The sequence below is a fragment of the Pseudophryne corroboree genome, chromosome 4 (assembly GCF_028390025.1).
Source record: "Pseudophryne corroboree isolate aPseCor3 chromosome 4, aPseCor3.hap2, whole genome shotgun sequence".
NCBI lineage: Eukaryota > Metazoa > Chordata > Amphibia > Anura > Myobatrachidae > Pseudophryne > Pseudophryne corroboree.
The window spans coordinates 459,530,129-459,818,486 of NC_086447.1; the positions used below are offsets into that span (position 1 = coordinate 459,530,129).

The 288,358-nt window shown below is 46.9% G+C and overlaps 1 protein-coding gene across 1 annotated transcript; it reads left to right on the forward strand.

The window, feature by feature from the left end:
• Positions 1–25,703: 25,703 nt before the first annotated feature.
• UFL1 (UFM1 specific ligase 1) lies at positions 25,704–225,343 on the forward strand. Its single transcript, XM_063917010.1, has 19 exons — positions 25,704–26,196; positions 36,738–36,883; positions 36,984–37,012; positions 40,506–40,603; positions 48,784–48,898; positions 50,803–50,933; positions 81,917–81,975; positions 82,327–82,473; positions 98,186–98,361; positions 113,550–113,729; positions 113,894–114,014; positions 139,013–139,135; positions 146,026–146,146; positions 169,617–169,783; positions 183,371–183,501; positions 187,210–187,290; positions 195,079–195,164; positions 200,005–200,185; positions 224,670–225,343. Exons 1-19 carry the CDS (start codon positions 26,120–26,122, stop codon positions 224,886–224,888), a joined length of 2,388 nt encoding a protein of 795 aa, XP_063773080.1. The 5' UTR covers positions 25,704–26,119; the 3' UTR covers positions 224,889–225,343.
• The last annotated feature ends 63,015 nt before the right edge of the window (positions 225,344–288,358 follow it).

Here is a 288,358-nt window from a genome sequence, read left to right on the forward strand (position 1 = left end):
CCCACTCTACTAGATCAATGGGTTCTTCCTGGGTGGCTGCCCGTGGAATCTCGGCCTTGCAACTATGCCGAGCTGCTACCTGGTTGGGGAAGAACACTTTTGTGAAGTTCTACAAATTTGATACCCTGACCAAAGAGGATACCCAGTATGGGCAGGCAGTGCTGCAGCAGTCTCTGCACGTTCCCGCCTGTTCTGGAAGCTTTGGGACGTCCCGATCGTACTAGTTTCCCCCAATATCCCTTGTGGATGCTAGAGAAAACAGGATTTTAATACTTACCGGTAAATCCTTTTCTCGTAGTCTATAAGGGATATTGGACGCCCGCCTCAGTGCGTGGACTTTTCTGCTGGTTCTTGTTCTTTAGTTACCTGTTCAGCTGTTGCTGTTGTTGTTACCAGCCGTTGCTGGTTGTTATATGTTGTGGTGTGCTGGTGTTTAAATCTCCCCACCTTTTGTTATCATGTTCCTTCTCTCATATATGTCCTTTCTCCTTCAGGCACGTTTTTACCTATAACTGCCTGTGGTAGGGGGCATAGAGGGGAGGAGCCAGCACACCCAGTTGAAGAAATTTTAAGTGCACCGGCTCCTTTGGACCCCGTCTATACCCATTGTACTAGTTTCCCCCAATATCCCTTATGGCCTACGAGAAAAGGATTTACCGGTAGGTATTAAAATCCTATTTTTTGACGTTTTGGTGAGTTTTGCAAACACACACAGAATGCATACCTCTTGAAGCAATGCTAACTAACACACCATGTAGATCGTAAGGAACAAACCTTAGACAATCCAACTTGAATTCCTGGAAAATGGTATTTGAAAGCAAGATAAAGCTCTTTCAAGTTTACTAGGAGAAGCCTTTTCTGTTTGTGAATCCTTTTTCCTACTAGAACTTTTACAGAAACAGACTTTCTTTGCAGGACACATCCCAGAATGTTCATCATCTTCGTAAAACTGCTGTATCTGATGAACGATTTGTACAGGAAGGGCTTTCCCTCTTTATTTTTCAGGTTCTTCCAGTATGCTATGTGTTTCTTTAAGTTTTCTTGATTGTTTTACCATGTATTCTGGGACATTAAATAAGTTAGGGACTCAAGTTATGTTTAAGTTTTAAAATTACATGATTTCTTGTGTTAATTATGTATGCAGTACAACAGTAATTGAACGTCCACTTCATGATTGTTTTTCTCCACTATGAAACAGAGTACCATGCTGATTTTTGTGTGTGGTAATAATGTATACCTTTGTTAAGCACATAAAAAAAATTGACATATCTAATGTTGATTGAAACTAGTGTTTTTAAGTCTTTTCGGAAAATGTGCAGTTTTACCATAACTCAAAACGTAAATCAGATAAAGTAATTTGGTTTGGGTTTTTGGATTCGGGAGGATGTACCTTAGGGGTCCAAATTTCATGGTTACACCTTAATAAACACCCGTGATACTTCAAATTAACTGGATAAAGAAGCCGCAATTAGTAAATAATTTAATAAATTTAAAAATCAATATTTAATAAACGAATTGTCAGACTGTTGAGATATTTGGCAGAAATAGTTGTTTTGACATCCTCTAGTAACTAAATAAAATTCGTAAAAATCTGGGATAGGTGGTGGACATTTCATTCTTTTTGGGGTGATTTGATGTGGAATGACCCATTACATAGTGGGATGGCCTCAGGGTATCTGGTGGCATAATCCACTACCACTAGTATATATTGATGCCCTCGAGCAGATTTCTCCACAGGTCTATAAACCCTGGCTGGGGTGCTGTTTTCTGACACTGGGCATTCCTGACAATATCTTTTTGCTGCGGCACGAATGCCAGGCCAAACAGTATTAACTGTATGAGCTGGAAAGTTTTCCCCACCCCTAAATGGCCACCCCATAGATGTGTGTGCCAGGGACGTGCAGTCAGGGGAGGCAGTGCCTCCCCTGTCATTAAGGATTGAAATAATACAAATAAGATACTTATGTCACATATACTGTGTCATAAGTATCTTCTTTATCCATTATATTATTTTAATCATTTTTATTGTGTTGAAAAAAAGTCTTAAACGCGTTTCGGAGGCACCGTTCTCGGTGCCTCCTGCTGTCTGTGTGAAAGAGGCGGAAGCGGGGAGCGGGGCCAAGCATCGGGCAGTAAAAGCCCATTGAAAAAATACCTGTAAGCGGCACCCGCTGGAAGTGCCGCTTTGACAGGGGCGTGCTGTCAGCCCATATGAAAGCACGCCCCTGTCACTAATGTTGCTGTGATTTGATAGTGGGCCAGGCTGGAGTGGCAACCTGTCCCCAAACCACCTCCCTTCATGAGCCGGCTACCGCTCGCGCCCCCCCACCCCGCCGAGCTTACACCAGTCAGAGTTGATAGTGACCCTCTCCTCTCCTGCCGCGAGCATTAGCCAGCCAGCCCCCGTCCCCCCGTGCGCCGGAGTACACAACCGCGGCATTACCTGTTGTTTGGCCGCGTCACATGCAGGGCTGCAGAAGAGGAACTGCTTCACTTCCAGGGCAGCCCAGTGACAACCGCGCTCAGGGGCCTGCATGCTGCAGTCAGAGCCGATCATGGCTGGTGCGAAGGGGGGGATTGCTCTCCGCTCCTCTCTCCCCGTCCTCTGTTCGTGTTGCACCTATCACCAAGCTCCCAGCCATGGTAACAGCGCGGCCAGCACAGAAAGAAGGTCAGCGCTGCAGCAGGTCAGATTTATCAAAAATAATTTACTTGTTCTCACCTTGGGAGTGGGGGTGAAAAAGTAGCGCTGTATCGCAGGGTGTCAGGCGATGGGGGATACAGCGCACCTCAGATGCAGAGAAAGGGTGAAACTGGAGGTGGGGGAGAGTGGAGGACTAAACTAACAGCACAATGAGCAGAATGGATCGAGGTGAAGAAAAAGAGGGAAGACAGAGGAGTGTGGGGGAGTAAGATGGGAGTATGAGGAGTCAGGGAGAGGAATAGGGATGGGTAGCGTTTAGATTCTCTTCGTGCAGAGGACCTTTCCCGTAAGCCCCTGGGTCCATGTCACAATCTATTTGGAATAGAAAAGTGTGGCGAGCTAAGCGGAGCGAGACACCGAGCCCGATGCGTGGGGAGCGAAGCGAGCCCGCAAGGGTCCAATGCTGCATTGAGTGCTGCCCACTCGTTTTGTCACGTCCAGGTCCTTTGCACAAAGGCAACATAGACACAACCAATAGGGATGGCATGAGTATGAAAATATATATGCGTATTGGATAAGTGTGTACAGGATTTTCCCCTACCTCCAGTCTCCCTCTGAGCTGCGCTGTATCCCATCGCGCGCTGCAGCAGGTTCAACAGAACTCGGCAGGTGACAAGATGCGGGTCACCTGTGTTGTGCAGGGCTGCTAACTGTGCTGTGCTTTTATTCTCCCGCTAGTAGCGGCTTGCTGACCAGCAGGCCTGGCAACCTCCCTGCATCTCACAAATGTGCTGCTTTTCTGTCCCCAGCCTTTCACACCCCTACTCCCTTGTCCCCTCACTGATACCTGTTCCCAGCCACTCACACCCCTTACTCCATGTCCCCTCACTAGTCTCTAGCCACTCACATCCACACCCCCTTACCCCGTGTTCCCTTACTGATACCTGTCCCCAGCCACTCACCTCCGCACCCCCTCCCACCATGTCCCCACACTAATACCTGTAGGCGGCTCACAGCAGCAATGTACCTCCGCCAACACCATTTGTGGGTCTCCAACGTCCCTCAGCAACAGAACCAACCAGTCACTCCCTCATAACATCACCCCACTGCTGGAACTCTTACAGTATAGATTAAAAGAGAGCAGGGTGACTTTATAGATGAAGAACCACAAGGGCCAGCATGCCCTCAAAGTCAGGGATTTATGAGGAGGAGGCGGAGGAATGAGATGGAGTTGCTCTGCATGGCATAATGTGTATATGGGGCACTACTGTGCAGTGTAATGTGAACAAAATATACTACTGTGCGGCACAATGTGAATAATAGACACATCTGTGCGGTATGATGTGATTTACGTACACTACTGTGTGGTGTAATGTGTATAAGGAGTACTACTGTATGGTGTAATGTGACTTTCGGACACTAATGTGTGGTGTAAAGTGACGTGCAGACACTACTGTGTGGTGTAACTTGTATAAGGAGTACTACTGTATGGTGTAATTTGACTTTCGGACACTACAGCACGGAGTAATGTGAATTGGAACTAGTCTGTGGCCACGCCCCTGCTGTCCCTTTTTTGCATTTGCCCGTGGGGCCCCAATTCTCTTTCTGGCACAGGGCACCAAAATGTCTAGTTACGGCACTGGTCTACCCCTTTGTCCTAGCCCCGCTGGACAGTGCAAGAAAGAGACGGGTGTGAGCTGCCGGAGGAGCGGGACCTATCACTTCCATTCTGGCTGTCTGAGTGTACGTCCTGTGTGAGCTGTAAAGAGGTGAGAATCTTGTTCATCTTATATATTAACTTATACTTGCCGATTTCCCTCTACACCTATCCTGCCCACTTCTTCCCACCACTACTCCCATCCTGCCACCCCTTCTATTAGTCCCTGCCTGCCCCCTACTCTGCCGGGATGCAGTTAAGTTCCCGACGGACGGGATCCAGGCGGGCGATATACTGACGCCGGAATCCCGAAGGACACCACAAACCCGGCGTCTAAATACCGACGTCGCTCGGGATACCGGTATCAAAAAAAATACCAACAGCCGGTTCGTGAATGTCCTTTTAGTGGGACGCGCCGGTGTCCTGCCGCAGGGTGGTCAGGTTTAGGCAGGAGAAGGAGGGTTAGGCTTAGTGTGCAGGAACGGGAAGGTTAGAGTTAGGTTCCGGGGGTGGAGGGTTAGGTTTAGGCACATAGAAGGGGAGGTTAGGCACCAAGTGGGGGGGTTGGTTTAGGCACCCACAAGAGACTGTTAGGGTAGAGTGCATGGGAGGGTTAGGGTACTTTACAGGGACCTGTCGGCGTGATATCAAGCCACTGTAGGGGGCAGATGATAAGTGGAGTGTCACAGGGAATTTCTAATGTTTATTGAATATTAGGGAGACATTGGGCCTAATTCAGACCTGATCGCAGCAGCAAAAAAATTTCTCTAATGGGCAAAACCACGTGCACTGCAGGGGGGGGGGGCAGATGTAACATGTGCAGAGAGAGTTAGATTTGGGTGGGGTGTGTTCAAACTGAAATCTAAATTGCAGTGTGAAAATAAAGCAGCCACTATTTACTCTGCACAGAAACAAAATAACCCACCCAAATCTAACTTTCTCTGCACGTTATATCTGCCCCACCTGCAGTGCAACATGGTTTTGCCCGTTAGAGAAAGATTTTGCTGCTGCTATCAGGTCTGAATTAGGCCCTAATGTTGCAGATTTAACAAAGAGTGATAATAAGAATTTACTCACCGGTAATTCTATTTCTCGTAGTCCGTAGTGGATGCTGGGAACTCGATAAGGACCATGGGAAATAGACGGGCTCCGCAGGAGACTGGGCACAAGAAAGATTAGGTACTATCTGGTGTGCACTGGCTCCTCCATCTATGCCCCTCCTCCAGACCTCAGTTAGGGAAACTGTGCCCGGAAGAGCTGACACAACAAGGAAAGGATTTAGAATCCAGGGTAAGACTCATACCAGCCACACCAATCACACTGTACAACTTGTGATAACCATACCCAGTTAACAGTATGAACAACAACTGAGAGTCCGCACTTGGGACGGGCGCCCAGCATCCACTACGGACTACGAGAAGTAGAATTACCGGTGAGTAAATTCTTATTTTCTCTGACGTCCTAGTGGATGCTGGGAACTCCGTAAGGACCATGGGGATTATACCAAAGTTCCTAAACGGGCGGGAGAGTGCGGATGACTCTGCAGCACCGAATGAGCAAACTCAAGGTCCTCCTCAGCCAGGGTATCAAACTTGTAGAATTTAGCAAATGTGTTTGAACCCGACCAAGTAGCAGCTCAGCAAAGCTGTAAAGCCGAGACCCCTCGGGCATCCGCCCAAGAAGAGCCTACCTTCCTTGTGGAATGGGCTTTCACTGATTTAGGATGCGGCAGTCCAGCCGCAGAATGTGCCAGCTGAATCGTGCAACAGATCCAGCGAGCAATAGTTTGCTTTGAAGCAGGAGCACCCAGCTTGTTGGGTGCATGCAGGATAAATAGCAAGTCAGTTTTCCTGACTCCAGCCGTCCTGGAAACACAGATTTTCAAAGCCCGGACTACGTCCAGCAACTTGGAATCCTCCAAGTCCCGAGTAGCCGCAGGCACCACAATAGGTTGGTTCAAATGAAATGCTGATACCACCTTTGGGAGAAATTGGGGATGAGTCCTCAATTCTGCCCTGTCCATATGGAAGATCAGATACGGGCTTTTACATGACAAAGCCGCCAATTCTGACACACGCCTAGCTGAAGCTAAGGCCAACAGCATGACCACTTTCCACGTGAGATACTTAAGCTCCACGGTCCTAAGTGGCTCAAACCAGTGTGATTTCAGGGAATCCAACACAACGTTAAGATCCCAAGGTGCCACTGGAGGCACAAAAGGGGGCTGAATATGCAGCACTCCCTTTACAAACGTCTGAACTTCAGGCAGTGAAGCCAGTTCTTTTTGAAAGAAAATAGATAGGGCCGAAATCTGGACCTTTATGGACCCCAATTTTAGGCCCATAGTCACCCCTGACTGTAGGAAGTGCAGAAATCGACCCAGCTGGAATTCCTCTGTTGGGGCCTTCCTGGCCTCACACCAAGCTACATATTTCCGCCATATGCGGTGATAATGCTTTACTGTCACATCCTTCCTAGCTTTTATCAGCGTAGGAATCACTTCATCTGGAATGCCCTTTTCCGTTAGGATCCGGCGTTCAACCACCATGCCGTCAAACGCAGCCGCGGTAAGTCTTGGAACAGACAGGGCCCCTGCTGTAACAGGTCCTGTCTGAGAGGCAGAGGCCATGGGTCCTCTGAGATCATTTCTTGTAGTTCTGGGTACCAAGTTCTTCTTGGCCAATCCGGAACGATGAGTATAGTTCTTACTCCTCTCTTTCTTACTATCCTCAGTACCTTGGGTATGAGAGGAAGAGGAGGGAACACATAAACCGACTGGTACACCCACGGTGTCACTAGTGCGTCCACAGCTATCGCCTGAGGGTCCCTTGACCTGGCGCAATATTTTTTTAGCTTTTTGTTGAGGCGGGACGCCATCATGTCCACCCGTGGCAGTTCCCAGCGATTTACAATCTGTGTGAAGACTTCTTGATGAAGTCCCCACTCTCCCGGGTGAAGGTCGTGCCTGCTGAGGAAGTCTGCTTCCCAGTTGTCCACTCCCGGAATGAACACTGCTGACAGTGCTAGAACGTGATTCTCCGCCCATCAAAGAATCCTTGTGGCTTCTGCCATTGCCATCCTGCTTCTTGTGCCGCCCTGGCGGTTTACATGGGCGACCGCCGTGATGTTGTCTGACTGAATCAGTACTGGGAGGTTGTAAATGGCCCTTAGTTCCAGTATATTTATGTGTAGTGAAGTCTCCAGACTTGACCACTGTCCTTGCATCCGTGGTCACCAGGACCCAGTCCTGTATGCCGAACCTGCGGCCCTCGAGAAGATGAGCACTCTGCAGCCACCACAGCAGAGACACCCTGGCCCTTGGGGACAGGGTGATCAACCGATGCATCTGAAGATGCGATCCGGACCATTTGTCCAACAGATCCCACTGAAAGATCCTTGCATGGAACCTGCCGAAGGGAATTGCTTCGTAAGAAGCCACCATCTTTCCCAGGACTCGCGTGCAGTGATGCACCGACACCTGTTTTGGTTTCAGGAGGTCCCTGACCAGAGATGACAATTCCTGGGCCTTCTCCACCGGGAGAAACACCTTCTTCTGTTCTGTGTTCAGAATCATGCCCAGGAAAAGCAGACGCGTCGCAGGAATCAGCTGCGACTTTGGGATATTCAGAATCCAGCCGTGCTGTTGCAACACTTCCTGAGAGAGTGCTACGCTGACCAACAACTGCTCTCTGGACCTCGCCTTTATGAGGAGATCGTCCAAGTATGGGATAATTATAACTCCCTTCTTCCGAAGGAGTATCATCATTTCGGCCATTACCTTGGTAAATATTCTCGGTGCCGTGGAGAGACCAAACGGCAACGTCTGGAATTGGTAATGACAGTCCTGTACCACAAACCTGAGGTATTCCTGGTGAGGTGGGTAAATGGGGACATGCAAGTAAGCATCCTTGATGTCCAGCGACACCATAAAATCCCCCTCTTCCAGGCTTGCAATAACCGCCCTGAGCGATTCCATTTTGAACTTGAACTTCTTTATATAAGTGTTCAAAGATTTTAAATTCAGAATGGGTCTCTCCGAACCGTCCGGTTTCGGTACCACAAACATTGTGGAATAGTAACCCCTGCCCTGTTGAAGGAGGGGGACCTTGATTATCACCTGCTGGAGGTACAGCTTGTGAATTGCCGCCAGTACTACCTCCCTTTCCCTGGGAGCAGCTGGCAAGGCTGATTTGAGGTAACGGCGAGGGGGAGTCGCCTCGAACTCCAGCTTGTATCCCCGAGACACAATTTGCACAGCCCAGAGATCCACTTGTGAGCGAACCCACTGGTTGCTGAAGTTTCGGAGACGCGCCCCCACCGCACCTGGCTCCGCCTGTGGAGCCCCAACGTCATGCGGTGGACTTAGTGGAAGCAGGGGAGGATTTTTGTTCCTGGGAACTGGCTGCCTGGTGCAGCTTTTTTCCTCTACCCTTGCCTCTGGCCAGAAAGGATGCTCCTCTGACCCACTTGCCTTTCTGAGGCCGAAAGGACTGCATTTGATAATACGGTGCTTTCTTAGGCTGTGAGGGAACCTGAGGTAAAAAAGTCGACTTCCCAGCAGTTGCTGTGGATACGAGGTCCGAGAGACCGTCCCCAAACAATTCCTCACCCTTATAAGGCAAAACCTCTATGTGTTTTTTAGAATCAGCATCACCTGTCCACTGCCGAGTCCATAATACTCTCCTGGCAGAAATGGACATTGCATTAATTCTAGATGCCAGCAGGCAAATGTCCCTCTGGGCATCCCGCATATATAAGACGACGTCTTTTATATGTTCGATGGTTAGCAAAACAGTATCCCTGTCGAGGGAATCAATGTTGTCTGACAGGGTATCAGTCCATGCTGATGCAGCACTACACATCCAGGCTGAAGCAATAGCAGGTCTCAGTAGAGTACCAGAGTGTGTATACACAGACTTCAGGATAGCTTCCTGCTTTCTATCCGCAGGCTCCTTTAGGGCGGCCGTATCCTGAGACGGCAGTGCCACCCTTTTAGATAAGCGTGTCAGCGCCTTGTCCACCCTAGGGGATGTTTCCCAACGTAACCTATCCGTTGGCGGGAAAGGGTACGCCATCAGTAACCTCTTAGAAATCACTAGTTTCTTATCAGGGGAACTCCACGCTTCTTCACACAAATCATTTAATTCATCAGATGGGGGAAAAGTCACTGGCTGCTTTTTCTCCCCAAACATAATACCCCTCTTGGTGGTAACCGGGTTAATATCAGAAATGTGCAATACATCTTTCATTGCAGTAATCATGCATCGGATGGCTTTTGTAGACTGTAATTTGTCTCATCCTCATCTACACTGGAGTCAGACTCCGTGTCGACATCTGTGTCTACCATCTGAGCTAGCGGGCGTTTATGAGCCCCTGACGGCTTCTGAGACGCCTGGGCAGGCGCGGGCTGAGACCCCTGCTGTCCCAAGGCTGCTGCGTCATCGAACCTTTTATGTAAGGAGTTGACACTGTCGGTTAAGACCTTCTACATATCCATCCAATCAGGTGTCGGCCCCGTCGGGGGCGACACCACACTTATCTGCCCCTGCTCCGCCTCCACGTAACCCTCCTCATCAAACATGTCGACACAGCCGTACCGACACACCGCACACACACAGGGAATGCTCAGACTGAGGACAGGACCCCACAAAGTCTTTTGGGGAGACAGAGAGAGAGTATGCCAGCACACACCACAGCGCTATATAACACAGGTATTTACACTATAAAAAGAGATTTACCCAATAGCTGCTTAAATATCTTATTTGCGCCTAAATTTATGTGCCGCCCCTCTCTTTTTTACCCTTCTTGTATCAGGATACTGCAGGGAAGAGCCTGGGGAGCTGCTTCCAGCGGAACTGTGAAGGGAAAATGGCGCTGGTGTGCTGAGGAAGAAGGCTCCGCCCCCTCAGCGGCGGGCTTCTGTCCCGCGTTTTATGTAACTTAATGGCGGGTTTTTATTACACATATACAGTTTTCAGACTGTATTGTGTGTATTTTATGCCAAAAGGTATTATAATTGCTGCCCAGGGCGCCCCCCCCCCCAGCGCCCTGCACCCTACAGTGACCGGAGTGTGTGGTGTGCTGTGGGAGCAATGGCGCACAGCTGCGGTGCTGTGCGCTACCTTAATGAAGACAGGAGTCTTCTGCCGCCGATTTCATCGCTTCTCTTCTGTCTTCTGGCTCTGCAAGGGGGACGGCGGTGCGGCTCCGGAAACGGACGATCGAGGTCAGGCCCTGTGTTCGAACCCTCTGGAGCTAATGGTGTCCAGTAGCCTAAGAAGCACAAGCTAGCTGCAAGCAGGTAGGTTTGCTTCTCTCCCCTCAGTCCCACGTAGCAGTGAGTCTGTTGCCAGCAGATCTCACTGTAAATAAAAAACCTAACAAATACTTTCTTTTCTAGCAAGCTCAGGAGAGCCCACTAGGAGCACCCAGCTCTGGCCGGGCACAGATTCTAACTGAGGTCTGGAGGAGGGGCATAGAGGGAGGAGCCAGTGCACACCAGATAGTACCTAATCTTTCTTGTGCCCAGTCTCCTGCGGAGCCCGTCTATTCCCCATGGTCCTTACGGAGTTCCCAGCATCCACTAGGACGTCAGAGAAATTCTTGTTATCATCGTTATGAATGATAAATTATGCTCCAGCCATTCTGATGGTTTGGATGCAGCTGTCGGTATTCTGACCGCCGGGATCCCGTCAGTATTTAAATCATACTAAACCCCTCTGCACTACTATTAGCAGTAGCGGGCATTGGCTCTGCGGTGGTAGGAATCTTTGGTGGGACTCGACAGTCATTATGGCTGCAATGCCTCATCAGCCACTGACCTCACCGCACGCCACTGGTGTGTGCGCCACCTGCCATTCCAACTGCTTGAGTTTCCGGAGAACTAATAACTGGTCTACCCTTTTACCCTGCAGAGAGGTTACACGGTACAACAAATCATTTTTTTAAATAAAGTATGGTACATCTCTGGTGGCAAAGCAGTAATCACATTATCCTTAACTACTACCACATTTTCAAATGCATTAATCAGTTTTCTATCTTCCTGTTGGTCTCGGCCAAAGTCCTTTAAAGACACTTGCTTACCAAGAGGGTACCACTGGGCCTCAGTTTCGTTTCCTGGTGCGGTCGCCATGCTCTGGTAACCTATGGTACTCGGTTCCTGGAGTGCCTCAGCTGCTGACCATTTGCTGTCATCATGCCACGTAGCGACCTCCTGCAGCAATGGAACATCCTGGCCCAGGATCAGCAGATAAGGTGGCCTGGAGGTCACTGCAGCTGCCACCTTCACTGGCTGGCCTTTTATCATTAGGGTTAGGTGTCACGTCCCGGAGCCTTACCATGCAATCGGAGCCGCGGCGGTTACCGCTCAGGTGTCTGGCGGGCAGCGGCGGTGCTGGGCTGCTGCGACGGGTCCGTGTGCGGCGGTGAGGGGATGCTGTGGCGGGTCCGCTCGTAGTAGCCGGAGGCTGCTGCAGCGGGCTTGCTGGCACTAGGGAGCAGCTTCCAGAGAGACCAAGGGGAGTTCTGGTGGTAAACACTAAATGTGTCTGCTGCAGAGGGGCGGCCATGTTGGAGACCAAAGCTTTGAACCTGTTGCACAAGCTCATTCTGTCCAGCCAATCCAGGGAGATCTCTCCTCTGAAAAGGAAGCTGGTTCAAGTTATGGGTGCCAGTGCTTCAAGTTACTACTTAGGTGTAGGATCTCCAGCCCTGTGCTCCCAGGTTACTTCGGTACCTTGGTTACTCTTCAGCTTTGCTCTGCCCCGCAACGCGCGTGCGTATTGCGGGCGCCGCACATGCGCATTTCCAACCTGTTCGCACCGCAGCAATGAACCGCTGTGTGTGAATGTGTCGGAATGACCTCCGTAATCCCACACTCCCACCTGGACACTAACTGCCGTCAAGAGCCATTCTCTGTTCACTGAACACATACTTAAAGGCAGACTGCAAGTGCTGTTAATTAATTAGCCTACAGCAGCTTCTGCTGCTGCTCTGCTAAACTTGTATGTATTTATATATGTAAGTGTGTGTGTGTATATGCAGGTGTTGAAAATGATGCAAAGTAAGAATGCTTTCAAAAATAAAAGTATTAATAGTTTTTCTCTAACGTCCTACAGGATACTGGGGACTCCGTAAGGACCATGGGGAGAGACGGGCTCCGCAGGAGACATGGGCACTTTAAGGGTGTGTACACACGGTGAGATATTTTCTTGAGATTTTGACTATATAGTCAAAATCTCAAGAAAAGTTAGTGCAGATCGCAAGGTGAAAGTCACCTTGCGATCCCGATGCGCGGTCCCGCCAGGTCAGCATCGCAAGAAAAGATAGACTGTGCAGGCAAGTCAATCCTTGCTAGATTGGTGTACTATCTAGTTCATCTCACATGTCAATGACATCTCACATAAGCCAAAATCGTACATAAGCCAAAATCGTAAGCACACATAGTCCATATCTCAAGAAAAGTTAGTCAAAATCTGTGCTATCTGGGCTCCGGGGAGCTCAAGGGAAATCGCAAGTAAAAATCGGGCATAGCAAGGATCTCACCGTGTGTACACACCCTAAGAAAGAATTTTAGTTCCTGGTGTGCACTGGCTCCTCCCTCTCTGCCCCTACTACAGACCTCAGTTTGATTCTGTGCCCAGAGGAGCTGGGTGCTTTTCAGTGAGCTCTCCTGAGTTTGCTGATAGAAAGTTTTTTTGTTAGGTTTTTTTATTTTTAGGGAGCTCTGCTGGCAACAGACTCCCTGCATCGTGGGACTGAGGGGAGAGAAGCAGCCCTACTCTCTGAAGCTAGGTCCTGCTTCTTAGGCTACTGGACACCATTAGCTCCAGAGGGATCGGTACGCAGGATCTCACCCTCGCCGTCCGTCCCAGAGCCGCGCCGCCGTCCCCCTTGCAGAGCCGGAAGACTGAAGCCGGGTGAGTATGAGAAGCAAGAAGACTTCACAGGCGGCAGAAGACTTTGTGATCTTCACTGGAGGTAACGCACAGCACTGCAGCTGTGCGCCATTGCTCCACACACCTACACATACTCCGGTCACTGTTAGGGTGCAGGGCGCAGGGGGGGGGGGGGGCGCCCTGGGCAGCATTTGGGACCTCATTCTGGCAATTGAACACATATATACAGCTGGGCACTGTATATATGTAGGAGCCCCCGCCAAAGAAATAAAATTTAAGCGGGACAGAAGCCCGCCGCCGAGGGGGCGGGGCTTCTCCCTCAGCACTCACCAGCGCCATTTTTCTCCACAGCACGCTGAGAGGAAGCTCCCCAGGCTCTCCCCTGCTGATACACGGTAGAAGAGGGTTGAAAAGAGAGGGGGGGGCACATAATTAGGCGCAAAAAAGTATATAAACAGCAGCTACTGGGTTAACATTAAGTTACTGTGTTATTCCTGGGTTATATAGCGCTGGGGTGTGTGCTGGCATACTCTCTCTCTGTCTCTCCAAAGGGCCTCGTGGGGGAACTGTCTTCAGAAAGGACATTCCCTGTGTGTGTGGTGTGTCGGTACGCTTGTGTCGACATGTCTGATGTGGAAGGCTATGTGGGAGAGGAGCGGGAGCAAATGAATGTGGTGTCTCCGCCGACGGCGCCGACACCTGATTGGATGGATATGTGGAAGGTTTTAAATGATAATGTAAATTCCTTGCATAAAAGATTAGACAAGGCTGATGCATTGGGACAGGCAGGGTCTCAACCCTTGCCTGATCCTATGTCGCAGGGACCGTCGGGGTCTCATAAGCGCCCACTATCCCAAATTGTTGACACAGATACCGACATGGATTCTGACTCCAGTGTCGATTACGATGATGCAAAGTTACAGCCAAAGTTGGCTAAATCACTCCGATATATGATTATAGCAATTAAGGAAGTTTTGCACATCACAGAGGAAACCCCTCTCCCTGACACAAGGGTTTATATGTATAAGGGAAAGAAACCTGAGGTAACTTTTCCCCCCTCACACGAACTGAATGAGTTATGTGAAAAAGCTTGGGAATCTCCAGATAAAAAACTGCAGATTTCCAAACGGATTCTTATGGCGTATCCTTTCCCGCCAACGGACAGGTTACGATGGGAATCCTCCCCTAGGGTGGACAAAGCTTTAACACGCTTATCCAAAAGGTAGCCCTGCCGTCCCAGGATACGGCTACCCTCAAGGATGCTGCTGATCGCAAACAGGAGGGTACCCTGAAGTCCATTTATACACATTCAGGTACCTTGCTCAGACCGGCAATCGCGTCGGCCTGGGTGTGTAGTGCAGTAGCGGCATGGACTGATACCTTATCAGAGGAGTTTGATACCCTAGATAGGGATACTGTTTTATTGACCCTGGGGCATATTAAAGACGCTGTCCTTTATATGAGAGATGCTCAAAGAGACATTAGTCTGCTGGGTTCTAGAATAAACGCTATGTCGATTTCTGCCAGAGGGGTCCTGTCGGCAATGGACAGGTGATGCCGACTCTAAACGACATATGGAGGTTTTACCTTACAGGGGTGAGGAATTGTTCGGTGAAGGTCTCTCGGACCTGGTCTCCACAGCTACGGCTGGAAAGTCAAATTTTTTGCCTTATGTTCCCTCACAGCCTAAGAGAGCACCGCATTATCAAATGCAGTCCTTTCGTTCACAAAGAAACAATAAAGTCCGAGGTGCGTCCTTTCTTGCCAGAGGGAGGGGCAGAGGAAAGAAGCTGCACAATACAGCTAGTTCCCAGGAACAGAAGTCCTCCCCGGCCTCTGCAAAATCCACCGCATGACGCTGGGGCTCCACTGGCGGAGTCGGGGCCAGTGGGGGCGCGTCTTCGGAATTTCAGCCACATGTGGGTTCACTCCCAGGTGGATCCCTGGGCAATAGAAATTGTGTCTCAGGGTTACAAGCTGGAATTCGAAGAGGTGCCTCCTCGCCGGTTTTTCAAATCGGCCCTACCGTCTTCCCCCCTAGAGAGGGAGATAGTGTTAAATGCAGTACAAAAATTGTATCTTTAGCAGGTGGTGGTCGAGGTTCCCCTCCTTCAACAGGGAAGGGGTTATTATTCGACCATGTTTGTGGTTCAGAAACCGGACAGTTCGGTCAGACCCATATTGAATTTAAAATCTCTGAACCTATACTTGAAGAGGTTCAAGTTCAAGATGGAATCGCTAAGAGCGGTCATCGCCAGCCTGGAAGGGGGGGATTTTATGGTGTCACTGGACATAAAGGATGCGTACCTTCATGTCCCCACTTATCCACCTCATCAGGCGTACCTAAGATTTGTGGTACAGGACTGTCATTACCAATTTCAGACGTTGCCGTTTGATCTCTCAACGGCTCCGAGGATTTTCACCAAGGTAATGGCGGAAATGATGGTGCTCCTGCGCAAGCAGGGTGTCACAATTATCCCGTACTTGGATGATCTCCTCATAAAAGCGAGATCAAGAGAGCAGTTGCTGAACAGCGTATCTCATTCACTGAAAGTGTTACAACAACACGGCTGGATTCTCAATATCCCAAAGTCGCAGTTGGTTCCTACGACTCGGCTGCCTTTCTTGGGCATGATTCTGGACACGACTTAGAAAAGGGTTTATCTTCCGATAGAAAAAGCCCAGGAACTTATGACTCTGGTCAGGAACCTTTTGAAATCAAGACAGGTGTCCGTGCATCATTGCACTCGAGTCCTGGGAAAGATGGTGGCCTCATACGAGGCCATTCTCTTTGGCAGGTTCCATGCGAGGACTTTCCAATGGGATCTGTTGGACAAGTGGTCCGGGTCACATCTACAGATGCATCGGTTGATCACCCTGTCCCCCCAGGGCCAGGGTGTCGCTCCTGTGGTTGCTGCAGAGTGCTCACCTTCTCGAGGGCCGCAGATTCGGCATTCAGGATTGGATCCTGGTGACCACGGACGCAAGCCTCCGAGGTTGGGGAGCAGTCACACAGGGAAGAAATTTTCAGGGTCTTTGGTCAAATCAAGAGACTTGTCTGCACATCAACATCCTGGAACTAAGGGCCATATACAACGCCCTACGTCAAGCGGAGGCCTTACTTTGCGACCAACAAGTTCTGATCCAGTCAGACAACATCACCGCAGTGGCTCATGTAAACCGCCAAGGCGGCACAAGGAGCAGAGTGGCAATGGCGGAAGCTACCAGGATTCATCGCTGGGCGGAGAATCATGTAAGCGCACTGTCAGCAGTGTTCATTCCGGGAGTGGACAACTGGGAAGCAGACTTCCTCAGCAGACACGACCTACACCCGGGAGAGTGGGGACTTCATCCAGAAGTCTTCGCACAGATTGTGAGTCGGTGGGAACTGCCACAGATAGACATGATGGCGTTCCGCCTCAACAAAAAGCTACAGAGGTATTGCGCCAGGTCCAGAGACCCTCAGGCAGTAGCGGTAGACGCCCTCGTGACACCGTGGGTGTTCCGGTCCGTCTATGTATTTCCTCCTCTTCCTCTCATACCCAAGGTGTTGAGAATAGTAAGAAGAAAAGGAGTGAGAACAATCCTCGTTGTTCCAGATTGGCCACGACGGACCTGGTATCCAGATCTGCAGGAAATGCTCACGGAAGATCCGTGGCCTCTTTCTCTAAGGCAGGACCTGTTGCAACAGGGACCCTGTCTGTTCCAAGACTTACCGCGGTTGCGTTTGACGGCATGGCGGTTGAACGCCGGATACTAGCGGAACAGTTCTCTAACTGAGGTCTGGAGGAGGGGCAGAGAGGGAGGAGCCAGTGCACACCAGGAACTAAAATTCTGTCTTAAAGTGCCCATGTCTCCTGCGGAGCCCGTCTCTCCCCATGGTCCTTACGGAGTCCCCAGCATCCTCTACGGACTACGAGAAATAGATTTACCGGTAAGTAAAATCTTATTTTTTGTTATCAATTAACAAAATGCAAAGTGAATAAACAGAAAAGAAATCTAAATCAAATCAATATTTGGTGTGACCACCCATTGCCTTCAAAACAGCATCAATTCTTCTGGGTACACTTGCACAAAGTCAATAATGAGTGTCTGCCAGCAACAGTGAAGCATGGTGGAGGTTCCTTACTTCTGCTCATTCACTTTGCATTTTGTCAATTGAGAAAAATAAACTACTAACACTTCTATTTTGAAAGCATTCTTTCTTTGCAGCATTTTTTCCCCACACCTGCCTAAAACTTGTGCACAGTATTGTATACACATACACTAAAGTGCCAAAAGTCATGGTATAGGTGTCAAGAATCAAGGCCCTCATTCCGAGTTGTTCGCTCGCAAGGCGAATGTAGCAGAGTTACACACGCTAAGCCGCCGCCTACTGGGAGTGAATCTTAGCTTCTTAAAATTGCGACCGACGTACGCGCAATATTGCGATTACAAACGAGTTAGCAGTTTCTGAGTAGCTTCAGACTTACTCTGCCTGTGCGATCAGTTCAGTGCTTTTCGTTCCTGGCTGACGTCATAAACACACCCAGCGTTCGCCCAGGCACTCCCACCGTTTCTCCGGCCACTCCTGCGTTTTTTCCGGAAACGGTAGCGTTTCCAGCCACACGCCCCTAAAACGCCGTGCATCCGCCCAGTAACACCCATTTCCTGTCAATCACAATGCGAACGTCGGAGCGATGAAAATGCCGTGAGTAAACTTACTTTCATCATAGTAAAGTTACTTGGCGCAGTCGCAGTGCGAACATTGCGCATGCGCACTAAGAGAATTCTCACTGCGATGCGATGAAAATCTCCGAGCGAACAACTCGGAATGAGGGCCCATGTATGACTCCCTTTAGTCCGGCGATGTGCTGCATGGCATCGAATCCACAAGTGGAGAGATTTTGACCCATGCCGTCTGGATAGATTCCCACAGCACCCTGATATTTGTAAGTGTAGGATCTTGGGTGCGAACAGACTTCTCCACCATGTCCCATAAATACTTGTTTGAGTTTTTGTCAGGCAAATATGGTGGCCACATCATTTGTCTGAACTCTCCATTTTGGGAATGATGACACTGTGCATTATTCTGCTGGATTATTCCATTGTTGTAGAGGTATAAGAAAAAAGGGGGGAACCTGGATTGCACATCCTATTACTAAAGATATCAATAGGTGCTATCATGCTGAGGCTTCTAATACTATGCTGGGGAAAGAGAGATGCAGATGCACACTCTTAGCACTAAGAACACTGATAGTAAAAATAATTTAAATAAACCCTCACAATTAACATGGAGTATAATTGAAGTTCTTAGCACACATTTGCGCAAATATGTGGGCCCATGTACCGCGGCCAGGTGACTTCATCACATGGGTCCCTAACATCCCTAATACTATCACATTCTATAAATTTATACAGGACTTACCTCTAAATAGTGCCATTATCAATGTGTGATCTGAAATGCAGGAACCCAGCTAATTAAAACACCTGAGGGTGAATTTGAGGAGTGCCAATCCAGAGGAAGGAAGCCTTGCCTTCCAGTGTACAATATATACACAAATATAGTGGGAAAAAAAGGGGGTATAAGAAGTCCATGATGGGCTGCAAATGATGATCAAGCAATGCAATGTAGAGGTTACCGGTCAATGATGTCTTCAGGTGGACCAGCAGACTCAACCCATGCCACGTGACACACCCCATACATAGAAGCATAGCATAGAAACATAGAATTTGACAGCAGATAAGAACCACTTGGCCATCAAGTCTGCTCCTTTAGGTAACCTCAACCCTGTTTGATCCTTAGTTCTTTGTAAGGATATTCATATGCTAAATCTTGTTTAAATTGCTCTGCAGTCTTTGCCTCTACCACCTCTGAAGGGAGCACTCGTTTGACATGATCTCCCACCAGTACAGCTATGCTGTTTGGGATTCTGTAAATTGTTTGATTGAAGTTATTCTACTTCTCTTTTTCTTAAAAGTGTTTCTATTACTTCCCTTACTACTGATGTAAGGCTTACAGGTATGTAGCTACTTGCTTCTTCCTTGCTTCAATTTTTGTGCAGTGGTACTATATTCAGTATTTTCCAGTCCTCTGGAATAGCACCTCTAGCTAGTGATTGGTTGAATAATTCTGCTACCAGCACATCTCTAATTTCTTTTAGTATCCTTGCACCTTTATGGAATCACCACCAGCCTGCACAGTACCTTGTTGACAGCTGGCGTCCATGGCATCATGGGGTCTACACCACACCCAAACTCTACCATCAGTCCGAAACAATTAGATAGGACCATGTCACATGTTGCCACTCCTGCAGGGTCCAATTAGCATTGTCACAAGCCCATGTGAGGCACTGTGTCCGGTGTCCTAGTGTTAACAGGGGCACTCTGGTGGGTCTTCTGCTACCATATACCATGGAAGCTAAAGAACACTACTCTGACCACCTGGATATGCATCTAGTACCTCCTGCAATGAATGTGAATGTGATTTATGCCAGTGTCGCTTGTCTGTTACCATAGACAATACTGGTCAGATTCCGCTGGTCATGGTCATTAAGCACCAGTGGTTGGCCACTGTCCACCTTAGGCGGTAATGCCATCCATGAGGTATTCCTGATACACATGTGACACCTTAACTGGGGAATTTGAATGTTTGCCCAACTTCAGAAATGTCCCATTCGTCAGGCACCCACTATGATGCCCGGTTCGAACTTCATGTCACCTTGCCATGAGCAGCCTAGTCGGTGTTCAAACTGACTCATGAGATGTCAGATTACAACTGATTCAGGTCTGGGCATTTCTAAGACGTCACAGTATGGTGGCGCCACTACCATTACTCTTGCATAATGCTATTCCATGACTTTTGCCACTTCAGTGTATATATACAGTGTATGGTAGAAGCAGCTGCCAAGGACCTGTAGCAGGCCTGTTCCATCCCCCTATACTGCATATTGTGGCTGTAGCTCTAGTAACATCATATACTACTGCTTTGGTGGGGGGGGGGGGGGGGGTAATGGTAGATGGTATTGTGACATCAAATCACCAAACCCATTGAATGGTATAACCATCTGTGGTTTTATTGTGTGCATGCGCAAAAGCAGTCAGAGCTTTGTGCCACTGCCGGGTATCCACAGATGAAAACATAGGATTTTAATTACCTACCGGTAAATCCTTTTCTCGTAGTCGGTAGGGGGTACTGGGAATCCATTTAATACCATGGGGTATAGACGGGTCCACTAGGAACCTTGGGCACTTTAAGAATTTGATAGTGTGCGCTGGCTCCTCCCTCTACGCCCCTCCTACCAGACTCAGTCTAGGAAACTGTGCCCGAGGAGGCGGATATACTTTGAGAGAAGGATAGATAAGGAAAGTGGTGAGATTGCGAACCAGCACACAGAGAGAGGCCAATGCTGTCCAACAACCGCTCCCCGGACGGTGCCTTTATCAGAAGATCGTCCAGGTACGGAATTATGTTCACTCCCTGTTTGAGGAATAGAAACATCATCTCTGCCATCACTTTGGTGAACACACTCTGTGCCGTAGAGAGACCAAATGGCAGGGCCTGGAACTGTTAGTGACAGTCCTGCAGTGCAAACTGTAGTTAAGCCTGATGAGGTGGCCAGATCAGAATGTGAAGGTACGCATCCTTGATATCCAGAGACACTAGGAATTCCCCCTCCTCCAGACCTGTGATCACCGCTCTCAGAGACTCCATCTTGAATTTGAACACTCCTAAGTACGGGTTCAACAACTTGAGGATCAAAATTGGTCTTACCGAACTGTCCGGTTTCGATATTACAAACATGTTGGAATAATGGGGGTAATTCTGAGTTGATCGCAGCAGCAAGTTTGTTAGCAATTGGGCAAAACCATGTGCACTGTAGGGGGGGCAGATATAACATTTGCAGAGAGAGAGAGATAGATTTGGGTGGGTTATTTTGTTTATGTGCAGGGTAAATACTGGCTGCTTTATTTTTACACTGCAATTCAGATTTCAGTTTGAATACACCCCACCCAAATCTAACTCTCTCCGCACATGTTATATCTGCCCCCCCTGCAGTGCACATGGTTTTGCCCAACTGCTAACAAATTTGCTGCTGCGATCAACTCAGAATTAGGCCCAATGGACCTCATCCGAGTTGTTCGCTCTCTAGCTGCTTTTAGCAGCAGTGCAAAGCTGCCGCCCCCTGGGAGTGTATCTTAGCTTAGCAGAACTGCGAAAGAAAGGATCGCACTTCCGCAGCGCTGCTACAAAAAAATAATTGTGCAGTTTCAGGGTAGCTGCAGACCTACTCCTACCTAACGATCACTTCAGACTATTTAGTTCCTGTTTTGACGTCACAAACACGCCCTGCGTTTTTATCTGGCACGCCTGCGTTTTTTCACACAGTCCCCGAAAACGATCAGTTACCACCCAGAAACACCCATTTCCTGTCAATCACTCTGCGGCCAGCAGTGCGACTGAAAAGCGTCGCTAGAGCCTGTGTAAAACTGAATCAGCTTTTGTGAAAGTACGACGCGCGTGCGCAGTGCGCCCCATACGCATGCGCAGAATTGCCGATTTTTTGCCTGATCTCTGCGCTGCGTACGAAAGCAGCAAGCGATCTACTCGGAATGAGGGCCAATACCCCTTGTTTTGCGATGAGGTGGAACTGGAACAATGACCTGAGTCTGTACCAGGTTTTGAATGGCATCCTGTAAGGTTATACTTGCCTCTTGCGAAACTGGTAAGCCTGATTTGAAGAATCTGTGAGGTGGTAGCTCCTGAAACTCCAGTCTGTAGCCCTGGGAAATAAGATCTATGACCCAGGGATCCTGGCACGAACCTGTCCAGATGTGACTGAAAAATTTCACCCACCAGTCTTCCAGGCTTTGAGGAAGCAGAGCTTGAGCGCTGTTCCTGAGAACCGGCAGTTGCTGGTTTGCGTGGTTTACCTCTAGCGCCTCTGGTGACTGTAGAAGAACCTCTGTTTTTTCCCTTAAACTTGGCAGTCTGAAAGGACTGTAGATTAGGTCCTGAGTAGGCCTTCCTGGCTAGGGGAGCTGCAGAAGAAAAATATGTGGACTTACCCGCAATAGCTTTGGAGATCCGTTTGTCTAGTTCATCTCCAAATAAGGCCTCTCCTGTGAAGGGTAGGCCTTCCACGCCTTTCCTGGAGTCCACGTCAGCAGTCCACTGTCATAGCTATAAGCCTCTGTGTGCTGACACTGCCATAGCAGTGGTGCGTGCATTAAGCAAGCCTATTTCTTTTATGGCTTCCACCATAAAGTTCGCAGAGTCCTGTATATGTTGCAGGAGTAAAATAATCTCCCCCTGAGGCAAGGTATCTAACCCCTCAAGTAGGTTACCCGACCATTTGGCAATGGCCTTAGTAATCCACCCACATGCTATAGTGGGTCTTTGGGCCACCCCAGCAGCTGTATACAAGGATTTGAGTGTAATCTTAACTCTACGATCAGCTGTGTCTTTTAGGCAGGCTGCACCCGGGACAGGTAGTACAGTTTTCCATGACAGCCTGGATACTGATGCATTCACTATCGGTGGAATTTCCCATTTTTTCCTACCCTCAGGAGGAAAAGGAAAAGATGATAGCAGCCTTTTAGGGATTTGAAATTTCCTATCAGGATTAACCCACGATCGCCACGGGTTTTATTCCCACTGTATGGGTATCCTGGACACCCACGAGTGGAAATAGTCCCTGTTGGTCGGAATGCAGACTGTCGGGATAGTGAGGGGGCGGGATGTTGGTTGAGGTCAAGTGACCATCGGTCTCCCTACCACCGGTCACATGAATACCACCCTCTATGAGAGCCTCTATTCCCTGTGACAGAGTAGCCTCCCCCACCTCTGAGTCCACCTCCCCTTCCTCCATGTCTGACCCTTCATCATCAGAGTCAGACTGCAGGATATCGGCCAAAGTACGTTTTTGCAGACAAATGGCAGGGGACTGAGACGCTGGTTTGGGTACTGAGTCTCTTCTTCATAAACTCAGTCATCGATTGTCTTAAGTATTGCGTCTCTTTCTCATTGCAGGACAATTTAGTAGAAATATTGGAAATCATTCCCTTGATGGAGTCCAGCCAAGCTGGCTCTGACCCGCTAGTCTGGGAAGGTACACTGCACTGAGTACACAGTAGTGAACCCCCTGGAGAAGAAGAACACTGTGCCTTACATGAAACACACTCTTTGTCTGACATACTGTGACAGTGACAGCACACACATAGGAACAGGTTAAATGCACAATTAACCCACAACGAGTCCTTCCAGGGAGACACAGAGATAGTATGGAGCCAGCACATGGCGCCCTTACTGCTAATGCCAAGCTTAGCCGGGTCGCAGACTAAGTACCTAGATTAGGGACTCAGTACACTAATAATCGCTCCCCCCTGCTAAGACCCCCTGGTACCGCTGAGGTAATTTGGAGTCTCACCAGAGGAGCTGCGCGTCCCTGTCTGAGCATCTGTGTCCACTGCAGAGGGAAAAAGGTGCTGGTGAATTGCTGGATCCGCTCATACTGGCTGAGGTAATTTTGTGCCTAAAATGGAGTCAGCCCCCTTTTAAGTCTGTAATGCCAGTCTGGCTACTGTGTACACATATAGGCCCTCATTCCGAGTTGTTCGCTCGCTAGCTGCTTTTAGCAGTATTGCAAACGCTAGGCCGCCGCCTTCTGGCAGTGTATCTTAGCTTAGCAGAATAGCGAACGAAAGAGTAGCAGAATTGCTACTAAATATTTTCTTGCAGTTTCTGAGTAGCTCCAGACCTACTCCTAGATTGCGACCAGCTTGGTCCATTTATTTTACTGGTTTGACGTCACAAACGCCCTGCATTCGGCCAGCTACTCCCCCGTTTCTCCAGACACTCCCGCGTTTTTCCCTGACACGCCCGCGTTTTTTAGCACACTCCCGGAAAACGCTCAGTTACCACCCAGAAACGCCCCTTTCCTGTCAATCACTCACCGATCAGCAGTGCGACTGAAAAGCGCTGCACGAACAAAAGCAAAACTGCTAAGTTTTTAGTTAAATAACTAAGCGCATGCGCACTGCGTACCATGCGCATGCGCATTTAGTAACAAATCGCAGCATACCGAAAATCAGCAACGAGCGAACAACTCGGAATGACCACCATAGTGTACTGAGACTCAGTTCGCACCCTCAGAAGCTGTGCGTCTGCACTGTGTACTGAGTCTGGAGACCCAGCCGCCCGATGTAGAAGCCATGCGTCTCCATACCCTCATGCCACCATAATGGCCGGCGACCCGCTACCTGGGACGCCGGCTTAGTACTCACCACTCTTCTGGCTCTATTAGGGGTGGCGGTGTGCTGCGGGAATGTACGCTCGCCGTGGTGGGGCTTGCGAATAGTTCCCTCAGGAGCTAGTGTCCTGTCAGTGAGAAATGGGACCATTAACCTTCAAGAAGTTGCCCCCCCCCCTCCCTAAGTCCCACAAAGCAGGCAGGCTGGTGCCATACAGTCCTGCCTGAAAATAACAAACAGATAAAACAATTGCAGAAAACTCTTCGGGAGCTTCCAGCGATGTGACCGGCTCATCCGGCACATTTTCTAAACTGAATCTGGTAGAGGGAGGAGCCAGCGCACACTATCAAATTCTTAAAGTGCCCAAGGCTCCTAGTGGACCCGTCTATACTACATGGTACTAAATGGATTCCCAGTATCCCCAAGGACGTAAGAGAAAGTTAGCTTCGGTTAGGCATCAGATGGCTGGCAACCACTGAATATACGTCATTTGATTGAAAAAGTACTTCCTTCAAATTGGCAGCATCAATGTTTTCCAACCTAGCGGAAACCCCACCTGCGTTTGCCTATGAGATTTGACAATAATGATCAGAGCCGACTCCAGGCACCTTCCATAGGAGCAGTGCTTGTGCCGGCTGTCAGCCAATCAGAGCTCGCGAACCGACAGTTGCAGCACCTGATTGGCTACCAGACAGCAAGATTTGATTGGTTAATGAATCGGAGCCATATTTCAAATTACCATCACCCGACGAATACCGGACTTCTGTGAGGGGCTAGAGAGGCGTGCGCTGCACTTTCCTCCCTTCAGACACCAAGCAGCAGCAGCAGTGGCAGAAGCACAGCAGCAATGAGCACTACAGGGAGCATTACGTGTAACTGGCACTACAGGGGTCATTATGTGTATCTGATACTATACTTGGGGGCATTATGTGTAACTGGTACTATACTGGAGGCATTACGTGTAACTGCCACTATACGGGTATATAAATTTATAATTTGATAACATAGTATATGCTCGTGAGGCCATGCCCACTTTCCCAGGAGTACATTGAGGGGAGGGCTGCTCACGGCCCTGATAGTGATTTGTCAAAGTAGTTACATATATATCATTGGGGACATCGTAGTATTGCTTGATATATCACTCGTGAAGATAATGACATTTTATTTTCAGCGTCTACAGGAAGCATGTCAGTGTTGTGTGTGAGAACCACAGTCCAGCACGTCTGGCATATTTACAGCCACTCTGTGCTGTCTTCCAACCGCCTAGTCCTCTGCTCACACAGCCGCAGCGTGACAGCTGCAGAACGCGAAGGCCTGAAACCTCCTGCTCGCCGTAGCCAGAGAGATGACGTGTGTGTGTGACCCGGGGACTGACGGTTGGTTCTATATCGGAGTGGGAGAAGGGACCTTGTGACGTACCTAGGGGAGGAGACACGTCACCAGGGGGAGGAGCTACGGCCTAACAGGGTACCCAAAAAGTACGCTCGCCACGCTTCGGGCTCGGTGGCTCGCTCCGCTCGCCACCTAATTACTAAAGGTAATAGTTGGTGGCGGGGATAGTAGAGCAACTGTCCCGCTGGCCTAGCTCCTCCCCCTTGTATCGTGGCTCCTCCCCCTGACGAAAAAGGTCCCTTAGGCCACTTGGATCTAGCCTCAACCGGGGACTGACAGTTCAGCAGCTCCACAGACATGTCTGCCGACTGGGAAGAGATACGGCGGCTGGCGGCCGACTTTCAGCGGGCCCAGCTCAGTGACACCGTGCAGAGGTAACTCAAGACTGCTGGGACCCGTACAGCTTAGTGACCGGGCTGTCCGTATGTTACATAGGAACTCGGCAAGCAGTGTCTCTTCAGTCGTGCTGCATGCCAGGGTGGAACATTTAGCTGGCTTCATGTAGTTTGCACCTCCACCCATTCTCCCTGCACAGGCTGCAGCTCCCTCCTAATACTATCACAGTGACCTGCTGTATGCAGCGTTACTTAGTGTTACATAAACATCTTTCTCACAAATGAATTGCACAGGGGTAGTATTAAGGTGCCTGAGCAGCAGCAGCTGTTATGCATCCTCACCTGCCTGTACTGGCTGCCTCCAGGTACCGTTGACCTGTGTTGTGGCTGCTGCTCTTCTCCTGTCACAATCACAGTGTCTTTGGGCCTGAGTCAGAGCTGGATGGGTGTAGAACATTAGGTGCATGCTCCTGATGTTTTAAATGTTGCATGCGCTCTAATGGTTGCTGCCGGAAGATGCATATAGTTATTGAATGGAGATCCATGCAGTTTCGATATACGTTCCAGGACAGTGACTAGGGGGATGGCTTTCATTGGAAGTTGTGTCAGTGTCAAGTACTGAATCGAAAGATACAGCTCCACTGGTACCTATGGCCAGGTACCTTCAGACATGCTGAGTAACCATAGGGTTGCTGCAATGTCCAATGGTGTGGCCGATGTCCACTTGATGGTGTGACTTTCAACGCATCACAGCGGATTAGAGCCAAAGCTGGTGGCCATCTCAATAAGAAGCCCATTAGCTGTGAGTTTTAGCATAAATTCACAGTGGTGGCCGCAACGAAAGGTGCAGCTACTATTACACATCCATCCACCTCTGTATCCGTATGAAAGCCAGGAGGAACGAGAATGCACTAGGGGCAGATGTATCAATCCCGGAGAAGTGATAAAGCAGTGATAAGTGCAAGGTGATAACGCACCAGCCAATCAGCTCCAATATGTAAATTGGCAGCTAAGGAGCTGATTGGCTGGTGCCTTATCACCTTGAACTTATCACTGCTTTATCACTTCTCCAGGCTTAATACACTTCTACATGATTATTTCTTGTTATGCAACGATATGTTTAATACATTACACCAATAGCCTTATTTTAGAAATTATACTGCAGATATCATTGTTATATAATTACACATCTTTAGCGCATTAACCCACATGCTGTACATTATTTTAGCATGTATAGACGACACGTCAGTTTGTTACACAGTGATGTGACCCTGTCTGCTTATTAAGGCATATGATATAATCATAATAATAATTTTATTTCTCTGACGTCCTAGTGGATGCTGGGAACTCCGTAAGGACCATGGGGAATAGACGGGCTCCGCAGGAGACTGGGCACTCTAAAAAAAAGATTAGGTACTATCTGGTGTGCACTGGCTCCTCCCTCTATGCCCCTCCTCCAGACCTCAGTTAGAATCTGTGCTCGGCCAGAGCTGGGTGCTCCTAGTGGGCTCTCCTGAGCTTACTAGAAAATAAAGTATTTATTAGGTTTTTTATTTTCAGTGAGCTTCTGCTGGCAACAGACTCATTGCTACGTGGGACTAAGGGGAGAGAAGCAAACCTACCTGCTTGCAGCTAGCTTGTGCTTCTTAGGCTACTGGACACCATTAGCTCCAGAGGGTTCGAACACAGGCACCTGTCCTTGATCGTCCGTTCCCGGAGCCGCGCCGCCGTCCCCCTTGCAGAGCCAGAAGAACAGAAGCTGGAGGTACCTTTGGCACAAAAACATACATATATACAGTCTAGCACTGTATATATGTAAAAACCCCCGCCATTTTTTACATGAAATGCGGGACAGAAGCCCGCCACTGTGGGGGCGGGGCCTTCTTCCTCAGCACACCAGCGCCATTTTCCCTTCACAGCTCCGCTGGAAGCAGCTCCCCAGGCTCTCCCCTGCAGTATCCAGGTACAAGACGGGTTAAAAAGAGAGGGGGGGCACATAAATTTAGGCGCAAATCAATACAAAAAAGCAGCTATTGGGAAAATCACTTATTAGCAGTGAAAATCCCTGTGTTATATAGCGCTGTGGTGTGTGCTGGCATACTCTCTCTCTGTCTCCCCAAAGGACTTTGTGGGGTCCTGTCCTCAGTCTGAGCATTCCCTGTGTGTGTGTGGTGTGTCGGTACGGCTGTGTCGACATGTTTGATGAGGAGGGTTACGTGGAGGCGGAACAAGGGCAGATAAGTGTGGTATCGCCCCCGTCGGGGCCGACACCTGATTGGATGGATATGTGGAAGGTCTTAAATGACAATGTAAACTCCTTACATAAAAGGTTTGATGATGCTGCAGCCTTGGGACAGCCGGGGTCTCAGCCCGAGCCTGCCCAGGCGTCTCAGAAGCCATCAGGGGCTCATAAACGCCCTCTATCTCAGATGGTTGACACAGATGCCGACACGGAGTCCGACTCCAGTGTCGACGATGATGAGGCACATTTACAGTCTAAAATGACCAAGGCCATCCGATACATGATTATTGCAATGGAAGATGTATTACACATTTCTGAGAGTAACCCGGTTAATACCAAGAGGGTTTATATGTTTGGGGAGAAAAAGCAGCCAGTGACTTTTCCCCCATCTGATGAATTAAATGAATTGTGTGAAGAAGCGTGGAGTTCCCCTGATAAGAAATTAGTGATTTCTAAGAGGTTACTGATGGCGTACCCTTTCCCGCCAACGGACAGGTTACGTTGGGAAACATCCCCTAGGGTGGACAAGGCGCTGACACGCTTATCTAAAAAGGTGGCCCTGCCGTCTCAGGATACGGCCGCCTTAAAGGAGCCTGCGGATAGAAAGCAGGAAGCTATCCTGAAGTCTGTGTATACACAATCTGGTACTCTACTGAGACCTGCTGTTGCTTCAGCCTGGATGTGTAGTGCTGTAGCAGTGTGGACAGATACTCTGTTAGACGACATAGATTCCCTCGACAGAGATACTGTTTTGCTAACCCTAGGCCATATCAAAGACGTCGTCTTATATATGCGAGATGCTCAGAGGGACATTTGCCTGCTAGGCTCTAGAATTAATGCTATGTCCATTTCTGCCAGGAGGGTCTTATGGACTCGGCAATGGACAGGAGATGCTGATTCTAAAAAACACATGGAGGTTTTGCCTTATAAGGGTGAGGAGTTGTTTGGGGACGGTCTGTCGGACCTCGTGTCTACAGCGACAGCTGGAAAGTCCACTTTCTTGCCTCAGGTTTCCTCACAGCCTAAGAAAGCACCGTATTATCAAATGCAGTCCTTTCGTTCCCAAAAAGGCAAGAGGGTCTGGGGTGCATCCTTTCTTGCCAGAGGCAGGGGTAGAGGTAAGAAGCTGCACCATGCAGCAAGTTCCCAGGAACAAAAGTCCTCCCCTGCTTCCACTAAGTCCACCGCATGACGTTGGGGCTCCACAGGCGGAGCCAGGTGCGGTGGGGGCGCGTCTACGAAACTTCAGCAGCCAGTGGATTCGTTCACAGGTGGATCTCTGGGCTATACAAATTGTATCTCAGGGATACAAGCTGGAATTCGAAGTGACTCCCCCCCCCCCCCCCCCCCTCCCCCCCTCCGCCGTTACCTCAAATCAGCCTTGCCAGCTTCCCCCATGGAAAGGGAGGTAGTGCTGGCGGCAATTCACAAGCTGTACCTCCAGCAAGTTAGTGTTCATTCTAGCACCCTGCACCTTTCAAATTCTGTGCAGTTCCTCTTTCCTGCCTGGGGAGTTGCTCTCTGCTGTGCTGCTTCTCAGCACACTCTGATCTGTTACTCAGTGCTGTGATTCAGACCTGTGTGTGCTGAGAAGCACCATTGCAGAGAGTGACACCACAGGCAGGAAATAGGAACTGCACAGGATTTGAAAGGTGCAGGGTGCTAGAATGAACACTACAAGTGATTGTCAGGGTCCCCCTCCTTCAACAGGGAAGGGGTTACTATTCCACAATGTTTGTGGTACCGAAACCGGACGGTTCGGTGAGACCCATTCTGAATCTAAAGTCCTTGAACACTTATATAAAGAAATTCAAGTTCAAAATGGAATCGCTCAGAGCGGTTATTGCAAGCCTGGAAGAGGGGGATTTTATGGTGTCGCTGGACATCAAAGATGCTTACTTGCATGTCCCCATTTACCCACCTCACCAGGAGTACCTCAGATTTGTGGTACAGGACTGTCATTACCAGTTCCAGACGATGCCGTTTGGCCTGTCCACGGCACCGAGAATATTTACCAAGGTAATGGCCGAAATGATGATACTCCTTCGGCAGAAGGGAGTTATAATTATCCCGTACTTGGACGATCTCCTCATAAAGGCGAGGTCCAGGGAGCAGTTGTTGATCAGCGTAACACTCTCTCAGGAAGTGTTACTACAGCACGGCTGGATTCTGAATGTTCCAAAGTCGCAGCTGATTCCTACGACGTGTCTGCTTTTCCGGGGCATGATTCTGGACACAGAACAGAAGAAGGTGTTTCTCCCGGTGGAGAAGGCCTAGGAATTAGCATCTCTGGTCAGGGACCTCCTGAAACCAGGGCCCTCATTCCGAGTTGATCGGTCGCAAGGCGAATTTAGCAGAGTTACACACGCTAAGCCGCCGCCTACTGGGAGTGTATCTTAGCATCTTAAAATTGCGACCGATGTATTCGCAATATTGCGATCACAAACTACTTAGCAGTTTTAGAGTAGCTCCAGACTTACTCTGCCTGTGCGATCAGTTCAGTGCTTGTCGTTCCTGGTTTGACGTCACAAACACACCCAGCATTCGCCCAACCACTCCCCCGTTTCTCCGGCCACTCCTGCGTTTTTCCCGGAAACGGTAGCGTTTTCAGCCACACGCCCATAAAACGGCCTGTTTCCGCCCAGTAACACCCATTTCCTGTCAATCACATTACGTTCGCCGGAGCGATGAAAAAGCCGTGAGTAAAAATACTATCTTCATAGCAAAGATACTTAGCGCAGTCGCAGTGCGAATATTGCGCATGCGCACTAAGCGGAATTTCACTGCGATGCGATGAAAAATACCGAGCGAACGACTCGGAATGAGGGCCCAAAACAGGTATCGGTGCATCACTGCACGCGAGTCCTGGAAAAGATGGTGGCTTCATACGAAGCCATTCCCTTCGGCAGGTTCCATGCAAGGATCTTTCAGTGGGATCTGTTGGACAAATGGTCCGGATCGCATCTTCAGATGCATCGGCTGATCACCCTGTCCCCCAGGGCCAGGGTGTCTCTTCTGTGGTGGCTGCAGAGTGCTCACCTTCTCGAGGGCCGCAGGTTCGGCATACAGGACTGGGTCCTGGTGACCACGGATGCAAGCCTCCGAGGGTGGGGGGCAGTCACTCAGGGAAGAAACTTCCAAGGACTGTGGTCATGTCTGGAGACTTCTCTACACATAAATATACTGGAATTAAGGGCCATTTACAACGCCCTGAGTCAAGCAGAGCCCCTGCTTCGAAACCGGCCAGTTCTGATTCAGTCAGACAACATCACGGCGGTCGCCCATGTAAACCGCCAGGGCGGCACAAGAAGCAGGATGGCAATGGCGGAAGCCACAAAGATTCTTCGATGGGCGGAGAATCACGTGCAAGCACTGTCGGCAGTGTTCATTCCGGGAATGGACAACTGGGAAGCAGACTTCCTCAGCAGACACGACCTCCACCCGGGAGAGTGGGGACTTCATCAGGAAGTCTTCCAACTGATTGCAAACCGATGGGAACTGCCTCAGGTGGACATGATGGCGTCCCGCCTCAACAAAAAGCTAAAAAGATATTGCGCCAGGTCAAGGGACCCTCAGTCGATAGCTGTGGACGCCCTAGTGTCACCGTGGGTGTACCAGTCGGTATATGTGTTTCCTCCTCTTCCTCTCATACCAAAAGTACTGAGAATAGTAAGAAAGAGAGGAATAAGAACAATACTCATTGTACCGGACTGGCCAAGAAGGACTTGGTACCCGGAACTGCAAGAAATGCGCACAGAGGACCCATGGCCTCTGCCTCTCAGACAGGACTTGCTGCAACAAGGGCCCTGTCTGTTCCAAGACTTACCGCGGCTGCGTTTGACGGCATGGCGGTTGAACGCCGGATCCTAGCGGAAAAAGGCATTCCGGATGAAGTTATTCCTACCCTGATAAAAGCTAGCAAAGACGTGACAGCAAAACATTATCACCGTATATGGCGGAAGTATGTTGCTTGGTGTGAGGCCAGGAAGGCCCCTACAGAGGAATTCCAGCTGGGTCGATTCCTGCACTTTCTACAGTCAGGGGTCACTATGGGCCTAAAATTGGGGTCCATAAAGGTCCAGATTTTGACCCTATCCATTTTCTTTCAAAAAGAACTGGCTTCACTGCCTGAGGTTCAGACATTTGTTAAGGGAGTGCTGCATATTCAGCCCCCTTTTGTGCCTCCAGTGGCACCTTGGGATCTTAACGTTGTGTTGGATTTCCTGAAATCACACTGGTTTGAGCCACTTAAGACCGTGGAGCTAAAGTATCTCACGTGGAAGGTGGTCATGCTGTTGGCCTTCAAAAAAATGTGTAACAGTAACTTGCGCCCTAGCTGCAGCTCGGTAAACCACCAAAGAAGGAGCACCACTCCTTTCTAGACACAATATAACATACAGAGGCGATCTCCCAGCGCTGCTATACACAATTCCGATCCGTATAGTTTCTTGTTCCTCAAAGAGAAAACAAATTAGTGAGTCCCCTTGTTTTTCAATCGATCCTTGAAGTCCCAATTATTAGGAGACTGACCTTTATGATGGGCCCTATGTGCGTTGAAAGGTATCTTTGGGTCCTTGCTTCTATTTTGGACCTCCCACAATGCTTGTTATATGGATAACTTCTCAACACACCATATCACATCAACTTTATAATAGGTCGCCCATCTGCACCAGGCTTACCTTTATATCAAGCCCTATATGCGTTGAAAGGTATCTTTTGGTCCCGACTTCTGTCCTCGACCTCTGATACCCCCACACCAATGGCTCCCGGGCGATCAATAAAATGGCAAATCCCGCCAGAAAAATGATGATTTTTTATTACTAAAAAACTTTTTTTTTCGAACAATAAAATAGATAAAAATGGAAAATGTCCACAAGACAAAAATCAAAACAACATAAACACAGGAGATTCCCTATATGAGAAAAGGTGAGGCCACTTCCACTGGTACCCTTCAGATGGAACAAGGAAAAATATTTTTAGGTTGCAACAATCCTTGCCAAAAAATAGTAGTACCAACATACGTGGTGTGGTTCAGCCTAGGGTCCTCCTGTGCGATTCACCAACGCGTTTCGGATAACAAATCCTTCCTCAGGGTGCATGGTGGAAGTGACCCCCCTGGTCTCTTTATACCCCTCTGGCTATGTTTCATATCCTCCTCCGCCAATCAGGTTCCACCATCAAAATTAATACATATATAATCCAAATACCACCTAAAAACCTATACTCATATATAGTACACATACACATCAGTTAAATGCAATGTCCATATGCTGTATATTCTAAAATGTATCCGTAAAATTACATTCTGTACCCAAATTGGTTGCATGCAAAGAAAGGACTGGATCCATAAGGTAAACATTATATATAAGGTCTGCATCCCATCCTGGATATTAGCGTCCATGATTTTTATTTGATCCGGCTGCTGAAATCACCGGTTTTGGCTAGTTTCCGCTGACGTCCTTCCTGTTTGTATGTGTTGCCATGGAGACGTCACGTGTATCTGGGTATGGATGGGCGAGATATGATGGTGCGGTACACAGTGAACGGAATGAACTTCCGGGGTTGCGTTCCAACAACCGGAAGTCGGCCGCACCACATGACGGGAATTTCCGTCTTTGAGAGACTCGCTGACGGCAGAGATCGGAGACGTGACCTTATGGATCCAGTCCTTTCTTTGCATGCAACCAATTTGGGTACAGAATGTAATTTTACGGATACATTTTAGAATATACAGCATATGGACATTGCATTTAACTGATGTGTATGTGTACTATATATGAGTATAGGTTTTTAGGTGGTATTTGGATTATATATGTATTAATTTTGATGGTGGAACCTGATTGGCGGATGAGGATATGAAACATAGCCAGAGGGGTATAAAGAGACCAGGGGGGTCACTTCCACCATGCACCCTGAGGAAGGATTTGTTATCCGAAACGCGTTGGTGAATCGCACAGGAGGACCCTAGGCTGAACCACACCACGTATGTTGGTACTACTATTTTTTGGCAAGGATTGTTGCAACCTAAAAATATTTTTCCTTGTTCCATCTGAAGGGTACCAGTGGAAGTGGCCTCACCTTTTCTCATATAGGGAATCTCCTGTGTTTATGTTGTTTTGATTTTTGTCTTGTGGACATTTTCCATTTTTATCTATTTTATTGTTCGAAAAAAAAAGTTTTTTAGTAATAAAAAATCATCATTTTTCTGGCGGGATTTGCCATTTTATTGATCGCCCGGGAGCCATTGGTGTGGGGGTATCAGAGGTCGAGGACAGAAGTCGGGACCAAAAGATACCTTTCAACGCATATAGGGCTTGATATAAAGGTAAGCCTGGTGCAGATGGGCGACCTATTATAAAGTTGATGTGATATGGTGTGTTGAGAAGTTATCCATATAACAAGCATTGTGGGAGGTCCAAAATAGAAGCAAGGACCCAAAGATACCTTTCAACGCACATAGGGCCCATCATAAAGGTCAGTCTCCTAATAATTGGGACTTCAAGGATCGATTGAAAACAAGGGGACTCACTAATTTGTTTTCTCTTTGAGGAACAAGAAACTATACGGATCGGAATTGTGTATAGCAGCGCTGGGAGATCGCCTCTTTATGTTATATTATATGCTGTTGGCCTTGGCTTCAGCTAGGCGTGTGTCAGAATTGGCGGCTTTGTCATGTAAAAGCCCGTATCTGATCTTCCATATGGACAGGGCAGAATTGAGGACTCGTCCCCAATTTCTCCCAAAGGTGGTATCAGCGTTTCATTTGAACCAACCTATTGTGGTGCAGGCGGCTACTCGGGACTTGGAGGCTTCCAAGTTGCTGGACGTAGTCAGGGCTTTGAAAATCTATGTTTCCAGGACGGCTGGAGTCAGGAAAACTGACTCGCTGTTTATCCTGCATGCACCCAACAAACTGGGTGCTCCGGCTTCAAAGCAAACTATTGCGCGCTGGATCTGTAACACGATTCAGCAAGCTCATTCTGCGGCAGGGTTACCGCATCCTAAATCGGTAAAAGCCCATTCCACAAGGAAGGTGGGCTCTTCTTGGGCGGCTGCACAAGCGGTCTCGGCTTTACAGCTTTGCCGAGCTGCTACTTGGTCGGGTTCAAACACATTTGCTAAGTTCTACAAGTTTGATACCCTGGCTGAGGAGGACCTTGCCTTTGCTCATTCGGTGCTGCAGAGTCATCCGCACTCTCCCGCCCGTTTGGGAGCTTTGGTATAATCCCCATGGTCCTTAAGGAGTTCCCAGCATCCACTAGGACGTCAGAGAAAATAAGAATTTACTCACCGGTAATTCTATTTCTCGTAGTCCGTAGTGGATGCTGGGAGCCCGTCCCAAGTGCGGACTTCTGCAATACTTGTATATAGTTATTGCTTAACTATAGGGTTATTGGTCTGAGCCATCTGTTGAATGAGGCTCAGCTGTTGTTCATACTGTTAACTGGGTATAGTTATCACAAGTTGTACGGTGTGATTGGTGTGGCTGGTATGAGTCTTACCCTGGATTCCAAATCCTTTCCTAGTAATGTCAGCTCTTCCGGGCACAGTTTCCCTAACTGAGGTCTGGAGAGGGGCATAGAGGGAGGAGCCAGTGCACACCAGATATAGTACCTAATCTTTCTTTAAAGAGTGCCCAGTCTCCTGCGGAGCCCGTCTATTCCCCATGGTCCTTACGGAGTACCCAGCATCCACTACGGACTACGAGAAATAGAATTACCGGTGAGTAAATTCTTATTTTTTCCCACCTGACCTTCACGACAAAGGTTTGTAAAACAGCGACATGGACTTCCATGCACACTTTACGAAATTCTACCAGGTTTAAGTGAATGCCTGTACAGGTGACAGTATTGATCATAAGGTCTTGTGGAGGTAGTTTGGTCTGGTTGCATGCTGCAGGGATGTGTGCCTTTCCCCTATCCTCCCTGGAACATTTTTGGTCATCCCTACTCCACTGTGTCCTAATGAAGTATTTCCATTCTAAAATACTTTTTTCTTATTGAGTTGAGGAACGGTGGACAGATACCACCAGTTTGATACCAACTCTGTATTGTGACCATCTGCTTTTGGTGACCCCTTTAGTTGCGTAGGTTTCCAGGTTATTTATGTTTCTTGTTCTTTGTGACTTCTGTTGTTCTTGTACCAAATTTATTGAGCATGTTTCATGGTAGCGTTTACGGCTTGTGAGGAAGAAGCCAAATTCTCTTAATGTCAATCCATCTCATGTTAGGACCTATTCCCTATTGTGCTGTGTCTCCGATTTACTGGGCAAGGATTTTTGAATTTTTCTTTTTTAAAAAGTTCTGCCTTTACATTCTGCCATATTTTACACCTCTAGGTTATCTGAGCGCAACTGCATTGAGATTGTTGCTAAGCTCATTGCTGAGAAGCAGCTGGATGTAGTGCACACTCTTGATGGAAAAGAATATATCACACCATCCCAAATATCTAAAGAGATCAGAGATGAGCTTCAGGTTAGAGGTGGTGAGTAAGATCAGCTTTTTTTGGGGTAGATGCAGTCAAAATTGCTGTCACTGTTTGTGCAGAGCAGGTTATGTTTGACGCAAGTTTTTTCTTTTTGTAGGGAGAGTGAACGTAGTTGAACTACAACAGGTAAGTTCATTTGAGTTAAAAGCAAATTAGCATTGCTGTCACTGATATCCTGACTAGTTTCAGTATTGACTATAACCAGAAAAAACAGTGAGGGGAATTCAATTGTTTTTAGGCGCGTGTAAGTAATGGGCGACGGGTGATATTAAATTCTGTAGATGGGCACGATTGATGCAGGCTCCCATTACTTATTGTGCTTGTTGCACACAATTTCACCGGGTTTAAACGTGTAAAGCAGCAAAACTCGTTCAAAGTACTCGGTGCGCTGAGTTTGGGTGGCCAAAAGCCTGACTTTGGGCAGATTTCTGCTGGCCACTTCAGAAGGGTGCGAGCAGAAATAATGGGCACCCGCGGAATTCATGTCCATCTGCACAATCGGGAGCTGCAGGCACCCAGTAAATACAGTTTCATTTATAATTATTCAAAAGTCTGAACATACACAAGTATGGCAATTACCAATAAAACCAGTTTTGTATAAAACAAGTTTAGAACCAAAATGTGAATACTAAAAACATAGAATAAAAGTTAATCATAACTTTCATACATTTTACTTTTGGGAATAATCCACATTGCTGTGAGATGTCGTTAATGTATTGAGAGTTTCAGACTAAAGCTGGTCCTTTATTTGATCACCAGTTGATGCGCTTGTCTGTATGTATGGTCACCATTTTTCTTTCTACTGTAGTTAGTGTATTACTGGAGTCGTATATATTTATTTAGCGTCTCATCTTTAATTTTTATTTTGGTTTCAGTGTCTGCTTTAGTGAATGAACCATTTTTAAATTAGTTTTTTTAGTATTGCATTTCTTTAAATATACAAAAGGAGCAGAGCTTATTGCTGCCAAAAGGGTATCATTGCGAAGTACAAAGGGCCTAATTCATGTTTGCATGCATTGCTGATGTTCACGCAACTGAGCGATTATCGTCAGACTGCGCATGTGCCACAATCGCTTTGCACACACACAAAGGTACCTTTGTGATTCTGGATGCAATGAGAATTTTAACGTAGAATGATTGACACGAAGGGACCATGTGTTGGCAAAAACGGAGAGATGTGATGGCCATTTATGGGGCATGTATCTGCTTTCAGCTGTGATCATGTACACTGCAAAATATGGCTCCTGTGTCACTACTGCTGTGGCCAGTCTTTGTAGTCATAGACTCATTCGGGGAGTCTTTATTATTTATTAACAGTTTTTTATATAGCGCAAAATATTCTGTTGCACTTTACAAATGGATACAGTGGTAAAGCAAAACGGGGTAACAAGTCATAGAGGTAGTAAGGCCTTGCTCGCAAGCTTACAATCTATAGCGAAATAGGCATAGATACACAAGAATAGGTACTTATTATAGCATAATGGTCCACCAGATTGCAAAAGTTCTTGGTGGGCTGTATGATATGGCCACATAGCAATGTTGACCCAGGGTCAGGAGGTCTTATTGTGCATGAGAGGACATTCAGCAGAGTGGGTGCAGCCTGAAGAAAGTCCTGCAGTTGTGCATGGGAGCCTGCAATGAGTGTGAATGAGAGACGTAGATATTGTGAAGAACGTTCCAATGGAGGAACTAACAGAGCGGCTTCATAGACGATGAATGTCTAGCGGGGAGGATTAGCCTTGCAGCTGCATTCAGAATGGATTATATGGTGAGAATCTATTTTTGGTAAGACCAGTAAGAAGACTATTGTAATAATCAATGTGGGAGATAATGGGAGCATGGATTAGAGTTTTTGTAATGTGTAAGGTATGGTCATATTTTCGATATGTTTTTTAGATGCATGTAACATGATTTTGAGACAGATTGAATGTGGAAAACAAAGGACAGTTTAGAGCCAAGGTTGACACATAGGCAGCGAGCTTGTGGGTTAGGATTGATTATCAAGTTCTCAACAGTGATCGAGTCATCAGGTTGGTAACTACTGTTATGCTTTGGAAATAAAATTCTGTTTTGGAAATATTAAGTTTGAGGTGGTGAGATGATATCCAAGATGAAACGGCAGAAAGGCATTCAGTGACACATCTGGGGAGGAGAGGTAGATTTGAGTATCATCTGCGTACAGATGATACTGTAATCCAAAAGAACTGATTAGCTTTCCAAGAGATGAGTATAGATTGAGAAAAGCAGAGGACCTAAGACTGAGCTTTGCAGTTCTCCACCTGAGAGAGGTAGCAAAGAGGTTGTGGATTCAGAGAAGTGGACACTGTAAGAGCGATTAGATAGGTAGGATAGGAACCAAGAAAATGGCCTGTACCCTGAAGACCTAGGGTTTGTAGTGTTTGTATGAGAATAGGGTGGTCAGTAGTGTCAAAAGCAGCAGAGTGATCTAGAAAAAGTAAGGGGGGTACTCACGGGAGAGATGTGTGCTGAGCGATCTTAACACAGACCGCTCAGCACACATCTCTCACCCCGCTCAGCACAGCGCGATGTGCTGAGCGAGGGGGAAAGCCGACAGGGGGCCGCTCACTTCACACAACGGTGAAGTGAGCGACCCGCTAGATTGAGCCTGCATGCAGCTCAATCTAGCATCGGCGATAGCGATGCGCGGGGCCGCGCATCGCTATCGCTGGAGGGCATACACACGGCAGATCCGTGCTTAAAATCTAAGCAATCTAGCAAGATTGCTTAGATTTTAAGTACGGATCTCTCCGTGTGTACCCCCCTGTAGAAGTGAGTAATGTCCTTTAGACTCTGCAGTAACCCGATTATTCCCTACTTTAGTCATGGCTGTTTTTCTAGAGATTAGGGAACGAAAGACAATGTTCCTCATTATTGCGTCAATGCTGTTTACGTGTACACACGACTAAGCGATGGCACCAGTGGACTTCTATATTCTTTTCTGGGCAGCAGCTTGACTTGAGATTATTAGCAATTCAATAACATGAATAAAGCCCTAAGTGGGAAGCATTTTATTTATTTGCAAAAACATTATTTGCTGTAACACTTTTCACTGCAGGAAACCCTGCTCCACTTATACTTTTATTTTACGTCCATGAAAAATTCCTATTACTGCTTTCTAATGTCAGTCTGCTGAAATATGTTTTAATTTGCATACTCTAGGGCCTGATTCTGTGTGGCATGCAGGTTCGAGTGCAGCCTCATTTTGAGTGCAGTTGGCATAGAAACAGGATATAAATGCGGATATTCACAAGCCCCTAATGTGTACGTGTCTTTGCAATCGCACTGCCCTATTTGCAGTCGCACTGCCCTATTTTATCATTGGCATTCAAACCTGTTCCTTGGTAGGTGCAAGGGATCCATCTGAATTTGGCGTCCATAATGCATATGAATGAGAATAGTGAGTGACTACAATCCCACACACCCACCCTACAGTTCTCTTAGCAGCCGAAGAGAAATGGCTGAGATGCATGTGGCTTTGAATTGTGCATACTGTACTTTCGCAAATATACACAAGCAGCCAAGATGCATGTGAGAAGCCGCTGGAGGCAGCTGCATGTTGCGTGCCATTAATGTTTTTATTATGTCTTCTTCTTAACAGGTTGTCAATGTTGATCTGACTCATATTGAAAGCAGAGCCAATGATCTCATCAGATTAGATAAAAGTGTCCAGCTGGTGCTTGGACAGCTTGTGGACAAGTAAGTAAATAATTGCGTTATTAGTAAATACTGGATCTCATAAAGTATATCAGGAAACACGTTTGGTGTAATGGTTATCATTACTGCCTAATAGCACTGAGGGTATTGAGTTTGTTTCGCACCATGGCCCTAACTATGTGGAGTTTGCTTGCGTGGGTTTCCACTGGGTACTCTGGTTTCTATACAAAATCCAATAATATGGCTCCCAACAAAAATGAACCCTCAAGTGTATGTGTGTGTGTGCATGTGGTCTGGAGTATAGATGGTAAGCTCCGCGGGAGCATGGACTGATGTGAATGGCCAAATGTTTCATGTAAAGTGCTGCAGAATATGTATGCACTACATAAGGACCTTATAATATGTGATTATTACTGCGCTTGTGTATATTAGCTGCTCCACATAAAATAAGAATACCAAAATAATTTAAATAAAGGAGCGCTTGTTGTGAGTTATACCACTCATACCTGTAAAAAAGTTGGGTTAGTAATAATGTTTACAGCCCCTTTTAGAGGTGTTTTTGTTTAAGATGAGGATGTGGAGTAATGAGGATTCCAAATGTAAATTGATCCGGTAACAGAAGTGGGTGATGTTATTGTGCAGCTGTCCCGTCCTGTCTAGCCCTGCTGTCCCTACCTTACAAGCCGCTGATCGCGGCTTGTTTCCGGTCTCCGGACCTGGTTTCCTCACTGCCAGTTAGCGGTATGTGAGCAAGTTGCTCTGCCGAGCGTCCAACGATGACGTGTAGCGGCGCCTCCTTCCTCCGTCTCTCTCTCTCCAACGCGTTTCGGGGTTTGGGCCCCTTTGTCAAGGATTCTTGAGAGAGACTGAGGAAGGAGGCGCCGCTACACGTCATCGTTGGGCGCTCGGCAGAGCAACTTGCTCACATACCGCTAACTGGCGGTGAGGAAACCAGGTCCGGAGACCGGAAACAAGCCGCGATCAGCGGCTTGTAAGGTAGGGACAGCAGGGCTAGACAGAACGGGACAGCTGCACAATAACATCACCCACTTCTGTTACCGGATCAATTTACATTTGGAATCCTCATTACTCCACATCCTCATCTTAAACAAAAACACCTCTAAAAGGGGCTGTAAACATTATTACTAACCCAACTTTTTACAGGTATGAGCGGTATAACTCACAACAAGCGCTCCTTTATTTAAATTATTTACATAAGGACCTGTTAATGTTCATTCAAAATAATGGAAAATGCTGCATCCAAAGCGGTTTGTCCCACCTCATCCCACTTTTCCAGTGCCACTTGTCTCCAGCTCCAGCTGTGCATAGTATACAAGACTAAAATATTACCGGTTATTGGATGACCTGTATAGTTGACACAGAATCGCCTACCACATGGTCAACTTGTCGACAGACACCATGTCGACATCTGAAATGTCATCATTTGACTGCTTAGATTTTTAGAACTAGTCAACCTCGTTGCTCAAAATTGAAGAAAAAAATGTGCTGCGTGTTCATGTAAAGCTTACAGTATCCCGAAAGTGTTAGAAAGGATTCATTATATTAACTGAATTTAGGGCAGAAAAAAATTGGCAAGGGCTTCACTGCAATTTACAACCCATAAGGAAAAACTCCCCACTCAATGCCTTTTCTATGGGAAAAAAAGCACCACTTTGACACGTTATTACTCAACAACCTGACCACTTATCAAAATTCTGCGACCTTATTGCACATCTGCATCACACACCATATCAAATGACGCCTGAACCATCAAAATCAGTGTTGTCATTGCTGATTAGTTGCTCTCCTCAAAAAAATCACTTAGCTGACTAAATAGGGAGAGATGGGCTGCAGGGCAGGGACTAGGGTTAGGGATAGGTGCAGAATAATTACCAGAACACCGCTCTTCAGATGCTTTCATCCGACTCAGTGTCACATGACCACAAACATGCTTCATATTGACATTTCAGTCATGTCAACATTCTCCTGTCGTCCTGATGGACATCAACATAATAAATATCCCCCTAATATACCACACCCCACTACCTTACCTTGGTGGGTTACAAAATTTTACTGCTGTATAAATCCATGTTAATATTTATTATAGAAAATAAGAATAAAGAAATTTCTCTGACGTCCTAGTGGATGCTGGGACTCCGTCAGGACCATGGGGATTAGCGGCTCCGCAGGAGACAGGGCACAAAAATAAAAGCTTTAGGACTAGGTGGTGTGCACTGGCTCCTCCCCCTATGACCCTCCTCCAAGCCTCAGTTAGGTTTTTGTGCCCGTCCGAGCAGGGTGCAATCTAGGTGGCTCTCCTAAAGAGCTGCTTAGAAAAAGTTATTAGGTTTTTTATTTTCAGTGAGTCCTGCTGGCAACAGGCTCACTGCAACGAGGGACTTAGGGGAGAAGAAGTGAACTCACCTGCGTGCAGGATGGATTGGCTTCTTAGGCTACTGGACACCATTAGCTCCAGAGGGATCGAACACAGGCCCAGCCATGGAGTCCGGTCCCGGAGCCGCGCCGCCGACCCCCTTGCAGATGCCAAAAAGTGAAGAGGTCCAGAAACCGGCGGCAGAAGACTTTTCAGTCTTCATGAGGTAGCGCACAGCACTGCAGCTGTGCGCCATTGTTGTCAGCACACTTCACACCAGCGGTCACTGAGGGTGCAGGGCGCTGGGGGGGGGGGCGCCCTGGGCAGCAATGATAATACCTTGTTCTGGCTAAAAATACATCACATATAGCCCCTGGGGTTAAATACATCCATATAGCCCCTGGGGCTATATGGATGTATATGGGGCTATATGGATGTATTTAACCCCTGCCAGGTCTCACAAACACCGGGAGAAGAGCCCGCCGAAATAGGGGGCGGGGCCTATCTCCTCAGCACACAGCGCCATTTTCCTGCACAGCTCCGCTGCGAGGAAGGCTCCCAGGACTCCTCCCCTGCACTGCACTACAGAAACAGGGTAAAAAAACAGAGAGGGGGGGCACTTTTTTGGCGATATTGATATATTAAGCTGCTATAAAGGAAACAACACTTCTGTAGGGTTGTTCCTATATATTTATAGCGCTTGGGTGTGTGCTGGCAAACTCTCCCTCTGTCTCCCCAAAGGGCTAGTGGGGTCCTGTCTTCGATAAGAGCATTCCCTGTGTGTCTGCTGTGTGTCGGTACGTGTGTGTCGACATGTATGAGGACGATGTTGGTGTGGAGGCGGAGCAATTGCCGGTAATGGTGATGTCACCCCCTAGGGAGTCGACACCGGAATGGATGGCTTTGTTTATGGAATTACGTGATAATGTCAGCACGTTACAAAAATCAGTTGACGACATGAGACGGCCGGCAAACCAGTTAGTACCTGTCCAGGCGTCTCAGACACCGTCAGGGGCTGTAAAACGCCCTTTACCTCAGTCGGTCGACACAGACCCAGACACGGACACCGAATCTAGTGTCGACGGTGAAGAAACAAACGTATTTTCCAGTAGGGCCACACGTTATATGATCACGGCAATGAAGGAGGCTTTGCATATCTCTGATACTGCAAGTACCACAAAAAGGGGTATTATGTGGGGTCTGAAAAAACTACCTGTAGTTTTTCCTGAATCAGAGGAATTGAATGAAGTGTGTGATGAAGCGTGGGTTAACCCCGATAGAAAACTGCTAATTTCAAAGAAGTTATTGGCATTATATCCTTTCCCGCCAGAGGTTAGGGCGCGCTGGGAAACACCCCCTAGGGTGGATAAGGCACTCACGCTTATCAAAACAAGTGGCGTTACCGTCTCCTGAAACGGCCGCCCTCAAGGATCCAGCTGATAGGAGGCTGGAAACTACCCTGAAAAGTATATACACTCATACTGGTGTTATACTGCGACCAGCCATCGCCTCAGCATGGATGTGCAGTGCTGGGGTGGTTTGGTCGGATTCCCTGACTGAAAATATTGATACCCTGGATAGGGACAGTATTTTATTGACTATAGAGCAATTAAAGGATGCTTTTCTTTATATGCGAGATGCTCAGAGGGATATTTGCACTCTGGCATCGAGAGTAAGTGCGATGTCCATATCTGCCAGAAGAAGTTTATGGACGCGACAGTGGTCAGGTGATGCGGATTCCAAACGGCATATGGAAGTATTGCCGTATAAAGGGGAGGAATTATTTGGGGTCGGTCTATCGGATTTGGTGGCCACGGCAACAGCCGGGAAATCCACCTTTTTACCTCAGGTCCCCTCCCAACAGAAAAAGACACCGTCTTTTCAGCCGCAGTCCTTTCGTTCCTATAAGAACAAGCGGGCAAAAGGACAGTCATATCTGCCCCGAGGCAAAGGAAAGGGTAAGAGAGTGCACCAAGCAGCTCCCTCCCAGGAGCAGAAGCCCTCCCCGGCTTCTGCAAAGCCCTCAGCATGACGTTGGGGCTTTACAAGCGGACTCAGGGGCGGTGGGGGGTCGACTCAAGAATTTCAGCGCACAGTGGGCTCACTCACAGGTGGACCCCTGGATCCTGCAGGTAGTATCTCAGGGTTACAGGTTGGAATTCGAGAAGTCTCCCCCTCGCCGGTTCCTAAAGTCTGCTCTGCCAACGTCTCCCTCAGACAGGGCGACGGTATTGGAAGCCATTCACAAGCTGTATTCTCAGCAGGTGATAGTCAAGGTACCCCTCCTACAACAGGGAAAGGGGTATTATTCCACACTATTTGTGGTACCGAAGCCGGACGGCTCGGTAAGACCTATTCTAAATCTGAAATCTTTGAACCTGTACATACAAAAATTCAAGTTCAAGATGGAGTCACTCAGAGCAGTGATAGCGAATCTGGAAGAAGGGGACTTTATGGTGTCCCTGGACATCAAGGATGCTTACCTGCATGTCCCAATTTGCCCTTCACATCAAGGGTACCTCAGGTTCGTGGTGCAAAACTGTCATTATCAGTTTCAGACGCTGCCGTTTGGATTGTCCACGGCACCTCGGGTCTTTACCAAGGTAATGGCCGAAATGATGTTTCTTCTGCGAAGAAAAGGCGTATTAATTATCCCTTACTTGGACGATCTCCTGATAAGGGCAAGGTCCAGAGAACAGCTGGAGGACGTAGTAGCACTAACCCAAGTAGTGCTGCAACAGCACGGGTGGATTCTGAATTTTCCAAAATCTCAATTGACCCCGACGACACGTCTGCTGTTCCTGGGAATGATTCTGGACACGGTTCAGAAAAAGGTGTTTCTTCCGGAGGAGAAAGCCAGGGAGTTATCCGAACTTGTCAGGAACCTCCTAAAACCAGGAAAAGTGTCTGTGCATCAATGCACAAGAGTCCTGGGAAAAATGGTGGCTTCTTACGAAGCGATTCCATTCGGCAGATTCCACGCACGAACTTTTCAGTGGGATCTGCTGGACAAATGGTCCGGATCGCATCTGCAGATGCATCAGCGGATAACTTTGTCTCCACGGACAAGGGTGTCTCTTCTGTGGTGGTTGCAGAGTGCTCATCTGTTAGAGGGCCGCAGATTCGGCATACAGGACTGGGTCCTGGTGACCACGGATGCCAGTCTGAGAGGCTGGGGAGCGGTCACACAGGGAAGAAACTTCCAGGGAGTGTGGTCAAGCCTGGAGATGTCTCTTCACATAAATATACTGGAGCTAAGAGCGATTTACAATGCTCTAAGCCTGGCAAAACCCCTGCTTCAGGGTCAGCCGGTGTTGATCCAGTCGGACAACATCACGGCAGTCGCCCACGTAAACAGACAGGGCGGCACAAGAAGCAGGAGGGCAATGGCAGAAGCTGCAAGGATTCTTCGCTGGGCGGAAGATCATGTGATAGCACTGTCAGCAGTGTTCATTCCGGGAGTGGACAACTGGGAAGCGGAATTCCTCAGCAGACACGATCTACACTCGGGAGAGTGGGGACTTCATCCAGAAGTCTTCCACATGATTGTGAACCGTTGGGAAAAACCAAAGGTGGATATGATGGCGTCCCGCCTCAACAAAAAACTGGACAGGTATTGCGCCAGGTCAAGAGACCCTCAGGCAATAGCTGTGGACGCTCTGGTAACACCGTGGGTGTTCCAGTCAGTGTATGTGTTTCCTCCTCTGCCTCTCATACCAAAAGTACTGAGAATTATACGGCAAAAGGGAGTAAGAACGATACTCGTGGCTCCGGATTGGCCAAGAAGAACTTGGTACCCGGAACTTCAGGAGATGCTCACGGAAGATCCGTGGCCTCTACCTCTAAGACGGGACCTGCTTCAGCAGGGACCGTGTCTATTCCAAGACTTACCGCGGCTGCGTTTGACGGCATGGCGGTTGAACGCCGAATTCTAAGGGAAAAAGGCATTCCGGAAGAGGTCATCCCTACCCTGGTAAAAGCCAGGAAGGAGGTGACTGCACAACATTATCACCGCATTTGGAGAAAATATGTTGCGTGGTGTGAGGCCAGGAAGGGCCCGACGGAGGAATTTCAACTGGGTCGATTCCTACATTTCCTGCAAACAGGATTGTCTATGGGCCTCAAATTAGGGTCCATTAAGGTTCAAATTTCGGCCCTGTCGATTTTCTTCCAGAAAGAATTGGCTTCAGTTCCTGAAGTCCAGACTTTTGTAAAAGGAGTACTACATATACAGCCCCCGGTTGTGCCCCCAGTGGCTCCGTGGGATCTTAATGTAGTTTTGGATTTTCTCAAATCCCATTGGTTTGAGCCACTCAAATCGGTGGATTTGAAATATCTTACATGGAAAGTAACCATGCTACTGGCCCTGGCTTCAGCCAGGAGAGTGTCAGAATTGGCGGCTTTATCGTATAAAAGCCCATATCTGATTTTCCATTCGGACAGGGCAGAACTGCGGACGCGTCCTCAGTTTCTGCCTAAGGTGGTTTCAGCGTTTCACCTGAACCAGCCTATTGTGGTGCCTGCGGCTACTAGCGATTTGGAGGATTCCAAGTTGCTGGACGTTGTCAGGGCATTGAAAGGACGGCTGGAGTCAGAAAATCTGACTCGCTGTTTATACTGTATGCACCCAACAAGCTGGGTGCTCCTGCTTCTAAGCAGACGATTGCTCGTTGGATTTGTAGCACAATTCAACTTGCACATTCTGTGGCAGGCCTGCCACAGCCTAAATCTATCAAGGCCCATTCCACAAGGAAGGTGGGCTCATCTTGGGCGGCTGCCCGAGGGGTCTCGGCATTACAACTCTGCCGAGCAGCTACGTGGTCGGGGGAGAACACGTTTGTAAAATTCTACAAATTTGATACCCTGGCTAAAGAGGACCTGGAGTTCTCTCATTCGGTGCTGCAGAGTCATCCGCACTCTCCCGCCCGTTTGGGAGCTTTGGTATAATTCCCATGGTCCTTACGGAGTCCCAGCATCCACTAGGACGTCAGAGAAAATAAGATTTTACTTACCGATAAATCTATTTCTCGTAGTCCGTAGTGGATGCTGGGCGCCCATCCCAAGTGCGGATTGTCTGCAATACTTGTACATAGTTATTGTTACAAAAAAATCGGGTTGTTATTGTTGTGAGCCGTCTGTTCAGAGGCTCCTACGTTTGTCATACTGTTAACTGGGTTCAGATCACAGGTTGTACGGTGTGATTGGTGTGGCTGGTATGAGTCTTACCCGGGATTCAAAATCCTTCCTTATTGTGTACGCTCGTCCGGGCACAGTATCCTAACTGAGGCTTGGAGGAGGGTCATAGGGGGAGGAGCCAGTGCACACCACCTAGTCCTAAAGCTTTTATTTTTGTGCCCTGTCTCCTGCGGAGCCGCTAATCCCCATGGTCCTGACGGAGTCCCAGCATCCACTACGGACTACGAGAAATAGATTTATCGGTAAGTAAAATCTTATTATTAGGCTAATGAACATTTGTCCAAAAAAGGGAATTGGTATTGAATGTAAAATAATATTTATACCTTTTTTTTTTTTTTTTTAAATACGTTTAGTTTGTATTTGTTATTCATTAATAATTAGAATATTTATTATAACCTGATTCTAATGGATTCATTTACTAAAGTGTTAGACTTTTTTTTTTAAGAACTGGTGATGTTGCCCATAGCAACCAATCAGATTCTACTTAACATTTATCTAGTTGCTTCTAGAAGATAATAGAATCTGGTTGCTATGGGCAACATCACCAGTTATAAAAAAATAAAAAAAACTACCACCTTAGAAAATTTACCCCTATGACTTTAAGCTTAGATTTAATGTCACAATTACCAACCCATATTTCTTGTTTTATTAGCAACTATCTGGACCAGATAGCAGAGGAGGTTAATGATAAATTGCAGGAAGCTGGCCAAGTGACTATATCAGAACTGTGCAAGACTTACGACCTTCCGGGAGACTTCCTGACAGAGGTGATAAAGGACTCCGCCAGAGTCATAATTCAGCAGCTCTGTATTTTATTATTATTATACTTCTGCTTTAGAGCGTGGATCGGTTACACCTCAGTTAACATTTTCTGAAATATAGGGGGTCATTCAGATCTGATTACTGGGCGGCATTTTTTGCAGTCCTGCGATCAGCTAGTCGCCGCCTACAGTTGGAGTGTATTTTCACCGCGCAAGTGTGCGATCGCATGTGTAGCAGAGCTGCACAAACTGATTTTGTGCAGTCTCTGCGCAACCCACGACTTACTCTTCCTGTGCGGTAGAATCCTGATGATCGGGGCCGGAGCTGACGTCAGACACCCTCCCTGAAAACTCCTGAACCCGCCTGCGGTTTTCCAAACACCTGAAAACGGTCAGCTGCCACCCACAAACGCCCAATTCCTGTCAGTTTCCGTGAAAACGCCGGTGCGAATGGATCGTTCGCACAATCCCGTCGCAGGGCGCCGATGCCCGTTGCAGCCGTGTGAAGCGCCGGCGCGGTGCATATGCACGCGCAGTTTGGATCTGATCGCCCGCTGTGCGAAAATGCACAGCAGTGATCAGATCTGAATGACCTTCATAGTTTTTCTGGTTAACAGCAGATTTCTCTTTTATATTACAGATGCCTTTAGTACTTGGCTGTGAAAACTGATCAAATCATTAAAGTATTACTTTCGTTACACCATAAGTAATTTTATAAAGAAGTCTGAGTGAGCTCATCTGTTTAGATAGATTCACCATAATGATGAGGTGCAGCTGCACTTCCCCTGTGGAGCAGTTGTCAGCCATCCACTCTCGTTTCTACTCAATGGGGGTAATTCTGAGTTGATCGCAGCAGCAAGTTTGTTAGCAATTGGGCAAAACCATGTGCACTGCAGGGGAGGCAGATATAACGTGCAGAGAGAGTTAGATTTGGGTGGGTTATTTTGTTTCTGTGCAGGGTAAATACTGGCTGCTTTATTTTTACACTGCAATTTAGATTGCAGATTGAACACACCACACCCAAATCTAACTCTCTCTGCACATGTTATATCTGCCTCCCCTGCAGTGCACATGGTTTTGCCCCCATTGTCCGACTGTATCTGCACGGGATGATCTTGAAGATGTACCGCTTGTAGAAGGCCGTTGTAAATGGCTCTCAATTCCAGAATGTTTATGTGAAGGCAGGCTTCCTGACTTGACCATTTTCCTTGGAAGCTCCCCAGCCTCGGAGACTTGCATCCGTGGTTACCAGGACCCAGTCCTGAATCCCGAACCTGCGTCCCTCTAGTAGGAGAGAACTGTGTAGCCACCACAGGAGCGAAATCGGATTTTTCCGTATTTTGGAATAATTGCATACCATAATGAAATATCATGGCGATGGGACCCAAGTCTAAGCACAGAATGCATTTGTTTCATATACACCTTCTAGACACAGCCTGAAGGTCATTTTAGTCAATATTTTTAATAAATTTGTGCATTAAACAATGTGGGGGAGGCAGATATAACATGTGTAGAGAGTTAGATTTGGGTGGGTTATTTTATTTCTGTGCAGGGAAAATACTGGCTGCTTTATTTGTGCACAGCAAATTAGATTGCAGATTGAACACACCCCACCCAAATCTAACTCTCTCTACACATGTTCTATCTGCCTCCCCTGCAGTGCACATGGTTTTGCCCAATTGCTACCAAAAATCCTGCTGCGATCAACTTGGAATTACCCCCAATGTGAATAGATCATATATTATGTCTGTCATATATGAAGCACAGCAGCAATGTCAGGAATGGGTAACTGATCACTCCATTTGTTACTGGACTACATCTTTCATGGTGCTTATTTAACCAAATGCTGTTCAGCAATAGCTGCAAGTGCACATTTATATGTTTCTTCATTCTTTTCTTTTTAACCACAGTCGCTGACCCTGAGACTTGGAAATATTATTCAAGGGAAGATTGATCAAAACAACAGGGGTGTGATATATACTGAGACATTTGTGGCTCGTCACAAAGCGCGAATTCGTGGTCTTTTCACGGCAATCACAAGGTTAGTTTTTAGTATTTTTAAAAAATTATATATGAAGACTTCCCAGAATACATAATTTACAATAATGGTAGCTATAGTGTTTATATATATATATATATATATATATATATATATATATATATATATATATATATATATATATATATATATATTTTATTGCATCTGTTTTGGGTCTTTTTTTTTTTTTCTGTTTACATCTTGTCAAAAAACACATGCATGTACCTAAGGGGTTTTCACCTTCCGTTCTCAAGTACCTCCTAAAGGTCATGTTTTCCATACAGTGGTGCTGGAAAGTTTGTGAACCCTTCAGAACTTTCTCTATTTCTGGTGAACTTTGCCCAAAAAGTACAGTAGTTAAAGCGAACCAAATCAAACAAATGAGACAAAAATATGAGTTATGCTCACTTTTTATTGAGGAAAATGATCCAATATCACATATCTGTGAGTGTCAAAAGTATGTGAACCTTTACTTTCAGTATCTGATATAACCCCCCCCCCCCCCTCCCCCCGTGCGGCAATAACTGCATGTAGACGTCTCTGGTAATTGCTGATTAGTCCTGAACATCTTGCTGCATGACCCACATTCTCTTGAGACGCAGCTCATGGACAGATGTACTGATATATGTATATGTGTGTGTATATATGTATGTATGTATGTGTGTGCATATATGTATGTATGTGTGTGTGTGTGTGTGTGTGTGTATATGTATATATATATATATATATATATATATATATATATATATATATATATATATATATATACACACACAAGAATGGTATCAAGTTGCGCTCGGGATATGAAAAAGCAGCACCTCTAGAAGAATCCCTCGTCAGCAAGGATTCACAAATGATAAATACATACAGAATCTGAGGGCGCTAGTGACTTATTGCAGACAATCAATATAGTTTAAAATGTATTCTTAAAATACAATGTATGTCTCTACTTCATCTTTTCAAATAACATTGTTGTCATACAGGATGGATACAACATCAACAGATTTCGATATACACCAATCAAGTTTTGGCTCAATTACAGTACCCTATTCAAATATATACCAAGCAGGTTTTAATCAGATGTAGAACCCAACGCGTTTCGTCCCTTAGGACTTCTTCAGGGGTATTAGATCAACATAAGTCTGAAACTAATAACTCCAGACGGTATCCATAATAGTGAGATCAAAAAACGCCTAATGGACTCATAGATTGAAACCAGAGAGACAATTCCTTTGACTATTATTTATAAAAACAGTCAAATATTGGTGAAGTAGGTCTATAAAATTAAAACAGACCCATATAATAGGTGTTTTGTACACCACTGGATAGATAAAAGATTTTAGTTGGCCTCAAATCATGTGGTTTGAGTGCTTCAATACTGCCACCTCTCACAAAGTCCAGTGCATAATATATATATATATATATAGGTGTGTGTGTGTGTGTGTGTGTGTGTATATATATATATATATATATATGTGTGTGTGTATATATATATATATATATATATATATATATATATATATATATATATATATATATATATATATATATATATATATATATATATATATTTCTCTGACGTCCTAGTGGATGCTGGGAACTCCGTAAGGACCATGGGGAATAGCGGCTCCGCAGGAGACTGGGCACAAAAGAAAAGCTTTAGGACTACCTGGTGTGCACTGGCTCCTCCCCCTATGACCCTCCTCCAAGCCTCAGTTAGATTTTTGTGCCCGACCGAGCTGGGTGCAATCTAGGGGGCTCTCCTGAGCTTCTTAGGAAAAGTTAGTTTTAGGTTTTTTATTTTCAGTGAGACCTGCTGGCAACAGGCTCACTGCATCGAGGGACTAAGGGGAGAAGAAGCGAACCTGCCTGCTTGCAGCCAGCTTGGGCTTCTTAGGCTACTGGACACCATTAGCTCCAGAGGGACCGAACACAGGCCCAGCCTCGGAGTCCGGTCCCAGAGCCGCGCCGCCGGCCCTCTTACAGAGCCAGAAGCAAGAAGAAGTCCGGAAAATCGGCGGCAGAAGACATCAGTCTTCACCAAGGTAGCGCACAGCACTGCAGCTGTGCGCCATTGCTCCTCATGCACACCACACGCTCCGGTCATTGATGGGTGCAGGGCGCTGGGGGGGGGCGCCCTGAGCAGCAATATGAACACCTTGGCTGGCTAAAATACATCACATATAACCCCCAGGGCTATATGGATGTATATTAATCCCTGCCAGATTCCTGAAAAAAGCGGGAGAAAAGTCCGCCGAGAAGGGGGCGGAGCCTATCTCCTCAGCACACTGGCGCCATTTTCCCTCACAGCTCCGCTGGAAGGACGTCTCCCTGACTCTCCCCTGCAGTCCTGCACTACAGAAAAGGGTAAAACAAGAGGGGGGGGAGGGGGGCACTAATTAGGCGCAGTATAATATAAACAGCAGCTATAAGGGGAAAAACACTCTGTATAGTGTTATCCCAACATATATATAGCGCTCTGGTGTGTGCTGGCATACTCTCCCTCTGTCTCCCCAAAGGGCTAGTGGGGTCCTGTCCTCTTATCAGAGCATTCCCTGTGTGTGTGCTGTGTGTCGGTACGACTGTGTCGACATGTATGAGGAGGAAAATGATGTGGAGGCGGAGCAATTGCCTATAATGGAGATGTCACCCCCTAGGGAGTCGACACCTGAGTGGATGGGCTTATGGAAGGATTTACGTGAAAGTGTCAGCTCTTTACAAAAGACGGTTGATGACATGAGACCGCCGGCTACTCAGCTTGTGCCTGTCCAGGCGTCTCAAAGACCATCAGGGGCTCTAAAACGCCCGCTACCTCAGATGGCAGATGCAGACGCCGACACGGATACTGAATCCAGTATCGACGATGAAGAGACGAATGTGACTTCCAGTAGGGCCACACGTTACATGATTGAGGCAATGAAAAATGTTTTACACATTTCTGATAGTACAAGTATCACTAAAAAGGGTATTATGTTTGGTGAGAAAAAACTACCTGTAGTTTTTCCTGCTTCTGAGGAATTAAATGAAGTGTGTGATGAAGCGTGGGTTTCTCCCGATAAAAAACTGATAATTCCTAAAAGGTTATTGGCATCATACCCCTTCCCGCCAGAGGATAGGGCACGTTGGGAAACACCCCCTAGGGTGGATAAAGCGCGCACACGATTGTCTAAACAGGTGGCACTACCGTCTCCTGATACGGCCGCCCTTAAGGAACCTGCTGACAGAAAGCAGGAGAATATCCTAAAATGTATATACACTCACACTGGTGTTATACTGCGACCAGCAATCGCCTCAGCCTGGATGTGCAGTGCTGAGGTGGCTTGGTCGGATTCCCTGACTGAAAATATTGATACCCTGGATAGGGACAGTATATTACTGACTATAGAGCATTTAAAAGATGCATTTTTATATATGCGTGATGCACAGAGGGATATTTGCCGACTGGCATCAAGAGTAAGTGCGCTGTCCATATCTGCCAGAAGAGGGTTATGGACGCGGCAGTGGTCAGGTGATGCTGATTCCAAAAGGCATATTGAAGTATTGCCTTATAAAGGGGAGGAGTTATTTGGGGTAGGTCTATCGGACCTAGTGTCCACGGCAACTGCTGGGAAATCCACATTTTTACCCCAGGTAGCCTCTCAACATAAGAAGACGCCGTATTATCAGGCGCAGTCCTTTCGGCCCCATAAGGGCAAGCGGGCAAAAGGCTCCTCATTTCTGCCCCATGGCAGAGGGAGAGGAAAAAGGCTGCAGCAAATAGCCAGTTCCCAGGAACAGAAGCCCTCTCCCGCTTCTGCCAAGTCCTCAGCATGACGCTGGGGCTCTACAAGCGGACTCAGACACGGTGGGGGCCCGTCTCAAGAATTTCAGCGCGCAGTGGGCTCACTCACTAGTGGACCCCTGGATCCTTCAGGTGGTATCTCAGGGGTACAAATTGGAATTCGAGACGTCTCCCCCCCCCCCCCGCCGTTTCCTAAAGTCTGCCTTACCGACGTCTCCCTCCGACAGGGAGGCGGTATTGGAAGCCATTCACAAGCTGTATTCTCAGCAGGTGATAATCAAGGTACCCCTCCTGCAACAGGGAAAGGGGTATTATTCCACGCTGTTTGTGGTACCGAAGCCGGATGGCTCGGTGAGACCTATTTTAAATCTAAAATCTTTGAACACTTACATACAGAGGTTCAAATTCAAGATGGAGTCACTCAGAGCGGTGATCGCGAACCTGGAAGAAGGGGATTATATGGTGTCTCTGGACATCAAGGATGCTTACCTCCATGTCCCAATTTACCCTTCTCACCAAGGGTACCTCAGGTTTGTGGTACAGAACTGCCACTATCCGTTTCAGACGCTGCCGTTTGGATTGTCCACGGCGCCCCGGGTCTTTACCAGAGTAATGGCCGAAATGATGATACTCCTTCGAAGGAAAGGAGTTTTAATTATCCCTTACTTGGACGATCTCCTGATAAGGGCAAGATCCGAGGAACAGTTGGTAGTCTGAGTAGCACTATCTCAAGTAGTGCTGCGGCAGCACGGTTGGATTCTCAATATCCCAAAATCGCAGCTGATCCCGACGTCACGTCTTCTATTCCTAGGGATGATCCTGGACACAGTCCAGAAAAAGGTGTTTCTCCCGGAAGAGAAAGCCAGAGAGTTATCCGAGCTAGTCAGAAACCTCCTAAAACCAGGCCAAGTATCAGTGCATCAATGCACAAGGGTCCTGGGAAAAATGGTGGCTTCCTACGAAGCAATCCCATTCGGCAGATTCCACGCAAGAACATTCCAGTGGGACCTGCTGGACAAATGGTCCGGATCGCATCTTCAGATGCATCGGCGGATAACCCTGTCCCCAAGGACAAGGGTGTCTCTCCTGTGGTGGTTGCAGAGTGCTCATCTTCTAGAGGGCCGCAGATTCGGCATTCAGGACTGGGTCCTGGTGACCACGGATGCCAGCCTGCGAGGCTGGGGAGCAGTCACACAGGGAAGAAACTTCCAGGGCTTGTGGTCAAGCCTGGAGACATCACTTCACATAAATATCCTGGAGTTAAGAGCCATTTACAATGCTCTGAGCCAAGCAAGACCTCTGCTTCAAGGTCAGCCGGTGCTGATCCAGTCGGACAACATCACGGCAGTCGCCCACGTAAACAGACAGGGCGGCACAAGAAGCAGGAGGGCAATGGCAGAAGCTGCAAGGATTCTTCGCTGGGCGGAAAATCATGTGATAGCACTGTCAGCAGTGTTCATTCCGGGAGTGGACAACTGGGAAGCAGACTTCCTCAGCAGGCACAACCTCCACCCAGGAGAGTGGGGACTTCACCCGGAAGTCTTCCACATGATTGTAAACCGTTGGGAAAAACCAAAGGTGGACATGATGGCATCCCGCCTCAACAAAAAACTGGACAGGTATTGCGCCAGGTCAAGGGACCCTCAAGCAATAGCGGTGGACGCTCTGGTAACACCGTGGGTGTACCAGTCAGTGTATGTGTTCTCTCCTCTGCCTCTCATACCCAAGGTGCTGAGGATTATACGGCGGGGAGGAGTAAGAACTATTCTCGTGGCTCCGGATTGGCCAAGAAGGACTTGGTACCCGGAACTTCAAGAAATGCTCACAGAGGACCCGTGGCCTCTACCTCTGAGAAGGGACCTGCTCCAGCAGGGACCCTGTCTGTTCCAAGACTTACCGCGGCTGCGTTTGACGGCATGGCGGTTGAACGCCGGATCTTAAAGGAAAAAGGCATTCCAGACGAAGTCATCCCTACTTTGATAAAAGCCAGAAAGGATGTAACCGCAAAGCATTATCACCGCATCTGGCGGAAATATGTTGCGTGGTGCGAGGCCAAAAAGGCCCCGATGGAGGAATTTCAACTGGGTCGATTCCTGCATTTCCTGCAAGCAGGAGTGTCTATGGGCCTAAAATTAGGATCCATTAAGGTCCAGATTTCGGCCCTGTCGATTTTCTTTCAGAGAGAACTGGCTTCAGTGCCTGAAGTCCAGACGTTTGTTAAGGGAGTGCTACATATACAGCCTCCTTTTGTGCCTCCAGTGGCACCCTGGGATCTGAATGTTTTGGGTTTCCTAAAATCACATTGGTTTGAACCACTCAACACTGTGGATTTAAAATATCTCACATGGAAAGTGGTCATGCTGTTGGCCCTGGCTTCAGCCAGGCGTGTGTCAGAATTGGCGGCTTTATCCTGTAAAAGCCCTTACCTGATTTTTTCATACGGACAGGGCAGAATTGAGGACTCGTCCTCAATTTCTCCCAAAGGTGGTTTCAGCGTTTCATCTGAACCAGCCTATTGTGGTACCTGCGGCTACTAAGGACTTGGAGGACTCCAAGTTGCTGGACGTTGTCAGGGCCCTGAAAATATATGTTTCCAGGACGGCTGGAGTCAGAAAATCTGACTCGCTATTTATCCTGTACGCACCCAACAAGCTGGGTGCTCCTGCTTCTAAGCAGACTATTGCTCGCTGGATTTGTAGTACAATTCAGCTTGCGCATTCTGTGGCAGGCCTGCCACAGCCAAAATCTGTAAAAGCCCACTCCACAAGGAAGGTGGGCTCATCTTGGGCGGCTGCCCGAGGGGTCTCGGCTTTACAACTTTGCCGAGCTGCTACTTGGTCAGGGTCAAATACTTTTGTGAAATTTTACAAATTTGACACTCTGGCTGAGGAGGACCTGGAGTTTTCTCACTCGGTGCTGCAGAGTCATCCGCACTCTCCCGCCCGTTTGGGAGCTTTGGTATAATCCCCATGGTCCTTACGGAGTTCCCAGCATCCACTAGGACGTCAGAGAAAATAAGAATTTACTTACCGATAATTCTATTTCTCGTAGTCCGTAGTGGATGCTGGGCGCCCATCCCAAGTGCGGATTATCTGCAATACTTGTACATAGTTATTGTTAACAAATCGGGTTATTGTTGTTGTGAGCCATCTATCCAGAGGCTCCTCTGTTATCATGCTGTTAACTAGGTTCATATCACAAGTTGTACGGTGTGATTGGTGTGGCTGGTATGAGTCTTACCCGGGATTCAAAATCCTTCCTTATTGTGTACGCTCGTCCGGGCACAGTATCCTAACTGAGGCTTGGAGGAGGGTCATAGGGGGAGGAGCCAGTGCACACCAGGTAGTCCTAAAGCTTTTCTTTTGTGCCCAGTCTCCTGCGGAGCCGCTATTCCCCATGGTCCTTACGGAGTTCCCAGCATCCACTACGGACTACGAGAAATAGAATTATCGGTAAGTAAATTCCTATTATATATATATATATATATGTCAGGGAAACCGTTACAATCTCCTGGGGTAGATGACAGCAGTGATCACACAAGTCCGTTGGTTCGGTGCTATACAGGTTGAGTCTCCCTTATCCAAAATGCTTGGGACCAGAGGTATTTTGGATATGGTATTTTTCCGTATTTTGGAATAATTGCATACCATAATGAGATATCATGGTGATGGGACCTAAATCTAAGCACAGAATGCATTTATGTTTCATATACACCTTATACACACAGCCTGTAGGTAATTTTAGCCAATATTTTATTTAACTTTGTGCAGTAAACAAAGTGTGTCTACATTCACACAATTCATTTATGTTACATATACACTTTATACACACAGCCTGAAGGTCATTTAATACAATATTTTTAATAACTTTGTGTAATAAACAAAGTTTGTGTACATTGAGCCATCAAAAAACAAAGGTTTCACTATTTCACTCTCACTCAAAAAAGTCTATTTCGGAATATTCCGTATTTCGGAATATTTGGATATGGGATACTCAACCTGTATATATTTTCCTTTAGAATATTCTAGTATAATTCAGAATTCATTGTCCCATCAATGATGGCAGGTCATCCTGGGAAAAGGAAATACTATGGTGTCTCTGAGAAAAACCTGTGTGCTGTGACTGGTAAAAACCTTCTTGTATTTTTGTTATGGAGTGAGGAATTACCCTGTGATTAGTTAGCGCCTGATGGTAAGGTATTTTATTTTTATGTTAATTTCTCATACGTCCTAGAGGATGCTGGGGTCCACTTCAGTACCATGGGGTATAGACGGTTCCGCAGGAGCCATGGGCACTTTAAGACTTTTCAAAGGTTGTGAACTGGCTCCTCCCTCTATGCCCCTCCTCCAGACCTCCGTTTTAGAAATGTGCCCAGGCAGACTGGATGCACTCCAGGGGAGCTCTACTGAGTTTCTCTGAAAAGACATATGTTAGGTTTTTTATTTTCAGGGAGAACTGCTGGCAACAGTCTCCCTGCTTCGTGGGACTGAGGGGGCAGAAGTAGGAACCAACTTCCTAAAGAGTTTCATGGCTCTGCTTCTGGCTGACAGGACACCATTAGCTCCTGAAGGGTACTGAACGCTAGCTGCGCCTAGATGCTCACTCCCACAGCACGCCGTCACTCCCCTTGCAGAGCCAGAAGACAGGTGAGTGTAAAAAGATAGATCTTCAGTCAAGGTGACGGCTAAAGGTACCGCGCGGCTGGCGGGAGTGCAGCGTGCCATGTTGCCCACTCATGCACAGGCACTGCAGGGGGCAGCATGAAACCTGATTAAACTGGCAGAAAGGGGGCATAAGATGCCATGGCACAGCCCTACCCCCGCCAGTATAAATATTTTTGAGAAAATCGCTGAGGAGAAACGTGCCATTGCGGGGGCGGAGCTTCCTCCTCAGTCAGCCAGCACACTGCTCAGTGCCATTTTCTCTCTCTCCTCGGGCTGCAGAGACAACGCTGGTCCTCCTCCACTTCTGAATACAAGTATCGGGGTGCAAAAAAAGGGGGGGGGCACAGTGAATTTGGTGCTTTACATTGTGTATTACATATAAAAAAGCGCTGTATGTCAGTGGGCATTTTATGTTTCACAAGCATTGTGTTACTGGCGCTGGGTTTGTGAACTGGCTGCTCCTATCTGTGTTCTTCTGACAGATTTTACTGTGGGTCTGTCCCCTATAAGTCCCGGAGTGTCTGTGGTTTGTGTGTCATGTCTGAGGCAGGGAGTTCTTCCCCTGAGTGAGCCATTTTAGGGACACAGAGTTGTAATGTGGTGGCGCTGCCGGCACACCATGAGCCTGCATGGGTGAAAAAAATACGTGATACAGGTTGAGTATCCCTTATCCAAAATGCTTGGGACCAGAGGTATTTTGGATATGAGATTTTTCTGTATTTTGGAATAATTGCATACCATAATGAGAATCATGGTGATGGGACCCAAGTCTAAGCACAGAATACATTTATGTTTCATATATACCTTATACACACAGCCTGAAGGTAATTTTAGCTAATATTTTTTATAACTTTGTGCATTAAACAAAGTGTGTGTACATTCACATAATTCATTTGTTTCACATACACCATATACACACAGCCTGAAGGTCATTTAATACAATATTTTTAATAACTTTGTGTATTAAACAAAGTTTGTGTACATTGAGCCATCAAAAAACAAAGGTTTCACTCTCTCACGCTCACTCAAAAAATTCTGTATTTCGGAATATTCCGTATTTCGGAATATTTGGATATGGGATACTCAACCTGTAGTGTGAATCATATCAGTAGGAGATTAGATAAGTGTGAGTCTCATGCAGAAAGCTGCAGAAAATCAGTTGAAGATGTGATTTTTCAGGGTTCTGCTGTCTCATCCGCAGGCGACCCCTCTGGGTCACATAAATGACCGTTTGCAAACCTTGTACATGCTGATACCGACACGGACTCTGATTCTTGTCGACGATAGTGATTCCAGGGAGGTAGATCCTAAATTGGCAAAAAACATACAATATATGATTGTTGCTATAAAGGAGGTTTTAGATGTTACGGAAGCCCCTGCTGTTCCTCAGGAGAAGGCTTATTTCTATAAGGAAAAGAAATGTAAGGTAACGTTCCCTCCTTCCCACGAGCTCAATACTCTTTTTGAGGGAGTGTGGGTGAATCCTGAAAAGAAATTTCGTATTCCCAAAAGGATTCAAATTGCTTATCCCTTTCCTTTAGAGGACAGGAAAAGATGGGAGTGACCCCTGGTGTTAGACATTGCACTGTCAAGGTTGACAAAAAAGGTGATTCTCCCTGCACCTGGGACGGCTTCACTAAAGGAGCCGGCAGACCGCAAAATGGAGACCACGTTAAAATCTATTTATGTGGCCAATGATACGCTGCTCAGACCCACCATTGCTTGCGCATGGGTGAGTCGTGCTATTGAAAAATGGTCTGATAACTTGTCATCTGAAATTGACACGATTGATAGAGATGAGATACTCCTAACATTAGGTAATATCAAAGACGCTGCAGCATACATGCTGGAAGCTATGAAGGATATTGGACTCTTGGGTTCAACAGCCGCTACCATGGCAGTATCGGCTCGGAGGGCGTTGTGGATTCGCCAGTGGAATGCTGATGCAGATTCCAAAAGAAATATGGAGGCTCTCCCGTATAAAGGTGAGGCCTTGTTTGGTGATGGGCTGGATGCATTAATCTCTGCGGCTACCGCAGGTAAGTCGACATTCTTGCCCTATGCTCCTGCACCGGCGAAAAAGACACATCACTCTCACATGCAGTCCTTTCGGCCCAACAAATACAAAAAGGCCAAAGGTTCCCCCTTCTTTGCAGGTAGGGGAAGGGGAAAAGGAAAGAAATCTGCAGCGTCTCCAGGATCCCAGGAGCAGAAGTCAACCCCTACTTCTGCCAAATCTACAGCATGACGCTGGGGCTCCCTTGCGGGAGTCCGCTCGGGTGGGAGCACGTCTGAAACTCTTCAGTCGAATTTGGATTCAATCTGGCCTGGACCCATGGGTCTTACAAATAGTGTCCCAAGGGTACAGACTGGAGTTTCAAGACGTCCCCCCATGCCGATTTTTCAAATCAACCTTGCCAGCTTTTCTTCCAGAAAGAGAGGCAGTAACAACGGCAATTCAAAAACTATGTCAGGATCAGGTCATTATCCTGGTACCTTTGTCACAAAGAGGAGAGGGTTTTTATTCAAGCCTCTTCGTAGTTCCAAAGCCGGATGGCTCGGTCAGACCGATTTTAAACCTGAAAAATCTAAATCTCTACCTGAAAAGGTTCAAGTTCAAGATGGAATCCCTGAGGGTAGTGATTTCCAGTCTGGAGGAGGGGGACTTCATGGTGTCAGTAGACATAAAGGATGCTTACTTGCATGTTCCCATTTATTCTCCTCACCAAGCTTATCTGAGATTCGCAGTACAGGATTGCCATTACCAGTTCCAGACGTTGCCGTTCGGACTCTCCACGGCACCAGGGTATTCACCAAGGTGATGGCAGAGATGATGGTCCTCCTTCGTCAAAAAGGAGTCAATATAATTCCTTATCTGGACGATCTCCTGATAAAAGCGAGATCCAGGGAACAGTTGGTGCGGAACATCGCACTCTCCCTGTCAATACTCCAACAACACGGTTGGATCATGAATTTTCCCAAGTCCTTTTTAGGGATGATTCTGGACACAGAAGTACAGAGAGTATTTCTTCCAGTGGAATAGGCTCTGGAAATCCAGAAAATGGTCAAACAAATATTAAAACTAACAAGCGTGTCAATCCATCAATGCATTCGGTTGTTGGGGAAAATGGTAGTGGCCTACGAGGCCATACAGTTTGGCCGATTTCATGCCAGAGTATTCCAGTGGGACCTGTTGGACAAGTGGTCCGGATCCCACCTACACATACACCGGAAGATAATCCTGTCCTCCAAAGCCAGGATTTCGCTCCTGTGGTGGCTACACAGTTCTCTCCTACTAGAGGGACGCAGGTTCGGGATTCAGGACTGGGTCCTGGTAACCACGGATGCAAGTCTCCGAGGCTGGGGAGCTTCCAAGGAAAATGGTCAAGTCAGGAAGCCTGCCTTCACATAAACATTCTGGAATTGAGAGCCATTTACAACGGCCTTCTACAAGCGGTACATCTTCAAGATCATCCCGTGCAGATACAGTCGGACAATGGGGGTCCGACTGTACTGCTAACTTTGTTAGAAGTTGGGCAAAACCATGTGCACTGCAGGGGAGGCAGATATAACATGTGCAGAGAGAGTTAGATTTGGGTGGGGTGTGTTCAATCTGCAATCTAAATTGCAGTGTAAAAATAAAGCAGCCAGTATTTACCCTGCACAGAAACAAAATAACCAACCCAAATCTAACTCTATCTGCGCATGTTACATCTGCCTCCCCTGCAGTGCACATGGTTTTGCCCAACTGCTAACAAAGTTCCTGCTGCGATCAACTCAGAATTACCCCCAATGTAACAGCAGTCGCGTACATAAACAGGCAAGGCGGAAGGAAAAGCAGAGCGGCAATGGCAGAGGTGGCAAGGATTCTCCTCTGGGCAGAAAGACATGTAAGAGCTCTGTCAGCAATTTTCATTCCGGGAGTGGACAACTGGGAAGCAGACTTCCTCAGCGGACACGATCTCCATCCAGGATAGTGGGGCCTCCACCAAGAAGTCTTCGCAGAGGTGACAAGTCTTTGGGGAGTTCCTCAAGTAGACATATTGGCATCTCGTCTAAACAAGAAGCTTCAGAGAGATTGTTCCTGGTCGAGAGACCCTCAAGCAATAGCAGTGGATGCACTGGTGACCCATTGGGTGTTTCGGTCGGTATATGTTTTCCCTCCACTTCCACTGATTCCAAAAGTTCTCTAAATAATAATAAGAACAAGAGTTCGAGCAGTCTTCTTTGCCCCAGACTGGCCAAGGAGGGCTTGGTATCCAGATCTTCAGGAGTTGCTCATAGAAGATCCTCGGCCTCTTCCTCCTCGAGCTGACCTACTACAGCAGGGACCGTGTGTGTATCAAGACTTACCGCGGCTACGTTTGACGGCATGGCTGTTGAGCGCCGGATCCTAGCCCGAAAGGGTATTTCCAAGGAAGTCATCCCCACTCTTATTCAGGCCAGGAAAGGAGTAACGTCTAAACATTACCACCGTATTTGGAGAAAATCAAGAAAGCTCCTACGGAAGAGTTTGAATTGGGATGTTTTCTCTATTTTCTCCAGGCTGGTGTGGATGCGGGCCTTAGATTGGGGTCAATCAAGGTCCAGATTTCGGCCTTATCAGTTTTCTTTCAAAAACAATTGGCCACCTTTCCAGAAGTTCAGACGTTCGTGAAAGGGGTTCTGCACATCCAGCCTCTGTTTGTGCCTACAGTGGCACCATGGGACCTTAATGTGGTGTTGCAGTTCCTTCAGTCAGATTGGTTTGAACCTCTGCAGGAGATAGAATTGAAGTTTCTCACTTGGAAAGTGGTGATGCTTTTGGCATTGGCATCCACAAGGCGGGTGTCTGAGTTGGGTGCCTTGTCTCATAAGGGCCCTTACCTGATCTTCCATGAAGATAGGGCAGAGTTGAGATCTCGCCAACATTTTCTTCCAAAGGTGGTTTCATCTTTCCACATAAACCAACCTATTGTGGTGCCAGTAGCTACTGACACTTTCTCTGAGTCAAAGTCTCTAGATGCAGTTAGAGCTTTGAAGATTTATGTCGCAAGAACTGCTCGGATACGGAAAACAGAGGCTCTGTTTATCCTGTATGCTCCCAACAAGATTGGGTGTCCTGCTTCTAAGCAGACTATTGCGCGCTGGATCAGAGGTACGATTCAGCACGCTCATTCTACGGCAGGATTGCCGATACCGAAGTCGGTGAAGGCCCATTCTACTAGGAAAGTGGGCTCATCCTGGGCGGCTGCCCGGGGCGTCTCGGCTTTACAACTTTACCGAGCGGCTACTTGGTCAGGGTCAAACACATTTGCTAAATTTTATAAGTTTGACACTTTGGCCGATGAGGACCTCAAGTTTGGTCAATCGGTGCTGCAGGGTCATCCGCACCTCCCGCCCGTACTGGAGCTTTGGTATAACCCCATGGTACTGAAGTGGACCCCAGCATCCTCTAGGACGTTTGAGAAAATAGGATTTTAATACCTACTGGTAAATCCTTTTCTCCTAGTCCGTAGAGGATGCTGGGCACCCGACCCAGTGCGTACTTTACCTGCAGTTTGTTAATTATCGTTACACAAGTTGTTACATTTGTTTTCAGCATGTTGCTGCAAATGGTTCATGCCTGTTGTATGTTGAATGCCATGTTGTGCGGCATGGTTGAGGTGTGAGCTGGTATGTATCTCACCATTATTTTTAAAAGTAAATCCTTTCCTCTAAATGTCCGTCTCCCTGGGCACAGTTCCTATAACAGAGGTCTGGAGGAGGGGCATAGAGGGAGGAAGCCAGTTCACACCCTTTGAAAAGTCTTAAAGTGCCCATGGCTCCTGCGGAACCGTCTATACCCCATGGTACTGAAGTGGACCCCAGCATCCTCTACGGACTAGGAGAAAAGGTTTTACCGGTAGGTATTAAAATCCTATTTTCTATTTTTTCTGCACCATAAAACTGGTTGAGTTGCACATATATAATTTCCAGAAAGATCACACACATCTACTTTAACCACTTAACTGACTATTTATTTTGCCGAAAACCGCTCCGAAATTGTCGGGCTTCTTTATGAGTGAATTAAGTGAAGAACATGACTTGAACCCTATCCCAAATGATTTTAGTAAAAAAAAAAAAAATATATATATATATATATATATATATATATATATATATATATATATATATATATATATATATATATATATATATATATATATATATATATACAGACAGACAGACAGTCATACAGTCCCATGTCAGCCGCCACTCAGCGGTAAAGATCAGCGGGCCCCGGTGCCCTAGTCCAACAAAACAATAGTTGTCCAAAGGGGAAGCAATTAAAGGCACTCAGAGGGGCAAAGAAATACAGCACTCCAAAGTTGGTCAGTCGACGTTTCGGAGCTTGCGTCCCTTGTATGATATGTCTTGATAAAGGGGCGCAAGCTCCGAAACGTCGACTGACCAACTTTCTTTTTCATCCATAGGGACACTGGAGTACTCTTGGGATATGGACGGCTTAGCAGAAACAAAGGCACTGAATATTTAAATTTAGAACTCTCCACCCCTCCATATCCCCGAGTACCTCAGTGTTTTTTCTGTGCTCACAGCACTAACAAGGCTTGTGTGGAGTTCCCACACTTTGTGGAAGATTTTAATAATTTTACTTTTTTCACTTAGCACATCCCTTCCCAGTTTCTGGAAAAACATGGGTCCGGGATAGTGCCGCTGCACGGACAGCGCATGGCGTGTCGGTCCTCACAAAGAGCACCCTCACAGCCACAGGCAGCCCACTGTCTCCTGCAACAGCTGGACGGAGCTTACAGATAGAAGCAACGTCGCAGCCATGACCTGAAGAGCTGGACGGAGCTTACAAATAGAAGCCCCGTCGCAGCCATGACCGGAAGAGCTCGGAGCTTACAGTTAGAAGCCCGTCGCAGGCCTCCCTACAACAAGGTATGCTGGGGAAACGGGGCGGTCAGCGCAGGCTGCCGCTCCGCTGTGTGGGGTCAGTGTTGTCCCGCCGCTCATACAGCCGGCCGCCCCAGCCGCTCCGTCCGGCCGCCCCAGCCGCTCCGTCCGGCCGCCCCAGCACCGTCCGGCCGCCCCAGACGCACCGTCAGTGCTGTATTGGTGCCAGCGCTGAGAGGGGGAGAACCGCCGCAGCTCGGCTAGCGACGCCGGAAGCCGCTACGCGCCGCTCCGGCCAGCCGACCTCCGCTGCTCGGCAAGCAGTGTCCCTCGCCTCCCTGCAAAGACTTCCCGGCGCTCCCCGCTGAGACACAACAGGGAGTACAGGGGGAAGGGGGGGGGGGGAATCTGGCTGATTACAGCGCGGCTACAAGGGAATGTAAAGGGCTGCCATACCTATATAAACAGCAGGCAGAGTTAATGTATAATAGGCTATTGAGCCTATATTAATACTGGAGGCATGTATTGTAAACTGCCTGTGATTTTCACTGTGTAATAGACTATTGAGCCTATATTAACACTAGAGCATGTATTGTGGCCTGCCTGTGATTATCACTGTATAATAGGCTATTGAGCCTATATTAACACTGTAGCAATGGTAACCTGTCCTGTGATATCAGTGTAAGCATGGCATGGGGGCCATTTTAACCATGCTTCCTGCTTCTTCCAGTTTGTAATTCCAGAACATTCCTGCCCTACATCTCTACTCCACCGGAGGCGCAGGGGTGTTAGTGGGAATTTTGGTTCAGGTTTCACATAGGCTGGCCATGTGAACTGCATTTTTCGGCCATAAATAGATAGATATATATTACACACCTTAAGTAATAATTTTTCTCTGACGTCCTAGTGGATGCTGGGACTCCGTCAGGACCATGGGGGAATAGCGGCTCCGCAGGAGACAGGGCACAAAAGTAAAAGCTTTAGGATCAGGTGGTGTGCACTGGCTCCTCCCCCTATGACCCTCCTCCAAGCCTCAGTTAGGTTTTTGTGCCCGTCCGAGCAGGGTGCAATCTAGGTGGCTCTCATAAAGAGCTGCTTAGAGTAAAAGTTTTGATAGTTTTATTATTTTCAGTGAGTCCTGCTGGCAACAGGCTCACTGCAACGAGGGACCTAGGGGAGAAGAAGTGAACTCACCTGCGTGCAGGATGGATTTGCTTCTTAGGCTACTGGACACTAGCTCCAGAGGGACGATCACAGGTACAGCCTGGATGGGTCACCGGAGCCGCGCCGCCGACCCCCTTGCAGATGCCGAAGTAAGAAGAGGTCCAGAAACCGGCGGCTGAAGGCTTTTCAGTCTTCATGAGGTAGCGCACAGCACTGCAGCTGTGCGCCATTGCGCTCAGGCACACTTCACACCGGCGGTCACTGAGGGTGCAGGGCGCTGGGTGGGGCGCCCTGGGCAGCAATGTTAATACCTTTCTGGCTAAAAAGAATACATCACATATAGTCCCTGAGGCTATATGGATGTATTTCACCCCTGCCAGGTCTCAGAAAAACCGGGAGAAGAGCCCGCCGGAATAGGGGGCGGGGCCTATCTCCTCAGCACACAGCGCCATTTTCCCTCACAGAACTGCTGGTGGGAAGGCTCCCAGGCTCTCCCCTGCACTGCACTACAGAAACAGGGTTAAAACAGAGAGGGGGGGCACTTATTTGGCGATATGATTATATATTAAGATGCTAAAAGGGAAAACACTTATATAAAGGTTGTCCCTGTATAATTATAGCGTTTTGGTGTGTGCTGGCAAACTCTCCCTCTGTCTCCCCAAAGGGCTAGTGGGGTCCTGTCCTCTATCAGAGCATTCCCTGTGTGTGTGCTGTGTGTCGGTATGTGTGTGTCGACATGTATGAGGACGATGTTGGTGAGGAGGCGGAGCAATTGCCTGTAATGGTGATGTCACTCTCTAGGGAGTCGACACCGGAATGGATGGCTTATTTAAGGAATTACGTGATAATGTCAACACGCTTCAAGGTCGGTTGACGACATGAGACGGCCGGCAAACAAATTAGTACCTGTCCAGGCGTCTCAAACACCGTCAGGGGCTTTAAAACGCCCATTTACCTCAGTCGGTCGACATAGACACAGACACGGACACTGACTCCAGTGTCGACGGTGAAGAAACAAACGTATTTTCCTTTAGGGCCACACGTTACATGTTAAGGGCAATGAAGGAGGTGTTACATATTTCTGATACTACAAGTACCACAAAAAAGGGTATTATGTTGGTGTGAAAAAACTACATGTAGTTTTTCCTGAATCAGATAAATTAAATGAAGTGTGTGATGATGCGTGGGTTTCCCCCGATAGAAAATTATTGGCGGTATACCCTTTCCCGCCAGAAGTTAGGGCGCGTTGGGAAACACCCCTTAGGGTGGATAAGACGCTCACACGCTTATCAAAACAAGTGGCGTTGCCGTCTCCAGATACGGCCGCCCTCAAGGAGCCAGCTGATAGGAGGCTGGAAAATATCCTAAAAAGTATATACACACATACTGGTGTTATACTGCGACCAGCTATCGCCTCAGCCTGGATGTGCAGCGCTGGGGTGGCTTGGTCGGATTCCCTGACTGAAAATATTGATACCCTTGACAGGGACAGTATTTTATAGACTATAGAGCACAGAGAGATATTTGCACTCTGGCATCAAGAGTAAGTGCGATGTCCATATCTGCCAGAAGATGTTTATGGACACGACAGTGGTCAGGTGATGCAGATTCCAAACGGCACATGGAAGTATTGCCGTATAAAGGGGAGGAGTTATTTGGGGTCGGTCCATCGGACCTGGTGGCCACGGCAACAGCTGGAAAATCCACCTTTTTTACCCTAAGTCACATCTAAGCAGAAAAAGACACCGTCTTTTCAGCCTCAGTCCTTTCGTCCCCATAAGGGCAAGCGGGCAAAAGGCCAGTCATATCTGCTCAGGGATAGAGGAAAGGGAAGAAGACTGCAGCAGGCAGCCCATTCCCAAGAACAGAAGCCCTCCACCGCTTCTGCCAAGTCCTCAGCATGACGCTGGGGCCGTACAGGACCCCTGGATCCTACAAGTAGTATCCCAGGGGTACTGATTGGAAATTCGAGACGTCTCCCCCTCGCAGGTTCCTGAAGTCTGCTTTACCAACGTTTCCCTCCGACAGGGAGGCAGTATTGGAAACAATTCACAAGCTGTATTCCCAGCAGGTGATAATCAAAGTACTCCTCCTACAACAAGGAAAGGGGTATTATTCCACACTATATTGTGGTACTGAAGCCAGACGGCTCGGTGAGACCTATTCTAAATCTGAAATATTTGAACACTTACATACAAAGGTTCAAATCAAGATGGAGTCACTCAGAGCAGTGATAGCGAACCAGGAAGAAGGGGACTATATGGTGTCCCGGGACATCAGGGATGCTTCCTCCATGTCCCAATTTGCCCTTCTCACCAAGGGTACCTCAGGTTCGTGGTACAGAACTGTCACTATCAGTTTCAGACGATGCCGGTTGGATTGTCCACGGCACCCCGGGTCTTTACCAAGGTAATGGCCGAAATGATGATTCTTCTTCAAAGAAAATGGACGATATCCTGATAAGGGCAAGGTCCAGAGAACAGTTGGAGGTCGGAGTAGCACTATCTCAAGTAGTTCTACGACAGCATGGGTGGATTCTAAATATTCCAAAACCGCAGCTGTTTCCGACGACAATTTGCTGTTCCTAGGGATGATTCTGGACACAGTCCAGAAAAGGGTGTTTCTCCCGGAGAAGAAAGCAAGGGAGTTATCCGAGCTAGTCAGGAACCTCCTAAAACCAGGAAAAGTGTCAGTGCATCATTGCACAAGGGTCCTGGGAAAAATGGTGGCTTCTTACGAAGCGATTCCATTCGGCAGATTTCACGCAAGAACTTTTCAGTGGGATCTGCTGGGAAAATGGTCCGGATCGCATCTTCAGATGCATCAGCGGATAACCCTGTCTCCAAGGACAAGGGTGTTTCTTCTGCGGTGGCTGCAGAGTGCTCATCTACTAAAAGGCCGCAGATTCGGCATTCAGGACTGGGTCCTGGTGACCACGGATGCCAGCCGGAGAGGCTGGGGAGCAGTCACACAGGGAAAAAAATTTCCAGGGAGTGTGATCAAGTCTGGAGACTTCTCTCCACATAAAACAATGCTCTAAGCTTAGCAAGACCTCTGCTTCAAGGTCAGCCGGTATTGATCCAGTGGGACAACATCACGGCAGTCGCCCACGTAAACAGACAGGGCGGCACAAGAAGCAGGAGGGAAATGGCAGAAACTGCAAAGATTCTTCGCTGGGCGGAAAATCATGGGATAGCACTGTCAGCAGTGTTCATTCCGGGAGTGGACAAACTGGGAAGCAGACTTCCTCAGCAGGCACGACCTCCACCCAGGAGAGTGGGGACTTCATCGGGAAGTCTTCCACATGATTGTGAACCGTTGGGAAAGACCAAAGGTGACATGATGGCGTTCCGCCTGAACAAAAAACTGGACAGGTATTGCGCCAGGTCAAGAGACCCTCAGGCACGGCTGCGTTTGACGGCATGGCGGTGGAACGCCGGATCCTAAGGGAAAAAGGCATTCCGGAGGAGGTCATTCCTACCCTGGTCAAAGCCAGGAAGGAGGTGACCGCACAACATTATCACCACATGTGGCGAAAATATGTTGCGTGGTGTGAGGCCAGGAAGGCCCCACGAAGAAATTTCAACTCGGTCGATTCCTGCATTTCCTGCAAACAGGAGTGTCTATGGGCCTCAAATTGGGGTCCATTAAGGTTCAAATTTCGGCCCTGTCAATTTTCTTCCAGAAAAAATTGGCTTCACTTCCTGAAGTCCAGAAGTTTGTCAAGGGAGTACTGCATATACAACCCCCTTTTGTGCCTCCAGTGGCACTGTGGGATCTCAACGTAGTTCTGGGATTCCTCAAATCACATTTTAAACCGCTCAAATCTGTGGATTTGAAATATCTCACATGAAAAGTGACCATGCGGTTGGCCCTGGCCTCGGCCAGGCGAGTGTCAGAATTGGTGGCTTTGTCTCACAAAAGCCCATATCTGATTGTCCATTCGGACAGGGCAGAGCTGCGGACTCGTCCCCAGTTTCTCCCTAAGGTGGTGTCAGTGTTTCAACTGAACCAGTTTATTGTGGTACCTGCGGCTATTAGGGACTTGGAGGACTCCAAGTTGCTAGATGTTGTCAGGGCCCTGAAAATATAGGTTTCCAGGACGGCTGGAGTCAGGAAAACTGACTTGCTGTTATCCTGTATGCACCCAACAAACTGGGTGCTCTTGCTTCTAAGCAGACGATTGCTAGTTGGATGTGTAGTACAATTCAGCTTGCACATTCTGTGGCAGGCCTGCCACAGCCAAAATATGTAAATGCCCACTCCACAAGGAAGGTGGGCTCATCTTGGGCGGCTGCCCGAGGGGTCTCGGCTTTACAACTTTGCCGAGCTGCTACTTGGTCAGGAGCAAACACGTTTGCAAAATTCTACAAATTTGATACCCTGGCTGAGGAGGACCTGGAGTTCTCTCATTCGGTGCTGCAGAGTCATCCGCACTCTCCCGCCCGTTTGGGAGCTTTGGTATAATCCCCATGGTCCTGACGGAGTCCCAGCATCCACTAGGACGTCAGAGAAAATAAGAATTTACTTACCGATAATTCTATTTCTCGTAGTCCGTAGGGGATGCTGGGCGCCCATCCCAAGTGCGGATTGTCTGCAATACTTGTACATAGTTATTGTTACAAAAATCGGGTTATTATTGTTGTGAGCCATCTTTTCAGAGGCTCCGCTGTTATCATGCTGTTAACTGGGTTCAGATCACAGGTTGTACAGTGTGATTGGTGTGGCTGGTATGAGTCTTACCCGGGATTCAAAATCCTTCCTTATTGTGTACGCTCGTCCGGGCACAGTATCCTAACTGAGGCTTGGAGGAGGGTCATAGGGGGAGGAGCCAGTGCACACCACCTGATCCTAAAGCTTTTACTTTTGTGCCCTGTCTCCTGCGGAGCCGCTATTCCCCCATGGTCCTGACGGAGTCCCAGCATCCACTACGAACTACGAGAAATAGAATTATCGGTAAGTAAATTCTTATTTACTGAGTCGTGCAAGTGTCTGTCCTTTGGCTATTGTGTTGTCTGTCTGCATAAGGAGTAAGGCTCCAGCACAGACTAAAAATACTTTTAAACAATGTCTGGACATAAATCTACCACATGTTCAGTATGTTTTGTAGGTTTCCACTCCGGAAGCCGGTTCATTCCCAGATCCTATGTTAAGCATTGGCAATTCAAATTGACTCCGCTCGACAGGAGTGGTAAGATCGGAGTCTCGGAAGTGACTCCGCCAGCTTGAACGGAGGAGTCTCAGCCTTTCCAAAGGTCCAACTTCACTTTGGATACCAGGGGGTTAATTTAACTGGTCTTATAATTTAAACATTTTCTTCTATGTTGCAGTCTGACAATTCTATGTCAAACCTCACAGCGCTAAATACGAGTGAGGAGGGCACATTAGACAGTCAGATAGTGCGGGTTTTGACAACCATACATTGCTAATGACCAGTGAGTCAGTCTCAGAAATTTACAGAGACTAAGGAGCCTCTAACATCTAATCCGTCGTATTTACTAAACGACAGATCTTCAATGGGTTTCTTATTTAGGATATCTTACTAAGATTTAAGGCTATTTACCCGTTTCCACACAGTGACATCTAAATTGGAGAATCTGCCATTGGTGAATTCGTCTGTGTCAAACCTTATAAAGACCCAAGATACATTTGGGTCACTAGGGCGCTCTGTGTATGGAAACAATGACGATCACGTTATACTTATCGTTAATAAGAAGCTACTGAGTATCTCTGTACAGCGTCTGCTGCCGCCTGTTACCTCGCTTCTCGTTTTTCATCGTCGCTAGTTTCAGCACGACAAGGCCAGAAGTTGTTTGGTCCTAAATTTGACAAATGCATATTTCAGGGAAAAGTCTAGCCATTGCCTCCTCCGGTATCAAGACGGAAATACTCTGGTCCGGCGTTTAAAGCCTTTAGACTTCAGTCTTTTCAAGGCTGTGGTACAAAAACAGTCACGCCTTGTAACGCCAGGGCGCTAAAGTCACAACAAGCCAGTGGCTTGACGGGCTCTCAGCCCATCTCGAATTTTCAATTGTGGTAGCGCCTTTACACGTTACATTTGCCGGGTTTCCAGCCATCCACTCATGGATGTATCCGCTATTTAGGGTTAAAAGACAGGACTGCCTCTGTCGGACGAAATAAGGCGTTTTGGCAGGTTGCCATTCAGTCTCTGCTGGTTTCAGCAGTTTTTAATTCCAGGCCTGGTACACCAACAAAGTCAGGGTTATTATTCCCGTCTGTTTGTGGTACCGAAGCCGGAGGGCTCCGTCGCAGTCTCAATCAGCAAGTCACTTACTACAGATTGAAAATGGATTTTCTGCGGTTAGTATTTGCATATTTGGAGCCACCAGATTGCATGATTGCGCTTGATCTCCAGGATGCGTACTTACACATTCCGGTTTGGTCACCTCATCACAGGTTCTTGCGTTTTGCAATACGCCACAACCATTAACCGTTTCAGGTTCTACCGTTTGGTCTCTTGTCAGCGCCTTGGGTATTCACCAAAGTGATGTTTGTGATGATAGCTCATCTCAGATCCCTGGCAGTGACCATCGTTCCATACTTAGACGATCTGCTCATAAGAGCTCCGTCTCAACAGATGCTCCTCCGACTTGCGCTGCTAACGTACACCACGGTTGCAGTGTCAAGTTCAAAAACAATCGCATCTAATTCCGTCTCAACGACTTCAATTCCTAGGTATGATTCCAGATACGGTAAATCAAAGAATTTACCTACTACAGAACAGATTATACGCCATCTGGTACAATTAGTGCTCAAGCCACGCACACTATCGGTACATTTGTGTATTCGCCTATTAGGAACAATGATGGGCTTTCGAAGCGCTTCAGTTCGGAGGTTTTCACTCGCGTCCATTTTAACAGCAGTAGTCGCCCTCACATAGGCAGATTTCCCACAGGGAAGCGAGGGTGTCTCTACTCTGGGCGAGAGTCTCAGAGGTTGGGGAGTTGTAGTTTAAAATGGTCAGCGACCGGGTTTCTAAACGGATCACGACAGATTGCTGTCTATAAATGTCCTGGAACTCCGTGCAATTTACATTGCACTACATGCTTCTCTCTCAGACTGTCCAAGTGCAGTCAGACAACGCGACGGCAGTCGCATACACAACAACCAGGGAGGAACGAGAAGCCGCATGGCAATGCGGGAAGTAGCTCGAATCCTCAATTGCCCAGAATACCACAAGGTGATATTGTCGACTGGGTTCATTCCGGGAGTGGACATCTGCTAGACAGATGATCTCAGCCGTCGGGATTTTCATCCAGGAGACTGGGCATTAAATCCAGAGGTGTTTCACATGTTGGTCCACAGGTGGGGTTACCCTCAGGTGGACATGATGCCATCTCGCCACAATTACAAACGCCCAGTATGTGTCCAGAACGACAGATCCCAAGGGCAGTGGCGGTGGATGCTCTCACAATCGCGTGGCTGTACAGCCTTGTGTATCTGTTTCCACCGTTTTCCGCTGCTCTCTCCGTTGCTAAAACGGATCATAAGAGAGTCCGTCACAGTCATACTAGTGATATCTCATGGGTCTCGGAGAGTTTGGTTCTCGAATCTCCGAGGACTACTCGCAGACGATCCTTGGCCGCTCATACTACGTCCAACCCGTTACAACAGGGGCCGTTCTTTTACCCCTATTTAGCGCGGCTGCGGTTGACAGGGTGGTTGTTGAGACCGCCCTCTTAAGAAGAGAGGGCATTACAGTATCGGTTATACCAACCATGTTACGAGCTAGGAAGCCGGTTACGGCAGCTCATTATTACAGAATTTGGCGTGCCTATATAGGTTGGTGTGAAGCTCGGAAGTTTCCGACATCATCTTTCAAGTTACCCGTATTCTGTTATTTTTACAGACGGGGTTGGATGGAGGACTGCGTTTATCTACACTGAAGGTGCAGGTATCTGTGTTGTCAATTTATTTTCAAAGACGATTGGCTCTATTGCCGTCGGTACACACCTTTCTGCAGGGTGTCCTCAGAGTACAGCCTCCATTTATCCCACCTACAGCGCCATGGGACTTGAATCTGGGTTCAGATTTCTTACAGTCTTCATATTTTGAACCCTTACAGCAAGTGGATATTAAGTTTCTCACTTGGAAAACGTTTTTCAAATTTGGGTGCCTTGTCATGCAAGCCACCGTATTTGGTGTTTCCTGATGACAGAGCAGAACTTCGGACGAATCCCGATTTCTTACCAAAGCTAGTGTCATTTTTTCACATCAATCAACCAATAGTGGTTCCTGTGTTGACAGCACATTCTAGAATTCTGAATGTGGTACGCGCATTACGCGTTTATATGTTCTACGGTTCGTAATGCGGATACGTTGTTTGTTCTCTATGATGCTGCCAAGTGGGGTGGGTCAGCTTCTCAGCAGACCTTATCCAGATGGATAAAACTGACTATACGTCAGGCTTACCTTAAGGCTAGGTTACAGTCGCCTACATCAGTAATAGCTCATCCCACAGGTTCTGTGGGAACGTCATGGCCAGCTGGTCGTGGAGCTTCTACGACGCAGCTTGACCGTGCGGCTACATGGTCTTCAGTGCACACGTTTGTGCGCTTTTACAAGTTTGATACGTTTGCGGCATCAGCATCTAGCTTTGGCCGCCTAGTGTTACAAGTGTCAAACAGCTCTCCCGCCCACGGGGGAAGCTTTGGTACGTCCCAAGAGTACTCCAGTGACCCCTAGTGGATGAAAAAGAAAATAGGATTTTGGTACTTACCAGGTAAATCCTTTTCTTTGAATCCATAGGGGGCACTGGACGCCCACCCAGAGCAGTTTTACCTGGGTTGTATTAAGCTCAGGGGATCTTATGGTAACACATTTTCACCGACTGGTTCCAATTATAAGGTTTTATCGGTTATGGTGTCAACTGTTTCGTTGTCAGTAACGTTATGTGTCAACTTTGTTGTTGTCCGTTAGGTTATAGGAATTCTCCATTGTCAACCTCTCTATAGTTCCTGTTCGGCTCAGTAAAAAAACACTGAGGTACTACACTGAGGTACTCGGGGATATGGAGGGGTGGAGAGTTCTAAATTTAAATATTCAGTGCCTTTGTTTCTGCTAAGCCGTCCATATCCCAAGAGTACTCCAGTGCCCCTATGGATTCAAAGAAAAGGATTTACCTGGTAAGTACCAAAATCCTATTTTTGAGTGCTGCATTTCTTTGCCCCTCTGAGTGCCTTTAATTGCTTCCCCTTTGGACGACTATATATATATATATATATATATATATATATATATATATATATATATATATATATATATATATATATATATATATATATATATATATATATATATATATATTTCTAAATATTCCCCCCCCCCCTCAAACATCGACCGGGAACATCGCGGCTTTCATTTTGAAAGCCGGGACAGCCTGCAGGTATGCAGGGCGGGTCTGGGGGTGGCTTGGGAGGGTTCATTTACTCTCCCCAGCGGCTGCCATTGTCTGCAGCCGCTGGAGGGGGGATCCTGCTGTGCTGACGATCAGCAGTGATCAGCAGCACGGCAGACACAGGGGGAGAGTGCAGGGAGGCACAGGAACCTTCCAGTCCCTCTGACAGCAGCAGCGGAGGGAAGTTTATCTTCCCTGCTGCTGCTAACACTCTCTATCTGACTGGTCGCATCCTGTGCGACCAGGTCAGATAGAGCACTTGCAGGCATGGTCGCATCTGATGCGACCGTGCCAGGCAAGTGGTTAATCAATTTCCACTGGGTGCAGGGTCAGCCATAATTGATATAGCGAGAAATCCAATCCAAACAATCCACTTCATGTATCTTGCAGGGATTTTAACCAGCACACCTTTTATAAATTGCCAAAAAATGTATTCTCATCCTTATAACAATGTAAACACAGTCCAACCTGTTTCTAGTCCATAAGCCAAATGGGTCGTTCCGGCCTATACTCAATCTCAGTGCTGAACAAGTACATTTGGGTGCCTCGGTTTCATATGGAGACTTTACGTTCCATTATTTTGGCCATGGAGCCGGAGGATTTTATGGTATCTCTGGATATCCAGGATGTTTACCTACATGTTCCTATAGCACTGTCCCATCAACGCTATCTCAGGCTTGCTATCCTCCAGGAACATTTTCAGTTTCAGGCCCTACCATTTGGACTGGCCACAGCTCCCAGAGTGTTCACCAAAATTATGGTGATAATGGCATCTTCTCTCCGTCAGCAGGGGATAAGGATTTTTCCCTACCTCAACGATTTATTAATCCTGGCACAATCTCAGGAATTGCTTCAGTGTCATCTGCAACAGACAATAGCTTGTTTGCAGAGACACGGTTGGCTCATAAATTAGGCAAAGTCGTTCTTGGTTCCGTCACAACTGATGACTCACTTGGGGATTGTGTTACTGCTACACAGTCAAAAGGTATACATTCACGCAATGCGCGTGATGGGGTTAATGGTGTCAAAATTCGACATGGTGGAGTATGCTCCGTTCCACTTGAGGCCTCTGCAACGTCTGATCCTTTCCAAATGGAATGGTTTTCATCAGACAATAAAAACGCAGACTATGGTCCGTCCTCTGGAAGTAAGGAGGTCATTAGCCTGGTGGCTACAGACATCCCATCTGGACAAAGGGAGGCCCTTTTGTATATCAGATTGGGAAATTCTGACAACGGATGACAGCCTTCAGGGCTGTGGAGTGGTGTCAGGAAGGAGTTGTTTTCAGGGGCAGTGGACCAAGGAAGAGAGTTGCCTGCCAATTAATATATAGAAACTTTGGGCCATATATATGGCACTTATTCTGGCAAAGGAGATCCTTCAGGGGAAAACAGTCCAAATCCGCTCGAACAATGTTATGGCAGTAGCGTACCTCAACCATCAGGGAGGAACTTGCAGCCAAAACGCAATGAAGGAGGTAAGACGCACGTTAAAGTGGGCAGAACTTCATCATACAGCCTTGTCCGCAGTGTTCATTCCGGGAGTCCTAAACTGGGAATCGGATTTTCTTATTCGACACGCCATTCATGTGTTCCAAATTCTGGTAGACAAGTGGGGGTTACCGGAGATAGATCTCATGGCGTCCCGTCAGAACAACAAAGTTCCTGCATACGGGTCAAGAACAAAGAATCCCAGAGCGATCTTTGTGGATACCCTGTCAGTGAGATGGGACTTTCGTCTGGCATATGTGTTTCAACCAGTCGCCCTGTTACCCTGGGTGATGCGATAGGCAAAACAAGGAAGGGGCGCCGTGATACTAATAGCTCCGGCTTGGCCCAGAAGATATTAATACACAGATCTGCAGAGGCTATCGATGGATGTTCCCACTCCTACTCCCTCAACGTTCAGATCTACTGTCTCGGGGTCCTTGCTATCACAAGCACCTGGATCGACTGTCTTTGACGGTGTGGCTCTTGAGAATTCCAAACTGAAAGCAAGAGGATTTTCACAAGAGGTAATTCAAACAATGCTCAGAGCAAGGAAACCTTCCTCAGCTCGTATTTATGATCAAATATGGCAAGCCTATATTCAATGGTGCATTGACCGGAAATTTGATCGTAGGTCAGATTTTCCAGAGTCCTAGCATTCCTTAGCAGACCGGAATGGACAAAGGTCTAAGCATGGCTTCCTTGAGAGTGCAAGTGTCGGCATTGACTATATGGTTCCAAAAGAAAATTGCTAACCTACAGGATGAGCGCACTTTTTTCCAGGGAATGCTGCACATTCAACCTCTTTTTGTTCCATCTACAGTGCCTTGGGACTTAAGTTTAGTTCTAAAATGAGTGGATCTTAAATGATTGACAGCTAAAGTTCTCTTTCTACTGGCTATTGCTTCAGCTAGAAGAGTCTCTGTTTTAGGGGCATTGTTATGGTGCCCTCCTCTGATTTTTTTTTTAAAATCCGGATAGAGCGGTTCTCAGAACCAAATCTGTGCATCTTCTTAAGGTGGTGTCTAAATTCCACCTTAACGAAGAAATTGTAGTCCCAGCCTTTCAAGGGCCGGACCATTCTGCAGGAGATGCATCGTTGGACGTGGTCTGTGCTTTAAGGATCTTCGTGGATCGTATCAGTGCCATCAGAAAAACACACTCTCTTCATTCTCTACGGATTTCACAAGAGAGGATGGCCTGCTGACAAGCAGACACTGTGGAGGTGGCTTCGAATAATGATTTCAGAAGCATATTCTCAAGCTGATCTCCCTATTCCGGCTAATGCCTCTGCTCACTACTCGTAAGGTAGGTCCGTCATGGGCAGCACAACAGATATGTAAGGCAGCCACATGAGCTTCCATTAACACATTCATTACACATTATGACTTTGATACCTTTGCCTCTCAGGACGCTGAATTCGGGTGAAGGATTCTCCTGTCCAATAAGGAGTGTCCCCACCACTAAATTGCTTTGGGAAATCCCAATGTTATCCTGTGGATAACCTGTGGGCCCTGCAGGAGAAATAATAGTTATGGTAGACTTATCGTTGATAACTTTATTTCTCCTAAGTCCACAGGGATCCCACCCTGACGCACCTGATTTGAGGATCCTTTCACTCACTAACCTATTCTTCCTTCTTGTACGGAAGAGTGTGCATGTGTGTTCTTGCCAGATTAGGTCTTTCTATGATGCTCCTGCCTTGAGCTTTGGAAAGCAACTGAATTGCCTGAGCCAGGAGGCGGGGGATATAGGGACGGGCCCGTTGCATTCTGGGAAGCCGAAAGCTTTGATCGTTTGGTGCCAATCCTCTCTCGCTACCTCATATCCCAATGTTATTCTATGGATCCTTTGGACTTAACGGTGAGTCTACCATAATGAATATTTTAAGAAAAAAGATGCTGTGATTTAATTTTATCGATTGTAATTGAATAGCAAAACCCTGTGGCTGTCCCACGCCGCAGGTTTTTTTCAAATATCCTGCCGTCAGTTGAATTTTCCCATAACCTTTGTTTTTTTGCCTGTAGAATTCTAACTATGGGGGTTATATAATATATCCTGAGATTGCGGAACTGGCGGGAGTTCAGCAAATTTGATGCTAAGTTTTAAACTACTTTCAACTATAAGGCTGGTTTTGCCTTATAACTGGCAAAAAAGTATAGAAAAGAATGCATGTCCAAGTTCCATTTGCCATTTGTGAAGGAATCGGTCAAATACTATTAAAATAGAGGAAACACAGTCTGACACATTTTAAGATATACCCAGTTCTACAACATATGCACCAGGTATACATCCGGGTACATTTCAATAGATCTACAGTAAGAAGGTCTACAATCAATAGGTCGACAGTGAAAAGGTCGACCTGGTAATTAGGTCGACCTGTAAAAGGACAACTCTGGAAAAGTTTGGCAGTTACAAAAAGGTCGACACATGAAAAGGTTGACGCACCATTTTTTTTTGTATTTTTTTTTTGGTGTCATTTATTTCCCGACTGAGCACGTGGACCCCCAATTAGTGTACCGTGCCCCTTTGCATGACTTGCTTCACTTGCCATGCTTTGGGCAAAACGCCTCGCTCCGCTTGGCACATATTACTATTCATAATCATAGTTCACGTGGATGGTAAACTATGAAAAAGTTGAAAAAAATAATAATAAAAAAAAACGACCATATGCTGTGGTGACCATTGGCATGTTTACCATTTGAACCTGTCGACCTTTTGTATCGGTAGACCATAAGCACTGTTGACCTTTCATAGGTCGACCTAATGCATTTCGACCTAATGACTGTCTAACTAAACACTGTAGATGCATAGACCGCATACCATACATCCACATTAGCAAGTGTGTACTGTATACTGTGACCCCACAATAGTGTACAGAGAACCTCAAGATTTAATGAAGTGTCCTATAAAGGAAAGCAAACGATGTTAATAAATGCAAAAAATCCCATTAGCCACATAAAGCAGAGGTTCTCAAACGCGGTACTCAAGGCACCCCAATGTTCCAGGTTTGAAGTTTAGCCATGCTTGGCTACAGGTGACTTAATTAGCACCTCAGTTAGTTTGATGTAACCATCTATGCTGAGTCGTGGATATACCTAAAACCTGGACTGTTGGGGTGCCTTGAGGACTACGTTTGAGAACCTCTGATATAAAGTATAAACGTAAATGTTTGTAGTAAATCTAGAAAAATGTAAACTTGATGTTTGCCAATGTTCCCCATCCAGCCTGTCTAGACTGGATCAGTATTACAGAGGGAATATATACAAAATGCCAGTGGTCGGGATACTGACCGTCACATGACCGATAAACCCTACGGGGTTGGCGGCTCCTGAGTGATGTCTGGATCCCAGCGCTGGTCACATGAGCGCCGGCATCCCGACAGGCGGGATGCTGAACGCATGCCTTACAGAGAGTATTACACAGAAATTGCAGTGTGCACTATTGCAAAGCAGGTAGAGACTATAACAAATGGGTGATTGCAACTAAAGGTGCACAGTATTAAAACAAGTGGGTGAATACTTTGTACAGCCACTATAAGAACATTTTTATACCTATTAAAATAGTAATCTTATTTATTCTGTTTGTTGTAGGCCAACACCAGTAATTAATCTGATTTCTCAACATGGTTTTCCAGAGCATCTTCTATACTGTAAGTATTTACCCTCTCAAACCGTGTGTTTGTGTTGTCTGCCCTTTATTTTCCAGAAGTGCCAGTTGTTTTGATTCAGATCATCATGCTAAAGTTTATAAAACTTTCACTTGTTCTTGAAAAAGCTAGCAAGCAGTTTGTTTTATCTATTCACTATGGGCGTGTTTTATGGGAAAACTTGCAAACTGTAACATCTGTAGTGTGCCACGGTCTTCGAAACTATTTCTGAAGGAGAGTTCCATAATACATTTTACATTTGTATGCAGGTGTGTTACAGGCTGCACCATCAATTAAGAACTACTATTTAGACATTCTTTGAATAGTGCTTGTTACTTTCATCCTTTTTTGCAGCTCTGTTGGAGGAGCTTGTTAACTGTGGACGTTTAAAGGGCACAGTGGTCGGCGGGAGACAGGATAAGGCTGTGTTTATTCCTGACATTTATGCCAGGACACAAAGCAATTGGATAGACGCCTTTTTCAAGCAAAACGGTTACCTAGGTAACTCTCTTCTCCCTCTATGTATAAGAAACAAGAAGGTCTTTGTGAATCTTGTTTTCAGCTACATTATAGTAATTTAGAGAATGCACCTTTTGGCAGAAAAAGCCAACTTATCACTTAGTGCCTGTAGACTCGCAAACTTGCTTCTTAGTTATTTTGTATATTTAACATTTTGGATTATTATCTGTACATGGTGAAATAGAAATGTAGGCTGTAGTTAGATTGCAGCAGAGAACAGGAAGTTACCATGACTGAATAAGGGTTTTGTAGGAACAATTAGTCTTCCCTACCATGAGATTTTATAAATCAAACATTCACCAGTATAAAATCACACGATGAACTCTTTTCTAATCATATTCTAATTTATCAGTATCTCTTTGAAATACACATATATAAAATAAGATCCAGTCTGACATGTACAGTGAGAGTAGAAATGTCTAAAATAACAATTTACTGCCTTTTGGGTGGAGAAATTGGCAAGCTAAAACCGACCCATGTTGCAGAAAAATCATTATCCTCTATCCTCTGTAGGGGTCTCCCAAGACATTTTGCCCCACAAAATAAGCGTTTAATTTAAAGCCTATAAACAGAGCAGTATGTTAGCTCTTATGGTGCCCACACATGATGCGATTCTATTTGATCTTTTTAGTTCAGATAGCATTGCATCTAGTTCAAATCGCTTTGTGTGTATTGTTCGTTGCGATGCGATACGATGCATGCTCGCGTCTAGTCCATATCTCAAGGCAAAATAGTATGTGCGGGCAAGTATTTTTGTACTGCAGCACACATAGTACATTGTAGTGTATTCAAAATCGGATGTAGTTCAAATAGCATGTAGTTCAAATAGCATACCCCTAGTCCAAATCGCATAGCACAGATTAAGGCTCAAATCGCACCTAGCACAAATAACACCATGTGTGGGACCCATTACTCCTATTATACTTATTGCTTTGGCCTGTAATGTACGAGGGGTTGGGTATGATATGCCGGTGGTCAGAATGTCGACCGCGGCATCCCGATGATTAGAATCCCGACAGGAGAAGCCTACACCTAAAGCAAGTTAACCCTAACCCTCCCCAGTGGCACCTAAACCTAACCCTCCCTCCCTGCAGCCTATCCCTAACCCTCCCTAGTGGGTGCCTAAACATAAACCCCGCTACCCGCAGCCTAACCCTAACCCCCTTCCCCCACCCCGCAAAGGGCCCAGCCTAACCCTAATCTCCTACCACCGCAGCCTAAACGTAAGCTTCACCTTCCCCCGCAGTTTACATGCCTGGCACATCGGTGTCTGGTCGTTCGGGGTCCTGGCAGGAGACCCTATTCGAGATGCCGGTGTCAACATTCCAAATAGTGGCGGGATTCCGGCATCGATATTCTGTCTGCCGGGCTCCTGGCCAGATCACTTTCAAATCCCATTGCCACTTATAATTAAATGCCCAAAGCTGAATAGTGATAGAGATAGGTGGTTATAATGCTCTGCAGCAATTGACACAAGGCTTGCCTTTGTTGCCTCCCAGTTTCTTCAGGCACCCTTACTGTATACGTAGAAGGTAGGAATGTTACAGGAGGAACCACCACAATATATGTTATGAGAGTAGCAGTGGGTGTAAGGGTGTGTACACACACAGTGAAAATATGCCCTTTACTTTTCTTACGATTTTGACTATACAGTCAAAAAGTCGTAAGGAAAGTTAGTGCATTTCTCTGGCAGTGTCCACAGGTTATCCACAGGATAACATTGGGATATGATGAAGCGACAGTGGATTTGCACCAATCAGTTTAAGCTTTTCGCATCCCAGCATGCAACAGGCTTGTCCATATATCCCCGCCTCATGGCTCAGGCAAATCCGTTTTTTGTTTGGTGCAGCAGGAGCTAGACCATGGACAGAGGGCTGCTGGTTTTTAGCAGCCATAAGCTTTCTTATTTTATTTTTATAGTCTTACTGTTTTTCTGAGCAATCTTTCTAAAAAGCGTCTTATACGTACCTTAGAAAGCATTGCTCCCACAACTCTCCGCCTGATCGCGACAACTCTTACCCACGAGTGCAATGCTGTTTCGGCGGGCGTCTGTGTCGGATATACTAGCAGGTCCAGCAGACGTTACCAGGCTGTGACCGGAGCAAGGGGAGAAGGTAAGGCATCGGTTCCACTTAGGAGGGGAATACGGACACAGGCGCACTGTTTGGGGGTGACTACCAAACAGTCGCTGACACGGCTGCCACCTCGGGTGCACCAGTGCTAGGCTTAGGGATCAGAGGCTCCAGGAATAGTATGAGGCCGCGATCCCTAGGGTTGATGTCAGCAGTGGGGAGTCAGACTCTCTCCTGGTCGCCCCTGCCCCCAGTTCATAACCAGTTTCCTCAGAGTCTCCCGCCATGAACTGTTTCCCGCTTCCATCTCAGACGCTGTACACGAAGGGAACCCAGTCCCAGCATAAGCAGCTGTGTGACGGGTGCGTCTGTGTTCACTATAGGTTCACGGTGCGGCAGTGTACACTAGTAGTGTCTGGATCCACTCAGCGTTCGCTAAAGTATTGATTGGTCCTGGAAGCGAGGTGGGTCTCCCTGTATCCCACTCTGTACGGGTAATACAGCACTAGTATCTACCTTTTTGAGTACGAATAGTTAGATAAGTGCCTATTGCATATTAGTCTGTATACTATTACTGTTGTTTCTTTCGACATGCGTCTGAATACAGTAGATCTGTTTAAACATGATTCAGTAATATGTTCTCCTACATCATAGGTTCTCAAACTCGGTCCTCAGGAGCCCACACAGTGCATGTTTTGCAGGTAACCCAGCAGGGGCACAGGTGTATTAATTACTCACTGACACATTTTAAAAGGCCCACAGGTGCAGCTTATTATTTCACTTGTGATTCTGTGTGGAGACCTGCAAAACATGCACTGTGTGGGCTCCTGAGGACAGAGTTTGAGAACCTATGTCCTACATACTTGAAATGTAGTTGTAGTTGATGATGTGCTCATATTGCTTATTATACTAATGAATAACATGTGACTGACTGCTAGTGTGATTGCTGACTTTACTATATAGTCTGTCAGTTTTTTTCTATTCCGATCCTCAATACTGGTGCATGGGTAGGGTCGGATTGTAGGTCGCTTTAAAAAGCTTAAAGTGATTACAGTCACAAATTGTGTAGAACATTGTGGAAGGGTTGATTATTTATCATGTCTAAGAGCGGCAAAGGTGAGGAAGATACACTCACAGCAACACCAACACTCATATCATGTTTGTCTTGCAAAGCTGTGTTAACCTCTCAGGATCTGGTTCAGGATGGTTTGTGTGCAAATTGTTTTAGTTTTCACTAGGGTCTCTTGAAAAATACAAGGCAGATCCAGGTGCAGGTTGATCCACCTTGGGCTATGTTTGCACAGACATTGGGGGTAATTCTGAGTTGATCGCAGCAGGAACTTTGTTAGCAGTTGGGCAAAACCATATGCACTGCACGGGAGGCAGATATAACATGTGCAGAGAGAGATAGATTTGGGTGTGGTGAGTTCAATCTGCAATCTAAATTGCAGTGTAAAAATAAAGCAGCCAGTATTTACCCTGCACAGAAACAAAATAACCCACCCAAATCTAACTCTCTCTGCAAATGTTATATCTGCCCCCCCTGCAGTGCACATGGGCCCTCATTCCGAGTTCTTCGCTCGCTAGCTGCTTTTAGCAGCATTGCACACGCTAAGCCGCTGCCCTCTGGGAGTGTATCTTAGCATAGCAGAATTGCGAACGAAAGATTAGCAGAATTGCGAATAGAAAATTCTTAGCAGTTTCTGAGTAGCTCCAGACTTACTCAGCCATTGCGATCAGTTCAGTCAGTTTAGTTCCTGGTTTGACGTCACAAACACACCCAGCGTTCGCCCAGACACTCCCCCCGTTTCTTCAGACACTCCCGCGTTTTTCCCAGAAATGCCAGCGTTTTTTCGCACACTCCCAAAAAACGGCCAGTTTCCGCCCAGAAACACCAACTTCCTGCCAATCACACTCCGATCACCAGAACGATGAAAAATCCTCGTTATGCCGTGAGTAAAATACCTAACTTTTGAGTAAAATAACTAAGCGCATGCGCTCTGCGAACCTTGCGCATGAGCAGTAAGCGACTAATCGCAATATAGCGAAACTCTGCAACGAGCGAACAACTCTGAATGAGGGCCATGGTTTTCCCCAACTGCTAAAAAATTTCCTGCTGCGATCAACTTGGAATTACCCCCCTTATCCTCCAACTCCTGTACCAGGGATAGGTTACACTATTAACCCTTACATGCAGCTTCCCACCTGCGGTTTATCACTTGCATCAGCAGTTGCCTCTCAAAAGAAACAGGTTGATAAGCCAGTGGTAAGTAAATCTTCATCCTCACAGGCTACACATGTTTCAGATGAGGATTCATCGGAGGCTGAAAGCTCAATAAACTCTGCTTCGGCATACGAAGAGGAAGGTCACGGCTCAGTGGCTATAGCTGAGTTAATTAAAGCAATGAAAGCCATTCTTTTCTTAGAGGATTCAGCAGAGCCTATGTTAAAAACCAAGGCACCTGTGTTTAAATGTCCCAAAACAGTTAAGACTGAGTTTCCAGGGTCAGCTCATGGAAGAGGCTTGGGCTACGCCCAGTAAGAAGTTTAGAATTCCTAAGAAATGGAATTCCAATTTTCCTCTTCCAGCTGGGGATTGTTTAAAAAGGGAGGTGGCTCCTAAAGTAGATACGCATGTGATTCGATTAGTGCGAAAATCTACATTACCTTTGCCTTCAACATCATTAAATGATGGAGAGTGGATGGTTTTTTAAAAACCATTTTTTTCCCTATCTGGGGCAGTCATAAGGCCAGCCATGGCTTCAGCTTGGATGGCAAAGGCAGTGGCTGCCTGGGCTGATGCATTGGAGGGGGATTTTTCAATAGCATCTAGAGAGCAAAAATGCCATATAGCACATATAAAACAGCCTGCAATGTTCTTGGACGAAGCAGCATTGGATATGGGTACTATTGCCTCCAGGGCATCAGCTTCAACAATCGCTGCTCGCAGAGCAGTTTGGCTTTGTACGTGTAAAGCTGATTCAGAATCTACAACAGATGCCTGGATGCAGAAAGCGGTATCTCTAGGTTTTTGCTTTTGCCTTCAAGAAGCACCCTCTTCGAAGGTATTTTTGTACCAGCCCGTCTCGGGTAGAGACGAAGGCCAGGGCTTTGCAATAGGCAGTCCAAAAATTGCTTCAGTCAGGAGTAGTCATTCCAGTTTCTCCTGCGCAATGAGGACAGGGTTTTTACTCCAACCTGTTCCTAGCTCAGAAACCAAATGGGTCATTTTGGCCTATTCTCAATCTCAAAGTGCTGAACAAGTACATTTGGATACCTCAGTTCCATATGGAAACTTTACGTTCCATCATTTTGGCTATGGAGCAAGGGGATTATATGGTATCCCTGGATATACAGGATGCTTACCTACATGTTCCTATAGCACTGTCCCATCAGTGCTTTCTCAGTTTCGCTATCTTCCAACAGCATTTTCAGTTCCAGGCCCTACCTTTTGGGTTAGCCACAGCCTCCAGAGTATTTACCAAGATTATGGTGGTAATGCTAGCTTATCTCCGCCAGCAAGGGATAAGAATTTTTCCATACCTCGGTGATCTTTTAATCCTGGCACAGTTGCAGGAATTGCTTCTAGGTCATCTTCAACAGACAATAACGTGTTTGCAAAGGCACGGGTGGCTCATATATTGGGCAAAATCGTCTCTGGTTCCGTCACAGCGGATGACTCACTTGAGGCTGTACTGGATTCAAGTCTTCAGAGAGTAATCTTACCTCTGAACAAGATATCCAAGGTTCAGTCAAGGATTCAGGACTTGCTACACAGTCAAAAGGTATCCATTCACGCAGCAATGCGTGTGATGGGATTGATGGTGTCAACGTTCAACATGGTGGAGTATGCACAGTTCCACTCGAGGCCTCTGCAGCATCAGACGATAAAAACACAGACTATGGTTCTTACGATAGAAGTAAGAAGGTCATTAGCCTGGTGGCTACAGACATCCCATCTGGAAAAGGGGAGACCCTTTTGGATATCAGATTGAGAAATTCTGACAACAGATGCCAGTCTCCAGGGCTGTGGACCAGTGTCAGGAAGGTTGTGTTTCCAGGGGAAATGGACTAAGGAAGGCGGTTGCCTGCCAATAAATATATTAGAACTTCGGGCCATATACATGGCACTGGTTCAGGCAAAGGACATTGTTCGGGGAAAACCAGTTCAGATCCACTCGGACAATTCAACGGCAGTAGCGTTCCTCAACCATCAGGGAGGAACTCGCAGCCGAAAAGCGATGAAGGAGGTAAGTCACATACTAAAGTAGGCAGTACTTCATCATCCAGCTTTGTCCGCAGTGTTCATTCCGGGAGTCCTAAACTGGGAAGCGGATTTTCTCAGTTGACGCGCCATTTAGGCAAGCGAATGGGCTCTATACCCGGAGGTCTTCCAGACCCTAGTAGACAAGTGGGGGTTGCCAGAGATGGATCTCATGGCGTCCCGTCAGAACAACAAAGGTCTCGCATACGGGTCAAGAATAAAGGATCCCATAGCAATTTTTTTGGATGCCCTGTCAGTGAGATGGGACTTTCATCTGGTTTATGTGTTTCCTCCAATCACCCTATTACCTAGGGTGGTGAGAAAGATAAAGCAAGGAATGGCTCTTGAAACCTCTATTCTGAAGTCAAAAGGATTCTCACAACAGGTAATTCAAACAATGATCAGAGCAAGGATACCTTCCTCAGCTTGCATTTATCACAGAATATGGCAAACCTATATTCATTGGTGTAGTGAACAGAAAATACACCCCAAGTCTTTCAGAGTTTCCAGGGTCTTAGCATTCCTTCAGTCAGGAATAGATAAAGGTTTGGATGTGGCTTCCTTGAGAGTGCAAATGTCAGCTTTGACTGTATGGTTCCAAAAGAAAATTGCAAACTTACAGGATGTGCGTACTTTTTTTTCCAGGGAATGCTGCTCATTCAACCTCCTTTTGTTCATCCTACAGTGCCTTGGGACTTAAATTTAGTCCTAAAGGCCCTTCACGTTGCCCCATTTGAACCACTTAATAAAGTGGATCTAAAATGGTTGACAGCTAAAGTTCTCTTTCTACTGTCCAGTGCGTCAGCTAAAAGAGTGTCAGATTTAGGGGCATTGTCATGTCGTTCCCCATTTCTCTAACGTCCTAGTGGATGCTGGGGACTCCGTCAGGACCATGGGGAATAGCGGCTCCGCAGGAGACAGGGCACAAAAGCAAGCCTTTAGGATCACATGGTGTGCACTGGCTCCTCCCCCTATGACCCTCCTCCAAGCCTCAGTTAGGTTTTTGTGCCCGTCCGAGAAGGGTGCAATCTAGGTGGCTCTCTTAAAGAGTTGCTTAGAAAAAGTTTTTAGGTTCTTTATTTTCAGTGAGTCCTGCTGGCAACAGGCTCACTGCATCGAGGGACTTAGGGGAGAGAATTTCAACTCACCTGCGTGCAGGATGGATTGGATTCTTAGGCTACTGGACACCATTAGCTTCAGAGGGAGTCGGAACACAGGTCTCGCCCTGGGGTTCGTCCCGGAGCCGCGCCGCCGACCCCCTTGCAGATGCTGAAGATTGAAGAGGTCCGGAACCAGGCGGCAGAAGACTTTTCAGTCTTCCTCAGGTAGCGCACAGCACTGCAGCTGTGCGCCATTGTCTGTCAGTACACTTCCCACAGCGATCACGGAGGGTGCAGGGCGCGGGGGGGGGGCGCCCTGGCAGCAATGTAGAATACCTGTATGGCGAAAAATACATCACATATAGCCCTTGAGGCTATATGGATGTATTTAACCCCTGCCAGACTTCACAATCTCCGGAGAAGAAGCCCGCCGAAAAGGGGGCGGGGCCTATTCTCCTCAGCACACAGCGCCATTTTCCCTCACAGAAAGGCTGAGGGGAAGGCTCCCAGGCTCTCCCCTGCACTGCACTACAGAAACAGGGTTAAAACAGAGAGGGGGGGCACTGATTTGGCGATATACATATATATTAAATGCTATATGGGAGGAACACTTATATAAAGGTTGTCCCTGTATAATTATAGCATTTTGGTGTGTGCTGGCAAACTCTCCCTCTGTCTCCCCAAAGGGCTAGTGGGTCCTGTCCTCTATCAGAGCATTCCCTATGTGTGTGCTGTATGTCGGTACGTGTGTGTCGACATGTATGAGGAAAATGTTGGTGAGGAGGCGGAGCAAATTGCCTGTAATGGTGATGTCACTCTCTAGGGAGTCGACACAGGAATGGATGGCTTACTTATGGAATTACGTGGTAATGTCAACACGCTGCAAGTGGGTTGACGACATGAGACGGCCGGCGAACAAATTAGTACCGGTCCAGGCGTCTCAGACACCGTCAGGGGCTTGTAAAAACGCCCATTTACCTCAGTCGGTCGACATAGACCCAGACACGGACACTGATTTCAGTGTCGACGGTGAAGAAACAAACGTATTTTCCTTTAGGGCCACACGTTAAGGGCAATGAAGGAGGTGTTACATATTTCTGATACTCCAAGTACCACAAAGAAGGGTATTATGTGTGAGGTGAAAAAACTACCTGTAGTTTTTCCTGAATCAGATAAATTAAATGAAGTGTGTGATGATGCGTGGGTTTCCCCCGATAGAAAATTATTGGCGGTATACCCTTTCCCGCCAGAAGTTAAGGCGCATTGGGAAACACCCCTCAGGGTGGATAAGGCGCTCACATGCTTATCAGAAAAATATCCTAAAAAGTATACACACACATGCTGGTGTTATACTGTGACCAGCGATCGCCTCAGCCTGGATGTGCAGAGCTGAGGTGGCTTGGTCGGATTCCCTGACTAAAAATATTGATACCCTTGACAGGGACAGTATTTTATTGACTATAGAGCATTTAAAGGATGCATTTCTATATATACGAGATGCGCAGAGGGATATTTGCACTCTGGCATCAAGAGTAAATGCGATGTCCATATCTGCAAGAAGATGTTTATGGACACGACAGTGGTCAGGGGATGCAGATTCCAAACGGCACAAAGATGTATTGCCGTATAAAAGGGGAGGAGTTATTTGGGGTTGGTCCATGGGACCTGGTGGCCACGGCAACTGCTGGAAGATCCACCGTTTTTTACCCTAAGTCACATCTCTGCAGAAAAAGACACCGTCTTTTCAGCCTCAGTCTTTTCGTCCCTATAAGATATCTGCCCAGGGATAGAGGAAAGGGAAGAAGACGGCAGCAGGCAGCCCATTCCCAGTAACAGAAGCCCTCCACCGCTTCTACTAAGTTCTCAGCATGACGCTGGGACCGTACAGGACCCCTGGATCCTACAAGTAGTATCAAAGGGGCACAGATTGGAATGTCGAGGCGTTTCCCCCCTCGCAGGTTCCTGTAGTCTGCTGTACCAATGTCCCCCTCCGACAGGGAGGCAGTATTGAAAACAATTCACAAGCTGTATTCCCAGCAGGTGATAATAAAATTACCCCTCCTACAACAAGGAAAGGGGTATTGTTCCACACTATAGGGTGGTACTGAAGCCAGAAGGCTAGGTGAGACCGATTCTAAATCTGAAAAATTTGAACACTTACAAGGGTTCAAATCCAGATGGAGTCACTCAGAGCAGTGATAGCGAACTGGGAACAAGGGGACTATATGGTGTCCCGGGACATCAGGGATGCTTACCTCCATGTCCCAAAATTTGCTTTTCTCACCAAGGGTACCTCAGGTTCGTGGTACAGAACTGTCACTATCAGTTTCAGACGATGCCGTTGGAGTGTCCAAGGCACCCCGGGTCTTTACCAAGGTAATGACCGAAATGAGGATTCGTCTTCAAAGAAAATGGACGACCTCCTGATAAGAACAAGGTCCAGAGAACAGTTGGAGGTCGGAGTAGCACTATCTCAAGTAGTTCTACGACAGCACGGGTGGATTCTAAATATTCCAAAACCGCAGTTGTTCCGACGACACGTCTGCTGGTCCTAGGGATGATTCTGGACACAGTCCAGGAAAAGGGTGTTTCTCCCAGAGGAGAAAGCCAGGGAGTTATCCGAGCTAATCGGGATCCTCCTAAAACCAGGAAAAGTGTCAGTGCATCATTGCACAAGAGTCCTGGTAAAAAATGGTGGCTTATTACGAAGCGCTTCCATTCGGCAGATTTCACGCAAGAACTCTTCAGTGGGATCTGCTGGACAAATGGTCCGGATCGCATCTTCAGATGCATCAGCGGATAACCCTATATCCAAGGACAAGGGTGTCTCTCCTGTGGTGATTACAGAGTGCTCATCTTCTAGAGGGCCGCAGATTCGGCATTCAGGATTGGATGCTGGTATCCACGGAGGCCAGCCTGAGAGGCTGGGGAGCAGTCACACAGGGAAAAAATTTCCAGGGAGTGTGATCAAGTCTGGAGAATTCTCTCCACATAAATATACTGGAGCTAAGAGCAAATTTGTAATGCTATAAGCTTAGCAAGGCCTCTGCTTCAAGGTCAGCCGGTATTGATCCAGTGGGATAACATCACGGCAGTCGCCCACGTAAACAGATAGGGCGGCACAAGAAGCAGGAGGGCAGTGGTCAAAACTGCAAGGATTTTTCGCTAGACGGAAAATCATGTGATAGCACTGTCAGCAGTGTTCATTCCGGGAGTGGACGACTGGGAAGCAGACTTCCTCAGCAGGCACGACCTCCACCCGGGAGAGTGGGAACTTCATCGGGAAGTTTTCCGCATGATTGTGAACCGTTGGGAAAGACCAAAGGTGGAAATGATGGCGTCCCGCCCGAACAAAAAACGGGACAGGTATTGCGCCAGGTCACGAGACCTTCAGGCGATAGCTGTGGACGTCCTGGTAACACCGTGGGTGTAACAGTCGGTGTATGTGTTCCCTCTTCTGCTTCTCATAACCAAGGTATTGAGAATTATAAGACGTAGAGGAGTAAGAACTATACTCGTGGCTCCGGATTGGCCAAGAGGGACTTGGTACCCGGAACTTCAAGAGATGCTCACAGAGGACTAATGGCCTCGGGAGCTAAGATGGGATTTGCTTTCAGCAAGAACCATGTCTGTTCCAAGAGGAACCGTGGCATCTGCCTCTAAGAAAGGACCTGCTCCAGCAGGGACCTTGTCTGTTCCAAGACTTACCGCGACTGCGTTTGACGGCATGGCGGTTGAACGCCGGATCCTAAGGGAAAAGGCATTCCGGAAGAGGTCATACCTACCCTGGTCAAAGCCAGGAAGGAGGTGACCGCACAACGTTATCACCACATGTGGTGAAAATATGTTGCGTGGGTGAGGCCAGGAAGGCCCCACGAAAAAAAAAAAAAAAAAAAAAATTTCAACTAGGTCGATTTCTGCACTTCCTGAAAACAGGAGTGTCTATGAGCCTCAAATTGGGGTCCATTAAGGTTCAAGTTTCGGCCCTGTAGATTTTCTTCCAGAAAAAATTGGCTTCAATTCCTGAAGTCCAGACGTTTGTCGAGGGAGTATTGCATATACAGCCCCTTGTGTGCCTCCAGTGGCACCGTGGGATCTCAACGTAGTGTTGGGATTCCTCAAATCATATTGGTTTGAACCGATCAAATCTGTGGATTTGAAATATCTCACATGGAAAGGGACCATGTTGTGGCCCTGGCCTCGGCCAGGCGATTGTCAGAATTGGGGGCTTTGTCTTAAAAAAAGCTCATATTTGTTTTTCCATTCGGACAGGGCAGAACTGCGGACTCGTCCCCAGTTTCTTCCTAAGGTGGTGTCAGCGTTTCGCCTGAAACAACATATTGTGGTGCCTGCGGCTACTAGGGACTTGGAGGACTCCAAGTTGCTAGACGTTGTCGGGGCCCTAAAAATAGATAGATATATATATATATATATATATATTTCCAGGACGGCTGGAGTCAGAAAGTCTGACTTGCTGTTTATATTGTATGCACCCCAAAAGATGGGTGCTCCTGCTTCTAAGCAGACTATTGCTCGTTGGATTTGTAGTACAATTCAGCTTGCACAGTCTGTGGCAGGCCTGCCACAGCCAAAATCTGTCAATGCCCATTCCACAAGGAAGGTGGGCTCATCTTGGGCGGATGCCCGAGGGGGTCTCGGCTTTAAAATTTTGCCGAGCAGCTACGTGGTCAGGGGGGAACACGTTTGTAAAATTCTACAAATTTGATACCCTGGCTGAGGAGGACCTGGAGTTCTCTCATTCGGTGCTGCAGAGTCACCCGCACTCTCCCGCCCGTTTGGGAGCTTTGGTATAATCCCCATGGTCCTGACGGAGTCCCCAGCATCCACTAGGACGTTAGAGAAAATAAGATTTTACTTACCGATAAATCTATTTCTCGTAGTCCGTAGTGGATGCTGGGCGCCCATCCCAAGTGCGGATTGTCTGCATTACTTGTACATAGTTATTGTTACAAAAATCGGGTTATTATTGTTGTGAGCCATCTTTTTTAGAGGCTACTTCATTGTTATCATACTGTTAACTGGGTTCAGATCACAAGTTGTACGGTGTGATTGGTGTGGCTGGTTTGGGTCTTACCCGGGATTCAAGATCCTTCCTTATTGTGTACGCTCGTCCGGGCACAGTACCTAACTGAGGCTTGGAGGAGGGTCATAGGGGGAGGAGCCAGTGCACACCATGTGATCCTAAAGGCTTGCTTTTGTGCCCTGTCTCCTGCGGAGCCGCTATTCCCCATGGTCCTGACGGAGTCCCCAGCATCCACTACGGACTACGAGAAATAGATTTATCGGTAAGTAAAATCTTATTTTCTGTTTGTTTTTTTTTTTTTTATCCAGATAAAGCAGTTCTCATAACTAGATCTGGGTATTTTCTCAAGGTGGTGTCTAAATTCCACCTTAACAAAGAAATTTTAATCCCGGCTTTCCAGGTACCGGGTTTTTCTGCGGGAGATGCATTGGTGGACATGGTCCGTGACTTAAGGATCTATATGGATCGTACCAGTGCCATCAGAAAGACATTCTCTCTTCATTCTCTACGGATTTCACAAGAGAGGATGGCCTGTTGATAAGCAGACACTGACGAGGTGGCTTTGGATGACGATTTCAGAAGCATATTCTCAAGCTGATCTCCCTTTTCCTTCTAATGTCTCTGCTCACTCTACTCGTAAGGTAGGTCCATCATGGGCAGCACAACGTGGTGCTTCAGCAGAACAGATATGTAAGGCAGCACATGGTCTTCCATTAACACATTCATTAGACATTATGCCATGGATACCTTTGCGTCTCGACACTGAATTCGGGCGAAGGATTCTCCTGTCCAATCAGGAGCGTCCCCACCACTAAATTGCTTTGGGAAATCCCATTGTTATCCTGTGGACCCTGCCGGAGAAATATATGTTATGGTAAGAACTTACCGTTGATAACAGTATTTTTCCTAAGACCACAGGATCCACAGGGTTCCCACCCTGACACACCTGATTTAAGGATCCTTTTACTCACTAACCTCTATTTTCTTGTACGGAAGGGTGTGCATGTGTATTCTTCTCGCCTGATTAGGGCTATCTATGATGCTCCTGCCTTGAGCTTTGGAATACAACTGATTTGCCTGAGCCAGGAGGCGGGGATATATAGACAGGCCCATTGCATGCTGGGAGGCCGAAAAGCTTTAACCGATTGGTGCAAATCTGCTGTCGCTTCATCATATCCCAATGTTATCCTGTGGATTTAGGAGAAATACTGTTATCAACGGTAAGTTCTTACCATAACATATATATTGCACAGCCTGCGATGCCGATGTGCGGTCCTGCAGGATCGGCATCGCAAGAATAAATAGACGATGCAAACATCCTAACATTGACTATATCGGCCCCGTCGATTAGTCAGTGTCGGGCTGCACGGCGCATCGCACCGTGTGTACACAGCCTAAGGGCTAATGTGTTCATTTTCCATACAGAATGTTTGTTTACTGTTTAGACTAACATTGCAGCTCAGTTATAGCTATGAGATACAGTAAGTTGTATATAGTAATATCTCTGGGCTGCATAATCAAATAGAAAATGTATCCAAGTTTTAATTTGTTTGGTTTATTATCTCTATGAAGGTTTGGTAAAATTTACAGACATAATAGGGGAGATTCAAATGTTTGAAAAGACGGTTGGGAGTCTGTTTTTTCCCCTGTCTATTAGATAGGGGAAAAAAAGACACCCAACTGACTTTTCAAACAATTGAATACCCCCCAATAGGGTAAATTTACAAAGACTATTTAAGATGGGATGTTGCCCATAGCAACCAATCAGATTCCAGGTATTATCTTCTAGAAGGTGATAGATAAATGAGAAGCAGAATCTGATTGGTTGATCCCATCTTAAATAGAACTCCCATCTTAGTAAATTTACCCTAATGTGTGTAAAGATCCTTTTGTGTTAAAACCTTATGATTATGCTAACAGCCAGCACCCATAGAGATGAATTGTTGCTCATAACAAGCACATATTCTCAAAGTGCACCATTTTTGTTCTAGAATATAGAACAACAAAAAGAGCTCTGTAGAAGCGCTGTATTGAAGGGACCGACTCCTCAATGTGTGCTTTTATTTGTGCTGTGTGCAGGAAAGTACAGTACATGTAAAATTATTGTTTGTCTTGTCTTAGGATAAAGACATTTTTTTGCAGGAGAGTAAGTTTGCTTATAGAAGTAGGCAACCATAAATTCTCATTCCTGTTATCTCTACATTCTCATTGTTCTCTTTAAACAAATTTCTGATGAGAGACTAAAGCTGGGTACACACTGGGATGACGGGCATACGTTCAATCATCGGAACGAATGCCCGTCAACCCAGTTTGCCTGTACACACTGCAGTGATGTAACTGAAGGTCAGAACGTTCATGTTCCATCCTTCATTAGATCATAAACAAGGATGCTAGCGGCATTGCTAGGTTTGATGTGGATCACATCAAACCTATTGTCTGTCCCAAGCGTTTGCGGGAGCGTGCAATCCTTTGTACACAATGTAAGCGATACGTCGTTCCAAAGTGGCATTTTGGAACGTCATCACTCCAGTGTATACCCAGCTTCAGGCACTTCTATAGGCAGTGCGGCTGGAGGAGTATATCAGAGTTGCGGAGGATATTGAACCAAAAATAGTTAAAGTATAAGAACAATATTGATGCTTTGAATTTGCAGTGATATATACAGTCTTTACAAGTCCTTCAGATTGTATGACCTCACTGGCTCTCCCCTATCTACCATCTGTATCATGTCTGCCCACCACTGTGATGCCTATCAAATAAGCGATAATGTTGATAAGTACATACAGTAGGAGACCCAAATGCAATGTCTTTAATATTCCTGGAAATACGTGTTTATATCAGAACAACAGTCGTACAGGGTTGGGTATGGATAACCGGCGGTTGGGATACCGCCGGTCACCATAACGACGCCAGGATCCCGGTGCTTAGAATACTGGCAGGGGGCGAGCACAACAAAGCCCCTTGCGGGATTGCTGCGCTTGCCACGCTGTTTGCTCGGCTTTCTGCTCTTGCCACAGGTTCTGTTCCCACTCGGTGGGTGTCGTGGACACGCACGAGTGGGAATAGTCCCTGTCAGTTGGCATATAACAGCATCCCGTTGTTCATATCCTCCGCAGACTTATCTTACAGTTTCTTTTTAATATATTTAAAAAAAAAAAAAAAAAAAACTATATGTAAATTATTATTATTACTTTTTTTTTTTTGTGTGTGCCAGAGTTTGATTCATTATCTAGGCTAGGGATTCCAGACCCTGTTGGTTATATCCGGAAAAGATACAAGTCTACCCAGCTGGTTTATTTGAAGTCAATATGTGTTGGTCAGAGTATTATGGATCAAGTGGAAGCTTCGGCTGAAGAAGCAATAAGCTCAGGATCCTGGCTGGACATTGTGGTATGTGGGCCATAATCTTTTGATTAGGGTGCACCTAAAGAATTACAAAATAAACATCTTAACTCCTAATACATAACAAACCACATTGACAATTTTTCATTGCCAGAATAGCACTTTTTGCCTCACATGATTTGTAGCTTTTATATCCATGTTCAGAAAAATGTAGCCCAGCGGTGGCCAACCCTCGGCTCTTTCTTCCTCCGTATGCGGCTCAGTTGGCGTCCGCCTCCCAACTGCCCGGCACACTTCTTTCTAACGGCGCCAACCCGTGAGCCAATGAGAGCTTGCGGACTGGCAGCTAAGGCTCCTGATTGGCTGCCGGACATCGAGCTTTGATTGGCTCACAGACCGGCGCCTAATTGGAGATACTGACACAGTGACCGCCGCGGGAAACTGAGGGGCAGGAGAAGCGCACGCTGCGCTTTCCTCCCCGCCCTCACAAACAGTAGCAGCACGGTGAGCAGTACTTGCGTGGGTAATGGGTACTGTGGAGACATGTGTATCTGGCATGGGGGGCATATCTGGCACTGTGGGCAAGTGTATCTCGCACTGGGGGCATATATGTATCTGGCACTGTGAGGGCATGTGTATCTGGCATTGTGGGGCATATATGTATCTGCAGTGCTTAAAGTAGTCCTAGAGAAGTGGTGGAATTCACCCCCCCCCCCCTCTTCCTTCCCCCGGCGTCCATGCAATAAAAGTATTGCGCACACCCCCAAAAAGGGGCGTGGGCACATATTAGTATGCCCAATTAAAATTATGCCACACAGTAGCACAATCTTATTCACATTACACCACATAGTAATGTTCCTTATTCATGTTATGACACACATTATTGTACCTTATACACAAAGCCCACAGTAGTAGCACCCCTAATACACATAATACCCTCCGTAGTGGACCACCCTGTAATACACACAGTGCCTACAGCAGTATCGCCCCTTATACAATGCCCACAGTAGTAGTGCCCTTTATGCAATGTCCACTGTACTGGTAATGCCCACAGTGGTAGTGCCCCTTATATAAAGCCCATAGTGGAGAAGCCCCTTATGCAATGCCCCCAGTAGTAGTGCCCCTTATGTCCCCAGGAGTGATGTCCCTTATGAAGTGCTCCCTTTACAATGCCCTCATTAGTAGTGCCCCCAGTATTAATGCCCTTAATGGTAATCCCCCAGTCCTTTAGCCCCCTGTGGTTATGTCCCCAGTAGTTTAGCCCCAGTGGTAATGCCCCTGCGGTTATGACCCCAGTAGCTTACCCCCCCTTTAGTTTAGTCCCCCAGTGGTAATGCCCCCAGTAGTTTAGCCTGCCTGTAGTTTAGCCTCCCTGTAGTTTGCCCCATGTAGTTTAGCCCCCAGTGGTAATGCCCCCTGTCGTTTAGCCTCCCTGTCGTTTAGCCTCCCTGTCGTTTAGCCTCCCTGTCGTTTAGCCTCCCTGTCGTTTAGCCTCCCTGTCGTTTAGCCTCCCTGTCGTTTAGCCCCTGCAGTTATGCCCCCAGTAGTTTAGCCTCCCTGTAGTTTGCACCATGTAGTTTAGCCCCCAGTGGTAATGCCTCCTGTAGTTTAGCCTCTCTGTACCTGTAGTTAAAGCCCCTGCAGTTATGCCCCATGTAGATTAGCCCCCAGTGGTAATGCCCCCTGAAGTTTAACCCCTGTAATTATGCCCCCAGTAGTTTAGCCTCCCTGTAGTTTGCACCATGTAGTTTAGCCCCCAGTGGTAATGCCCCCTGTCGTTTAGCCTCCCTGTCGTTTAGCCTCCCTGTCGTTTAGCCTCCCTGTCGTTTAGCCTCCCTGTCGTTTAGCCTCCCTGTAGTTGTCGTTTAGCCTCCCTGTCGTTTAGCCTCCCTGTCGTTTAGCCTCCCTGTCGTTTAGCCCCTGTAGTTATAGCCCCTGCAGTTATGCCCCCAGTAGTTTAGCCTCCCTGTAGTTTGCACCATGTAGTTTAGCCCCCAGTGGTAATGCCTCCTGTAGTTTAGCCTCTCTGTACCTGTAGTTAAAGCCCCTGCAGTTATGCCCCATGTAGTTTAGCCCCCAGTGGTAATGCCCCCTGAAGTTTAACCCCTGTAATTATGCCCCCAGTAGTTTAGTCTCCCTGTAGTTTGCACCATGTAGTTTAGCCCCTAGTGGTAATGCCCCTGTAGTTTAGCCCCTAGTGGTAATGCCTGTAGTTTAGCCCCTGTAGTTTAGCCCCTGTAGTTTAGCCCCTGTAGTTTAGCCCCTGTAGTTTAGCCCCTGTAGTTATAGCCCCTGTAGTTTAGCCTCCCTGTAGTTTAGCTCCCCAGTAGTAATGCCCCCCAGTAGTTTGCCCCCTAGTAGAAGTACCGCAAATACACTCAAACATTTGAAAAAAACACGCCAATCCCTGCTCCCGCGTATGACCGTTCATTCCTTCTGGCGTCTGCTTCTCGACACTATGGGAGAGACGTCATGACGTCCGTACCATACCGCACACTGACAGAGCCGGAAGCCGGAGCTCAGTAGTGAGCTCCTGCCACCAGTTTCCGTTGTGTAGAGAGACGGGCGCCTGCTGGTAACACAATCTCAGCGGGCACCCGTCATCTCCCTCGGCACCGGACACACATCGGGTTAGGTGAGCCGGAGGAGGGGTGTAGTATGGTATGCCGGCGGCCGGGCTCCCGGCTACCAGCATACCGACAGTGTGGCGAGTGCAAAGGAGCCCCTTGCGGGCTCGCTGCGCTCGCCACGCTGCCGGCACGGTGGCGTGCTACACGCGCCACGCTATTTTATTCTCCCTCCTGGGGGGTTGTGTACCCCCAAGAGGGAGAATAGCTGTCGGTATGCCGGGTGTCGGGATCCCGGCGCCGGTATACTGTGCGCCGGGATCCCGACATTCGGCATACTGAAGACCACCCCCGGAGGAGACGGTACTGCGTTCTGTCTCCAAATGGAATTGACGGAACGTAGTTCTGCCCCGTTCCGGCTCACTTTAACCCCTGTGTATCTGGCACTGTGGGGACTTATTTGTATCTTGCACTGTGTAGGCACCCATTTCTCTATCGTCCTAAGTGGATGCTGGGGTTCCTGAAAGGACCATGGGGAATAGCGGCTCCGCAGGAGACAGGGCACAAAAGTAAAGCTTTTACAGGTCAGGTGGTGTGTACTGGCTCCTCCCCCTATGACCCTCCTCCAGACTCCAGTTAGATTTTTGTGCCCGGCCGAGAAGGGTGCAATTCTAGGTGGCTCTCATAAAGAGCTGCTTAGAGAGTTTAGCTTAGGTTTTTTTATTTTACAGTGATTCCTGCTGGCAACAGGATCACTGCAACGAGGGACAGAGGGGAGAAGAAGTGAACTCACCTGCGTGCAGGATGGATTGGCTTCTTGGCTACTGGACATGAAGCTCCAGAGGGACGATCACAGGTACAGCCTGGATGGTCACCGGAGCCACGCCGCCGGCCCCCTCACAGATGCTGAAGCAAGAAGAGGTCCAGAATCGGCGGCTGAAGACTCCTGCAGTCTTCTTAAGGTAGCGCACAGCACTGCAGCTGTGCGCCATTTTCCTCTCAGCACACTTCACACGGCAGTCACTGAGGGTGCAGGGCGCTGGGAGGGGAGCGCCCTGGGAGGCAAATGAAAACCTATTTGGCTAAAAAAATACCTCACATATAGCCCCAGAGGCTATATGGAGATATTTACCCCTGCCTAAATGTACTAAATAGCGGGAGACGAGCCCGCCGGAAAAGGGGCGGGGCCTATCTCCTCAGCACACGGCGCCATTTTCTGTCACAGCTCCGCTGGTCAGGAAGGCTCCCAGGTCTCTCCCCTGCACTGCACTACAGAAACAGGGTATAACAGAGAGGGGGGGCAAAATAAATGGCAATATATCAATATAAAAGCAGCTATAAGGGAGCACTTAATCATAAGGCTATCCCTGTCATATATAGCGCTTTTTGGTGTGTGCTGGCAGACTCTCCCTCTGTCTCCCCAAAGGGCTAGTGGGTCCTGTCTTCGTATAGAGCATTCCCTGTGTGTCTGCTGTGTGTCGGTACGTGCGTGTCGACATGTATGAGGACGTTATTGGTGTGGAGGCGGAGCAATTGCCAAATATGAGGATGTCACCTCCTAGGGGGTCGACACCAGAATGGATGCCTTTATTTGTGGAATTACGGGATAGCGTCAACTCGCTTAAGCAGTCGTTTGCCGACATGAGGCGGCCGGACACTCAATTAGTGCCTGTCCAGGCGCCTCAAACACCGTCAGGGGCTGTAAAACGCCCTTGCCTCAGTCGGTCGACACAGACCCAGACACAGGCACTGATTCCGGTGGTGATGGTGACGAATCAACCGTATTTTCCAGTAGGGCCACACGTTATATGATTTTGGCAATAAAGGAGATGTTACATTTAGCTGATACTACAGGTACCACTAAACAGGGTATTATGTGGGGTGTGAAAAAACTACCAGTAGTTTTTACCGAATCAGAAGAATTAAATGACGTGTGTGATGAAGCGTGGGGTGCCCCGATAAAAAACTGCTAATTTCAAAGAAGTTATTGGCTTTATACCCTTTCCCGCCAGAGGTTAGGGAGCGCTGGGAAACACCTCCTAGGGTGGACAAAGCGCTAACACGCTTATCAAAACAAGTGGCGTTACCCTCTCCTGAGACGGCCGCACTTAAAGATCCATCAGATAGGAGGATGGAAAATATCCAAAAAGGTATATACACACATGCAGGTGTTATACTACGACCAGCTATTGCGACTGCCTGGATGTGCAGTGCTGGGGTAGTTTGGTCAGAGTCCCTGATCGAAAATATTGATACCCTGGACGGGGACAATATTTTACTGTCGTTAGAACAAATAAAGGATGCATTTCTTTATATGCGTGATGCACAGAGAGATATCTGCACACTGGCATCACGGGTAAGTGCTATGTCCATTTCGGCCAGAAGAGCTTTATGGACACGACAGTGGACAGGCGATGCGTAGAGGAGTTATTTGGGGTCGGTCTATCGGATTTGGTGGCCACGGCTACGGCCGGGAAATCCACCTTTCTACCTCAAGTCACTCCCCAACAGAAAAAGGCACCGACTTTTCAACCGCAGCCTTTTCGTTCCTTTAAAAATAAGAGAGCAAAGGGCTATTCATATCTGCCACGAGGCAGAGGACGAGGGAAGAGACAGCAACATGCAGCTCCTTCCCAGGAACAGAAGCCCTCCCCGGCTTCTACAAAAGCCTCAGCATGACGCTGGGGCTTCGCAAGCGGACTTGGGGGCGGTAGGCGGTCGTCTCAAAAATTACAGCGCGCAGTGGGCTCACTCGCAGGTAAATCCCTGGATCCTGCAGATAATATCTCAGGGGTACAGGTTGAAATTAGAGACAGAGCCACCTCGCCGTTTCCTGAAGTCGGCTTTAACAACGTCCCCCTCAGAAAGGGAGACGGTTTTGGAAGCCATTCACAAGCTGTATTCTCAGCAGGTGATAGTCAAGGTACCTCTTCTACAACAAGGGAAGGGGTATTATTCCACTCTTTTGGTGGTACCGAAGCCGGATGGCTCGGTAAGGCCTATTCTAAATCTGAAGTCCTTGAACCTGTACATAAAGAGGTTCAAGTTCAAGATGGAGTCACTCAGAGCAGTGATAGCGAACCTGGAAGAAGGGGACTTTATGGTATCCTTGGACATCAAGGATGCGTATCTCCACGTCCCAATTACCCCTCACACCAGGGGTACCTCAGGTTCGTTGTACAAAACTGTCACTATCAGTTTCAGACGCTGCCGTTTGGTTTGTCCACGGCACCTCGGGTCTTTACAAAGGTAATGGCCGAGATAATATTTCTTCTTCGAAGAAAAGGCGTATTAATTATCCCATACTTGGACGATCTCCTAATAAGGACAAGGTCCAGAGAACAGCTAGAGATGGGTTTAGCACTATCTCAAGAGGTGCTAAAGCAGCACGGATGGATTCTGAATATTCCAAAATCCCAATTAATGCCGACAACTCGTCTGCTGTTCCTGGGGATGATTCTGGACACAGTTCAGAAAAAGGTTTTTCTTCCCGAAGAAAAAGCCAAGGAGTTATCTGACCTGGTCAGGAACCTCCTAAAACCAGGAAAGGTGTCTGTACATCAATGCACAAGAGTCCTGGGAAAAAATGGTAGCTTCTTACGAAGCAATCCCTTTCGGCAGATTCCATGCAAAGGGATCTGTTGGACAAATGGTCAGGGTCGCATCTTCAGATGCACCTGCGGATAACCCTGTCGCCGATGACAAGGGTATCCCTTCTGTGATGGTTGCAGGAGGCTCATCTATTGGAGGGCCGCAGATTCGGCATGCAGGATTGGATCCTGGTGACCACGGATGCCAGCCTGAGAGGCTGGGGAGCAGTCACACAGGGAAGAAATTTCCAGGGAGTGTGGTCGAGCCTGAAAAAGTCTCTTCACATAAGCATTCTGGAACTAAGAGCAATCTACAATGCTCTAAGCCAGGCGGAACCTCTGCTTCAAGGAAGACCGGTGTTGATCCAGTCGGACAACATCACGGCAGTCGCCCATGTAAACAGACAGGGCGGCACAAGAAACAGAATGGCAGAAGCTGCCAGGATCCTTCGCTGGGCGGAGAATCACGTGATAGCACTGTCAGCAGTATTCATCCCGGGCGTGGACAACTGGGAAGCAGACTTCCTCAGCAGACACGACCTTCACCCGGGAGAGTGGGGACTTCATCCAGAAGTTTTCCACATGCTATTAAACCGTTGGGTAAAACCAATGGTGGACATGATGGCGTCTTGCCTCAACAAGACACTGGACAGTTATTGCGCCAGGTCAAGAGATCCGCAGGCAATAGCTGTGGACGCGTTGGTAACACTTTGGGTGTACCAGTCCGTATATGTGTTTCCTCCTCTGCCTCTCATACCAAAGGTATTGAGGATTATACGGCAAAGAGGAGTAAGACTAGTGGCTCCGGATTGGCCAAGAAGGACTTGGTACCCGGAACTTCAAGAGATGGTCACGGACGATCCGTGGCCTCTACTTCTGAGAAGGGACCTGCTTCAGCAGGGTCCTTGTCTTTTTCAAGACTTACCGCGGCTGCGTTTGACGGCATGGCGTTTGAATGCCAGATCCTAAAAGGAAAAGGCATTCCAGAAGAAGTCATTCCTACCTTGATAAAGGCAAGGAAGGAAGTCACCGCGAAGCATTATCGCCGTATTTGGCGAAAATATGTTGCGTGGTGCGAGCAGCGGACTGCTCCGATGGAGGAATTTCAACTGGGTCGTTTTCCTACATTTCCTGCAATCAGGATTGTCTATGGGTCTCAAATTGGGATCTATTAAGGTTCAAATTTCGGCCCTATCAATATTCTTCCAAAAAGAATTGGCCTCAGTCCCTGAGGTCCAGATTTTTATCAAAGGAGTACTGCATATACAGCCTCCTGTGGTGCCTAAGGTGGCACCGTGGGATCTAAATGTAGTTTTAGATTTCCTCAAATCCAATTGGTTTGAACCACTAAAGAATGTGGATTTGAAATATCTCACATGGAAAGTGACTATGTTACTGGCCCTGGCTTCGGCCGGGAGAGTATCTGAACTGGCGGCTTTGTTTTATAAAAGCCCTTATTTAATTTTCCATTCGACATAGGGCAGAGCTGCGGACGCGTCCGCATTTTCTCCCTAAGGTGGTATCAGCGTTTCACCTGAACCAGCCTATTGTAGTGCCTGCGGCTACAGAGCTGTCAGAGCCTTAAAAATATACATTTAAAGGACGGCTGGAGTCAGAAAATCTGACTCGCTGTTTATACTGTATGCACCCAACAAGTTGGGTGCACCTGCTTCTAAGCAGTCGATTGCTCGTTGGATTTGTAACAAAATTCAACTTGTACATTCTGTGGCAGGCCTGCCACAGCCTAAATCTGTTAAGGCCCATTCCGCAAGGAAGGTGGGCTCATCTTGGGCGGCTGCCCGAGGGGTCTCGGCATTACAACTCTGCCGAGCAGCTACGTGGTCAGGGGAGAACACGTTTGTAAATTTTTACAAATTTGATACCCTGGCAAAGGAGGACCTGGAGTTCTCTCATTCGGTGCTGCAGAGTCATCCGCACTCTCCCGCCCGTTTGGGAGCTTTGGTATAATCCCCATGGTCCTTTCAGGAACCCCAGCATCCACTTAGGACGATAGAGAAAATAAGAATTTACTTACCGATAATTCTATTTCTCGGAGTCCGTAGTGGATGCTGGGCGCCCATCCCAAGTGCGGATTATCTGCAATACTTGTACATAGTTATTGTTAACTAATTCGGGTTATTGTTTAGGAAGCCATCTTTCAGAGGCTCCTCTGTTATCATACTGTTAACTGGGTTTAGATCACAAGTTGTACGGTGTGATTGGTGTGGCTGGTATGAGTCTTACCCGGGATTCAAAATCCTCCCTTATTGTGTACGCTCGTCCGGGCACAGTACCTAACTGGAGTCTGGAGGAGGGTCATAGGGGGAGGAGCCAGTACACACCACCTGACCTGTAAAAGCTTTACTTTTGTGCCCTGTCTCCTGCGGAGCCGCTATTCCCCATGGTCCTTTCAGGAACCCCAGCATCCACTACGGACTCCGAGAAATAGAATTATCGGTAAGTAAATTCTTATTTTTTTGGCGTTTTTATATGTATGTGGCACTGCACTGGGGCATTCTATGTATGTGGCACTGTACAACATGACTAAAAACAGGATTATGACACAAGGTCATACTGCTATAAACGCCATACCGAAAGGTGTGCGCACAAAAATGGGGTGTGGCTTTGTTACAACTAGGCCATGCCCCCATTTTTGGCGCACGCATGATAGTGGCTCTTACCCTTTACAACAGATCTTTTCTGTTTTTTTTTCCTCTGACTGGTTGGCCACCCCTGATGTAACCAGTCATGTTTAAAGGTTAACAGATTGAAAGTTTGCTACCCTGGCCCTGAAACGGACTTGCCAGACACAAGTTTATAAATTATTTAAAATTTGGGTTAGACGAACATGTAACAGCATTTGAACCCACTTTCCAGTTCATCTTTTGTCCCATTCTATATGCACTATATACAGCTCTTTATAAAATGTTTTTCTCTTACGTCCTAGAGGATGCTGGGGTCCACATTAGTACCATGAGGTATAGACGGGTCCACTAGGAGCCACTGGCACTTTAAGAGTTTGAGAGTGTGGGCTTGCTCCTCCCTCTATGCCCCTCCTACCAGACTCAGTTTCGAAAATGTACCAGGGGGAGCTCCTAGAGCTTCTTTAGTTTTATTATTTCTCTAAGAGAAGCAGCGCCATGTTCAGGGGGCGGAGCTTCTCCTCAGAGCGGACCCAGCAGCGTTCAGCGCCATTTTCCTGCCTGCAGATCCTCTGCAGAGACGTTGACAGGGAGAGCTGTCCCTCCAGGCAAATCCAGGGGGTTTTAGTAGGGGTAGGGAAGGCTGTGTAAATACTGTGTGTAGTCTATTAAGGTACACAATAAGCGCTAGGTAGTTGTATTATATCTACCTCAGTAAGCGCTGTGTGTGGGTTTGCTCCAATCTCTGTCTCTCTCTGTGGCATACTTGGGGGGGGAAACTGTGTCTGACATTTCCCTGTGTGGGTGTTTGTTGTCTCTCATAGCCATGTCTAGGGACTCTGTGTCATATGCTGCAGAGGATGCTTCCTCTCAGGAGGGATCCATTCCATGTACACAGGAATGTAATGTTTTGTCTCAGATCCCAATTAATGAGCCTGAGTGGTTGTTCTCTATTAAGGGGATGATCTCTCAGATCTCTACCAGGATAGCTCATACTGAGACCGAAACTCAGGTGTTAAAGAATTCTATGGCAGTTTGGTCAGGTTCTGTTCCTATTCCTGCAAAATCCCCTAGTATGTTCCCACAGAAACGTGCACTTGCCCACATTATGCAAGATGACACGGATACCGACTCTGAAACAGCAGACGGTGATGGGGATGTGCTGAGGGGGGCGACATCCCTTGCAAAGGGGGTGCAGCTCATGATTGAGGCCATTAGAGATGTGTTAAACATGAATGACACGCCACCTGAGCAGGTTGAGGAGGCTTACTTCACTGACAATAAGAAAGCCTTGCTAACCTTCCCTGTATCTAAAAAATTAAACGCTCTATTTGAAAAATCCTGGGAAAACCCGGAGAAAAAATTCCAGATCCCAAAAAGGGTTCTGGTTGCTTTTCCCTTCCCTGAGGAGGATAGGAAAAAATGGCAAAACCCACCCATAGTTGACGCATCTGTCTCCAGACTGTCTAAAAAGGTGGTTTTACCTGTCCCTGTATCTACCGCGTTAAAAGAACCGGCTGATCGTAAGATTGACACTACGTTCAAATCCATATACACTGCTTCAGGAGTGGCGTTAAGGCCCACTATTGCCTGTGCATGGATTTCTAAAGACATAGTAAAGTGGTCAGGCACATTACTAGAGGATTTGGATACAATGGATAGAAGTGACATTGAATTGTTTCTACGTAACATACAGGATTCTGCGGGGTTCATGCTGGAATCCATGAAGGTCCTGTGGACGCTGACTGCACGGATATCTTCCATGTCTGTCTCAGCTCTCAAGGGACTCTGGCTACGCCAGTGGTCTGCAGACGCGGAATCCAGGAGAAGTGTGGAGAACCTACCCTACACAGGTCAGGCTCTTTTTGGGGATGCGTGGATTTCCACGGCAACCACGGATAAGTCACCTTTCCTTCCCTCTGCTACACCTACGAAGAAACCATCATTTTCTTCAGCTGTGTCGCAGTACTTAAGGACCGCTAAGGCAAAAAATGTCCTAGCCTCCTACAAGGTGGTCGTGCAAAATCCAAAAAGCCTGCACCCGCAGGCTCCCAGGACTAGAAACCTGCTTCTGGTTTCTCAAAATCCTCAGCATGACGGTGGACCGCACAGCCTGGAGGATGGGCTGGTGGGTGCGAGACTCAGACATTTCAGACACTTCTGGGTGTTGTCCGGCCTGGATCCCTGGGTACAGGATATTGTGTCCCAGGGGTACAGACTGGAGTTTCAAAAACTCCCGCCTCACCGATTCTTCAAATCAGGCTTGCCAGCTTTGCTGACAGACAGGGCGATCCTACGGGAGGCTATCCTAAAATTGGGAAAGTCACAGGTCATTGTCCCAGTTCCACCTCATATTAAAAACAAGGGTAATTATTCAAACCTTTTCGTGGTACCGAAACCGGATGGTTCGGTCAGACCAATTTTGAACTTGAAATCGTTGAACCCTTACCTGAGGGTGTTCAAATTCAAAATGGAGTCTCTCAGAGCAGTGATTTCAGGTCTAGAGGAGGGAGAATTCCTGGTATCCCTGGATATTAAGGATGCGTACCTCCACATTCCGATTTGGCCACCACACCAGGCTTATCTCAGATTTGCACTATTAAACAGTCACTATCAATTTCAGGCACTGCCATTCGGCCTCTCTACAGCACCGAGGGTGTTCACCAAGGTGATGGCCGAGATGATGGTTCTCCTCCGCAGAGAGGGGTTGAACATAATCCCATATCTGGACGATCTGCTGATAAAGGCATCGTCCCGGGGAGACGACGTTGCAGTCCATTGTTCTCACAACTCATCTGCTCAGGGAACACGGTTGGATCCTGAACCTTCCAAAGTCACATTTGGAGCCTACAGGGAGATTGTCTAATCTGGGGATGATCCTCAACACAGAAGTGCAGAGGGTGTTTCTGCCGTAGGAGAGCGCGTTGGTGATTCAAACAATGGTCCGGGATGTCCTGAAGCCAACCCGGGTATCGGTTCATCAGTGCATTCGCCTTCTGGGGAAGATTATTGCCTCCTACGAGGCTCTACAGTACGGAAGGTTTCATGCTGGGTCCTTCCAACTGGATCTCCTAGACAAATGGTCGGGTTCTCACCTACACATGCACCGGAGGATACGTCTGTCGCCGAAAGCCAGGATTTCACTCCTGGTACTGCAAATGCCTCACCTTCTGGAGGGCCACAGGTTCGGGATTCAGGACTAGGTCCTTCTTACCATGGATGCAAGTCTCCGAGGCTGAGGCGCAGTCACTCAGGTGGAAACCTTCCAAGGAAGGTGGTCAAGTCTGGAATCCAGTCCTCAAACGTTCTGGAACTAAGAGCCGTCTACAACAGTCTTCTCCAAGCGGCTCATCTTCTGTGAGATCGAGCCATTCAAGTGCAGTCGGACAATGTAACGACGGTGGCCTACTTAAACCGACAGGGCGGAACAAAGAGCAGAGCTGCAATGCCAGAGGTAACAAGAATTATCCTCTGGGCAGAAAAGCACGCGGTGGTGCTGTATGCAATCTTCATTCCGGAAGTAGACAACTGGGAAGCGGACTTCCTCAGCAGACACGGTCTCTATCCAGAAGAGTGGGGACTCCATCCGGAGGTGTTCACGAAGGTAACAGATCTTTGGGGTGTAACTCAAATAGACATGATGGCCTCTCGTCTCAACAAGAAGCTTCGGAGGTATTGTTCCAGGTCGAGGGACCCGCAAGCCGTGGCGATGGATGCCCTAGTGACTCCGTGGGTGTTTCCAGTCGGTGTACGTGTTTCCTCCACTACCACTCATTCCAAGAGTTCTAAAACTCATAAGGAGAACAAGAGTTCAGGCAATCCTCATTGCGCCAGACTGGCCAAGATGGGCTTGGTATGCGGATCTTCTGGATCTACTGCTAGAAGAGCCGAGGCCTCTTCCTCTTCGGGAGGACCTGCTGCAGCAGGGGCCGTTCGCTTATCAAGACTTACCGCGGCTATGTTTGACGGCACGGAGGATGAACGTCAGATATTAGCTCGGAAGGGCACTCCGAACAAGGTTATTCGGGTGGTCTTCAGTATGCCGGCTCTTGGGATCCCGTCGCACAGTATACCGGCGCCGGGATCCCGACAGCCGGCATACCGACACTTATTCTCCCTCGTGGGGGTCCATGACCCCCCTGGAGGGAGAATAAAATAGCGTGGCGCGCGTAGCGAGCCCGCAAGGGGCTCATTTGCGCTTGCCACACTGTCGGTAAGCCGGCGGTCGGGCTCCCGGCGCCGGTATGCTGGTCGCCGGGAGCCCGACCGCCGGCAGATCGTAATGAACACGGTTATTCCTATCCTGATACAGGCTAGGTAAGGAGTAACGTCTAAACATTACCATCGTATTTGGGAAAAAATATGTATCTTGGTATGAGTTCAAGAAGTTTCCTATGGTGGAGTTTCAACTGGAACGGTTTCTACTCTTCCTGCAAGCAGGTGTGGATATGGGTCTGAAGTTGGGATCCGTAAAGGTCCAGATTTAGGCCCTATCCATTTTCTTCCAGAAACAATTGGCTTCCCTCCCTGAGGTTCAGACTTTCTTGAAAGGGCTTCTGCACATCCAGCCTCCCTTTGTGCCACCTACGGCTCCCTGGGATCTTAACGTGGTGTTACAGTTCCTCTAATCGGATTGGTTCGAGCCTCTACCGGAGGTTGAGGTCAAGTTTCTCACGTGGAAGGCTGTCACTTTGTTGGCCTTAGCTTCTGCTAGACGTGTGTCGAAGTTGGGGATTTTGACTTGTAAGAGCCCCTACTTGATCTTCCATGAAGATAGAGCTGAGCTCCGGACACGTCAGCAGTTCCTTCTGAAGGTTGTATCTGCATTTCATATCAACCAACCTATTGTGGTGCCAGTTGCTACTGGCTCCTCATTTTCATCAAAGTCCTTGGATGTTGTAAGGGTTCTGAAAATCTATGTGAAGAGGACTGCTCGTCACAGAAAATCGGACTCTGTCCTGTCTGATCCCAAGAAACTTGGGTGTCCTGCTTCTAAGCAGACGATCTCTCGCTGGATCAGGTTCACTATGCAGCATGCGTATTCTACGGCAGGATTGCCGTGTCCTACGTCAGTTAAGGCCCACTCTACTCGTAAGATGGGTTCTTCCTGGGCGACTGCCCGGGGTGTCGTTCCTTTACAGCTTTGCCGAGCGGCTACTTGGTCTGGGTCGAACATGTTTGCAAAGTTCTACAAGTTTGATACTTTGACCTCTGAGGACCTGAAGTTTGGTCAATTAGTTCTGCAGGAGCCTCCGCGCTCTCCCTCCCGTTCTGGGAGCTTTGGTACATCCCAATGGTACTATTATGGACCCCAGTATCCTCTAGGACAGGCATGTCCAACCTGCGGCCCTCCAGCTGTTGTGAAACTACATATCCCAGCATGCCCTGACACTGTTTTGCTGTCAGAGAATGCTAAAGCTGTGTCAGGGCATGCTGGGATGTGTAGTTTCTCAACAGCTGGAGGGCCGCAGGTTGGACATGCCTGCTCTAGGACATAAGAGAAAATAGGATTTTAATTACCTACCGGTAAATCCTTTTCTTGTAGTCCGTAGAGGATGCTGGGCGCCCGCCCAGCGCTCGTGATCCTGCAGTGGTTACTTAGTTCAGTACTGCTTAGTTCTTGGTTAAGTACTGTTTTGTTACTTGGTTAAGTAATATTGTTCAGCCGTTGCTGAGTTTTCAAGCTGGCTAGCTTGGTTTGCCTTGTATGTGTGAGCTGGTGTGAATCTCGCTACTATCTGTGTAATATCCTTCTCTCGAAGTTGTCGCTCTCCTCGGGCACAGTTTCTAGACTGAGTATGGTAGGAGGGGCATAGAGGGAGGAGCCAGCCCACACTCTCAAACTCTTAAATTACTAGTGGCTCCTAGTTGACCCGTCTACACCCCATGGTACTATTGTGGACCCCAGCATCCTCTACAGACTACGAGAAAAGGATTTACCGGTAGGTAATTAAAATCCTATTTTTTTTAAAATGTTTGTTGTGTTTTGACATTATCACTTCATTTTGATTGCTACCTAATAGAACTAGATGTAACAGCATCCTGTCCATGGTTACATTATTGCTGTCTTTCATTGATTTTAGATGTTATACAAATCATACGTCTTACAAACAAATGTTTCACTTTTGAAGACATCAAGTGTATTTACAGCTTCTTCTTTTTTTTTTTTAAATAAGAATAATATTAATGGTGTAAACAAATTAAGCTCCATTGGGAGAATGAAATGTGAAATTCGGCATCTTCTGTTCTGTGTCTGATCTTGCCTGTTTTATACATATCTTTACAGATGCTGTTTAAATACTAGTTTTCTCAGTAATTTGTGTAGTAGAAGCTAATTAAAGAACAACTGTTAGATATGTGTAGTCTCAAGCCCCTTTTTTCCGCTTTGATCATACCGTATAGCTTTATTTATTAATTACATTTCTTACAAATCCTAGCCTTTGTTACCAAGTTGTTTTTCTATGGAAGATGCTTCATTCTTACTCCAGCAAGTGATGAGAACATTGAACAAAACATCATCTGCTCGAATCTTTGGAGACACTATTGTTGTCAGTGAGAAGTTTATAAGTGAATGTATTGGCAAATTTAACGATCTCATGCAGCACAAAGCTGAAAGGGTATGTATCCATTTTATATTAGTAGTCTTCTAAAATCATTTGTCACAATGTGAACGCCAAAAAAATCCAATCAAAATTTAAATAGCACGTCTTCGAAATTAGTAATATGTGAGGCTCTAGATCTGTTTCTAGATTTACTACAACATGTGCGATGTGTTTTCCAGGAAATGAAGAAAAGCCCGGTCTTTCTGGTAACGGAAGAGGACCTCAAGCAAGCAGCGGTACTGGAAACTGCAACCATTGGCAAAAAAGACAAGAAGGAGGAGAGGCGGAAGAAAGCTGCAGGTTAATTTCTATAGCTAAATTCAGTATTTTTTTTGTTGCTTACATATTTATTTAGTTGTACAGATGTAGCCACGCTTATCGTTGCCGCGATGCACACACCCTATTAAAGCCTAAGGAGCGAACGCCCGCTGCAGACAGTTGCAGTGCGGTGCATTCGAACTAATTGCGATGCATATGCCCGTTGCGTATACATTGCAGCATAGATGAGCGTGGCTACATCTGTATCAGTTTTGAACTGATGGCGTGCAACTGCATTTTAGTTATAGATACTTCTTAAATTATATGTGAGGTCTGTCATAGCAGACACCCAAAATATACGTTATGGTAAGAACTTACCGTTGATAACTGTATTTCTCCTAAGTCCACAGAATACAATGGGATATGATGAAGCGACAGCGGATTTGCACCAATCGGTCAAAGCTTTCCGGCCTCCCAGCATGCAACGGGCCCGTCCATATATCCCCACCTCCTGGCTCAGGCAAATCAGTTGTATTCCAAAGCTCAAGGCATGAGCATCATAGATAGCCCTAATCAGTCGATAAGTACACATATGCACACCCTTCCGTACACGAAGGAAGAGGTTAGTGAGTAAAAGGATCCTCGAATCAGGTGCGTCAGGTTGGGATTCCTGTGGACTTAGAAGGAATACCGTTATCAACAGTAAGTTCTTACCATAACGTATATTTCTCCGGCAGGGTCCACAGGTTATCCACAGGATAACAATGGGATTTTCCAAAGCAATTTAGTGGTGGGGACGCTCCTGATTGGACAGGAGAATCCTTCTCCTGAATTCAGCGTCATGAGAGGCAAAGGTATCCATGGCATAATGTCTAAAGAATGTGTTAATGGAAGACCATGTGGCTGCATTACATATCTGTTCTGCTGAAGCACCACATTGTGCTGCCCATGATGGATGTACCTTACGAGCAGAGTGAGCAAAGACATTAGCCGGAACAGGGAGATCATCTTGAGAATATGCTTCTGAAATCGTCATCCGAATCCATCTTGTCAGTGTCTGCTTATCAGCAGGCCATCCTCTAATCCGTAGAGAATGAATAGCGAATCTGTCTTTCTGATGGCATTGGTACGATCCACGTATATCCTTAATGCACGGACCACGTCCAGCGATGCATCTCCCGCAGAAAGGCCCGGTATCGGGAAAGCCGGGACTACAATTTCTTCATTAAGGTGGAATTTAGACACCACCTTGGGAAGATACCCAGATCTAGTTCTGAGAACTACTTTATCTGGATAAAAAATCAGAAATGGGTAACAACATAATAATACCCCTAAATTTGATACTCTTCTAGCTGACGCCATAGCCAGTAGAACTTTGGCTGTTAACCATTTAAGATCCACTTTATTAAGTGGTTCAAATGGGGCAACTTGAAGGGCCTTTAGGACTAAATTTAAGTCCCAAGGCACTGTAGGAGGAACAAAAGGAGGTTGAATGCGCATCATTACCTGAAAAAAAATATGCATATCCTGTAAGTTGGCAATTTTCTTTTGGAACCATACAGTCAATGCTGACGCTTGAACTCTCAAGGAAGCCACCTTCAAACCTTTATCCATTCCTGCCTGAAGGAATGCTAAGACCCTGGAAACTCTGAAAGACTTAGGGTGCATTTTCCGTTCACTGCACCAATGAGTATAGGTTTGCCATATTCGGTGATAAATGCGAGCTGAGGAAGCTTTCCTTGCTCTGAGCATAGTTTCAATTACCTGTTGTGAGAATCCTCTTGACTACAGGATAGAGATTTCTCACAACCTTTCCCTTGCTTTATCTTTCACACCACCTTAGGTAATAGGGTGATTGGAGGAATCACATTAGCCAGATGAAGTCCCATCTCACCGACAGGGCATCAACAAAGATCGCTTTGGGATCCTTTGTTCTTGACCCGTATGTGAGAACTTTGTTGTTTCAGACGGGACGCCATGAGTTCTATCTCTGGCAACCCCCACTTGTCTACTAGAGTCTGGAAGACCTCCAGGTGTAGAGCCCATTCGCTTGCTTGAATGGCTTGTCGACTGAGAAAGTCCACTTCCCAGTTTAGGACTCCCGGAACAAACACTGCAGATAAGGCTGGATGATGAAGTTCTGCCCACTTTAGTATGTGACTTACCTCCATCGCTTTTCGGCTGCGAGATCCTCCCTGATGGTTGAGGTACGCTACTGCCGTCACATTGTCCGAGCGAATGTGGACTGGTTTTCTCCGAAGAATGTCCTTTGCCTGAACCAGTGCCATGTACATGGCCCGAAGTTCCAATATATTTATTGGCAGTCAACCGTCTTCCTTGGTCCATTGCCACATAACCTTCCTGACACTGCTCCCCAGCCCTGGAGACTGGCATTTTTCATCAGAATTTCCCAATCTGATATCCAAAAGGGTCTCCCCTTGTCCAGATGGGATGTCTGTAGCCACCAGGCTAATGACCTTCTTATCGTCTGATACAACCCATTCCATTTGGCAAGAAACAGACGCTGCAGAGGCCTCTAGTGGTATTGTGCATACTCCACCATGTCGAATGTTGATACCATCAAACCCATCACACGCATTGCTGCGTGAATGGATACCTTTTTGACTGTGTAGCAACTCCTGAATCCTTGACTGAACCTTAGATATCTTGTTCAGAGGTAACATTACTCTCTGAAGACTTGAAATCCAGTACAGCCCCCAAGTGAGTGATCCGCTGTGACAGAACCAGAGGCGCTTTTTCCCAATTTATGAGCCACCCGTGCTTCTGCAAACATGTTTTTGTCTGTTGCAGATGACATAGGAGCAATTCCTGCAACTGTGCCAGGATTAAAAGATTATCGATTTATGGAAAAATTCTTATCCCTGCTGGCAGAGATAAGCTGCCATTACCACCATAATCATGGTAAATACTCTGGAGGCTGTGGCTAACCCAAAAGGTAGGGTCTAGAACTGAAAATGCTGTTGGAGGATAGCGAACCTGAGATAGCACTGATGGGACAGTGCTATAGGAACATGTAGGTAAGCATCCTGTATATCCAGGGATATCATATAATCCCCTGGCTCCATGGCCAAAATGATGGAACGAAAAGTCTCCATGTGAAACCGCGGTACCCAAATGTATTTGTTCACTTAGAGATTAAGAATAGGCCGAAATGACCCATTTGGCTTCTGAACAAAAAACAGGCTGGAGTAAAACCCTGTCCTCGTTGTGCATGAGGAACTGGAATAACTACTCCTGACTGAAGCAATTTCTGAACTGCCTCTTGCAAAGCCCTGGCCTTTGTCTCTACCCGAGATGGGCTGGTACATAAAAAAACCTTCAAGGAGGGTGCTTCTTGAAGGCAAAAGCATAACCTAGAGATACTGCTTCCTGCACCCAGGCATCTGTTTTAGACTGCTGCCAGATCTGTGCAAACTGAAGAAGTCGGCCCCCCACCCTGGGATACCCCAGGTGGAGGCCCGCACCATCAGGCTGATGGCTTATCTGTTTTACCAACCGGTCCTCTGGTAGCCCAATGCTTTTTAGTCTTACCAGACTTCTTGTATCAGGACTGCCTGCAATCACTTTTACCTTAAGCTTTTCCTTGAGAACGAAAGGGCCAAAAAGCCAGAACTTTAGGTTTGAAATTGTATGTGGAAGAAAACTTTACTTTCTTGGAGTCTGCTTCTGACTCCAAAATATTTGTCAATTCTTTACCAAAAAGAATATCTCCAGAAAAGGGCAAAGATTCCAAAACCACCTTAGATTCTGAATCAGCTTTCCACGAACGTAGCCAAAATGCTTTACGAGCAGCTATTGTTGAAGCTGATGCCCTAGAGGCAATAGTACCCATATCCAATGCTGCTTCTTCTAAGAACATTGCAGCCTGTTTTATATGTGCTATTTGGCATTTTTGCTTTCTAGATGCTATTGAAAAATCCCCCTCCAATGCATCAGCCCAGGCAGTCCCTGCCATACAAGCTGAAGCCATGGCTGGCCTTATGACTGCCCCAGACTGGGAAAAAATGTTTTTTAGAAAACCATCCACTCTCCTATCCGTGACAAGAATTAATGATGTTGAAGGCAAAGGTAATGTAGATTTTCGCACTAATCGAATCTCATGCGTATCTACTTTAGGAGCCACCTCCCTTTTTAAACAATCCCCAGCTGGAAAAGGATAATTGGAATTCCATTTCTTAGGAATTCTAAACTTCTTATTAGGCGTAGCCCAAGCTTCTTCCATGATTTCTGTCAGCTGATCTGACCCTGGAAACTCGGTCTTAACTATTTTGGGACGTTTAAACACAGGTGCCTTGGTTTTTAACACAGGCTCTACTGAATCCTCTAAGGATAGAATGGCTTTGATTGCTTTAATTAACTCCGCTATATCCACTGGACCTTCCTCCTCCTCTTCGTATGCCGAAGTAGAATTAATTGAGCTTTCATCCTCCGATGAATCCTTATCTGAACCATGTGTAGCCTGTGAGGATGAAAATGTACTTCCCACCGTTTCTTTTGAGAGGCAGCTGCTGGAAGTGATACACCACAGGTGGGAAACTGCATGTAAGGGTTAATCGTGTAACCTAACCCGGTACAGGAGTTGGAGGAATTATCCTTTCGGGATCCGGTCTGAAGATCGACAGTGTCTAGGTCGACAATGTTTAGGTCGACCACTATAGGTCGACAGTCACTAGGTCGACATGGATGGAAGGTCGACAGGGTTTCTAGGTCGACATGTGCTAGGTCGACAGGTCTAAAGGTCGACATGAGTTTTTCACATTATTTTTTTGGGGATTTTTTCATACTTAACGATCCACGTGGACTACGATTGGAACGGTAAAGTGTGCCGAGCGAAGCGGTAGCGGAGCGAAGGCACCATGCCCGAAGCATGGCGAGCGAACTCGGTGCACTAAATTGGGATCCCGGTCACTCTACGAAGAAAACGACACCGGAAAAAAAAAATTCCTCATGTCGACCTTTAGACCTGTCGACCTAGCACATGTCGACCTAGAAACCCTGTCGACCTTCCATCCATGTCGACCTATAATGGTCGACCTAAACATTGTCGACCTAGATACTGTCGATAAAACGAACCACACCCATCCTTTCAGCTATACTGGATAAAGTCTGTGCAAACATAGCCCAACCTGCACCTGAATCTGCTTTGTATTTTTTAAGAACCCCTGGTGAAAGCTAAAACAATTTGCACACAAACCATCCTGAACCAGATCCTGAGAGGATAACAGCTTTGCAAGACAAACATGATATGAATGTTGGTGTTGCTGTGAGTGTATCTTCCTCACCTTTGCCGCTCTTAGACATGATAAATAATCAACACTTCCACAATGTACTACACAATTTGTGACTGTAATCGCTTTAAGCTTTTTAAAGTGACATACAATCCGACCCTACCCATGCACCAGCATTGAGGATTGGAATAGGACAAAACTGACAGAATATAGTAAAGTCCGCAATCACACTAGCAGTCAGTCACATGTTATTCATTAGTATAATAAGCAATATGAGCACATCATCAACTACAACTACATTTCAAGTATGTAGGAGAACATATGATCCGTCGGAGAGTTGTTGGAGCGACTCTTTCTAAGGTATGTATAAGACGCTGTTTAGAAAGATTGCTCAGAAAAATAGTAAGACTATAAAAGTAAAATAAGAAAGCTTAGGGCTGCTAAAAACCAGCAGCCTTCTGACCATTGTCCGGCTCCTGCTGCACCAAACAAAAAACTGATTTGCCTGAGCCAGGAGGCGGGAATATATGGACAGGCCCGTTGCATGCTGGGAGGCCGGAAATCTTTGACCGGTTGGTGCAAATCCGCTGTCGCTTCATCATATCCCATTGTTATCCCGTGGATAACCTGTGGACCCTGCCGGAGAAATGTCATATTCCTGAATAAAGAATGTGTTGAGATTCCACAGAAGTTCATCATGTTCTTTGCAAATACATTTTGAGGAGTGTAGGCTGTGTGGGTCTGAAATAAACTGAAGGCTAAAGATAAACTGCACAAATTGGATGCAAATGTAGAACTCATCATCTAGTTTGGTTGAAACAGGAAAATGAATCTCCAGGAGGTTGGAATAATTTCAGCATGATGAGACTGGTTCAATCAGGACTGCAATTAAAATAAGTATTTCTGATATGGGGCCTTAACATTTAATGGTAAGCTTAAAATAGAGCATCTCATATTTGATATAGTTTATACGCATCGTGTGTCAGAATGAAATTACTGTAAAGGATGTCCCCAAAGTGCATAATCAGTTTGAAAAGTCCATACATTTTATTTTAATGTATTTACTATTTCTACTTTGGGTTCCATAGGGATCCACAGGGATAACGGCCCTCATTCCGAGTTGTTCGCTCGCTAGCTGCTTTTAGCAGCAGTGCAAACGCTAAGCCGCCGCCCTCTGGGAGTGTATCTTAGCTTAGCAGAAGTGCGAACGTAGGATCGCAGCGCTGCTACAAAAACAGATTGTGCAGTTTCTGAGCAGCTTGAAACTTACTCCTAGCTAGCGATCACTTCAGACTGTTTAGTTCCTGTTTTGACGTCACAAACACGCCCTGCGTTCGGCCAGCCACTCCCTCATTTCCCCAGCCATTCCTGCGTTTTTATCGGGCATGCCTGCGTTATTACACACACTCCCCAAAAACGGTCAGTTTCCGCCCAGAAACACCAACTTCCTGTCAATCACTCACCGATCAGCAGTGCGATTGAAAAGCGTCGCTAGACCTTGTGTGAAACTGCATTGTTTTGTGTGAAAGTACGTCGCGTGTGCGCACCGCGCACCATACACATGCGCAGAAATGCTGCTTTTTCACCTAATCGCTGCGTTGCGACCGAAAGCAGCTAGCAAACAACTCGGAATGACCTTCAGCGTTGGGAGGTTATAGGTGGTAGGATTAGCTCCTGGGCACCATACAGTTAAGACTTTCAGATATCCTAGGATGCTCCGGTCCCTCTCACTATAATCCCGCCCCCATGCTCAAGCAGGTCAGTTTTTGGTATGGTGCAGCAGGAAGCTGAAAAGCAACTTTTTACAGGGGGCTGCTCTTACAGCCCCAAATCCAGAGGCGGGAAGGCGCCGTATCCTGATGCAGCAGATCACAAGGCTGCATGCACGCTGCTCCTCCACGGACCCAGGCTGTTACAGACTCTGTACTGGTACCAGGGGTCATAGTAAGGGGGTAGCACATCAGTGGTTGCGCCGTTGCACATAGGATAGTGCGATCCACATACTCGGTTATACACTGCGCTGCTGTGTTAGTGTGCTGGTCTCCTTTTACTCTATAGGGGCTCTCTGGGGTCTGTGTGGGGGTGTTTCAGTGCGTTTTCACTGCATTCTCATTGTGTCCATCATGTCTGCTGACAAACTGATGTGCACTCCTTGTAATTCTTCCCCTTCTTCTGAGGGGTCCCTCATGTGTGAACAGTGTTCATTATCCCCAAGGGGAAACAGTTCCCAAGCATCTGACTGGTTGCGTACTTTTAAGAGCATGATTCAGAATGTAAATTCAGAACTGGCTGCAGCTAGCAGAGAGAGACAGGTGTTGATACAGTCTGTGGATTGTATTGCTAAGGCTGCTGATAACAGAAAGTCTTCTCAGCCTCCTCTGTTGGTCTCTCATAAACGCTCACTTCCACAGGTGCTCCAGTCTGATTCTGATTTGCTTGATTTAGATGAAACAGATGATATGGATGAGGACAGCTCTTTGTCCCCAGGGTTGGAGGCCCTCATTTATGCTGTAAGGGAAGTTCTTAACACACTTGATCAGGAGGCAGAACCTGATGAAGAATTGTACTTTAATGTAAAGCCAAAATCCCCAGCCACATTTCCTGTGTCAAAGGAATTAAACTCCCTGGCCAGGGAGGCATGGGTGAACCATGACAAGAAATTCAAAACTCCTCAGCGATTGTTACCTTCCTTTCCCCTCCCCGCTGAGGACAGGAAGGTATGGGAAAATCCCCCGTCAGTAGATACTTCTGGGTCCAGACTGTCACAAAAATTGGTGGTGCCGGGGGCAATATCCCTGAAAGACCCAGCACCCAGCTGACCGTAAAATTGAGACCACTCTCAAAGCAATATATACGGCAGCGGCCGTAGCACAACGTCCCACGAGAGTTTGTGGTTGGATCTCTAGGACAATGGTCAAGTGGTCCGATAACATTATTAATGGTTTTGACTCGCTGCCTCAGGATGAGATCATTACGCTGCTGCAACATATACAGGATGCTGCAAACTTTGAGCGAAGCTGTTAAAGTATTGTGTCAGATAAATGGGCGTACTACTGCTATGGCAGTTTTGGCCTGCAGGGCTCTGTGGTTGCGTCACTGGTCAGCGGATGCTGATTCCAAAATAGGGGTGGGAAATCTTTGCTTTACAGGTGATTCTTTGTTTGGAGACAAGTTGAATAAATGGATTTCTCAGGCAACAGCGGGTAAGTCCACTTATCTGCCGTGAGCTCCACCTCCTGCTAGACGCTCTTACTCATGACCCACCTTGCAATCCTTTTGTGTGGCAAGATTCCGAAGCAGAGGCCGAGGAGCCTCCAGTGCTACTAGAGGATCTCGTGGTAAGTCCTGAAAACCTGCAGCTTCCTTGGACCAGACCCCTGGAACCTCTACCACAAAGCCTTCTGCGTGACTGTTTGCCCCAACAACAGGGCGACTTTCCGGTAGGTGCTCGCTTTCAACACTTCGCCCAAGTGTGGGCAAAATCCTGCCAGGATCCTTGGGTGAGGGACCTCAATTCTCACGGATACCAACTGGAATTTCAAACACTTCCTCCTCACAGATTTGTCAGGTCAAGCTTGCCATCTTTACCCGCAGCAAAAGTTACCTTGCAAGAAACTTTTACAGAAGGATGTCGTGGTTCCAGTACTTCCTCTGTTATGCAACAGGGGTTTTCTCTTACGTCCTAGAGGATGCTGGGTCCACATTAGTACCATGGAGTATAAAGTGGCCCTCTAGGAGCCACTGGCACTTTAAGAGTTTGAGAGTGTGGGCTGGCTACTCCCTCCTCCCTCTATGCCCCTCCTACCAGACTCTGTTTAGAAAATGTGCCCGGAGGAGCCGGTCACAGCTAGGGGAGCTCCATAGGAGTTCTTTTAGTTTTATTATTTTGAATAGAGTTTAGGCACAGGGAGGCTGCTGGCAACATCCTCCCTGCTTCGAGGGATTAAGGGGGAAAGTAGTGTCCGCCCTGCTGGGTCTGAGCCACTATCTCTGCTGACAGGACACTGAGCTCCTGAGGGGATCGAACGTTCGCCGCCACAGGGGATCACTCACCCCAGCAGCATGCCGCCACCTCCTTACAGAGCCAGAAGATCAGTGGCGAGTTACTCACCGGCACCCCTAGCAAGTGGGGAGCCGGTGTGAAGATGGCGGCAACAGGGTATGGAGCGCAGTACTAACTGCGCTCCGGGGCTCAGCGGTACATAGTGCGGTGCTGTGAGGGGCGCCCTGAGCCAGCGCCTACACCCTACACTGACCATCAAGCCTGTCGGGGTCCCAGGATCGCTGCCAGCACTTTTCCTCACGCCAGTATAATCTTCAGAAGAGCGGGAAGCAGCGACATGAAAGGGGTCGGAGCTTCTCAGAGCGGACTCAGCAGCGTTCAGCGCCATTTTCCTTCCTGCAGAAGCGCTGTCAGTGAGAGCAGTCCCTCCATATCAACTCCAGCTATCTTATACGGTACCAGGGGGTTGTAGAAGGGGAGGGGAGGCTGTATATCTGTACTGTGCAACCTATTAAGGTACACAGTAAGCACTGGGTAGGGACCTCCCTATCTTGAAACGCTGTGTGTGGGTTGGCTCCAATCTCTGTGTCTCTCTTGGCATTCTTAGGGGGAAAACTCTGTCTGCCCTTCCGTGTGTGTGTGTGTGTGTGTGTGTGTGTTTGTGTGTGTGTGTGTGTGTAGTGTTTGGTCTCCATTAAGCTATGTCCAGGGACTCTGTGTCATATGCTGCAGAAGATAATTCCTCTCAAGATGATCCCATTACATGTAATCAAGATTGCACTGTGTTAGCGCATGTACCAGCAAGGGAGCCTGAGTGGTTAGCCTCTCTTAAAAGTATGATTTCTCAGATTTCTACTAGGGTTGCACAAAATGAGTCTGCAACTCAGGTTTTACAGAACTCTATGGCAGTTTGTCCGGTTCTGTTACCTCAGGGCCCCCTAACGTACGCTCCCAAAAAACGTGTTCTTGCCCAGATTATGCAAGATGTCACGGATACCGATTCTGACACGGCAGACGGTGATGGGGATGTGCTGCGAGGGGGCGGCATCTCTTGCAAAAGGGGTGCAGTTAATGATAGAGGCCATTAGAGATGTGTTGAATATTGCTGATACAACACCTGAGCAGGTTGAGGAGGCTTACTTCACTGACGATAAGAAAGCCTCGCTAACCTTCCCTGCGTCTAAGGAATTAACTGCTATTTTTGAGAGAGCCTGGGAAAACCCGGAGAAAAAATTTCAGATCCCTAGAAAGATTCTGGTTGCTTTCCCTTTCCCTGAGGAGGAAAGGAAAAATGGGAAAACCCACCCATAGTTGATGCTTCCTGTATCCAGACTCTCAAAAAAGGTGGTTTTACCTGTCCCAGGATCTACCGCGTTAAAAGAACCGGCTGATCGCAAAATTAACACTACGCTCAAATCCATATACACTGCTTCAGGGGCGATACTATGTCTACTATTGCCTGTGCATGGATTTCCAAAGCTATAGTAAAGTGGTCAGGCACGTTACTTGAGGTTTTGGATACAATGGATAAAAGTGACGTTGAATTGTTTTTACGTAACATTCAGGATTCCCTATCATCATTGGCCTCTTCATCAGTCTTACCTCAGGTTCGCCACTTTGGACAGCCACTTCCAGTTTCAGGCCTTATCCTTTGGTCTCTCCACAGCACCACGGGTCTTCTCAAAGGTCATGGCGGAGATGATGCTGCAACTGCGCAAAATGGGTGTCAACATTGTCCCTTACTTGGACGATCTCCTGATAAAAACAATGTCCAGGGAACGTCTGCTGCAAAGCATCGACCTGACAACCCGCCTGCTGACAAATTATGGATGGATTCTGAATTTTCAGTTCAGTCGGACAACGCCACGTCGGTGGCATACATAAACAGACAAGGACGAACAAGAAGCAAGGCAGCAATGCGAGAGGTGTCAAAAATACTCCTCTGGGCTGAAGCCAACGCAAAGGGCCATCTGCCATTTGCCCTCTCCACAGCACCAAGGGTTTTTACCAAGGTGATGGCGAAAATTATGGTTGTCCTCCGCAGACAGTGGGTGAACATAATTCCATATCTGGACGATCTGCTGATAAAGGCACCATCCAAGCAGAAGCTGTTAGTCCATCCTTCTCACAACCCACCTGCTCAGGGAACACGGTTGGATCCTGAATCTTCCAAAATCACATTTGGAACCAACTAGGAGGTTGTCCTTTCTGGGAATGATCCTCGACACTGAAGTGCAGAGGGTGTTTCTTCCAGAGGAAAAAGCGTTGGTGATACAAACAATGGTCCGGGATGTCCTGAAGCCACCCCGGGTGTCTGTTCATCAGTGCATTCACCTTCTGGGAAAGATTGTGGCCTCTTACGAGGCTCTACAGTATGGGAGGTTTCATGCTCGGCCCTTCCAACTGGATCTCCTGGACAAGTGGTCGGGATCCCATCTACATATGCACCAGAGGATACGTCTGTCAACAAAGGCCAGGATTTCACTCCTCTGGTGATTGCACCTACCTCACCTGGAGGGCCGCAGGTTCGGGATTCAGGACTCGATCCTTCTAACCACGGATGCAAGTCTCCGTAGAGGCTGGGGCGCAGTCACTCAAGGGGAGATCTTCCAAGGAAGATGGTCAAGTCTGGAAGCCAACCTGCCGATAAACATTCTAGAACTAAGAGCCGTCTACAACGATCTTCTCCAAGCGGCCCATCTTCTGAGAAATCGGGCCATGCAAGTATAGTCGGACAGTGTAACGACAGTGGCTTACATTAACCGACAGGGCGGAACGAAGAGCAGAGCTGCAATGTCAGAGATAACAAGAATCATCCTCTGGGCAGAAAAACACGCATTGGCGCTGTCGGCAATCTTCATTCCGGGAGTAGACAACTGAGAAACGGCCTTCCTCAGCAGACACAATCTCCATCCAGGAGAGTGAGTGTAACATAAGTGAACACTATTGTGTACATATACTGTATACACACGTACACATTTTTTTTTTTTTTTTAATAAAGGTATTTAAGGAAAAGCAGTTTGTTTTCAAGAATTTCCTGTACGTTTGTGGAACTCATATGCTAGTTCTGTTACTGTTTAAACCACATAAATTATTTGACTCTGTATGGTAGATATATCAAAGGAGGAATGCAATTTTCCAGTCCCTGGGAAAGGTAAGTTGTATGTAGATTTTTGGGAGATGGTTGTCTGATTTGTTTCCTAGTCTTATAGGGGACTCCATCCGGAGGTGTTCACGGAGGTAACAGATCTTTGGGGTGTACCTCAAATCGACATGATGGCCTCTCGTCTCCACAAGAAGCTTTGGCGATATTGTTCCAGGTCGAGGGACCCGCAAGCGGTGGCGGTGGACGCCCTGGTGACTCCGCGGGTTTTCCAGTCGGTATACGTGTTTTCACCACTCCCACTCATTCCAAGAGTGCTAAAGCTCATAAGGAGAACAAGGGTTCAAGCGATCCTCATTGCTCCGGACTGGCCAGGAAGGGCTTGGTACGCGGATCTTCTGGCTCTTATGCTAGAAGAGCTGAGGCCTCTTCCTCTTCGGGAGGACCTGCTGCAACAGGGGCCGTTCGCCTATCAAGACTTACCGCGGCTGCGTTTGACGGCATGGAGGTTGAACGCCAGATACTATCTCAGAAGGGCATTCCGAACAAGGTTATTCCTACCCTGATACAGGCTAGGAAAGGAGTAACGTATAAACATTACCATCGTATTTGGAAATAATATGTATCTTGGTATGAGTCCAAGAAGTTTCCTAAGGTGGAGTTTCAACTGGGACGTTTTCTCCTCTTCCTGCAAGCAAGTGTGGATATGGGCCTGAAGTTGGGATCCATAAAGGTCCAAATTTCGGCCCTATCCATTTTCTTCCAGAAACAGTTGGCTGCCCTCCCTGAGGTTCAGACTTTTTCAAGGGAGTTCTGCACATCCAGCCTCCCTTTGTGCCGCTTACGGCGCCCTGGGATCTTAACGTGGTGTCGCAGTTCCTCCAGTCGGACTGGTTTGAGCCTCTACAGGAGGTTGAGGTCAAGTTTCTCACGTGGAAGGCTGTCGCTTTGTTGGCCTTAGCTTCTACTAGACGTGTGTCGGAGTTGGGGGCTTTGTCCTGTAGAAGCCCATACTTGATCTTCTATGAAGATAGGGCTGAGCTTCGGACACGTCAGCAGTTTCTTCCAAAGGTTGTGTCGGCATTTCATATCAACCAACCTATTGTGGTGCCAGTTGCTACTGACTCCGCAATTTCATCAAAGTCCTTGGATGTTGTAAAGGCTCTGAAAATCTATGTGAAGAGGACTGCTCGTCGCAGAAAATCTTGGGTGTCCTGCTTCTAAACAGAAAATCTCTCGCTGGATCAGGTTCACTATCCAGCATGCGTATTCTACGGCAGGCTTGGCGTGTCCTACGTCTGATAAGACCCACTCTACTCGTAAGGTGGCTTCTTCCTGGGCGGCTGCCCCGGGGTGTCTCGGCTTTACAGCTTTGCCAAGCGGCTACTTGGTCTGGGTTGAAAAAGTTCTACAAGTTCGATACTTTGGCCGCTGAGGACCTGAAGTTTGGTCAATCAGTTCTGCAGGAGCCTCCGTGCTCTCCCTCCGATTATGAGAGCTTTGGTACATCCCCATGGTACTAATATGGACCCCAGCATCCTCTAGGACGTAAGAGAAAATAGGATTTTGGTTACCTACCGGTAAATCCTTTTCTCGTAGTCCGTAGAGGATGCTGGGCGCCTGCCCATCGCTTCGTTTTCCTGCTATCGTTATTTGGTTCAGTTCAACTTCGTTTTAGTTGAGTACTGCATTGTTACTTGGTAAGTAATGTTTCAGCTAGTTAGCTTGATGTGCCTTGTTTGTGTGAGCTGGTGTGAATCTCGCCACTATCTGTAAAATCCTTCTCTCGATGTCCGTCTTCTCGGGCACAGTTTCTAGAGTGAGTCTGGTAGGAGGGGCATAGAGGGAGGAGCCAGCCCACACTCTCAAACTCTTAAGGTGCCACTGGCTCCTAGTGGACCCGACTATACCCCATGTTACTAATGTGGACCCCAGCAAAGGATTTACCGGTAGGTAACCAAAATCCTATTTTTGACCATCTTGTGGATATTAGACTGGAATCCTGGAAAACTCCAGGTAAAAATTTCCCCATTTCTAAAAGTTTAGTATACCGTTACCCCATCCCTGCAGAAGATTGTGCTAAGTGGGAAGCTACCCCTCCAATAGATTTGCTTATTTTACGTCTTGTTAAGCTGTCCATCCTACCTGTCACTACGCTTGCCTCACTGAAAGAACCCACTGATAGACGGATTGAAAATTGTCTTAAGTCTATTTTCTCTCTAACCGGTGCTATTACCAAACCAACCATGTCTGCCTCCTGGGCTGCAAAAGTAATTGAATCATGGTTACAGTCCGTAGAGGAGGAATTACTCTCAGATATCTCTGAGGATTGCATACCATATTTGGGTCTTATATGGCAAGCTGCTGCTCACATACCTGAGTATTGTCAGATTAGGCGCCTACCACCTCTGTACTGGCATGGCGCATTCTCTGGCTCCGTTCATGGAAGACTGACTTTGATTTCAAGATAATTTGGAATTTCTACCCTTCACTGGTGAAGTGTTGTTAGGGGTAGAATTGAACAAAATTGTCACTGCACTAGCTACAGCCAAGACTGCCTTTCTCCCATCCACACCAACTCCGCGGGCTCGGAGTTCTAATTTTCGTACCTTTCATCTTCAAGGAAAAGCAAAGGGTCAGGCTTTCCCAAGACAGGCTTCCGCCACTAAAGCTAAGCCCAAGGCCAAGCAACCCTGGGCTGCATGTTAGCATCCTGCAAAAACTGACAAGCCCGCTGCCTGAAGGGGCTGGCCTCCTCCTGGGGGACCCCATGGATGCCCCATGGCAGTCATGGCAGCACAGCTGCGTCGCCAGGGAGTCAGACTTCTTCCTTATTTGGACGACTTACTACTAATGGCTACTTAACAAGAAGTATTGCTCAGCCATCTTTAACTCACGATGACCTTTCTTCAGACACACTGTTGGCTCATCAATTGGAAAAAGTCCTTTCTCATACCATCACAGCGGATGTTTTACTTGGGAGCCCTCTTAGACTCTGCGAGTCAGTGTCTCTTTCTGTCATCAAAACAGGGTTCGCCAGCTGCTCCAGCCACGACGAGTGTCCATTCACTCGGACATGCAGGTCCTAGAATTGATGGTCTCTACCTTTGACTATTTAGAGTACACTGTTTCATTCTCGTCCTCTACAGCAGCTGATCCTGCTCAAATGGAATGGCCAACCTCATCTGATCAGATCTCAACTAATTATTCTCACTCCGGAGGTCCGCTTGTCTCTCACTTGGTGGCTCCACATGGCCCACTTGGACAAAGGCCATCCCTTTTGGATTCCGGACTGGGTACTTCTCACCACGGACGCTGGCCCCCACCTTTGGGGAGCAGTAACTGTACAGAACTCGTTTCAGGGGCATTGGATGCTGTCAAGGTCCCGTCTCTCGATCAGTGTCCTGGAACTAAGAGTTGTATGCAAAGCCTTAACTCTGGAGGAAACTGTTCTTCAAGACTGACCTGTTCAAGTTCAGTCTGACAATGTCACTGTAGTGGCTTATCTCAATCACCAGGGTGGCACTCGCAGCCAGATGGCCATGCAGGAAGTGGCTTGTATTCTCAGGTGGGCAGAACAGCACCTTCCAGCCATCTCTGCCGTGGTTCCGACAACCCTCAAGTGGGAAGCAGACTTCACGTGGGAGAATGGTCCCTTCATCCAGACTTCTTCCAACTTCTAGTGGACAAATGGAGTCTCCCATACGTCGACTACATGGCCTCGCGACGGGTGTGGTTCATCAAATCGACAGTGTCTAGGTCGACCACTATAGGTCGACAGTCACTAGGTCGACATGGATGGAAGGTCGACAGGGTTTCTAGGTCGACATGTGCTAGGTCGACAGGTCTAAAGGTCGACATGAGGATTTATTTATTTTTTGGTGTCGTTTTCTTCGTAGAGTGACCGGGATCCCAAATTAGTGCACCGCGTCCCCTCGCATGGCTCGCTTCGCTCGCCATGCTTCGGGCATGGTGCCTTCGCTCCGCTACCGCTTCGCTCGGCACACTTTACCGTTCCAATCGTAGTCCACGTGGATCGTTAAGTATGAAAAAATTCAAAAAAAGAAAAAAAAATGTGAAAAACTCATGTCGACCTTTAGACCTGTCGACCTAGCACATGTCGACCTAGAAACCCTGTCGACCTTCCATCCATGTCGACCTAGTGACTGTCTACCTATAGTGGTCGACCTAAACATTGTCGACCTAGACACTGTAGATCTTCAGACCGGATCCCCCTCGCGACACAACCACAAGGTTCTGGTGTATGGTTCCCGATCCCGGGATCCACAAGCTGAGTTCGTGGATGCTCTCTACATCAAGTGGACCTTCCATCTCATGTACATCTTTCCCCCAGTATCCCTTCTGTGAAGGGTTCTGCTGAAACTCAAACAGGAAGGAGGCAACCTCACTGTGGTGGCCCAGACGCGATTGGATCTCGGACCTACAAGGCCTCACAGTGGGCGTTCCACTTCCACTACTCCACAACCTCTTGTCTCAGAGACCGTGTCTACACCCAGACCTACCACGTCTGTTTTTGACGGCGTGGCTCTTAAGTCTTCAGTCCTGAGGGCAAAAGGCTTTACTCGCTCAGTAGTGCACACCATGCTTAAGGTACGAAAACTGGCTTCTGCCCGCATTTACTACCAGATTTGGCATGCTTACTACTATTGGTGTGCTTCGAGGCACTATGACCCTGCTGTCTTCCGGATTTCCAGAATTCTGGCCTTCCTGCAATGGGCTTTCACCTGGTTTCTCTAAAAGTGCATATCTTTGCTTTGTCTGTATGGTTTCAACACAGGACTGCTCCTTTACCGTATGTCTCCGGGTCCAGCCTCTCCACGTTCCTCCTGTGGCTCCGTGGGTTCTGTCTGTGGTTCTGTACGCTCTTCAACAGGCTCCTTTTGAACCTTTGGAAACAGTGGACCTAAAATGGCTGTTAAGACCTTATTCCTCCTGGACATTGCATCTGCCAGACGGGTGTATGACTTGGGCGCTCTTTCCTGTCGCCCTCCTTTCCAGTTTTTTTTATCCAGACAGAGCTGTTTTTTGTACCAGACCGAGTTACTTACCTAAGGTGGTCTCCCATGTCCATTTAAATGAGGTTATTGTGTTTCCAGCCTTCGTGTCTTTGGATCTCTCAGCTGGTGAGCGTTCTTTGGATGTGGTTTGTGACCTCCATATCTATGTTGATCAAACCAGTTCCCTAAGGAGATCGGATTCACCCTTCATCATTTATGGTTTTCCCAAACGTGGTTGGCCAGCTAACAAACAGACTCTGGCCAGATGGATTAGAATAGCAATCGCACAAGCATACTCTCAAGCTGGTCTTTCATTCCCAACTTCTATCTCTGCTCATTCTACTCTGTCTGTTGGACCGTCGCGTCAGCTGAACAATTATGCATTCGCCTCTCAAGATGCTTAATTTGGATGCTCGATAGTCTTATCCACTTAGGAGCATCCATGCCCTTGAATTACTGCTTTAGGACATCCCCAATGTTATCCCTGTAGATCCCTGTGGAACCTGAACAAGAAAAGGAGAGTTATGATAGACTTACCTTTGTTAACTCTTTCTTCGTGGTCCATAAGGTCCTTAGGGCGCCCACCCTTCATGCACCTGGTCTATATGGATTTGCGGCCTTGCGAGAGTGTGTTCTTATGTGTATCATGTCTTCCTTCTCTCTGATTCCGCTTCCTGCTTTGGGTTTGTTAACAAAACTGACCTGCCTGAGCATGGGGGCGGGGCTATAGTGAAAGGGGCCGGAGCAACCTGGGATATCAGAAAGGCTTAACTGTATGGTGTCCGGGAGCTGATCCTACCACCTATAAAACCAATGTTATCCCTGTGGACCTCGAAGAAAAAGTTAACAAAGGTAAGTCTACCATAACTCTTTTTTTTTTTTTTTTCCCCTATATAATCTCTCCTTTATATCCGAGTTATAGATGTTTGGATGGGGCTGTAGAGAAATGGACAGCAGATATAAAATTCTAGGTTTCAAGTTGCTAATAATTGATGAATATTTGACATACAGATGTATCCTCACAGATCTAGCCTCAATATGCCATGCACCGCAAGATGCCCTGGTGTGAGTTAGCCAGCAGTTCCTGGGCAGCGCTGCTAACATTGGGTGTCTTTTTTTTGTTTTTTCTGAAATGCATCTTATTCACATTGCTATGCGAATAAGACACACAGGCAGACTCTGATTAAAATGATATACGGCATTCCTATATTCTGTGTGCAATTGCGGCTGTATCTGCATACAAAATGCTATTGTACGTTAGTGTTTTCCAGGAAAACTCATGGATATTTGTATGCAAATTTAAGAGCTCTTATCCCTGTGTTTTGCATAGACTTGGGACCCATCCCCAAGATATCTCATTATATATGCAAATATTCCAAAATATACGCAAAAATGTGATATACAAAATACTTCTGGTCCATAGCATTTTGGATATACTGTAGGTGACTCACCCTGTTACTCAGTTAACCATAAAAGTAGAGCACACACTTAATAGTGACTTGGTAGGGGGCACTAATAGTAAAAAATGCAATATTCAATGCAGATGCTTCAGACAATGGGGATCATTCCCGGTTGATCTCTAGCTGCTGCTGTTCGCAGCGCAGTGATCAGGCTAAAATTCGGCATTTCTGCGCATCGTAGGCACCGTAATGTGCAGGCGCGACGTTAAGGTACAAAGTCCTTTGTGCTTTTGCACAGGTTCTAGCGACATTTTCGTTCGCACTGGGGCCGCAAGAAGATTGACAGAAAGGGTGCGTTTCTGGGTGTCAACTGACCCTTTTCAGGGAGTGCTTAGAAAAACGCAGGCGTGACTGGGCAAACGCTGGGCAGGTGTGTGACGTCAAAAGCCAACCCTCCAACGTTAGAATCCACACACACGAAGAGTAAGTACAGGGCTGGTCTTGTTTTGCACAAAATGTGTTTGCAGGCGCTCTGCTGCACAGGCGTTCATACTTCTGCAAAGCGAAAATACACTCCCCAGTGGGCGGTGACGATGCATTTGCGAGGCTGCTAAAAACTGCTAACGAGCGAACAACTCGGAATGACCCCCAATGTTCTTCAATTAATGCAGGCAGACATTACAGGCACAAGCCAACACACAGTGCTTTATTTAAAGCATATTCTGAAATGTTGGTCATGCATTCTGTAATTTCTCTATCGTCCTAGTGGATGCTGGGGTTCCTGAAAGGACCATGGGGAATAGCGGCTCCGCAGGAGACAGGGCACAAAAAGTAAAGCTCTAGGATCAGGTGGTGTGCACTGGCTCCTCCCCCTATGACCCTCCTCCAAGCCAGTTAGATTTTTGTGCCCGGCCGAGAAGGGTGCAATCTAGGTGGCTCTCCTAAAGAGCTGCTTAGGAAAGTTTAGCTTAGGTTTTTTATTTTACAGTGAGTCCTGCTGGCAACAGGATCACTGCAACGAGGGACTTAGGGGAGAAGAAGTGAACTCACCTGCGTGCAGGATGGATTGGCTTCTTGGCTACTGGACATCAGCTCCAGAGGGACGATCACAGGTACAGCCTGGATGGTCACCGGAGCCTTGCCGCCGGCCCCCTTGCAGATGCTGAAGTAAGAAGAGGTCCAGAATCGGCGGCAGAAGACTCCTCAGTCTTCTAAAGGTAGCGCACAGCACTGCAGCTGTGCGCCATTTTCCTCTCAGCACACTTCACACGGCAGTCACTGAGGGTGCAGGGCGCTGGGAGGGGGGCGCCCTGGGAGGCAAATGAATACCTATTTTGGCTAAAAATACCTCACATATAGCCTCCGGAGGCTATATGGAGATATTTAACCCCTGCCAGAATCCGTTAAGAGCGGGAGACGAGGCCGCCGAAAAAGGGGCGGGGCCTATCTCCTCAGCACACAGCGCCATTTTCCCTCACAGAAAGGCTGGAGGGAAGGCTCCCAGGCTCTCCCCTGCACTGCACTACAGAAACAGGGTTAAAACAGAGAGGGGGGGCACTAATTTGGCGATATGCTTATATATATATTAAGATGCTATAAGGGAAAACACTTATATAAGGTTGTCCCTATATAATTATAGCGTTTTTGGTGTGTGCTGGCAAACTCTCCCTCTGTCTCTCCAAAGGGCTAGTGGGTCCTGTCCTCTATCAGAGCATTCCCTGTGTGTGTGCTGTGTGTCGGTACGGGTGTGTCGACAGGTAGGAGGACGATGTTGGTGAGGAGGCGGAGCAATTGCCTGTAATGGTGATGTCGCTCTCTAGGGAGTCGACACCGGAATGGATGGCTTATTTAGGAAATTACGTGATAATGTCAACACGCTGCAAGGTCGGTTGACGACATGAGACGGCCGACAAACAATTAGTACGGTCCAGACGTCTCAAAAACACCGTCAAGGGTTTTAAAACGCCCGTTTACTTTAGTCGGTCGACACAGACACAGACAGGGACACTGAATCCAGTGTCGACGGTGAATAAACAAACGTATTCCTTATTAGGGCCACACGTTAAAGGCAATGAAGGAGGTGTTACGTATTTCTGATACTACAAGTACCACAAAAGAGGGTATTATGTGGGATGTGAAAAAACTACCATAGTTTTTCCTGAATCAGATAAATTAAATAAAGTGTGTGATGATGCGTGGGTTCCCCCCGATAGAAAATTATGGGCGGTATACCCTTTCCCGCCAGAAGTTAGGGCGCGTTGGAAAACACCCCTTAAGGTGGATAAGGCGCTCACACGCTTATCAAAACAAGTGGCGGTACCGTCTATAGATAGGGCCGTCCTCAAGGACCAGCTGACAAGGCTGAAAAATATAATAAAAAGTATATACACACATACTGGTGTTATACTGCGGCCAGCGATCGCCTCAGCCTGGATGTGCAGAGCTAGGGTGGCTTGGTCGGATTCCCTGACTAAAAATATTGATACCCTTGACAGGGACAGTATTTTATTGACTATAGAGCATTTCTATATATGCGAGATGCACAGAGGGATATTTGCACTCTGGCATCATGAATAAACGCGATGTCCATAACTGCCAGAAGATGTTATGGACACGACAGTGGTCAGGTGATGCAGATTCCAAACGGCACAGTATGGCCGTATAAAGGAAGAGGACTTGTTTGGGGTCGGTCCATCGGACCTGGTGGTCACGGCAACTGCTGGAAAATCCACCGTTTTTTACCCTAAGTCACATCTCTGCAGAAAAAGACACCGTCTTTTCAGCCTCAGTCCTCTCGTCCCTATAAGATCATATCTGCCCAGGGATTGAGGAAAGGGAAGAAGACTGCAGCAGGCAGCCCATTCCCAGGAACAGAAGCGTTCCACCGCGTCTGACAAGTTCTCAGCATGGCGCTGAGACCGTACAGGACCCCTGGATCCTACAAGTAGTATCCCGGGGGTACAGATGGGAATGTCGAGACGTTTCCCCTTCGCAGGCTCCTGAAGTCTGCTTTACCAAGTCTCCCTCCGACAAGGAGGTAGTATGGGAAAAAATTCACAAGCTGTATTCCCAGCAGGTGATAATTAAATTACCCCTCCTACTACAGAAAAGGGGTATTATTCCACACTATATTGTGGTACTGAAGCCAGAAGGCTAGGTGAGACTTATTCTAAAAATTTTTTTTTGAACACTTACAAAGGTTCAAATTAAGATGAAGTCACTCAGAGCAGTGATAACGAACCAGGAAGAAGGGGACTATATAGTGTCCCGGGACATCAGGGATGCTTACCTCTATGTCCCAAATTTGCCCTTCTCACTAAGGGTACCTCAGGTTCGTGGTGCAGAACTGTCACTATCAGTTTCAGACGCTGACGTTTGGATTGTCCACGGCACCCCGGGGTCTTTACCAAGGTAATGGCCGAATTGATGATTCTTCTTCGAAGAAAAGGCGTCTTAATTATCCCTTACTTGGACGATCTCCTGATAGGGGCATAGTCCAGGGAACAGTTGGAGGTCGGAGTAGCACTATCTCGGATACTGCTACAATCAGCACGGGTGGATTCTAAATATTCCAAAATCGCAGCTGATCCCGACGACACGTCTGCTGTGCCTAGGGATGATTCTGGACACAGTCCAGAAAAAGGTGTTTCTCCCGGAAGAGAAAGCCAGGGAGTTATCCGAGCAAGTCAGGAACCTCCTAAAAACAGTGCATCATTGCACAAGGGTCCTGGTAAAAATGGTGGCTTCCTACGAAGCAATTCCATTCGGCAGATTTCACGTAAGAACTTTTCAGTGGGATCTGCTGGACAAATGGTCCGGATCGCATCTTCAGATGCATCAGCGGATAACCCAATATCCAAGGACAAGGGTGTCTCTCCTGTGGTGGTTATAGAGTGCTCATCTTCTAGAGGGCCGCAGATTCGGCATTCAGGATTGGATGCTGGTAACCACGGAGCCCAGCCTGAGAGGCTGGGGAGCAGTCACACAAGGAAAAAATTTCCAGGGAGTGTGATCAAGTATGGAGACTTTTCTCCACATAAATATACTGGAGCTAAGGGTAAATTTATAATGCTCTAAGCTTAGCAAGACCTCTGCTTCAAGGTCAGCCGGTATTGATCCAGTGGGAAAAACATCACGGCAGTCGCCCACGTAAACAGACAGGGCGACACAAGAAGCAGGAGGGCAATGGCAGAAACTGCAAGGACTTTTCGCTGGGCGGAAAATCATGTGATAACACTGTCAGCAGTTTTTCATCCCGGGAATGGAAACTGGGAAGCAGACTTCCTCAGCACGACCTCCACCCGGGAGAGTGGAAACTTCATTGAGAAGTTTTTTCCACATGATTGTAAACCGTTGGGAAATACCAAAGGTGGACATGATGGCGTCCCGTCTGAACAAAAAACGGGACAGGTATTGCGCCAGGTCAAGAGACCCTCAGGCAATAGATGTGGACGTTCTGGTAACACCGTGGGTGTACCAGTCGGTGTATGTGTTCCCTCCTCTGCTTCTCATACCTAAGGTGCTGAGAATTATAAGACGTAGAGGAGTAAGAACTATACTCATGGCTCCGGATTGGCCAAGAAGGACTTGGTACCCGGAACTTCAAGAGATGCTTACAGAGGTCTTATGGCCTCTGCCGCTAAGAAGGGACTTGCTTCAGCAAGTACCATGTCTGTTCCAAGACTTACCGCAGCTGCGTTGTCGGCATGGCGATGGAAAGCCGGATCCTAAGGGAAAAAAGGCATTCCGGAAGAGGTCACTCCTACCCTGGTCAAAGCCAGAAAGGAGGTGACCGCACAACATTATCACCACGTGTGGCGAAAATATGTTGCGTGGTGTGAGGCCAGGAAGGCCCCACAAAGAAATTTCAACTCGGTCGTTTCCTGCATTTCCTGCAAACAGGAGTGTCTATGGGCCTCAAATTGGGGTCCATTAAGGTTCAAATTCGGCCCTGTAAATTTTCTTCCAGAAAGAATTGGCTTCAGTTCCTGAAGTCCAGAAGTTTGTCAAGGGAGTATTGCATATACAAACCCCTTTTTTGTGCCTCCAGTGGCACTGTGGGATCTCAACGTAGTTCTGGGATTCCTCAAATCACATTGGTTTAAAACCAGTCAAATATGTGGATTTGAAGCATCTCACATAAAAAGTGACCATGCTCTTGGCCCTGGCCTGGACCAGGCGAGTGTCAAATTGGTGGTTTTTTCTCAAAAAAGCCCATATCTGTTTGTCCATTCGGACAGGGCAGAGCTGCGGACTCGTCCCCAGTTCTCTCCCTAAGGTGGTGTCAGTGTTTCACCTGAACCAGCTTATTGTGGTGCCTTGCACCTACTAGGGACTTGGAGGACTCCAAGTTGCTAGAAGTTGTCAGGGCCCTGAAAATATGTTCCAGGACAGCTGGAGTCAGAAAATCTGACTCGCTGTTTATACTGTATGCACCCAACAAGTTGGGTGCGCCGGCTTCTAAGCAGTCGATTGCTCGTTGGATTTGTAACACAATTCAACTTGCACATTCTGAGGCAGGCCTGCCACAGTCTAAATCGGTTAAGGCCCATTCCACAAGGAAGGTGGGCTCATCTTGGGCGGCTGCCCGAGAGGTCTCGGCATTACAACTCTGCCGAGCAGCTACGTGGTCAGGGGAGAACACGTTTGTAAAATTCTACAAATTTGATATCCTGGCAAAAGAGGACCTGGAGTTCTCTCATTCGGTGCTGCAGAGTCATCCGCACTCTCCCGCCCGTTTGGGAGCTTTGGTATAATCCCCATGGTCCTTTCAGGAACCCCAGCATCCACTAGGACGATAGAGAAAATAAGAATTTACTTACCGATAATTCTATTTCTCGGAGTCCGTAGTGGATGCTGGGCGCCCATCCCAAGTGCGGATTATCTGCAATACTTGTACATAGTTACAAAAATCGGGTTATTATTGTTGTGAGCCATCTTTTCAGAGGCTCCGCTGTTATCATACTGTTAACTGGGTTTAGATCACAAGTTGTACGGTGTGATTGGTGTGGCTGGTATGAGTCTTACCCGGGATTCAAAATTCCTCCCTTATTGTGTACGCTCGTCCGGGCACAGTACCTAACTGGCTTGGAGGAGGGTCATAGGGGGAGGAGCCAGTGCACACCACCTGATCCTAGAGCTTTACTTTTTGTGCCCTGTCTCCTGCGGAGCCGCTATTCCCCATGGTCCTTTCAGGAACCCCAGCATCCACTACGGACTCCGAGAAATAGAATTATCGGTAAGTAAATTCTTATTTTTATTCAACAGAGGGCAGTGGAAGCATTAGAGGAGGTGGTTGTGGAAATGCCAGAGAGATGAAAATAAAAAAAACAAAGAAGAAATCAAGAAAGGATGAAGACAGCGACGACGAGTTACAAACTGCAAGCGCAAGTAACCTTATCATGCTATAGACCATATAATCTACAGTGTTTTGCCATTAATTGATCAGTTTACTGAATTACTTTTCTCCTTATATATATTTCTATTCTATTGAGTCAGTCACTTGGTTGTAATACGTACAAGTACACTATGTAGACAAAAGTGATTGACACCTCCCCGTGCAAGCGAAATGGTGTGCTTCTGCAGCAGACACGTGTTTGTGGAGGTTTAAAATAATAGAGGGGCTCCGATTACTGTAGATCATTTGCTAATGAAATGACTTGCCAGAGGGAGTTAGTTTGAAAAGGGGCTCATCGTAGGCCGCACGATCAGAGGCATGAATGTGAGGGAGGTTCCTAAATACTGTCTTGTGTCATTAATGCTTGGCAGAAGAATGGTCATTGCAGGAATGCACCTTACCCTGGAAGATACCCCAAACTGCAACCCAGGGACCGGAGAGTGCTAACCAGGCAGCTGCCAAAGAAAAGGGGTCATCCGATGCATACCATTACACACGAGTTCCAAATTTCCACTAATGTGCCGGTTTTGACAAGAACTCTTCATAGGGAGGCCCATGCACTTGAATATTATGGGTGAACATCTGGTCATAAACATCTAATCACAAAGAAGAATGCAGCCCAGCGATTACGATGATGTATAGAGTGCAAAAACTGAACAGAGTAACAATGGCGGCGAGTGTTATCGAGTGACAAATCACAATTTACACTTTTCAGATCAGGTGTTCACGTTTGGATTTGCTATGAGAACGTCTGATGCCAGAATGTACAGTACCGACAGTAAAACATGGAGGTGGTTGCGTTATGCTGTGGGGCTGTTTCAGCTGGTTTGGCATGACTCCACTAATTGTAATGCATAGTCACAAACTCTGAGAAGTATAGAGATGTTCTCGATAACTCTGCTCCCTACATTGTGGCAATTCTACGGAAACGAAGAATGTTTTTTTCTGTTACGTCCTAGAGGATGCTGGGGTCCACATTAGTACCATGGGGTATAGACTGGTCCACTAGGAGCCACTGGCACTTTAAGAGTTTGAGAGTGTGGGCTGGCTCCTCCCTCTATGCCCCTCCTACCAGACTCCGTTTAGAAAATGTGCCAAGAGGAACCGGTCACGGCTAGGGGAGCTCCATATGAGTTTTTGGGGTTTTTTTGTTTGTTTTTTTAATAGAGTTTAGGCACAGGGAGGCTGCTGACAACAGCCTCCCTGCTTCGAGGGACTAAGGGGGGGGAGTAGTGTCCGCCCTGAGGGGTCTGAGCCACTATCTCCACTGACAGGACACTGAGCTCCAGAGGGGATCGAACGTTCCCCGCCACAGGGGATCGCTCACCCCAGCAGCATGCCGCCACCCCCTTACAGAGCCAGAAGACTTCAGTGGCCCCCGTGGCAAGCGGGGAGCCGGTGTGAAGATGGCGGCAACAGGGTAGGGAGTGCAGTACTAACTGCGCTCCGGGGCTCAGCGGTACATAGTGCTGTGAGGGGCCCCCTGAGCCAGCGCCTACACCCTACACTGTCCAACAAGCCTGTCAGGGTCCCAGGATCGCTGCCAACACAATTCCTCAGGCCAGTATAAACTACAGGAAGGTGGGAAGCAGCGGACCCAGCCCCGTTCAGCGCCATCTTCCTGCCTGCAGAAGCGCTGACAGGGAGAGCTGTCCCTCCAAGTCAACTCCAGCTATCTTGTTTGGTACAAGGGGGTTGTAGAAGGGAGGGGGAGGCTGTGTAAAGTCTGTGTAGTCTATTAAGGTACACAGACAGTGCTGGTAGTGTCATTAGTTCCACCTTAAAAAGCGCTGTGAGTGGGTTGGCTCCAATCTCTGTGTCTCTCTGTGGCATACTTGAGGGAAACTGTGTCTGACATTTCCCTGTGTGGGTGTTTACTATCTCACGTAGCCATGTCTAGGGACTTGTGTCATATGCTGCAGAAGATGTTTCCTCTCAGGAGGGATCCATTCCATGTACACAGGATTGTAATGCTTTGTCTCAGATCCCTATTGTTGAAGCTAATACTGAGACTGAAACACAGGTGTTGAAGAAGTCTAGGGCAGTTTGGTCAGGCTTTGTCCCTATTCCTGCAAAATTTCCCTAGCATGTTCCCACAGAAACGTGCACTTGCCCAAATTATGCAAGATGACACGGATATCGATTCTGATACCTCAGACGGTGATGGGGACGTGCTGAGGGGGGCGGCATCCCTTGCAAAGGGGGGTGCAGCTCATGATAAGGCCATTAGAGATGTGTTAAACATTAATGACACTACACCTGAGCAGGTTGAGGAGGCTTACTTCACTGATGATAAGAAAGCCCTGCTAACCTTTCCCGCGTCTAAAGAATTATGCGCTATATTTGAAAAATCCTGGGAAAACCCGGAGAAAACATTCCAGATATCAAAGAGTTCTGGTTGCTTTTCCCTTCCCTGAGGAAGATGGGAAAACCCACCAACTGTTGACGCATCTGTCTCCAGACTGTCTAAAAAGGTGGTTTTACCTGTCCCTGGTTCTACCGCGTTGAAAAAAAACGGCTGATCGTAAGATTGACACTACGGTCAAATCCATATACACTGCTTCAGGAATGGCCTAAGGCCCACTATTGCCTGTGCATGGACTTCTAAAGCCATAGTAAAGTGGTGGCACATTACTAGAGGATTTGGATGCAATGGATAGTAGTGACATTGAATTGTTTTTACTTAACATACAGGATTCTGCAGGGTTTATGGTGGAATCTTTGAAAGACCTGGGTACGCTGACTGCACGGATATCCTCCATGTCGGTATCAGCTCGCCAATGATCTGCAGACGCGGAATCCAGGAGAAGTGTGGAGAACCTACCCTATGCTCTATTTGGTGAAGCATTGGATGCGTGGATTTCCATGGCAACCGCGGGTAAGTCACCTTTCCTTCCCTCTGCTACTCCTTCTACGAATAAACCGTTTTCTTCAGCTGTGCAGCAGTCCTTTCGGACCGCTAAGACAAAAAAGCCCAAGCCTTCAACCATTTTCTTTAGAGGTGGTCGGGCAAAATCCAAAAAGCCTGCACCCGCTTCTGGTTCCTAAAAATCCTCAGCATGATGGTGGACCTCAAAGCCTGGAGGACGGGCTGGTGGGTGCGAGACTCAGACGTTTCAGCCACGTCTGGGTGTCATTCGGCCTGGATCCCTGGGTACAGGATATTGTGTCCCAGGGGTACAGACTGGAGTTTCAAGAACTCCCGCCTCACCGATTTTTCAAATCAGGCTTGCCAGCTTTGCTGACAGACAGGGCGATCCTACAGGAAGCCATCCTAAAATTGGTAAAAATCACAGGTCATTGTCCCAGTTCCACCTCCACATTCCGATTTGGCCGCCTCACCAGGCTTATCTCAGATTTACACTGTTGGACAGTCACTATCAATTCCAGGCACTGCTATTTGGCCTCTCCACAGCACCGAGGGTGTTCACCAAGGTGATGGCCGAGATGATGGTTCTCCTCCGCAAACAGCGGGTGAACATGATCCAATATCTGCACGATCTGCTAATAAAGGCATCGTCAAGGGAGAGGTTGTTGCAGTCCATTGTTCTCACGACTCATCTGCTCAGGGAACACGGTTGGATCCTGAATTTTCCAAAATCACATTTGGAGCCGACCAGGGGGATGTCTTTTCTGGGAATGATCCTCGACACAGAAGTTCAGAGGGTGTGAGCGTTGGTGATACAAACAATGGACCGGGATGTCCTGAAGCCAGCCCGGGTTTCGGTTCATCAGTGCATTCGCCTTCTGGGGAAGATGGTGGCCTCTTACGAGGCTCTACAGTACAGAAGGTTTCATGCTCGGCCCTTCCAACTGGATCTCCTGGACAAATGGTTGGGTTCTCATCTACACATGCACCAGAGAATACGTCTGTCGCCAAAAGCCAGGATTTCAGTCCTCTGGTGGCTACAACTACCTGAACTTCTGGAGGGCCGCAGGTTCGGGATTCAGGACTGGATCCTTCTAACCACGGATGCAAGGTTCCGAGACTGGGGTGCAGTCACTCAAGGGGAATCCTTCAAAGCAAGGTGGTCAAGTCTGGAATCCAGCCTACCAATAAACATTTGGGAACTAAGAGCCGTCTACAACGGTCTTCTCCATGCGGCCCATCTTCTGCGAGATCGAGCCATTCAAGTGCAGTCGGACAATGTAACGACAGTGGCTTACATAAACCGATAGGGTGGAATGAAGAGCAGAGGTAACAAGAATCATCCTCTGGGCAGAAAAACACGCTTTGGCACTGTCAGCAATCTTCATTCCGGGAGTAGACAACTGGGAAGCGGACTTGCTCAGCAGACACGATCTCCATCCAGGATAGTGGGGACTTCATCCGGAGGTGTTCACGGAGGTAACAGATCTTTGGGGTGTACCTCAAATAGACATGATGGCCTCTCGTCTCAACAAGAAGCTTCAACGGTATTGTTCCAGGTCGAGGGACCCACAAGCCTTGGCGGTGGACGCCCTAGTGACTCCGTGGGTGTTCCAGTCGGTGTACGCGTTTCCTCCACTTCCACTCATTCCAAGAGTTCTAAAACTCATAAGGAGAACAAGAGTTCAGGCAATCCTCATTGCTCCGGACTGGCCAAGAAGGGCTTGGTACGTGGACTTTCTGGATCTACTGCTAGAAGAACCGAGGCCTTTTCCTCTTCGGGAGGACCTGCTGCAGCAGGGGCCGTTCGCTTATCAAGACTTACCGCGGCTACGTTTGACGGCATGGAGGTTAAACGCCAGATATTAGCTCGGAAGGGCATTCCGAACAAGGTTATTCCTACCCTGATACAGGCTAGGACAGGAGTAACATATAAACATTACCATCGTATTTGGAAAAAATATGTATCTTGGTGTGAGTCCAAGAAGTTTCCTATGGTGGAGTTTCAACTGGGACGGTTTCTCCTCTTCCTGCAAGCAGGTGTGGATATGGGCCTGAGGTTGGGATCCGTAAAGGTCCAGATTTCGGCCCTATCCATTTTCTTCTAGAAACAGTTGCCTTCCCTCCCGGATGTTCAGACTTTTTTGAAAGGGGTTCTGCACATTCAGCCTCCCTTTGTGCCGCCTACGGCACCATGGGATCTTAATGTGGTGCTGCAGTTTATCCATTCGGATTGGTTCGAGCCTCTACAGGAGGTTGAGGTCAAGTTTCTCACGTGGAAGGCTGTCACTTTGTTGGCCTTAGCTTTTGCTAGACGTGAGTCGGAGCTGGGGGCTATATCTTGATCTTCCATGAAGATAGAGCTGAGCATTCGGACATGTCAGCAGTTCCTTCCGAAGGTTGTGTCGGCATTTCATATCAACCAACCTATTGTGGTGCCAGTTGCTACTGACTCCTCAATTTCATCAAAGTCCTTGGATGTTGTAAGGGCTCTGAAAATCTATGTGAAGAGGACTACTCGTCACAGAAAATCGGACTCTTTGTCCTGTATGATACCAAGAAACTTGGGTGTCCTGCTTCTAAGCAGATGATCTCTCGCTGGATTATGTTCACTATCCAGCATGCGTATTCTACGGCAGGATTGCCGTGTCCTATGTCTGTTAAGGCCCACTCTACTCGTAAGGTGGGTTTTTCCTGGGCGGCTGCCCCGGGGTGTGTCTGTTTTACAGCTTTGCAGAGCGGCTACTTGGTCGGGGTCGAACACGTTTGCAAAGTTCCTCAAGTTCAATACCTTGGCCACTGAGGACCTGAAGTTTGGTCAATCAGTTCTGCAGGAGCCTCCGCGCTCTCCCTCCCGTTCTGGGAGCTTTGGTACATCCCCATGGTACTAATGTGGACCCCAGCATCCTCTAGGACTTAAGAGAAAATAAGATTTTAATTACCTACCGGTAATTCCTTTTCTCGTAGTCCGTAGAGGATGCTGGGCGCCTGCCCAGCGCTTTGTGATCCTGCAGTGGTTACTTTGTTCAATACTGCTTAGTTCTTGGTTTAGTACTGTTTTGTTACTTGGTTGAGTAATATATTGTTCAGCCGTTGCTGATGTTTCAAGCTAGTTAGCTTGGTTTGCCTTGTATGTGTGAGCTGGTGTGAATCTTGCCACTATCTGTGTAAAATCCTTCTCTGGAAGTTGTCCGTCTCCTCCAGCACAATTTCTAGACTGGGTCTGGTAGGAGTGGCATAGAGGGAGGAGCCAGCCCACACTCTCAAACTCTTAAAGTGCCAGTGGCTGCTAGTGGACCCATCTATACCCCATGGTACTAATGTGGAACCCAGCATCCTCTACGGACTACGATAAAAGGATTTACCGGTAGGTAATTAAAATCCTATTATCAGGACGACAATGCCAGCTGTCATGTTTCCAGGGCGATGTTGGACTGAAATACAGAAAATTCTGTAACCCAGATGGACTGCGTTCTAGGCCGACTCAACCTTCTTCAGTGTTGCAGTGGGTCACTGTACTTAAGGCAGAGTGGCACAACATACCGCCTTCTGTTGTCCAGGAACTTTTCAACAGTTTGCCAAAAATGTTGTCTACAGTAATAACTGCACATGGTGGACCTACAAAGTACTGACGTCAGTAAAATTTGGCTGATCTATTTGCTGTCGGTGTCCATTCACTTTTGTCTACATAGTGTAGTAACTAATACATCTAGTAACAAAGCATAATGTTTTTTTTTTGTTTGTTTTTTTAAGTCTATTTTAGAGTAATGCATTCATTTAAACTAGCACTAATGAAAAATAAAATCATGGTCATACTACGTTTTTGAACTTGTTCTGCCAAAGGTTCAGTCGCTACATGGCAGGATGCAGTTTTTCCCATGATTAATCTGAAATAAATAAACACTGTACCTCCCCCTGAGTGTAATAAAACTGATAAATAGTGGTCATATTGGTCTGTGAATGTTTGACACCATAATGTATTTAGCCTGCTGTTTAACTATGATTATATATCAGATAAGCTAAAGGAACGAGAGATCCCATTTATGTCCCTGGAAGAAATTCAAGATGTTTTAAGAAAACATGTTCCAGATTCTCCGGATGAGCTGATCGTTGAGCTGTCTGAAAATTTAATAAGGTTGGTTAATTAAATGTGATCAAGAGAGTTGTGTTTTAGCTCTTTATAACTGCCTTTTCATTTAACTAAACATGAAACGTTGCACAATACATGGCAATAGCTAAGGAAATAATATGCTAATGAGGAAAGTAGTATTTATATTGGCCATTTATTTCCCCAGTAGGGTCCCTGAGTTTTTCATTGAGATAGGGCGAGTTCTGCTTTTCACCCCAACGTGGTCTCGAGGATCCACGTTAAGCAGGAAATTGTAGTACCTTCTCTGTTTCAAGTATCTCTGGATGAAAGGGAATCCTGTTATCCTTTGTAATATTGTAAGATCTTGGATTTATGTTCCGAGGACAAAGAAATTTGTTATACGGAAAGTCTTTTTGTCTTGTATGATTTTCTGAGCAGACTATTGCTCACTGGATTATCGAAAATCTGCCAGGCCTAAGCGGGGGCAGGTTTTTTGGTTTCAGAAAATTGGCTTAGTTCACCGGTCTCTGGAGACTTCATTGGCGGTTAAGCATGCAATCTCTGAACAGCTCTGCAGAGCAGCGACTTTCAAGTGTGCATACTTTCACTAAATGTTGCTAATTTGATACTTTGATGCTCCAGGTGGAAGGTTCATCGAACTGCTCAGGAGCAGGGACCTTAGGGACTGCTTTGGAACTTCTCCAGTGTCCCTCAGGGAAGAACGAGATATCAGGATTTTTTACTCTCCGTAAATTCCCTTTCTCTAAATCTGTACAAGAAAGTTGATGCTCTCCCTTTCCTTTTTATTGTTTGTAGTATGATTGTGTCAGTATGATTGTGACAGGTGTCCCTTTCCTTCTCTTCATGTACACCGTTTGCTACTGACAGCAGTATGGCCATACAGGGTTTGGAGGAAGAGAAGGAGCCCAGGAACCTCTCACTCATTAACCCCTATGTCAAAGACACTGGGTTAGTGTCGAGGGGGTACTGTGTTAATCGGAGAAAGGGATTTTATGATGAGTAAAGTCTCCAGAAATTTGTATACAGGGGTGATGATGGGTGTTAGTGGAAACAGGGCTGTAACTAGGGTAGTACCTGCGGTGCCTTGCAAACAGTGCACATGCAGCGCTTATGCTCTGTGGGCGCAGAACCATCCAGCAGCTCCCACGGGGCCATTCGCCGCTGCTAGCTGCAGTGGTGCCCACTGTTATGTATGTAAAGGTGCGCTCATCTCCTTCTCTGGTGAGCACACCACTGCATACAAGGCAGCGCTGACGTACCCTGCATGCTCCCCTCTCTCCCAGCTTACCCAGTTTCCGGCTGTAAGTACAGCATCTCCTGGGAGACGTTCCTCCCAGCCCACTTCCATTGTCCCCTGTGCCACGGCGTTGGGGCGGGCGGGTGCAGTGGGCAGTCCAGTGAGTGGCTCAGCTCAGCAGGCAGTGGCACCAGTGTGAAGTCAGTACGGTCAGTCAGATAGTCAGTGACTGTGCCCCAGCCCTGCACACAGTCCAAACTCTATTTTGGTGTAATGTGTATAAGGGGCTTTACTGTATGGGGTAATGTGACTAACAAGACACTACTTTGTGGTGTAATACCATGTGCCTTCAGCGCTCATGGTCTTTGTTTTGAAAATTAAGAGAAGGGGGCACCAATTCTCTTTCTGGCACAGGGCACCGAAATGTCTAGTTACGGTTCTGAGTGGAAATGTTAGAGGATGATGTATAACAGGAATGTGTGTGGGGTAATTACAGGTGAGTTTGATAAGTCTGTGAGGAAAAATAAATGAAAGTGATGTGTATTTATAGAGACCGATCACTGCAACTTATGTTCACTTACAGTATGTATCTTATACTGTGTCTGGGGAATTTGGCTGAAGGTAGACCTAGAACATCTAACCCTCTAGACATGCCCCTACATTTTAGAAATTAAATATGTCTACTAGTTTTTCTCTTATGTCCTAGAGGATGCTGGGGACTCCGTAAGGACCATGGGGGTATAGACGGGCTCCGCAGGAGACATGAGCACTATAAAGAAACTTTAGAATGGGTGTTCACTGGCTCCTCCCTCTATGCCCCTCCTCCAGACCTCTGTTAGTTCCTGTGCCCAGAGGAGACTGGGTGCATTACAGGGAGCTCTCCTGAGTTTCTCTGAAAAAATAATTTTGTTAGGTTTTTTATTTTCAGGGAGCACTGCTGGCAACAGGCTCCCTGCATCGTGGGACTGAGGAGAGAAGCAGACCTACTCAAGTGATAAGTTCTGCTTCTTAGGCTACTGGACACCATTAGCTCCAGAGGGAGTCGGAACGCAGGTCTCCCCTCGCAGTTCGTCCCAAAGCCGCGCCGCCGTCCTCCTCACAGAGCTGGAAGAAAGAAGCCGGGTGAGTATAAGAAGAAAGAAGACTTCAAAGGTGGCAGAAGACTTCAGATCTTCCCTGAGGTAAGCGCGCAGCGTTACCGCTGCGCGCCATTGCTCCCACACACAACACACACTGCAGGCACGGATGGGTGCAGGGGGAAGGGGGGCGCCGTGGGCAGCAATATTACACCTCTAGGACTGGCTAGTACATATATAGGCTGCGGAGGCAGTATATATTAAAATCCCCCGCCAGTATTACAAAATTGAGCGGGACCGAAGCCCGCCGCTGGGGGGGGAGGGGGGGGGGGGCGGAGCTTGATCCCACAGCACTAACCAGCGCCATTTTCTCCACAGAGCACTGCAGAGAAGCTGGCTCCCCGGACTCCCCTGCTGAACACGGTGACACAGGGCAGAAAAGAGGGGGGGGGGGGGGGGGGGCATTTGTAAGGCGCAGTGAGTGTATTATATACAGATAATTATATATAAAAGCGCTATTTATCTGGGAATTTTGTTTCCAGTGTGAGTCGGCGCTGGGTGTGTGCTGGCATACTCTCTCTCTGTCTCTCCAAAGGGCCTTATTGGGGAACTGTCTCCATATAAATGTATCCCTGTGTGTGTGAGGGTGTCGGTACGAGTGTGTCGGCATGTCTGAAGCGGAAGGCTCATCTAAGGAGGAGGTGGAGCAGATGATTGTGGTGTCTCCGTCGGCAACGCCGACACCTGATTGGTTGGACATGTGGAATGTTTTAAATGCAAATGTGACTTTATTACATAAAAGGAGGGACAAAGCAGAGTCCAGGGAAAAAGCAGGGAGTCAATCCATGGCTTTAGCTGTGTCACAGGGCCCTTCAGGGTCCCAAAAACATCCTCTATCCCAAATAGCAGACACTGATACCGACACGGATTCTGACTCCAGTGTCGACTACGATGATGCAAGGTTACACCCAGGGGTGGCCAAAAGTATTCATTATATGATAATTGCAATAAAAGATGTTTTGCATATCACAGATGACCCCTCTGTCCCTGACACGAGGGTGCACATGTTTAAGGAAAGAAACCTGAGGTAACCTTTCCCCCATCTCATGAGCTAAACGAGTTATTTGAAAAAGCTTGGGAAACTCCAGATAAAAAACTGCAGATTCCCAAGAGGATTGGCGTATCCTTTTCCTGCATGGGACAGGGTACGGTGGGAATCCTCGCCCAGGGTGGACAAGGCTTTAACGCGCTTGTCCAAGAAGGTGGCGCTACCGTCTCCAGACACGGCAGCCCTCAAGGATCCTGCTGATCGCAGACAGGAAACTACCTTAAAATCTATTTATACACATACGGGTGCTTTACTCAGGCCGGCAATAGCATCGGCATGGGTATGTAGCGCAGTTGCAGCTTGGACAGATACCTTGTCAGCTGACATTGATACCCTAGACAGTGATCGCGCTGAGCCCAAAAAAAAGTGGGTCCCAGGGACCCCTCACTTTTAAAAATTGGGGTCCTACCGGTTCTGTTCTGGGTCCCATCGGAATTAAGGTTTTTATTAATATTAATCTTATTTGGACACTACAGAAGTGTTGCAAGGTGGGGGAATGGGGTGACAGTGCTGCTGGGCTGTGTAACATGCAGTACACTCTGCCCCAGAGCTTTAACTAGATATTTTGGTGCCCTTTGGCAGAAAGTGAATTGGAGCTCCACCTGCCAGAATCGAAACTACAGGCGGTGCGCGCCGCAGGCGCGCGCAAAAATTTACGGGCATGGCTTCATGGGGAAGGGGCGTGACCACATAATAGTGCCAATTCACATTACACCACACTGTAGCGCCGCTTATACACATTGCACCAGGTAGAATCTCCTATATACACTGCGCCAGGTAGAGCACGTTATACACACTGCGCCAGGTAGAGCACGTTATACACACTGCGCCAGGTAGAGCACGTTATACACACTGCGCCAGGTAGAGCACGTTATACACACTGCGCCAGGTAGAGCACGTTATACACACTGCGCCAGGTAGAGCACGTTATACACACTGCGCCAGGTAGAGCACGTTATACACACTTCACCAGGTAGAATCTCCTATATACACTGCGCCAGGTAGAGCACGTTATACACACTGCACCAGGTAGAGCACGTTATACACACTGCGCCAGGTAGAGCACGTTATACACACTGCGCCAGGTAGAGCACGTTATACACACTGCGCCAGGTAGAGCACGTTATACACACTGCGCCAGGTAGAGCACGTTATACACACTGCGCCAGGTAGAGCACGTTATACACACTGCGCCAGGTAGAGCACGTTATACACACTGCGCCAGGTAGAGCACGTTATACACACTGCGCCAGGTAGAGCACGCCGTTATACACACTGCGCCAGGTAGAGCACGCCGTTATACACATTGCGCCAGGTAGAGCACGCCGTTATACACACTGCGCCAGGTAGAGCACGCCGTTATACACATTGCGCCAGGTAGAGCACGCCGTTATACACACTGCGCCAGGTAGAGCACGCCGTTATACACATTGCGTCAGGTAGAGCACGCCGTTATACACATTGCGTCAGGTAGAGCACGCCGTTATACACATTGCGCCAGGTAGAGCACGCCGTTATACACATTGCGTCAGGTAGAGCACGCCGTTATACACATTGCGTCAGGTAGAGCACGCCGTTATACACATTGCGTCAGGTAGAGCACGCCATTATACACATTGCGCCAGGTAGAGCACGCCGTCATACACATTGCGTCAGGTAGAGCATGCCGTTATACACATTGCGTCAGGTAGAGCATGCCATTATACATATTGCGCCAGGTAGAGCACGCCGTTATACACATTGCGCCAGGTAGAGCACGCCGTTATACACATTGCGCCAGGTAGAGCACGTACCTTCCGCACCACCAGGGCCCTGTGCTGTCACCGCTGTTTCCGTCAGGTAAAAGAAGTGAGAATAAGTTTGAGGGGGGGGGGGGGGGGCACCTCGGGAACAGGCTCCCCTGTCACAGGCCCGCTAGCTGGGCGTCCGTAGGGATGCTGGGGACACCTGATGGTAATGGTGCAGCCCACTCTTCTCACGGCAGCAGTATGGTGGCAGAGCACGGCAGGGGCTGGAGGTGAGGTTCCTGGCCGGTCACCGCTGCTCTCCTTCACACAGATCGCGGGAGAGCACACTGGAGACAGCCGAGAGGGAGGCAGATATCGGGTTGGGAGGGAGCTGCAGTTCACGGTCTTGGCGAGTCACCGCCCGCCCGCAGCACAGCGTACAGCAGCCGCAGAGCCGTCTTCTCTCTCTGTCCGGCCCCCGTGTGAAGCCACTGCACGTGACCAGGAGGGGGCACCGCCAGACTGCCAGTGGTAAGGCTCCACCTCCGCTCTGTACGGGCAAGAAGCGCCGTCGCCGTCAATTTACAAGGAGTTGGCTGCAGCGGAGTGCGTCCCCGGGGACCCTCACATTTTTGAAAAGTGAGTCCCCGCCTTCAGATCCGGGTAAAATACGCGCTCTAGCGCGTATTTGCGAACACTGCCTAGATAGGGATACCATTTTATTGACCTTAGGTCACATTAAAGACGCAGTCTTATATATGTGAGACGCTCAGAGAGACGTTGGGCTGCTAGGTTCGAGAGCCAACGCCATGGCGATTTCGCCTAGGCGAGCCCTGTGGACCCGCCAATGGACAGGTGATGCCGACTCAGAGGCATATGGAGGTTTTACCTTACAAGGGTGAGGTTTTATTTGGGGAAGGTCTCGCGGACCTCAGCTACCGCGGGTAAATCTACTTTTTTGCCTTTTGTTCCCCCACAGCAAAAGAAAACTCCACAATATCAGATGCAGTCCTTTCGGTCGCATAAGTCCAGAAGAGGTCGGGGTTCATCCTTCCTCGCCAGAGGTAAGGGTAGAGGGAAAAGAACGCCTGCTACGGCTAGTTCCCAGGAGCAGAAGTCCTCCCCGGCTTCCACTAAATCCACCGCATGACGCTGGGGCTCCACTGAGGGAGTCCGCACTGATAGGGGCACGTCTTCGACTCTTCAGCCAGGTCTGGGTTCTGTCAGACGTGGATCCTTGGGCGCAGGAAATTGTGTCCCAAGGCTACAAACTGGAATTCGAAGAGGTACCTCCTCCTCGATTTTTCAAGTCGGCCTTGCCAGCTACAGAGAGGGAAATAGTGTTAGCTGCAATTCAAAAGCTGTGTCAACAGCAAATGATTATCAAGGTTCCCCTAGTCCAACAGGGGAAAGGGTACTATTCAACCCTGTTCGTGGTCCCGAAACCGGATGGCTCAGTCAGACCCATTTTAAATCTAAAATCCCTAAACCTGTACTTGAAAAAGTTAAAATTCAAGATGGAATCGCCTCGGGCAGTGATCTCCAGCTTGGAAGGGGGGGATTTTCTGGTGTCACTAGACATAAAGGATGCATACCTTCATGTCCCCATATATCCTCCTCTTCAGGAGTACCTGAGATTCGCTGTACAGGACTATCATTACCAGTTTCAGACGTTGCCGTTTGGGCTTTCCACGGCCCCGAGGATTTTCACCAAGGTGATGGCGGAGATGATGGTGCTCCTGCGCAGGCAGGGAGTCACAATTATCCCGTACTTGGACGATCTCCTGATAAAAGCGTGTCGCTCTCCCTGAGAGTGCTACTACAGCACGGTTGGATTCTAAATCTGCCAAAGTCTCAATTGATTCCAACGACTCGTCTATCATTCCTAGGCATGATTCTGGACACGGAACAGAAGAGGGTTTTTCTCCCAATGGAAAAAGCCCAGGACCTCCAGAACATGGTCAGAGACCTGCTAAAACCAAAAAGAGTGTCTGTTCATCAATGCACTCGAGTTCTGGGAAAAATGGTGGCAGCCTACGAGGCCATCCCCTTCGGCAGGTTCCATGCGAGGACATTTCAGTGGGACCTTCTGGACAAGTGGTCCGGGTCCCATCTACAAATACATCAGAAGATAAGCCTGTCCCCCAGGGCCAGGGTGTCTCTCCTGTGGTGGCTGCAGAGTGCTCACCTTCTAGAGGGTCGCAGGTTCGGCATTCAAGACTGGGTTCTGATAACCACGGACGTGAGCCTCCAAGGATGGGGAGCAGTCACACAAGGAAGGAATTTTCAGGGACTACGATCAAGCCAGGAGGCTTGTCTACACATCAACGTACTGGAATTGAGGGCCATATAAAACGGCCTACGACAAGCGGTGAATCTTCTTCGCGACCTACCGGTTCTGATTCAATCAAACAACGTCACAGCCGTGGCTCATGTAAACCGCCAAGGTGGGACAAGGAGCAGAGTGGCTATGGCGGAAGCCACCAGGATTCTTCGCTGGGCGGAAAATCACATAAGCGCTCTGTCAGCAGTCTTCATTCCGGGAGTGGACAGCTGGGAAGCAGACTTCCTCAGCAGACACGATCTCCATCCAGGAGAGTGGGGACTTCATCAAGAAGTTTTTGCAGAGATAACAAGTCATTGGGGACTTCCTCAAGTAGACATGATGGCGTCACGCCTCAACAAGAAACTTCGGAGGTATTGTGCCAGGTCAAGGGACCCTCAGGCAGTAGCGGTGGACGCCCTGGTGACACCATGGGTGTTTCAGTCGGTCTATGTGTTCCCTCCTCTTCAGCTCATCTCAAAAATATTGAGAATCATAAGACGAAAAAGAGTGCAGACAATACTCATTGTTCCAGATTGGCCTCGAAGGGCCTGGTATTCAGATCTTCAGGAAATGCTCACAGAAGATCCGTGGCCTCTTCCTCTCAGGGAGGACTTGTTGCAGCAGGGGCCCTGCGTGTTCCAAGACTTACCGCGGTTACGTTTGACGGCATGGGGGTTGAACACCGAATCCTAGCTGGGAAAGGTATTTCGGAAGAAGTCATCCCTACGCTGATCAAGGCTAGGAAGGAGGTGATTGGGAAACATTATCACCGTATCTGGAGGAGGTATGTATCTTGGTGTGAAGCCAAGAATGCTCCTACGGAAGATTTCCATCTGGGCCGTTTTCTCCACTTTCTACAGACAGGAGTGGATATGGGCCTGAAGTTAGGCTCCATTAAGGTGCAGATTTCGGCCCTATCTATTTTCTTTCAGAAGGAATTGGTTTCTCTTCCAGAAGTCCAGACTTTTGTAAAGGGAGTGCTGCACATCCAGCCTCCTTTTGTGCCCCCAGTGGCACCATGGGACCTTAACGTGGTGTTACAGTTCCTAAACTCTCACTGGTTTGAACCGCTTCATGCGGTTTAATTAAAATTTCTCACTTGGAAGGTGGTCATGTTGTTGGCCTTGTCATCTGCGAGGCGGGTGTCCGAATTGGCGGCCTTGTCTTTATAAGAGCCCCTATCTGATTTTCCATATGGATAGAGTGGAGTTGAGGACTCGTCCTCAATTTTTGCCCAAGGTGGTTTCATCATTTCATATGAACCAGCCTATTGTGGTGCCTGTGGCTGCGGGTGACTTGGAGGACTCCAAGTCCCTGGATGTAGTCAGGGCCTTAAAAATCTATGTAGCCAGGACGGCTCGGGTTAGGAAAACAGAGGCACTGTTTGTCCTGTATGCAGCCAACAAACTTGGCGCTCCTGCTTCAAAGCAGACTATTGCTCGCTGGATCTGTAACAAGATTCAGCAGGCGCATTCTACGGCTGGATTGCCGTTACCAAATTCGGTAAAGGCCCATTCCACTAGGAAGGTGGGCTCTTCTTGGGCGGCTGCCCGAGGCTTCTCGGCTTTACAGCTTTGCCGAGCAGCTACCTGGTCGGGTTCAAACACTTTTGCAAAGTTCTATAAGTTTGATACCCTGGCTGATGAGGACCTTGCGTTTGCTCAGTCGATGCTGCAGAGTCGTCCGCACTCTCCCGCCCGGTCTGGAGCTTTGGTATAAACCCCATGGTCCTTACGGAGTCCCCAGCATCCTCTAGGACGTAAGAGAAAATAAGATTTTAAACCTACCGGTAAATCTTTTTCTCCTAGTCCGTAGAGGAAGCTGGGCACCCGTCCCAGTGCGGACTATTTTCTGCAAGGCTTGTATATAGTTATTGCTTACATAAGGGTTATGTCACAGTTGAAATCAGTCTTTGCCTGATACTGTTTTGTTCATATTGTTAACTGGTTGCGTATATTACAGGTTGGATGGTGTGGTCTGGTATGAATCTTGCCCTTGGATTAACCAAAATCCTTTCCTCGTACTGTCCGTCTCCTCTGGGCACAGTTCTCTAACTGAGGTCTGGAGGAGGGGCATAGAGGGAGGAGCCAGTGCACACCCATTCTAAAGTTTCTTTATAGTGCCCATGTCTCCTGCGGAGCCCGTCTATACCCCATGGTCCTTACGGAGTCCCCAGCATCCTCTACGGACTAGGAGAAAAAGATTTACCGGTAGGTTTAAAATCTTTTTTTCGTTTTATCATTTTTTTATTTAATATTAGCTGTATATGTATCTCACCTTGACATTTCTGTTGTGATTAGAACTGTTAGTATGAAGCAGCAAACGTCTGCAGTGGGTCAGTATAAAGCTACAATAGTGTTGTTACAGCTAAATAGAAGTACAACAGATTTCATTTGGTAGAAATCCATTTACTACCACATCTACATAAAAGATACCGGGAGGAGCATTACATTGACTACTCATGGCTTTTCTTACAGATGTGTTGTTAGTGGTTTCACTAAACTATTTAAAATATACTTACTTTTTCTGCAGCGGGGTACTCTGGATTCCACAGGGAATAACATCGGGATGTAAAGTTGGATCATGATCCGAGGCACCAACAGGCTAAAGCTTTGACTATTCCCAGGATGCACTGCACTGCCTCCTCTATAGCCCCACCTCCATGCACTGGAGCTCAGTTTGTAAGTTGGTGCCTGCAGTGCAGGTCACTAAAGGGGGGGCTGCGCTAGGCAGCCCTGAAGAGAGCTTTTCTAGAAGACTTCAAGGGCCGCAGCACAAGCACTAGTTGCAGTGTATGTCATGTTGACATTCTGTGCTGCGACTTCATCACCTCCCTCAGCGGCGCTGCATACTCCCGCAGCCTGGTTCCCGGGTACTTACAGCGGAGGCGCTTCGGTCATCAGGCACACATCACCACTGCTGCTCTTCTGGATCGCGTGCCCGCACTTCAGGAAGGAGGTAAGAGGGTCCCCCAGGTGGGACCTGCCAGTAAATCGAGATCCGGTCGCGGTCCCAGGAGACGGACCGCGCTGCTTGCATGGACACTGTGGCCATGAAGGGACCCCACTATATCCACCAGGGCAGGGAGCACAGGTCGGATTTTCAAAAATCCGTTTGTTATAGGCTCCATAGTACCCGGTGATGAAGTCCAGCAGAGGGGATAAGGCGTTGACCCGTAGACCCTCCCCCAGCTCCAGGTGCCATCTACAGCAGGTGTTCCCGCCCTGGAGCTGCATTTCTCTCTCTCCCTCACTCCCTGTCAGCGTTTGGGTGCCATTTCACATAGCTGTGCTGATCCTGGGACTCCTCTGTAAAGCCGCCTGCCCTGTGCATTTACAGGACACTTAAGTATTCTACATGTCGTTTAGACAGCGTTAGTTAAAAACAAGTGCACTACTATATGAAGTGATATACATCCAGTGTTTACTGTGCATTGTTATATATGTATATATACATTTCTATATGTAGTATTACTAGTCCAATACAGTTTTATTGGTTATATGTAAGAATTTCTGCATTGTACCTGTGACTGTGTGTGCTTATAGCTGCTGTGTGGTTTCTATTCTGTGTATCACAGATATTGCTATCACTATATTCTGTACCCTGGAGGGCTAAGTGCGTCAGAGTCTCATATACCATATAGTGTTCCACAGGATATACTGTTTTGTATTTTTCACTGTGTGTTTGTCACCTCACACCGCTTAAATACTCTGTGCTTTACATTTGCTGTCACATAATACAGGGTTTGTTTGTTTTTTGCAGGTATTGTTTTTGTCTGGCTATATTGTACTGTTGCGCCCTAAGGCTGCATTCCCAATAATGTCTGCAACACGGGGCGGGAAATCCACAGACGCTCCTGCATCATGCAGTGCTGGTGGCACGGATTTGACTGAGGAAAAGGTTTCAGCTGAGGGTTCAAGTACTGGGTGCCCTGCACCTTCCAGTCAGTCTGCAGCACCTGTGGCTAATGCAGACCCACCTTGGGCTGCTTTTTCAAATACACTGACTACGCTTGTAATACGACTTACGCCCCCTGTGGGTGTGCCATTACAGCCGCAAATTGTCCCTGTAGTTAATCTGCCATTGGCGGATACTCTGTCAACCTAATTACAGCAATTAAATCAGTCCTTGGTTAAACACAAACCTAACCCTCACCCTACTGGGACCAAAGGGTCCTGTAAGCGGGCCATTTCTTCCTCACAATCCACTAATATTTTGGATGATTCCTCCAATGAGGATGGGGATTATACTGATCCTTCTGATACGGATACAGTTGTTTCTGATGAGGAATCTACAACTCAGGTTGATGTTCCTGAACTAGTTGAGGCTATCAAGCTGATTCTCCAGATTGATGATGAGATTGAATCTCCTACTACGTCTAAGAAACCTGATAAGTTTAAACGTCAGAAGGTTGCTAAAGTAGTTTTACCTCATTCTGACCTCTTAATTGACATACGCCAGGAAGCCTGGTCATGTCCAAGAAAGACATTTTCCCTGTCTAAAAGGATATTGGCTCGTTATTCTATCCCTGCGGAGTTAAGTAACAAGTGGGAAACTCCACCACCGGTGGACTCTCATGTCGCCCGTCTTGTGGTGTCTTTTACTCTGCCTGTCACCACTGTCAGTTTACTGAAGGAACTGACGGATAAGCGTGTGGAGGGATGCCTGAAGTCTATCTACACACTTACCGGTGCTGTACATAGACCCACTATGGCAGCCTCTTGGGCTGCAAAAGCTATTGAAGCATGGGTTCAGGCAGCTGAGGGTGAGCTACCTCTAAATTTTTCTGACACTGCCAGACAATATCTGTCGTATATTACCACAGCCTCTCACTATATTCAGGAGGCGGCTTCTGATGCTGGTGTAATGGCAGCCAAGGCGTCTACTACGTCTATCCTGGCTCGCCGGATTTTGTGGTTAAGGTCCTGGAAAGTGGACCAGGACTCCAAAAAGACCTTGGAGGTGCTCCCTTTTAAGGGGGACATACTATTTGGGGAGGATCTTAACAAGATTGTGACTGACTTGGCCAAGACTGCATGTCTCCAAAGTACTAATCCTACTGCGCCGAAGGCTAAGAGTACCACTTTGCTTTACCTGGAGGTCGAAAGGAATGAAAAGGGTCAAGCGTATGAGCGACAGCCTTGTACTTCCAAAACCACTAAGCCTAAATCTAAACATTCCTGGGCCGCCCGTCAGCCTGCTTCCAAACAGGACAAGCCTGCAGGATGACTGGGCGGGCCTCCCCTGGGGGACCCCATGGTGGGAGGCCGACTTCTACAGTTCGCCCAGGCCTGGTTAAGGACCACTTCGGCCACCTGGGTGCGGGAAGTTTTCTCTCACGGGTACGCAATCTCTTTCAAGAGACGCCCCCTCAACAGTTCTGCTCGGCGGTTATCACTTTGGATCCGCTGAAATCACAAACTCTACACTTGGTTGTACAATCTCTCCTAGATACTGGAGTGATTGTGCCGGTACCTCTGTCTCAAAGAGGCAGGGGTTACTATTCGACCCTGTTTCTAGTCCCGAAACCAAATGGGTCCTACCGGCCTATACTCAACCTCAAATCTTTGAACAAATTTGTGAGGGTATTCAAATTCCGTATGGAAACTCTGCGCTCTATTGTACTGTCTATGGATCCCAAGGACTATATGGTATCCCTGGACATACAGGATGCTTACCTGCACATACCTATTGCCATATCGCATCAGCAATATCTGTGGTTTGCTATTGGCAACCTACAGGTACATTATCAATTCCAGGCTTTGCATTTCGGACTGACCACGGCTCCTCGAATCTTCACCAAGGTCATGACTGCTCTTCTCGCCGTCAGGGTGTCAGGATCATGCCGTATTTGGACGACTTGCTGATCCTGGCAAACTCCCCAGAGGTACTCCTCAGTCATCTGGAACTGACGGTCCAATTCCTTCAAGCCCATGGGTGGCTCATCAACTGGAAGAAGTCCTCGCTGGTTCCTGCTCAGAGCATGGTGCACCTCGGGGCATTGCTGGACACACACAACCATTGATTGTTCTTGTCTCCAGAGAAAGTCCTGAAACTTCAGGACAGGATCAGATACTTCCTAACTCGGCAGAGAGTCTCAATACACTCAGCGATGCAAGTACTAGGCCTCATGGTGTCTGCATTCGACATGGTAGAGTTCGCTCAATTTCATTCCTGCCCTCTGCAATGATTAATCCTTTCCAAGTGGAACGGCCTGCCTCACCAGATCAGGTCTCAAATGATCTCCTTGACTCTGGAGGTTCATCTGTCACTGAGCTGGTGGCTACAGGACCAACAGTTGAGCAGGGGCCGTCCCTTCTGGATCTCCAGCTGGGTCTTCCTAACAGCGGACGCCAGTCTGCGGGGTTGGGGCGCGGTGTTGGAGCAACACTCTCTCCAGGGTCGGTGGACCAAGGAGGAATCTCTCCTCCCGATAAACATTCTGGAATTGCGGGCAGTGTTCAATGCGTTGACACTGGCCCTGCCTCTGGTACAGAACAGGCCTGTTCAAATACAATCAGACAACGCCATCATGGTGGCATACATAAATCATCAAGGCAGCACTCGAAGTCGCATGGCAATGATGGAAGTGTAAAAAATTCTCCCAATGGGCGGAACGCCATCTGCAAGCCATATCGGCAGTGTTCATTCCGGGAGTCCTCAACTGGGAAGCGGACTTCCTCAGTCGTCAGGACGTACACGCCGGAGAGTGGAGTCTTCATCCTGAAGTCTTTCAACTCCTAGTGGACAAGTGGGGCCTACCAGATGTAGACCTGATGGCGTCTCGACACAATCAAAAGGTTCCGGTCTTCAGAGCAAGGACAAGGGATCCTCAAGTAGCGTTCGTGGACGCACTGGCAATTCCATGGAACTTTCGGCTGCCATATGTGTTCCCTCCAGTGTCACTCCTGCCCAGGGTACTACGAAAGTTCAAACAAGAAGGAGGAGTACTACTTCTAGTCGCTCCAGCGTGGCCCAGATGGCATTGGTTCTCAGACCTGCGGGGCCTCTCGACAGCATCCTCTTCTACTTCCTCAACGCCCAGACCTCCTTGTTCAGGGCCCTTGTGTCTACCCGGACCTGGCCAAACTGGCTTTGACGGTGTGGCTCTTGAAGAATCACTCCTGAGAGCAAAAGGATTCTCTGAGGCAGTCATTCAAACTATGTTGAAAGCCCGTAAACCAGCTTCGGCTCGGATTTATTACAGGGTCTGGAATTCTTACTTCACTTGGTGTGCTGCTAAGAATTATGATGCGTATACTTTCAAAACTTCAAGACTTTTGGCTTTTCTCCAGCAAGGCCTAGACATGGGCTTTTGTCTGGCCTCCCTCAAGGTTCATATATCTGCCTTGTCGGTGTGGTTTCAGAGGAAAATTGCATCTCTTCCTGACGTTCAAACTTTCACTCAGGGTGTTTTACGGATTCAGCCTCCATATGTCCCTCCTGTGGCTCCATGGTATCTATCTGTTGTATTGAATGCCCTGCAAGAGTCTCCATTTTAACCTCTTGTGTCTGTGGACTAGAGATGAGCGGGTTCGGTTTCTCTGAATCCGAACCCGCACGAACTTCATGTTTTTTTTCACGGGTCCGAGCGACTCGGATCTTCCCGCCTTGCTCGGTTAACCCGAGCGCGCCCGAACGTCATCATGACGCTGTCGGATTCTCGCGAGACTCGGATTCTATATAAGGAGCCGCGCGTCGCCGCCATTTTCACACGTGCATTGAGATTGATAGGGAGAGGACGTGGCTGGCGTCCTCTCCATTTAGATTAGGGTTGAGAGAGAGAGATTGACCTGAGGCTGTGATACTGTAGAAGAGAGTGCAGAGTTTAGTGACTGACGACCACAGTGACCACCAGACAGTGCAGTTGTTTGTTTTATTTAATATATCCGTTCTCTGCCTGAAAAAAACGATACACACAGTGACTCAGTCACATACCATATCTGTGTGCACTGCTCAGCCCAGTGTGCTGCATCAATGTATATATATATCTGACTGTGCTCAGCTCACACAGCTTATAATTGTGGGGGAGACTGGGGAGCACTGCAGTGCCAGTTATAGGTTATAGCAGGAGCCAGGAGTACATAATATTATATTAAAATTAAACAGTGCACACTTTTGCTGCAGGAGTGCCACTGCCAGTGTGACTAGTGACCAGTGACCTGACCACCAGTATATATAATATTAGTAGTATACTATCTCTTTATCAACCAGTCTATATTAGCAGCAGACACAGTACAGTGCGGTAGTTCACGGCTGTGGCTACCTCTGTGTCGGCACTCGGCAGCCCGTCCATAATTGTATATACCACCTAACCGTGGTTTTTTTTCTTTCTTTATAGTCATACTAGTTACGAGTATACTATCTCTTTATCAACCAGTCTATATTAGCAGCAGACACAGTACAGTGCGGTAGTTCACGGCTGTGGCTACCTCTGTGTCGGCACTCGGCAGCCCGTCCATAATTGTATATACCACCTAACCGTGGTTTTTTTTTCTTTCTTTATACATACATACTAGTTACGAGTATACTATCTCTTTATCAACCAGTCTATATTAGCAGCAGACACAGTACAGTGCGGTAGTTCACGGCTGTGGCTACCTCTGTGTCGGCACTCGGCAGCCCGTCCATAATTGTATATACCACCTAACCGTGGTTTTTTTTTCTTTCTTTATACATAATACTAGTTACGAGTATACTATCTCTTTATCAACCAGTCTATATATTAGCAGCAGACACAGTACAGTGCGGTAGTTCACGGCTGTGGCTACCTCTGTGTCGGCACTCGGCAGCCTGTCCATAATTGTATATACCACCTAACCGTGGTTTTTTTTTCTTTCTTTATACATACATACTAGTTACGAGTATACTATCTCTTTATCAACCAGTCTATATATTAGCAGCAGACACAGTACAGTGCGGTAGTTCACGGCTGTGGCTACCTCTGTGTCGGCACTCGGCAGCCAGTCCATAATTGTATATACCACCTAACCGTGGTTTTTTTTTCTTTCTTTATACATACATACTAGTTACGAGTATACTATCTCTTTATCAACCAGTCTATATTAGCAGCAGACACAGTACAGTGCGGTAGTTCACGGCTGTGGCTACCTCTGTGTCGGCACTCGGCAGCCCGTCCATAATTGTATATACCACCTAACCGTGGTTTTTTTTTCTTTCTTTATACATACATACTAGTTACGAGTATACTATCTCTTTATCAACCAGTCTATATATTAGCAGCAGACACAGTACAGTGCGGTAGTTCACGGCTGTGGCTACCTCTGTGTCGGCACTCGGCAGCCCGTCCATAATTGTATATACCACCTAACCGTGGTTTTTTTTTCTTTCTTTATAGTCATACTAGTTACGAGTATACTATCTCTTTATCAACCAGTCTATATTAGCAGCAGACACAGTACAGTGCGGTAGTTCACGGCTGTGGCTACCTCTGTGTCGGCACTCGGCAGCCCGTCCATAATTGTATATACCACCTAACCGTGGTTTTTTTTTCTTTCTTTATACATACATACTAGTTACAAGTATACTATCTCTTTATCAACCAGTCTATATTAGCAGCAGACACAGTACAGTACGGTAGTTCACGGCTGTGGCTACCTCTGTGTCGGCACTCGGCAGTCCGTCCATAATTGTATACCACCTACCCGTGGTTTTTTTTTCTTTCTTCTTTATACATACATACTACGACATCTCTTTATCAACCAGTCTATATTAGCAGCAGACACAGTACAGTACGGTAGTTCACGGCTGTGGCTACCTCTGTGTCGGCACTCGGCAGTCCGTCCATAATTGTATACCACCTAACCGTGGTTTTTTTTTTCTTTCTTCTTTATACGTACATACTACGACATCTCTTTATCAACCAGTCTATATTAGCAGCAGACACAGTACAGTACGGTAGTTCACGGCTGTGGCTACCTCTGTGTCGGCACTCGGCAGTCCGTCCATAATTGTATACCACCTAACCGTGGTTTTTTTTTCTTTCTTCTTTATACGTACATACTACGACATCTCTTTATCAACCAGTCTATATTAGCAGCAGACACAGTACAGTACGGTAGTTCACGGCTGTGGCTACCTCTGTGTCGGCACTCGGCAGTCCGTCCATAATTGTATACCACCTAACCGTGGTTTTTTTTTCTTTCTTCTTTATACGTACATACTACGACATCTCTTTATCAACCAGTCTATATTAGCAGCAGACACAGTACAGTACGGTAGTTCACGGCTGTGGCTACCTCTGTGTCGGCACTCGGCAGTCCGTCCATAATTGTATACTAGTATCCATCCATCTCCATTGTGTACCTGAGGTGCCTTTTAGTTGTGCCTATTAAAATATGGAGAACAAAAATGTTGAGGTTCCAAAATTAGGGAAAGATCAAGATCCACTTCCACCTCGTGCTGAAGCTGCTGCCACTAGTCATGGCCGAGACGATGAAATGCCAGCAACGTCGTCTGCCAAGGCCGATGCCCAATGTCATAGTACAGAGCATGTCAAATCCAAAACACCAAATATCAGTAAAAAAAGGACTCCAAAACCTAAAATAAAATTGTCGGAGGAGAAGCGTAAACTTGCCAATATGCCATTTACCACACGGAGTGGCAAGGAACGGCTGAGGCCCTGGCCTATGTTCATGGCTAGTGGTTCAGCTTCACATGAGGATGGAAGCACTCAGCCTCTCGCTAGAAAACTGAAAAGACTCAAGCTGGCAAAAGCACCGCAAAGAACTGTGCGTTCTTCGAAATCCCAAATCCACAAGGAGAGTCCAATTGTGTCGGTTGCGATGCCTGACCTTCCCAACACTGGACGTGAAGAGCATGCGCCTTCCACCATTTGCACGCCCCCTGCAAGTGCTGGAAGGAGCACCCGCAGTCCAGTTCCTGATAGTCAGATTGAAGATGTCAGTGTTGAAGTACACCAGGATGAGGAGGATATGGGTGTTGCTGGCGCTGGGGAGGAAATTGACCAGGAGGATTCTGATGGTGAGGTGGTTTGTTTAAGTCAGGCACCCGGGGAGACACCTGTTGTCCGTGGGAGGAATATGGCCGTTGACATGCCTGGTGAAAATACCAAAAAAATCTGCTCTTCGGTGTGGAACTATTTCAACAGAAATGCGGACAACAGGTGTCAAGCCGTGTGTTCCCTTTGTCAAGCTGTAATAAGTAGGGGTAAGGACGTTAACCACCTCGGAACATCCTCCCTTATACGTCACCTGCAGCGCATTCATAATAAGTCAGTGACAAGTTCAAAAACTTTGGGTGACAGCGGAAGCAGTCCACTGACCAGTAAATCCCTTCCTCTTGTAACCAAGCTCACGCAAACCACCCCACCAACTCCCTCAGTGTCAATTTCCTCCTTCCCCAGGAATGCCAATAGTCCTGCAGGCCATGTCACTGGCAATTCTGACGAGTCCTCTCCTGCCTGGGATTCCTCCGATGCATCCTTGCGTGTAACGCCTACTGCTGCTGGCGCTGCTGTTGTTGCTGCTGGGAGTCGATGGTCATCCCAGAGGGGAAGTCGTAAGCCCACTTGTACTACTTCCAGTAAGCAATTGACTGTTCAACAGTCCTTTGCGAGGAAGATGAAATATCACAGCAGTCATCCTGCTGCAAAGCGGATAACTGAGGTCTTGACAACTATGTTGGTGTTAGACGTGCGTCCGGTATCCGCCGTTAGTTCACAGGGAACTAGACAATTTATTGAGGCAGTGTGCCCCCGTTACCAAATACCATCTAGGTTCCACTTCTCTAGGCAGGCGATACCGAAAATGTACACGGACCTCAGAAAAAGACTCACCAGTGTCCTAAAAAATGCAGCTGGACCCAATGTCCACTTAACCACGGACATGTGGACAAGTGGAGCAGGGCAGGGTCAGGACTATATGACTGTGACAGCCCACTGGGTAGATGTATGGACTCCCGCCGCAAGAACAGCAGCGGCGGCACCAGTAGCAGCATCTCGCAAACGCCAACTCTTTCCTAGGCAGGCTACGCTTTGTATCACCGCTTTCCAGAATACGCACACAGCTGAAAACCTCCTACGGCAACTGAGGAAGATCATCGCGGAATGGCTTACCCCAATTGGACTCTCCTGTGGATTTGTGGCATCGGACAACGCCAGCAATATTGTGTGTGCATTAAATATGGGCAAATTCCAGCACGTCCCATGTTTTGCACATACCTTGAATTTGGTGGTGCAGAATTATTTTAAAAACGACAGGGGCGTGCAAGAGATGCTGTCGGTGGCCAGAAGAATTGCGGGACACTTTCGGCGTACAGGCACCACGTACAGAAGACTGGAGCACCACCAAAAACGCCTGAACCTGCCCTGCCATCATCTGAAGCAAGAAGTGGTAACGAGGTGGAATTCAACCCTCTATATGCTTCAGAGGTTGGAGGAGCAGCAAAAGGCCATTCAAGCCTATACAATTGAGCACGATATAGGAGGTGGAATGCACCTGTCTCAAGCGCAGTGGAGAATGATTTCAACGTTGTGCAAGGTTCTGATGCCCTTTGAACTTGCCACACGTGAAGTCAGTTCAGACACTGCCAGCCTGAGTCAGGTCATTCCCCTCATCAGGCTTTTGCAGAAGAAGCTGGAGACATTGAAGGAGGAGCTAACACGGAGCGATTCCGCTAGGCATGTGGGACTTGTGGATGGAGCCCTTAATTCGCTTAACAAGGATTCACGGGTGGTCAATCTGTTGAAATCAGAGCACTACATTTTGGCCACCGTGCTCGATCCTAGATTTAAAGCCTACCTTGGATCTCTCTCTTTCCGGCAGACACAAGTCTGCTGGGGTTGAAAGACCTGCTGGTGAGAAAATTGTCAAGTCAAGCGGAACGCGACCTGTCAACATCTCCTCCTTCACATTCTCCCGCAACTGGGGGTGCGAGGAAAAGGCTCAGAATTCCGAGCCCACCCGCTGGCGGTGATGCAGGGCAGTCTGGAGCGACTGCTGATGCTGACATCTGGTCCGGACTGAAGGACCTGACAACGTTTACGGATACGGACATGTCGTCTACTGGCACTGCATATGATTCTCTCCCCATTGAAAGAATGGTGGAGGATTATATGAGTGACCGCATCCAAGTAGGCACGTCACACAGTCCGTACTTATACTGGCAGGAAAAAGAGGCAATTTGGAGGCCCTTGCACAAACTGGCTTTATTCTACCTAAGTTGCCCTCCCACAAGTGTGTACTCCGAAAGAGTGTTTAGTGCCGCCGCTCACCTTGTCAGCAATCGGCGTACGAGGTTACATCCAGAAAATGTGGAGAAGATGATGTTCATTAAAATGAATTATAATCAATTCCTCCGCGGAGACATTGACCAGCAGCAATTGCCTCCACAAAGTACACAGGGAGCTGAGATGGTGGATTCCAGTGGGGACGAATTGATAATCTGTGAGGAGGGGGATGTACACGGTGATATATCGGAGGATGATGATGAGGTGGACATCTTGCCTCTGTAGAGCCAGTTTGTGCAAGGAGAGATTAATTGCTTCTTTTTTGGTGGGGGTCCAAACTATCCCGTCATTTCAGTCACAGTCGTGTGGCAGACCCTGTCACTGAAATGATGGGTTGGTTAAAGTGTGCATGTCCTGTTTATACAACATAAGGGTGGGTGGGAGGGCCCAAGGACAATTCCATCTTGCACCTCTTTTTTCTTTTCTTTTTCTTTGCGTCATGTGCTGTTTGGGGAGGGTTTTTTGGAAGGGACATCCTGCGTGACACTGCAGTGCCACTCCTAAATGGGCCCGGTGTTTGTGTCGGCCACTAGGGTCGCTAATCTTACTCACACAGCTACCTCATTGCGCCTCTTTTTTTCTTTGCGTCATGTGCTGATTGGGGAGGGTTTTTTGGAAGGGACATCCTGCGTGACACTGCAGTGCCACTCCTAAATGGGCCCGGTGTTTGTGTCGGCCACTAGGGTCGCTAATCTTACTCACACAGCTACCTCATTGCGCCTCTTTTTTTTTCTTTGCGTCATGTGCTGATTGGGGAGGGTTTTTTGGAAGGGACATCCTGCGTGACACTGCAGTGCCACTCCTAAATGGGCCCGGTGTTTGTGTCGGCCACTAGGGTCGCTTATCTTACTCACACAGTCAGCTACCTCATTGCGCCTCTTTTTTTCTTTGCGTCATGTGCTGTTTGGGGAGGGTTTTTTGGAAGGGACATCCTGCGTGACACTGCAGTGCCACTCCTAAATGGGCCCGGTGTTTGTGTCGGCCACTAGGGTCGCTTATCTTACTCACACAGTCAGCTACCTCATTGCGCCTCTTTTTTTCTTTGCGTCATGTGCTGTTTGGGGAGGGTTTTTTGGAAGGGACATCCTGCATGACACTGCAGTGCCACTCCTAAATGGGCCCGGTGTTTGTGTCGGCCACTAGGGTCGCTTATCTTACTCACACAGTCAGCTACCTCATTGCGCCTCTTTTTTTCTTTGCGTCATGTGCTGTTTGGGGAGGGTTTTTTGGAAGGGACATCCTGCGTGACACTGCAGTGCCACTCCTAGATGGGCCAGGTGTTTGTGTCGGCCACTAGGGTCGCTTAGCTTAGTCATCCAGCGACCTCGGTGCAAATTTTAGGACTAAAAATAATATTGTGAGGTGTGAGGTATTCAGAATAGACTGAAAATGAGTGGAAATTATGGTTTTTGAGGTTAATAATAATATGGGATCAAAATGACCCCCACATTCTATGATTTAAGCTGTTTTTTAGGGTTTTTTGAAAAAAACACCCGAATCCAAAACACACCCGAATCCGACAAAAAAAATTCGGTGAGGTTTTGCCAAAACGCGGTCGAACCCAAAACACGGCCGCGGAACCGAACCCAAAACCAAAACACAAAACCCGAAAAATTTCAGGCGCTCATCTCTACTGTGGACCTTAAATGCCTTACGCTTAAGGTCGTTTTTCTGTTGGCTATTGCCTTTGCTAGAAGGGTGTTGGACTTTGGCGCTTTATCCTGTCATCCACCTTTTCTGATTTTTCACCGTGACTGGGCTGTTCTTCGAACTCGCCCTGGTTATTTGCCGAAGGTGTTGTCATCTTTTCACCTTAACCAGGAGATTGTGGTTCCAGCCTTCACCTCTTCTAGTCTGTCCTCCAAAGGCAAATCTTTGGATGTGGTACAGTCTCTCCGTGTCTATGTGGAGAGGTCTGCCTCCATCAGGAGGTCTGATTCTCTTTTTGTACTTTTTGGTTTTCACAAACATGGCTGGCCTGCGAATAACCAGACCTTGGCCAGATGGATTAGTGGTGATTGCACAAGCCTGTGCGCAGACTGGGCTCCTCGCTCCTGCTGCTATTAAATCCCATTCTACTCGGTCTGTAGGACCTTCTGGGGCGGCCCGACGTGGTGCGTCCGCAGAACAATTGTACAAGGCGGCTACGTGGTCCTCAGTGAACACGTTCATCAGGTTCTATGCCTTTGATACTTCCGCATCCCAGGATGCTTCCTTTGGACGCTGGGTTCTTGTGCCCGCTACAGTGCGTCCCCTCCCATGAGGAACTGCTTTAGGACATCCTCGATGTTATTTCCTGTGGAATCTCGGTGTACCCCGCAGCAGAAAAGGAGATTTATGGTAGACATACCATGGTTAAATCTCTTTCTGCGAGGTACACTGGATTCCACAGGGCGCCCACCCAGACGCACTTAGCTTCTTTGGGTTTGTATGGTATTAGCCGCTGGTACCTTCTCCTGTCGTGAGAATGTGGTTGACCTCTACCGTCTCTATTTTACCTGCTACTGCATTTGACTGGTTAACGAAATTGAGCTCCAGTGCCTGGAGGCAGGGCTATAGAGGATGCGGTGCAGTGCATCCTGGGAACAGTCAAAGCTTTAGCCTGTTGGTGCCTCGGATCAAGATCCAACTCTACACCACGATGTTATTCCCTGTGGAATCCAGTGTACCTCGCAGAAAGCGGTTTAACCATGGTAAGTCTACCATAAATCTCCTTTTATTAGCTTGGGTTTATTCAATTTGTTTTTCAGACCTCTTACAAAAAGTTACCAAGAGGTGGTGCGTTCGGTTTTCATGTCCTCAACTTCGTCTTCATCAGGGGCCACCAGAAGACAAACTATGAAAGACTTCCAAGAGGAACTCTCCACTCTTTATAACAATATTCGTTTGTTTGAAAAGGGAATCAAACTTTTCACAGGTCTGTGTATATTAACATTGCTGTTTTTATAGGGAAATTGGGGACTAGAAATTAAAAAAAATAATATTGATAAAGGTCCAGAACTGGAAAATTACAAACCTTAACGACCAGAACCCATGATTTATGGCTTATTATAAACATCCATAAAATGTGAACCGACAAAACCCTTTTTTTTTTTTTTTTTTTTACAATTTCATCAATAATCAAGGTGAATTCATTAATTCACCTTGTGTTAGACAAAAGGGCAAAATCAACAAGTATGAAGAAGCTGCAAAAATAGTAATTATACAAATTACAGCACAGTGGACTTCCCTATTCTAATCCTTTTCAGGCCATTGATATCCATTTACTGTTCTTAGAGGAGTTGCTCTATTCAATGAAACGAAGTACAGGGCATGAAAACAGCATTGAATGTAAAAATGTTTATGTTCTTATAGTGCATTCAGCAGGACTTCAGTCAAATCCAAGAGAGATGTACCGACATTCCAATTCAAAGGAGTTCTCCTTAATGCTTGAAAAGCACATCAAAATATATGTGAACCTTTGTATAACAGACTTTGGTTGAATGGAGCCAAGCAAGTGCTCTCCTCACCCAGTGGATGACCTTTGTTACAGTCACATGTCTGCAAAGTGCTTATATAAAATACCAAGAAGTTCACAATATAATACAAAACCATATTGTACTCTTAGTCTATTTCGCCCCTATAGAATATATAATTTGAAGAGGTATTTAATTTATGTACTTCAAACATATGCTTGTTAATTTTCAATTTGCTTATTTATTTTATAAAAATTCTAGCGTAGGATAATATAGTCTCATGAGTCTTGACGAACAAACATCAGCCAATGTACTACTAACTAGAGGAAAAGTTGTCGTGAGAAATAGACATATTGGAAACATTCTTACAAACAATATCATTCACTTTTAATCGGTTGCCTCTAAACGGTTAATCAGTAATCTGCAAATACATTGATCTAAAGAAAAATTAAAATTAACAGACTTAAAAATACAGTATTAGGCTTGTGTAGGTACCGCCTGTGAATGGCAGCTATTTATTGATAGTATTTCTCTAGCATCCATAAGGGATATTGGGGGAAAACTAGTACAATGGGGTATTGACGGGGCCCAAAGGAGTCAGTGCACTTTAAATTTTCTTCACTGGGTGTGCTGGCTCCTCCACTCTATACCCCCTCCCACAGGCAGTTTAGGAAAAAGTGCCCTCAGGAGAGGATGCACACTCTGCAGCTCCAGAGAGTTTTCTTCAATTTAATTTCAATCTTTTATTTTTTTTGGTATGCTGTCTGGGCAACAGCATACCTGCGCCGTGGGAGTTATGGGGGGTGGGAGGGGCGGTCACCGGTCTTGCGAGGTGCAGAGCCGCTTCCCCGCTGCAGGACAACCGTCCTGAGGGGCTGTTTGTTCAGCGGGGCACTGCACCTTGGCTGCCGCAGCACGCCGCACACCCTTAACGCTGCCTGAAGGTGACCGTTGGTGAGTATACACCGGGGGTCTCGGTTCAAAGTGCAGCTGATCACGAGCGCGATGTACAGGGACCCTCCCTGGGTGGTCCTGCTAGGATCCCCCGTGACTACATTGGCTCTCACATGCTTAACCAAGCACTTGTGTGAGGTTTTAAGCTTAGGGGAGACTTTGCCAGTATAAATATTGTGTATAGCTCCGGCACGATTGGAAGGGACGGAGCTTCCTCAGAGCGGGACCAGCAGTGTTTGGCGCCTTCCTCTGTTTACAGAAGCCATCAGCAGCACACACTCAGCGCTCCCTGCCTCACAGACACGCTGGAAACTGGTACAGGGTGTAGCTAAAGGGGGAGAGTCGCTGTACACTATCCTGAGCCTATTCAGGACTGCATTTATTAGTGTTATTGTGATACAGAGCTGACAGTCTCACTGGGGCTGTGCAGCTCCGGGTGTGCTGGTATTTCTCCCTCTCTATGTATCTCCTCTCACATACAGTAGGAAAAGCAGGCTTGCATTATAACTGTCTGAGTGTAAGTGTATGTATTTGTTCTTGCTGTGAATATGGGTAAGCACAATCTGTCACACCAGATTCTCTCCATTGTATAATGACTCTGTTTCCTGTGAGCAATGTAGTCAATTTTCACAAATTAGTGAAGAGGTTGGGGGAGAGGGTCCAGAGCCCCACTGGTTAGGGTCTCTTACAACTATGATGTCAAATATGTCATCCCAGCTCACTGCTAATGTGCAGAAAACTCAGCTACTGCAACAAACTGTTGCAGATTTAGCTTCTAGGGCTGATGCACAACCCCCCCTCTCTCATGCAGGTCCCCAGAAGCTTGGTTTACCTGCTCTGCTTTCTGATACAGATGATGATGTCCAGGATGATGGGGACGACCCGGATCCTGTTAGTGGGGATCCCGATTCTACTCAGGGTATTGAACCCCTCATTTTGGCTATAAGGGATGTGTTGCAGCTCCCTCTAGAGGATGCTACTTCACAGCAGTCGTTTTTCTTTATACAAAACAAGCCCAATGTCCCTTTCCCTGAATCTCCAGAGTTAGAGGACTTATATAAACAGGCCTGGAAGAATCCAGACAAAAAATTTCAAGTGTCCAAAAAGTTTTTGCGCACTTTCCCATTTGCTCTTCAAGGTAGAAAATTTTGGGAGGAACCCCCTGGGGTGGATGTCTCTGTCTCTCACCTGTATAAAAAGGCTGTGTTACCTGCCCCATGCTACTTTATCATGAAGGAGCTGGGGGCTAGAAAGAGAGAAACTACCGTAAAATCTATATACAATGTAGCCGGCCTTTCCCAAAGACCGGTCATTGCGGGTTGCTGGATTGTTCGACAGTACTCCACCCCCCCACTCCCCTCCCCCCCATCGATTTTTCAAATCAAGTTTACCTCTTTGGAGGATATGCAAGTTACGTTACAACAGACTATCCAAAAATTGGTCCAGTCCCACTTCACTGTTCCAGTACCTCTACCGCAACGCATTTTACTCAAACCTGATTGTGGTGCCGAAGCCAGACGGTTCGGTCAGACCCATTCTGAATCTGAAAGCCTTAAATCCTTATTTAAAGGTGCGCAGTAATTGCGGGCCTGGAGGACCAGGAATTTATGGTTTCCTTGGATATCAAAGACGCCTGTCTCCACATTCCGATTTGGTCTCATCAGGCGTACCTGCGGTTTGCCCTGCTGGACGATCACTTCCAGTTCCAGGCACTACCCTTCAGCCTGTCAACAGCACCGAGGGTATTCACGAAAGTGATGGGGGAGATGATGCTTCAACTCCAGATCCAAGGGATAAATGTGGTGCCTAATCTAGATGATCTCCTGATAAAAGCAAGATTCAGGGAACTTTTGTTGTTCCATATCGACCGCACCATCCATCTTCTGTCCGAGCATGGGTGGATACTCGACTTACAGAAGTCCTACCTGGAGCCATCTCAGAGGCTCCTGTTCCTGGGGATGTTGCTGGATACTGTGGCACAGGTGGTGTTTCTACCAGAGGACAATGTGAGAACACTTCAGGAGATGGTCTGCATGGTGCTCCGACCTGCTGAAGTTTCCATCCATCTTTGCATCAGAATGTTGGGGAAGATGGTCACATCATACGAGGTGATCCAATATGGGAGGTTCCATGCCAGAACATTTCAATTGGATCTTCTGAGCGAGTGGTCCGGATCACATCTCCAGATGCACCGGATAATTCGGCTGTCACCTCAGGCCAGGATTTCCCTCCTGTGATGGCTTCATCTCTTGGAGGGCAGGAGTTTCAGAATTCAGAATTGGACCCTCCTTAATACGGATGCGAGTCTGCGAGGATGGGGAGCTGTCACCCAAGGGGCGCAGTTCCAGGGCAGGTGGTCTTCCCATGAAAGCCTCCTTCCAATCAACATTCTGGAACTTCGGGCCATCTACAATGCTGCTCTACTTCAAGCGTTTCCTCTGCTCAAGGATTAAGCGATCCAGGTACAGTCGGACAACGCCACGGCGGGACATAAAGCAGTGTCTGCATGCAAGAAGTGACAAAGATACTCCTCTGGGTAGAAAGGAACGCAATAGCCATGTCGGCAATCTTCATTCCGGGTGTGGACAACTAGGAGGCGGACTTCCTGAGTCGTCACGATCTCCACCTGGGGGAGTGGAGCCTCCACCATCTGGTGTTCCAGCAGATCATCGACCGGTGGGGTTGCCCGCAAATAGATATGATGGCTTCTCGTCTCAACAAGAAACTTCCCTGGTATTGCTCGCGGACCAGGGACCCTCAGGCGAGGGCAGTGGATGCACTGGCGTCGCCTTGGCCGTACCGGCTGGTCTACCTGTTTCCTCTGATCCCATTGCTCCCAACAGTGCTAAAGCGAATCAGGAATCAAGGTGTCCAGGCAATTCTGATTGCCCCTCGGAGGGCGCGGTACGCGGATCTTCTGGACATGTCTGTCGAAGACCCTTGGCCCCTACAACTAAGAAGCGATCTTCAACAAGGACCATTCGTCTACCTGGACTTACGGCGACTTAGTTTGACGGCATGGAGGTTGAGCGGAACATCCTAGCTCACAAGGGCCTTTCCAAAAGGGTTATTGCAACCATGGTCCAGGCCTGGAAACCAGTGACGTCAAAACACTATCATCATATCTGGAGGAGATATGTCTCTTGGTGTGAGGAACGCACATTTCCGCCTGCAGGCTGGTGTGGATAAGGGCTTACGTCTGGGTTCCATTAAGGTCCAGATTTCAGCTCTCTCCATTTTCTTTCAGAAGAAATTGGCAGTGTTGCCAGAAGTTCAGACCTTCTTGCAAGGGGTACTCCACATACAACCTCCCTTTGTGCCGCCTACGGCACCCTGGGATTTGGATGTAGTGTTGAATTTTCTACAGTCCTCCTGGTTTGAACCTCTGATGACGGTAGAGGACAAGTACCGCACGTGGAAGAAAGTGATGTTACTGGCCCTGGCTTCTGCTCAACGTGTTTCAGAATTGGGGGCCCTTATCGTGTAAAAGTCCCTACTTGGTCTTATACGAGGACAGAACAGAGCTCCGGACTAGACAGCAGTTCCTGCTGAAGGTTGTCTCCTTGTTTCATCTGAATCAACCTATTGTGATTCCGTCCAGTTCAGACGCTTCTGCTACTCCGGAGGCATTGGATGCTGTGCGGGCCTTGAAGATATATGTTAAGCGTACAGCTCGGCTCAGAAACAGCCCATTGCTCATTGGATTCGGCTTACTATCCAACAGGCCTATGTGTCAGCAGCCTTACCTGTTCCTAAGTCTCTAAAGGCCCACTCTACTAGATCAGTGGGCTCTTCATTGGCGGCTGCCCGTGGAGTCTCGGCCTTGCAACTATGCCGAGCTGCTACCTGGTCGGGGAAGAACACTTTTGTGAAGTTCTACAAATTTGATACCCTGGCCAAAGAGGATACCCAGTTTGGGCAGGCGGTGCTGCAGCAGTCTACACACGTTCTGGAAGCTTTGGGACTTCCCCATCGTACTAGTTTTCCCCATTATCCCTTATGGATGCTAGCGAAAATGGGATTTTAAATCCTTTTCTAGTAGTCCATAAGGGATATTGGGGGTCATTCCGGGTTGGTTGTTCGCTCGCTAGCAGTTTTTAGCAGCCGTGCAAACGCTATGCCGCCTCCCACTGGAAGTGTATTTTAGCTTAGCAGAAGTGCGAACGAAAGGATCGCAGAGCGGCGGCAAACTTTTTTTTGTGCAGTTTGCAGGTAGCTCAATACCTACTCAGCGCTTGCGATCACTTCAGACTGTTAAGTTCCTGTTTTGACGTCCCAAACACGCCCTGCGTTCAGCCAGCCACGCCTGCGTTTTCTGCTGCGGGGTGTACACTGGGCTCCACAAGGATGGACAATGGGGGTGTAGAGTAGGATTTTGATCCGAGGCATCAACAGGCTCAAAGCTTTGACTGTTCCTAGAATGCACAGCGCCGCCTCCTCTATAACCCCGCCTCCCTGCACAGGAGCTCAGTTTTGTAGTTGGTGCTGCAGTAAGCAGGCACTTAACAGAGGGGCTGCTCCAGGCAGCCCTAAGAAGAGCTTTTTTATGAAGAAAAAGTGAAGACTTCAAGGCCAGCAGCGGTGGTAAATGTCAGAAGACATTCACTGCTCCAGCTCTCCCCAGCGGCGCTGTACACTCACGAGCCCTGGTTGCCGGGTAACTACAGCAGGAGGCTCCGGTATTCTTCACGTCAGGCACACACGACGGGGGCTCTCCGGGATCGCGTGGCCGCGCTTCGGGAGGTGGTGAGTGGGTCCCGCTTGCGGGACCCGATCTTTATCGCGATCTGGCGCGGTCAGTGGGAGGCGGGCCGCGCGCGCTGGCGGTGGACACTGTGGCAGTACAGGCGATCCCACTAGATCACCTGGGCGCAGGTCAGGTTTTCTCTCTAAACAAGTTTGCTAAGAGCCCGCTGTACCCGGTGGTTTTGCCAGCAGGGGGATAAGGCTTAGACCTGAAGCCCCTCCCCCAGCCCCAGGGCGCCATTTCCCGCAAATGTTCCCGCCCTGGAGCTGCATATCTGTCTCTCCCTCACTCCCTGTCAGTGTCTGGGCACCATTATCCCTCAGCTTCACTGTTCCTGGGACTGCTTGGGCAAATCCTCCTGTGTAAAGCCGCCTGGTTGTCAGTGCTGTTACTTTACATGACACTTAAGTATTCTGCCTGCCTTTTCAGTCAGTGCTAGTTAAGAAAGAGTCAGGGTCAGGGTTTTCTAGTACAATTACCCTGTGATATACATCCAGTTCTTACTGTGTAGTGTTATATCTATTGCCTATATAGCTATATATATATATATATATATATATATATATATATATATATATATATATATATATATGCTAGTCCAGTGCAGTATTATTGTTAGTAATAACCTTTGCATTGTACAAACTGTGACTATCTGTGTGTGCATTTGATAGCTGAGTGGTGTCCATTTCGTGTCATTCACTCAACCTGCTATCCCTATATTCTATAACCTGAGGGGGCTTGGTGCGTCAGGTTTTATATTGATATAGGTTTTTCACAAAGATATACTCTAATACGTATTTTTCTCTGTGATTTAGTCACCATATCTCTCCTGTATCCCTGCTTGTGCTGACTACACTGCGCAGGGGTTTGGGTAGGAGGTATTGTGCTGCTACCAATTTTACTGTGTTACCTGATACTGCAAGTTATATCATGTCTGCTTCTGAGGGTAACGGTTCTGGGGCTGAACACACTGCCGGTGTTGCTGACGCCACAGATCCCTATGAGGAGAATATAGCAGCTGTGGGCTCTGGTTCTGGGGGCTCCTTGTCCCCCAGTTGGACTGTAGCAACGGAGGCACATAATGACCCACCGTGGGACGCTTTTTCCACGCTTCTGCATACGCTAGTTAATAAACTAACACCCCCTATGGGACCCCCGATGCAGGTACAACCGTATGTGGTCCCTGCAGCTAACCCGCCGTGGGCTGACGATTTATCTGCTCAATTGAAGAAGTTGAACCAGTCCCTGACTACTAAAAAGTCTGACCATCGCTCGCCTAAGTCCAAGGGGTCCTCTAAGCGAGCGCTTGTCTCCTCACAATCCACTGCTGTCACTGACACCTCGTCTGATGAAGACGGCACTTACACTGACCCCACAGTTTCTGACTCAGATACGGCTGATGGGGAGGGTGGTTCACATGTGGATGTTCCTGATCTTTTGGAGGCTATTAAGTTAATTCTACAGATTACGGATGATCCCGAGCCATCCTTCCCTCCTAACAAACATGATAGGTTCAAGCGTCAGAAGGTGGTTAAACAAGTGTTACCTCACTCTGATCACCTAGTGGATATACTTCAGGAACCCTGGGAAAACCCGGGTACGAAGTTTGTGCCTCAAAAGAAGATGCTGGCTCGCTATCCCCTCGCGCCAGAGCTGTCTAAGAATTGAGAAACGCCTCCTCCAGTGGACTCACATATGGCTAGGACAGTGGTTTCCTCAGCTCTGCCTGTCACTACCGTCACGTCTCTAAAAGAGCCTACGGATAAGTGTGTGGAGGGTTGTCTTAAAGCGATTTACACCCTTACGGGTGCTGCACAAAGGCCCACTATTGCAGCTACATGGGCTGCAGAGGCTATTGAAGCATGGGCCTTGGAGTTAGAAGCTGAAATCTCCTCTGACCATGCTAGACAATGGTTGTCGTATATTGTCACAGCTTCTCGCTATATTAAAGAGGCAGCTTCTGATACCGGTATCCTAGCAGCCAAGGCCTCTACCACGTCAGTCCTGGCTCGCCGGATATTGTGGCTGAGATCCTGGTCCTTCAAGGGAGATATTCTGTTTGGGGAGGACTTAAATAAGACTTGGCTACTGCCAAAACTGCCTGTCTGCCAAGTACCACTCCTTCTGTGTCGAAGGCTAAAGGTACTTCCTTTCGGCCCTTTCGTCCTTCAGGTAAAGCAAAAGGTCAGGTGTACAACAAGCAGGCCCGCACTTTCAAACCTGGTAAGCCGAAGCCCAAAAGAGCCTGGGCTGCCTGTCAGCCAGCTTCCAAGACTGATAAGCCTGTCGCATGACGGAGCGGGCCTCCCCCTGGGTGATCCCAGGGTGGGGGGGCCGGCTTCTAGGGTATACTCAGGAATGGTTGAAGACCACTTCAGATGCCTGGGTACGGGAAGTCGTCACTCGAGGTTACGCCATAGCCTTCAAAAACCGACCCCCTCATCGATTTTGCCAGACAGACGTCCCGTCGGACCAGACAAAGGCAAACACTCTACATTCGGTGGTACAGACCCTCCTGGATACAGGAGTCGTAGTACAGGTGCCTCTTATGCAGAGGGGCTGGGGGTACTATTCTCCACTGTTTCTAGTCCTGAAACCGAATGGGTCCTCCCGGCCCATTCTCAACCTCAAGGCATTGAACAGGTTTGTGAAGGTTTCCAATTTCCGTATGGAAACTCTTCGCTCTATAGTTCTAGCCTTGGAACCTGGGGACTACATGATCTCCCTGGACATACAGGATGCTGACCTGCATATTCCTATAGCAGTGTCACATCAGCAATACCTGAGGTTTGCTATTGGCAACCTCCATTACCAGTTTTGGGTGTTACCTTTTGGTTTAACAACGGCTCCGCGAGTCTTCACCGAAGTAATGGCAGTGATGATGGTGGTACTCCGCCGTCAAGGGGTCAGGATTCTGCCGTATCTGGACGACTTGTTAATCCTGGCAAATTCCCCAGAACTTCTCCTTCGTCATCTGGATATGACGGTCCGATTTCTACAAGCCCACGGGTGGCTCATCAACTGGAAAAAATCCTCCCTGATTCCTGCTCAGAGCATGGTGCATCTGGGAGCGCTGTTGGACACTCACAACCAGAGATTGTTCTTGTGTCAGGAGAAGGTCCTGAAGCTTCAGGACAGGATTCGTTGCTTCCTTTCTCGTCCGCAAGTGTCGATACATTCGGCGATGCAGGTGCTGGTCCTCATGGTATCAGCATTCGACATGGTGGAGTATGCTCAATTCCATTCTCGCCCCCTCCAGAGGCTGATTCTAGCCAAGTGGGACGGCCTACCTCACCGGATCAGGTCTCAAATGATCTCATTGACTCCGGAGGTCCGTCTGTCGCTGCTCTGGTGGCTCCAGGACCAACAATTGTACAGGGGCCGTCCCTTCTAGATATCCAACTGGGTACCGTTGACGACAGATGCCAGTCTAAGAGGTTGGGGCGCGGTGCTGGAGCAACACTCCCTTCAGGGTCGGTGGACCAAGGAGGAATCTCTCCTCTCGATCAACATTCTGGAATTGCGGGCGGTCTTCAATGCATTGAACCTGGCCCAGCATTAAATTCAGAACCGTCCTGTTCAAGTGCAGTCGGACAACGCCACCACAGTGGCTTACATAAATCATCAAAGCGGCACTTGAAGCCGTCTGGCAATGAAGGAAGTCTCACGGATTCTACATTGGGCGGAACGCCATCTACCGGCTATATCGGCAATCTTCATTCCGGGTGTCCTGAATTGGGAAGCGGACTTTCTCAGTCGTCAGGACGTGCATGCCGGCGAGTGGGGCCTCCATCCAGAAGTGTTTCAACTCCTAGTAGAAAAATGGGGTCTTCCAGACATAGATCTGATGGCGTCTCGACAAAATCACAAGGTTCCGGTCTTCGGAGCAAGGGCAAGAGATCCTCAAGCAGCTTTCTTGGTTGCACTGGCGGTGCCGTGGAGGTTTCGGCTGCCGTACGTGTTCCCTCCGGTGTCACTCCTGCCCAGGGTAATTCGGAAGTTCAAGCAAGAAAGAGGAATTCTGCTTCTCATAGCTCCAGCGTGGCCCAGACGGCACTGGTTCTCAGACCTGCAGGGCCTATCGTCAGAGCGTCCAGTTCTACTTCCACAACGCCCAGACCTCCTCGTTCAGGGCCCCTGTGACTACCAGGACCTAGCCCGGCTGTCTTTGACACCGTGGCTCTTGAAGCTTCCGTCTTGAGGGCTAAGGGTTTTTATGAAGAGGTCATTAAAACTATGTTGCAGGCCTGGAAAACGGCTTCTGCTCGGATTTACCATAGGGTCTGGCATTCTTACTTTGTTTGGTGCGCATCTAACAATTATGACGCTTCCAAGTTTAGTACAGCCAAACTTTTTGCTTTTCTGCAACAGGGCCTGGATTTAGGCCTGCGTCTGGCCTCCCTCAAGGTTCATATTTCTGCCTTGTCGGTGTGGTTTCAGAGAAAAATTGCGACTTTACCTGATGATCACACTTTCACTCAGGGTGTGTTGTGTATCCAACCTCCCTATGTCCCGCCTGTGGTTTTGGAGGCGTTGCAGGAGCCTCCGTTTGAACCCCTTGGTTCAGCTGACCTTAATTGGCTTTCCCTTAAGGTGGTGTTCTTGCTGGCTATTGCCTCTGCTAGAAGAGTGTCTGATTTGGGTGCCCTTTCCTGTAGTTCCCCATATCTGATTTTTCACCATGACCGGGCGGTACTTCGGACTCGTCCCGGTTATTTACCGAAGGTGGTGTCCTCGTTCCACCTTAATCAGGAGATTGTGGTTCCGGCCTTTGTCTCTCCTGATTTGTCACCCAAAGAACGGTCTTTGGATTTGGTACGGGCTCTCCGTATCTATGTGAAGAGAACTGCTTCTATTCAAAAATCTGATTCTCTCTTTGTTTTGTTTGGATTTCACAAACGTGGTTGGCCTGCTCACAAGCAGACCCTGGCCCGGTGGATTAGAATGGTGATTGCACATGTTTATGTGAAGGTGGTCTGACAGCTCCTGCTCACATTACGGCCCATTCTACTCGGTCTGTTGGACCTTCTTGGGCGGCCCAACATTGTGCGACCCTTGACCAATTGTGCAAGGCGGCTACGTGGTCCTCCGGGAACACGTTCATAAGGTTCTATGCCTTCGATACTGCCGCTTCCCAGGATGCTTCCTTTGGACGCCGGGTTCTTGTGCCCACTACGGTGCGTCCCCTCCCATAAGGAACTGCTTTAGGACATCCCCATTGTCCATCTTTGTGGAGCCCAGTGTACCCCGCAGCAGAAAACGAGTTTTATGGTAAGAACTTACCGTTCTTAAAACTCTTTCTGCAAGGTACACTGGGCTCCACAAGGCGCCCACCCTGACGCACTTATACCGCATTAACATCGCAAATGCCGGATCCTACCCGGTAAGACAAACGTGTACTTACCGGGTGGGATCCGGCATTTGCGCTCCTCAGCTGGCTTTCCGACCCGGCAATATACCGGGTCGGTTGCCATAGCAGCGGAGGGAGCAGCAGGGGCGGGGGTGGAGGCGGCGCCGGGAGATGAGCTCATCTCCTGCGCCGCCTCTGCCTATGCTGTGAATGGGAGCCGATTCGCATCGGAACGGCTCCCATTCACACTGCGCCTGACCCGGTAATCAACCCGGTAAGAACCCTTCTTTTTTACCGGGTTGAATTACCGGGTCAGGCGACCCGCTAATTCACAATTGGACCTTTCACATCGCACACGGACCCGTTTCGTGTCGGTACCGGGTTTTCAGTGCGATGTGAAAGGGGTATTAGCTTCTTTGGGTTGGTATGGCATTAGCCACTGACACTTCTCCTGTCGTGAGAGTGTGGTGTATGTGACTACTAACTGTTGTCTTCTCTTTTCCTGCTACTGCATTGGGCTGGTTAACTAAAAACTGAGCTCCTGTGCATGGAGGCAGTGTTATAGAGGAGGCGGCGCTGTGCATTCTGGGAACAGTCAAAGCTTTGAGCCTGTTGGTGCCTCGGATCAAGATCCTACTCTACACCCCCATTGTCCATCCTTGTGGAGCCCAGTGTACCTCGCAGAAAGAGTTTTAACAACGGTAAGTTTTCTGGCACGCCTGTGTTTTTCCGAACACTCCCTGAAAACGGTCAGTTGACACCCAGAAACGCCCTCTTCCTGTGAATCACTCTGCGGCCAGCAGTGCGACTGAAAAGCTTCGCTAGACCTTGTGTGAAACTACATAGTTCGTTGCATTTGTACGTCGCGCGTGCGCATTGCGCCGCATGCGCGGAAGTGCCATTTTTTTGCCTCATCGCTGCACAGCGAACTAATGCAGCTAGCGATCAACTCGGAATGACCACCCTTGGGCGCCCGCCTCTGTGTGTGGTCTTTTCTGCAGGTTCTTGTTCTTTAGTTACCTGTTCAGCTGTTGCTGCTGTTGTTATCAGCCGTTGCTGGTTGTTGTTTGTTAGTGGTGTGCTGGTGTATAAACCACACCATCCTTTCTGTTTTCATGTTCCTTCTCTCATATATCTGCTTCGGGCACGTTATTTTACCTATAACTGCCTGTGGGAGGGGGTATAGAGTGGCGGAGCCAGCACACCCAGTGAAATAAATTTAAAGTGCACTGGCTCCTTTGGACCCCATCTATACCCCATCGTACTAGTTTTCACCAACTTATGGACTGCGAGAAAAGGATTTACCGGTGGGTATTAAAATCCCATTTTTTGGTCACTCAGAGCAGCTCACGTTCACTGTGAGTTTGAAGCTAGTAAACAATTTTACTGAATCGCAAAGAAAAACTACTGGATGAAAGCCCTTATGATCAGTGGATGTATAAACGCTCATCTCTCATTTGAGTTATACGTTAAGTGCTGTAAGAAAGATACAAGAAGAACACTGATATTTTTAACAAGTCTACTTTGTTTGCCACAACACAGGGCCTGATTCTTAGTTGTACGATAAAGGCACCACATTAGATCCACTGTGTGAACATCGGACATCTGAGTAACCCAGAAGTTACTCAGGATGTTCGCCAAAACCCCAGCGCCGGGGCCAGTGACGTTGGCTTTGGCATGCCCAGAATACAAGTCCAACATGCCCCCCATTTTCTGTAATGATCCACATGCCCAAACGGCTGTAGACTGTCACTCACCTGACATCTGCAGCCACACTGTGTTGCATCCCCAGATCCGCACACGTGTTGAACATTACATATCAGTGATTTCCGGAAATAACGTTTTTACGTAAAACTCTTCATCAGGCACACATTGTGGAAAGCATCGGATATATAGCAATATATATTTAAACAACTATACATATTTAATGCTGATATACTTTAAAAATGTTTAGTCTTTAAGTTATTCTTGTTTGACTGGGTTTTGTTTATTACGTAGATGAAACACAAAGCAACCTTGCCAAGCACCTGCTGAAGACAGTATGCACAGATATTACAAACCTCATCTTCAATTTCTTGGCTGGTGATATAATGATGGCTGTGGAAGATTATACTACTATTACTAGTGAGGTACTGTATCGACAGCTTCCTTTTACTTATCTTTTGGAATTATTGAAATCTTGATACGTTTTAAACACTTTATTTTAATTTGTGAAGTTGTTAAAATCTTAGCATATGTTTGGTTAAACTACTTGCTGACGGTCTGCAATAAACTCAGTACGGGCTGGTGACGCTTCATTTCTTAGGCATAGTTTTGTACATTGGCTCATAACGACAGTATCACTATCCAATGTTTTGCCATCCATGAGGCATGATTGTAACTGACAGGGCAGGGGTATTCAACTTGCTGTCTTCCAGCTGATGACATCCCAGCATGCCTTGTCACAGTTCTGCTATTAGGGTAAATCTGTGGCAGGGCATGCTGGGATGAGTAGTTCTGCAGCAGCTGGAGGGCTGCAATTGAATTCTCCTACTCTAAGGTTTCTGCTTTAGCTATTGATGATTGCTGGGCTCTTTGGGGGACGCTGAACCCAATAAATCTTTTTCAAAATGCTTCCTTTTTCAGGAGAGATTTTGTTTAGGCCTGAGCTGGAGAAGATCATTGTCCTAGATACTGGGAAAAGAGTTCCTTTTTACCATCTTCCAAAAACACATGGCTCCTCTGGCCCTTTTATTCACTCATTTCGACCCTTTGGTAAACTGCGGTTTTGCGGCGTCCATGGTCAGTCGTACTCTGTCAGGGGATGGCAGATATAAAAGACCCTCATTCCTGTTATTTAGAATGCCAGAGCTTCAGAAAAACCTTTTGTAAGATGGGTTAATTAACCTCCTTGGGGTTCCTATGGAGGGAATGCGTCGTCTTCCATTTCAACACTTACAGATGTGTCCTCGTACATCTTTTCTGCAGTTGCGCTAAACAGCCTCTTTTGGCATTCCAGGTCCATTGATACTCTGATAGCGTTAGGCATCTTTTTTTGCTGAAAATGCGTCTTAGATGCAAAGTGATGCAGCTAGGATGCACCATGAGACTGTGCTGATTAATTTGATATGCAACATATGTATATCTATGTGAGTCTCTGAATCTGCATACGAAGTGCTATGATGGAGTGCCAGTGTGCAGTTCCTGTTGCCTCATTTACAGACTGTTACACACAGATATACAAGTGTCACATATCAGATTAATCAGCAGAGTCTTCTCGTGCATGGTAGCCACATCAAATTGTGACTAAGACGCATTTCCGGCAGAAAAGCCACTGAATGTACCAGAGATGCATTGGAACTGTCAACTGACTCACTCCAGGCATCTCCTGTTGTGTGGTTTATTGAGGCTAGATGGATGAGGACACATCTGTATAGTTTCAAACTCGTTCAGATGCCCGAGTTCTGAGTTTTCCCTCTGTAAGGTGCAAAATAGAATATTGATCGGCATTCAGGATTCCTATTTACACATACCCATCTGGTAACCCCATTAATCCTTAATTTTGAAATTATGGATGTGCACTACCAGTTCACTGCTTCCCTTCAGTCTCTCTTCCACCACATGGGTGTTTACCAAAGTGATGTGGCAGTCATGTTGGCTTACCTTTGGTCGTTAGGTGTGAAAATCGTCCATTACTCGACAATCAGCTGATAATGGCCCTGTCATCTGAATTCCTTTACTCATGTTCTTCTAAGTCATCAGACGCTCATCTTTATTGGATGGATTTTTAATTTAAAAGAGTCCAATCTGAGACTGATTTTCCTAGGAATGTTTTTGATGGGCAGGATACTTGCTATGGTTTCTGGTGGGGCTGGTTCTCCCAAAAATAGGCAGTCTCTGTCGTCCTTTGCATGTGTCTTCAGGGAGGATTAATTTCCTCCTTCCAAGCAGTCCAGCTCAGCATGTACCAGCATTGGGATCTTCGATTGTACCTGCTATCCAAGTGGGTTGGTTATCCCCTTCGCCTGTCTCAAGTCATGTCCCTAACCTGGATGGTTGGACTCCAAACATCTGCATTGGCCACCCATTTACGATCTGGGACCAGTATCCGGGGCTGGGGAGCTGTGGTTCTCCGGTATTCGTTTCAAGGTGTTTGGCAAGAACTCTTCCTGCTGTTACCAATCAGTGTGTTGTAAATTGAGGCAATCTTCAATGCCTTTTCAGCAACTTAACCGCATCCAGTAAAGGTCTACACGCGTACTCTGTGGGCAGAAAGTCACGTTCTGGCTGTACTGGACAGGGTCAAAAATTGGGAGACACATTACTTCAACCGCCAGGATCTTCACCCTGGCGAGTGGTCCCTTCATCTGGATGTCTTTCAGGATTTGCTAGCTTGATGGAGGCTGCCAGATGGTGATCTGATAGTGTCTTAGCGTGACCCCAATGTTCCTCTTTTTTTTTTTTTCTCCATAACAAGAAACCCTGGAGATGTGACAGCAGACACTTTAACACTCTTGTGAACTTTTTGCCGGAACTACCTGTTTCTGCTTTTTTCTCTGGTTCTCAAATGTATCAAGTGGAAATATGCATCTGTGATCTTGGCGGTTTCAGACAGGCCATATCAGTCATGGTACACAGACCTTAGGGGTCATCTGATAGATTCCACGCTTATCTTCGATTTTCGTCCAGAACTGCTTTAACTAGGGCCGTTTGTCCCCATCTTGCATTGACTGTATTTAACAGCTTGGCTGTGGAGGCTGCAATCCTAAAGGCATAGGGTATTCTTGAGGCTGTTATTCCAACCATGCTGAATGCTCACATACCGGTCTCTGCTCAGCATTGCCACTGTATATGGTGGGCATATGTCTGTTAGTAACTGTTCCCTTTTATCTTTCCCGTCTTCTGCTGTTTCTTCAGACGGGTCTGAATGCAGGCCTATGCCTGGAATCCTTGAAGGTTAAGGTGTCGGTAGGGTCTGCAAGTTTCCAGTGTTGACTGGTCTTGCTTCTTAAATTGCAGACATATATGCAGAGGGTTCTCAGTCTGCAACCCTCGTTTCTTCCTCCCAGCTCCGTGGGACCTTAATCTAGTTCCTGATTTCTTGCATTCAGATCATTTGAACCACTTCACTTGGTGGACCTGAAATATTTCACATGGAAGACATTTTTCCTCCTAGAGATTTCCTCGGCCAGGAGGGTGCCAAGGTTGAGTGACTTATCCTGTTGCTCTCCTTATCTTGTATTTCATGATGACAGGGAGGTGATCCGTACTAAACCCCCCTCCTTGCTGAAGGTTGTCTCCAAGTTCCACATCAGTCACCCTATTATTATCCCATGTGGAGATTCTTTGTCTGTGTCATCTTCAGGTAATCCTTTGGCTGGAATAAGGGCTCTTTGGTTGACCGGACTTCATCTTTACGCAAGACAGAGAAGTTGTTTGTCATCTATGATTCCCACAAAAGGGGTTGGTCGTAATTGAAGCGAACGATGTTCCGTTGGCTTTGTGCTGTCATTGTTAGTCTTACATTGCTTAGGACCAGCCAGTACCTTCCAGGGTTATGGCTCATTCCACTCTGTCATCGGGACGGGCTTCTCATGGGCTGTGCGTCAGTGGACCTCTATGGATCAGCTTTGTTGGGCTGCCAAATGATCTTCCATGCACACTTTTATAAAACATAGTCTTGTTAAATAAAGCTACATTTGATGACTTGTTTTAATCGGCAGAACAGCCTATATAATTTGACAATATATTACGAGAAATATGGGGATAAATGATTGTACTAGAGAATGCTAATATTTTTGTATGTTTACTGTAGACATGAAAACATCATTGTACCTTAACATATCCTCATTTTACAGGTTAGAAAAAAAATGTTAAGTAAATTCCAGGAGGAAGCCAAAGGCCCTTTAACAAAGCTGAACAGTTTGTTGTCTGGAAAGGTAAGACAGATTTTAGAGACATATTTTTCATGTACTTTTAATTAACTTTTTTAAGTTAATTTATAGAAAAATGTGCATGTGTTAAACAATCCAAACTGAATGGAAATAGAAGATCAGATGAGTGGGAGTTTTTTTGTATAGTTACTATAATCACATTGTGGTGTTTCTCCTGCAATTACAGAATGGTTTATGAGAGCTGGGATAGGGAGCATATAGTATACTAATGTTTGTTAGATAATAGCCGTAGTTCATGGCACTCTCCCTGTGTTCAAACATGTGGAAAAGAAAGCAGCTGTATGATGGACAGGATGGGGATAGAGATAACCAAACACAGGAGATCCAGGCAAAGAGAATAGGGTAGATATAAGGTAAAATTTGGTATAGAAGACCAACATACAAACTAAAGTAAGGCTGGTATGACAACAAGTATATGTTAATATATCAATATAACTGTACAGGGTAATTTGGTGACACCACTGGTCAATATTAGTAGTCCTGTAGAGGTGGCAATCTTCGCTAGTGAAAAATTAATGGTTGCGTTCAGGAAGAGGTCAAGACCACCTCACGTTCAGTATATTGGAGTTAGTATGGCAAGAACACAAAAAACTAGGTCATTACACCTATAACAGGCAAAGTATGAATAACGGAGTCTCTGTAAAGAAGAGCCAGTGACAATTAGGAAAACTTGTATCAAAATGATGTGCTTGCATTAGGAATGAACCTCTAAATAGCACTTACACAGCATCTGTTGCTGAGAGCGGTCAGGTGTTTCAAAATACCCGTCAGTAGAGTGTGTGCCAGTGGACTAAGCTTGTTGAGAGGATTAAAGGGAGAATGCATGAAACGCGCTTTGCGCCACCTATGATAGGGCCTATAATAGATATGTATATGCTGTTAACAGTTTATGTACATTTAGTTGTATGCATACAATGTTGCAATCTACATACAGCATTTATGACACCTATACATTGGGATGCAGTTAAGATGCTGGCTGTCGGAATCCCGACACCGGGCAGAATGCAAACACCAGAATCCCAACAGCCGGCATCCTGACTGTAAGTATAGAGGGCGGGTTAGGGTCTGAAGGGGTAGGGGCTGGAAGGTTAGGTTTAGGCGCCACCCGGGGGGGTTAGGTTTAGTCTGCGGGTGGGGGGTTAGGTTTAGGCACCACTGGGGGAAGGTTAGGGTTAGACACTAAGGGGAGAGGTTAGAGTTAGACTGGGGATGTACTAATAATGCCGACGGTTGGGATCTCTGCATTCAGGAGACCGACGCCAGAATCCCGACCTCCGACATTTTACCGGCAGTCAGGATCCCTTCACTCGGAATCCCCTAATTCCCGCACAGTTGGTGGGTCCACGCCACCAACTGAGTGGGAATAGAACCTATGGCGAGCACAGAGGGGAATCGCTGCTGGTATAACGGCAGCCGGTATGCCGCTGTCGGTATGCTGACAGCCGGCATCCCGTCTGCCATCATATCATACCGCACCCTTAGACTGCGGGAAGGGAGGGTTAGGGGTAGAAGAGAGGGGGGAACATACTTACCTTGCCTCTGACGGGAGTTTGCGTATTGGAATGCCGACGTCTGTATTGTGACCGCCGGCATCCCGTCCGACGGTCATTCATACTGAACCCATAACATTTTGTGGAGGACAATAAGGAAAATAGGGAGTGACATGGGTGACGAGGATCAGCAATGATCTTATTAGTCGTTTGTAAGCTTCCAGCAAAAATGTCCCCCAACTTGGGCAAACATTGACCTATGGTTCTTTTCTCTAACGTCCTAGTGGATGCTGGGGACTCCGAAAGGACCATGGGGAATAGCGGCTCCGCAGGAGACTGGGCACAAAGTAAAAGCTTTAGGACTAGCTGGTGTGCACTGGCTCCTCCCCCCATGACCCTCCTCCAAGCCTCAGTTAAGATTTTGTGCCCGAACGAGAAGGGTGCAATCTAGGTGGCTCTCCTGAGCTGCTTAGAGTAAAAGTTTAAATAGGTTTTTTATTTTCAGTGAGACCTGCTGGCAACAGGCTCACTGCATCGAGGGACTAAGGGGAGAAGAAGCGAACTCACCTGCGTGCAGAGTGGATTGGGCTTCTTAGGCTACTGGACATTAGCTCCAGAGGGACGATCACAGGCCCAGCCATGGATGGGTCCCGGAGCCGCGCCGCCGGCCCCCGTGCAGATGCTGAAGCAAGAAGAGGTCCATAAATCGGCGGCAGAAGACTTTCCTGTCTTCATAAGGTAGCGCACAGCACTGCAGCTGTGCGCCATTGCTCTCAGCACACTTCACACTTCGGTCACTGAGGGTGCAGGACGCTGGGGGGGGGGCGCCCTGGGAAGCAATGAATTTACCTTATTTGGCAAAAAATACATCACATATAGCTCCTGGGCTATATGGATGTATTTAACCCCTGACAGTTTTCCAGAAAAAAGCGGGAGAAGAGCCCGCCGTGAAGGGGGCGGGGCCTATCTCCTCAGCACACAGCGCCATTTTTCCCACACAGCTCCGCTGGTAGGAAGGCTCCCAGAATCTCCCCTGCATCCTGCAACTACAGAAACAGGGTAAAAAAGAGAGGGGGGCACTTATTTGGCAAAATAACAGATATAAGCAGCTATAAGGGATAGACACTTATTGTAAGGTTGTCCCTATACATATATAGCGCTCTGGTGTGTGCTGGCAAACTCTCCCTCTGTCTCCCCAAGGGGCTAAGTGGGTCCTGTCCTCTATCAGAGCATTCCCTGTGTGTGTGCTGTGTGTCGGTACGTTTGTGTCGACATGTATGAGGAGAAAAATGATGTGGAGACGGAGCAGAGTGTCTGTAACAGTGATGTCACCCCCTAGGGGGTCGACACCTGAGTGGATGTACTGTTGAAAATTACGTGACAGTGTCAGCTCTATATAAAACAGTGGTTGACATGAGACAGCCGGCTACTCAGCTTGTGCCTGTCCAGACGTCTCATAGGCCGTCAGGCAGATGGCAGATACAGACGCCGACACGGATACTGACTCCTGTGTGGACGGTGAAGAGACAACCGTGATTTCCAGTAGGGCCACACGTTACATGATTGAGACAATGGAAAATGTTTTATACATTTCTGATAATACGAGTACCACCAAAAAAGGGGTATTATGTTCGGTGAGGGAAAAACTACCTGTAGTTTTCCTGAATCTGAGAAATAAAATGAGGTGTGTGATGATGCGTGGGTTTCCCCCCGATAACAATTAATAATTTCTTAAAAAGTATTGGCTGCATACCCTTTCCCGCCAGAGGTTAGGATGCATTGGGAAACACCCCCTAGGGGGGATAAGGCGCTCACACGCTTGTAAGAACAAGGGCTCTACCCTCTCATGAGATGGCCGCCCTTAAGGATCCTGCTGATAGAAAGCAGGAGGGTATCCAAAAAAGGTATTTACACACATACTGGTGTTATACTGCGACCAGCTATCGCCTCAGCCTGGAGGTGCAGTGCTGGGTTGGCATGGTCGGATTCCCTGACTGGAAATATTGATATCCTAGATAAGGATAGTATATTATTGCCTATAGAGCATTTAAAAGATGCATTTCTATATATGCATGATGCACAGCGGAATAATTGCCGACTGGCATCAAGTATAAGTGCGTTGTCCAATTCTACCAGTAAAATGGTCAGGTGATGCGGATTCCAAACGGCATTTGGAAGTATTGCCTTTGAAAGGGGACATTTGGGGTCGGTCTTTTAGACCTGGTGGCCACGGCAACAGCTGGGAAATCCACGTTTGTACCCCAGGTCGCCTCTCAAAATAAGACGCCGTATTATCAGGCGCAGTCCTTTGTTGGCAAGCGGACAAAAGGTTCCTCTTTTCTGCTTGTGACAGAGGGAGAGGAAAAAGGCTGCAGAGATCAGCCAGTTCCCAGGAACAGAAACTCTTTCCCGCCTCTGCCAAGCCCTCAGTATGACGCTAGGGCTTTACAAGCTCAGGCATGATGGGGGCCCGTTCTCAATGAATTTCAGTGCGCAGTGGGCTCACTCGCAAGTAGACCCCTGGATCCTTCAGGTAATATCTCAGGGGTACATATTGGAATTCGAGACGTCTCCCCCTCGCCGTTTCCAAAAGTCGACTTTACCGACGCCTCCCTCTGACAGGGAGGCAGTTTTGGAAGCCATTCACAAGCTGTATTCCCAGCAGGTGATAATCAAGGTACCCCTCCTGCAACAGGGAACGGGGTATTATTCCACACTGTTGTGGTACCGAAGCCAGACGGCTCGGTGAGACCGATTCTAAAATCTAAAATCTTTGAACACTTACATACAGAGGTTCAAATTCAAGATTGAGTCACTCAGAGCAGTGATTGCGAACCTGGAAGAAGGGGACTACATGATGTCTCGGGACATCAAGGATGCTTACCTTCATGTCAAAATTTACCCTTCTCACCAAGGGTACCTTCAGGTTTATGGTACAGAACTGTCACTATCAGTTCAGACGCTGCCGTAGGGAGGGTCCACGGCACCCCGGGTCTTTACCAAGGTAATGGCCGAAATGATGATATTCCTTCGAAGGAAGGGAATTTTAGTTATCCCTTACTTGGACGATTCCCTGATAAGGGTAAGATCCAGGGAACAGTTGGAGGTCGGTGTAGCACTATCTCGGGTAGTGTTGCGGCAGCACGATTGGATTCTCAATATTCCAAAATCGCAGCTGGTTCCGACGACGTGTCTTCTGTTCCTAGGGATGATCCTGGACACAGTCCAGAAAAAGGTGTTTCTCCCGGAGGAGAAAGCCAGGGAGTTATCCGAGCTAGTCAGGAACCTCCTCAAACCGAGCCAAGTCTCAGTGCATCAATGCACAAGGGTTCTGGGTAAAATGGTGGCTTCCTACGAAGCAATCCCATTCGGCAGATTCCACGCAAGAACTTTCCAGTGGGACCTGCTGGACAAATGGTCCGGGTCGCATCTTCAGATGCATCAGCGGATAACCCTGTCACCAAGGACAAGGGTGTCCCTCCTGTGGTGGTTGCAGAGTGCTCATCTTCTAGAGGGCCGCAGATTCGGCATTCAGGACTGGGTCCTGGTAACCACGGATGCCAGCCTGCGAGGCTGGGGAGCAGTCACACAGGGAAGGAATATCCAGGACTTATGGTCAAACCTGGAGACATCACTTCACATAAATATCCTGAAGCTAAGGGACATTTACAATGCTCTAAGCTCAGCAAGACCTCTGCTTCAAGGACAGCCGGTGTTGATCCAGTCGGACAACATCACGGCAGTCACCCACGTAAACAGACAGGGTGGCACAAGAAGCAGAAGGGCAATGACAGAAGCTGCAAGGATTCTTCGCTGGGCGGAAAATCATGGGATAGCACTGTCAGCAGTATTCATTCCGGGAGTGGACAACTGGGAAGCAGACTTCCTCAGCACGACCTCCACCCGGGAGAGTGGGGACTTCACCCAGAAGTCTTCCACGTGATTATAAACCGTTGGGAAAAACTCGACAGGTATTGCGCCAGGTCAAGGGACCCTCAGGCAATAGCTGTAGACGCTCTGGTAACACTGTGGGTGTACCAGTCAGTGTATGTGTTCCCTCCTCTGCCTCTCATACCCAAGGTACTGAGATTGATAAGATGGAGAGGAGTAAGCACTATATTCGTGGCTCCGGATTGGCCAAGAAGGACTTGGTAACCGGAACTTCAAGAGATGCTCACGGAGGATCCGTGGCCTCTACCTCTAAGAAGGGACCTGCTCCAACAAGGACCCTGTCTGTTCCAAGACTTACCGCGGCTGCGTTTGACGGCATGGCGGTTGAACGCCGGATCCTGAAGGAAAAAAGGCATTCCGGATGAAGTCATCCCTATCCTGATCAAAGTCAGGAAGGATGTAACCGCAAAACATTATCACCGCATTTGGCGAAAATATGTTGCGTGGTGCGAGGCCAGTAAGGCCCGACGGAGGAAATTCAACTGGGTCGATTCCTACATTCCTGCAAACAGGAGTGTCTATGGGCCTGAAATTGGGGTGCATTAAGGTTCAAATTTCGGCCCTGTCAATTTTCTTCCAAAAGGAACTAGCTTCAGTCCCTGAAGTTCAGACGTTTGTAAAAGGGGTACTGCATATACAGCCTCCTTTTGTGCCTCCAGTTGCACTTTGGGATCTCAATGTAGTTTTTTGGGTTCCAAAAGTCACATTGGTTTGAACCACTTAAATCTGTGGAGTTAAAATATCTCACATGGAAAGTGGTCATGCTGTTGGCCCTGGCCTGGGCCAGGCGCGTGTCAGAATTGGCGGCTTTATCCTGTAAAAAGCCCTTATCTGATTTTCCATTCGGACAGGGCGGAATTGAGTACTCGTCCTCAATTTCTCCCTAAGGTGGTTTCAGCATTTCACTTAAACCAACCTATTGTGGTGCCTGCGGCTACTAGGGACTTGGAGGATTCCAAGTTGCTGGACGTAGTCAGGGCCCTGAAAATATATGTTTCCAGGACGGCTGGAGTCAGAAAATCTGACTCGCTGTTTATCCTGTATGCACCCAACAAGCTGGGTGCTCCTGCTTCTAAGCAGACGATTGCTCGTTGGATTTGTAGTACAATTCAGCTTGCACATTCTGTGGCAGGCCTGCCACAGCCAAAATCTGTAAAAGCCCATTCCACACGGAAAGTGGGCTCATCTTGGGCGGCTGCCCGAGTGGTCTCGGCTTTACAACTTTGCCGAGCAGCTACTTGGTCAGGGGCAAACACGTTTGCTAAATTCTACAAATTTGATACCCTGGCTGAGGAGGACCTGGAGTTCTCTCATTCGGTGCTGCAGAGTCATCCGCACTCTCCCGCCCGTTTGGGAGCTTTGGTATAATCCCCATGGTCCTTTCGGAGTCCCCAGCATCCACTAGGACGTTAGAGAAAATAAGAATTTACTTACCGATAATTCTATTTCTCATAGTCCGTAGTGGATGCTGGGCGCCCATCCCAAGTGCGGATTGTCTGCATTACTTGTACATAGTTATTGTTACAAAAATCGGGTTATTGTTGTTGTGAGCCATCTTTTCAGAGGCTCCTTCTGTTATCATGCTGTTAACTGGGTTCAGATCACAAGTTGTACGGTGTGATTGGTGTGGCTGGTATGAGTCTTACCCGGGATTCAAAATCCTTCCTTATTGTGTACGCTCGTCCTGGCACAGTATCCTAACTGAGGCTTGGAGGAGGGTCATGGGGGGAGGAGCCAGTGCACACCAGCTAGTCCTAAAGCTTTTACTTTGTGCCCAGTTTCCTGCGGAGCCGCTATTCCCCATGGTCCTTTCGGAGTCCCCAGCATCCACTACGGACTATGAGAAATAGAATTATCGGTAAGTAAATTCTTATTTTAGCTGCTTTGACCACCCTGAGTACAGATTTATGGTCAAAATAAGTTAAATTCCCATACCATACTGTGATTTTGTGTTAAAAGGCTCTCAATTACACAACAATAACCGCAGTCTTCTCAAGAAGAAAAGGCATCGCTGAGCCTTCCCCAACTACAAATGAAGTGTGTGCAGATCCCAATGAATCATCAGTAAAATTAACTCCTAAATCCGTAAATCCACTGGCCATCTCTACTTCCGTGTCATTCAGGTATAACGGCTGTGGAGTAGTTTTCCTAGATCAGCTTATCCAGCACTTGCTTTTCTTACTATTTAAAGACAAATAATTATCCTCCCCTAACTTAGTTGTTCAACAGCTTTTATGTACTTCTCATTAGAATACTATGTTTACTTGCAATTAGACATTTTGCTTTCAGGAAGTTGCATACAGTATATCATTTGTTTGATTCTATCTCACAGAGTATAGAAGAATTTCTGTCTGGCCTGGATTCAGCAGCAGATGCATGTGGTCTTTTAGTGAAGAAAGGAGATAAGAAGAAAGAAAGGTACATAATTATATCATCCTGTGTTCTGCACAGGAAGCTAAGACTTGCATCTTTTCATCAGCACAGATTTATGCATTGTGAAGTTTCTTTGAAACTTTACAAGTACCAAATTAGTACAGTTGATGTGATGCTGCAGTGATTAGCTCAAGAGATTTAAATAGTACCTGTATAGGCGAAAACCACAAGTACAGGTTTTTTTTTTGTTTTGTTTTGTTTTTTATAAAAATAAATTGATCGTTAATGGAGTAATCATTTTAGGAAATAAGTGAAAGTTTATGGCCGTTTTTTACAGGTATGTTATTCTAAAACATTTATCATGCAATCTTAAAGTCTACTAAGTGAGCTTTTATTCTTTTTGTCCAAAAAATAGTTTAAGCAACTGTGCTTCTTTAACCACACACTTTTTATAACAAGTATCACTTTTGACATTCCCTACTGATTTCAGTAGCATTGGTACTCTGTAAAATATAATGCAGTAAATGTGGGAGCTCTTGTTAAATAAATTTTTACACTGTTCTCCAGGGAAGCCTTAAAACCTAAAGAACAAAGTACAAGGTTCAGTACACTCTTAGATTAGTGTCTGTATTACAGTGCCTGTGTGTACTGTACAAGCCCATGCTTAGTTCATTTATATGTCAAAGTGCTGCAATCATCATTGTTTATTTGTAAGGTGCCGCAAAACTCCACAGTGCCGGATACTCTTGCGGGCACAGACTATATAGTCTATTACAGATCATACAAAATGAAATCCCTAAAGAATGCAAGCAGAGACAAGGAGGTACATACGTGAGACAAAGGTTGTAGAGCGTCCCTACTTGTGACAGTCTAGAAAACTGCTAAAAAGCTTAGGGGCTGATGTAGTGTAGCATCCAAAATGCAAGTATACAGGTGAAACTCAGAATATTAGGCTATCGTGCAAAAGTTCATTTATTTCAGTAATTCAACTTAAAAGATGAAACTACTATATTATATAGACTCATTGCATGCAAAGTGAGATATTTCAAGCCTTTATTTGTTATAATTTTGATGATTGTGGTTTACAGCTTAAGAAAACCCCAAATCCAAAGTCTCAGAAAATTAGAATATTACATAAAATCAATAAAAAAAGGATTTTAAATACAGAAATGTCGACCCTCTGAAACGTATTGTATAATCATGCATATGTACTCAGTATTTAGTTTGGGCCCCTTTTGCATGAATTACTGCCTCAATGTGGCATGGCATGGATTCTATCAGCCTGTGGCATTGCTGAGGCGTTATGGAAGACCAGGATGCTTCAATAGCGGCCTTCAGCTCTTCTGCATTGTTCAGTCTCATGTCTCTCATCTTTTTATTGGCAATGCGAGTTTGCTGGCCAATCCAGCACAGTAATCCCATGGTCATTAAACCAGGTTTTGGTACTTTTGGCAGTGTGGGCAGGTGCCAAGTCCTGCTGGAAAGTGAAGTCACAATCTTGTCTGCTGAAGGAAGCATGAAGTGCTCTAAAATGTCCTGGTAGACGGCTGCATTGACACTGGACTTAATAAAGCACAGTGGACCAACACCAGCAGATGACATAGCTCCCCAAATCAACACAGACTCTGGAAACTTCACACTGGACTTCAAGCATCTTGGATTGTGTGCCTCTCAATTCTTTCTCCATACTCTGGGACCTTGGTTTCCAAATGAGATGCAAAATTTGCTCTCATCAGAAAAGAGGACTTTGGACCACTGAGCAACAGACCAGTTCTTTTTTTTCTTGTCAGGAAAAGGCCATTCAAAAGTGTGGGGGAGCTTCACAAGGAGTGGACTGAGGCTGGAGTTAGTGCATCAAGAGCCACCACACACAGACTGATCCTGGACATGGGCTTCAAATGTCATTTTACTCTTGTCAAGCCGCTCCTGAACAACAAACAACGTCCGAAGCGTCTTACCTGGCCTAAAGAAAAAAGAGAATCTATGGGGCATTGCCAAGAGAAAGATGAGAGAAATGAGACCGAACAATGCAGTAGAGCTGAAGGCCGCGATTGAAGCATCCTGGTCTTCTGTAACACCTCAGCAATGCCACAGGCTGATAGAATCCATGCCACGCCGAATTGAGGCTGTAATTCATGCAAAAGGGGCCCAAACCAAGTACTGAATACATATGCATGATTATACATTTCAGAGGGCCAACATTTCTGTATTTAAAATCCTTTTTTATTGATTTTACGTAATATTCTAATTTTCTGAGATTTGGGATTTGGGATTTTCTTAAAATGTAAGCCACAATCATCAAAATTATAACAAATAAAGGCCTGAAATATCTCACTTTGCATGTAATGTGTCTATAAAATATATTAGTTTCATCTTTTTAGTTGAATTACTAAAATAAATTAACTTTTGCACGATATTCTAATTTTCTGAGTTTCACCTGTAAAGGCACCATGAAGAGACTCTCTGCACATCTTGCAGTACAGCTCTGCAGGGTACTATGCCCCAGTTTTATAGCATGAGAAAATACTAGTGACAAATATATAGCATGAGAAAACACTATGACAAAACCAGTATCCTGTGTGCCTGATTTATGCCAGAAGATAGTGTTAGTAGCAAATACTTAAGTTATAGTCATCAATTTTGTAAAACAGTCTAGTAAACTCATGTACATAAAGCAGTCTGTGTCTGGACAATGTTATTAATAAATATATGGACAATGTTATTAATGTGTACTAAAGTGGGATTTACGCTGTAAATTGAATTAAAGACAGACACAAATACAAAATAAAATGGATAATTAAATCCAATACAAACATTGCGTTCTCCTTTTTAAAAAAATAAATTGGAATTTGCTGCCGTGGACTGAATGCAAATACTGTATCATATAGTAATTTGACTATCGGGAGCAAGGCACACTTAGACAATTAGATTCTGCTGCCGAGTGTCTTCATCGCTGCATAATTTGCTTGATGGTTCGTGCAGCCATGAACGCTAGGCTTCCCAACAGGCACATATCCATCTTTGTTGCAGTCTGCAGCAAAGTTCATATTATTTCTCATTACTTGTGTATCACTGAACCTGAAGGGCTTTTTGCTAGGGACTCCACTTTGAACGGATCTACTACGGTATCCCGGCGCTCGGGATCCCGACCGCTGGTATGCCAGCAGCGGGGCGAGCACAAAAGAGCCCCTTGCGGGCTTGCTGTTTATTCTTCCTCCAGGGGTGTCGTAGACGCCCCAAGAGGGAAAAGAGTTGTCAGTATGCTGGCTGTCGGGATTCCGGTGCCGGTATGTTGAGCGCCGGGATCCCGACAGCTGGCATATCAAATGTCACCCCTTTGAACAATTGAACTCTGTGAATTACTCTTTAGATGTTGCATTATTAATGGATAACATTCTAAGAACATAAGAAAAGAAATTACAGATTCCATGAAAAAGGGATTTATACTATTTAGCTTTTTCAATCACATGATAGGGGATATTAGTGATATTGTATAAATGACTATGTCCAAACCGACATATTGGCATTCATTTCACATCCACTGTGCAGATGCAGTGCTGGATATTAGGCAGCAGAGGGTGCTGTGCAGGAATTATGTTTGCGTTTGCTTACTACCAGAGAGTGATGATTATTGATTAATTAGTAGTGGTTACTATACCAGACCAACTGCTCAGATATACAGTTTAAATGATCCATTTCACTAATGTTATAACGCTGATATTAAATTGAAATATAATTAAATTGTATATCTGATCAGGTTTCAGACTGTTTTCTGCTAAAACTTTGTGTGCAAATATATCTTCAATAAAATATACAACACACAGGGGGAGATTTCAAATGTTTGAAAAGTCAGTTGGGAGTTTGTTTTTTCCTATCTAATAGACAGGAAAAAACAGACACCCAACCGACTTTTCAAACATTTGAATCTCCCCCATAGAGTGCCAGTTTTAACATATCATCTGTTAACTGTATTATTGTCATCAGCATACATTACACTCACCACAACTGTAATCACCTTCCCATATCCCCCCTTCAATCCTTTTCTTTCTGTTTCTTCTTCTTTCCTGTTCCCCCTCTTTTCTTCCCAAACTACCCTCAAGCAGGGCTGAATATCAACCTTACTCACACAGAGTGGTCATACTGGTGCCAAACCATATACTTTGACCAGAAACCTCTTAATAGTTCTGTAGGAATTCCCGCAGTATAAGGAGAAAATGGACTCATAAAGCATATGAAAAATAAGTAGTATTGTACGTTCTAAACATTAATATATATTTCAGAAAATATGAACTGCTCACCTTGCATGTTCGTGATGGACCAACCCTTACTCCACTTACCTGGGCTGTTCTCTGCTCCATTGTGTTCAAAACCTATAAAACATAACACTTGCACTTGTCCTCCTTGGAACGTTTTTTTTTTTTTTTTAACAGTTGAAAGCAATAAAATTCCCTGTAGTCCTCACTGAAACATATACCAATAAAGCACAGAATGGTGAATCAATACCAAACTTGAAGATTGTATTTCTGGAGTTTTGCATTCCAAAATGCTCTGTTCAGTGGTGGAATACAGGTCATGCTGCAGTTTTTAGCTTTAGGTGGAATAAATTACATATTGTCATATAGCTCTTTTAATTATTACAGTATACATCACCCTTTTTTATAGAAACGTTTCATTTATATTCTAAATAAAACCTTTTGTTATGACTCCCTATTAAAGGTGTACCATTGTCATTCATGTTTAGAGTTATACTCTTGATAATGTACCAGCACTTGTCATGCCAGTTGTCATCCATGCAGACTGCTAAGCAATTTGATAATGCTCTGTTAGGATAGTAAATGTATGGATGATCAGTATTCTTTTAAGACTGAGATTTTTGTTTTTTCAGGCAAGTTTTATTCCAGCACAGGCAAGCCCTTATAGAGCAGCTTAAAATCACAGAAGATGCAGCTCTTGTTCTACATCTGACGTCCGTCTTGCTGTTCCAGTTGAATACTAATTGCATGCTGCATGCACCAGGAAGATGTGTCCCACAGATTATTGCATTCCTAAACACAAAGCTCCCTGAGGTAAGGTTATTATGAGTAAGCCACAGCACAGCAGTGAATCCTGAAAACAAATCTGGACACACACACAGGCTGTAGTTTACTTATTCTTCACAAAGGAAGTAAAACACTAGACAGATCCCTTATTCTTACTAGGAAAGGGACCCAGCATATGCTGGGTCACCTCAGTGTGCCCCCTGATTGTGACAGATGAAGGTTTATCCCTAGTCTAGTGGGAGACAGAACATAACTTACATGGATGTATGTTCTTTATTTGTAATGTGCCACAATTCTCTGCAGTATCGGGCAATGTGAAATCGGTCATACAAGGTAAATAAAATAAATGCAGATATACTAAACAAATGTTACATTCTAGTGTAAAAAGGGCATAGCTGAGACAAGGGGAGTGATTGTGTCACAGAATGGAGACTGCGACAGTTGTGACCAGTGTAGGTATATGTAGTGCAAGACTATAAATCATGCCCGCCATTCTTACATTACCATGTAGCCAGTAGGTAACCCTTTCACCAGCATTTGTTAAAAATCAACTGTGGAATGGACTCCATTGTCTGTAACAGTGACCTTTTATTTGCTATAATTAAATATTGGCAGTTGCATGAATTATGGCTGTATTCTAATTAGTTAAGGTACAACATGGAAAAATCTATCTTGTGCTTTTTATCATTTTTATAACCATGGTGGAAACACTACCAAAGTTAGTAATTCACGTGCAGACGTTTAAGATCTACTACTGATTTTGCATTCTGAATGAATATGTTCTGGGATAACAGTGATATGCACTTTTTAGATCCACTATCACTGCTAGTGACTCCACTTTGAACAATTGAACTCTGTGAATTACTTTTCTCTGACGTCCTAGTGGATGCTGGGGACTCCGTAAGGACCATGGGGAATAGCGGCTCCGCAGGAGACTGGGCACAAAAGTAAAGCTTTAGAACTACCTGGTGTGCACTGGCTCCTCCCCCTATGACCCCCCTCCAAGCCTCAGTTAGATTTTTGTGCCCGAACGAGAAGGGTGCACACTAGGTGGCTCTCCTGAGCTGCTTAGTGAAAAGTTTAGTTTTAGGTTTTTCTCTATCGTCCTAGTGGATGCTGGGGTTCCTGAAAGGACCATGGGGAATAGCGGCTCCGCAGGAGACAGGGCACAAAAAGTAAAGCTTTTCCGATCAGGTGGTGTGCACTGGCTCCTCCCCCCATGACCCTCCTCCAGACTCCAGTTAGATTTTTGTGCCCGGCCGAGAAGGGTGCAATCTAGGTGGCTCTCCTAAAGAGCTGCTTAGAGAAAGTTTAGCTAGGTTTTTTATGTTACAGTGATTCCTGCTGGCAACAGGATCACTGCAGCGAGGGACTGAGGGGAGAAGGAGTCAACTCACCTGCGTGCAGGATGGATTGGCTTCTTGGCTACTGGACATCAAGCTCCAGAGGGACGATCACAGGTACAGCCTGGATGGTCACCGGAGCCGCGCCGCCGGCCCCCTTGCAGATGCTGAAGACAGAAGAGGTCCAGAATCGGCGGCTGAAGACTCCTGCAGTCTTCTAAAGGTAGCGCACAGCACTGCAGCTGTGCGCCATTTTCCTCTCAGCACACTTCACACGGCAGTCACTGAGGGTGCAGGGCGCTGGGAGGGGGGCGCCCTGGGAGGCAAAATGAGTACCTATAAAGGCTAAAAATACCTCACATATAGCCCTAGAGGCTATATGGAGATATTTAACCCCTGCCTGATTTCTCAAAATAGCGGGAGACGAGCCCGCCGGAAAAGGGGCGGGGCCTATCTCCTCAGCACACGGCGCCATTTCCTCTCACAGCTCCGCTGGTCAGGACGGCTCCCAGGTCTCTCCCCTGCACTGCACTACAGAAACAGGGTAAAACAGAGAGGGGGGGCAAATTTATGGCGATATTTTTTTATATAACAAAGCAGCTATAGGGGAGCACTTATTATAAGGCTATCCCTGATATATATATAGCGCTTTTGGTGTGTGCTGGCAAACTCTCCCTCTGTCTCCCCAAAGGGCTAGTGGGTCCTGTCTTCATTAGGAGCATTCCCTGTGTGTCTGCTGTGTGTCGGTACGTGTGTGTCGACATGTATGAGGACGATATTGGTGTGGAGGCGGAGCAATTGCCAAATATGGGGATGTCACCTCCTAGGGGGTCGACACCAGAATGGATGCCTTTATTTATGGAACTACGGGATAGTGTCAACACGCTAAAGCAGTCGTTTGACGACATGAGACGGCCGGACAATCAATTAGTGCCTGTCCAGGCGACTCAAACACCGTCAGGGGCTGTGAAACGCCCTTTGCCTCAGTCGGTCGACACAGACCCAGACACAGGCGATGACTCCAGTGGTGACGGTGACGAATCAACCGTATTTTCCAGTAGGGCCACACGTTATATGATTTTGGCAATGAAGGAGGCGTTACATTTAGCTGATACTACAGGTACCACTAAACAGGGTATTATGTGGGGTATGAAAAAACTACCTATAGTTTTTCCTGAATCAGAAGAACTAAATGACGTGTGTAATGAAGCGTGGGTTGCCCCTGATAAAAAGCTGATAATTTCAAAGAAATTATTGGCATTATACCCTTTCCCGCCAGAGGTTAGGGAGCGCTGGGAAACACCTCCTAGGGTGGACAAGGCGCTAACACGCTTATCTAAACAAGTGGCGTTACCCTCTCCTGAGACGGCCGCACTTAAAGATCCATCAGATAGGAGGATGGAAAATATCCAAAAAAGTATATACACACATGCAGGTGTTATACTACGACCAGCTGTAGCAACTGCCTGGATGGGCAGTGCGGGGGTAGTTTGGTCAGAATCCCTGATTGAAAATATTGATACCCTGGACAGGGACAATATTTTACTGTCGTTAGAACAAATAAAGGATGCATTTCTTTATATGCGTGATGCACAGAGGGATATATGCACACTGGCATCACGGGTAAGTGCTATGTCCATTTCGGCCAGAAGAGCTTTATGGACGCGACAGTGGACAGGCGATGCGGATTCAAAACGGCATATGGAAGTTTTGCCGTATAAGGGGGAGGAGTTATTTGGAGTCGGTCTATCAGATTTGGTGGCCACGGCTACAGCCGGGAAATCCACCTTTCTACCTCAAGTCACTCCCCAACAGAAAAAGGCACCGACTTTTCAACCGCAGCCCTTTCGTTCCTTTAAAAATAAGAGAGCAAAGGGCTATTCATATTTGCCACGAGGCAAAGGTCGAGGGAAGAGACAGCAACACGCAGCTCCTTCCCAGGATCAGAAGCCCTCCCCGGCTTCTACAAAAGCCTCAGCATGACGCTGGGGTTTCTCAAGCGGACTCGGGGACGGTGGGCGGTCGTCTCAAAAATTACAGCGCGCAGTGGGCTCACTCGCAAGTAGATCCCTGGATCCTGCAGATAATATCTCAGGGATACAGGTTGGAATTAGAGACAGATCCACCTCGCCGTTTCCTGAGGTCTGCTTTACCAACGTCCCCCTCCGAAAGGGAGACGGTGTTGGAAGCCATTCACAAGCTGTACTCTCAGCAGGTGATAGTCAAGGTACCTCTTCTGCAACAAGGGAAGGGGTATTATTCCACTCTTTTTGTGGTACCGAAGCCGGATGGCTCGGTAAGGCCTATTCTAAATCTGAAGTCCTTGAACCTGTACATAAAGAAGTTCAAGTTCAAAATGGAGTCACTCAGAGCAGTGATAGCGAACCTGGAAGAGGGGGACTTTATGGTATCCTTGGACATCAAGGATGCGTATCTCCACGTTCCAATTTACCCCTCACACCAGGGGTACCTCAGGTTCGTTGTACAAAACTGTCACTATCAGTTTCAGACGCTGCCGTTCGGATTGTCCACGGCACCTCGGATCTTTACAAAGGTAATGGCCGAGATGATGATTCTTCTTCGAAGAAAAGGCGTATTAATTATCCCATACTTGGACGATCTCCTAATAAGGGCGAGGTCCAGAGAACAGCTAGAGATGGGATTAGCACTGTCTCAAGAAGTGCTAAAACAGCACGGGTGGATTCTGAATATTCCAAAATCCCAGTTAATGCCGACAACTCGTCTGCTGTTCCTAGGGATGATTCTGGACACGGTTCAGAAAAAGGTTTTTCTCCCGGAGGAAAAAGCCAAGGAGTTATCCGAGCTTGTCAGGAACCTCCTAAAACCAGGAAAGGTGTCTGTACATCAATGCACAAGAGTCCTGGGAAAAATGGTGGCTTCTTACGAAGCGATTCCATTCGGCAGATTCCACGCAAGAATTTTCCAAAGGGATCTGTTGGACAAATGGTCAGGGTCGCATCTTCAGATGCACCTACGGATAACCCTGTCTCCAAGGACAAGGGTGTCTCTTCTGTGGTGGTTGCAGTGTGCTCATCTATTGGAGGGCCGCAGATTCGGCATACAGGATTGGATCCTGGTGACCACGGACGCCAGCCTGAGAGGCTGGGGAGCAGTCACACAAGGAAGAAACTTCCAGGGAGTATGGACGAGCCTGGAAACGTCTCTTCACATAAACATTCTGGAACTAAGAGCAATATACAATGCTCTAAACCAGGCAGAACCTCTGCTTCAGGGAAAACCGGTATTGATCCAGTCGGACAACATCACGGCAGTCGCCCATGTGAACAGACAGGGCGGCACAAGAAGCAGGAGGGCAATGGCAGAAGCTGCAAGGATTCTTCGCTGGGCAGAGAATCATGTGATAGCACTGTCAGCAGTGTTCATCCCGGGAGTGGACAACTGGGAAGCAGACTTCCTCAGCAGACACGATCTTCACCCGGGAGAGTGGGGACTTCATCCAGAAGTCTTCCACATGCTGGTAACCCGTTGGGAAAGACCAATGGTGGACATGATGGCGTCTCGCCTCAACAAAAAACTGGACAGGTATTGCGCCAGGTCAAGAGATCCGCAGGCAATAGCTGTGGACGCGCTGGTAACGCCTTGGGTGTACCAGTCGGTGTATGTGTTTCCTCCTCTGCCTCTCATACCAAAAGTATTGAGAATTATACGGCAAAGAGGCGTAAGAACGATACTAGTGGTTCCGGATTGGCCAAGGAGGACTTGGTACCCGGAACTTCAAGAGATGATCACGGAAGATCCGTGGCCTCTACCTCTAAGGAGGGACTTGCTTCAGCAGGGTCCCTGTCTGTTTCAAGACTTACCGCGGCTGCGTTTGACGGCATGGCGGTTGAACGCCGGATCCTAAAGGAAAGAGGCATGCCGGAAGAAGTCATTCCTACTTTGATTAAAGCAAGGAAGGAAGTAACCGTGCAACATTATCACCGAATTTGGCGAAAATATGTTGCGTGGTGCGAAGATCGGAGTGCTCCGACGGAGGAATTTCAACTGGGTCGATTCCTACATTTCCTGCAATCAGGATTGTCAATGGGTCTCAAATTGGGATCTATTAAGGTTCAAATTTCGGCCCTGTCGATTTTCTTTCAAAAAGAATTGGCTTCAGTCCCTGAAGTCCAGACCTTTGTTAAGGGAGTGCTGCATATACAGCCTCCTGTGGTGCCTCCAGTGGCACCGTGGGATCTAAATGTGGTTTTGGACTTCCTAAAATCTCATTGGTTTGAACCACTAAAAAAGGTGGATTTGAAATATCTCACATGGAAAGTGACCATGCTTCTAGCCCTGGCTTCTGCCAGGAGAGTGTCAGAATTGGCAGCTTTATCTTACAAAAGCCCATATCTGATTTTCCATTCGGACAGGGCAGAACTGCGGACTCGTCCGCATTTTCTCCCTAAGGTGGTGTCAGCATTTCATCTGAACCAGCCTATTGTAGTGCCTGCGGCTACAAGTGACTTGGAGGACTCCAAGTTTCTGGACGTTGTCAGAGCATTAAAAATATATATTGCAAGGACAGCTGGAGTCAGAAAATCTGACTCGTTGTTTATATTGTATGCACCCAACAAGATGGGTGCTCCTGCGTCTAAACAGACGATTGCTCGTTGGACCTGTAGCACAATCCAACTTGCACATTCTGTGGCAGGCTTGCCACAGCCTAAATCTGTAAAGGCCCACTCCACAAGGAAGGTGGGCTCATCTTGGGCGGCTGCCCGAGGGGTCTCGGCATTACAACTTTGCCGAGCAGCTACGTGGTCAGGGGAGAACACGTTTGTAAAATTTTACAAATTTGATACTCTGGCTAAGGAGGACCTGGAGTTCTCTCATTCGGTGCTGCAGAGTCATCCGCACTCTCCCGCCCGTTTGGGAGCTTTGGTATAATCCCCATGGTCCTTTCAGGAACCCCAGCATCCACTAGGACGATAGAGAAAATAAGATTTTACTTACCGATAAATCTATTTCTCGGAGTCCGTAGTGGATGCTGGGCGCCCATCCCAAGTGCGGATTATCTGCATAAGTTGTACATAGTTATTGTTAACTAATTCGGGTTATTGTTGAAGGAAGCCATCTTTCAGAGGCTCCGCTGTTATCATACTGTTAACTGGGTTTAGATCACAAGTTGTACGGTGTGATTGGTGTGGCTGGTATGAGTCTTACCCGGGATTCAAAATCCTCCCTTATTGTGTACGCTCGTCCGGGCACAGTACCTAACTGGAGTCTGGAGGAGGGTCATGGGGGGAGGAGCCAGTGCACACCACCTGATCGGAAAAGCTTTACTTTTTGTGCCCTGTCTCCTGCGGAGCCGCTATTCCCCATGGTCCTTTCAGGAACCCCAGCATCCACTACGGACTCCGAGAAATAGATTTATCGGTAAGTAAAATCTTATTTTTAGGTTCAGTGAGACCTGCTGGCAACAGGCTCACTGCATCGAGGGACTAAGGGGAGAAGAAGCGAACTCACCTGCGTGCAGAGTGGATTGGGCTTCTTAGGCTACTGGACATTAGCTCCAGAGGGACCGATCACAGGCCCAGCCATGGATAGGTCCCAGAGCCACGCCGCCGGCCCCCTTACAGAGCCAGAAGACAGAAGAGGTCCGGAAAATCGGCGGCAGAAGACGTCCTGTCTTCAACAAGGTAGCGCACAGCACTGCAGCTGTGCGCCATTGCTCTCAGCACACTTCACACTCCGGTCACTGAGGGTGCAGGGCGCTGGGGGGGGGGCGCCCTGAGACGCAATAAAAACACCTTGGATGGCAAAAAATGCATCACATATAGCTCCTGGGCTATATGGATGAATTTAACCCCTGCCAGAATACACAGAAAAACGGGAGATAAGGCCGCCGAGAAGGGGGCGGAGCCTATCTCCTCAGCACACTTGCGCCATTTTCCCTCACAGCTCCGTTGGAGGGAAGCTCCCTGGCTCTCCCCTGCAGTCACTACACTACAGAAAGGGTTAAAAAAGAGAGGGGGGCACTAATTATGCGCAGTATTAAAAATACAGCAGCTATAAGGGGAAAAACACTTATATAAGGTTATCCCTGTATATATATAGCGCTCTGGTGTGTGCTGGCAAACTCTCCCTGTCTCTCCCCAAAGGGCTAGTGGGGTCCTGTCCTCTATCAGAGCATTCCCTGTGTGTGTGTGCTGTGTGTCGGTACGTTTGTGTCGACAAGTATGAGGAGAAAAATGATGTGGAGACGGAGCAGATTGCCTGTAATAGTGATGTCACCCCCTAGGGGGTCGACACCTGAGTGGATGAACTGTTGGAAGGAATTACGTGACAGTGTCAGCTCTGTATAAAAGACAGTGGTTGACATGAGACAGCCGGCTACTCAGCTTGTGCCTGTCCAGACGTCTCATAGGCCGTCAGGGGCTCTAAAGCGCCCGTTACCTCAGATGGCAGATATAGACGCCGACACGGATACTGACTCCAGTGTCGACGGTGAAGAGACAAATGTGACTTCCAGTAGGGCCACACGTTACATGATTGAGGCAATGAAAAATGTTTTACACATTTCTGATAATACGAGTACCACCAAAAAGGGGTATTATGTTCGGTGAGGAAAAACTACCTGTAGTTTTCCTGAATCTGAGAAATTAAATGAGATGTGTGATGATGCGTGGGTTTCCCCCGATAACAACTGATAATTTCTAAAATGTTATTGGCATTATATCCTTTCCCGCCAGAGGTTAGGGTGCGTTGGGAAACACCCCCTAGGGTGGATAAAGCGCTCACACGCTTGTAAGAACAAGGGCTCTACCCTCTCCTGAGATGGCCGCCCTTAAGGATCCTGCTGATAGAAAGCAGGAGGGTATCCTAAAATGTATTTACACACATACTGGTGTTATACTGCTACCAGCAATCGCCTCAGCCTGGATGTGCAGTGCTGGGTTGGCGTGGTCGGATTCCCTGACTGAAAATATTGATACCTTAGATAGGGACAGTATATTATTGCCTATAGAGCATTTAAAAGATGCATTTCTATATATGCGTGATGCACAGCGGAATATTTGCCGACTGGCATCAAGTCTAAGTGCGTTGTCCATTTCTGTCAGTAGAGGGTTATGGACACGACAGTGGTCAGGTGATGCGGATTCCAAACGGCATTTGGAAGTATTGCCTTATTAAGGGGAGGAGTTATTTGGGGTCGGTCTTTCAGACCTGGTGGCCACGGCAACAGCTGGGAAATCCACGTTTGTACCCCATGTCGCCTCTCAACATAAGAAGACGCCGTATTATCAGGCGCAGTCTTTTCGTGGGCAAGCGGGCAAAAGGTTCCTCATTTCTGCCCCGTGACAGAGGGAGAGGAAAAAGGCTGCAGAAATCAGCCAGTTCCCAGGAACAGAAGCCCTCTCCCGCCTCTGCCAAGCCCTCAGTATGACGCTGGGGCTTTACAAGCAGAATCAGGCACGGTGGGGGCCCGTCTCAATGAATTTCAGCGCGCAGTGGGCTCACTCGCAAGTAGACCCCTGGATCCTTCAGGTGATATCTCAGGGGTACAAATTGGAATTCGAGACGTCTCCCCCTCGCCGTTTCCTAAAGTCGGCTTTACCGATGTCTCCTTCTGACAGGGAGGCAGTTTTGGAAGCCATTCACAAGCTGTATTCCCAGCAGGTGATAATCAAGGTACCCCTCCTGCAACAGGGAACGGGGTATTATTCCACACTGTTGGGGTACCGAAGCCGGACGGCTCGGTGAGACCGATTCTAAATCTAAAATCTTGAACACTTACATACGGAGGTTCAAATTCAAGATTGAGTCACTCAGAGCAGTGATTGCGAACCTGGAAGAAGGGGACTACATGATGTCTCGGGACATCAAGGATGCTTACCTTCATGTCCCAATTTACCCTTCTCACCAAGGGTACCTCAGGTTTATGGTACAGAACTGTCACTATCAGTTTCAGACGCTGCCGTATGGATGGTCCACGGCACCCCGGGTCTTTACCAAGGTAATGGCCGAAATGATGATACTCCTTCGAAGGAAGGGAATTTTAGTTATCCCTTACTTGGACGATTCCCTGATAAGGGTAAGATCCAGGGAACAGTTGGAGGTCGGTGTAGCACTATCTCAGGTAGTGTTGCGGCAGCACGATTGGATTCTCAATATTCCAAAATCGCAGCTGATTCCGACGACTCGTCGTCTGTTCCTAGGGATGATCCTGGACACAGTCCAGAAAAAGGTGTTTCTCCCGGAGGAGAAAGTCAGGGAGTTATCCGAGCTAGTCGGGAACCTCCTATAACCGAGCCAAGTCTCAGTACATCAATGAAAGGGTTCTGGGAAAAATGGTGGCTTCCTACGAAGCAATCCCATGCGGCAGATTCCACGCAAGAACTTTCCAGTGGGACCTGCTGGACAAATGGTCCGGGTCGCATCTTCAGATGCATCAGCGGATAACCCTGTCACCAAGCACAAGGGTGTCTCTCCTGTGGTGGTTGCAGAGTGCTCATCTTCTAGAGGGCCGCAGATTCGACATTCAGGACTGGGTCCTGGTGACCACGGATGCCAGCCTGCGAGGCTGGGGAGCAGTCACACAGGGAAGGAATTTCCAGAGCTTATGGTCAAGCCTGGAGACATCACTTCACATAAATATCCTGAAGCTAAGGGCCATTTACAATGCTCTAAGCTCAGCAAGACCTCTGCTTCAAGGTCACCCGGAGTTGATCCATTCGGACAACATCACGGCAGTCACCCACGTAAACAGACAGGGTGACACAAGAAGCAGGAGGGCAATGGCAGAAGCTGCAAGGATTCTTCGCTGGGCGGAAAATCATGTGATAACACTGTCAGCAAGTGGGGACTTCACCCAGAAGTCTTCCACATGTTTATAAAACTCGACAAGTATTGCGCCGGGTCAAGGGACCCTCCGGCAATAGCTGTAGACGCTCTGGTAACACAGTGGGTGTACCAGTCAGTGTATGTGTTCCCTCCTCTGCCTCTCATACCCAAGGTACTGAGAATTATAAGATGGAGAGGAGTAAGCACTATATTCGGGCTCCGGATTGGCCAAGAAGGACTTGGTAACCGGAACTTCAAGAGATGCTCACGGAGGATCCGTGGCCTCTACCTCTAAGAAGGGACCTGCTCCAGCAAGGACCCTGTCTGTTCCAAGACTTACCGCGACTGCGTTTGATGGCATGGCGGTTGAACGCCGGATCCTGAAGGAGAAAGGCATTCCGGATGAAGTCATTCCTATCCTGATCAAAGCCAGGAAAGATATAACCGCAAAACATTATCACCGCATTTGGCGAAAATATGTTGCGTGGTGCGAGGCCAGTAAGGCCCCGACGGAGGTATTTTCAACTGGGTCGATTCCTACATTTCCTGGAAACAGGAGTGTCTATGGGCCTGAAATGGGGGTCCATTAAGGTTCAAATTTCGGCCCTGTCAATTTTCTTCCAAAAAGAACTAGCTTCAGTCCCTGAAGTTCAGACGTTTGTGAAAGGGGTACTGTATATACAGCCTCCTTTTGTGCCTCCAGTGGCACCTTGGGATCTAAATGTAGTTTTCTCTATCGTCCTAGTGGATGCTGGGGTTCCTGAAAGGACCATGGGGAATAGCAGCTCCGCAGGAGACAGGGCACAAAAAGTAAAGCTTTTCCAGATCAGGTGGTGTGCACTGGCTCCTCCCCCTATGACCCTCCTCCAGACTCCAGTTAGATTTTTGTGCCCGGCCGAGAAGGGTGCAATTCTAGGTGGCTCTCATAAAGAGCTGCTTAGAGAAAGTTTAGCTTAGGTTTTTTATTTTACAGTGATTCCTGCTGGCAACAGGATCACTGCAACGAGGGACAGAGGGGAGAAGAAGTGAACTCACCTGCGTGCAGGATGGATTGGCTTCTTGGCTACTGGACATCAGCTCCAGAGGGACGATCACAGGTACAGCCTGGATGGTCACCGGAGCCGCGCTGCCGGCCCCCTTGCAGATGCTGAAGTAAGAAGAGGTCCAGAATCGGCGGCTGAAGACTCCTGCAGTCTTCTAAAGGTAGCGCACAGCACTGCAGCTGTGCGCCATTTTCCTCTCAGCACACTTCACACGCAGTCACTGAGGGTGCAGGGCGCTGGGGGGGGGCGCCCTGGGAGGCAAATGTAAACCTATATAAAGGCTAAAAATACCTCACATATAGCCCCCAGAGGCTATATGGAGATATTTAACCCCTGCCTGTATTCACAAAATAGCGGGAGACGAGCCCGCCGGAAAAGGGGCGGGGCCTATCTCCTCAGCACACGGCGCCATTTCCTCTCACAGCTCTGCTGGTCAGGACGGCTCCCAGGTCTCTCCCCTGCACTGCACTACAGAAACAGGGTAAAACAGAGAGGGGGGGCAAATTTAATGGCAATATCTTGATATATATAAAGCAGCTATAAGGGAGCACTTATTATAAGGCTATCCCTGTCATATATAGCGTTTTTTGGTGTGTGCTGGCAGACTCTCCCTCTGTCTCCCCAAAGGGCTAGTGGGTCCTGTCTTCGTTTAGAGCATTCCCTGTGTGTCTGCTGTGTGTCGGTACGTGTGTGTCGACATGTATGAGGACGATATTGGTGTGGAGGCGGAGCAATTGCCAAATATGGGGATGTCACCTCCTAGGGGGTCGACACCAGAATGGATGCCTTTATTTATGGAATTACGGGATAGTGTCAACACGCTAAAGCAGTCGTTTGACGACATGAGGCGGCCGGACAATCAATTAGTGCCTGTCCAGGCGCCTCAAACACCGTCAGGGGCTGTAAAACGCCCTTTGCCTCAGTCGGTCGACACAGACCCAGACACAGGCACTGATTCCAGTGGTAACGAATCAACCGTATTTTCCAGTAGGGCCACACGTTATATGATTTTGGCAATGAAGGAGGCGTTACATTTAGCTGATACTACAGGTACCACTAAACAGGGTATTATGTGGGGTGTGAAAAAACTACCTATAGTTTTTCCTGAATCAGAAGAATTAAATGACGTGTGTGATGAAGCGTGGGTTGCCCCTGATAAAAAGCTGATAATTTCAAAGAAATTATTGGCATTATACCCTTTCCCGCCAGAGGTTAGGGAGCGCTGGGAAACACCTCCTAGGGTGGACAAGGCGCTAACACGCTTATCAAAACAAGTGGCGTTACCTTCTCCTGAGACGGCCGCACTTAAAGATCCATCAGATAGGAGGATGGAAAATATCCAAAAAAGTATATACACACATGAAGGTGTTATACTACGACCAGCTATAGCGACTGCCTGGATGTGCAGTGCTGGGGTAGTTTGGTCAGAGTCCCTGATTGAAAATATTGATACCCTGGACAGGGACAATATTTTACTGTCGTTAGAACAAATAAAGGATGCATTTCTTTATATGCGTGATGCACAGAGGGATATCTGCACACTGGCATCACGGGTAAGTGCTATGTCCATTTCGGCCAGAAGAGCTTTATGGACGCGACAGTGGACAGGCGATGCGGATTCAAAACGGCATATGGAAGTTTTGCCGTATAAAGGGGAGGAGTTATTTGGAGTCGGTCTATCAGATTTGGTGGCCACGGCTACAGCCGGGAAATCCACCTTTCTACCTCAAGTCACTCCCCGACAGAAAAAGGCACCGACTTTTCAACCGCAGCCTTTTCGTTCCTTTAAAAATAAGAGAGCAAAGGGCTATTCATATCTGCCACGAGGCAGAGGTCGAGGGAAGAAACAGCAACAGGCAGCTCCTTCCCAGGAACAGAAGCCCTCCCCGGCTTCTACAAAAGCCTCAGCATGACGCTGGGGCTTCTCAAGCGGACTCGGGGACGGTGGGAGGTCGTCTCAAAAATTACAGCGCGCAGTGGGCTCACTCGCAGGTAGATCCCTGGATCCTGCAGATAATATCTCAGGGGTACAGGTTGGAATTAGAGACAGATCCACCTCGCCGTTTCCTGAAGTCTGCTTTACCAACGTCCCCTTCCGAAAGGGAGACGGTTTTGGAAGCCATTCACAGGCTGTACTCTCAGCAGGTGATAGTCAAGGTACCTCTTCTACAACAAGGGAAGGGGTATTATTTCACTCTATTTGTGGTACCGAAGCCGGATGGCTCGGTAAGGCCTATTCTAAATCTGAAGTCCTTGAACCTGTACATAAAGAAGTTCAAGTTCAAGATGGAGTCACTCAGAGCAGTGATAGCGAACCTGGAAGAAGGGGACTTTATGGTATCCTTGGACATCAAGGATGCGTATCTCCACGTTCCAATTTACCCCTCACACCAGGGGTACCTCAGGTTCGTTGTACAAAACTGTCACTATCAGTTTCAGACGCTGCCGTTTGGTTTGTCCACGGCACCTCGGGTCTTTACAAAGGTAATGGCCGAGATGATGATTCTTCTTCGAAGAAAAGGCGTATTAATTATCCCATACTTGGACGATCTCCTAATAAGGGCAAGGTCCAGAGAACAGCTAGAGATGGGATTAGCAATATCTCAAGAGGTGCTAAAGCAGCACGGATGGATTCTGAATATTCCAAAATCCAAATTAATGCCGACAACTCGTCTGCTGTTCCTAGGGATGATTCTGGACACGGTTCAGAAAAAGGTTTTTCTTCCCGAGGAAAAAGCCAAGGAGTTATCCGACCTGGTCAGGAATCTCCTAAAACCAGAAAAGGTGTCTGTACATCAATGCACGCATCTTCAGATGCACCTGCGGATAACCCTGTCTCCAAGGACAAGGGTATCTCTTCTGTGGTGGTTGCAGAGGGCTCATCTATTGGAGGGCCGCAGATTCGGCATACAGGATTGGATCCTGGTGACCACGGACGCCAGCCTGAGAGGCTGGGGGAGCAGTCACACAAGGAAGAAACTTCCAGGGAGTGTGGTCGAGCCTGGAAAAGTCTCTTCACATAAACATTCTGGAACTAAGAGCAATCTACAATGCTCTAAGCCAGGCGGAACCTCTGCTTCAAGGAAGACCGGTGTTGATCCAGTCGGACAACATCACGGCAGTCGCCCATGTAAACAGACAGGGCGGCACAAGAAGCAGGAGTGCAATGGCAGAAGCTGCCAGGATCCTTCGCTGGGCGGAGAATCACGTGATAGCACTGTCAGCAGTGTTCATCCCGGGAGTGGACAACTGGGAAGCAGACTTCCTCAGCAGACACGATCTTCACCCGGGAGAGTGGGGACTTCATCCAGAAGTTTTCCACATGCTAATAAACCGTTGGGAAAGACCAATGGTGGACATGATGGCGTCTCGCCTCAACAAAAAACTGGACAGGTATTGCGCCAGGTCAAGAGATCCGCAGGCAATAGCTGTGGACGCGCTGGTAACACCTTGGGTGTACCAGTCGGTGTATGTGTTTCCTCCTCTGCCTCTCATACCAAAGGTATTGAGAATCATACGGCAAAGCGGAGTAAGAACGATACTAGTGGCTCCGGATTGGCCAAGAAGGTCTTGGTACCCGGAACTTCAAGAGATGGTCACGGACGATCCGTGGCCTCTACCTCTAAGACGGGACCTGCTTCAGCAGGGACCGTGTCTATTCCAAGACTTACCGCGGCTGCGTTTGACGGCATGGCGGTTGAACGCCAGATCCTAAAAGGAAAAGGCATTCCAGAAGAAGTCATTCCTACCTTGATTAAGGCAAGAAAGGAAGTCACCGCGAAGCATTATCACCGCATTTGGCGGAAATATGTTGCGTGGTGCGAGGATCGGAGTGCTCCGACGGAGGAATTTCAACTGGGTCGTTTCCTACATTTCCTGCAATCAGGATTGTCTATGGGTCTCAAATTGGGATCTATTAAGGTTCAAATTTCGGCCCTGTCAATATTCTTCCAAAAAGAATTGGCCTCAGTTCCTGAGGTCCAGACTTTTGTCAAAGGAGTACTGCATATACAGCCTCCTGTGGTGCCTCCGGTGGCACCGTGGGATCTAAATGTAGTTTTAGATTTCCTCAAATCCCATTGGTTTGAACCACTAAAAAATGTGGATTTGAAATATCTCACATGGAAAGTGACTATGTTACTGGCCCTGGCGTCCGCCAGGAGAGTATCTGAACTGGCGGCTTTATCTTATAAAAGCCCTTATTTAATTTTCCATTCGGATAGGGCAGAGCTGCGGACGCGTCCGCATTTTCTCCCTAAGGTGGTATCAGCGTTTCACCTGAACCAGCCTATTGTAGTGCCTGCGGCTACAAGCGACTTGGAGGACTCCAAGTTGTTGGACGTTGTCAGAGCTTTAAAAATATACATTTCAAGGACGGCTGGAGTCAGAAAATCTGACTCGCTGTTTATACTGTATGCACCCAACAAGTTGGGTGCGCCTGCTTCTAAGCAGTCGATTGCTCGTTGGATTTGTAGCACAATTCAACTTGCACATTCTGTGGCAGGCCTGCCACAGCCTAAATCTGTTAAGGCCCATTCCACAAGGAAGGTGGGCTCATCTTGGGCGGCTGCCCGAGGGGTCTCGGCATTACAACTCTGCCGAGCAGCTACGTGGTCAGGGGAGAACACGTTTGTAAAATTCTACAAATTTGATACCCTGGCAAAGGAGGACCTGGAGTTCTCTCATTCGGTGCTGCAGAGTCATCCGCACTCTCCCGCCCGTTTGGGAGCTTTGGTATAATCCCCATGGTCCTTTCAGGAACCCCAGCATCCACTAGGACGATAGAGAAAATAAGAATTTACTTACCGATAATTCTATTTCTCGGAGTCCGTAGTGGATGCTGGGCGCCCATCCCAAGTGCGGATTATCTGCAATACTTGTACATAGTTATTGTTAACTAATTCGGGTTATTGTTTAGGGAGCCATCTTTCAGAGGCTCTTCTGTTATCATACTGTTAACTGGGTTTAGATCACAAGTTGTACGGTGTGATTGGTGTGGCTGGTATGAGTCTTACCCGGGATTCAAAATCCTCCCTTATTGTGTACGCTCGTCCGGGCACAGTACCTAACTGGAGTCTGGAGGAGGGTCATAGGGGGAGGAGCCAGTGCACACCACCTGATCTGGAAAAGCTTTACTTTTTGTGCCCTGTCTCCTGCGGAGCCGCTATTCCCCATGGTCCTTTCAGGAACCCCAGCATCCACTACGGACTCCGAGAAATAGAATTATCGGTAAGTAAATTCTTATTTTTGGGTTCCAAAAGTCACATTGGTTTGAACCACTTAAATATGTGGAGTTAAAATATCTCACATGGAAAGTGGTCATGCTGTTGGCCCTGGCCTGGGCCAGGTGCGTGTCAGAATTGGCGGCTTTATCCTGTAAAAGCCCTCATCTGATTTTCCATTCGGACAGGGCGGAATTGAGGACTTGTCCTCAGTTTCTCCCTAAGGTGGTTTTCAGCGTTTCACCTGAATCAACCTATTGTGGTGCCTGCGGCTACTAGGGACTTGGAGGACTCCAAGTTGCTAGACGTTGTCAGGGCCCTGGAAATATAGGTTTCCAGGACGGCTGGAGTCAGAAAATCTGACTCGTTGTTTATTCTGTATGCACCCAACAAGCTGGGTGCTCCTGCTTCTAAGCAGACTATTGCTCGTTGGATTTGTAGTACAATTCAGCTTGCACATTCTGTGGCAGGCCTGCCACAGACAAAATCTGTAAAAGCCCATTCCACAAGGAAGGTGGGCTCATCTTGGGCGGCTGCCCGAGGGGTCTCGGCTTTACAACTTTGCTGAGCAGCTACTTGGTCAGGAGCAAATACGTTTGTAAAATTCTACAAATTTGATACCCTGGCTGAGGAGGACCTGGAGTTCTCTCATTTGGTGCTGCAGAGTCCTCCGCACTCTCCCGCCCGTTTGGGAGCTTTGGTATAATCCCCATGGTCCTTACGGAGTCCCCAGCATCCACTAGGACGTCAGAGAAAATAAGAATTTACTTACCGATAATTCTATTTCTCGTAGTCCGTAGTGGATGCTGGGCGCCCATCCCAAGTGCGGATTGTCTGCAATACTGGTACATAGTTATTGTTACCAAAAAAAATCGGGTTATTGCTGTAGTGAGCCATCTTTTCTAGAGGCTCCTCTGTTATCATGCTGTTAACTGGGTTTAGATCACAAGTTATATGGTGTGATTGGTGTGGCTGGTATGAGTCTTACCCGGGATTCAAAATCCTTCCTTATTGTGTACGCTCGTCCGGGCACAGTATCCTAACTGAGGCTTGGAGGGGGGTCATGGGGGGAGGAGCCAGTGCACACCAGGTAGTTCTAAAGCTTTACTTTTGTGCCCAGTCTCCTGCGGAGCTGCTATTCCCCATGGTCCTTACGGAGTCCCCAGCATCCACTACGGACTACGAGAAATAGAATTATCGGTAAGTAAATTCTTATTTTTCTATATTGCACTATTAATGGTAATGTTATTTATTAAATGAACAACATCTGTGAATGTCATCTTTACGGTGATTTTCAGACTAATTTACACTGTGAAAATAATTAAATCTTTACATAATTCATGAATATCTACTGTACATGGACATTTCTCACAATTTATTATTTGTATTACATTCACAACTCATTTATTATGCCATTATTTTGATCTGTATATTACAATTGAAGTTCTGTACCCTAAAAATTCTATGATGTAAGTACCCGCCATTTGATACACATACTGTAGGCAGATATGTGGAAAAGATACTAATTGGAAACCTATTAATAAAATATCGTTTTGAGCTATTCATTTTATTAAGGGACAGTGAGCAGGAGCAACAGAACAAAAACAAATGTAAAGTCAAAATGATTCACAAAATGAATTCTTATTTTCTCTGACGTCCTAGTGGATGCTGGGGACTCCGTAAGGACCATGGGGAATAGACGGGCTCCGCAGGAGACTGGGCACTTTATAGAAAGATTTAGGACTATCTGGTGTGCACTGGCTCCTCCCCCTATGACCCTCCTCCAAGCCTCCGTTAGATTTCTGTGCCCGGCTGAGCTGGATGCACACTAGGGGCTCTCCTGAGCTCCTAGAAGAAAGTATAGTTTAGGTTTTTTATTTTCAGTGAGACCTGCTGGCAACAGGCTCACTGCAACGAGGGACTAAGGGGAGAAGAAGCGAACCTACCTAAGTGGTGGTAGCTTGGGCTTCTTAGGCTACTGGACACCATTAGCTCCAGAGGGATCGAACACAGGACCCGACCTCGTCGTCCGTTCCCGGAGCCGCGCCGCCGTCCCCCTTTCAGAGCCAGAAACAAGAAGGTGGTCCGGAAAATCGGCGGCTGAAGACTACTGTCTTCTCCAAGGTAGCGCACAGCACTGCAGCTGTGCGCCATTGCTCCTCATGCACACCACACACTGCGGTCACTGATGGGTGCAGGGCGCTGGGGGGGGGCGCCCTGAGCAGCAATAGTAACACCTTGGCTGGCAAAACTAACACCATATATAGCCCCAGAGGCTATATAGGTGTATATTAACCCCTGCCAGAAACGATAAAATAGCGTGAGAAAGCCCACCGAAAAAGGGGCGGAGCCAACTCCCTCAGCACTCTGGCGCCATTTTTCCCTCACAGCTCCGCTGGAAGGAAGCTCCCTGGCTCTCCCCTGCAGTCCTGCACTACAGAAAGGGTAAAAAAGAGAGGGGGGGCACAATTTAGGCGCAGTATATATATATATTATAGGCAGCTATAGGGGAAAACACACTGTATAGTGATATCCCTGTGTTATATAGCGCCCTGGTGTGTGCTGGCATACTCTCCCTCTGTCTCCCCAAAGGGCTTTGTGGGGTCCTGTCCTCTGTAAGAGCATTCCCTGTGTGTCTGCTGTGTGTCGGTACTGCTGTGTCTACATGTATGATGAGGATAATGATGTGGAGGCGGAGCAAATGCCTGTGAATGTGATGTCACCCCCTGCGGGGTCGACACCAGTGTGGATGGACTTATGGAAGGAATTACGTGACAGTGTCAGCTCCTTACATAAAAGGTTTGACGACATAGGACAGCCGGCTACTCAGCTTGTGCCTGTCCAAGCGTCTCAAATGTCATCAGGGGCTATAAAACGCCCGCTACCTCAGATGACAGATACAGATGTCCACACGGAGACCGACTCCAGTGTCGACGATGATGAGACGAGTGTACCCTCCAATAGATCCACCCGTTATATGATTGAGGCTATGAAAAATGTATTACACATTTCTGATGATACCCCAGGTACCACAATAAAGGGTATTATGTTTGGTGAGAAAAAACTACCAGTAGTTTTTCCTGCATCTGACGAATTAAATGAGGTGTGTGAGGAAGCGTGGACTTCCCCAGATAAGAAATTGATCATTTCTAAACGGTTAATGGCTGCGTACCCTTTCCCGCCAGAGGATAGGTCACGCTGGGAAACACCCCCTAGGGTAGATAAAGCGCTGACACGCTTATCAAAGAAGGTGGCACTACCGTCTCCGGATACGCCCTAAAAGAACCTGCTGATAGAAAGCAGGAAAGTACCCTAAAAGCTATATACACACACACTGGCATTATATTGAGACCCGCTATTGCATCAGCTTGGATGTGCAGTGCTGCTGCTGCGTGGTCAGACTCCCTGTCGGAAAACATTGATACCATGGATAGGGACAATATTTTGCTAACGATTGACCATATAAAAGACGCGGTCTTATACATGCGTGATGCACAGAGGGATATTTGCCGGCTGGCATCAAAAATAAGCGCTATGTCCATTGCCGCCAGACGGGGGTTATGGACTAGACAATGGTCAGGTGATGCCGACTCCAAACGGCACATGGAAGTTTTACCCTATAAAGGGGTGGAACTTTTTGGGGAAGGTCTTTCAGACCTCGTTTCCACAGCTACTGCTGGGAAATCGACTTTTTTGCCACATGCTACCCCACAGCAAAAGAAAGCACCGTATTATCAGGTACAGTCCTTTCGGCCCCAGAAAAACAAGCGGGCTAGAGGCTCATCCTTTCTGCCGAGGGGCAGAGGAAGGGGGAAAAAAGCTGCAGCACACAGCTAGTTCCCAGGAGCAGAAGTCCTCCCCTGCGTCCGGTAAGTCCACAGCATGTCGCTGGGGCTACTCAGGCGGAATCGGGAACGGTGGGGGCACGTCTCAGGTTTTTCAGCACACAGTGGGCTCTCTCACAAGTGGATCCCTGGGTCCTTCAATTCGAGACGTCTCCCCCCCGCCGTTTCCTAAAATCTGCCTTGCCGGCAACTCCCTCTGCCAGGGAGGCAGTGTTGGTGGCTATTCAAAAACTGTATTCACAGAAAGTGATTGTCAAGGTACCCCTCCTTCAGCAAGGAAAGGGTTACTACTCCACAATGTTTGTGGTACCGAAACCGGACGGTTCGGTGAGACCCATCTTAAATTTAAAAGCCTTGAACACTTATATCAAAAGGTTCAAGTTCAAGATGGAATCGCTCAGGGCGGTTATTGCGAGCCTGGAGGAGGGGGATTACATGGTATCCCTGGACATCAAGGATGCGTACCTGCATGTCCCCATTTACCCTCCGCACCAGGAGTTCCTCAGATTTGTGGTACAGGACTGTCACTATCAGTTCCAGACGCTGCCGTTTGGGTTATCCACGGCACCGAGGGTCTTTACCAAGGTAATGGCCGAAATGATGGTACTCCTTCGCAAGAAGGGAGTTTTAATTATCCCGTACTTGGACGATCTCCTGATAAAGGCGAGGTCCAAAGAACAGTTGATAGTGGGGGTGGCACTTTCTCAGGAAGTGCTACAACAGCACGGCTGGATTCTAAACATTCCAAAGTCACAGCTGGTCCCGACGACACGTCTTCTGTTCCTGGGAATGATTCTGGACACAGACCAGAAAAGAGTGTTTCTTCCACTGGAAAAAGCCGAGGAATTGTCATCTCTGGTCAGAGACATCCTAAAACCAGGAAAAGTGTCGGTACATCAATGCACACGAGTCCTGGGAAAAATGGTAGCTTCGTACGAAGCAATTCCATTCGGAAGGTTCCACGCAAGGACGTTCCAGTGGGACCTGTTGGACAAATGGTCCGGGTCCCATCTCCAGATGCAACAGCGGATAACCCTATCGGCCAGAACCAGGGTGTCGCTGCTGTGGTGGCTGCAGAGGGCTCATCTACTAGAGGGCCGCAGATTCCGAATACAGGACTGGGTCCTGGTGACCACGGATGCCAGCCTTCGGGGCTGGGGGGCAGTCACAAAGGGAAGAAATTTCCAAGGACTGTGGTCAAATCAGGAGATTTCTCTTCACATAAATATCCTGGAGCTAAGGGCCATTTACAATGCCCTAAGCCAATGCTGGTCAACCGGTGGGAAAAACCACAGGTAGACATGATGGCGTCCCGCCTCAACAAGAAGTTGAAAAGATATTGCGCCCGGTCAAGAGACCCTCAGGCGATAGCGGTGGACGCTCTAGTGACACCATGGGTGTACCAGTCGGTTTATGTGTTTCCTCCTCTACCTCTCATACCCAAGGTACTGAGAATAATAAGAAGGCGAGGAGTGAAAACCATACTTGTGGTTCCGGATTGGCCAAGAAGAGCTTGGTACCCGGAACTTCAAGAGATGCTTACAGAGGACCCTTGGCCTCTGCCGCTCAGACAAGACCTGCTGCAGCAGGGACCCTGTCTGTTCCAAGACTTACCGCGGCTGCGTTTGACGGCATGGCGGTTGAACACCGGATCCTGAAGGAAAAGGGTATTCCGGAGGAAGTCATCCCTACCCTGATCAAAGCCAGGAAGGATGTCGCCGCAAGACATTATCACTGCATTTGGCGAAAATATGTTGCTTGGTGTGAGGCCATGAAGTCCCCGACGGAGGAATTTCAACTGGGTCGATTCCTGCACTTCCTGCAAGCAGGGGTGACGTTGGGCCTCAAATTGGGGTCCATAAAGGTCCAGATTTCGGCTCTGTCGATTTTCTTCCAAATAGAACTGGCTTCACTGCCTGAAGTTCAGGCTTTTGTCAAAGGAGTACTGCATATTCAGCCTCCTTTTGTGCCCCCAGTGGCACCTTGGGATCTCAATGTGGTTTTGGCATTCCTGAAATCACATTGGTTCGAACCACTTAAGACTGTGGATTTAAAATATCTCACGTGGAAAGTGGTCATGCTGTTGGCCCTGGCGTCGGCCAGGCGGGTTTCAGAATTGGCGGCTTTGTCTTGTAAAAGCCCTTATCTAATTTTCCATATGGATAGGGCAGAATTGAGGACTCGTCCTCAGTTTCTCCCAAAGGTGGTCTCAGCTTTTCACTTGAACCAACCTATTGTGGTGCCTGCGGCTACTAGGGACTTGGAGGATTCCAAGTTGCTGGACGTAGTCAGGGCCCTAAAAATGTATATTTCCAGGACGGCTGGAGTCAGAAAGACTGACTCGCTGTTTATCCTGTATGCACCCACCAAGCTGGGTGCTCCTGCTTCTAAGCAGTCTATTGCGCGCTGGATTTGTAGTACTATTCAGCTGGCGCATTCTGCGGTAGGCTTACAGCAGCCTAAATCTGTAAAAGCCCATTCCACACGGAAGGTGGGCTCATCTTGGGCGGCTGCCCGAGGGGTCTCGGCTTTACAACTTTGCCGAGCAGCTACTTGGTCGGGGGCAAACACGTTTGCAAAATTCTACAAATTTGATACCCTGGCTGAGGAGGACCTGGATTTCTCTCATTCGGTGCTGCAGAGTCATCCGCACTCTCCCGCCCGTTTGGGAGCTTTGGTATAATCCCCATGGTCCTTACGGAGTCCCCAGCATCCACTAGGACGTCAGAGAAAATAAGAATTTACTCACCGGTAATTCTATTTCTCGTAGTCCGTAGTGGATGCTGGGCGCCCATCCCAAGTGCGGATTGTCTGCAATACCTGTACATAGTTATTGTTACAAATATCGGGTTTTGTTGTGAGCCATCTCTTCAGAGGCTCCATTTGTTATCATACTGTTAACCGGGGTTCCTATCACGTGTTACATGGTGTGATTGGTGTGGCTGGTATGAGTCTTACCCGGGATTCAAAAATCCTTCCTTATTGTGTCAGCTCTTCCGGGCACAGTTCCTAACTGAGGCTTGAAGGAGGGTCATAGTGGGAGGAGCCAGTGCACACCAGATAGTCCTAAATCTTTCTATAGAGTGCCCAGTCTCCTGCGGAGCCCGTCTATTCCCCATGGTCCTTACGGAGTCCCCAGCATCCACTACGGACTACGAGAAATAGAATTACCGGTGAGTAAATTCTTATTTTCGTTCGTAACAAAGTTTGTGCAAACTATACACGTAATGGTAAAAATAAATGTCCAGAACGTAGTGACCATAAATTCAGAAATGAATCCTAAAGCATGTCAGAAACAAACTACTGAGCTAATGTATTTACTTTTATTTATATACAGTAGCTGCAGTTTGATCAAAATAGTAATTAAAGGAGAATGGATAGAATTCATTAGATGAATAGTTGATCACTATTAAGAAAATTAATTAAATCGGAAAACTGTTTTCATGAGCGCACATGCTTTAAGTGTTCCTTTCATGCATTTAAAAAAAATATAACACAGCCTAAACAAAAGCCTCATCATAATGTAAAGTCGACCTGCACATGCCACTGTTGAAAAATTCCAGCTATATAGCTGCGCCAATCCATGTCTGTTTTAAACGCTACACTAATTATTTAAATTAGCTGTTAGAAATGTCCGGAAGTTCTTGTGGTGCAAAGCTTGTGACCTTACAGAGCCAATGTACTAAGCGCAGGAAGCTAGAAGATCTCACAGGCTGTTTGTTAGAAGAACCAAGGACATGCCCCTGTGGCCATCGTGGTTCATTAATATGAATATTCAAAGCTGCTCAAACGATGGGTAATTGCAGATATGTAACAAAGTTAAATATAGATGTATTGTTCATTCTAGCACCCTGCACATGTCACAACCCGTGCTTTTGCTCTTTTCTGCCTGGGGTGTTGCTCTCTGCTCTGGTGCTTCTAGCATACTCTGGTCTGTATCTCAGTGCAGATATACAGACCAGAATGTGCCAGAAGCACCAGAGCAGAGAGTGATACCTTGGATGGGAAGAGGAACTGCATGGGTTGTGACAGGTGCAGGGTGCTAGAATTAACACTATAGATGCAATTAAGCAATAAAATGTTTTGCTATGCTGTACAGTTATCTGTTTAATGTGCATCTGTGAGGATGTGATATTTCAGCTTGATTTTGTCTCTTGATTAATCACATAGGGGAACCGTGAGTAAATGTGATTATATGCAATTGTCCAAAGTAACATATTCTGTTCTTTTTTGTTGTTGTTTTTCTTCAGGATCAGCATAGCTTGTTGACCAACTACCAAAGCCTTGTGGTTAAACAGTTAATAGGTCACACAAAGCCGAAGGAAGATAATGATACAGACATGACTGGAGATCTAGCAGATGAACCTGAGAAGTCATCGGATAACATTAGAAAAGAACTTCAAGAGCTGTCCGCTACAATCAAAAATCTTGTTCTCCGACCCAGAAAATCCTCTGCAACTGAAGAGTAGCCAAATATATAGCTGAAACCTTGCTTTCCGCTAACACCCATAATCACTGAACATAAAATAAACTCTAAACTGGGTTTCAAATCTAATTTAAAATGTGCAGCATGTTATTGCCATAATATACCCAATTCAGCAGGGCTTATTTTTGCTTTACTTTTCAATAAATGTTCAGGGGTATATATGTGCAAAGGTTATTGTGCACAGAGAATATTATTTAATTGCTTATTTTATTGTACGTGGAAACTAAAGTTTTGATCAGTCTGACAATGTAAAATGTCACCTGGTCCATGAACTCATAGTCAACATTGCCTCTAGTGGTCACACTATAATCATAAATGGAAAAATATTTGCTTGAGTTTACCAAGCATAATTTTGTCATCTAAGTATCTCTAAGAGATGTCCCCTATGTTTACTCACAAAAGCATTACGTATAATAAAAATATATATATTTGAAAAAAGTAATTGAATATTATTCTTTAAAATGTTTAAGTACCGTTTTCCCTCTTGTTTTTTAATTGTCTTTTTAGCGTAATAAATCTAATTTGTATGGATATTGTAATGAGTGTACGTTTTAATTTACCATAAAGACATAAAACTAAAAGTACGGGCAAAGTGCTACAATATTCCATGGAGTGTAAGTTATGTAACTCTATTGCTTTGAGAGCAGCCACTTTATACAAGACATGTCTGTAAATCTAAGCTTCAGCAGGTAGATTTTATGTAGTCAACTGACTTAATGTTTTTCCGTTTTTAGCATTCTCTTTCATGCATTATTGAAAATGATGTTCCTGCTGTCTTAGGGCAAGTGATAAACATCAAAACAGGTCAGAGATTTGCAGTAATTGTTTTCTGCATTACACTCTTCCCTAATCAGAATCAGCTTTATTGGCCAGGTGTACTCACGTACACTAGGAATTCTTTGTGGTACAATGCATCGCCAAGCAGCAACATGGAGGAAAAAATGTAGCATACATTACAAACATTACACATATGAGTTCATACTGCACATATGCAACTGTACAGTAGACATATTATACATTTAAGACTAAAAACTAAGGCTGCTTGGCAGAGCAGCACCGAGGCAGCCATCCGCGGCGCCAACTAGAACTCACACAATGCACATAATACAGAAGATTTAAGTATTACATCAAAAGATAAACCACACAGACAAAGACAGAAAGAATAATGCATGATTGGTGTAGGCATTTTGAGTAATAACCTCCAGGGGTTGTGTATTCCACCATCACAAGGAACCAGGTGCGGCAGCCATCTTAGGCGCACTGTGTAGGATTACCCAGGGTGGAATAGTCCACCCCTAGAAGAGAACACAAAATGGGGAGATTGCAGAGTCCTTAAGTTCAGAGTAGGGTTCCAATAAAAACATCAGGTCCACGCATTTTTCATCCCATCCACAAGCGCACCAGATAAGGCAGCCATGTTGGGCGCACTACAAGGTTACACAGTGGGAGATGAGCCATACAGGGGCCAAATGCATGTATGGGAGAACTGACACGTGTGTAGGAGTATGCTATACCCTGCATGGAAAGATCCAAATGAAGCACACCCCGCCCACAGGGGAACCATCCGAGGCAGCCATGTGGGGCGCACTGCATAGGTTACTGCTGGCAGGGTGTGCAACCAATGGAGGTACACATTACGGGAATAGCACACAGTGGGGTGGAAGTACCGTGTAAGAAGAAAGAGAAGAGAAAGACACATTTGCAGGAAAACTACTAACATTATTTTGTGAAAAAGATAAATGTCCTGGTCTCATGAGAGCAGTGCGGGTGGGTGTGAGAATGTGGGGTGCACACTAATGTCCAATGGAACTGACCCAGCAAAGTCTGGTCCTGCTGCGCACGTCCCTCAGTTCCCTGCTGAGCTTGAGGGGTAGTCCCGGGGGCAGTCATGATGTTCTTGGACACAGAAGTAGTAGGCATTGGTCCTGGTGTTCTCATGGCAGAGGTGAGGAGAGGCCACATAATGTTCCAGATTTCTTTCTTGATGCTGTTTAATGTTTGTTCAACTGTTTTTTTAACTGTTCATTTTCAAGACTCTTAGAGAAGGAACGCTTTGAGTATTGGAACGCACAGCTGACATGCACAGCTGTGCATGGTTGAAGTTACAGATATACTATGGGAAATTGACCCAACTACAGCTGAGGCAAATGTCCCACTAATCAAAGGTGTTACATTACACAGTGATTGACTAAACAAACACCAGCCCAGTGAGCCTTAATTAAATATGCGGCACTGACCAAGCTTTGAAACGCAGGTATTTTAAATTACAAACAAAAGCATAAATCACAAAACTGTCTAACAAATGATTTGAACATACATTTGGAATATAGATGATTTGCATAGGTGCAGATAGCAATAGGCAGATTACATGGGGAGATTTGAACATACATTTGGAATATAGATGATTTGCATAGGTGCAGATAGCAATAGGCAGATTACATGGGGAGATTTGAACATACATTTGGAATATAGATGATTTGCATAGGTGCAGATAGCAATAGGCAGATTACATGTGGAGATTTGAACATACATTTGGAATATAGATGATTTGCATAGGTGCAGATAGCAATAGGCAGATTACATGGGGAGATTTGAACATACATTTGGAATATAGATGATTTGCATAGGTGCAGATAGCAATAGGCAGATTACATGGGGAGATTTGAACATACATTTGGAATATAGATGATTTGCATAGGTGCAGATAGCAATAGGCAGATTACATGGGGAGATTTGAACATACATTTGGAATATAGATGATTTGCATAGGTGCAGATAGCAATAGGCAGATTACATGGGGAGATTTGAACATACCTGAGGATGAGAAGAAAAAGGAAGATGGTTAAGTTCAGTCCAATGCAGGATCTGTTTTTTTAACTGTTCATTTTCAAGACGCTTAGAGAAGGAACGCTTTGAGTATAGGAACGCACAGCTGACATGCACAGCTGTGCATGGTTGAAGTTACAGATATACTATGGGAAATTGACCCAACTACAGCTGAGGCAAATGTCCCACTAATCAAAGGTGTTACATTACACAGTGATTGACTAAACAAACACCAGCCCAGTGAGCCTTAATTAAATATGCGGCACTGACCAAGCTTTGAAACGCAGGTATTTTAAATTACAAACAAAAGCATAAATCACAAAACTGTCTAACAAATGATTTGAACATACATTTGGAATATAGATGATTTGCATAGGTGCAGATAGCAATAGGCAGATTACATGGGGAGATTTGAACATACATTTGGAATATAGATGATTTGCATAGGTGCAGATAGCAATAGGCAGATTACATGGGGAGATTTGAACATACATTTGGAATATAGATGATTTGCATAGGTGCAAATAGCAATAGGCAGATTACATGGGGAGATTTGAACATACATTTGGAATATAGATGATTTGCATAGGTGCAGATAGCAATAGGCAGATTACATGGGGAGATTTGAACATACCTGAGGATGAGAAGAAAAAGGAAGATGGTTAAGTTCAGTCCAATGCAGGATCTGTTTTTTTAACTGTTCATTTTCAAGACACTTAGAGAAGGAACGCTTTGAGTATTGGAACGCACAGCTGACATGCACAGCTGTGCATGGTTGAAGTTACAGATATACTGATAATCTGCTATCACTGCTGTGTGGACTCAGTGATAGTTCTGCTGTATGGACTTGTTTATCTGGAACTTCTGCACGGAATTGCTGTGGACATAAATCCTCTACTGGGACTTACTATCTGGACTGCTACCTGTATACTGTTTCTGGGCTATATTTACTTCTGCTTCCTGTGAATTATCTATTCCTGTGTGCTGTGAGAAATAAACCATCACTTTGGTTTCATCGGCTCTGTGTCTGAGTGATTAGAAGAACCCCGTCTCTTCACGTACACAATGTAGTGCAAATCTGCGCAGAAAATAATAATTTTGTAATTCATGCCCATTTAAAACATATTTGATTTAAAGGGGAGTGCAGTAAAAGGAGGACTGGATTCTGTAACAGCGCTCTAACAAATTGATAGTAATGCTATAACATAAATCGAGGTAAGTGTAAGGCACAACAGAATGGGATCAGTACGAGATCCTGGCAGTCAGGTGACAGACAGCGCTTGCCACTATTCCCCTCCGGTTGGTGGCGTGGACCACCACCCAAAAGGGGTAACCAGCTGGCGGTCAGGACTCCGATTGCCAGTATTTAAGCTGGTGTCGATATCCTGACCGCTGGGATCCCGACAGGCGGTCAATTGACTGCCTCCCAACAGAATATGCAGGTTCTGTATAAGTAAATGTTCAAAAAAAAAAAAGGGAATACATATCAAATGAACAATTTAAATTCCTAAAATAGCAGCTCTTCTCATATGATGCCAACTAGCATGGCTCTTGACAAAAAAGCAAAACAGATAACACAAGAATGTGATTATAGTGTAGTATGTTAATATTTATTTGGAGTTAATCCAAAAGTATTACACACACCCACAAAGTTCCTTATAGCTTACTGGATATGATTTTTTCTGCTGCGGGGTACACTGGGCTCCACAAGGATAGACATAGGGGTGTAGAGTAGGATCTTGATCCGAGGCACCAACAGGCTGAAAAGCTTTGACTGTTCCCAGAATGCATAGCGCCGTCTCCTCTATAACCCCGCCTCCCTGCACAGGAGCTCAGTTTTGAAGTTGGTGCCGCAGACAGCAGGCACATAACAGGGGCTGCTCCAGGCAGCCCTAAGAAGAGCTATTTTTTTGAAGAAAAAGTGAAGACTACAAGGGCAGCAGCGGTGTGTAAATGTCAGAGACATTCACTGCTGCAGCTCCAGCTCTCCCCAGCGGCGCTGTACACTCCCGAGCCCTGGTTGCCGGGTAACTACAACAGGAGGCTCCGGTTTTCTTCATGGTCAGGCACACACGACGGGGGCTCTCCGGGATCTCGTGGCCGCGCTTCGGGAGGTGGTGAGTGGGTCCCGCTTGCGGGACCCGGTTTTTATCGCAATCCGGTGCGGTCAGTGGGAGGCGGGCCGCGCGCGCTGGCGGTGGACACTGTGGCAGTACAGGCGATCCCACTAGATCACCAGGGCATGGGTGCAGGTCAGGTTTTCTCTCTAAACCATTTTAATAGTAGCCTACAGTACCCGGTGGTTTTGCCAGCAGGAGGATAAGGCTTAGACCTGAAGCCCCAGGGCGCCTTTTTCTCGCAAATGTTCACACCCTGGAGCTGCATATCTGTCTCTCCCTCACTCCCTGTCAGTGTCTGGGCGCCATTTCTCTCAGCCACACTGTTCCTGGGACTGCTTGGGCAAATCCTCCTATGTAAAGCCGCCTGGTTGTCAGTGCTGTGACTTTACATGACACTTAAGTATTCTACCTGCCTTTTAGACAGTGTTAGTTAAGAAAGAGTGCATTTAGTCAGGGTTTTCTAGTACAGTTACCCTGTGATATACATCCAGTTCTTACTGTGCAGTGTTATATCTATTGACTACATAGCTATATATAAGCTAGTCCAGTGCAGTATTATTGTTAGTAATAACCTCTGCATTGTACAAACTGTGACTATCTGTGTTTGCATTAGCTCGCTGAGTGGTGTCCATTTTGTGTCTCTCACTCAACTTGCTATCGCTATATTCTATAACCTGAGGGGGCTTGGTGCGTCAGGTTTTTATATTTATATAGGATTTTCACAAAGATTATACTTTAATACGTATTTCTCTGACGTCCTAGTGGATGCTGGGAACTCCGTAAGGACCATGGGGAATAGACGGGCTCCGCAGGAGACTGGGCACTCTAAAAGAAAGATTAGGTACTATCTGGTGTGCACTGGCTCCTCCCTCTATGCCCCTCCTCCAGACCTCAGTTAGATTTCTGTGCCCGGCCGAGCTGGATGCACACTAGGGGCTCTCCTGAGCTCCTAGAAAGAAAGTATATTTTAGGTTTTTTATTTTACAGTGAGACCTGCTGGCAACAGGCTCACTGCAACGAGGGACTAAGGGGAGAAGAAGCGAACCTACCTGCTTGCAGCTAGCTTGGGCTTCTTAGGCTACTGGACAACATTAGCTCCAGAGGGATCGACCGCAGGACCCGTCCTTGGTGTTCGTTCCGGGAGCCGCGCCGCCGTCGCCCTTACAGAGCCAGAAGCATGAAGATGGTCCGGAAAATCGGCGGCATTGCTCCTCATGTACACCTCACACTCCGGTCACTGATGGGTGCTGGGGGGGGGGGGCGCCCTGAGGGCAATATAAACACCTTGGCTGGCAAAATAATCACAATATATAGCCCCAGAGGCTATATATGTGATAAATACCCCTGCCAGAATCCATAAAAAAGCGGGAGAAAAGTCCGCGAAAAAGGGGCGGAGCTATCTCCCTTAGCACACTGGCGCCATTTTCTCTTCACAGTGCAGCTGGAAGACAGCTCCCCAGGCTCTCCCCTGTAGTTTTCAGGCTCAAAGGGTTAAAGAGAGGGGGGCACTAAATTTAGGCGCAATATTGTATATACAAGCAGCTATTGGGGAAAATTCACTCAGTTATAGTGTTAATCCCCACATTATATAGCGCTCTGGTGTGTGCTGGCATACTCTCTCTCTGTCTCCCCAAAGGGCTTTGTGGGGTCCTGTCCTCAGTCAGAGCATTCCCTGTGTGTGTGTGCGGTGTGTCGGTACGGCTGTGTCGACATGTTTTGATGAGGAGGCTTATGTGGTGACGGAGCAGATGCCGACACCAGAGTGGATGGATAGGTGGAAGGTATTAACCGACAGTGTCAACTCCTTACATAAAAGGCTGGATGACGTAACAGCTATGGGACAGCCGGCTTTTCAGCCCGCGCCTGCCCAGGCGTCTCAAAGGCCATCAGGGGCTCAAAAACGCCCGCTCCCTCAGATGGCAGACACAGATGTCGACACGGAGTCTGACTCCAGTGTCGACGAGGTTGAGACATATACACAATCCACTAGGAACATCCGTGACTTGATCCCGGCAATAAAAAATGTGTTACACATTTCTGACATTAACCCAAGTACCACTAAAAAAGGGTTTTATGTTTGGGGAGAAAAAGCAGGCAGTGTTTTGTTCCCCCATCAGATGAGTGAATGAAGTGTGTGAAAAAGCGTGGGTTCCCCCGATAAGAAACTGGTAATTTCTAAAAAGTTACTGTTGGCGTACCCTTTCCCGCCAGAGGATAAGTTACGCTGGGAGATATCCCCTAGGGTGGATAAGGCGCTCACACGTTTGTCAAAAAAGGTGGCACTGCCGTCTTAGGATACGGCCACTTTGAAGGTACCTGTTGATAAAAAGCAGGAGGCTATCCTGAAGTCTGTATTTACACACTCAGGTACTAGACTGAGACCTGCAGATATTGCTGCTGCAGCGTGGTCTGTGACCCTGTCAAACAGGGATACTAGTTTGCTAACATAAGAGCATATTAAAGACGTCGTCTTATATATGAAGGATGCACAGAGGGATATTTTACCGGCTGGCATCCAGAATTAATGTAATGTCCATTCTGTCAGGAGGGTATTAGAGACCCGACACTGGACAGGTGATGCTGACTTTAAAAGGCACATAGATCTGCCTTATAAGGGTGAGGAATTGTTTGGGGATGGTCTCTGGGACCTCGTATCCACAGCAACAGCTGGGAAGAAATTTTTTTACCTCAGGTTTCCTCACAGCCTAAGAAAGCACTGTATTATCAGGTACAGTCCTTTCGGCTTCAGAAAAGCAAGCGGGTCAAAGGCGCTTCCTTTCTGCACAGAGACCAGGGAAGAGGGAAAAAGCTGCTCCAGTCAGCCAGTTCCCAGAATCAAAATTCTTCCCCCGCTTCCTCTGAGCCCACCGCATGACGCGGGGGCTCCACAGGCGTAGCCAAGTACGGTGGGGGGCCGCCTCAAAAATTTCAGCGATCAGTGGGCTCGCTCACAGGATCCCTGGATCCTTCAAGTAGTATCTCAGGGGTACAAGCTGGAATTCGAGATGTCTCCCCCCCGCCGTTTTCCTCAAATCTGCCTTGCCGACAACTCCCTCGGGCAGGGAGGCTGTGCTAGAGGCAATTCACAAGCTGTATTCCCAGCAGGTGATAGTCAAGGTGCCCCTACTTCAACAAGGCGGGGGTTACTATTCCACACTGTTTGTGGTACCGAAACCGGACGGTTCGGTGAGACCCATTTTAAATTTGAAATCCTTGAACACATACATAAAAAAATTCAAGTTCAAGATGGAATCGCTCAGGGCGGTTATTGCAAGCCTGGACGAGGGGGATTACATGGTATCCCTGGACATCAAGGATGCTTACCTGCATGTCCCCATTTACCATCCTCACCAGGAGTACCTCAGATTTGTGGTACAGGATTGCCATTACCAATTCCAGACACTGCCGTTTGGACTGTCCACGGCACCGAGGGTGTTTACCAAGGTAATGGCAGAAATGATGATACTCCTTCGAAAAAAGGGAGTTTTAATTATCCCGTACTTGGACGTTCTCCTTATAAGGGCGAGGTCCAAGGAGCAGTTGTTGGTCGGAGTAGCACTATCTCGGGAAGTGCTACAACAGCACGGATGGATTCTAAACATTCCACAGCTGGTTCCTTCCACACGCCTACTGTTCCTGGGGATGGTTCTGGACACAGAACAGAAAAAAGTGTTTCTCCCGCAGGAGAAAGCCAAGGAGTTGTCATCTCTAGTCAGAGACCTCCTGAAACCAAAACAGGTATCGGTGCATCACTGCACACGAATCCTCGGAAAAATGGTAGCTTCATACGAAGCAATTCCATTTGGCAGGTTCCATGCAAGAACCTTTCAGTGGGACCTCTTGGACAAGTGGTCGGGATCGCATCTTCAGATGCATCGGCTGATAACCCTGTCTCCAAGGACCAGGGTGTCTCTGCTGTGGTGGCTGCAGAGTGCTCTTCTTCTAGAGGGCCGCAGATTCGGCATACAGGACTGGGTCCTGGTGACCACGGATGCCAGCCTTCGAGGCTGGGGAGCAGTCACACAGGGAAGAAATTTCCAAGGACTTTGGTCAAGTCAGGAGTCGTCCCTACACATAAATATTCTGGAACTGAGGGCCATTTACAATGCCCTAAGTCAGGCAAGGCCCCTGCTTCAAAACCAGCCGGTACTGATCCAATCAGACAACATCACGGCAGTCGCCCATGTAAACCGACAGGGCGGCACAAGAAGCAGGATGGCGATGGCAGAAGCCACAAGGATTCTCCGATGGGCGGAAAATCACGTCTTAGCACTGTCAGCAGTGTTCATTCCGGGAGTGGACAACTGGGAAGCAGACTTCCTCAGCAGACGCGACCTACACCCTGGAGAGTGGGGACTTCATCCAGAAGTCTTCCAACTGTTGGTAAACCATTGGGAAAGGCCACAGGTGGACATGATGGCGTCCCGCCTCAACAAAAAGCTAAAGAGATATTGCGCCAGGTCAAGGGACCCTCAGGCGATAGCTGTGGACGCTCTAGTGACACCGTGGGTGTACCAGTCGGTGTATGTGTTCCCTCCTCTGCCTCTCATACCAAAGGTACTGAGAATAATAAGAAGGCGAGGAGTAAGAACGATACTCGTGGTTCCGGATTGGCCAAGAAGAGCTTGGTACCCAGAACTTCAAGAAATGATATCAGAGGACCCATGGCCTCTACCGCTCAGACAGGATCTGCTACAGCAGGGGCCCTGTCTGTTCCAAGACTTACCGCGGCTGCGTTTGACGGCATGGCGGTTGAATTCCTGATCCTAAAGGAAAAGGGCATTCCGGAGGAAGTCATTCCTACGCTGATAAAAGCTAGGAAAGAAGTAACCGCAAACCATTATCACCGTATTTGGCGAAAATATGTTGCGTGGTGTGAGGCCAGGAAGGCCCCTACTGAGGAATTTCAGCTGGGTCGTTTTCTGCACTTCCTACAGTCGGGAGTGACTATGGGCCTAAAATTGGGTTCCATTAAGGTCCAGATTTCGGCTCTGTCGATTTTCTTCCAGAAAGAACTGGCTTCACTGCCTGAAGTTCAGACATTTGTAAAGGGAGTGCTACATATTCAGCCCCCTTTTGTGCCTCCTGTGGCACCTTGGGATTTCAACGTGGTGTTGAGTTTCCTGAAATCACATTGGTTTGAGCCACTTAAAACTGTGGATCTGTAATATCTCACGTGGAAAGTGGTCATGTTATTGGCCTTGGCTTCGGCCAGGCGTGTGTCAGAATTGGCGGCTTTGTCATGTAAAAGCCCTTATCTGATTTTCCATATGGATAGGGCAGAATTGAGGACTCGTCCCCAGTTTCTCCCTAAGGTGGTATCAGCTTTTCACTTGAACCAACCTATTGTAGTTCCTGCGGCTACTAGGGACTTGGAAGATTCCAAGTTGCTGGACGTAGTCAGGGCCTTGAAAATTTATGTTTCCAGGACGGCTGGAGTCAGGAAAACTGACTCGCTTTTTATCCTGTATGCACCCAACAAACTAGGTGCTCCTGCTTCTAAGCAGACTATTGCTCGCTGGATTTGTAGCACAATTCAGCTGGCGCATTCTGCGGCTGGATTGCCGCACCCTAAATCAGTAAAAGCCCATTCCACAAGGAAAGTGGGCTCATCTTGGGCGGCTGCCCGAGGGGTCTCGGCTTTACAACTTTGCCGAGCTGCAACTTGGTCAGGGGCAAACACGTTTGCTAAATTTTACAAATTTGATACCCTGGCTGAGGAGGACCTTGAGTTCTCTCATTCGGTGCTGCAGAGTCATCCGCACTCTCCCGCCCGTTTGGGAGCTCTGGTATAATCCCCATGGTCCTTACGGAGTTCCCAGCATCCACTAGGATGTCAGAGAAAATAAGATTTTACTCACCGGTAAATCTATTTCTCGTAGTCCGTAGTGGATGCTGGGCGCCCATCCCAAGTGCGGATTGTCTGCAATACTTGTATATAGTTATTGCCTAACTAAAGGGTTATTGTTGAGCCATCTGTTGAGAGGCTCAGTTATATTTCATACTGTTAACTGGGTATAGTATCACGAGTTATACGGTGTGATTGGTGTGGCTGGTATGAGTCTTACCCGGGATTCAAAATCCTTCCTTATTGTGTCAGCTCTTCCGGGCACAGTGTCCTAACTGTGGTCTGGAGGAGGGGCATAGAGGGAGGAGCCAGTGCACACCAGATAGTACCTAATCTTTCTTTTAGAGTGCCCAGTCTCCTGCGGAGCCCGTCTATTCCCCATGGTCCTTACGGAGTTCCCAGCATCCACTACGGACTACGAGAAATAGGTTTACCGGTGAGTAAAATCTTATTTTTTCTCTGTGATTTTAGTCACCATATCTCTCCTTTATCTCTGCTAGTGCTGACTACACTGCGCAGGGGTTTGGGTAAGAGGCATTGTGCTGCTGCCAATTGTACTGTTACCTCATACTGCAAGTTATATCATGTCTGCTTCTGAGGGTAACGGTTCTGGGGCTGAACACACTGCCGGTGTTGCTGACGCCACAGATCCCTATGAGCAGAATATAGCAGCTGTGGGCTTTGGTTCTGGGGACTCCTTGCCCCCCAGTGGGACTGTGGCAACGGAGGTACATAATGATCCACCATGGGCCGCTTTTTCCACGCTTCTACATACGCTAGTTAATAAACTAACACCCCCTATGCCGGTGCAACCGTATGTGTTCCCTGCAGCTAACCCGCCGTGGGCGGACGATTTATCTTCTCAATTGAAGAAGTTGAACCAGTCCCTGACTACTAAAAAGTCTGACCCTCGCTCGCCTAAGACCAAGGGGCCCTCTAAGCGAGCTCTTATCTCCTCACAATCCACTGCTGTCACTGACACCTCGTCTGATGAAGACGGCACTTACACTGACCCCACAGATTCTGACACAGATACTGCTGATGGGGAGGTTAGTTCACATGTGGATGTTCCTGATCTTTTGGAGGCTATTAAGTTGATTTTGCAGATTACGGATGATCCCGAGCCATCCGTCCCTCCTAAGAAACCAGATAGGTTCAAGCGTCAGAAGGTGGTTAAACAAGTTTTACCTCACTCTGACCACCTAGTGGATATACGTCAGGAACCCTGGGAAAACCCGGGTAAGAAGTTTGTGCCTCAAAAGAAGATGCTGGCTCGCTATCCCCTCGCACCAGAGCTGTCTAAAAATTTGGAAATGCCTCCTCCAGTAGACTCGCATGTGGCTAGGATGGTGGTTTCCTCAGCTCTACCTGTCACTACCGTCACGTCTCTAAAAGAGCCTACGAATAAACGTGTCGAGGGTTGTCTAAAAGCGATTTACACCCTCACGGGTGCTGCACAAAGGCCCACTATTGCAGCTACATGGGCGGCAGAGGCTATTGAAGCATGGGCCTTGGAGTTAGAAGCTGAAATCTCTTCTGACCATGCTAGACAATGCTTATATATTGTCACAGCTTCTCGCTATATTAAAAAGGCGGCTTCTGATGCCGGTATCCTAGCAGCCAAGGCTTCTACTACGTCAGTCCTGGCTCGCCGGATATTGTGGCTGAGATCCTGGTCTGTGGATCTGGACTCTAGAAAAACCCTGGAGGTACTCCCCTTCAAGGGAGATATTCTATTTGGGGAGGACTTAAATAAGATAGTAGCTTACTTGGCTACTGCCAAAACTGCCTGTCTGCCAAGTACCACTCCTTCTGTGTCGAAGGCTAAAGATACTTCCTTTCATCCTTCAGGTAAAGCAAAAGGTCAGGCGTACAACAAGCAAGCCCGCACTTCCAAACCTGGTAAGCCAAAGCCCAAAAGAGCCTGGGCGGCCCGTCAACCAGTTTCCAAGACCGATAAGCCTGCCGCATGACGGGGCGGGCCTCCCCCTGGGGGATCCCAGGGTGGGTGGCCGGCTTCTAGGGTATACCCAGGAATGGTTGAAGACCACTTCAGATGCCTGGGTACGGGAAGTAGTCACTCGAGGTTACGCCATAGCCTTCAAAAACCGACCCTTTCATCGATTTTGCCAGACAGACGTCCCGTTGAACCAGACAAAGGCAAACACACTACATTCGGTGGTACAGACCCTCCTGGATACAGGAGTCGTAGTACAGGTGCTTCTTGCACAGAGGGGCCGGGGGTACTATTCTCCGCTGTTTCTAGTCCCGAAACCGAATGGGTCCTCCCGGCCCATTCTCAACCTCAAAGCATTGAACAGGTTTGTGAAGGTTTCCAAGTTCCGTATGGAAACCCTTCGCACTATAGTTCTGGCCTTGGAACCTGGGGACTACATGGTCTCCCTGGATATACAGGATGCTTACCTGCATATTCCTATAGCAGCGTCACATCAGCAATACCTGAGGTTTGTGATTGGCAACCTCCATTACCAGTTTAGGGCGTTACCCTTTGGTTTAACTACGACTCCGCGAGTCTTCATCAAAGTCATGGCGGTGATGACGGTGGTACTCCGCCGTCACGGGGTCAGGATACTGCCGTATCTGGACGACTTGTTAATCCTGGCAAATTCCCCAGAACTTCTCCTACGTCATCTGGATATGACGGTCCGGTTTCTACAAGCCCACGGGTGGCTCATCAACTGGAAGAAATCCTCCCTGGTCCCTGCTCAGAGCATTGTGCGCTTGGGAGCGCTATTGGACACTCACAACCAGAGGTTATTCTTGTCTCAGGAGAAAGTCCTGAAGCTTCAGGACAGGATTCGTTGCTTCCTTTCTTGTCCGCAAGTGTCGATACATTCGGCGATGCAGGTGCTGGGCCTCATGGTCTCAGCATTCCACATGGTGGAGTATGCTCAATTCCATTCTCTCCCCCTCCAGAAGCTAATTCTAGCCAAGTGGGATGGCCTGCCTCACCGGTTCAGGTCTCACATGAACTCATTGACTCCGGAGGTTCGTCTGTCGCTGCTCTGGTGGCTCCAGGACCAACAATTGTGCAGGGGCCGTCCCTTCTGGATATCCAACTGGGTCCTGTTGACGATGGATGCCAGTCTAAGAGGTTGGGGCGCGGTGCTGGAGCAACACTCCCTTCAGGGTCGGTGGACCAAGGAGGAGTCCTTCCTCTCAATCAACATTCTGGAATTGCGGGCGGTCTTCAATGCATTGAACCTGGCCCAGCATTTAATTCAGAACCGTCCTATTCAAGTACAGTCAGACTACGCCACCACAGTGGCTTACATAAATCATGAAGGCGGCACTCGAAACCGTTTGGCAATGAAGGAAGTCTCACGGATTCTATATTGGGTGGAACGCCATCTACCGGCCATATTGGCATTATTCATTCCGGGAGTCCTGAATTGGGAAGCGGACTTTCTCAGTCATCAGGACGTACATGCCGGCGAGTGGGGCCTCCATCCAGAAGTGTTTCAACTCCTAGTGGAAAAGTGGGGCCTTCCGGACGTAGATCTGATGGCGTCTCGACACAATCACAAGGTTCCGGTCTTCGGAGCAAGGACAAGGGATCCTCAAGCAGCATTCGTGGATGCGCTGACGGTGCCGTGGAGGTTTCGGCTGCCGTACGTGTTCCCTCCGGTGTCACTCCTGCCCAGGGTAATTCGGAAGTTCAAGCAAGAAAAAGGAATTCTGCTTCTCATAGCTCCAGCGTGGCCCAGACGGCACTGGTTCTCAGACCTGCAAGGCCTATCGTCAGAGCGTCCAATTCTACTTCCACAATGCCCAGACCTCCTCGTTCAGGGCCCCTGTGTCTACCAGGACCTAGCCCGGCTGTCTTTGACGGCGTGGCTCTTGAAGCTTCCGTCTTAAGGGCTAAAGGGTTTTCTGAGGCGGTCATTCAAACTATGTTGCGGGCCCGGAAACCGGCTTTGGCTCGGATTTACTATAGGGTCTGGCATTCTTACTTTGCTTGGTGCGCATCTAACGATTATGACGCTTCCAAGATTAGTATAGCCAAGTTGTTGGCTTTTCTTCAGCAGGGCCTGGACTTAGGCTTGCGTCTGGCCTCTCTCAAGGTTCAAATATCTGCCTTGTCGGTGTGGTTTCAGAGAAAAATTGCGACCTTACCTGATGTGCATACCTTTACTCAGGGTGTGTTGTGTATCCAACCTCCCTATGTCCCGCCTGTGGCTCCTTGGGACTTGTCGGTGGTTTTGGAGGCGTTACAAGAGTCTCCGTTTGAACCTCTTGGTTCAGCTGTTCTTAAGTGGCTTTCCCTTAAGGTGGTGTTTCTGCTGGCTATAGCCTCAGCTAGAAGAGTGTCGGATTTGGGTGCCTTGTCCTGTAGTTCCCCATATCTGATATTTCACCGTGACCGGGCGGTTCTTAGGACTCGTCCCGGATACTTACCTAAGGTGGTTTTTTCGTTCCACCTTAACCAGGAGATTGTGGTTCCGGCACTTGTTTCTCCTGATCTGTCTTCCAAAGAGAGGTCTTTGGATGTGGTACGGGCTCTCCGTATCTATGTGAAGAGAAATGCTTCTATTAGGAAATCTGATTCTCTCTTTGTTCTGTTTGGATTTCACAAACGGGGCTGGCCTGCTCACAAACAAACTTTGGCCAGATGAATTAGAATGGTGATTGCACATGCTTATGTGAGGGCTGGCCTCTCGGCTCCTGCTCACATTACGGCCCATTCTACTCGGTCTGTGGGACCTTCTTGGGCGGCCCGCCGTGGTGCGACCCTTGAACAATTGTGCAAGGTGCTACGTGGTCATCTGTGAACACGTTCATAAGGTTCTATGCCTTCGATACTACCGCTTCCCAGGATGCTTCCTTTGGACGCAGGGTTCTTGTGCCCGCTACAGTGCATCCCCTCCCATAAGGAACTGCTTTAGGACATCCCCTATGTCTATCCTTGTGGAGCCCAGTGTACACCGCAGCAGAAAATGAGTTTTATGGTAAGAACTTACCTTTGTTAAAACTTTCTGTGAGGTACACTGGGCTCCACAAGGCGCCCACCCTGATGCACTTAGCTTCTTTGGGTTGGTATGGCATTAGCTGCTGACACGTCTCCTGTCGTGAGAGTGTGGTGTATGTGGCTACTAACTGTTGTCGTCTCTTTTCCTGCTACTGCATTGGGCTGGTTAACTAAAAACGCTCCTGTGCAGGGAGGCGGGGTTATAGAGGAGGCGGCGCTATGCATTCTGGGAACAGTCAAAGCTTTTCAGCCTGTTGGTGCCTCGGATCAAGATCCTACTCTACACCCCTATGTCTATCCTTGTGGAGCCCAGTGTACCTCGCAGAAAGAGTTTTAACAAAGGTAAGTTCTTACCATAAAACTCGTTTTGTTTTTTAAAGGGTTCCCCATGTGTCTCCAAATAGATAAATGTCTTCCTTTTTCTGCAATTATAGCTATGCACCAAAAACGCCACAGAAATTGGTCTCCCCATTTAGCTTTGATATTAATACTTAACTTGTATATTAGGCTTTGCTTTAATAATCATGAGCAGGGCTGCCATCAGACATTGTGGGTTCCGGGACAAAATAGGCAGGGCCTCACCACCGCGCACACACTGCCCCATAGGGCAGGGGCAGATACAGAACAAAATGACAAGGAGGGCACCATGAAAGGGGAAGAGGCTGGCTTCGTCCCTGATAGTGGGTGTCAAAGTCAAAAATATTACATAGAGAGAACATACAAACTGCACACATTTAAGTCGCTATACTTGCAAATATGCGCAGCGAGCACAGCAATATATAGTAACACACGCATTTACACGGACATGGCACCGAGGGGGATTCGACACTTATTTCATACAGTACATAATTATAATAATATCAAGCATCAGACATCATGGAGATTTAGAATTGGCTGATGAATTGATGTCATGAATGTGTATTATTTGAACAGAACCAGATGCGCCCGTCATGTTTGGTATTGAAGCAAGCAGATTGATGTGTGGGTTAGTTTGAGGCTTGTTGTGAAGTTGTAGGACATTGCAGCGGATAGTTATGAGTGAATGTATAAAAGCTAAAATCACTTTGTTAGAACAATAAATGATACAGTGAACAGGGAACTCAAGCCAACCCTTTTGGCAGTTTTAAGGGCTGAACCTGATCAGCATATACAAAGAGAATAGTGACTCAATCATGAAGGAGAGAGAGAGACCCCTCCCCCAGGAACAGACACACAGGAAAAGAGTTCCTGTCTGGGGGGGTCGGGTTCAGTTGCTGGTGGACTCAGAGGAAGATGGAGGTTTTGCATGATTTTAAAAAGGAAAGAGAGAAAGACAGAGTCATATGGAGAGATAAACTAATAATGAGAAGGATCTGGTAAATGTATCGCAGGCATTTAACTATAACTATATGTAACTGTGTTTTAACTATGTTCTAACTGTTTTCTGTGTGTGTGTGTAACCATGTAATTATAGATATACTGTACTTTGTAATATATATTGTATCCATATCCTTTTAACAAGAAATATATACTTCACTGAGCTTTGGAACTCAGATAATGTGTGGGTGTATCGTTTTCTCTTATGGGATGCTGTGGTATGCTTATGAGGTGTTGTGCGATGCAAGTGCACATTTATGGGATTTTGGTAATAAGATGTGCAGGAATTTACAATATATATATATTAGAGCGGGCATCTTAAATATTTGTGAGAAATCTAAAAATGGCATTCATAGATGGGGGCTCTGGTCCGCGATATCACGATCTTAATGATGCACTGTACATTACAAACGCGGCTGTAATTGACCGGCTAATGATGGACATCTCGCAAAATGCTGAAAAAAAAAAACATCCACGTTAATGTATTGTGGTATCAGTAAGACGCTGATAGGAAATTTTAAGGGACAAGGCGTTTCTCATAATATTTAAGATGCTAAAATGTATTTTTATTGTCGCAAAACCAGGTTCAAATGGATCATATCGTGTTTGATTAAGATTAGATTGTTTATCTGTTTAAGTAGGTTTAAAAGTACATTTAAAAGTTACTTTGGGAGCTTGCATGGTGATTTTCTTTATGGCAGGAGAGGCCGCATGGTCTGTCCACCATTTTGTGTGACCCTCATGGAGGTGGAAGGGGGAGGAGCAGCGGCCATTTTGGGAAGGTCAAATTTTTTTTTTTTGAACGGCTGATTTTCAGTTGACTCAGGAAATAATCAGCCATCCACTGTCAAAAAGAAATCACCATTTATGAGTTACCAATGCATTTATTTAACCAGTGTCATAGTCAATTATAAATAGTTCAGATAGGGCTTAATGAAAGTTGTTGTTTTGTTTTTTGTTGTTTTTTTTCTTTTTCCCCTCTCACCTCCAAGATTCTAGGATTCTCTGCTAGTTGTAAGATGGGCCATTGAAATGCAAATGAACCTGTGTGACTGGGTTGTTGTTTTTTTTTCTCTCCCAGCAGTGAAGGAGATTGCCTTCACAGATAGTTTGAAAGCACATTCGTATGCAAATTGGAAGCACTGAATAAGGTCTCATATATGTAATAAGTGATTAGTACATATATGTAATGTCTATATGTCTGTGCTTACATCAATGTATGTTATTAGATTAATTTAGAATTGCATTTCATCTGTGTACTTTCACATATCTCACCTTCCTGTTTGCCATTTGCATTGATAACGTGCTGAGAAAGATTTGTTGCTATTGGTAGTTAAAGAGTAAAAATTACACTAAGGGGTAATTTGTAAAATACACACACAGCTTTACCTGAGAAAGACCTGTGTGGTGGATAAACGTGCTAATTGTATTTTTGTGGCCAGCATACACGTGTCCCTAACAAAAGGCTGAGACTCGCGAACGCAACCCAAAGGCCGACGCACGCAGCGTATATTACGCAACGGAGCGTCTGGGTACGCCCACCGAAACTCAAATCGCACAATAGCATTGTTTTAGTGGGGGCGGTATAGTATAGCCATGTGATAATAGCACAAATTGATTTCAGTTTTCCAAAACTTAGTTTAAATACCTTACTTTACTGTAACGCCTCTGGGGAGAGCTATCAGACTACGGGAAATGATTTTTGTGATCAGAAAACTATAAGAATGATAGTGGGTTGAAAACGGTATGAGTGTATTGAATCCCGCTTTGTGGACTTTGTGATCTGTGTGATAAAACGGTATTGAATCCCGCTTTGTGGACTTTGTGATCTGTGTGATCTTTGGTGGAACGTGATGAGCACGGTCTGAGTGAAAACGTGCAACAGAGTGTGATAAAGTTTTCGTTGTATTACGCTCTGGCTGTTTTGGAGCACAGTAGGGAGACTCCAATGATCCTACCATTTATGGGCAACAAGTGTCTATAAGTGGTACGATTGGACCGCACGGTTGTATGTGTGACCAATAACGCAACGTGATATGAGGTCGTATATCCATGCGTAAATCTTGCCCTCATACGTGTTGTAGGGAGCACATGCAAGCGTGATTTGTGTAAAGAAGGGAATTTTCTCAGGAAAATCTCTAGAGATAGGGCCTGCAACGGCTACACGTGTCTGCTAGAAGGCGGACCGGAGATACTCGGAGCAGAAGAAGTTCAGTGGAAGAGCTTTAAGGATTTCCAACGTAGATTTCTGTGTTTGGTGCATTTAAGGAAGTTTTTCTGTGTTAAAGAGGTCCACAATGGCAGCCAAGTGCACAACACAGAGACGTTCAGCAGTCAGGATTCAGACTCCAGAGGCTTGCAGACCCCGAGGGTCTGCTCGGTTAGTAATGTGGGGGAAATATGGTCCCCACACTGAGACCTTTTGTGACGAATGGACACGAATGACTGCGGGGGATAAGGCACCATTTCCCGGGATAGGTAGTTTTGACTTAGAGGTGTTGCATAATTTAAGGCGGAGGATCTGTCTCATAAAATACTGTAAACAACGGGTTAAACATGATGATTGTTTGCAGTTATGGCTACAGGAAAGTGACATGCAAAGAAATGTAACTTACATACCTAACTTTCATCTTGAGAGGAGAGACATGGCAATGGAGGGGATTATGGTTGCGGAGAAAGGCACAATGGGGTGTGATAAAAGTGCACTTAGTAACTATATTAAGACTGAATGTAACAAACGTAATAAGGTTTATAAAAATGAAAGTGTTAAATGTACAACTATTAACCCATGCAAGTCGCACCCCATGTTAAACTTTCCTCAGGAACACCAACAAGAAAGTGAGCCCAGCACAATGTCGGAGCCTTTTCTAGCAGCCATCACACAAGACATCCAGGTGAACGCGACCAAATCGGTAAAGACTGTAATCAAACCCTCTAACGGAGGGTCAGGTGAGGTCGTGTCCACAGGTACGTATGGTATTATACATCACGCACAAACAAATGTACCTCATATCGTAGAACCAATTCAGAATGACGTTACTGGACTTAATCCTGTCAGGGTAATTGCAGTACCAAATGGGAAAACTGACTCTTCAGGAGTCACTCCCGTCAGGAACATCGCCATGTACTGCCCCTTTTCCCGAACAGAATTAAGAACAATTCTGTCTGAATTTCCTGATCCCAGGAAAGACTTAGTTGCTTGTCAAAGATACATTAGAGTGCTAGGAAATACTGCAGAGCCAAATAACAAAGATTGGAGGACAGTTTTGAGGGCATGTTTACCCCCCGATGTTGATTCATTGAAATTTATCGCTGATTGTAAGCTAGATGAGGAAGTGCCACTAACAGACGAGTATAACCAAGATAATGTAAAAAGAATGAATCTACAGTTGAAAGAATATTTTCCTGCAGTAGTAAAGTGGAATAAAATCTTTACAATAAAACAAAAAGAAGGTGAATCCGCATCAGAGTATTTTCACCGGGCTCTGCAGGATATGGCTAGGTACACGGGTATAGATGACATTGAAACTAATGTACACCACAGAGAGGTAGCTGTGTCTGTATTAATGAACAACTTAAAAGACACACTAAAAATTAGGGTACAAACCTCAATACCTCATTGGAGAGGTATCTCGGTCGCTGCATTAAGAGAGTCCGCTATCGAGCATGACCAAAATATCCAAAGAACCAGGGAAGCGCAGGGAGAGCGGTTGATGGCACTGAACATCCAAGCACTAGAGGAGGCATCAAGTCGACCGGAACCCCAGGCCCCTAGCACATGGAGAAAGCCAAGGATTTGTTATCATTGTAGAAGAGAAGGGCATTATGCCAGCAACTGTAATAACCCACATAAAGTCAGACCCCCTAGACCAAGAAATGAGCAAAATTATAACACACACAATTATAATCAGGGATCATATAGGAAGAATTTTGGGCCACACCCATGAGATGTAGTCAGGAAAGGTGATCACTAGGACTGATGGTAAGCCTGAGGTAACGGTTAATAAATTGAGAGGTCATTCACTGAAGACACAGGAATGACCAGGTGAAACGTTGTAAATGTATGTGTGAAGATGTTTTTTTTTCTCTCTCTATCCCCATCTCTGACGATTATTAGTAAGGACTCAAACATTGCATATCCGCTTGGTCTTTGCAGAAGTCTACCAAACCCCAGCATGACCTATCCGCATCAATGTATCCTGGCCAGATACAGAAAGTGGAGTATGGTGCTGGTGGGAGGGACTGCGCAAGGAAACCATTGGACATGTAGATATGACAGCCTGATGATTTGACAATGTTTTAAAAAGTTTTAAAAATGTTTTTTTCTCTTTTCCTATTGTTGGTTATTGGTGATTTATGTAATATATATGCATATGAATTGTTCTCTCTTTTGTTTTTGTTTTTCTCTCTCTCTTCTCACTCATGTTTTCATGGTTTAAAGAGGGTATGTCACACATCAGTTAGACAAATGGTAATGCAAGATTTTTGCTCCTTACAGAAAGATCGCTGGTTTGGAAGAGATATTGCATCACCGGAATGTTCGTTTGGAAGACTGAGAGACAGCACCTTTGAGATGACAGCAGAACAAGAAGAACGACAAGACTAGAGAACTTATTATCGTAACAAGTTCTCTCCCCCTCAAACTGTTTACCTGTACCCCCATTACAAATTTCTTCTTTTCTCCTCCTGTAAGATGGACTTGCCCCAAGAGACTGTGATATGGATTTTTCCTGTTGACCCTGATGTTGACCAGAGCAGTCTGTTTCGGTGAGAGTACCAGTGAGGTCGAGAAAGGATCCAGAAAGGTCCTGATGACTGAGACGGAGGTGTAAATTTCCAATAGCAACCCAATCACCAAGCAAAGGCGAGTACCGGAAACGATCTAGCAGCCATGTTATCTGTAAACATTTTCTTTTAAGGATTGTTAGCTGAAGAAAACTGTATCTGTAGGCTCTGTGACAATGTAGTTGAGGATGGGTGCATTAAGAAATGCCAATCCAGTTTTAATATCCATATGGACCGGCATCCATTGAGTGACTATCACTCATTAGTGGGTAGTGTGTTAAACCAGACAGATTGCTGGGTATGCTCTCAAGTACCTCAGGGCCACAGCAAATCAGGGCTAGTACCATTTCCTTTAACGGTAGGGGAGGTACTTGAGCTAAAGGGTGGGAGACCGGTGGACAGGAGGTTTAATATCTCCAGTCCTCCTAGTTTGAAGCTCCACCGATATCATGTGGATAGATCCCTACTATGTTTTAACATTACCAATCCCCGAAAGCCGGGAAATTGGGAAGTGTCATGGAGCAACCAAACCATGACCTTTTCATATAGAGCAGATAGAATGCCGACAGATACAGAGCTTATACGCCACATAGCCAGTAGAGAAAAATCTTTCCGATATAGGTATACCCTAGGAAGTAGGATTACGAGAGTTGGAGAGGTATCACCAGGATACTGTGCACATATCGTTCAAGCTGATACGTGTACTAGACAGTTGGGAGAATTAGGGGTAGGAGAATTCACATGGAGGATGTGTAACATGATTATGACCTACTCCGTCCCATATGTTCTCCCCGATGATGCATATTTCATATGCGGGAGGAAGGCGTATAAGTGGCTTGCCCCAAACTCTGAAGGATTGTGTTATATTGGAAAAGTACTGCCTGAAGTAATGACTGTATCACATGACAAAATGAAAGACATACACCGTGGTGCCCAAGCTCCTTATACTCACACCCATTACGAGCACGTAGTTAAAAGGCAACTGACAGAAAGGTCAGAGCATCCGGCCTCTGGTCTGATCCATGAATCCACCGGGATTCAGGTTCTGCTTGCGTTAGATTTCACTCGCACCGCTAGAGGAGTGATGAACTATAGATACATCTCTGCGCTTGCAAATTTGTTAGATAATATCACTGAAATGTATGATGACACGTTTAGGTATACTGGAAGGGAACTTCAAGCTTACAAAACAGAACTGGTACAGCATAGAATGGTTCTCAATTACCTCACAGCAGTGACAGGCGGATATTGTGTCACACTGGCAACGCAATACGGCGTGAAATGTTGCACATATATCACGAATAGCACCGAGGATCCGGTCGAGGTCATAGACCAAAAGATGGACGATATTCTCCAATTGAAGTGGGAATTTCGCAGGAGACACAATCTCACTCTTGCTGCTGTAGGTAATGAGCTGACTGGTTGGGTGTCATGGTTGAACCCACGAAATTGGTTCTCTGGTTTAGGAGACTGGGTTCAAGGAGTCATAATGGATGTTGGGAAGTTTCTTCTATGTATCTTAGGTGTCATTATATCGATTGGATTGATATTTAGATGCGGTCAGGCTTTAATGAAGTGCAATCGTCGTACTAGAGTGATGAGTCTGAGGAGCGAGGAAACTGTAATTCCAATGGACTTGATTTATGACCCAACGGTAGAAACAATGATGTGATGAAAATGCAATTATACGGTCCGTTTCTTTCACCTGTTTTTCCGTTTTTCTCCAAGGTAAAAAGACCCACTTGGACGAGGAATTTGATGAGCCGATATACAGACAACGGATAGATCAAAGAAGAAGTTTTGACAACCTTACACGGATATTTGATGAACTTTGCCATAGATCCCCAGTTTCCCTAGAAATTTTAAACTTACGCTAGCCCAACATTTTTTGTAAATCTATGGACATTGACAAAGCTTTTTGCTCGCACCCTATGGGCAAAAAGCGCAAAGAAGACGGCTTTCAACAGACACCAAACAAAACTTCAACCGACAAATGTACATTAACCTGACATAGAATACCACAGCATTTACCATAAGTGTTCTTTATCTTCATTTCTACAACCCTCAGGTAATGACACACATAGTCGATAGGGAATACAGGCACAGATATCAGCAACCACATATCTCCCCCATTCATGTATCATCAACTAAAATGTGCTCCCCCATTTTGTTACAACCACAGCCGAAAAGAGCTCGGTAGAGTTTGACAGCCCATCCACAGACCCTTAATACGGGATAAGAAGGAATTCAAATGTATACTTCGCAATACCTCGAAGCTTGATGTACAACACGTACGGCACGATGATACATGACCCCCCAAACATGGATTCATACACACATGCTTCTGCTATCTCACTAGGTCATACCCTTTTCCCACCTTCTTCTCTCCTCCCTTACCCAATCATAGAAATGTATTTACATATGACATATATTTTTCTCTTTTTGAAATGTTTTAGGAAGTGGCAGTTATTGGTGACTGCCAAAGGGTGGACTGTCAAAGTCAAAAATATTACATAGAGAGAACATACAAACTGCACACATTTAAGTCGCTATACTTGCAAATATGCGCAGCGAGCACAGCAATATATAGTAACACACGCATTTACACGGACATGGCACCGAGAGGGATTCGACACTTATTTCATACAGTACATAATTATAATAATATCAAGCATCAGACATCATGGAGATTTAGAATTGGCTGATGAATTGATGTCATGAATGTGTATTATTTGAACAGAACCAGATGCGCCCGTCATGTTTGGTATTGAAGCAAGCAGATTGATGTGTGGGTTAGTTTGAGGCTTGTTGTGAAGTTGTAGGACATTGCAGCGGATAGTTATGAGTGAATGTATAAAAGCTAAAATCACTTTGTTAGAACAATAAATGATACAGTGAACAGGGAACTCAAGCCAACCCTTTTGGCAGTTTTAAGGGCTGAACCTGATCAGCATATACAAAGAGAATAGTGACTCAATCATGAAGGAGAGAGAGAGACCCCTCCCCCAGGAACAGACACACAGGAAAAGAGTTCCTGTCTGGGGGGGTCGGGTTCAGTTGCTGGTGGACTCAGAGGAAGATGGAGGTTTTGCATGATTTTAAAGAGGAAAGAGAGAAAGACAGAGTCATATGGAGAGATAAACTAATAATGAGAAGGATCTGGTAAATGTATCGCAGGCATTTAACTATAACTATATGTAACTGTGTTTTAACTATGTTCTAACTGTTTTCTGTGTGTGTGTGTAACCATGTAATTATAGATATACTGTACTTTGTAATATATATTGTATCCATATCCTTTTAACAAGAAATATATGCTTCACTGAGCTTTGGAACTCAGATAATGTGTGGGTGTATCGTTTTCTCTTATGGGATGCTGTGGTATGCTTATGAGGTGTTGTGCGATGCAAGTGCACATTTATGGGATTTTGGTAATAAGATGTGCAGGAATTTACAATATATATATATTAGAGCGGGCATCTTAAATATTTGTGAGAAATCTAAAAATGGCATTCATATGGGCATGGCCTCACAAGGCAGTGACCTCAAAACCAGGGGCATGGCCTCAAAGGGAATTCATATGACGGCTAGAGGGTGATGCCTTGGAGAGGCAGATTGTAACGGGAAACAAGGTTATGGGACGATAGTGATGTAGGGGAGAGGCAGTGTGTGACGGAGAGGCAACTTTAGTTTTTGTTAGGAGGTATAATGAAAGAGTTGCACAATGCTCCACGATGTCAACACTGAATCTGCAATAGACTGTCAATGCAAAACGGCAACAGGGGAGGTGAACTGCTCTTGTTACGTAGACATGAATTGACTAGTAGATAAGTAATGAGAACATGGGCTGTCAGAGATAACAATAGTGGATCACATTTTTATCAGAGCAAAACAGGACCCCACATACACTTTAAATATTGCCTCGAGGGTCTGGTTCTGGGGCCAGCCAACCCAGAATAGTACCATTCACAACAATGTGAACAGCACAATAGCAAATTCCAAAGTGGTAGAGTAGTGCCAGAGGAACGGAGAATAAACTTCAGGGAGGGCACAATAAGGCTCTATTTAATAATGAAATCTGCAATACAGGTGCTGTTGTCTGGGATATGTAAATGAAACAGCTGGTAAGGCATATTTAAAATGGCCGGGGCAATGTGCACGCTGCAGAATTGCAGGTTTGTGAAAAAGTCCACAGCGCAAAGCACTAGTGCAGCATAACTTGCTTCTCCAGCACTAAGGTTGGCAAGCAGACTAAGCCGTGATATATTGGAGACCAGCCCCAAGGTCCCCAGTGCAGCACTCCATGCAGGAGACTACAGGACACCACCTGCAGAGTAAATGGCCCCACCAAGGAACAGCAGCACCACCACCACCTGAAGCCCACAGTTGAGAGCTGCCCTGATGTAGGTCTGAAGCATGACAAGCAGAAGCCCTTCGACGCCTGCAGTGAGATCTTAGCCTCGGTGACAGGAAGCCACAACAGGATGGTAGCTCGGAGCCACAGCCATCAGCCAACGATCCAGCAGCTCTAAGTTTACCCCCCCATTATGAGGCGCATAAAATGTTAGGTATTGAACTTATAAGGAATTTCTCAATAGCTGAGAAACAAACTTGTGGGATTGATTATACTGTATATCAATATTTAATATATTTATTTGTGACACAGGGTCACACGAAGAGAGAGCCACCCTGAGGGTTGAGCAATACTCTTGTGAATTTTGGAAAACAAATTATAAGACCCAATATAATATATTTTTTTTTTGTGTGTGTCCAAATGTATTTGGGGCCTATTGGAGCAATTCAGTTGTTCTCCCCATAGGGTGCGAATGCTGCATGTGCACACCCAGCTGTATTGGGTTTAGCAAGGCTGCTAAACCTGTCTAAAGTACTGCTTTGGGCGCCCAAAATCCAGACTTATCGCACATTTCTTCTCGCCACCTCGGGAAGCAGCAAGCAGAAGTGTGTGTCCTTACGGCTTTTCATACTCAAACAGAGCAACAATTGAATTGCTCCGTCGGGCGCCCAATAGAAATACCCGTTGGCGCAAACAACTGAATCGTCCCCTGGAAGTTTTAGAATACTCCTGGATAAAAACAAATTGGTAGTGGATTCATCCTGAATTGATAATTCTGTCAATCTACTTTTTGTACATAGAATTTGGATCACGAGCCAAAATTCTGTGACAACATATCAGAAAGTTGTACATTGACCTCACATAATAAGCTCGATTTAATAACATTACTACTCCTTTATCAGCTGATCTGATTATTATCTCTGATTTATCGCTAAAATAATGGTAAAGCTATTCTTATTGGAAAAGGAGATACTGACTGAATGGAAGGCAGTCTCTTTTGATGATTTAGTATATTGTCAATTGAGGAATTCACAACAGGGGGCTAAAAATTAATCTCTACACGTCTTGCTGTTTTTTTCTGCCATAGAAATGTATACAAAGTCAACGGCAGTTTGATAGTCAGTTTGTACAAAGTAAAAAAAGCTTTAGAAAGGATGTTCATTTCACTTGTGGTTAGAAAGATATCAACTATCTCCTACTCCTGTTTTATCTGCCTGAAGTGGTGTGTCGTCCCCCCCCCCACCCCTTCCCCCTTATATAGGGTTTTCTACTCTTCCTTTGGATTTTCTTTTGGTACCAGGATCCTCTTTCTTTTTTTTATATATAATAATATTATTATTATTATTATTATTATTAACGGTCCATACACACTAGACGACGTCGCTCCATGAGGGCCCTACACACTGAGCGATATGACTGTTCATATCACTTAATGACGTTACGCAGCGGCCGGCTGTGCATGCAGCTCCTGGACGACAGTCCAGATAGAGCATGCATGCACTGCCGACAGCGACAATCGTTGCCGACCCGCGGGGGCGTGCATTGATAGTCAGTGGCGGCATACCAACTTGCCGAGAAAATGAGCTACGTCGCTCAGGAAGGGGAAAAATGAGCGACTACGCTCATTTTCTTGGCAAGTGTATATGCACCTTAAATTTTTTATATTATATATTTGTCTTTTAAACACTTTTTTTTGCATGTGATACTGTGAGATCAATATACCTATTCAATTCATTATTGTTTATCACTGAGAAATATTTTCTATGACATATCTTTTATGTGAGAGCGCTAAAATGGATTTTCCCTCCAGTTACAATTGAATTGTCTAAATAGTATTTATTACCAGTTATGTATATAATGCAAACATATTCCACAGCACTTTACAGAAACTATGTGGCCATTCCCATTAGTCCATGGCGAAGAGGAGTTTACAGTCTGTTTCTCACCACATGTATACGCTAGCATTTTTTTATTTGGAGCCAGTTTACCTACAAGTATATTTTAGGGTTGTGCGAGGAATGCAGAATATGGGGAGAATAATATACAAACCACATAGTCTTGAACCCATGACCTCAGTGCTGTGAGGCAGTAATACTAACCATTACACCATCTGTGCTGCCCAATAATACATTTTTCATCACTCTAGTGCACAGGTTCTCAAACTCGGTCCTCAGGACCCCACACGGTCCATGTTTTGCAGGTCACCTGTAGATTTTTAAAATTTGACAGTTAAAATACACAGTGCACCTCCTGGGTGACATGGAAAACGTGAACCGTGTCGGGTCCTGAGGACCGAGTTTGAGAACCACTGCTCTAGTGCATAGACATTGCTATATTTCTGCATAGCTCACACTTGGGAGAGATGTATCAAACCTTGGAGAGACAAAAGTACCAACCAATCAGCTCCTAACAATAATTTTGCAAACAAAGCATGTAAAATGGCAGTTAGGAGCAGATTGGCTGGTACTTTATATCTTACTGCTTTATCTCTCTCCAGGATTTAATATATTAATTAAGGATTTGGATCATCACAGCTCATGTTATACTGTTTAAGCTTTCCAAGGGCTCTTTTTGATACAGTATCTATTTTGGCGCTGGAGAACCATTTATTTTTAATTAACAGCTATACACATACAGACAGTAGGAACCTCACGTAAGGTTGGATACAATTTGCATCTTATTGCAAAAGCAAAATATGCCTGCAATTTTTTTTCCTACCTATGTAGAATTGTCAGAAAATGTTAGCTGCAACTAACTGCATAAGCAGCAATTGCGCCAAGCTCACCGTGCAATAACACCAGCAGATGCACCAGGAAGACACCAAGATGTGTACCTTCACTGTGAGTACAAAAGATGGGCAAAAAACAAAGTACACAATTTATATGAATTACAGTAGTGGCCGAAAAGCATATATAATAAGGGATGTAGTTAAAATGCCGCCGAATGGGATCCCGGCGGTCGAAATACCGATGCCGGAATCCCGAATGATGGCATAAAGCCGTCTCAAAATCCCAAAAGAGTTTTGGATCCCGGCATCAAAACACTGACACCTGGAATCCCAAACGTTCTTTTAGCGGGACGCGATCGTGTCCTGCCACGGCACGGGGGAGGTTAGGGTGAAGGGATGAGAAGGGATGGTTAGGTACTATGGAAGGGAGGGTTAGGGTTAGGTACCCACAAGGGGAAGGCTTAGGGTACTTTCTGGGGGTTGGGATGCCACTGTCGGCATTCTGACCGCCGGCATCCCGTCTATCGGGATATCATACCGATTCCTATACTGAGTACCCAAGTGACACTGAGCCTTCTAAAAGCAAATTAAACTCAACACAAATCAAACTTTTTTTTTTTTTAAGTCCACACTAATATACATATTAGCAGCCTTCCACTTCTCAAGTAGTGCAGGAAACCATAAAAAAAATGAGTAAGCAGTACACCGTATTCCTGCTACTACTATATCTGCATAACTGCTGTAGGGGTGTCCTAGATGCATTCAACAAAACAGACCCAGGCAACAGCTGTCATTGCCATCAGCTTGCAACTTGCCCCAATGGACAAGTACCAGCAAGTCATCCCATTCCACCTTTGGCGAAGGTAAAACATATACGTGTAAAACAAACGTGTATTCAAAAAAGGAGCAAGTTGCGGAGGTAGCGGGGATGGCAATTGTATCTGGCAGTTGTATTTATGTCCAACTCAATATGTGATCCTATATTGCTTGGACGAAGAAAGCTGAGGAATTGAAATCACTTTTGGTATGTTATTAATGATGTGCTATATATATTGAATACTGCTCTCATTGGATTAATCAACCTTTCCACATCATACCTATGATCTGCTGGAACTACAAGCAAATTTCTAATTTATTACTAGCCAGCTGACTCAGATTCCGTTGTGTTCCTTTTATATCCTTGCAGTTGAACATTTATATGTCTATGAATTCTTATATTTGTTCCATAAAAATGTAATCACTCTGAGTATATTTTTTGTGTGTTCCAATCAACCACAGTGAGCATCAAACACTGCTATCTTTTTTTTCTCCTTCTTTGAGACTGGCAGTGGATCAGATTATGACCTCAATAGCAATAGTATATAATATGATTGCTAGACCACAACATGCAGTTTAAGAGAGAGAGTGGAGCTGCTGAATATGCCCAGTAGTAGCAGTTTTTTCTACCAAATTTGCTGTGTACGGCTCTGAGTTCTCAATCAGTGCACTGGACCAGAGAGTAGCTGCCAGGAAGAACAGACAGATGCCTTACCATGAGGTGGGAGAATGTGTGCTTAGAAAGTGCAGTTTTGTCTCTTACTGGTTCTATTATGTTTGTGTATTTATTTATCATGGGATGTTTAACCATTTCCTGACCAATTATGTAATGTATATAAGTTAAATGTTTTATACAGCCTGTATTATAGACCAACTATAGTGTTAATTATTAATACTGTAATGTCTATATACTGTATATGTTTAAGGAGTGTATAGGTTATTCTACTGCTCCACCAGACTCCCACACATGATCCAGTGTTCCACAGAGTGGGAGATTGTGGATTGCATTTGGAAACGTTCTTCTAGAAATCCTGCGTTTGCCCCTGTGTTTGTTACAGCTTCACCTAGAATGGTTTGATAATGTCGATTATCTTACAGGAATGAAAGCTATACCTTAAACACACCTTAAATACACTTTAAACCTTTAGCCGCTGTGGCCGCTATACTTAATACACACGCTACGTACTTTATACACTGTTTGCATACGGAGTCCCGTATCACTGTACGGACTTAGCGTACAAACGCCGCGCTGGTGGTACAAAGTACACACAGCGCGCACACACCCAGATATACACTTTAAACCTTATACAGCAATGCGATGCGTTACTAATACACTCTTAAACCTTAGCAGGAAAAGGAAGACACAACACCGATTTGTAGTTAAACCACTGGGTTCCGACACCACAGCGTAATATTTGCTGAAAGGGGGTTTACAATACAAATCATACACTACAATACAAGATAATATAACAGAATAATCGCTACAGTCAATGTACATACGTGATTGGAATCGCTTGCGCAACCCGGCCGGTCCCCGGCTATCTGATAGATAACTTTGTGAGTCTTGTGACAGGCCAGGCTGCAGCAGGCTTTATTTATACAATTCTTCCAAAGCAATACAATGGATACTGTAATCCCTTTGTCCATTGGACACAGGAATGCACTTTTACAGTACAGGAGAGGTCATAGGTCGATTTGAAAAGGTAGGCGATGTCTTTCCCAACTGCTCTTGTGGGTGGTCTCCTCTGGATTCCTGCCGCATACATAATATACAGTAAATACAGTTTATATCTATATTCTGCTTCTGCACATAACTATCCACAGGAACAGGTGATCTTACGCAGACTAACACCGGAATGTTACCCTTAAAATACCCTACAGCTGGATAGCAAACACCACCTTATAACCTTAGTCTGTCCCCTCTTATCCTGTAAAGGTGAATCCCTTTGTTCTGAAACCATTTAAACTGTTGTTATTTTCTGGTGTGGTGCAGGGGGACTATGTGTACATTGTGCACTATTTGGATTAAATATGTAATGTGTTTTGATAGCTCTCCATGCGTTCACAAACTCTACCGTAAATACCCATACCACGCGCTGATGCGCACGACCGCGGGAGCGACCATACGCAAATTGTGAATATGTGCACGCACAGCAGAACAAGTACACGCGCGGAAGCCATCTGTGTGTTGTTTGTACGCGATGTGTGTACTGCAATATTTTTCGACTTTGACAGTCCACCCTTTGGCAGTCACCAATAACTGCCACTATCTAATCACTAAACAGAAAAATATCTACACAATATCTACAGACGTTTTGGATGGTCGGGGGAGAGTGGTAGGTAGGAAATGTATGACCTAGTGGGATAGTAAAAAGCATGTATGTATGAATCCATGTCTGAGGGGCATGTATCATCGTGCCGTATATGTTCTAAATAAGCTTCGAGGTATTGCGAAGTATACATTAAATCCTTCTCATCCCGTATTAAGGGTCTGTAAGTGGGCCAACAAACACTACCGAGCTCTTTTCGGCTTCTTGTTCCAACAAATGGGGTGCACATTTAGTTGATGATACATGGAGGGGGAACATATGTGAGTGCTAGTATATGTGGATATCACCTGTCGACTATGTGTGTCATTAACTGAAGGTTGTAGAGATGAAGATAAGACACATATCTAAAATACATTCACATAACATTTTCATAAACATTCTTGGGTAGGGCTGATGTCTTTTCCGGATGGGTGTACCTGGGCAGAGGGGGAGACAAAGGAAAAACGGGTGAAAGAAAACAGGCCATGGAATTCATTTGCAATCCTTATCATAACACTTTCTCTATGGATGGGTCGTAAATTAAATCTGCTGCTATAACAATGCCCTCGCTCCTTAGACTCATCAAATTTGTGCCGTGCTTGCGCCGCGTCAGAATTCGAACACACCTAAATATCAAGCCAATAATTATGACGACTCCCAGGATACAAAGGAGAAACTTCCCTACACTCATAATAACATTTTGAGCCCACTGTCTTAATCCTGAGAACCAATTTCGTGGGTTCAACCATGAGACCCAGCCGGTCAGCTCATTACCCACAGCCGTCAGGGTAAGGTTGTGTCTCCTCCGGAACTCCCACTTCAACTGCAAGATATCGTCCATCTTTTGATCGATGATCTCCGTGGGGTCGTCAGTGCTGTTCATGATATATGTACAGCACTTCACACCATATTGAGTTGCCAAAGTAACATAGTACCCACCCGTCACGGCTGTGATATAATTTAGGACCATCCTGTGCTGAATCAGTTCCTTCTTGTAAGCTTGTAACTCCCTTCCCGTATACCTGAAGGTGTCGTCATACATCTCAGTGATATTATCTATCAAGTTCGCTAGCGCATGGATATACCTATAATTTTTAATTCCTCTGGCAGTACGGGTGATGTCTAATGCGAGAAGGAATTGAATCCCGGTGGATTCGTGGATCAAATCGGAGGCTACGTGCTCTGTCCTCTCTATGAGGTGTCTCTTGACGATGTGTTCATAGTGAGTATGAGTGTAAGGAGCCTGAGCACTGCGGTGAACATCTTTCATCTTATCATGGGTTATGGTCATGACCTCTGGCAACACTCTTCCAATATAGCACAATCCCTCTGAGCTCGGGGCAAGCCACTTGTATGCCTTCCTCCCACATATGAAATAGGCATCATCGGGGAGAACATAGGGGACAGAATATGACATTACCATATTACAAACTTTCCAAGTGAAAAACCCAATCCCTAGTTCTCCCATCTGCTCAGTACAAGTATCGGGCTGGATGATATGAGCACAGTACCCTGGTGATACTTCTCCAACCCACATGGTCTTGCTTCCTCAAGTGTACCTATACCGGGAATACCTTCCACTGTTGGCTATTTGGCGTACAAGTTCAGAGTCTATGGGTATCCTATCAGCTCTGTGCGAAAAGGTCATTGTCTGGTTATTCCACGTCACTTCCCAATTTCCCGGTTTTCGGTAATTGGAAATATTGAAACATAATAAGGATCTATCTACATGATACTGGTGGAGCTTCAAGCTAGGGGGCCTAGAAATATAGAATTTCTTATCCACCTGTCTCCCACCCCGTAATTTGAGTACCTCATCTATTGCTAAAGGGTACGGTACTAATCCTGACTTGCTCTGACCTTGAGGTACTTGTGAGCACACCCAGCATTCTGTCTGGTTTTAGACCTTACCCACTAGTGAGTGGTAATCACTCAATGGATGACGGTCCATGTCGATATTAAGGCTGGACTGACATCTCTGGATGCACCCATCCTCGACTATGTTCTCACAATTCCTACAAATGCAATTTTCCTCAGACAATAACCCTTCACAGTGCCTCCGAGCTCCCTGACTACCAGAGCGCTTTCTGATACTCGCATTTGCTCAAATGATGTGTTGCTCTTGAGATTCTACAAATCCATCCTCGCCATCAGAACCCATTCCAGATCCTTTCTCGACCTCTCTGGGACCCTCACCGAAACAGACTGTCCTGGTCAACAACAGGATTAACAGGAAAACCCGGAACGCAGTCTCTTGGGGTAAGTCCATCTTGTTAAGGGAAGAGAAGGGAAACAAGAAGGGGGAGAAAGAGAAGGAGAGAAGAAGGGGAGTGTTAGGATCTCCTGCTCTGTGCTGCCACGTCGCCATGGCAACCGGGAGGCAAGTGTTAGCGAAGTAACCTGAGCGCAGCTGATACCCCGGTCCGGGTTTTTACTGTGTAGTGGTTACAGGCTCTGTGCATGGCAGGGAATCCGGCGCTGGTTTTGTGCTCACAGTCTGTGAGGTCTGAGTGGGGCGTGGACAGCACCTGCTATATAAACCATCCTCTCAGGCTAGGCAAATGCTGCTGAATCTTTGTTTGTTAGTCAGTTCCAGAGAGTTAGCTAGTACTGTGTGACTTTGTATTTACTTGTTGCTTACTGCGAATAGGCCTTGGGATTCGGTACTTCATTCTGCCAATCCGGACCTAGCAGTAAGACTGGAGTCAGTTGTTTGACCTGCTGGGGTTCTTTTGCTATTCTGTGAACCCAGCAGGTTTGCGGCTGTACTCTCAGACCTGCTTGCTTAATCCTCCCTCACTGTGCAGGGCGTCCAGGTGTCAGTTTAGTGGCAGTAAGCTGAACCTGTGCCCTGCAAGTGGGGGTTAGGATTGTGGATACTCTCCTTGTGTCTATATTTCTATCTCTGACCAAGGAGTTTATTCCCACACCCGTTGGTAACCCTTTGGGGTTTTTTCTGTTGCTCTTAGCAACATCATTTCAGGTGCTCCACATGTTAAATCACTACACATCGCTTCATTGTCCGCTCTATTCCATCTGAGCATTCCTGACACTAGAGAGACACCCAATTCCTGAGCCTTTGGGCTTCTCCGTTCACTTTGTGTTTATTAGTTATTCCATCACCTCCTGTGTATGTTATGTTATACTGTCTGTGAGTTTGTTTGCTTCACTTCCCTCTCTGTTCATACACCGGTATACTCCTGTTAGCACTGGTGTGCGTAACATATTCAGCAGCCTTACTCCTGTTGAAATTTTGTGGGAATATGGAGCATACCCCTCAAAATACTTTGCAACAGGTGGTCGATCAGGTGCAGGTCCTGACTCGACAATTTAATAAGATGTCCATTAAAATGAACACCCCGCAGGCCGCTAGCGGAGCTCCCGCAGCAGCAGCGGCAAGTTCAGGGGTTAAGGAGCCGAAAGTAAATCTCCCGGATCGTTTTTCTGGAGATCGCTCGCAGTTCTTTTGTTTCAAGGACAGCTGTAAGCTATATTTCAGGCTTAGGCCCCAGTCTTCTGGGTCGGAGATTCAGCGGGTGGGCATGGTGATTTCCTTGCTACAAGGAGATCCACAGGTCTGGGCATATGGGTTACAGCCTGACTGTCCGTCGCTTAAAAGTGTTGATGCTTTTTTTACGGCACTGGGCAGTTTGTATGATGACCCTGACAAGATGGCTTCAGCCGAGGCTCAGATTACGGTTCTTAAGCAAGGGCGACGGCCAGCTGAGGTTTATAGTACGGAGTTTCGGAGGTTGGCTCATGATACCCAGTGGAATGACCCAGCCCTGAGAAACCAGTACCGAAGGGGCCTTTCTGACCAGATAAAGGACCAACTGGTACAATATCCCTTGCCTGATAGCTTAGATCAGCTCATGCAGTTATCCATCCGGGTGGATAGATGGCTGAGAGAGCGTAGGCTTGAAAGGGAGACCGCAGTTTCCTTTTTTCCCAAGGGAACCTCAGACTCTGAGGAATATTCCGAGGAGCCTATGCAAATTGGGGCTACCCGCCTCTCCTCGCGTGAGAAGACGCGGAGGAGACAGCAGGGTTTGTGTTTGTACTGTGGGAATAAAGGTCATGTTGTAGTATCATGCCCAGAAAAACCGGAAAACTTCAGGGCCTGAGGGTGATGGGAAATATCCTGTCAGGCCAGAAGTCAGAATTTCCCAAAAAGACTTTTCTCATTCCGGTGACTTTGGAGATCCTCGGTCAAACTGTCAAGACTGAGGCCTTTGTTGACAGTGGGGCCGATGGGGTTTTCATGGACCGTCAATTCGCCCTGGAACACTCTGTTCCCTCAGTACCTTTGGCATCAGAGATTGAGATCTGTGGGTTAAACGGGGAACCATTGTCCCAGGGTAAAATTACCTCCTGCACCAGCCAAATTCCTTTGTTTATTGGAGCCACACACTCTGAAAAATTGTCTTTTTATGTGACTGTCTGCTCTTTTGCCCCATTGGTTTTGGGGTTACCCTGGTTAAGGGCCCATAACCCTCAATTTGACTGGGTCTCTGGGGAGATTCTTAGTTGGGGTAATGATTGTTTCAGGAGTTGCTTGAGCCTTCCAGTCAGGCTCTCGCAGCTAAGTTTGCCAGGATTGCCAGGATGTTATGCAGATTTTGCGGATGTGTTCTCCAAAAAAGTTGCGGAGGTACTACCTCCCCATCGCCCCTATGACTGTGCCATTGATTTGTTGCCGGATGCTAAGCTTCCCAAGAGCAGGTTGTACTCCCTGTCACGTCCTGAGACTCAGGCTATGGCAGAGTACATTCAGGAGAACTTGGCTAAGGGATTTATCAGACCCTCACAGTCCCCAGTTGGGTCGGGGTTCTTTTTCGTGGGTAAAAAGGACGGTTCGTTGCGACCCTGCATCGACTTCAGGGAATTGAACCGTATCACGATTAAAAACTCGTACCCACTGCCTCTCATTTCGGTTTTGTTTGACCAGCTTCGTACTGCAACCATTTTCTCTAAGATTGACCTACGCGGTGCTTACAATCTAATCCGAATAAGAGAGGGGGATGAATGGAAGACTGCCTTTAATACCCACTCAGGGCATTATGAATATTTGGTGATGCCTTTTGGGCTCTCTAATGCCCCGGCAGTCTTCCAGGAATTCATGAACGATGTGCTCAGGGAATATTTGGATAGATTCTTAGTTGCTTATCTAGATGACATCCTAATCTTCTCTCATTCCCTGGAGGAACATCGGAAGCATGTACGCTTAGTCCTCCAGAAACTCAGAGACCACCAGCTTGGGGCGAAGTTGGAGAAGTGCGAGTTTAAAGTCCAGCAAATCGCATTTCTAGGGTATATTATCTCCTCAGAAGGTTTCCAAATGGAGGGTTCTAAGGTACAGGCAGTCCTGGATTGGGTGCAGCCCACTAGTTTGAAGGCGCTTCAGCGTTTTCTGGGCTTTGCGAATTTTTATAGACGGTTTATCGCTGGATTTTCGTCTATAGTGGCCCCCTTGGTGGCACTCACTAAGAAAGGGGCGGATGTTGCTCACTGGTCTTGTGAGGCCAAAGCGGCCTTTGCCCGTCTCAAAAGGGCATTTGTCTCGGCCAAGGTGCTGCGACACCCAGATCCAGAGCGTCCTTTTGTGGTAGAAGTGGATGCCTCTGAGATAGGTATTGGGGCAGTGCTCTCTCTGATGGGGATGACAACCATTTGGGTTGTCGTTGACAGGTTTTCGAAGATGGCGCATTTCGTTCCACTGGTTGGGTTGCCATCGGCCAGACGCCTGTCTGAGTTATTTATGCAGCATGTTGTGCGCCTCCACGGGTTGCCACTTGATGTGGTCTCTGACCGTGGATCCCAGTTTGTGGCCAAATTCTGGAGGGCATTTTGTTCTGATCTCCAGACTTCTGTGAGCTTGTCGTCAGGCTACCATCCACAGTCTAATGGGCAGACTGAGAGGGTGAACCAGTCCTTGGAGCAGTTCCTTAGGTGTTATGTCTCCAAGTGTCATACTGACTGGGTTGCTCATCTGTCCATGGCGGAGTTTGCCTATAACAACGCGGCTCACTCTGCTACAGGGATCTCTCCCTTCCTTTGTGTGTATGGGCATCATCCTAAGGCCAATTCTTTTGACCCCCTGGATTCCACGCCTGGTGGTTCCTCTGTTGTTTCGGTTCTTAGGGGTGTTTGGAGGAAAGTGAAGAAAGCCCTTGTGTCTGTGTCATTAGTGACCAAAAGGGTTTTTGATAAGCGGAGAAGACCCTGCAGCTTCAAATTAGGAGACTTCGTCTGGTTGTCCACCAAGAATTTGAAGTTGAGACAGCCATCTCATAAGTTAGGCCCCCAGTTCATCGGCCCTTATAAGATCACCAGGGTTATCAATCCGGTGGCATTTCAGTTAGATCTGCCCCGTTCATTGGGTATCAATAAAACATTTCATTGTTCCCTTTTAAAACTGGCGGTTAGTAATCCTTCTTCCAGTGGAAGACCTTCTCCTCTTCTGATACGGGGTCAGAGGGAGTTTGTGGTTGAAAGGGTTCTTGACTCCAAGATGGTTCGGGGTCGGCTGTCATTTTTGGTGCACTGGAAGGGGTATGGCCCGGAGGAGCGGTCGTGGGTGCGCAGTTGTGATCTTCATGCCCCCAGACTGATACGCTCTTTCTTCTCGCAGTTCCCCGATAAACCCGGTGGTAGGGGTTCTTTGACCCCTCGTCAGAGGGGGGGTACTGTTAGGATCTCCTGCTATGTGCTGCCACGTCGCCATGGCAACCGGGAGGCAAGTGTTAGCGAAGTAACCTGAGCGCAGCTGATACCCCGGTCCGGGTTTTTACTGTGTAGTGGTTACAGGCTCTGTGCACGGCAGGGAATCCGGCGCTGGTGTTGTGCTCACAGTCTGTGAGGTCTGAGTGGGGCGTGGACAGCACCTGCTATATAAACCATCCTCTCAGGCTAGGCAAATGCTGCTGAATCTTTGTTTGTTAGTCAGTTCCAGAGAGTTAGCTAGTACTGTGTGACTTTGTATTTACTTGTTGCTTACTGCGAATAGGCCTTGGGATTCGGTACTTCATTCTGCCAATCCGGACCTAGCAGTAAGACTGGAGTCAGTTGTTTGACCTGCTGGGGTTCTTTTGCTATTCTGTGAACCCAGCAGGTTTGCGGCTGTACTCTCAGACCTGCTTGCTTAATCCTCCCTCACTGTGCAGGGCGTCCAGGTGTCAGTTTAGTGGCAGTAAGCTGAACCTGTGCCCTGCAAGTGGGGGTTAGGATTGTGGATACTCTCCTTGTGTCTATATTTCTATCTCTGACCAAGGAGTTTATTCCCACACCCGCTGGTAACCCTTTGGGGTTTTTTCTGTTGCTCTTAGCAACATCATTTCAGGTGCTCCACATGTTAAATCACTACACAACGCTTCATTGTCCGCTCTATTCCATCTGAGCATTCCTGACACTAGGGAGACACCCAATTCCTGAGCCTTTGGGCTTCTCCGTTCACTTTGTGTTTATTAGTTATTCCGTCACCTCCTGTGTATGTTATGTTATACTGTCTGTGAGTTCGTTTGCTTCGCTTCCCTCTCTGTTCATACACCGGTATACTCCTGTTAGCACTGGTGTGCGTAACAGGTAGTGGGAGATGGAGAAAATAAAAAAAAATAAAAACTGGTGCGACAACCGCCTCTGGTCTTGTTGTTCTCTGCGCTCAGGTGCCGTCTCAACAGTCCTGCCTCTCAGCTTTCCCGGAACAGACACGCCGGTGATACGATGTTCTCTACACTCTGCTCTTTGTCACGAGTTCTCTCCGGGTCAGCGACCTTTCTGTAGGGAACATAAATCTTGCATTTCAATGTGTTTAACTGTTGTGTATTATCAGTTGTGTGAAGTAAACCATCTGTGGAAAGTGAAAAGAGAGGGGAAATAATAAAAAGAAAATTTGTCAGATTTGCGTTCACCATCAGGCTGTCACACCATCATGTATATCGGTATCTATGCACAGTCTCCCTTCACCAGTATTCCCATTCTCCACCCTTTGTGCATGACCAGGCACACTGATACTGGTGTCCCTATGCTGGTGAGATATACTGGGTTTGGGCAGAACTCTGAAAAGACCAAGTAGGCATGTGACGTTTGAACTGTAATCCTGTTGGTGAACTTAAGAGATGAAGAGGAAAGTTTGAAGACAAATCAGAGTTTAGTAACAGATAAGTTTGTAGAGGCAAAGAAGATTTTACAAAGTTTGACATCTGGATTAGGCACTACGGGGAATGATTCCCTAATCGGTCTGTTCCCCTAAAAAAAATTCTATGTGTGTTATATCTCTACTGGGACTATCCCAGCCATCAATCCAGTGTCTTGTCCATTCTAAGTTCATAGGGAACCCGGTATCTTTGAGATAATTTCCTCTACCTGTGATGGACATGCATCTAAAACAGTGAAATGCAACATTAGTCTTCGTGGGTATCTAACATATTTTGTGCTTCCTGGGTGGGAGCACTCTATATGTATACCATCTCTAACAAAACTCCTGTTAAGTTACTTAGAGGTCACTTCTGCTAGAGAGAGAAGCAGAAGATTAGAGGCCTCCTCCTAACCCCAGTAAGTTCTGTCAAAAGGGTAAAGTTGCATTTATTCTGTTCTTCCCATTAACCGAATCTGTGTTTTCTATATGGCTCGTGATTCCTTACTATATGTCCCTTGATCCCGTCTATGTGTTTTTTTTTCCAAAACAATTTTTATTGAAGAAAGGTAAAGATAGGTGTACATAAATCATTGTCTGGGTTCAGAGTGGAAAAGTACAGAAGAAATAGAAACATGAGGTAGTTCGGGGTCATACAATAATAGCCCGGCATGTGGAAGAAAACATGCAAAGTTACATATAATACATGTAGAATAAGGTAACAAATGATAACCATAGGTTATATTTCACCTCTACCAACCAAGAATAGCATTCAGCATAGTGGTATGCCAGATCTGGTATTAAAGGAACACGAAAGTACCTAATAATAGTAAAGATTTGTTATAAACCTCTATATCTGACCACATAGCCACCTAGTATCTGAGAGTCCACTACAGACAAGGAAAAAGAATCAAAAAATGTAGAAATAAAAGCCCTTCTTCAAATCAATTTTCTAGTTTATAAAGAAGAATGGTTAGGTAAAAATTTGAAATCGTATAAATCGTAGAGGAAAGAGAAATGGGAGGAGAAAGAAAGAAAGAAAGGGGGAGAGATGGGAAAAGGGAAGAGGGGGGGGGGGGGGTGAACAAGACATAACCAGGACAACATACATCATCATTCTCTATAGGAGAAATTATTCTATAAGGCTGGCAGGTTGTATATATGTCCTGTCGACGGCGTTAAGTAGGTAGCACCTACAGGGCTAACATAATTCCAGCATAGCAAATTTAATAGCATCAATCAATCTGTCTATACATATACCAAGTAGTGGGTTCGAAAAAAAATTGGATTCTGAGCTGAGTGGCGTCATCAAACTTTGTATAACAGTTTCCCATTTCCTATAGAATCTAGGGGCCCCCGACTCTATGTCAGGCTCTAGAGCCTGCCGCTCGTAAAATATGTTGTTTAGCAGAGAGGTTCTCAATTCTGCAATAGATGGAGAATGTCTATGTAACCAATGGGTAAGGATTAATTTTTTGGCAATAGTAAGGATAACTGTCAGAGCAGGTATAATCCTCTGTTTATGCAATCCCAGGTCCCAATCTGAAAAGCAGTAAAATAGGCATGCGGTAGGGAGCTTGTTAATGCGAATTGAAAAGATATCATTAACATGGTTTATCAGTTTGTCCCAGAAAGTTCTTATTTTCCTGCAGTCCCAGAAATTATGATAGTATGTGGCCTCAGCCATCACACATTTAAAACATCGACCCGTAGAGGCCAGGGTGAAATAGGAATGCTGTTTCGGGGAGATATAGGCTCTATTTAAGAATTTGAGGTGTGTTTCCTGCAAAGCTGCAGATTGTAAATGTTTAAATGTGGGGGGCAGTGTGGACATAAGTACCGACATAGCCGGGAAATCAGGTGTGTCCCGTAGCCAGCGCGAGTGGAGAGTATGTTTCAAAGGTGTTTTCCCTGAGTCTATAAGAATAGAATATAAATTACGCAGCCTATAACCTATAATTAGATTGGAACGCAATAGAGGGGTAAGAGGGTCAATGGTTGTATCAAGGGTCATCCCAGGTGGTAGCGACTGTGCAAAATGACGGGATTGTAGGTACATAAAAAAATGGGAGTTGGGTAGACCATACCTATCCGACAATGCAGAAAAAGAGTAGATCACACCCCCAGGGTCAAAGATATCTCGAATGGACGAGATGCCTTTCTCTCTCCATGTCAAGTAAGCACGGCCGTCCAAACCAGGAGGAAATTGCGGATTGCCCCAAAAGGTGGTGTAAGGGGAGTTAGAGAAATTCCTGTGTAATCGTTTATTGATAGATTTCCAGGCTTTATAAGTGTCACGAAAGAGTATGTTGGATTTTAAATGGGAAGGAATCAGTGAGGTAGGTGCATGAAGGAGAGCAGCTGGGGAAAAAGGATGAAAAAGGTGTTCCTCTATGTTAGGGAGAGTATATACAGAGCCAGCAGAAAACCAATCTACCATGTACCGAAACATAGCTGCATTCGAAAAAGCAGAAATGTCCGGCATCCCAAAACCACCTTCCGTCCTCGGCAGTCGCAAAATATAGCGAGATACCCTAGATTTCTTTTTCGCCCAAATAAATCTTGTAAACAGGGAATCAAATCGTTGGATATCTGACTTAGAAATTTGCAGGGGAAGCATTTGGAGGACATAGGATAATTTGGGAAAAGCAAAACCTCTTAACAACCACCACCCTACCAGATAATGATAGAGGTAAGTCTATCCAACCGTTCAATATTTTCTCCGCCGAGGAGTAAATCTGGTGGAAGTTAGCAGAGTAAAGGGCGTCTAGATTAGGGGGAATCATAATGCCTAAGTATTTAAGTGGGGAGCGGCAAATTGTAAATTGTGCCAGTGTGGGAGATAGGAGGTTTGAGGAGTGGCCAGAGCCCAAAGGGAGGAGGCGCGATTTGTCATAATTCACGAGAAATCCCAAGAAGGAGCTAAAACGGTCTATAATATGTTTTACAGCAGGGATGGAAGATTGGGGATTAGAGATAAATAAAAGCATGTCATCGGCAAATAGACTGAGTTTCACTTCAGTCAATCCAACGACGATACTGGTATATTCTAGAGACATGCGCAGTGCAGTGGCCAGGGGCTCTATAGCTATAGCGAATAAAAGGGGTGAAAGGGGGCAGCCTTGCCTGGTCCCTCTATGAAGAGGAATGGGAGAAGAAAGATAATTGTTAGAGAGAATTTGGGAGGAAGAGTCATGATATAGAAGGCGTACTGCATGGGTGAAAGCATCCGAGAACCCAAACCTGTGCATGGTGTCAAAAAGGTGATCCCTTGTGACCAGGTCAAAAGCCTTCTCAGCATCAAGGGATAGAAGGGCATAGGGCTCCTGGTTTCCCGAAGTCTCCAGCCACTGCATGACAGCCAATATCTTACGCACATTCACCGTAGAATGATGACCCCAAATAAACTCCGTCTGGTCCTCCTGGATCAGAGAGGGCAAGAGAAGCTTTACCCGGTCTGCCAAGATCTTGGTATATATCTTGTAATCCGTATTCAATAAGGATATAGGTCTATATGAACTGGGAAGCAGGGGGTTTCTCCCCGGTTTATGGAGAATTTTCAGAATTGCAGCATTGAAGTAAAGTGGAGGGGGGGTCCCGGTCAACAGCAAGTTGAAAAGCGTACAAAGGGGTTTGACCAATTGAGGGGCCAGTATTTTATAGTATTCGTTGGTCAGACCGTCAGGCCCAGGGGTTTTGCTCGGTTTCAAACAGTGAATTGTGCGGAGCACCTCCTCCTCAGTAATGGGGTTTAGTAGAAGTTGGGACGAGGCAGAAGACAGGGAGGGAAGAGTAAGGGAAGACCAGAAAGAGTGTTGTTGTTGGTGATCAATGGATGGTTCGGAGTATAATGAGGAATAAAATGACTGCAGAACCTCAGACACCTGGCCACAATCATGTACCACAGTGCCATCAGCCCCAGTCAAAGCACGGATAAGTGTCGGGGGGTGTTGACCTTTCAGGAGATTCGAAAGCAATCGACTGGATCGATTGCCAAATTTATGGAATCTACTTTGAAACATAAATGTTAATTTAGATTCAGTTTGAGTTAAGAGTTTGTCAAAAAGGGATTTTTGTTCATAGTAGAGTTTTTTGGTTATCGGGGTGGGGGAGCGTGTAAATGCCTGGTAGGCGTCAGTAAGTTTAGATTGAGCATCAAGGTAAAGAGCTTGCGTGTCTTTCCTATGTTTGGAAGTGAAGGAGATAACAGAGCCTCTTAGTACGGACTTAGATGCTTGCCAGAACAGGAGCGGTGAATCCATCTCTGCAGCAGCATTACAATGTTTAAAATCCGCCCATGAGGCCTCCAGCATATTTCTAAATTGGATGGAATTGGTCAGGTAGGATGGGAAGCGCCATTGTCTGACAGGGCCTCTATTGGGGAAGGTGGCGAGAGTCATCCAGCAGACCGCATGATCAGATAAGGACACAGGTTCAATTTCAGAAGCCTGTACCTTGGTAAACATAGAAGCCGAGATGAGCAAATAATCAATTCTCGACAATGTGCCATGAGCAGCCGATAAACATGTATATTCACGGCCGACTGGATGACAAGCTCGCTAGACATCCACAAGATGCAGCTGTGACATTAAATATGGTAAACCATATTTGGGGGTATAACGGCTAGATCTGGGTTTAGTATTCCTATCAAGAGCATTGGATACAGTAGAATTAAAATCACCTGCCAGGATCAACTGTTTATGAGAGTGCGGGTGCAATTTAGTCGCAATAGACAGAAAAAAGGGTTGGGGATCAATATTGGGGGCATAGACATTACACAAGAGAAAACGAGAATCATCTAGAGTGGCGTCCACAATGAGAAACCTGCCTTCAGTATCTGACTGGGAGGAGTGAAGGTCTACTTGAACAGAGCGTCTAACCAAAATGAGTACCCCACGGGCCTTAGCGGTAAATGGGGCAGATGCCAACACCTTCCAGCCCAGGCAGTTAAGCTTGTCAATCTCAGGGGGGAGAAGATGAGATTCTTGGAGGAATGCCACATCCACATGCAGTTTAGACAAATAAAGTAAGATTTTCTTCCTCTTTATGGGGGAGTGGAAGCCACCAACATTATATGTGCAGAATTTTAAACTGGCCATCTAACAGCTAAAGAAATGTATGACTCATGGCAACATATAAAACCGATAATGTCATATCTACAAAATACATTGCTATAATGGACATATAAAACAGACAGGACAAGACACAGAGAGGAGAGAACAATGGGTAGAAAAAGTGGGGGAAAGTAGAGCAGAGGATCCAGAAAAGAATGGATCAAAAGATTAGCATCAAAAATATACTTCAGGTACAAAGAAAACATAGATTGACCTATAGTTCGCCAAATGGAGAACCAGGTAAGAACTCCAGGCTTGCCCCAGCCCTGGAACTGAAAAACAATAAGCATAGCTTATACATAGAACAAACAAAATACGAACTCAGAAAACATGTGGAGAACATTAGGGAGAAGGCGCCTTAAAGGAAAAAAGGAAAATCATATTAAGAATGAGATTATTGGCAATATAGTACCCGACATGGCACCCATGTCAGTAAGAAAGGCGCCACCTCCCAGCAATAATTTCAAAAACTCCCAGCGATTATCAGCTATAACAAAAACAAATATAACAGAGCAGTAAAGTAATCGCCAGTGAAGGAGGAAATAACCACGCTAAGAGGTTTCATAGCCGTGGTCAGCAGTCAAGAGCCAAGTCTGTTGAGAGTAGGTGCAGTGAAGAACGGCCATTCTCCTCTTCCAACAGATAGGCTTCCGCATCAGCTACGGTGGAGAAGTCCGTAAATGAGGATCCTTTGAACAGGCGCAGCCGAGCCGGGTATATGAAAGCGAATTTTCTGTTTGTTTTGGCCAGGCGGGAACAAAGTGGGGTGAATTCACATCTTGCCCTAGCCACCTCTGCAGAATAGTCCTGGAAAATAAAAATCCGCACGTCGTTCCATTGTAAATTCCGCTTGCGACGAGACGCAGACCAAATAGTGTCTTTGTGGATATAATTAAAACATCGGAAAATAACAGCCCGGGGTCGGGTATCTTGTGTAGGTCTTGCAGGACCAATGCGATGGGCCCTCTCTACAATCATACCCGCGCAGGAATCTTGAATATCCAGCAAATCAGGCAGCGTGTCCTGTATGAATGAAAAGAGTGCTGGCCCTTTAAGAGCCTCGGGCAGCCCAACAATTCTCAGATTATTTTGTGATCTGTTCTCGAGGTCGTCGACTTTATTGAGAAGTTGGTAATGAGATTTCTGAAGAAAAGCGCACTGCTCCTTTAAATCGGCAACGTCATGAAATGTCTCCCCAAGACGCTGTTCATTAGCCTGCACCCGTTTGGAAAGCTGTTTGTACTGTGACTTGATGTCATGCACTGCCTGCGTGACTTTGGCAGCATGGGATTCCATGATAGGGTTAATGGAGTCTTGAATTGCCTTTACCATATCAGAATATGTAATTGGGCCCTCAGCCTGCTGTGTAGTCTTATGAGACTTCTGTGTAGAGGGGACAGTATGCACAGGGAGAGCTGTGGCAGCAGATGAGTCAGAGGATGAATGTAACTCACGGTCTGTGTGCACTTGCTGCTGCTGAGACTGTGACTGCTGCCCGGCGGCCATCTTGGAGTCCCCCTTCATTTTTGCAGGACGCTGTTTAAGGGGCTTTGCCGCTTCTGGGGCGGCCAGGAAGCGCTCCATCAGGGGCTAGCAGTGTTCCCACAGGCAGGTGAGCGGTCCGGGAACGGGGTGTTGCGCTATGCACAGCGTGCGGGCTAAAGAGGGCGGCACACGGGGCTCCCACTGCTGCTGCTGCACGCATCGGCGCCGTACCCGGAAGTCTCCCGTCTATGTGTTTAATAACGTGGCTTGTTTTCTCTGTCTAGGGGTCTATATTGGCTATGTGGTCTACTATACCTACAATCTCTGGCAAAATGCCCTTCCTTCCTACAAGTATAGCATATCCTAGGTCCTTTCTTACTATCCGTGTTTTGGGGTTTAGGCTGATGAGACTTTGGTGTAAGGGCCTGTATACTTTCAATCCTCAGCCTCTCCTCCTGTTGTTTTCTACTCCTAACAATATTCTTGTGATGTTTAATTGCACACTCTCTAAGACAAGCTACTGTGACCCCTTTCCAATTAGGCAAAGATGTTTGTACCCTGTCCCTTACTGTCTTATTGAGTCCGTCCATTAGCACAGAGACAGCCACTTCCCTATAATTCGCATCGTTCCCTGTATCTGATACCCCAATGTATCTATCCATTATTTGCAGGGCCCGATGGAAATATTCAGATGTCATTTCATTTTCCCTCTGTTTTATGGAGAAAATTCTTCTCCACTTAACGTGAATGGGGAAACACAACTCTAGTTGTCTATTAATTCGTTCTAAGTTCTCCTGATTGTTTTCATCAGTCATAAGACTATCCGACTCTAACCTACAATCTGTGATAACTTTTTGGGTGTCAATATTAGGGGGTAGGCATGCTTTTAAAAATATTCGCCAGTGTTTGTTTGTCGGTTCATACGCGTTACCCAGATCTCTGATGAATTTCTGACATCTGGCTAAATGCTTCCGAGGGTCGGGGAATTCTGAAATGATTGATCGCAGCTCATCTCTGGGCCACAGGCAATACATTGCATTATTCCTGGTGAGGACTACTCCCTGACTATCGGTTCCCCCATTGGGAGTTACTATTTCCAAGACAGGGTGTAATCCTACCGTTCCGTTCCTAATCTGTTTACTGTGAGGTGTTGTTGTCTCTGTGCAATGAACTGTCTCACACTTACCGGTAGCTGTGACCTCACCATTTCTTTCATTGGGGAATACTGTTACTGCTCTACCTGGTTGGACAGGCCCCACCTGAGTTTCCTGCAAAGTGACTGTTTGGAGGAGAGCTGGAATTTGGCTGGATCCTTCATCTTCTTGTGACCTATAACCTTGAAAAAACTTCAAAACAGGATACATCTTGCAAAAATTAGGGTTAATACATTGTTTTTGCATACTACTATCATTTACGGATATACCATTGACTGTAGCCATCTCTTCCCCTTCGACCTGTGTCGACAATGGTGTGTTTGTGTTCCCATTCCCGCTAGGTTTTGAACCTGTTTTGCGAATTTGTTCTCTTTGCATATCCCCCTCCTGTTGCCATAAATTTAAACAATCTGTATGTCTAATCCTTTGTTTTCTGGATTTTATTAAACATATCCTTATCCTTAAATTCTGCAATACCTCTGGTTCAAAACTGCCCACTTTAGGGAATGGTATCTTTGTCAGTCATACGTTCCCATTCAGACAAAAAGTCTTCAATACTTTTTCCTTCAAACTTCGCTGACCCCATGGGCTGCGGCTCTTCAACCTGAACCCTGGTTACAAAACGTCCCTTACTTGAGCAACTGGTTCCCATAATTGTGGGCCTTTTCCCACAAACACCAAAATACTCAATATAAGGTAACGGTGAAAGTTCTCCGAGCGCTCTTCACCCGCTCACCGCCCACGTTGGCCTGTACTACCATACATGGTCGATAGCGAAGGCAATGTACCCAACTTAGGGCCCTATGTGACCTATATTTACTGGAAGTTTTTAGGAATAACTTACCCTTTCCAGTAAAGTATCAGCCATTGGAGATTTTCCTGAGAGACCAGCGAAAACTCCCTATGCACTTTATTATACACAAATCACGCTTGCGTATGCTCTATACAGCGCTGATGATACCGCGATTTTACGCAAAAGCTCATTAAAAGGATATCACGTTGCGAAATATATCGCACCCACAAACGCGCGGTCCAACCCCACAGCGTATAGGTACTTGTTACTTATCTGCCGTACGACCACTGGAATCGATTTTCAGGCTGCAAAACCTCAGCCGGAGCGTATATATAAAAAAAACTATATGGGTCACACACAATTCCCTACCACGCTCCTGTAAGTCTCCTCACGACTTACGTATTAAACCTTATACTAACGTGAGTCAGCCGCCTCACGCCACCAAGTCTCCACTCACTTGATGTACCACACGAGATTCCGAATTCCGGGGTTCAAATTTCCACTCGCTCCTACGTTTGCTCACTTAAATACCTCTATGCCACGTGTGCGGCCTTGCCCCACGTGCACGTTTTGTGTACGCTGTCCTCACGTTCCGTACCACGTGTACTTATGTGCGGACGCAATAAAACAACTCACACAATTTCTATAAATGTGAGCAATATTAACTATAATCGCTCACTTAACACGCCACACAGTTTCTTTTCTGTATAAACCCTAATAACTAGGCCAGACTGTGTTTGTGTTTTACACTTACTTCCTTAATATTTATATTATGAATCTAGCAATCAGTCCTATGGCAACAATGTGAGCGGGTGTACAAAGAGTATGGGTGTACGCTTTTGTTGTATACGCATTTGGCGCCCAAAAAAAATAAATTCACAGATTTTAAATAGCTTTTTTTTTTCTGTTTATCTTACGAGTTCTACCAGCATCTCTACAAACCATACAGAGCAGACACCATCTAATCAGCAATTAAGTATGATTTTCAGTGCCTCCACCGACCAAGAAAAGGATACGTAGGATACCTGTCCACCCTTATGCTGATAGATGAAGTCTGCTGTGACCTGTTAGGCAGTAAAAATGTGGAAAACCGGACGATGCTCTCAATTGATAATGTCGATTATCTTACAGGAATGAAAGCTATACCTTAAACACACCTTAAATACACTTTAAACCTTTAGCCGCTGTGGCCGCTATACTTAATACACACGCTACGTACTTTATACACTGTTTGCGTACGGAGTCCCGTATCACTGTACGGACTTAGCGTACAAACGCCATGCTGGGGGTACAAAGTACACACAGCGCGCACACACCCAGATATACACTTTAAACCTTATACAGCAATGCGATGCGTTACTAATACACTCTTAAACCTTAGCAGGAAAAGGAAGACACAACACCGATTTGTAGTTAAACCACTGGGTTCCGACACCACAGCGTAATATTTGCTGAAAGGGAGTTTACAATACAAATCATACACTACAATACAAGATAATATAACAGAATAATGGCTACAGTCAATGTACATACGTGATTGGAATCGCTTGCGCAACCCGGCCGGTCCCCGGCTATCTGATAGATAACTTTGTGAGTCTTGTGACAGGCCAGGCTGCAGCAGGCTTTATTTATACAATTCTTCCAAAGCAATACAATGGATACTGTAATCCCTTTGTCCATTGGACACAGGAATGCACTTTTACAGTACAGGAGAGGTCATAGGTCGATTTGAAAAGGTAGGCGATGTCTTTCCCAACTGCTCTTGTGGGTGGTCTCCTCTGGATTCCCGCCGCATACATAATATACAGTAAATACAGTTTATATCTATATTCTGCTTCTGCACATAACTATCCGCAGGAACATGCGATCTTCCGCAGACTAACACCGGAATGTTACCCTTAAAATACCCTACAGCGGGATACCAAACACCACCTTATAACCTTAGTCTGTCCCCTCTTATCCTGTAAAGGTGAATCCCTTTGTTCTGAAACCATTTAAACTGTTGTTATTTTCTGGTGTGTGGTGCAGGGGGACTATGTGTACATTGTGCACTATTTGGATTAAATATGTAATGTGTTTTGATAGCTCTCCATGCGTTCACAAACTCTACCGTAAATACCCATACCACGCGATGATGCGCATGACCACGGGAGCGACCATACGCAAATTGCGAATATGTGCACGCACAGCAGAACAAGTACATGCGCGGAGGCCATCTGTGTGTTGTTTGTACGCGATGTGTGTACTGCAATATTTTTCGACTTTGACTGGTTATACACAGCATTTACTGTTGTTTTAAAATGCTCCTCTTCCCGGTGTGAAGAAAATATTAAGGGCTAGTTTTACATAGATGTTAATCTACCTTTATAAAAAATACAAATTAAAAAATTCAAGTTTAGCACAGTTTGTATTCTATATTTGTAAAAATTCTGTATAATGAGTTTGTTTAATATATATGTCATTAATATTAGTATCACATACCCAATATTACATGTAAAGATCACATTTCTCCGGCAGGGTCCACAGATTATTCACAGGATAACATTGGGATATGATGAAGTGGATTTGCACCAATCGGTCAAAGCTTTTTGGCCTTCCAGCATGCAATGGGCCCGCCATATATACCCGCCTCCTGGCTCAGGCACATCAGTTTTTTGTTTGGTGCGGCAGGTGCCGGACCATGGTCAATAGTCTTACTGTTTTTTTGAGTGATCTTTCTAAAAAGCATCTTATACGCACCTTAGAAAGAGTCACTCCAACAACTCTCCGCCGGGCCGCGACAACACTTACCCACGAGTACAGTGTTGTTTCGCTGGGCATCTGTGTCGGATATACTAGCAGGTCCAGAAGACGTTACCAGGCTGTGGCCAGAGCACGGGGAGAAGGTAAGGCATAGGTTTCGCTTAGAGGGGGAATACGGACACAGCCGCACTGCTTTCGGAGGAGACTACCAAACAGTCGCTGAGTTGGCTGCCACCTCGGGTGCACCAGCGCTAGCCCTTAGGGATCATAGACTCCAGGAAGTAGTATGAGGCCGCGATCCCTAGGGTTGTCAGCAGTGGGGAGTCAGACGCTCTCCTGGTCGCACCTCCCCTCCGGTTCATGACCAGTTTCCTCCGAGTCTACCGCCATGAACTGTTTTCCCGCATCTGTCTCAGATGCTGTGTACTAAGGGACGCAGTAGCAGCATAGGCGGCTTTGTGACTGGTGCGTCAGTGTTCACTTGGGCATCTGTGTTCACTATAGGTTCACGGAGAGGCGGTGTACACTAGTAGCGTCTGGATCCACTCAGCGTTCGCAGACGTATTGACTGATCCTGGAAGCGGGGTAAGTCTCCCTGTATCCCACTCTACTGAGTATGGGTTATACAGCACTAAGTCTCTATCTACCTTTTGAGTACGAATAGTTGGATAAGTGCATAATGCATATGAGTTTGATAATATTACTGTGGTTTCTTTCGCTATGCGTCTGAATACAGTTAAAACTTTTATAAAGTAATGCAGTAATATGTTTCTCCTACATACTTGAAATGTATCTGTAGTTGATTATGTGCTCATATTGCTTATTATACTAATGTATAACATGTGACTGACTGCTAGTGTGATTGCTGACTTTACTATAATTCTGTCAGTTTTTTTCTATTTATTCCGATCCTCAATTCTGCTGTATGACAGGGTAGGGTCGGATTGTATGTCACTTTAACTAGTCTTAAAGTGATTACAGTCACAAATTGTGTAGTACACTGGATAAATGTTGATTATTTATCATGTCTAAGAGCAGCAAAGGTGAGAAAGATACACTCATAGCAACACCAACACTCATATCATGTTTGTCTTGCAAAGCTGGGTTAAACTCTCAGGATCTGGTTCAGGATGGTTTGTGTGCAAATTGTTATAGCTTTCACCAAGGTCTCTTGAAAAGTACAAGGCAGATACAGGTGCAAGTTGATCCCCCTTGGGCTATGTTTGCACGGACATTATCCAGTATAGCTGAGCGGATAATTCCAACTTCTTGACCAGGAATAGGTTACACGATTAGCCCTTACATGCAGCTTCCCACCTGCGGTTTATCACTTCCAGCAGCAGCCTCTCAAAGAAACAGGCTGAAAAGCTAGTGGAAAGTAAATCTACATCCTCACAGTGTACACATGTTTCAGATGAGGATTCATCGGAGGATGAAGGCTTATTAAGCTCTGGATCTGCATACGAAGAGGAGGAGGTAGGTCTTAGCTCAGGACATAGCTGAGTTAATTAAGGCAATGAAAGTCATTCTATCCTTAGAAAATCAGCAGAGACTGTGTTAAAATCCAAGGCAATTGTGTTTAAATGTCCCAAAACAGTTAAGACTGAGTTTCATGGGTCAGATCAGCTGACTGAAATCATGGAAGAGGCTTGGGCTACACCCAGTAAGAAGTTTAGAATTCCTAGTAAATGGAATTCCAATTATCCTCTTCCAGCTGGGGATTGTTTAAAGAGGGAGGTGGCCCCAAAATAGATACGCATTTTATTTGATTAGTGCGAAAATCTACATTACCTCTGCCTTCAACATCATTAAATGATGTCACGGATAGGAGAGTGGATGGTTTTTAGAAACCATTTTTTTTCCTCTCTGGGGCAGTCATAAGACCAGCCATGGTTTCAGCTCTGATGGCAAAAGCAGTGGCTGCCTGGGCTGATGCATTGGAAGGAGATCTTTCAATGGCATCTAGAGAGCAAAAATCCCATATGGCACATATAAAACAGGCTGCAATGTTCTTGGAGAAGCAGCTTTGGATATGGGTACTATTGCCTCCAGGGCATCGGCCTCAACAGTAGCCACTCGCAGAGCAGTTTGGCTACGTACATTGATAGCTGATTCAGAATCTAAAAAGGTTTTGGAGTCTTTACCTTTGTCTGGAGATATTTTTTTTGGTAAAAAATTTACAGATATTTTAGAGTCAGAAGCAGACTCCAAGAAAGTAAAGTTTCTTTCCACATACAAATTCACACCTAAAGTTCCAGCATTTTGGCCCTTTCAGTCTCAAGGAAAAGCTAAAGGGAAAAGTGATGGCAAACAGCCCCAATACAGCAAGTCTGGTAAGACTAAAAAGCATTGGGCAACCAGAAGACCGGTTGGTAAAACAGAAAATAAGCAATCAGCCTGATGGTGAGGGCCCCCGCCTGGGGGATTCCAGGGTGGGGGGCCAACTTCATAAGTTTGCTCAGATCTGACAGCAGTCTACAACAGATGCCTGGGTGCAGAAAGCGGTATCTCTCGGTTATGCATTTGTCTTCAAAACACACCCTCCTCAAAGGTTTTTTTGTACCAGCCCACCTTGGGTAGAGACAAAGGCCGGGGCTTTGCAAGAGGCAGTTCAGGAATTGCTTCAGTCATGGGTAATCATTCCAGTTCCTCCTGCACAATGAGGACAGGGTTTTTACTCCAACCTGTTTCTAGTTCAGAAGCCAAATGGGTCATTCCGACCCATACTCAATCTCAAAGTGCTGAACAAGTACATTTGGGAACCTCGGTTTCATATGGAGACTTTACATTCCATAATTTTGGCCATGGAGCAAGGGGTTTATATGGTTTCCCTGGATATCCAGGATGCTTACCTACATGTTCCTATAGCACTGTCCTATCAGTGCTATCTCAGGTTCGCTGTCCTCCAACAGCATTTTCAGTTCCAGGTGCTACCTTTTGGGTTAGCCTCAGCCCCCAGAGTATTTACCAAAATTATGGTGGTAATGGCAAGCCTATCTCCGCCAGCAGGGGATAAGAATTTTTCCATACCTCGAAGGATCTTTTAATCCTGGCACAGTCTCAGGAATTTCTCCTGTGTCATCTGCAACAGACAATAACATGTCTGGAGAAGCACAGGTGGCTCATAAATTGGGCCAAATCATCTCTGGTTCTGTCACAGCGGATGACTCACTTGGGGGCTGTACTGGATTCAAGCCTTCAAAGAGTATTTTTACCTCTGAACAAGATATCCAAAGTTCAGTCAAGGATTTAGGAGCTGCTACAGAGTCAAAGGTTATCCATTCACGCAGCAATGCGTGTGATGGGATTGATGGTGTCAACATTCGACATGGTGGAGTATGCTCAGTTCCACTCGAGGTCTCTACAGTATCTGATCCATGCAAAATGGAATGGGTTTCATCAGATGATAAAAACGCAGACTATGGTCTTTACGGTGGAAGTAAGGAGATCGTTAGCCTGGTGGCTACAGACTTCCCATCTGGACAAAGGGAGACCCTTTTGGATATCAGATTGGGAAATTCTGACAACAGATGCCAGTCTCCATGGAGCAGTGTCAGGTTTTGTTTCCAGGGGCAATGGACCAAGGAAGAAGGTGGCCTGTCAATAAATATATTGGAACTTCGGGCCATATACATGGCACTGATTCAGGCAAAGGACATCCTTCGGGGAAAACCAGTTCAGATCCAATCGGTCAATGCAACGGCAGTAGCGTACCTCAACCATCAGGGAGGAACTTGCAGCCAAAAAGCTATGAAGGAGGTAAGTCACACACTAAAGTGGGCAGAACTTCATCATCCAGCCTTGTCCGCAGTGTTCATTGCAGGAGTACTAAACTGCGAAGCGTGTTTTCTCAGTCAACACACCATTCAGGCAAGTGAATGGGCTCTACACCCAGAGGTCTTCCAGACTCTAGTCGACAAGTGGAGGTTGCCAGATATAGATCTCATGGCGTCCCGTCAGAACAACAAAATTCTCGCATATGGGTCAAGAATAAAGGATCCCAGAGTGATCTTTGTGGATGCCCTCTCAGTGAGATGGGACTTTCATCTGGCCTATGTGTTTCCTCCAATCACCTTATTACTCAGGGTGGTGAGAAAGATAAAGCAAGGAAAGGGGGCCGTGATATTAAGAGCTCCGGCTTGTCCCAGAAGACATTGGTACACAGATCTGCAGAGAATGTTGATGGATGCTCTATTCCTGCTCACTCAATGTCCAGATCTACTGACGCAGGGTCCTTGCTATCACAGACATCTGGATCGACTGTCTTTGACGTCGTGGCTCTTGAGACCTCCATACTGAAGTCAAGAAGATTCTCACAACAGATAATTCAAACAATGCTCAGAGCAAGGAAACCTTCCTCAGCTTGAATTTATCACCGAATATGGCAAACCTATATTCATTGGTGCAGTAAAAGGAAAATGGACCCTAGGTCTTTCAGAGTTTCCAGGCTCTTAGCATTCCTTCAGGCAGGAATGGATAAAGGTTTGAATGTGGCTTCCTTGAGAGTGCAAGTGTGAGCATTGACTGTATGGTTCCAAAAGAAAATTGCCAACTTACAGGATGTCCATACTTTTTTCCAGGAAGTGCTGCGCTTTCAACCTCCTTTTGTTCCTCCTACAGTGCCTTGGGACTTAAGTTTCCCCATTTGAACCATTTAATAAAGTGGATCTTAAATGGTTGACAGCTAAAGTTCTCTTTCTACTGGCCATGGCGTCAGCTAGAAGAGTGTCAGATTTAGGGGCATTGTTATGTTGTCCTCCATTTCTGATATTTTATCCAGAAAGAGCGGTTCTCAGAACTAAATTTGGGTATCTTCCCAAGGTGGTGTCTAAATTTCACCTTAACGAAGAAATTATAGTTCCTGGCTTTCCAGGAACCTGGCCTTTCTGCGGGAGATGCCTTAAGGATCTACATGGATCGTACCAATGCCATCAGAAAGACAGATTCTCTCTTCATTCTCTACGGATTTCACTAGAGAGGATGGACTGCTGATAAGTAGACACTGGCGAGCAGAGCCGGCCTTAGGCATAGGCAAACTAGGCAAATGCCTAGGGCATTTGGTATGCTTAGGGGCACCAGCAGCTTCTCCTGATTAAAATAATATGCGGCATGCCTATATTCTGTGTGTGACTGCGGCTGTATCTGCATACAAAATGCTACGTTGCGTGTATTCCTGGATATCACTGTAATGTAGCATTTCGTATGCAGATACAGCCGCAGTCGCACACAGAATATAGGCATCCTAGCCATATAGTAATGCAAATAATATGCATTTTCATAAACAAAAGGCGCCCGACATTAGCAGAGCTGCCAGCTGACTCATGCCAGGCATCTCCTGCAGACCTAGCGGCGGTGCTAGGGGGCACCAGCCGAAATCTTGCCTAGGGCATTATATTAGTTAGGGCCGGCTCTGCTGGCGAGGTGGCTTCAGATGACTATTTCAGAAGCATATTCTCATGCTGATCTCCCTGTTCTGGCTAATGTCTCTACTCACTCTACTCATAAGGTAGGTCCATCATGGGCAGCACAACGTGGTGCTTCAGCAGAACAGATATGTAATGCAGCCACATGGGGGTTTATTTACTAATATTCGTGTTTTGTCCGTTTTGAAGGGTATTTGAACTCGAATGGTATCGGGTGCATTTTACTGCAACTTTTTGAATCCTGATACGGTCATTCACTAAGCTGCCGAGTTTTGCACATTCGTTTTTTCCGATGTCAATGTGATTCGTAATATCAGGCAGTGTTTTTCGGGAGTGATGAGTAAAACACTGCCTGAAAAAACACAAGGAAACCCGGCCGGATCTGTGAGATCCGTGCAGGGCTTCATTGTGTACCTTAAAAAGTTCATTAAAGTCTTTAAAATCCTGGAAAAAATTGCGTGGGGTCCCCCCTCCTAATCATAACCAGCCTCGGGCTCTTTGAGACGATCCTGGTTGAAAAAATATGGGGGAAAAAATGACAGGGGTTCCCCCATATTTAATCAACCAGCACCGGGCTCTGCGCCTGGTCCTGGTTCCAAAAATACGGGGGACAAACAGCGTAGGGGTCCCCCGTATTTCTGAAACCAGCACCGGGCTCCACTAGCTGGGGAGATAATGCCACAGCCGGGGGACACTTTGATATCGGTCCCTGCGGCCGTGCCATTAAAACCCCAACTAGTCACCCCTGGCCGGGGTACCCTGGAGGAGTGGGGACCCCTTCAATCAAGGGGTCCCCCCCTCCAGCCACCCAAGGGCCAGGGGTGAAGCCCAAGGCTGTCCCCCCCATCCAAGGGCGGCGGATGGGGGGCTGATAGCCTTGTTGAAAAAATGTGAATATTGTTTTTAGTAGCAGTACTACAAGTCTCAGCAAGCCTCCCCGCAAGCTGGTACTTGGAGAACCACAAGTACCAGCATGCGGTGGAAAGCCGGGCCCGCTGGCACCTGTAGTACTACTACTAAAAAAATACCCCAATAAAAACAGGAGACACACACCTTGAAAGTATAAGTTTATTACATACATGCACACCTCCAAACATACATACTTACCTATGTTCACACGAGGGTCGGTCCTCTTCTCCATGTAGAATCCATGGGGTACCTGTGGAAAAAATTATACTCACATAATCCAGTGTAGATCGGTCCTCTTCTGTTCTCTGTATAATCCATGTACTTGTCAAAAAAATAAAACGCAAACCCGACCACGCACTGAAAGGGGCCCCATGTTTTCACATGGGACCCCTTTACCCGACTGCCAGGACCCCCCCCCCCCCCGACTCCTGTCTAAGAGGTTACTTTCGGTCATCCGCTGACCACGAAGTTCCCACCATTGGTTACAATGGAGCGCATAGGCGCTACATTGTATCACTGCCGTGTGCTGCCTGACAGACACTACAGGAGCACACAGCCAATCAGGAGGGTGCCACGACGTGGCGCTCCCTGATTGGCTGAAGGAACCCTCTTAGACAGGAGTCGGGGGGGGGGGGTCCTGGCAGTCGGGGAAAGGGGTCCCATGTGAAAACATGGGGCCCCTTTCAGTGCGTGGTCGGGTTTGCGTTTTATTTTTTTGACAAGTACGTGGATTATACAGAGAACAGAAGAGGACCGATCTACACTGGATTATGTGAGTATAATTTTTTCCACAGGTACCCCATGGACCCCACGCAATTTTTTTTTCAGATTTTAAACTAAACAGTCCCTTTCCCATAGATAACCATGCACAGATCTCACTGATCCGTGCATGGTTATCCAAACTCGACTGGAAAAAGCAGGTCTATTTTTTTGCTGCTTTTTTTAACGATTCGAAAAAAAACAGACCCACACTTGAGCACTCAGAAACTAACACCCAAATACGAATGAATAGTGAATGGCCGTATTCTATGAAATAACAGCCGCATTTGACCGATGGTCTATTCATTCGTATTTCGGGACATTGGCCCTCATTCCGAGTTGATCGCTCGCAAGGCGATTTTAGCAGAGTTACACACGCTAAGCCGCCGCCTACTGGGAGTGAATCTTAGCTTCTTAAAATTGCGAACGATGTAATCGCAATATTGCGATTACAAACTACTTAGCAGTTTCAGAGTAGCTTCAGACTTACTCGGCATCTGCGATCAGTTCAGTGCTTGTCGTTCCTGGTTTGACGTCACAAACACACCCAGCGTTCGCCCAGACACTCCCCCGTTTCTCCGGCCACTCCTGCGTTTTTTCCGGAAACGGTAGCGTTTTTATCCACACGCCCATAAAACGCCGTGTTTCCGCCCAGTAACACCCATTTCCTGTCAATCACACTACGATCGCCGGAGCGAAGAAAAAGCCGTGAGTAAAAATACTATCTTCATTGTTAAATTACTTGGCGCAGTCGCAGTGCGAATATTGCGCATGCGTACTAAGCGGAATTTCACTGCGATGCGATGAAAATTACCGAGCGAACGACTCGGAATGAGGGCCTTTGTCATTCAAACCATTACGAATAGACTAGACACTGCCGAGATTGGTGCTTAGTAAATTCCCGGAATGGGACTTAGAAAAAAAAACACAAATCGAGCAAACTCGGATTTTTAGTAAATACTGGCCATGGTCTTCCATTAACACATTTATTAGACATTATGCTGTGGATACCTTTGCCTCTCAGGACGCTGAATTCAGGCAAAGAATTCTCCTGTCCAATCAGGAGCATCCCACACCACTAAATTGCTTTGGGAAATCTCAATGTTGGTCTGTGGATAACCTGTGGACCCTACCGGAGAAATATACGTTATGGTAAGAACTTACCGTTGATAACGGTATTTCTCCTAAGTCCACATGTTCCATAGGGATCCCACCCTGACGTGCCTGGTTTGAGGATCCTTTTACTCACTAACCTCTTCCTTCTTGTATGGAAGGGTGTGCATGTGTGTTCTTCTCGCCTGATTAGGGCTATCTATGATGCTCTTGCCTTGAGCTTTGGGAAAACAACTGATTTGTCTGAGCCAGGAGGCGGGCATATATGGACGGGCCTGTTGCATGCTGGGAGGCCGAAAATGTTGCTTCATCATATCCCAATGTTATCCTGTGGAACCTGTGGACTTAGGAGAAATACCGTTATTAAGTTCTTATCATAACGTATATATTTGAAGCGATTGATACTAATATCCATGCTATAATAGAAATCCAAGAGATATTCAATGGTTTCAGGTACAAAACCATCTAGTAGTGGCTACAATATGTTTTGGTAGCTTTTTTATTTTTTTTGTATTGCAGGAAATGAACCATCCAAAAATTCTGAAATATTATTGGACACTGTGTAACCCAGAATAGCTGCAATGGTTAATGGGGGTCATTCCGAACCCGTTTGCACGCAGCTGTTATTTGCTGTGGTGCGAACGGGTCAGAACTGTGCATGCGCAGTGGCCGCAATGCGCACGCGCATCATTGCCCAGTGATGTCTGTCACCGGGCAGTGGCCAGAACAAAGAAGAAAGTGATCACTAGCGCGATCGCAAGAAGATTGACAGTGGGGAGGCGTGTCGGGCCGTCTACTCACCGTTTTCCGGGCGTGGAGATCCGAACACAGGCATGTCCAGGCGTTTGGAGGGTGGATGTCTGACGTCAATCCTAGGACCTTCGCCGCTGGATCCGTTGCACAGGGTAAGTAGGTCTGACCCTGGTCTTGTTTTGCAGGAAACTTTTTTAGTATAGCTGGGCTGCACAAGCGATCGCAGCCCTGCTATGCTAAAATATACTCCCCCATAGGCGTCGTCAAGTTGATCGCATGAGCAGCTAAAAGTTGCTACGTGCTACCAACTCAGAATGAGGGCCAATGTGAGAAATAGACGACTAATCTTTAATTACTCAAGGTGTTTACATTTTCATTTGCTGGCTTATGTTAAACCTTTTTTTGATCAAAAGAGCAATAAACTGAGGCATGGTTGAACCAGATTACTTGCATTTTTGAATACATACATAGATTTCTAATCAAATGTTTGATGCTTTTGGATTAATTTAGTACTTTAGTCGTAAAACAAAGCGGCCCAAAAAATTGCCTATATTCAATTTGCAATTATTTGCATATTTATATTTTTTAAGTGCTGAGACAGCCCTTGCCGTAATGGCTTATTTGCGAAATGCTGGTGAAAAGCCATTTTTGTTGTTTATTAAATAGACGCCATTGTCTTACCATGTTGAAATGTGTCTATTTAACTGTTATAGTGAGTATAAGTCACAGACATTGGAATAATATATTAGCAATTAGGGATACAGCACTCGTATTAGAGTCCTGACTGTAAAAGCATATTTTATTAGAATTATTATCCTTTATTTATATGGTGCTACAAGGGTTTTGCAGCGCCTAACAAAGTACATAAACAAGTGAGCAAATAAAAAAAAACAGTGGCTTACAGTACAAGACAATGAAGGACAAGTACATGGTATATAAACATTACTGCATCAGGCGACAGGACACTGAAATAAGCATCAGAGTGGCAGTAACCGAGGATTATGTGGCGTTGTAGGAAGTATGGAATAGGAGGTAGTCGAAGCAAGAGAGGGAAAAGCACATGAGGGGAGAGGGCCCTGCTCAAGAGAGCTTAGATTCTATGACTCACGGCATGCCCCCGTGCATGGTGCCCATGTGGCCCTCCGCCAAGCCTGCGCACCCCCGTGCGCAGGATGGTGCTAGGGCCGAATTTTGATTCCAGTTCATCCCTGGTCAGTGGGGATACAGTATATAATGGTGTACTGTATGTGCTCTAAGAATTGGTTATTGCCTATTGTAAAATTCCTTACATTCACATAACATTATCCGAGTCTGTAACCAATAGTCTCTTGTAAAATGTCTCTCACAGAATATCCAATGTTCCCGCTTTAATATGTGCACCCTCTGCTCCACTTTCAACAATCCTTCACAGCATATGTGACATGATCCACATTAGAAATCACAGCACCTCATAAAGGGATGGAAACGGAATCTGTTTCTTCCTGGACACAAGTATGCAGTGAGCGGTGGATGGGCCTGATTCATGTTTGTAAATTAAGCATAAAAGCAAGTAACTGGGCAAAACCATATTGCACTGCAGGTGGGGCAGATGTAACATGCAGTAAGATTTAGATTTGTGTAGGGTGTGTTCAAACTGAAATTTAAATGTGTACCCCCAGATCATCCAAAGAGGATTGTATTTCTGGAGAATATCTGTATATGGTGTGTATCCCTGGTTTGGGTTTGGATGACTGGCGTTTGGGATCCCGCCGGTCACCATACCGACGCCAGGATCTCTTTAGATTGCCGGCAGGGGGGGAGCGAAACGAAGCCCCTTGCTGGCTCGCTGCACTCACCACAGGTTCTATTGCCACTCTATGAGTGTCGTGGACAGGCTGTTAATCTGTCGGGATCCCGGCATCGGTATAGTCACATAACTACATTGCATATCCTTAGTACCTTTGACTGATTCTGAAAACATTTGAGCAATAAACATCCTGCCTCAAGATGCCTGCATGTGCTTTGTGCTCAGTGACTACCAAACGCTACTTCGTTCTCTGAATGTTGTGCATTGAGCCCCATGTTTCCAAGCTCAATCCCTATTTCAGCTGCTCACTGCAGACTGGTCCATAGTGAGGGACCAGTGGGAATTAGGTAAAGCCAACCAGGAGGTGTTGCAGCAGCATGTCCACAAATGCCCAAAAGTAGGTAGTTCCAGGTGTCAGTGGTAGGAGCCTAGGAGAAGTGGCCCCAGGTGCTACTGTAGACGCCTGGTAGTTAGCCACCCATAGTGCAGTGGGAGGATTCAATAACAGGCTACAGTCACTGGCGGTCACATGATAAATGTACTATTAATGCACATAGACACATATTTGCAAAAGAGAACAATTAATTATCTGCTAGATTTATCATTCCACTTAATTTGCCATATACTGTATATATGTTTTATTTTTATATTAAATATTGTTGAACAGTGCCAAGCACACCAGGAAATGTCACTACTAGCCAATTATGTATAATGACAGGTTTCATTTGTTTATGACTGCAGATATTAAACCTAATAGTTTTTAGATTGAAATCAACAGGAGAAATGCAGCATCTTGTATGAAGGCTTGGATTGCAGTGACATTGATGGATGTTATCTATAGACTGCAGGACTGCAGCCCCCCAGGTAAAATCTGCCACCCCACTCAGTGTCAGTGAGCTACAGTAGATGCAGTCCGTGACAGCATTGGCTTCATTGTGACTTCCTATTGGAAGTCCTACCTGTCAGTCACAGACACACAATGCAGTCCTATTGGGAGATGTTTCCTCCCTCTGAGACTGCCAGAGCGGCTACAATAAGCAGAGCGCTGGCTTCCTGTGGGAAGCCAATCCCTGCCTTTTGCACAGCCCAATCCGACTTCTATGGGCTGCAGTCGCTACAGTCCATAAAATTCAGGGATCTGCGCATGCGCAGTTGCACC

Bases quoted from the DNA above. Each gene is read 5' to 3' on its own strand.
- UFL1 (XM_063917010.1), top strand. From the start codon at position 26,120: ATGTCTGCCGACTGGGAAGAGATACGGCGGCTGGCGGCCGACTTTCAG. The intron at 82,474-98,185 runs GTAACTCTCTTC...TGTGTGTGCCAG, and splicing joins CAAGCAAAACGGTTACCTAG to AGTTTGATTCATTATCTAGG. The intron at 113,730-113,893 runs GTATGTATCCAT...TGTGTTTTCCAG, and splicing joins TGCAGCACAAAGCTGAAAGG to GAAATGAAGAAAAGCCCGGT.